Source organism: Rhinolophus ferrumequinum, chromosome X, assembly GCF_004115265.2.
Source record: "Rhinolophus ferrumequinum isolate MPI-CBG mRhiFer1 chromosome X, mRhiFer1_v1.p, whole genome shotgun sequence".
Lineage (NCBI taxonomy): Eukaryota > Metazoa > Chordata > Mammalia > Chiroptera > Rhinolophidae > Rhinolophus > Rhinolophus ferrumequinum.
In genome coordinates this window covers 112459616-112686500 of record NC_046284.1, presented here as the reverse complement: position 1 = coordinate 112686500, position 226885 = coordinate 112459616, and the positions used below count along the sequence as shown (strand labels likewise).

Below are 226885 nucleotides of genomic sequence, written 5' to 3'. Positions count from 1 at the left end.
TTGTGGTTGAGAGCCCGCACTCTAACCAACTGAGCCACCTGTCCGCCCCAACACCACTTCTTAATGATGTTAACATAGGTCGGGACATCACTGTTTCTTTTACATTATATGGAAGCACCTTGCACACAGTAGGAATTTGGTAAATATTTGTTGAATGAGTGAATGGGTGACTGAATATCTCCTATTATGACATTTAATTAATTTTGCCTAGAAAACCTGAAAATAAGATTATTTGAACTGAAAGAATAAGAACCAATGAAGGTAAAATCTAAGGTTTCATGATTATTTTTCCAGCCTCAGATTTGATTCTGTTGATCTGCTCCTACACTTCTCCTGACTCAGCCCAAAACCTGTGATAATCTTAAAGAAGATCCATCATCCACACCGAGCCCAAATCCAATGCAAAATACTCCCGTATCTCAAGTGTGTTTGATTACTTCTTTTTGTGCCTTCTTTAGAGTTTCATATTAGTCCATCAGAATGAAAAAATGATTTTCTTTCCTAGATAAGCAAATTTAATCTAGATTCCCATCAGCACACATGTTTATATTGAAACGATATTATTTGCACAGGTAAAGTTACCATCTTAGAATGATTATCCCTTTAGTTGTCCCACTTCATGCTCTCCTTTCTCCCGAAAACACAGATGCCTAACCAAGCCTCACAAGAGACTAGAGATCCAAGGTGTTCCTGGTAAACTTTTCATCTTAATGAAAATATCCATATAGTAGGTATTACATAACTGATAAATTAATTAAAGTAGTACCTGAATTTACAAACATCTTCAGATCTTGGTTCCGACAGATTGCCCCATAAATCAAGAGCACATATCAGTAAGATAGTCGTAATTTTTTTTTTTAGTATTGTTAGTGTTGGCTACAATAAACCTCTTTTCCTAACTGCAAAATGGTAACTTCCTTGAAAAAATATCAAGAGGTGAAGTCCGTGATATGAAAAAAGAGACGTTAGTCTAACAGAAAACTATGCCTTGTCAAAAAGATCACGGCTGCATGAGGAGGTCTGAGCTCTTGTCTTGAATCCCGAGTCTATCATCCACTAACTAGGTTTCTTTATGATCTTTCCATGCCTCAGCTTTTTTTCATTTTAAAAATAGGGATAAAATCTGCCACACTTACTTCACAGATGCAAAAATGCTACTCAAATCTATCCGAAGACCGCATGGCCTTTGCTTAATGGATCCTCACACTTCTTTAAAAAATATAAATGAGTCTTCTACCAACAAAATGTGTGAGATCTAAGCTGACTTTGGCCAAGGGAAGTATTTTACATGCTGTGAAAACTGGCATAACCTAATGAACATTATATACTACACACTTGGCCATTATTACATTCACTCAGTTCTTCAAACACCAAATATTTATTGAATGCTTGTTGTATACAGCTTTGCTAGAGGTGGGGATATTGAGATGAATAAGATAAATTGAACACTCCAGGAATTTACACCCATTCCCAAGTGAGGTGAGGGGGGAAGATTTTCAAAAGAACTAGGATCACTTATCACCCCCTTCATCATAGCAAACATTTAATACTGTATAACTAGATGAATGGAAATGCAGCAGACCAGTCCACATAATCTCCTTCGGATATTTATATAAAAATATTTATTAGTTTTGACTTCACACTTTTTGTGCTGGTTATTCTCCATTTGCACCATCCCCCAACCCCACGCATTTTCCCACTTCTTCCCCTTCCTCTGCCCTGGGGGACTTACCTTCAGTAGTACATCACTCTGGCTCTTTTGTCAGCTGGTTTGGCCAATGGTAGGTACCATCAGGAGTGACTGAAGCCAAGTTGGGGAGGAGGTTGGGGATGGGGAGAGGGAGAGAGACAGAGACAGAGACAGATAGATATAGAGAGATTTCTTCCGCACTCCCTTCCTTCCTGCCTAGGACCTCAGCCTGGCAGTGGCAGTGGCTCCACAATGACAGCTCCTGGCAGAGGCTCTCCTCTCAGGGGTTGGTTCTCACTGGGTCTTCAGGAAGGGGGAGGAGCAGGTACAGCTTCCAGTTTCCAGCTTCCCGTTTTTCCTAATCCCTGGGCAACGTCAGCATCTGTTGTTAGTTCCCATAAACCTACCCCACACCTCTGTCAATAATTCACTCAATTCTCTTCAAAATCACATATGACTGTACCTTCTGTTCCTGCTGGGACCATTATTGAAATGGTTTCCTTTTCATGTTTCGAGCCACCAATTGAGAGGATGGGATTGGAGTGCAAATATTTCTGTAAGCCCTTTGGGAACTTACAGACCTGAGGCACTGTGTTTATAGCACCTAAGGGTTTCACAGCCTATGTGCAAACAAGTCACTATAAACTGTGAGCTAAGAGAGAATAAAATCAACTTGGAGACATTGTCTTAGAGTGAAGGTTAAAGAAGATAATGTGTGAAAAGCACCTAAATTCTGTTCATTGATAATAAACACTCCACAATCATTAGTTCCCGATGTGTCTATTTCTTAAGAGGGTAAAAGAGGTGACATTTGAACTGAGAGGGGAAGAATGCAGAGTTTGCCAGACGTGGAATCTCACAGGGAACAGCATATGCCCCAAGTAATGAAAAGTCGTGGCATGGTCTTTGAACAGTGAAAGGTTCATTGTGCTGAACAATATAAGAAGGGGTCGATTCAGAGAGGACTTTGAGTGCTATGCTAAGGTGTTTGAACCTTATTCAGTGGATGATGAGGAATTACTGAAGTTATTAAGCAAAGAAGTTGTAGAAAGAGTCGCAGATCCCAATAACCCCTTCAGCTGCTGCTACAGCTCAGAGGGCTCTGCTCATCTCTCCTAATGGAAACCTGACCCGTGTGAGAGCAGCCTGAGATGGGGCGAATACTTGCAGGCCACTAGTGGTCCAGCAGTAGCTCCGGAGAGTGTGGGCTGGAGTGGGCGAGGCTGGGAACAATCAGAGCAGTTAAGGTTTGGTGATCACAGGGAGGGAGTGAGGACCAGAGCAGACTGGTGGGCCAGCTAGATTGGCAACCTCACAAGGCCACTTTACCAAATGTGGTCTCATCTTTGTGGGGATTTTTCTTTCCAATTGAGCTTTAACTTACATGCAATAAAGTGAAAAGATGATAACTGTACAGCTCAATTACTTTTCACAAAGGTATGTACCTGTTACTCACACCGACATCAAGGAATAGACATTTCCAGCACCCCAGAAAATCTTATGACTCCTCCCCGTGAAGGACACCATCCCTCCTCCCCCAAGCAACCATTATTCTGATTTCTCTCACTGTGGATTAGTTTTGCCTGTTCTTGGGTGTCTTTTCAATGGACTTCTACAGTATGTCCTCTTTTGTGTCTGGCTTCTTTCATTTAACATTATGTCCCCAACATTCATCCCTGTTATTGAAGCATCACCTTCATTCTTAGCAAATGCTGCAAAAGACTTTGCTGCCCCCCTCTTTCACACAAACTGTTCTTTTTGATTAAAACTATTGTGATTTGCCTTCCCATTATTTTCTCCTTCTTATGATGAATTCTCTTTAATTAAGGCAGTAGCTTGGCCTCCAATTATATTAAACTTTAGTTATCTTGATAATGAAAGCTTTGGTTTATTCAAAGTCAAGGGAAGGTTTTACTTCATACCTCTGCAGGGTGTTGTGTAGGTAAACTATTGATCCTTCTTCCCTTTTGGGTCCTCTGTCTAAATACAGATATGTAAACCAACATGGTGATTGGGAAGATGAACAATTAGAAGCCCTTTGCATTCCGTGTATCCCATAGATTTGAGCAGTTGGGTTTTGTTTATTACTTGCCTCTGCCTTGCCAAAAACAAACAAGCAAAAAAATAAATAAATAAAGCAAACAACCAAGAGAAATTGATTAGAAAGATAGAAAGGCAAACTAACATGGGCAATAATGGAAACAGCAGACAACAGTATCTGACAAAAGGAAGAGTATAATTAGGGGAGTATGGGGTCAAGAGAACTGGGAAATGGTGGATAAAAGTGGTCACATGCCTACACTTGAAGGCCACGGTGACTGGGAGCCTAAGAGATAGCACAAAGCATTTTTGCCCTGTGAAGCATGGAATGTTCTTTGCTCCTCGACTAGTTCAGTTCACTGTCTTTCAGTTCCCTTGTGTATATCCATGTCTTTGCTGGTTTACCTCTTCCATTTCCCTGGGGCCTCATATCATTCTTTCCCTTCCAGCCTCTGCTTTCCAGGGCTGGCCTCCTCAAGCCTTCTCAGGTTCCAGCACCAGTTTGATGAATGGCCCCTCTGACTTCCAGTCCTGATCATACTTTCACTCTGGCTGTGTTACCACCTCTAGGTGAGTCCAGCTTGAATTTTACTAACCTAGGTCTTTGGAAGTCTCTTAGGTCGTAACACTTAGATTTAACTATTTTTTTCTTGTGTGTGTGTGTGTGTGTGTGTGTGTGTGTGTGTGTGTGTGTTTAAACCAAAAAAATCTGAAAACATTTATCCATAAAGATATATATGCTCCGATATTCATTGCAGCTTTATTTACGATGGCCAAGAAAATGAAAACAACCAAAGTGTCCTTCGATAGATGATTGGATAAAGAAGATGTGGTATATATCACAGTGGAATGCTACAATGGAAAAGATGAAACTGGGGGCGGCCGATTGGCTCAGTTGGTTAGAGCACAGTGCTCATTACACCAAGGTCGCTAGTTCAATTCCCACATGGGCCAGTGAGCTGCGCCCTCTACAACTAGATTGAAAACAATGACTTGATTTGGAGCTGATGGGTCCTGGAAAAAAACACTGTTCCCCAATATTCCCCAATTTTTAAAAAAAAGATGAAATAGTGACATTTGCAATAAAATGGATGGATCTTGAGATTATTATGCTAAGTAAAATAAGTCACACAGAAAAAGTTGAGAACCACATGATTTCACTGATATGTGGGATATAGAACTGAAAGCCACAAAGGAACAAGACAAACAAATAAAGAAACAAAAACTCATAGACACAGACAATAGTTTAGTGGTTACCAGAGGGTAACGGAGGGAGGGGGGTGGGAGATGAGGGTAAAAGGATCAAATATATGGCGATGGAAGAACTGCCTCTGGGTGGTGAACACACAATGTGACATATAGATGATGTATTACAGAATTGTACACTTGAAACCTATGCAATTCTACTAACCATTGTTACCACAATAAATTTTAATTAAAAAAATTTTAAGTACACAAAAATAGAATAGTATAATGGACACTATGCACCCATCACTCAGCCCCAACAACTACGGCCAATCCTGCCTCATCCATACCTCTCTCCAATTTCCATGTCCTCTATTATTGCAAAACAAATTCTAGAGATCATATCATTTATTTTGTAAATATTTCATTATACATTTCTAAAAGATGACTCTTTTATAACATAACTGTACTAGCGTTCTATTGCTGCTATGACAAATTATCACAAACTTAGCAGCTTAAAACAACAGAAGTTTATTATTTTATAGTTCCAGAGGTGAGAAGTCCAAAATGAGTAGACAGGGTTGCGTTCTTTTCAGAGGCTCGAGAGGAGAATCCGTTTCCTTGCTTTTTCCAGCTTCTAGACACCACCTGCATTCTTTGGTTTGTGACCGCTTCCTCCATTTTCAAAGTCAGAAGTATAGCATCTTCAAAATTCTCTCTCTCTCTCTCTCTCTCTCTCTCTCTCTCTCTCAATCTCCACCTCCCCCATCCCTCTCCCTCTCCCTCTCTCCTTGCAATTTGTTAGTTCAAAAATTCTGGTTTCCCATGGTCTGGATTTTACTAATTGCATCCCTATGGTTTAATATGTTACTCTGTCCCTTATATTTCCCATAAATTGGTAATTTGAAGCTTGGTAAGATTTAAGTTCCAAATTTTTTTTCTGCAAGACTGCTTCCTGGGTAGTAGGTAGTGCGTTCTTCCATCAGGAGGCGCATCATGCCTGGTTGTCTCGCGTTATATGATGTAGGCAGCTGTTGATGGGCAATGCCTAGATCCGTTAGGTCAGCAGTTCTCAAATTGTGGTCCCGAGACCAGCAGCATCTGCCTTACCTGGGAACTTGTCAGAAATGCAAAGTCTCGGGCCTCATCCCAGATGCACTGAATCAGAAACGCTGATGTGGGGCCCAACAGTCTGAGATTTAACAAGTACTCTAAGGGATTGTGATGCAGGTTAAAGTTTGAGAAGCCCTGCTCTTGGTTCACAAGTGTTACCCAATGCTGATATTTTAAGATTGACATTAACTTAAAAGGATTCACTCAAAATAAGGTAAGAAAAACCTCCAAAATAAAGCAGACCATGCTCAAAAGAGACAGCTAGAGGAGCAAACATATTTTTAAGTGAGGAGTTGAAAAGATGTAAATATATGGAATCAACACTACTTCATTGAAAAACACACACTAGAAAAAATAAATTCATAGATACAGAAAATAGATTGATGGTTGCCAGAGGTGGCGGGTGGGGGGTGAGAGAAATGGGAGAAGTTGGTGAAAGGTACAAACTTCCAGTTATAAAATAAATAAGTCCTGTACATGTAATGTACAGCATGGTGACTATAGTTAATAATACTGCACTGTGTATTTGAAAGTTACTAAGAGAGATCTTAAAAGTTCTCCTCACAAGAAAATAATTTATAGCTATATGTGGTAATGGATGTTAATTAGACTTGCGGTGATCATTTTGCAATATATACAAATATTGAATCATTACATTGTACACCTGAAACTAATATATTGTTATATGTCAATTATACCTCAATAAAAAAAGACTGAGAAACACTGGTCTAAACCCACTAAAAAACACACACGCACACATTACAGAAACTCGAAAACAAAGGCTTACCCTTTTAAAACATTTTAAATTCTTTGAAATAACAGGGTAAGTTAAGAATGTTTTAGAATCCACACAATCTCACATCAAAATTTAGGAAGGATTAAAAAAACGAACAACAATAACAACAGCAATGTGGAGTTAAGGAGCAAATGGATGCAAAAAGTAAAAGGCCATGCTTTGGGCACTCAGCCGTCAAAGGCTTGAATTGAGAAAGATACAACCACAATTCTAACATTCTATATAGGTTTTATCGCAGTACCTCTGTTTTCAACGTATATGGTTTCTGAATAGTGTCTATCATTAAAGTAATAGAGAAAGCATGGGGAGTCAGGGGAAATTTGGCTGTTCTCCTTTCTGGGACTAGAACTGAGTGCACTGGACTCTAAAGTGAGTGGAAAACAACCACACCAGCCAGCCACAAGCTCCTCTAGAGCTGGTCCAGAAAACCTGTCTAATGGCAGCCGCTGGCACTGTAATGTGCCTGCATGATGTCCTGTGCACAGGCAGAAGTATTTACTGAGCCTACCACATGCCAGGTCCTGTGCTACATGCATACAGTCTGCAGACAAATACACAAGCAATCTTAATGTAAGGACTATCAACAAAATTAACCCATTGTTTATAGGCACCAATAGGTATTCACTTGCTGAGCAAGTGAACTCTTACATGTTTATGTACTTGAATAAAAATAACCCTTCACGCAAAATCCTGTAAACTTTGAATATAGGACACGATAAAATTAGACAAGCTAACATGAAATTCACTCAAATAACACTTTCCTCCTTTTCTTAAAGAAGTTCTTTAGCTCCTGGCTTTTGGAAATTTCCACCAAACTCTCCTTCACACATTCCCAGAAAGTTGTCATTCCAAACCTGGTCTCTAGGCATCTAGAAGGAGGGAGTCTGCCAGCCATGCAGTCTAAAGCTGGGATCCAGCAGGCCTTCAGAAGCACAGTACGCTCCATAGCCTCTCCTTTCCCCTCTAGTGCTGGGGATCTCAACCCACGTGCCTGAGAAAAGAAGATGCAAAGTTCTGGTTTTGTGGGATGCTTTGTGTAAACCCATAGTGTGCAAACCTTTTTTATTATACAGGATCGGCTAGGAAAAGGGAAAAAAATATACCAAACCAGGTGTGGCCAGATGGCTCAGTTGGTTAGAGTGTGAGCTCTGAACAACAGGGTTGCCGGTTCAATTCCCACATGGGTCAGTGAGCTGCGCCCTCCATAACTAGATTGAGGACAATGAGTTGCCAATGAGCTTCCTGAGAAGCGGCCTAATGGCTCAGTTGGTTAGAGCACGAGCTCTTAACAAGGTTGGTGGTTCAATTCCCGCATGGGGTGGTGAGCTGTACCCCCTGCAACTAAGATTAAAAATGGTGACTGGACTTGGAGCTGAGCTGCGCCCTCCACAACTAGATTGAAGGACAACGACTTGGAGCTGATGGGCCCTGGAGAAACACACTGTCCCTCAATATTCCCCAATAAAAATTAAATATGTGTGTGTGTGTGTGTGTATACATACACACACACACACACACATATATATATATATATATATATATATATATATATATATATATATACACCAAGCCTAAGTCTGCAAACTTCCAAAGAACAACACAACATGTTAAAGGTTTAGTGTCATGAACAATCAGATCCTTGTCATCCACACATTTGCTAGCACAGTTTCCACAAATAACAGACAAGCTCTAAATTTTCATAAAACATTTTGGCAGTGAAGGGATTGGCCAGCTTTCTGGCTGTCTCTCTAAGGAAATGACTGCAAAGTGTTTTGGTGCGAACAATCTCAAGTATTTTAAATCCTTGGTAAATAGAATTGCCAAGAGTCCCAAATATGTTTACTATTTCTGAATTGGACACTCAGGCTTATTTTAGGGGGAGTTTTCAACAACAAATATTTCAATAAACAATTTATCCTAATTCCCTTTCTTAACTGTTGATGACTTTGGGAAACTTCATAAATGAGAAATAAACTTTAGGGGCTGGCCCGGTGGCTCAGGCGGTTAGAGCTCCATGCTCCTAACTCCGAAGGCTGCCGGTTCGATTCCCACATGGGCCAGTGGGCTTTCAACCACAAGGTTGCCAGTTCGACTCCGACAAGGGATGGTGGGCTGTGCCCCCTGCAACTAACAACGGCAACTGGACCTGGAGCTGAGCTGCACCCTCCACAACTAAGATTGAAAGGACAACAACTTTACTTGGAAAAAATTCTGGAAATACACTGTTCCCCAATAAAGTCCTGTTCCCCTTCCCCAATAAAATCTTAAAGAAAGAAAGAAAAAAAGAAACTTTACTGGACAAATTGCACAGGTTGAAACAAAAATTTCCTAGAAAGCATACTAAAAAGACAACATGACTTTATTGAGGCTTCCAGGAAAAATATAGCCCCACAGGTTTTACTCTATGAAAAGGCTGATTTCTAAATCAAAGGTTTGAGAAACCAGCATAACCTACTAATCTGAAATGATTCTAGAGTTCTTTCAGCAAGTTATCCTGAAAGATGTGTGTTCTAAATCTGGCTTCCAATATAATAGCCACTAGCCACACGTAGCTATTGGAATTTAAATTTAAATTAATTATACATGTAGATCTTCTCTGTTATTTGTTCACATCTCAACCACACTATCTATTTTTTTCCTATTTTTCCTATCTATTGTTTTGCTCCAAATAGCTAGCATTTTATAGGTCCCAGTTAAGTTAGAGAATAACATGAGGATACTGGAAGACCCTCTAAGTGTAGAGATATCTCAGGTTGTTGAAAGAAACTGCAGAAATGACCATGAAAAAATATTTCCGAAAGTATTAATAATTATAGAGATGTCAGAAGAATTAAGAGAAGACTTTAGAAACTAAGCAAAAGCTTGTTTCTGGGATTCATAATTCAATAAAGTTTGAAATCAATCTCTAAAAAAATAAAAATTAAAAAAAATAAATTTAAATTAATTAAAATGAAATAAAATGAGAAATTCAGACTCTCAATCACACTAGCCTCATTTCAAGTGCCGTGTAACTACACGTGGCTAGTGACATATTAGACAGTGCAGCATATTTCCACCTCAAAGGAAGTTCTATTGAACAGAATTGTTCTAAATCCTTACTACTCAAAGGGTAGACCAGCAGCTTCAGCAGCATCTGAGAGTTTGTTAAAAAGAACAGAATCTCATGCCCCACACCAAACCCACTGAATCAGAATTTTCATTTTAACAAGATGCCCAGATGATTTGTGCGCATATTAAAGTTTGAGAAGCACTGGTCTAAATCAGCGCTTCCCAGACTGGCTTGATCAGAGGAATCACCTAGAGCACTCATTAATCAGTCAGAGCCATGGCCTTGCTCTAGACCTACTAAGTCTGACTCTTCAGAGCAGGTGCTTGGGAATCTGCATGTTTATAACCACTCTAAGTGATTCTTATTACTCTGGAGTTGGGCATTGATATTTTTAAAAACACTCCCCAGGATTCTAATGGGCAGCCAAGGTTAAGAACCACTGCTATAAGGATTTGATCTCAAAACTGCTTCTGGTCATAAAATTGGGTATAAGATTTTAAACAGAGATAAAATAAAATGGCATTAAAAGTAAATCTGGGCCGGCCCGGTGGCTCAGGCGGTTAGAGCTCCATGCTCCTAACTCTGAAGGCTGCTGGTTCGATTCTCATATGGGCCAGTGGGCTCTCAACCACAAGGGTGCTGGTTCAACTCCTCGAGTCCCGCAAGGGATGGTGGGCTGTGCCTCCTGCAACTAGCAATGGCAACTGGACCTGGAGCTGAGCTGCGCCCTCCACAACTGAGAATGAAAGGACAACAACTTGACTTGGAAAAAGGTCCTGGAAGTACACACAGTTCCCCAATAAAGTCCTGTTCCCCTTCCCCAATTAAAAAAAAAAAATCTTAAAAAAAAAAAAGTAAATCTAACAGTCTATGCAGCTTAGAAACACAACTAAAGATCTTATTCTGTATTCCATGAGCTAAAACAAGTATCAATGTAAGGTTTTGGCTATTTTGCCAATTTCTATGTTACATAATCAGACAGCATTCTATATGGTACTTTTTGATTTTGCTATATTTACTTTTTTTACGTCTCAGCTTTCTGAATAAAATGATAAGCTCCTTGAGGATGAAAATGAGGCTTTCTAATTTTTTGGACCCTATAACTCCTCATAAAATATACCCTTGTTGACTGAAACTAACTGATAATGAGACCCAGATAAAACAAAGTCACAGTATTTTACCAGCAACAGCTGCAGATAAGAAGTCCCCAGATAAAAGACCACACACCTGTGAAGAAATAACAGTCCTATAGAGATAAGGAATGGGTAACAAAAAGAGAAGTGGCAAAATATGCTATTAAGTAAAAGATGAAAAGGAAGTGTTCTGAATCAGAAAACAAAAGATAAGTGATTGGTTCCAGATACCAATTTTATTATTATGCTTTATAACTTAATTTTTATAGCCCTAGATGCCTAGAGTAGAAAATAGGAAAGGCTTAAAATTAATTAGTTAATTGTCCAACTTAAGAAGTTAAAAAAAAATAGAATAAACTCCAGGAAAGTAGAAGGAAAGAAAAAATAAAAAACAGTGAGAATATCAATGAAATGAAAACCGAAGATAGAATAGAGACTAGCAAAGCTGAAAGTTGGTTCTTGGAAAAAAAAAAAACACTTAGAAATGATTCATATATTCAATCATTTCCCCCCAGATAAAACTGCAGATTCAATGAAATTCCAATCAAAATTCCAGTGGGTTTTTTATTCAAGAATCTTGATAAGTTGATTCGAAACTTTATACCAGGGTTTCTCACCCTTGACAGTGTTGACATTTGGGGCTGAATAAATTTTTGTCCTGGGAAGTTGTCCTGTGCATTGCAGGGTGCCTTGTAGCATCCCTGGCCTCTACCTACTATATATCAGTAGTGATCTACCCCTCCCCCTCAAGTTGTGACAATCAAAAATAACTACAGACATGGCCAGTGTCTGGGAGGTGGGGTAATGATAAAGTTGCTCCCAGATGAGAAGGACAGCTTTATAGCTTTAAATGGAAGGGACCAAAAATAGCCAGAATACTTCTGAAGTAGAATAGATATGGTCTCCCAGATCTCAGGACTAATTGTGAAGCTATAGCAATTAGGACAATTATATGGTACTAGAATAGACGAGCGAGCCCAGATATAGACTTCTTCCCAAATTACAAACTGGGAGAACATATTTGCAATCCACCTAACTAGAATATATAAAGAACTCCTACAAATAAATAAAAAAAGCATAAGCAACCAAGTAGAAAAATGAGCAAAAGAAATTATGGACTGGATGTTCACGTCTCCCTAAAATTCATATGTTGAAATCCTAATCCCCTGTGTGATGCTATTAGGAGACAGAACTTTTGGGAGGTGATTAGGTCATGAGGGTAGAGCCTTCATGAATGAGATCAGTGCCTTTAGCAGAGAGACCCCAAAGAGCTTTCCACCCTGTGAGGACACCGTGAGAAGATGGTCATATGAGAACCACGAAGCAAGTTCTCACCAGGTACCAAATCTGCCAGTGTCTTGATCTTGGACTTCTCAGCCTCCAGAACTATGAGAAATAAATTTCTGTTGTTTATAAACCACCCCGTCTGTGGCATTCTGTTACAGCAGCCTGAATGAACTGAGGCAGACATGAACAGACATTTCACAAAAAACACATATAACAAATGAACACATGAAAAGATGCTAAACACCATTAATGACCAGGGAAATTCAACTCAAGACCAAATGAGATGCTATTGTACACCTATTGATTGCCAAAAAATATTCAAAGTCTGACAATACCAAGTGCTGAAAAGGGTATAGATCGAGAGAATCTTTTACATATTGCTGTTAGGAGTATATATTGATATTATCATTTTTTAAAATAGTTTGACTGTATATCATGAAATTGAACAATCACCAGCTCTATGATCCAGTAATTCTAGTCCTAAATTTATCATAAGGAAACTCTTACACATGTATCCTAGGAGACATGTACGTATATGGTCATAGTAGCACTATTCACAACAGCAAAAATCTGAAGGAAAAAAACAAATACCCGTCTATAGAGAGTGGATTGATCAACAGTAGTATATTCACACAATAGAATATTATACCCAGTCAAAATGAATAAACTACAGCAATGCATACCACTAAGAATGATCTTAGCAATATAATATTAAGTGAAAAGAGTCAGTCTGCAAATATTCCATACAATTTGATATCCTTTTTTAAAGTTAAAAACAACTAAAATTAAAAATGGACTTTTAAGTCTTAATATAGATGAGATCAAAGAAAGCAAGAGAATGACTAACACAGGATTCAGATGGTCATCTCAGCTCAGGAGAAGCAGAATAATGAAAATGGCTGAAGACCACATTATACATATATACATAAATATAATTTTATATAAATGTTATATCATTTACATATATAAATTATATTTATATAATTTATACTATGTATATAAAACTTCTACATATAATCTCCTTTATACAAATAGTTACAGCCACCCCGGGGACCCCCCACAACTCCCCTTGTCTCCCAACTTTGCTCGGGTAGGGTTTCCATCCCTTCAACTCAGCTTACCCTGCTCCAGCCTGGCATCTCTCTCACACTTTCCTGGTCCTGGCTTCTCATCTCATTTCACCGTCTGTGCAGGTCTCTGAGGCCAGAACTATACTCTTTGAATCCACAGCTCCTTCGTCCCCAACAATCACACTCCCATCCTCTATTTCTTTACTCCAGAGACCCAGGCCTATTCCTTTCCTTACTCAAACATTTACCAGCCACTTTCATTATACATGATGCACTGGACTAGGTACAATAGGAGATGCAGTAAGGTGAACCAGAGAGAGACGGAGCCTCAGCAACATGCAGACCAATGGAGGTGACATATATACAGCAGAAACAATTAGAAGAGAGAAAGGAATGTGTGGGGCCTTGCCCACATCTATAAAATTAACACTGATCCAGATCCCAGGATGAACCTGATCTAAGGCAGGAAGCATTTAACAGACTCCAGCCCCTGGAAGGCTGGACATAAGCACCCAGCTGCCCTTATCATTTGGTTCTGGGCTTTAAATCTTATATTCAGGATTCTGACTTTGTCACTGCACCCGAGTTACTGTTCTGGAAACTTGCTCAACACCTTAGTCCCCTACTGAGGGGCTCCAGATTTTATCATTGGATTATATCTTGGCCTCTGCCCCTTGTTTTTGTCCTAGTAACTTTCATAGATGATGATGATGATGATTTTGGCCTGGGGTCATTGTATGAACTGGGGAACTGCCCCGAACTGCACCTACTGAGTGGTGACTTATTCATTCTTCTCAATGACACTCTCTGATGCCACATATCTGCACTTTCAAACTTCACCTTCCTGGAATTACTGTGACTTACTAAGGATGCCAGCTACTTCATCCTGGGTCCCCTATCCCATTTCTGTCTGTGACTCCATGGTAATTTGCTCCTAGACCCCAAGCCCCTTCATATGTCCACGCTTATTGTCTTTCTAGCTCCCCTAAGCTGTTGTTCCACAGCTAAGAAGAGTCCCGCCTCCCAGGTCCCGCCTCCCAGCCAGCCAGGTATAACTGTCCCTGCCCTGCCAAATACTGGGATACGACTGGAGATGCTGGAACAGGGATAGGTCAAATGTTTACAAAGTTAAGCAAAGCAAGGGAGGAATTTCTTTCTAGACAAAAGGATGTATTGGGGAAGACCTCATGGGGAAGCTCCAAAAGGCTTTTTTAGGCAAAAACACAAAGGTGAAGAAATTTAAGAGATGCAACATAGGAAACAGCAAGTCATTCAATTTGACTGGAGCAAAGAGCATAGAGCAAAGTGATTTGGTAAAAGCAGGCTGATTCCATTGCATGGCCTTGAAAGTCAGACAAAGGAGTTCGGACGTTATTCACCAGAAAATGGGGAGCCTCTATAGGTTTCTAAGGAAAATGATATGATTAGAGCCGCACTTCTCCAGGTAGAAAGTCATGGATCTGGAGTATATGTAGAGTTTATATACTGGAGACCTATAACGAGTACTTGATTTAAGGCTGTCCCCATGGTAAGGGAAAGGAAGGGACAATTACAAGACTGTTGTAGAGGAGATAGAATTCAGAGCTAGGATGCCATAACTGATACTACTCCTTTGCCTTCAGTATTCAGAGATGACACGTTTGTGATAAGATGGTACTGTGTATTTGATAGAAATAAGGCATGCAGGTAATTGGGGTTCTGGTCACCAATTTCAACGTGTGCGGGGAGGTTCCCCCCACCCAAGAAGCAATGCTCTGACGGACACCAGCTGGGTGTCCTACAATTTAACTCAATTCTGACACTGTCTACCCAAAGACAGCATCAATTCCGCAGGTTAAGAGTTCGTTCACAACGCCAATTCCAACTCCAGGTTGTTACCTGTACGTACTTCTGACAGAGCAGCTATAGATTGGCGGTTCCCAGGATTCCCCACCTCAGGTTCAAATAATTTGCTAGAGCAGCTCACAGAACTTAGAGAAACATTTTACTTACTAAATTACCAGTTTATTATAAAAGGATATACCTCAGGAACAGTCAGATGGAAGAGACGCACAGGGCAAGGTCTGGGGAAAGGACACGGAGCCTCCATGCCGTCTCCAGGCACCTGGCTCTCCCCAAATCTCCAAGAGTTTACCACCCTGAAGCTCTCTGAACCCTGTCCTTTCAGGTTTTTATGGAGGCTTCATTCCATAGGCATGATTGATTAAATCATTGGCCAGTGGTGAATGATTCAACCTCAAGCCTCTCTCACCTCCCTGGAGGTTTGGGGGTGCTACTGAAAGTTCCAACTCTCTAAGCACAGGGTTGGTTCCCCTGGCAACCAGCCCCCATCCTTTAGTGCTTTCCAAAAGTCACCATTAACATAACAAAAGACACCTTTATGACTGTTATCATAGGATATTTCAAGGGTTTTAGGAGCTCTGTGCCCGGAATGGGTGGAAGCCAAATATACGGATCACAGTATCACAGCAGGAGAAGGAGGCGGTGGAAGAAAACAGAGCCAGCTTGCCCTTGATCATGTTAAACGGTAATCTTAGAGAAAGATACAGATGGAGATATAAATTTGAAAGTCCTGGATTTGGGGGAGATTTATAAGCCAGGGATATAAAGAAAGAGGGAGGAGGAGCAAAATCAGAGTCAGGGTCTAGTCAGGAAACAGGAACCCCCACCAGTGATGTGAACATGGAAAACTGAATATAAAGAATTGTTAACTAAGCAAAGGTGGTTAACTACTGAAATGTAGAGAACTCAAAGGTGTAGCAGAAATAACTACTGGGGAAAGGGGCTGCCACTTCAGGAGTGTGGGAAAAGTGAACAAAGCAAGAACTTAGAAAATTCGAGGAGGCCCCACACCCCCACCCCGGGAGAGCTGAGATGCAAACCTCTGAAGAGATGGTGTGACTGCTGCAGAAACATATCAGCCATCGCCAGAGTGAGGGGGAACTGGAGGCGGCAGGGCACAACCGCAGGAGCAGCCCGTCGCACGGAAAAAGGCACAGGGACCCCGTTGCCCACCAGGCCAATCAAGCCAATCCCAGCAACGGGAAGAAACTAACAAGCAAACAGAAAACAGAAAAGTCCTCTGTCGCCCTCTATGGGCAAAGCCTAACATCCACCCAGCCACCAAAGGAGAAAATGTGGTTTGCAGAAACCCCTCTCCAGCATTACAAAGTAGGGAAAAGAAGAGTGGGTTTAAAGCCAAGAGTCAATAAAATAATAACTGAGGCATTGGTATTCACCTAATCTTAGAAAATGGCTGTGGGGACAGAGCCAGGAGTGCAGTTTCGAGGCTCTCGGCCTCACATGAAAAGGTGCTGGCTCGGGTAGCACACGGTCATCAGCTGTGACTAGTTGGCCGTCAGCTGTAACCAGTGAGCCATTGGCCACTAATATAACTGCCAGTGGCTATGCTAGCAGCAAATGGGGGGCTAGCAAGAAGATGGTGGCTGGGCTAGCAAGTGCGGATTGTAGATAGCACGGCGGGTTGCCGTTAGCAGGGTGGATTACAGCTAGCAAGTGGGGTTGGTTGGTTGACAGAGAAGCGGACAGCAGGTTCCAGCTTGTGTGTATCCTGTTTCCTGTGTCTCCAACCCAGCCGCCAGCGAGACTATAGTGGTATGACGCTCCTATCTATGGCTCCGTGGGTGTTCCTTTTTGGCCTTACCATGTCCTGCGTTCTTATGTGGGGAGCGGGACTAGAGACCCTGCATGACACCCTGCATAACAAATGGTGCAGCAAGCAGGGCACGGTGCCAGCCAAAGCCCTCCGAAGGGCGGTGGAGCAGTTTGTGCATATGAGCACTCAGTCTCAGGAAGACCAGGAGGAACAGCTGCCGGAGAGCTGGACCCCGTGGAGGGGTGGGAAGACGTGGACGGTTCCCCAACCAGCAAAGGCCGGAGAAAGCGAAGGTCGTTGAGGCCCTGTGGGCTGGGAAGTGCTTGCTGAGGCCCTCACCCCCAGGTTGGAGAGGACTTGGAGCCCTCGTCCTGCAGAGAGGGCACATGTTGTGGGGCCAACGCACAGCCCTGGCGAATGACTGTGGACTATAAGGGAATGGGCTTCATCCCTAATTTAGTGGACTGCTTGACTGTTTGCTTGGGAACATACCACCATGTAGTGGAACCGGTGGATGTTTGCTTCCTGTGTCTTGACCGGCTGCCATCAAGAATATGTAAGCAACTTGACTGTGAGTCGCTGTTGTTTCAGCACTGAGAACCGTGGTTGTGTCCAGGAAGTCTGGCTCTGCCCAGAGAGAATGACAGTGCCCTGAGAGGCCCTGGCTGTGCCCGGGAAGACTGGTGGCACCCTAAGAAGCCCAGGAAGTCTGGCTGTGCCCAGAGAGAGTGGCAGTGCTCTGAGAACCCTGGCTGAGCCCAGGAAGTCTGGCTGAGCCCAGAAGGACTGGTGGTGTCCTGAGAAACCCTAGCTGTGCACAGAGAGCCTGGCTGTGTCCAGGATATTGCATTCACCTCCAGGCTCCTCGCACAGGACCCCTCACGGAAGACGCTTGTCGCGTAGATTATGAGGTGAGACCCTGTAGGGGTGGAGTGTGGGGACAGAGCCAGGAGTGTGGTTGCCAGGCTCTCGGCCTCACATGGAAAGGTGCTGGCTCGAGTAGCAGATGGTGATCAGCTGTGGCTAGTTGGCTGTCAGCTGTGGCTAGTTGGCTGTCAGCTGTAACCAGTGAGCCATTGGCCACTAATATAACTGCCGTGGCTATGCTAGCAGCAAATGGGAGGCTAGCAAGAAGATGGTGGCTGAGCTAGCAAGTGCGGATTGCAGTTAGCAGGATGGATTGCCGCTAGCAAGTGGCGTTGGTTGGTTGACAGAGAAGCGGACAGCAGGTTGCAGGTCATGTGGATCCCGTTTCCTGTGTCTCCAACCCAGCCGCCAGTGAGACTATAGTGGTATGACTCTCCTATCTATGGCTTCCTGAGTGTTCCTTTATGGTCTCACCATGTCCTGCGTTCTTATGTGAGGAGCGGGACTAGAGACCCCACATGCCACCCCGCATGACAATGGGAAAAGGGGAAGCTAGATGAGAAACAGGATATGCTTGGAATTACAAGTAGGAGGTATTGGCTTCCAATCAAAGCCTGAGAAAACTCTACTATATTCAGGTCACTAGGAGGTTATCGGAGACATCTGGGGTTTTTATTTTTAGTTTTTGTAGGCAAAACTAAATCTATTCTTCCAGAAACATGAGAGGGACTTCCGAGTTGCTGAAAACAGCCTATATATTGATCTGGGTCATGATAACACAGGTGTAAACATAGGTAAAAATGAATCAAGCTCTACACTTAAGATTTATGCACTTTAGAGTATGTGTGAGATATGTTATATCTCAAATTTTAAAGTTTTTTCCTTAAAAAAACACTTGTTTCTAAATTTAGAAGCTAATTTTTGACACACACACACACACACACACACACACACACACACACCGAGTAAACTTGGAAAATAAATAAATTTAGATTCTGCTGTTGTAGGCTATATTATTTGGAACAATTCTTATGAAATTCTTGTGAAACTAACTACAAATTCTAGATAAAATATTGCTTTTAAAACTTCATAAAAGCATCAAAAGCTGATAAGATTGTAAGAATCAGGTGAAAATATAAGATAAATCAAAAAGTCAGAGAGGTAAGCTGGGTGCATTTTGCTGCTTTTACCCTAAAAGCAGTCTGCAAATCACTAACGTAAGTTGCAAAATCAAGCTTTTGTTTTGAAAGCCAAAGGTGAGGAGTCCAATAGGAGAACTTAGTCACACTAAACTGGGACAAGAGTGAACCGGAAGCAAACTTGCCACTGCCTTTACCTCCAGGAGCCTGCAGGAATGCTTGCCTTGACTCAGAAAGAACACGGGGGAAAGAATAGAAAACTTAATAAAGAAGTTTCATTCACATGAAGGGAATTGCAACCCAAACTCACATCACTGGGCTGTCCACAAAGACCTCAAGTCATGAATACAGCAGTATCATCAGATACTACACTCCTAGACCCCTTAAGCCCCAGGTAAAGTAGAAGTAAATCCTCACTAGAGGAAGTCACCTTCATCTTCACCAAGGAATCTTCACAAATAAAAGTTCAGGGCCACCAACGAAGTGCCCAGTCAAAAATAACCAAGCACACAAGGAAATAAGGAACCATGAACAAAAACAGCAGAAACAGACTTCAGATGTTGTGGTCATCTGGTGTAATATACGAGTGTGTATATATATTATACATATAATATATATGGCATATACACATATATATGCATATATATAATAACTATGTTTCTTTAACTAGATAACAGATGAATATGAAATTATCTCCAGAAAAAAAAGGAAATTATATTTTAAAGCGGCATATCAGATAATAAAAACAGCCTCTAGAAATAGAAAATATAATAACTGAAATTAAAAGTTCAAATTGGACAATCATTGGACACAGTAAGAGAAGACTTATTGGATAGAACAAGGGTTGGCAAACTATGGCCTATGGGCAAAATCTGGCCCCCTGCTTCTTTTTGTAGATAACGTTTTATTGTAACACAGCCATGCTCATTCCTTTACTTATAGTGTATGGCTGCTTTTTTGCTGAAATGGTAGAGTTGAAAAATTGTGACAGATATTGCATTGCCTATAAAGCCTAAAATATTTACTATCTGACCCTTTCCAGAAAGTTTGCCAACTCCTGGGCTAGTAAAAAATATCAGAAGAATTTATCCAGAATTTAGCACAGAGAAACAAAAAGATGGAAAATATGGAAGAAAGCTTAAGAAATGTGGAGGACAGAGATCCAACATACATTTAATTATAGCTCTAGAAGGAGAAGAGAGAGAATGGGGTAAAGGTATTATTTAAGGAGATATTGGCTGAAAATCTTCCAAAGCTGGTGAAAGATAACAACCCACAGATTCTAAAAGCTCAGTGACTAATAAGCAGTATCAATAAAAAGAAATTCAAAGCAGTCACATCATAGCAAAACTCAAAAAAAAAAAAAAAAAGACAAAGAGGAACTCTGAAAGCAGCCAAAGAAAAGAAGACAGCTCATTTCAAAGGAATAATGGCTAGACTGACTTTTCAACAAAGAAACAAACAAAAACCTGAGAGGCAGAGATTTTCAATGTGCTAAAATAAAATAACTGCCAATCTAAAATTCTACATCCAATAAAAATCTTTTTCAAGGGCAAAGACAAACAAAAGCATAGAATGAGTGTCTTGAAGACCTGCACTAAAATAAATACTAGAGTGAGTTCTTCAGACAGAAGGAAAATGATCCCAGAGGGAAGACCAGAGATGCAAAAAGGATAGAAGGCTAACGAGTGGTAAATAGATGGGTAAATCTAAATGAATATTGACTGCATGAAACAATATAATAATGTCTTGTGGGAGATCTACACCCGTCTCAGTCACCTTGGGCCGCCATAATAAAATACCATAGACTGGGTGGCTTAAACTGCAGAAATTTATTTCTCACAGTTCTGGAGGCTGCAAGTCCAAGATAAGGGTGCCAGCATAGTTGGGTTCTGGAGAGGGCTCTCCTCCTAACTAGCAGATGGCTGCCTTCTTGCTGTGTGCTCACATGGTGGAGAAAGGAATCTCTAGTGTCTCTTTCTCTTCTTAAAAGGGTACTAATTGCATATCATGGGGGCCCCAACCTTATGACCTCATCTAAACTTAATTACCTCCCAAAGGTCCCATCTCCTAATACCATCGCATTGGGGGTTAAGGCTTAGATGAGTTTTGGAAGGACACAAATCATTCAGTACACATATATACATACATATAGATATAGATATAGATATAGATATAGATATAGATATAGATATAGATATAGATATATATAGAGAGACAAAGAGACAGAGACACAGAGAATAAAAATATATAAAACAATGATATATAAGCAGGATGACCATATTATTTTACGTATAATCCTGGACAGTTTGAGAGTGAAAGGGGGAGATATTAATAGTTACACAGGGACAACAGGCATAAACCAGGACTTTGCTGGGCAAACTGAAGTACATAATCATTCTGAATATAAATTGGGAAGTGGGTAAATAGAGTTAAAGTGTCCTAAGGTCCATGCACTTCCAAGAAAAAGGAAAAAGTGTGACATATTTTTGTTGGTGTTGTAAACGGTGCATTTACTTAAATTTCGCTTTCTGGTTTTGTTTTTAAATATAAACATATTAAACAGTCATTAACCTCATTAGCAATGAGGAAAATGCAAATTAAAGCTACAATGGGATACCACTACAAACCCAACAGATTGGCAAAAATTTATTTTGCAGTCTTTTAAAAGAATGCCAAGTGTACATCAATTAAAAGGTGTTAAAAATACTGACAATATCAGGTTTAACAATGTGAAGCATAGGAACTCTCATACACTGCTGGTGAGAGTATAAATTGGTACAAATGCTTTAGAAGACAGCTTGGCATTATCTAATAAAGTTGAAGATAAACATAGCCAATGGTCCAGCAGTTCTACTCCTTTGTATATGCCTTGAAAAAAATTGTGCATGCACATTGTAAACAAGATAAACATTTAAGAATGTTCATGGCAACATGATTTGTAATAGCTCTCAAAATAAACCCCAAATCCATCTTTAGTGACATAGAAGTATATATTGTGGCAACCAAGTGAATGGGAGAGATTTTTGCAAACCGTGCCTCCGATAAGGGGCTAATATCCAAAATATACAAGGAACTCATGAAACTCAACAACAAAAAAACAAACAACCCAATTGAAAAATGGGCAGAGGACCTGAAGAGACATTTCTCCAAAGAGGACATACAAATGGCAAATAGACATATGAAAAAATACTCAACATCACTAATCATCAGAGAAATGTAAATACAAACCACAATGAGATATCACCTCACCTCAGTCAGAATGGCTATCATCAACAAGACAAATAGTAACAAGTGTTGGAGAGGCTGTGGAAAAGAAGGAACCCTCATACACTGTTGGTGGGAATGCAGACTGGTGCAGCCGTTATGGAAGGCAGTGTGGAGGTTCCTCAAAAAATTACGAATAGAATTACTGTATGACCCAGCAATCCCTTTCCTGGGTATCTACCCAAAAAATCTGAAAACATTTATCCATAAAGACACGTGTGCTCCAATGTTCATTGCAGCTTTATTTACAGTGGCCAAGACATGGAAACAATCAAAATGTCCTTCAATAGATGAATGGATAAAGAAGTTGTGGTAAATATACACAATGGAATACTATTCGGCAGTAAGAAATGATGATATAAGAACATTCGTGACAACATGGATGGATCTTGAGAGTATAATGCTAAGCGAAATAAGTCAGACAGAAAAAGCAGAGAACCATATGATTTCACTGATATGTGGTATATAAACCAAAAACAACAAAAGAACAAGACAAACAAATGAGAAACAAAAACTCATAGACACAGACAATAGTTTAGTGGTTACCAGAGGGGAAGGGGAAAGGGGATAGGAGATGAGGGTAAGGGGGATCAAATATATGGTGATGGAAGGAGAACTGACCTGGGTAGTGAACACACAATGGGATTTATAGATGATGTAATACAGAATTGTACACCTGAAATCTATGTAACTTCACTAACAATTGTTACCCCAATAAACTTTAATTGAAAAAAATGAATACTCTATTGCAATGGTAATACACAGCTACACACTGTGACATGGATGAAATCTCAAAACACAATGTTAAGCAAAAGAAAAGAGAGCAAGAATGAGAGTGACAGAGAGAGACAGAGAGAGACAGAGCCCAAACTGTATGTATCCATTCATACAGTACTGAAATCTAGGATTCATACCTGGGGTAAAACAAAAACAACAAAATATGAAAAACAAGGACTTGATTATCAGGAGTTAGGAGGTACCTCTGGGAAGGAGGTTGAGAGTCATGGTCAAGGAAGTTGGATGTGGAGAACTTCTGTAAGGTTTTATTTTATTGACAGGGTTGACACAACATATTTGTTTTTGTTTTTAGCTTTCAAATAAAAAGTACATATGCTTGATATACCTTTTTGTGTGAAGCTTATATTTCATAATTTTTTAAAAGTAAATATGGGAAAATACAAAAAAGAGAAATATTACATATCCCACCATTTGGGACTATACATAGCTTACATTTTAATGGATTTCCTTCTTGTTCTTTTTCTCTTTTCTTGGGCATAAATACGCTTTTTGTTTTATGTGTTTGTAAACAAAATTGAGATTATACTGCAAAACTTATAAAATTGAGATAAAAACTGTTTTTCTTCCTTATTAATATTTTGCCCTGATCTTACTGGAATTCTTTAAAAGACCAATGTCCTATAGTGGTAGAGGTAGGTTTCTGGGCAATTGGCAAGTTACTGGGGAAGGCAGTTTACTTTGCTCTTTCAAAAAGCTTAGAATTTTAGAATGAGTATGACTAGCACATCATGTATGTTTGCGTTAAACAGGACTTTGTGGACAGACCAACTCATTGACCCAACAAAATAGGCTGAAAGCTGGTACATTTGTAGAACAGTGAAAAGTTCATTGAGGGTGGGGCATTGGATATGTAGGAAGTGGCAGAAAATTAGTCTGAAGTGGTGATGGGGCCAGATTGGGAAGAGTTTTCCCTTCATGTCAATAATATTCCTGTAGGTAACAGGTAGCAGGAGAGAGGGACTTTGTTTTCCTTTTTGCAAAAGTTAAATAATTTTTTAAAAAATTTTAGAATAGTTTCAGGTCTACATAAAAGTTACAAAAATAGTACAGAGAGATCCCATATACCCCACACCCAGTTTTTCCTGTTGTTAACATCTTACACTGGTGTGACACATTTGTCACAACTAATAAACCAATATTGATACACATTACTATTGACTGAAGTCCATAGTTTACTCAGATTTCCTTAGTTGTTACCCAGTGTCTTTTTTCTGTTCCAAGATATCATCCAGGATACCATATCACATTTAGTCATCATGTCTCTTTAGGCTCCTCTTGGCTGTAGTGCTTTCTCACACTTGACACGTTTTTGATAACCTTGACAGTTTTGAGGACTGGTCAGGGATTTTGTAGAATGTCTCTGTATTGGAATTTGTCTTGTGTTTTTCTCATGATTAGACAGGTGTTATGCATTTTTGTGAAGAAGACCATAGAGGTGAAGTGCCATTATTACCACATTGTATTAAGGGAAGACGCTATCGACATGTCACTAATGCAACCCACACTCAAGATGTGTGTGTGTGTGTGTGTGTGTGTGTGTGTGTGTGTGTGTGTGTGAAGCTCCACCTCTTTGAGGGTGGAGTAGCTACATAAATCATTTGGAAATCTGCATGGAAGATTTGTCTCTTTTCCTGGGGAGATATTTAAGCAAGGAAATTGGACTGCCAGATTTGGTTTTGGGAGGGAAACTCCAACAGCAGTGTGAAGAAGGGCTACAGAAGGAGAAGACAGGTGACCAAAAGATCAGATAAGATACTCTTGGGACAAACTAGGCCAGAGATAAAGACCTAGACACAATAGTGGCCCTGGGGATAGAGAAGGGGAGCCTACAGGATTTGTGGAGGAAGTGGGAGGGAAGAGACAGAATGCCAGAAGTGGAGGAAATGATGAGTCTGTGTTCAGCTTGATTGAGACATCAAGGGAGAGGTATCAAGCAGCCTGAGAGAATTTTTAGTGAAGAATTTTGATCCCAGCTGGAGTTAAAATGTTGGCAGTTGTAAGCTGGCACCTAGAAGGTGAAACTGTAAGAGGAGCTGGGATCATCCAAGGGCAACACATAGATGAAGAAGAAAAGAAGAACAAGGGGAGAAATTCTGGGAACACCAATTATGTGGAACAATATATGCCAAGTTCTAAATCAATAGATGAATAATTTTGGAACATTCATGCATTTGCCTGTAGTAGTTCAAGAAATGGTTAATAATCAAGAACAGTTTGGTATTGCTTTCTCTCTTTATGTAATTTAGAAAACTTTGCATATGGCTATTACAAGGGGACATAGTTCATCCAAAAATGTATGAAGCATGCCAGTGTAATTTTTGTATGTATTTTAGAGACAAGGAAAAAACAAATTAAGATTTTTTTTTCAGATTAAAACAAATACTATTATTTAGAGCAGGAATTAAAGAAAATAGAAAGTTGAAGTTTTAAGAGTAGACTTTACTTTTTAAACTATTCTTTTAATAAATTTTAAATTGTGCAATATTTAAGAAATTAAAGAATGATGAACAAGATGGCCACAGGGTTTTTAAAATTAATCTGGGGAACATAATTCAGTGGTTACCAGAGGGTAAGGGGGGTGGGGGGTGGGAGATGAGGGTAAGGGGGATCAAATATATGGTAATGGAAGGAGAACTGACTGGGTGGTGAACACACAATGTAATTTATAGGTGATGTGATACAGAATTTACACCTGAAATCTATGTAATTTTACTAACAATTGTCACCCCAATAAATTAATATATATATATTATATATTATATAAATAAATAAATAAATAAAAAGCCTGGAAAAAAAAAGAATGATGAATTAGATATAGTAAAATGGTCATTTTTGGTCTTTTTCCTCTATTCAAAGGAACACTTTTGAAGTTTCACCATTAGGATGCTATTTGCTTTGAATTTGTTTTTGTAGTTGAACTCAACTAAAATCTCTGGAGAATAGAAGATATTGCAGACAAAGTGTCATATCATGGGGAATAATAATTAGACTAGTTGTCAGAAAGCCCAGTATCCATTCCTGATTCTCTTACTACTTGGTCAATCTTATGGCACTTGGCATTTTAGGTGTCTGTTTCCTCATTGATAAAAATGGCGAGGGTTATGTATCTACCTGCCCATCAAAAGACAGTTGAAAGTCTGAAAAGAAACAGATGAATGAAATTACTTAAGAAAATGCAAGATATGAAAAACAAGAGATTAATATTACTGAAAATTTCTGAGGGCATCTTAAGGAATAGAATAAGGACTAGAATGTCAAGAAGAGAAAGATAAGAAAATCTCAACTTTTAATATTCCTTCCTTCATTCAATATATTGAGCATAACTATTGTGGAATATTGTTTGGTACTGAGGAACTCAAAGTTTTGAAAAGAAGGTAAGTAAGTAAACTGATATATACAGAGGTAAGAACGGTCTACTGTGCAAAAAGTGACTAATTCTACCTGGGAAAATAAAAGAATTTTTCTCAGAGGAGGTGACATTTAAACTGGATCTTTTTTTTTTTTACTGGATCTTGATAGATGAATTGGAGTTTGCAGGCAAGAAAATTTCAGGTAAGAGACTGTCAAAAAACAAAGTTCAACCAAGTAAATTTGAAGATCTAATTGACTTTATTAAGCCATTCAGAAATTGAGCGGCATTTCATCTAGCAACTAGAAGGGTGCTCCAAAGGGTTGTACAAAATGGAAGGTTTTTATAGCAAGAAAGGTGGGGCAAGGGAGCTATTAGCAAAAGAAAAGATTATTTTGGGGCCAGGACATCTCTTTTGCAGGGAGGGGAGAAGCAGCAAGTGTTTTATCACGTGGATTGCCTTTTTCCTTTGGGGGATGGAGAGGGCCCACATGACAGATTACAGGTTCTTGGCCAGAAATTCCAGACTGGTTGATTAAAATTACATTTCTAGTGAAGATCGAAATTACAATTAGGTCAGGAATTAAGTCTGGGCTTGGTATCATGGAATTTAGCACAAGTGATGCCATTTTGAGCATGTGGTTTTCTCTTTAACAAGTCGAACAAATCACCATAACCCCTTAAAAGGACTAAGGGAAAAAAATATGTGACTACTATATCATGGAGTTTTGTAAGGGAGGGCAAGGTGAGTTTGGAGATTTTTGAGACATGCAGTGAACATGCAAATGACTTGTCTCATTAGTATGTAAATCAGTGCTTTTTTAAAAAAATCTCCCTTTGTAAAAGGACTGAAGTCTAATGGTTTCAAAATTCTGTACATGTGGCAAACTCCAGGCTTTCTAACAAAGACCATTTTTATTATTAATTTCTGTTGCATATTTTCATATTAAAAAATCCTTATAAAATGTTTAAAAAGTTAAAAAAGATAAAAAAGAAAAAAGAATCAAATTTAAAACCTAAAAAAAAATAAAAAGCAAAAAAAAAATCCTTATAATGGTTTAAATGACAAGGATTTTGATGGTGAAAACTTTTAATAGTCACATCTTGAGTAGATTAACGTCATACTATTTTTTTGAGTTAAAAGATATTATATTTCATTTTTCCAGTTTCAAAATACATTAGGCAGGTTGTGATTAGTAATAAGAAATACATATTTGGTCTTTGTCCCCATTTCTGGCACAGAGCTCCCAAACCCCTTGGAAGTTTCTAAGTGATGAGAACAAAAATGGTGTCTCTTGTTAGGTTAATGAGGTGACTTTTGGACTCCACCCAAGGGTAGGGGTTATTGATTGCCAGTAAGAGCCAACTGTGTGGTTAGAGGATTGGAAATTTCAGCCCCAGTCCCTGATTTCTGGAGAGGGGCTTGAGATTGAATCAATCACAAATGGCCAACAACTTTGTCAGTCATGACTATGCAATGAAGCCTCCATAAAAACCCAAAAGAATAGCTTGTTGGTCCTCTTTTGGAGAGCTTCCAGGCTGGGGAACCAGAATGCTTCCATGAGCCACCGTGCTGGGCTCCAAGCTCCACGAGGACAAAAGCTCCTTCGTTCAGGACCTCACCCTTTGTATCTCTTCATGCCTTTAATACCCTTTGTAATAAATCAGTAACCTAGCGAGAAAATGGGTTTTCCTGAGTTCTGTGAGCCATTCTAGCAAATTAATAGAACCTAAGGAGAAGGTCGTGGGAACCTCTGATTTATAGCCAAGTGGTCAGAAGCACAGGTTCTGGATTTACAACTGGCTTTACAACTGGCATCTAAAGTGGAGGGGGCGGTCTTGTGGGGCTGAGCCCTTTACCTGTAGAATCTGATTCTATCTCCGAGTAGATAGTTTCAGATTTGAGTTGAATTCTTGGACATCCTGCTGGTGTCTGAAAATTGCATGCTGGTGTGGGGAAGCCTACACACACACACACACACACACACACACACACACACACACACACATACACACACGCACACACACACTCACGCGCATGTGTGCGTTGGAATTGGGTCCAGAGAACCTTTTCACAAGTCATAGCAATCAGACCACCCCTCCTTTCCTTAGCTACGAAGTTAGCTTCACATAAAGCTTTCACTTTTACAGATACTTTCTTAGTGGTCTGGGGGCACTGGAAAACATTTTTCTAAAGTAACTTAAAAGTTGCTTAAAAGTCAGACATTCTCCTCAGTGCTCTTTTGCTGCTGAAATTCTAACAGTAGGGAAGAGTTTGCCCACCTGTCAGAATAAAAGCAAAGCTAACACTGCATGACATTCAATTAAATACAAAAAGTCTGAGATACCTCAGTTCCCTAGTTTAATGGAGGTACTTAATGGGTAGTTAGAGATTAGTCAAAAATAACATGGAAAGATCCCCCAAATCCAGACCCAAGATCAAAAAGAAATAAATACTATTAAAAATTCACCAGAATTTAGACTCCATGGAGAGGGCTGGCTGACAGAAAATGTCCCAAGATCCACTAGCATCATATGATTTAAGACAGACTGATGTTAAGATTACAATTTTTTCTCAACCCAAAATGTAAAGGAAAATTTCAAGTAAACTTGGGAACTATAACGTGTACATAGAGACTTTGTAATAACAAATGAAAGCAAACAGAGTGGACCTTATGGATTCTTTCACAAACAGGAGGGCTGAATCTCAGAACCAGAATTTAATAATACCCAATTAGAGATAAGACTTCACCAGATATCAAAATGTTCTCTAAAACCAAATAAATAAAACAGTATGGTACTGATGAAGAGAACAAATCTGTGAAACTGAATAGGGAGTTTGGAATAGACTCATACAGCATATGAGAAATTAGTGTATGATAAATGTGGTATTTCAAACCAGTGGGCAAAGGACAGCCTGGCCAGTTAGAAGTGTTGAAACAACACTTCCAATTCCAATGGGGGGGGAGAGGAGGGGGCGGGAAAAACATACTTCACATGATAAATAAAACGAAATTCCACGGGCGGCCAGATGGCTCAGTAGGTTAGAGCACGAGCTCTCAACAACAAGGTTGCGGGTTCAATTCCCCCATGAGATGGTGGGCTGAGCCCCCTGCAACTAAAGATTGAAAATGGCAACTGGACTTGGAGCTGAGCTGCGCCCTCCACAACTAGATTGAAGGACAACGACTTGGAGCTGATGGGCCCTGGAGAAACACAATATTCCCCAATATTCCCCAATTTAAAAAAAAAAAAAAATCTTGTCATAAAAAAAATAGAGTGTGTAAGCTTTAAAAAAAAAAATTCCAGATGGATTAAGGGTGCAAATGTAAAAAAGAAAACCCTAAAAATATTAAAAGAATGTATATGGGAAAGTGTTCACAGCCCTTACGCAGAGTTGGTCATCCTGAGCAAGAAAAAAGTTCACAAACTATCAAGGGAAATACTGATAATTTTGACTAAGTAAATATTAAAACCTTCTGTCCCATTTTAAACGACACAAGTTTACAGACAGGCAGTAGACTAGTAGAAAAATATTTGTAACATATTACAGCCAAAGAATTAATACCCATAAAATATAAAGAGCCAGAGTTAATTAAGAAAAAAGAGAAACAGGAGCTTCAGCGTACATGACTTACACACAAACCTTTGTTCATGTTTCAGGCCTCTCCTGTGAGGGCCAAATGTCTGTATTCACCCTCTAATGGACATCTCTCTCTCTCTTTTTTTGGTGAATCAAAGGCCCCAAACTGAATTTGTGATCGTCCCACACATATCCGGTCCTTTCCAACATTCTTTTTTCTCTGTGGAAAAACAATCAATCTACCATTTGTATTTTTTAAATTGGAATTGGCAAAATGAATTGATTCTACCAATACTCTGGGAATCAATTCTATTAATTGATTCCCAGTGTGGGGACAGAGTCCCAGAAAGCAGTTTCCAGGCTCTGGGCCTAACGTGGAAAGGTGCTGGTTTGGTTATTAGATGGCCATCAGCTGTAATCAGATGGCCATCTGCTGTGGCTGGGTGGCCATCAGCTGTAACCCTTTAGCCATTAGCCACTAATAGAACTGCCATGGCTACGCTAGGGGGTTGGGTTGGTTGGCAGAGAAGTGGACTGTGGATTGCAGATCATGTGGCTCCTGCTTCCTATGTCTCCAACCCAGCCGCCACCGAGAATATAGTGGTATGACTCCCCTATCTATGGCTCTGTGGGTGTTCCTTTTTGGCCTCATCATGTCCTGCGTTCTTATGTGGGGAGCGGGACCAGAGACCCCGCATGACACATGGCACATCGAGCAGGGGACGGTGCCAGCTGAAGCTCTCCGAAGGGCAGTGGAGCAGTTTGTGCGTATGAACACTCAGTCTCAGGAAGACCAGGAGGAGCGGCACCGGGAGCAGGAGAGGAAATGGATGCACGGTTCTCGGATTCTCTGACGGAGAGTTGGACCCCCCTTGGAGGGGTGGGAACATGTGGACGGTTCTCCAACTGGCACAGGCCAGAGAAAGCGAAGGTCATTGTGGCCATGTGCACTGGGAAGTGCTTGCTAGGGTGGCCCAGATGCGGGACTTGTAGTCCCAGGAAGAAACGCTTGCTGAGTCCTTGGTGGAGGATGCGGGTGAGGATCAAGGTCGTCCCTCACCCCCAGGTTAGGGAGGACTTGAAGTCCTCGCCCTGCAGAGAGGGCACACGGTGTGAGGCCAACGCACAGCCCTGGCAAATGACTGTGGACTATGGGGAATTGCCTTCCTTCCCTGATTTGATGGACCGTTTGATTGTTTGCTTGGGAACGTACCACCATGCAGTAGAACCGGTGGATGATTGCTTCCTGTGTCTTGCTCAGCCACCAGTGAGGCTGAGGTGCAGGAAGACCCCTCGTTGGGGTACAGGTGGATGTTTGCTTCCTATGTCTCGACTGGCTGCCTGTCGAAAATATGTAAGCACCTTGGTTGTGAGCCACTATTGTTCCAGCACGGTACCCTGAGAAACCCTGGCTGTGCCCAGAAAGTAGGTGGACATCGAGGGACACCCCCTGGGACATTACTTGAACTGGACTGAAACTTTTTCTTGTGAGCTGGGTTCCTGACACAGGGCCCCTTGCAGAAGACGCTTGTCGCTTAGATTGTGAGGTGAGATCCTGGAGGGGTGGAGTGTGGGGACAGAGTCCCAAAGAGCAGTTTCCAGGCTCTCGACCTCATGTGGAAAGGTGCTGGCTCGGTTATTAGATGGCCATCCGCTGTGGCTGGTGGCCATCAGGGGCTACCGGTTAGCCATTAGCCACTAATATAACTGCCATGGCTACGCTAGAGAGTTAGTTGGTTGGCAGAGAAGCGGACAGCAGATTGCGGCTCCTGCTTCCTGTGTCTCCAACCCAGCTGCCAGAGAATATAGTGGTATGACTCCCCTATCTATGGCTGTGTTGTTGTTCTTTTTTGGCCTCACCGTATCCTGCGTTCTTGTGCAGGGAGCGGGAGCTGAGACCCTCCATTACACCCAGAAATCAATCTATCAGAAAGTTATGAGTCAACCTTGGCACCTCCTTCTCTGTCATCCACCATTTCCAATCCTGCACCAAGCCCTGCCAGTTGTACCTCCCTAATAGCTCTTAATTCCATCCACTTCACCCCACCTCCATAACCATCTCCCTTATTCAAGCCACCTGGCTGGGGCGACTGCCATAGCTTCCTAACTGGTCCACTTATATCAACTCTGTCCTCCTATATTCTCCTCTCACTGTAGTCTAAGTGATCTATTCAAAAGCAAATCTACTCCTAGCACTCACACTGTGGTCTTTAAGTGCCAATCTCCATTAAAAGGAACCAGGGCTCCTTGGAGCATGAAATGCATGAGACAACCCTTTTTCTGCCAAGTAGCAAGGAAAGCTATCAAAGACTAATGAGTTGTGGAAAAGGAAATAGGAATCACCTTGAGTTGCACCCATTGGCCTGAAATAGGACAATCTGGGCATAAAAAATAATGACCGAATGGATTAGTACACATTGAGTATATAAAAATTCATGGCTTCAAATTCATAATATAAAAAGAGAATGCCAAAACAAACAGACTCACTGGTTGCCATTGGAAGTAGCTACGACATCGATACCTTACTTTGAAAATTGGTAATGAAGGAGGAAAGAATTAGCCTTTATTAAACCCAATCCTGTTTTAGGATTTCCAAATAGTCCTAGTTAATGGAAATAAGTTCTTTACAGAAGAATTCCAGCTAATAAGCACAAGACGAATAATGGGATTATCAAATCACCACTTTGAACACTCCTAAGGTCCTCCACGAGGTGACCCCCTTCTTTTCTTTCCAGGGTCATCTTACACCACAAGCCTTGCTTTTTAGAAACTAAGAATTCAGTTGGAGAAACAAGGGAGAGACATTTGGCACCACAGAATTGAGTTGATTGCAAGACAACCTATAGGAATTTCTCTGTGGTCATATTCTCTGTGGCTCTAAGCCATTCATTTCAGCAAGTGCCATTAATAATAAGTGTGCCTGTTAAGAAGTACCCAGTGGTTAGGCCACTCCAGTGTGGACACGTGAGGAATGTGTCAAAGCCCACAATTTTACTTACACAATTTGAAAAACCAAAATTATTTTTTGAGAAAAATTCTACAAAGAGATATCTTGAAGATCTCTCTTTGAAAGGTGTTTTGGGTCCCTTCTGTTGCCATCTGCCACTGCCCTAATCTGGCCACCATTGTCTCGCCCCTGGCCTATGGCAGCAGTCTCTCAGCTGGTCTTTCAACCCCCAGTTTCCTCCCCCTGTGATCCATTTCCATATGGCAGCCAGGATGAATTTTTACAATGCAAATGTAATTATGTCACAGCTTAAGCAGCTGCCTGTTGCTCCTTAGAGAAATCCTGAACTCCTTAACAGGCTGAGATGGCTCTTCAAGGCTTCCTTCTCTCTCTCCAACCTCCTCTCTCTCCATATCCCTCTCCTCTTCCCCACCCTCCAATTCAGAGACTCTAGACATACTGAACTTTCAGTTCCTCAAAGAAGCTCTCTCCTTCACCTGTGAGCCTTTGAACATGCTCTTCACTCTGCCTGGATGGCTCTTCCCACCACCTCACCTCATCCTTCAGTTGAGTCACTCATTCTTCAGTTGTCAGCTTAAATGTTGCTTTCTGTAGTTGTCCTTATTGTGTTTTTAGAGTGTCTTCTATTTAGCATTTACCGTACCAGATTGTCATTTCTCACTTAATTGCTGTAAGCTTCTCGAGGGCAGGATCAGCCTTGCTTCAGCATCTGGTGCTTGATAAGTAACTGTTGAATAAATAAATCCTAGATAGCTTACCTGATTCCACCTTCTTCTCCTTTAATTCTTGCTAGACTTATCTTTCTAAAACACCATTGTCATCGTGGTAAGAATATTTAATTGCTCCCCATTTCTTACAGAGCAAGTACAACAGTGTTCAAGGGCCTCTATATTTTTCCTATGTTATCTATCCAACTTTGTATTGTGAATAAGATATATTTTTTTCTCCAGAAATGATGTGTAGATTTTTGTCAGTTTGCAAGAAAAGAATTAAATCTCCCAGGGGTTCCCCATCAGCTTTCAGTTGCAGGGAGTTCAGGAGCCAAGGTAAGCATAGAGCCCTGTGTTCTCCAGCTGTTCTAGAGCAGCCCAGAGTAGCTGAAGTGGGCAGAGAGGAAGGCCAGACAACATAGTGAAGGAGAAACGAAAAAGCAGGGGCTACTACGGTAATGATTGGATGCACAGCTAAAATCTATTTCCATGACTACAATGGCTTCTTGACACCCACCGGGCTGACTAGATCCCAGATCTTGGGCACATAAACCCCCATGTCCTCAGTATTGTGTTTGCCAACAGTGACACTGAAGCAGCAGGAAGATGGATTCCACCTCACCTGCACCTGAAGAATGTAGTTTTTAGCTTTTTAACCCCTGTGGTACAGCATGTACACGAGAAGGAGGTTGAAATGCATGCCAAGTGCCAATCGACCATACCAACCAAACTGGTGTGGGAGAAATAAACGGCCGAAGTAGAAGCTTACAGTGGCAGCAGCATCAGGAAAGTGCCAATGACTTTGAACCTTCTTTACACTCATAAAAACAAAAAAGTACTGTTCAAATCTATCACAGCAACCTAATTGTCACAAGATAATGTATATTTCCATCATTGAAGCTTTTGCGACCTAGTTTACTAACTCATAAACATGAGATGGTTAGGCTAGACTTCTATTAATTTAGAAATAGTCAAACAATTATTACTCAGACATTGAAGTTAGAACAGCATATTAGTCTAGAAAACAGGAGGAGTATTTTGATCTAAAGCAAATCAAGTTTTTATGCTTTCAAGAATATATAGCATTTGTAATTGGACAAATAATGCATTGCCCAGGAAACCAATTTCAGTGAACATAAAAATTTTGCCATCAGCATACTGATTTACTGCTTATATTTAGCATACCAAGTGTTTACATGTTACATATAAATGGTTGCCTGTAAAAGGATTGAATACAGCCTCTCCACTCAATAGTCTTGTCTACACAATTGACCTGTTTAACAGGCTTTTCATTATAGAAAATATAACGATATGCTTCAGCTCAACCACAGTCAATGTTACTGGTATAGTCATTAAGGAAGTTTAATTGTAATTATTAGATGTGGTAGCAGCTACAGTGATCATTTGAGAAAATATTATATCACTGTAACCTACAACCTGCCTCCTTGTATCACCTCTGAATTTTCTAATGAGTAATGGGTTACATGGATATATCTGTGTCCCACCTCTTGAGCAAGCAGGGTGGCATAGCAGAAGGATCTGGTTGGCTTCAAGGACCTCTGTTTCCCCTACTCTCCACCAAGTCTCTGACTTGAACAGTTATCTTTAAATGTAATTTTATTTTCAGTTTAAAACAAACCGAACACAAACCCAAAGCAGAGCCAGCCACAGAAGATAAATATGCATGCATATGGCCACAGATGAAAAGTCATGGTAAAGCTTCAGCATCCATGAGATAAGGGCGCCCCAAACACTGGAAATCGTGGTGTATAATTTGATGTTTAAAAGATCTCACATTCAAATCCTCTCGCGCACGTCAGCTTTGGCCTAGCCACCCAGCACATACGGTGTCTACGTATTGGGCATATAGGCTGCGGTTCTCTCTCTCTTTTGCCTGCTATTGTTCTGCTAGGTTTGTGCCTCTCACAGCCGCCTCCTTTGTCATTGTGCCACATGTTGTGACAATTTTAAAGGAACGCAATTACTGTGAAATCAGGATTTTGAAGCTCTGGAAGTTTTGACATTTGCTCCATCGTTATGTCATTAGTGGAAGCCATGAAAGGAGAGGTGGAATCTGCTTCTATTTTTGGTATCCACACACAACAGTTAAATCAGTGAGCAGTAGGAGCTCTTCTCTCTATGGCTGTGCCATCTGGGTTTGTATCTGTATATCACTCAGGCATCTGAGCCCTGCAGTTCTAACATATTTTGCCCTAGCACTCAGGATAGAATAGTTTGGAAGGTGGCTTTGTGAGAACCAATATATTAGAGCTACAGATCTCTCATCAATGGGGACAACACTGGCTGGAAATAGTTGCCCAGACAATCTGAATTTTAAGGCACAAACTCTAATTTTCCACACCGTGGAACTGCCTGCAAGTACTCAGGGACACATAAGCACGAGGCATACGAAGCGATCACTGCCAGGCCCATCTTAGGAATATCAAGGCATAAAGGGCAGGGGAAGGATCACAAAGTAGTTGTAATTAGATGGAACTTGTAATTAATATAAACTTGAAGTGGAATCCACAAAAGAGATTGGCCAACAGAGATTATATCCAGTGAGAAATCAAGCTGCTGTAGTCGATTTTAATTACATTCCTGAAATAGAAGCCTGCAAACAGGATTTGCATAGATGGCTTAGATAAATCTTTGTTCCATTGACAAATTTTGCTAGCAATATTCTTGTCTACCAAAATTGGAAGATGATCACAAGCTGGTAAAGAAACAGTTTAAAGAAGATTGTCAGAAAAGAGGTCTCAAACTAGTGTGTTAATACACTTCAAAGGTTTTTCAGGAGAGTAGGCATCACAGAAGTTTACACCATTGGTAATAAAGAGGCATAAGTACCATTTTTTTAAATCTCTTTTCCCCTCTTTACAACTTTCAAGTCAAATTTTCTGCCAAGTTCCTCTTATCTCTTTAGCTTGCAAAGTAAAAGTGAATAGCCGCATTTCTGTAATATAGGACATTTCTATATATTTCGTAGGAAAGGTCAGGAACAGTGAAGAACTCTAATTTCTAAACCACTCCCATTTCCACATCTTCTTTTATATTGCTTGCCACGGACTAGACAGCAGCAGGGGACTTTTTAGATAATAATACTGTATGTGTTTTCTATGGCTGTTGTAACAAATTACCACAAATTTAGAGGGTTAAAACAACAGAAATGTATTCTGTTATAGGTCTGGAGGTCAGAAGTTTGAAATCAGTTTCACTGAGCCGATATCAAGGCATTGACAGGGCCATGCTCTCTGGGGAGAATCTGGTCCTTTTCTCTTCCTTTTTCTGGTGGCTGCCAGCATTCCTTGGCTCATAGCAGCATCGTTCCAAGGTGTCTCATGAGATGGCAGTCCAGATGCCAGCAAGGACTACAGTCTTCTGAAGGCTTGACTGAGGCTAGAGGATCAGTTTCCAAGTTCACTCACATGGCCGTTAGCAGGCCTCAGTCCCTTGATGGTTGTTGACCAGAAGCCTTAGTTCCTTACCACATGGGCCTCTCCTCAGGACATGCAGCTGGCTTCCCCCTGAGGGAATGAACTAAGAGAAAGATGAAGAAAAAGCTGCAGAGCCTTTATGACCAGACATCACATCTGCCTATTTTTATTGGTCACACAGACCAGTGTAAGGGAGGAAAGATTTTCTTTCTACCCTTCTAGTTTCTTTGGCTGTTTTAATAATCAAATTAACATGTGACAGAGTAACAGGAGAAAAAACAGATCTAATTATGTATATACAGGGACCCCAAATATATACAGAGGGTGCCAAGAAAATGTACACACATACATTTTAAGAAAGGAAAAACTATTAAAATTACGTTGATGGTAACCACTTTGAGCACCTATTGTAATTGCAGAAGTCAAACGTGACTTGCATTCATCTTTTGTTATCAATATATATTGAGTACTACAATTTTAAAACAGTTTTTTCCTTTCTTAAAATGTGTATACAGGGGCGGCCGGTTAGCTCAGTTGGTTGGAGCTCAGTGCTCCTAACAACAAGGTTGCTGGTTCGATCCCCACATGGGCCACTGTGAGCTGCGCCCTCCACAACTAGATTGAAACAACTACTTGACTTGGAGGTGATGGGTCCTGGAAAAACATAAATAAATAAAAGTTTTTTTTAAAAAAATGTGTACATATTTTTTTGGCACCCTCTGTATATATGGGCAAGGACAAGGACAAGTTGGGAAACTGAGGCTCATATACCATTCTGAGTTAAGGAATGAAACAGGGACCTAATGCTTCAAAGAAGAGGAGGGCAATTTACAGGACAATAGGAGCAGATGTTTGGTAATTAGATGTTTGTCCTGCCATGTAGGTAAGTCATTCAAATAAAAGTTATTTCTGGGAATAGCTCTCTTTCTGGGCTAGGCCCCCTATCTAAATTCTTTTAGCTAGTTAAGAGAGAGGGGAAAGTTTTTCTTGAATTTGCTGGTCTTGATTTGTCATCAGCTCAAAATGATCCACGTGTCATGTATTTTACTCCACATCACCAACCTGATACAATGCAGGGAGACATTACACAAGGGCATTAGTACCAAGAGGTGGAGATCATTGGCAGCCATCTTGGAGGCAGGCTACCACAGCACTTGACTCTACTATGCCATCCCTTTGGCCACTGGTTTGTTTAGGGGATGGGCATTTGACTCAAACAAGGCCCATCAGAATGTGTTTCTGAGAATCACATATATAGCTCCTGGGAATGAAAGCCATTCTCATTTTCCTTGGATCTTAAGTTGTTATGCTATAAGCCTGAAGGTTTCACTGGTCATGTTCCCAACCACGTGGAGGAAGCCCTTATTATAAAGTGGGAGAGAATAAAGACAAACAAAGAAAGAATCAGAGCTAAGAGTTGGAAATAGAGAAGGCCTTGCTAACATCTTGCAGGCCCCTAAATCCCTCCATGTCTGAAGTTCACCCCTGGATTTCCCAGTAACACAAGCCAATGCATTTCTCCTTTTTTGCTTAAGCCAGTTAACTTAGGTTTCTGACTCTTGCACCTGACAGGGCCTGGACTCAAGCACAGCTTGAAGAGCTTCCTAGGATTCTCATCCTACAGGAATAGAGAATCAGACTTGGTGCAGTGACAGAGCCTTAGCTACATGAGGAGTAACCCCAGGAAGGGACTTATTACTCAAATTTTTCTCATGGCTTTGCTCTGTTGGAATAGGTAAAGGAGGAGGGTTTTTAAAAAGTGGGAACATGGTTCATCATAAACTCTAGGAGTTTGGGGCAAATTTGTGCCCTTGTGACAACTGGTCACACCAAGTGGAGAGAGAGGTGTTTTTAAAAAACACAGTGGGGGCTTTGTAGATTGGAGAAGGCTGGCTCCAGGCCACAGCTGATGCTGTGATGAGGGGAGCTTTCTGGTTGGTGCCCTGATGCTGGGTGTGGCCTGTAAATGTTCCTGCTAGAGCTGATTACTTTCCAGACCCCAGAGGGAGAGAGATGGTTCCTCTCTGACGTCTTTCCCCATGTGGCACCAAGAAGCCCCTCTGAGCTTTCTCACTCCTAGCGCCGCCCTCCAGCAGCTCCCTCATGCCCCATCTGGATTTTGTACTGCTTCTGTCCCATCCCTGGGGAGCTCTCATTACATATGAGTTCAGGCAAAGGTCCAGGCACAGAGCTTTGTCCCCAATAGATGCTCCAAAAATATTGAGGAGTGAAAGCCTTGAAAGGAAGCAGAATATACCACCCCAAAATATGCCTGCTTGGCATAAGGATTATTTTAAGCTGATTATTTTAAAGGCACAGCAGACTTAGGAAAAGCTCTGAAGCTTTTCCTTGTAAGATACATTTACATTTATAAGGGAAAGCTCCATTTTTGAGGGTGTCTCCCTTTTTGTACCAGGAAGAGAATGACCAAATCGTTAGAAACTTATCAATGCAGAAGGCAACAACTTAAATCTGCTTAATAGCCTTACCCTTGTTTACTGTGCTTTGCCTGATAACCTCCCCTAACTGGATGCCCCCCTCCCCATCTTCCTTTGTCTTTAGTGGTGGCTTGGGCCATTTCAGGGTGTTACTCAGTTTTTCTGGTTCTCTCCCATGTATACAGGAGGGAAACATATTATTAAACTTCTGTTTGCTTTTCTCCCCTTAATCTGTCTATTCTTATAGGGAGTCTCAGCCAAGAACCTTTAGAGGGGTAGAAGGAAAATAATTTTTCTTCCCCCAACAGTCTAACTGAATGAAAGCATCATTTCTGGCACCATCAAATGAAGACACAATAAAAATCAAAACTTTAGATCTTTCAAGTGCTCAAAGAAATTCTAAAATCCTTATTTAAATGCTCCTAAAGAACTTTAAGCCTTTTACAAAGGTTTAGTTATATACAACTTCAGGAGTTTATTAGTGTTATAAAAGAAAACACATCAAGGAAACAAATAATCTTAGTTCTCTTCCAGAGAAGGAACTTCTCTGATAACATACAGAGTGAAGTAACTTTCAGGCGCTTGCCACGTTCATACAGCAGATGGCACTGTGAGACAACTATAAGCGACTGTTTTCCGCATAGCTAGGCGGAAGCCAGCGAAATACAAAATCCAACACAGCAACCTTGTGCTGTATCCGGACCTATTTAAAATCTACAATCCTAGGGAGGGTTGTCTATAAAAGTTCCCTACCTAGGTGTCTATCTCTTACCTACTCAAATGTGGTGCTTGGAGCATCGGCGCTGGCACCACCTAAGAGCGTGTTAGAAACGCAGAATCTCAGACCCAGACGCCCTGAGACAGAATCCACTCCCTGGGCAATGTCTTAGCTGAACTAAAGCGTTTGAAAAGTCTTCCGTTATGTGGAAGCGCAGATGTTCGTCAGCGTTGCAAAAGAAAACAAAGCAAAGCAAAGCAACCCCAAATACGCTTCGTTCCCTTTAAGAAAAAAACTGCTTTTGTAAAATACTCGCTAAAAGAACTTGCGGTGCCTGCTATTTTCAGGCAGCAGATGGCACTGTGGGACAACTCTAAAGCGACAGCTTTTCCTGAAGCTGGGAGGAAGCCGGAGAATTAGACAGGATCCAACACACCCGTTTTTCGCTTGATCGGACCTATTTAAAATCTACATCTCCAAGGTCAGAAGATTAGGAACTCTTCTGGATAAGGAAAAATAAAATAAACATTGGTGACAGTGGTGACAGTGGTGTCAGAGAAGACCAGGACTTTTCCTCTGCAAGGGGAGAGAGGAGTTGCAGTTATACTAGGTATTCAGTGTCAGAAAGGTCCTCTGAAATTCTCTTAAGATCCATTGTTAGAACTCCAGCCCTTCGAATTACTGCTTAAAATACAAATGCTCCTAGGAGACAATACATTTCACCATCATTAATGCTTTTCTGGGCATTCATTTTTCACCTTGCTTTGTAATAAAGGTCATCCCTGGCAGCAAAGAAACTCCCCCACAAAGGCAAGACTTGCCAGGGAGTCAGGGAGAAGATTAAGGATGATGGCTCAGGGAAATGTGCCTGGGTGGGACCCCAGAATCAGGCCTCCGGGCACTGGGAGGAGCATACACCTCAGCCTCCGCTGGGAACAGGCCTCATGTGTCAGTCTTGCACCTGAGATCCCAGGTCTACTTTGTCATCACGTGGCCATGGCCTCACACATTGTCAAGCCTTGTTAAAGGAAGACCCAACATGGGGTTACAGATGACTGAAAACTAGATTGAGGGGCATCTGAAGAACATGAAACTAATTCATCATACGTAATTTATAGAACCCAAAACCATATTGGAGACATTCTTGCAGGGGAGAGAAGGGCTCTGTCATCTCACCACTCTTCTCCTGCTGTGTCTCCATTGGCAAAGCCCATCTGGAAGCAAGAGGGCAAGGAAGCACAGCGTGCAGTCTTTAGAGGTCAGCCTCCAGGGGTGTGCTAGGGCCAACTGTGAGTATTTCCTCCCAACTCCATGTTCAGTGATGTCACATCGATAAGTTAAAATTGGCAATGGGGGGTGGGAGTATTTACTCCATGGAAATCAGCAGACAGTACAAATCAGGGTAATTTTTTCCCCCATAGTGACTTGTGTCAACCACTTACCAGCATCCCATTACCAGTTTCCCAGGCACAGAGCAGGGTGGAGAAGGGTTGAGAACGTGTTTGGAAGGGGAAATGGAGACTAACTGTTACATTTTATTTCACGGTATGAATAAATTTTCATTTATGTATCCATTCTCCTAAGAAGGCAGCCAGCTCCCATAACTCCATTTCTCACTTGTTTCCATAGCTGTCCCTCCCCTCCCTGGGCCCTTCAGGCTTAGGAGTGATGACTGTGTATGGGCTTGGAACCAATCAGGAGAGAGGAGTCACACAGTTGTTTGAACAGAGAAAGTTTAATATAAAGAATGATTAACTATAACAGGAGGCTGGAGTAATGAGAGGTTGACTAGTAAGAAGTAAAGAGAACTCTGGAGAATATAGGATAGCTGTTCTGAGAGCAGCCACTGCCCCTATGGCTGCCATCGAGCATCCAAAGCAGAATCATTCTTTCCCAAACCTCCTAAGAGGGCACTGCCATGGTTCACTAAGCAGCAAAGAAGTCACCATGATACTGCACTGGTGGAACTCACTAGAAATCTGTACTCTGATGCTTGTTGGGAATCGTCCCTCTAGGACACCAGGCAAAGCTGCTCACAGGGAGGCATCTCACTAGAGGCTGCAAACCCACTGGAAGTGGGTGCCAGGGGAACCTGCTGGCTGCCTACACTGCTGAAGTTGAGTGCAGCAGGAACTGTGCACTGGAGAATCTGTGTGCGCTGCAGAAGCCTGCCAAGCAGGGAGCAAAACCCTCCTTCCTGCAGTGTCACCCCCCCTCCACTGACATCATGCCAGCTGGCCAAGGCAAGATATTTAAAGGGTTCACATCCATTGTCACAGAGCTGGCAGTGAAGGATGCATTTGGAGCAAAGGTAATCCACACAAAAGCTTCCTGACGCTGCTAGTCCCTGGGGCTTTGCTATCCTGCGTTGGTTCCCTTAACCCCAAGTCCCTTCAGTGGACTCTCTCCAGTTAAATCTTTTGGGTCCACCATCTTTCTTATAGGGACTAACTGATTCAAGTGTTACAATGAATGACCGGCACAACAAGTAAAGGTATCAACATGAATAAATCTCAAAAACATAACCTTATGGGGGGGGGGAGAAAAGCCACACTGGAACAGATAGATACAATATAATGTTTGTATAAAATTTTAAAGTACACAAACAATTAAAGATATTATTATTTATGGAAATAGACATATATTGTTTAAAGTACAAACTGAAGGAGAATGATGATGGGGCGTGGCCTCTGGAGAGAAAGGGGAGGAGCATGTATATGGGTTGGGGGAGGAAGGTGGGCTTTAATTGTTCTCTGTAATGTTTTAATTTTCTTTTTTAAGATTTCTGAAGCAAATTTTGTTAATCATTAGCATCTGTTAAATCTGGGTATTGGTAGCCTGGTTGTCTGGTATACTGGTGTCTTTACTCTTCTGTATGTTTGAAATATTTAAAAATGTAACAATGTTAACTATTGTGCAGATAGTCGTTAAATATAACTTTTTATTTTATATGTAGTGCTTACTTGGCACTGACTGCAAAAATGTAGAGTAAACTGACAATATGACATACCAGTACAAGAAATCTAGCAACGGCAGTGAAAGATTGACGCTCAAATGAATGATATTAGAAATACACTGCTTTAGAGACATCCGGAAGAGGGAAGGAACACTGGGAAAATCCTGGGAAAGCTTCACAGAAGAGAGGAATTGAAATGGGGCCTTGATGCTGGCTGGGATCTCTGTAGCGAGGTTTTCAGATGGTGAAAAGTGAATGTTGCGAAGCACAGTGGTCACAGAGTGGGGCATCCAGTAGAGTGGATTTGCCAGCAGAGTGTTGGGTGGATTAGAGGTTCTGGCCCAGGAGCGCGAGTTGATTGGAGCAGGACTCTGTTAAGCCCAAAACTTCTCTTCAGCTGGATCATTCTGCTCGTGCCTCTACCTGCCAGGCAAAGAGCAGCCTGCAAAAGGCCTCCAAAGTCCTTTGAGGAGACTGGGCAGTCATAGCTTTTCTTTGTAGAGCGTGGGCAGTCATAGCTTTTCTTAGCTAAGCAGTGACAGGATCCAAGCTGTGATTTAGGCTGATCAGCTTGGCAACTCCACACATCGTGGACTGAAAGGGAGAGAGAGCCAGAGACAGGAGAAACTGTTCGAGGTCAAAGTCATTGTAGAATGACATGTAGAGGCAATGACGTGAACTAGAACCATGACCCTAGTGAAATAGGGAAGTGAAAATAGGGAAGAAATGAAAAGAAACTGGGAAATCATTGACAGAACTTGACAACTGTTGCATCCAGAAGACTAAGGAGAAATTGAAGAGGGCTCCCAGGGTTGGGAGAATAGTGACGGAGGGAAGGGCAGGCAGCTATGGGAAGATTAGAAGAAGTTCACTTGTATAAATTTTGAGCTTGAAGTGACACCTAAGTGGCCAGTTGGTTAAGCAGGAGATTTGAAACTGGGGTTTGGGAGACAAGTCACAGCTGCTGATTCAGATCTGGGTGCTGTCTTAGAAGCCATGGGATTGTACATGCTTTTTGAGATGAATGATTAAGAGGAAAAAATGGTGCACCAACGGCCTTTTCTTGAAGAACAAGGAGTAGGAAGATACATGGAACCGGGGAAAACAAAGAGGTAGACCTGCATCAGAGGGAGAAGCAGACGGTGGAGAAGTGTGCATTCTGAGGCCATGCTGAGCAGCACAAGAGGAGAGTAGGTTTCCATGGACTTTGGCAATTGCTTGGCCACCTCGCATCCTTTAGGCTGGACAGAACCAAGTCTAAAAGAGTTTCTAATGGTCTTTAGCTTTCTCTCAGCTCTGGCCAGTTGCAGATGGACAGGACCTGGAATCTTGGTCATCCTTTAATTCTCTCAGGAACCTGTCACATTACTAGTTCTCTCACTTCTTGTCTGTCTTGAAATGATACTAATAATTATGTTTGTCTTCCTCTGCAACCCCGCACACATTTCTTGCTCCTCCACTGGCCATCAAATAAAACCTTCTGGAGTCACACGCCTGGGTTTAAATCTGGGCTCAAGTGCATAGCGGCTCAGGGATCAGACCTTTGTCCCACCATGACCCTCCCACAGGTCTAACACAGGGAAGATTTAGAGATCTAGGAACTTGGTACCAGGCAAACATAGTTTTCAGCTGAGGCTGGGAGATGAAGGTAGGGAGAGAGCAAATAATTAGGTTTATAATGCAGAGGAATAGGGCCATCAAGAAGTGGAGGCTCATCAGGCACCACAGAATCGCCTCAGGAAGGAGGGCGGGGGGGGGGGGGGGGGGGGGACTGGCTGAGTAAAGTCAAGTCCGGGGTGAAAGCAGAAGTGCTGATGACCAGCGGGAAAAGTCGAGCAGGAGAATCCCATTCCCAAGAAAAGTTACAGGTGATCTGGGGAGGACTCAGCCCAGGGCAGCGCTGCTTGGGTGCGAGAAGGAGCTGGTGGTTGCTGCGTGGTTGGCTCTGCTGGACACGAGGCTTTCAGTCTCCCAAACAGGTTATAACTCTTGGGAGGCCTGACCACTTCGAAAATCTGATGAAAAATATGGACCATCTCTCAAGAAAGGCATAGGGGTACACATACCAATCCACATTTTGTATGTAATTTGGGGGAGCCATAGACTCCCCCCACCCCACCAAGAAATAATCCATGGATCTCAGGGTAAAAATTTCTACTCTGGAAAAAAAATTTTTTTTTTTTTAATGATAGGGAGTCATTGATAGGTTTTAAACATGTAAGTGGAAAGGTCTGGTGTATATATATATGTATATATATGTTTTTTTAATTTAAACTTAATTTCTTAAAAACTGAAGTATACGGGCTGCCGCATGGCTCAGTTGCTTAGAGTGCGAGCTTGGAACAACAAGGCCAGTGAGATGCGCCCTCCACAACTAGATTGAAGACAACGAGCTGCCGCGGCTGGATGTCTCAGTTGATTAGAGCGCGAGCTCTCAACAACAAGGTCGCCGGTTCAATTCCCACATGGGATGGTGGGCTGCAACCCCTGCAACTAAGATTGAAAACGGCGACTGGACTTGGAGATGAGCTGCGCCCTCCACAACTAGATTGAAGGACAACGACTTGGAGCCGATGGGCCCTGGAGAAACACACTGTTCCCCAATAGTCCCCAATAAAATTTAAAAAAAAAATTTTGTTTTCTCATAGTTCTGGAAACTCCAAGATCAAGGTGTCAGCAAGGTCTCAGACCTCCGGAGGTCTTTCTCCTTGGCTTGCAGACAGCCTCCTTCTCCCTGTGTCCTCACGTGGCTTTCCTCTGGGTGTAAACTTCCCTGGTGCCTCTTCCTATTATAAAGTCATCAGAATAGAACCTACCCTAAGGGCCTCACTAAACCTGAAATACCTCTTTAAACACCCTACCTGCAAATACTGTTACATGGAAGGATCAGGGCTCCAACATATGAATTTTGGGGTAATGCAATTCCTTCCATGATACCCCTTCTGTGAAACACTCTTAAGATTGTCTTTGTAATGAAGAGAAAGAGCTAGAGGATTGCAGGGCACATGACTGGTTTAATATTACTTTGGAAAGGAGAGCAAGAGCTGCTAGCAGGGGGAAGAAGAGATTGAATTAGGGGGACCAGTCAAAAAGGGAGACATCATGTAAGTCAGCTGTGGTAGAGAGATTTTTGAAAAATTGTAAGTGGAGAATGAGGGATTGAGAAATTCATGGCCCTTACATAATGGGAGAGAGATTGCAACTGAGAGGAAGGGGAAAACTGAGTTATAAGTATTGTGGGAGTTGTCAATGGGGCCTGCCTTGGCACTCTGTCAAGGACCCCAGTGAAGTTCCGTTACTTGTGGAGGCTGTGCTGTGCTGCTTTGAATGTCAATCAGTATGTAGACTGGATTATGTGGGGTGCTGACTTTTATGTGGGTTACAAAAGAAGCCAAGTGCACAAATCAGGAAATAGGGTGTGATCAGGGTTTTGGCTGTAATTTGCAAATTTTTGACTCAGGTACCTGAGTAACAGACACCACTATCAGTGGATGCCTGAAACAGGACAAAATGCAAAGCGAAAAAAAAAATGAGTAGATGAAACATTAAATATAGACAGAGGATTTCCCAGATGGTGTCAATTTGGCACCATTGCTCCCTCAAATTGTTTAACTATGACTAAGTCTTTTCCCTAATTTGACATTTTGAAAGAAACCTTTTGGAACCGTTTTAAGTCTGAAATCGAGGCAAAGAAACCTTTGGGTTGCTGAGTAAATATAGACCTGGCTGCAGTCATTTCAGTTGGAATCACATAATGGTAATAAAGCCCGATGCGTTTTGAGCTCTAACTAACCTAAGGAAGGTACAATTATGAGGAAACCAAGACTTAATGAGGGGAAGTTGCTTGTCCGGGCTCACGCTGCCTGTGAGCAACAGAGCTCACAGCAAGCTGAGGGGGTGCGTGCGCAATGGAGTGCGGTACTGAGGGGCTGGGCCTGCATCCTCATTTCCTTCCCTATACGTTCTCTCTGTCTATAGAAATTTGCCGCCACTTCATGAATGAAAGAACTTAATGCATATTATCTGAAACTCAATGTGGGGACAGAGCCAGGAGTGCAGTTTCCAGACTCTCGGCCTCACGTGGAAAGGTGCTGGCTTGGGTAGTAAACGGCCATCAACTGTGATTGGATGGCCGGCCATCAGCTGTGGCTAGCTGGCCGTCAGCTGTACCAGTAACCAGTGAGCCATTGGCCACTAATATAACTGCTGTGGCTACGCTAGCAGAAAATGGGGGCTAGCAAGAAGATGGTGGCTGAGCTAGCAAGAGCGGATTGCAGTTAGCAGGGCGGATTGCCACTAGCAAGTGGGGTTGGTTGGCAGAGAGAAGCCGCACGGCAGGTTGTGGATCGTGTGGCTCCTGCTTCCTGTGTCTCCAACCCAGCCGCCAGTGAGAGTATAGTGGTGTGACTCCCCTACCGATGGCTCCGTGGGTGTTCCTTTTTGGCCTCACCATGTCCTGCGTTCTTATGTGGGGAGTGGGAGCTGAGACCCCGCATGACACCCTGCATGACACTCATATATTTAGAAAATTGTCACTTTTGATTAATGCTTGATGTGTGTGTGTGTGTGTGTGTGTGTGTGTGTGTGTGTGTGTGGGAAGAAAGGGAGAAGGAGAGGAGGGAGAAGGGGAGTTGAGAGGCTTTATTATAAAGAAGTTTTGCTCCAAAAGTTTATTTTTAAATTGATGGCATTTTCTCTCAGAAACAGTGTTATAGAGATTGATTAAGGGCCCAGGTCAGGCTGCAAAAGCACATTTAACCAAAGTCCCAAAAGCATAGTATTATAGAGCCTGAACGCCATTTTATGACAGAGCATTTCTGTGGAAAATGTGTTGAAGATTCTGACTTAAAATGCCAGGGATGTTATCTCCCTATGGACTTCGCTCTTCTCCCTTCCCCACCTGCAGGTCGCTTCCCTAACACGAGGTGCAAATAGAAGCTTCTGTGTCTAGGCAGGCAATATGGTAAGTGGTCAGAGATGGGCTGATAGATGGGGCTGGGAGCAGGCCTAGGCCCCTGGGGTGCAGTGGGGAGTTGTGACAGGGTACTTTTGTGGGGTCTGGCATGCGTCACCAACCCCTTGTTTCTTTAGCTAGGCCCAGCGATGGCCACCTGTTTCCCTTCCTTCTACTACCAACCCATGCTTCCAATAACTTGTTTTGTTCCCTGGTCCATTCTTGGAAAGCACATGTCCTCCATGTTTCTTTGTTATATTCTTGTGCATGAAGCAGGCACTTCCTGTTGTAGAAATTTAGTCTGCTTTAGAAGAATGGTCAGGCTTTGGCTGTCCTTGCATGTTATCTTAAGAGCTATAAGGATTCCTGCTGGTGACAAGTTGGGTAAAGCCTGGGACCACTGGCTAGGCAAACGGTTGAGAAACGGGGACATTACTGTGACCAGTACATGTCCCCATGAGGAAAAAGATTTGAGTGGCATAGAAGGGCCACTAGCCCCAAAATATCCTCACTAGATTACCTCTTCTAGGGAAGGTGCAGGTTAGAAAGTCTTTTCCATTTGCAGATTGCTCTGAGAGTCATGATACTTTAGACATTATCTTCGCCAGAGCTGCCTAATGATAATGGAGCTTTTTAGGTTAATGGAAAAGCTAGCCATCTGTACTGATAGCTTGCTAAATTATAAAATGTCCTTGCATTCCTCATTTTCTCCTATAATGTTCCAATTTCTCTACTGAATATGAGATGAATTTTTCGTGAAAACGTAAGAATTGAGGGGCCGGCCCGGTGGCTCAGGCGGTTAGAGCTCCATGCTCCTAACTCCGAAGGCTGCCGGTTCGATTCCCACATGGGCCAGTGGGCTCTCAACCACAAGGTTGCCAGTTCAATTCCTCAAGCCCCGCAAGGGATGGTGGGCTCCGCCCCCTGCAACTAAGATTGAACACGGCACCTTGAGCTGAGCTGAGCTGCCGCTGAGCTCCCAGATGGCTCAGTTGGTTGGAGTGCATCCTCTCAACCACAAGGTTGCCAGTTCAATTCCTCAAGCCCCGCAAGGGATGGTGGGCTGTGCCCCCTGCAACTAGCAACGGCAACTGGACCTGGAGCTGAGCTGCGGCCGACACAACTAAGATTGAAAGGACAACAACTTGAAGCTGAACGGCACCCTCCACAACTAAGATTGAAAGGACAATAACTTGACTTGGAAAACAGGCCTGGAAGTACACACTGTTCTCCAATAAAGTCCTGTTCCCCTTCCCCAATAAAATCTTAAAAAAAAAAAAAAAAGAATTGAGACTTGTCACAGGTTGGGTTCCTCAGGAAGCAGACTCTCAGATGGACATAGGATGTTTATTAGGAAGTACCCTTGGGGTCAACCCCTGTGGAAGGGAGGGGCGGGAAGCAGGACTGGGCAGAGGAAGAAGTCCATCTGTCATATTCGCCCAAGCTCAGCCTCAGGGACATTCTGGAGTCTTGTTCTGGGTTGGTCCAAGGCGATCAGGCCTTCATGTGGGCCAGGTGGGCCAGGTGGCTCTCTGCAGCTGAGGTACCTCCTTAGTGGCGGATGGCTCGAGGCTGCCTACCGACAGCATTCCCAGCTGCTGGGGCTACAAGCCCTTCACTGAAGGGGCCTGGGTGGTGCACCAAGGTGTCTATTGCAATACTCTAAATAGAAATGGATGATAACTAGGAATTTATAGTATAAAAGCAAAAAGCACACCTGCTGAAATTGCAAATTGTTTCCATTTGCACCGATTCATTCAGCAGGTGGAGCAACAGACTGCAATTCCTGTGCCAGCAGGTTCACACACCTGTGGCTGAGCAGAGACGCTGGGCTGAGACCAAGACCTTTCATTTTCTACCATGGCAACCTCCTACAGACATGTCATGGCAATCAGGAAAGAGAAAAGCCTGCTTCTCTTCAACACTTATTTTTAAGATAAAAGGTGAATTAAATTATTTATTGACCCTGATGATAAAAGCAAATGATTTTTACTGTAAAAAAAATATGCATAGTACAATAAAAGTATAAGAGCAGGGATACAAATCACCGATAAGCCCATGCACTAGAAGTAATCAGAGAATCACTGTTAACATTTTTGCATATATTTCCTAATCTTCTTTGATATATGTTTCCCCCTGATACTTATGGGAGGCAGAAGTGTATCGTGATTAAGAACATGAACTCTGAAGGCAGAAAAACCTGGTTTGAATTCTGTCTCTGCCACTTATTTGTGGTGAAACTTTCATTCATTCCATTCATTCATTCATTCAAAAAATAACTTACGTAGCACTGGGAATGTGAAGGTGAAAAAGAGACATAAAGCCTTTCCTTCATGAACTCATATGATAATGGAAACTTAACCTTTCTTAAAGTCTTCACCTGTAAAGTGGAGATAATGATACCTACCCCTTAGGGTTTCCATGAAAATTCTCTCTTTAAAAGAGATAACGTATGGAAAATGCCTGCACGTAGTAATCACTCAAAAAATGGCAGTTACTATCATCACATAAGTTTTGTTTTCTTTCACTGAACATATCACAGTTTCTCCATGTCATTAAAAAACCCCTTTGTTGGGGTCACTGTGGGGTTCCTGCAGCATCAGTGGGAATACTGATCCTGATACAGGTGTTTTGCTTCTCACAAGGAGCACAGCCTTTAGAACTCCAGCAACCCAGCAGCACAGCCCTTGTGGGTTCAGAGGAACCCACAGGGCAATCATTTGCCTTTTTGCTTTCCAGCGCAAGGAGTGGTAAGGCTTCCTGAATCTCTGGATAACCTCATCCTCCCCCTTTCACTTCTTCAGCCCTTCCAACTCTTTTGTAAGCAGTTGTATCCAGTGAGCTCTTTCTGCTTGGTATATCTAGAGTGGGTTCTGTTTTCCTGCGTGGACCTGATGGAGACAAACATCAGGTTTCATTTTTGGCTTATTTTAAAAGCAACTCTAAGAAATAGATTAAGGTCAAATGGATAGTTGTAAAAAGAATTCAAGACTTGAAAAATAGTGCAGATAAGGAAAAGTTGCAAAAGAGAACAGGCAAAAGGCTGAAGGTCATCAGTAAATAAAGGATTTAGGCATCTGAGATGTTGTTCTAAGAATTTGACCATTTATTTGTCATCTCTACTGAGAAAAGAACCAGAGGAAATTTTCTCAAGGCCAGGGAATTAGACTCTTTTTAAGGAAAAGCTTCCTTATTATAAAAGGGGGCAGAGAGACAATATCCTAGTCTGTGGAACTCACGCAGGAACTATTTTGTGCCCCAGAGAACAATCAATGGTAATGGCTGCCCTGTCTGGAGACATTTTGGGTTGTCACAACTAGGGGAGGGTGCTGCTGGCATCCAGTGGGTAGAGCCCAGGGATGCTGCTAAACATCCTACCTTGCACAGGATAGTGCTCACAACAAAGAATGATTCAGCCCAAAACATCAATAGTGCTGAGGTTGAGAACCCCTGGTATAAATGAATTAAGTGGAATTTCTAGGCACTGCAAAGTACTGTTACCAGCTCGACAAAATGCCTCTCCTGTTTGTCTCACTGACTTTTAAAACTAGCTTTATTGAAATATATAGTAATTCATATACCATAACATTCACCCTTTTATACCACACAATTCAGTGGTTTTTAGTATATTCCCAAAGTGCATTGATCACCACTGTCTAATTCCAGAACATTTTCACCTCCCCCAACAGAAACACCGTACTCATTAGTAGTCACCCTCTACTGTCCTTCCCCATAATGCCATCTGCTTTTCGAAAGCAGCAGGCACCAATAAATTTCTTTGCCATGTATTTTGTAACAGCAATTCCTTTTCTTGAAGGAAACAATGATTGTTTCCTTGCTTTGCTTTGTATGATAACCGAAGACTTTTCAAATGCTTTAGGTCAGCTAAGAAGACATTGACCAAGGATTGGATTCTGGCTCAGGGCATCTGGGTCTGAGATTCTGCATTTCTAACAAGCTCTCACAACATGCCAGCACTGCTGCTCTGAGGACCACATTTGAGTAGGGAGGGGATCGACAAGAGCAGCAAATGTTCCTGGACAGGGGACTTTTATAGTGTAACCTGCTGTGTATTCTCCTGGATCCATTTTTAAAATAACAAATTTATTGAGCTATAATTCACAACCCACACAATTCACCCATTTTAAGTGTATAATTCAATCATTTTAGTATATTGACAGAGTTGTGCAAATATAACCACAATCAATTTTTAAACATTTCATCACCTCCAAAAGAAATTCCGTACCCATTAGCAGTCACTCCTCTTTTCCCTCCAGTTCCTCAGCCCTCACCTCCGTCCTAGGCAAGCACCAATCTACTTTCTGTCTCTATGGATTTGCCTATTTTGGACATTTCATATAAATGGAATCACACAACATGTCACCTTCTGTGTCTGACTTCTTTCACTTATCATCACATGTTCAAGGTTCATCCATGTTGTAGTATGGTCAGTACTTCATTCCTTTTTATTGACAAATGACATTCCATTCCATGGATATACTGCATTTTGTTTATACATTCATCAGTTGATGGACATTTAGATTGTTTCTACTTTTTGACTATGGTGAGCAATGCTGGTAGTCTCACTGAATTTTAGAATTTTATAATGAGAGGTTTTGCTTCTGTGTTACTGATTGCTTGGTTACTTCACGGCTAAAATGCAAACTGCCGGGAAAGATTAAACATAACACATTGACAGCCACTTGTAGGCTGGTTTCAATGAATTTATCAGGTGTTTTTCTCAGAGCTACTTTTGAAAGGGAAAGGGTAGGAGAGCCCTGGGGGTACCAAATCTGGAATGATGCGGAGGCTGGGAAAGGGGGCAGAAAGGAAGGCTGGGGCCCCTAAAACAAACACTATGCCTGGGAGACTGAGATATTGCAACTATTTAATTGGCATGTTTAGTTAGAAACTCTTCTGCTTGGAAGCTGGTGAGTAGACAAGACATGTTTGAACTCTCCTGTCCACGAATCACCTTTTGTACTAGTGAAGGTGGTTAGTGAGAAAACAAACTTAAGTTTTGTTTTTATTTGGTTAGTCTTATTTATGAATCAGTAAAGTAACAGCCTTTTCCTTCCTCCTTTTTTCATGATTACGCTTTGATTATGTCCATGTTTATTAGCAGTTTGGAGGAGAAATAATAAGGAAAATACAGCTTATGGTGAATGGCCGCTCCACTTGTGTATCCCCACTGTGATCGTAAGTACAGTGTTTTCTATATTGTAGGCTCTCATTAATCTTTGTTGGATGGATGAACTCAAGCCAACCTGGCCATTTGCTAGCAATTCTCATGAAAAAAAGTTTTCATATTTGAGAGACTAAGAAAATTGGTTTAAGAGAAATGGTTGGATTATTGACTGATGTCAATTGGTTGCAAAATCTCTGTCGGCTACTAGTATAGTAAGACAGTTTTCTCTTAATTTTGGAAGACAGTGTGTGTAGGTTCACATAGTTTTTGTCTTAAGCACTGTATCAGTTGTCTATGGCTGCGTAATAAACTGTCCCCAAATGCAGTGGCTTCCAATTATTTACTTTGATCAGGAATCTCAATTTGAGCAGGGCTTGGTGTGAACTGGTTGTCTTTATTCTGTTAGGCATCAGCCAGTGTGGCTCTTTTAGGGCTGTAGGATACACTTCCCAAAGTGACGCACTCACATACATGGCTGTTGGTTCCTCTCCATGATGACATCTCTATAGGGTAGATTGGGCTTCCTTACAACAGAGTAACTGGGTAAGAACAATGAGCACCCCAAAAGAACCAAGCAGAAGCTATATTGCCTTTTTACAATCTAGCTTTGAAAATCACACAATGTGCCTTTCATTATAGTCACAACCCAGCCCAGATTCAAGGAGAGGGAACAGATTACCGCCCCACACACACATCTCTGGATGGGAGGAGTATCAAAGTCACATTATAAGAAGGACATGTGGGATGAGAGGTATTGTAGTGGTCATCTTTGGAAAATACGATCCTTTTTCACACCCCCAATTTCCCAAGTATAAAGATTTTTTTAAATTATGATCAATTTTTTCCAACTGTCCCTTCTAAAATTGGTAGCTATTGTATCTCAGAAGCTAACATTCTTCAAAATAATTTGTATGTGGAAGATTGTCCTTCTAGCACACTGAAGGTATCCACTGAGGATCTAAGATAGATGTGTGTCCAGCTACATTTATTCTTCTATATAATTCTTACCTCTATCTGATTTTGGAGAAGAGAATAACACACAAGTAGGCATAGCCCTAAATATAAGAAATAAATCAAACGAGAAAAAAAATGGTCTGGAGCACCTTTAAGTCAATTTTTGGAAGGTTCTATGGTACAGGTGATGGGTAGATTCAGCGGAAAATCTTACAGACATGTACAGAATAATAAGTGGTCTCTATTTTGGGATTATAATAGCAATATAAGTTAATGACTTGTGTGTGTGTACTTGGTCCTACTTAAGTTGGAATACTGAGGCTGGCTAGCAGTGATTTGGTTATGACTTTGTGAAATCCTGAATTTGAATTTGAAGCTATAAAGCAATATATATATATATATATATATATATATATATATATATATATATATTTCCATCAAGTAGCATTTTCCGTGACGCTTTAATCAAATTTTTCAAAATACTAAAAGTTTAAAACATTGCACAGTAACTAATATAAAATAATATTGAATGTCAACTATAATTTAAAAAAATAGTCACGGAGCTATAAAGTACAGCATTGGAGATATAGTCAATAATATTCTAATAACTATGTACAGTGTCAGATGGATAAGAGACTTATTGGGGTTATCACTTTATGAGGTATATAAATGTCTAATCACCATGCTGTTTTGTACACCTGAAACTAATAAAAAAAGAAACAGAAAAAAAAGAATTGCACAGTAAACATCTATATATACCTGCCACCCAGATTCTACAATTAACATTTTACTCTATTTTCTTCATCACATATCTATCCATTCATCCACCCCTCTATTCATCCATCAATCTGTCTTGTGTTTTTTTTTTATGCACTTCAAACTAATTTGCAGTCATCAGTACACAAAGTGGCATATTTCGAGTACTGTTTAGAAATGTGGACACTTCTTATTTCAATCTGTCTTGTAAATATTATATTTGACAAATATAGGAAATCAGGTGGACTTGATCTTTTGTCATTATATTAAAAATGAAATCTATGAGAATTTAGTGGAGAAGTTACTAGAAAAACAGACTGTAGGGATTGTGCTCTGTGATGCATATTATTTAATGTGCTTCAGATTCATATCTTTGTCCTCACTTGAGAATGTAATAAAAACTTATACATTTTGAACCGAATAGTTGTGTCCCTGATAGTAAAAAAGGCTGACTAATGGCTAAAATAAGTATTGTACCTTTTCATTTACTTAAGCATGTTGGAAGCCATACTGGATTTTTATCTGAAAAGCTGATCAAGAATTTCTTTTAGAGAATGAAATCAAGACTCAAGGCAATTGTACAGGTCGATCAGGTTCACTCCACAGCTTTCATACCTTTTTTTTCCAACCCACTTCCTCCTAATGGTATAGCCTCAATTTACCTAGCCACTTTGTGTTCATCTTTCTTTTTAAATGTGTATTCTCCAGGTAATTGTTTGAATCCTTAATTTTCCTCTATTGTGTATCAACACAGCACAAAATAATACAGGGACTCACTGATCAATTCATTGCTTCATTCATTCTTCCAGCAAATGCTTATTGGGTGTCAGGTCCTGTGCTAGGCATTGGGAAAACAAAAATGAATAGGACATAATCTTTATTTTCAATGCAAAGTGATTAATATGGTACATTGAGCGATATAGATGACAAAACTGGATAATTGAGGCCTGTTAGATTTTCCCACTTTTCCAATGACAGTAACTATTGCTCTTTACCCAATTTCTGCTTTGTTTTATGTTATGTACACACCAAATACCAGTATACAAGGAAGAACAATGTTATGCTAATGACTCATTATACATTAGAACATTTCAAAACAGCAAGAATTGTTTTTTTTTAATCAAAGTGTATTGGGGTGACAATTGTTAGTAAAGTTACATAGATTTCAGGTGCACAATTCTGTATCACATCATCTATAAATCCCATTGTGTGTTCACCACCCGGAGTCAGTTCTCCTTCCATCACCATATATTTGATCCCCCTTACCCTCATCTCCCACCCCCCACCCCCCTTACCCTCTGGTAACCACTAAACTATTGTCTATGAGTTTTTGTTTCTCATTTGTTTGTCTTGTTCTTTTGTTGTTTGTGATTTATATACCACATATCAGTGAAATCATATGGTTCTCTGCTTTTTTTGTCTGACTTATTTCGCTTAGCATTATAATCTCAAGATCCATTCATGTTGTCACAAATGATCCTATTTCATCTTTTCTTACCACCAAATAGTATTCCATTGTGTATACATACCACAACTTCTTTATCCATTCATCTATCGAAGGACATTTTGGTTGTTTCCATGCCGTGGCCACCGTAAATAAAGCTGCGATGAACATTGGAACACACGTGTCTTTATGTATAAATGTTTTCAGATTTTTTGGGTAGATACCCAGGAAACAATTGTTTTATGGATTTGAGAAGAAGCAAGATCAATATGTTTTCCATTATGTGTGCTTTTATATAACTAGCCCAGAATTCCAAGGTGCCTTATAAATAGTCTGTAGAATTGTATTGAATCAGGTCTAATATTAACCTAGAAAATGAAAGGCACAGCTATTTTATTACTTTTTAGTACTTAGACTCTATGAACTCATTTGTTTCCTTTACAAATTAAATGCTGTGTGTGTTTTTAAGTTTTCTGTGTCTAATTAAAATCTTGAGATAAGATAATATATAGTATATATTACATATCAGTCTATCTGCATATATTCAAGGGAAGGACATCATTTGGGGTCATTTAAAACTCAGAACGCTTTGAGGGAAGGATATTAGTGAAGGGCTCATCAGGTTGCCTCACACTTGAGCTAAGCAAGTAAGCAAAGGATGAAAATGAAATGGACAACAGTGCTGCTTCACTCCTTTACTTTAATACACATCATTACCATCGATTACCATAAGAAGATAGTAACTTTACTTTGACAGCTTTGAAAAGCAGGAAAAAGTCTTCCTTGCAGAGCTGTTGTGGGAGTAAATGAGACAGTGTAAGGAAAGTCACTGGCAAAAAGCACCATTACATAAATGGTTTCTGCTGCTGAGAGAGTATAACTTAGTGGTTCAGGATTAGCCTTCTGGAGTCAGTTTCCTGGGTCTGTGTTCTGCTCCCACCGCCTACTGCCTGGGTAAGCTTGGGGAAGTAACTGCAACGTCTGTAAAATGGAGATAGGATCCACTTGCATTAAATATCCATTGCTGTATAACAAATTACACCAAAACTTAGTGGAGCAAAACAACTTTTGTTATCTCATAGTTTCTGTGGGTCAGGAATTCAGGAGTGGCTTAGCCGGGTGGTTCTGGCTCAGAGTCTCTCATGGGGTTGCAGTCAGGATGTCAGCCAGGGCTGCAGTCAACTGAAGGCTTGACTGGGGCTAGAGAATCTGCTTCCAAGATGGCGCACTCACATGGCTGTGGGCAGTTCCTTGCTGTTGTCAGGATGCTTGACTTCCTCACCCCCTGGTCTCTCCACAGAGAGTCTTGAGAGTGTCCTCACAACATGTAGCTGGCTTTCCCCATTGTCCGTGATTTGAGAGAGCAAGGAGAAAGCTACAATACTTTTTATGACCTAATCTCAGGCCATGACCACCTATGACCATCCTTTCTACCATATTTCTTTTGTTAGAAGTCAGTTACTAAGGGTAACCCACAATCAAGGGGAGGGGGACTTAGCTCTACCTTTTGAAAGGAGGAGGAGGGGAAAAATTCGTGGGGATATCTTAAAACCACTACATGACTTCATAGGGATATTGTGAGGATTAAATGAGATAATCCATGCAAAATGTTCAGCTCAATGCCTGGCATACAGTAGCACTCAATAAATGTTGATTGATATTATTTCTAAAGAAAGATCAATAGACTTCTATTTACCTGGGGAAATCTGGTTTCTTCTCGATTAAGACATTAACACATGAAAAATTAATTTATTGGTATTTTAAAATGATGTAGAATTATGAATGGTAGAAACAAATATCTGAAGCAACAAGTATTTCTGACACACTCTCTGGCTTTAAGTCTCTTCCATAATTATTGTGCAGGGTATTGGGGAGGAAGGAGAACTGGATGTTGGGGACTGCTGTTATACCTAAAATCATCAGGTCAAGGGTGTACAGAACTATTAAATTATTTAGGCCAGATGGAAAGGTGCTAGAATCACTCTCTATTGTGTGCCCCAATTCTTACTGTTATTTTCCTGCTGTTATCTATAAAATTAGCTGGCTCACTTCTTACAAAGCCAAAGACAGCACATCTCCATTATATTATTAGATACTCCTCTTGAAATATAAAGCCCTTCTATATCAGTAACAGCGTCTATTAGCTGTTACACTGCCACACTCCAGCGGCCTGGATACCGCCGATCTCAAATGATCTGACCATACTAGACTAAGATAGACCAGGAAGTCTATATCCACCCTAGTGTATTGAAAATGGGGCAGGAAGGGAGGTTTGGGGGAAGCTACTAGATGTAACTGTTATCACAGAGGATCCTCAAAATAGTCAAATTTCAGGCTTCTTCCTCCAAGATTTAAATTCCTCTTCACATGTGGAGTCCATATTATTCTCTGCTATTTTTACTGCCAGCCTGTGGTTGGAGCCATTCCTAAGATGGCTACAATTCTGTAAAATGGGCATAATAATATCCTTAGCTGGGGGACATATTGTTGTTGCTCCACTCGTGTAAACATGGGAACATTCTTTTAGGGTGCTGGAGTGGTTCTTTGAGTTCCTGAAGCTCTAACTTAATTGAGTCGATCTTGGGAGATTCTGACTTGTTTTCTGTGTGTTGTTACATGGGTATTTGGGGGGAGATTTTTCCTGTCCCACCTAAGAAGGCTTCTGTCAGGGAAGTGATACCAGCAGCTGGAGGCTGTGGGTGGTGACTCTGGGGAAGGGAACTGTCATTCTCATGCCCTCTACACAGAAGTCAACTACAGCCAGCAAGAGGGGTAAGGAGAAGTGGGTGGGAGTCGGGGGACAAGGTTCATGCGTTGTTAAGAGAAGAGCTGGTGGTTCCTTCTCTACCTCCCATGAAACCCTGTGGCAAGGGGAATTAGGTTTGGTGAGGCAACTGACCACTCCCTCCGAGGAACTGAAGTGGAAATGAAAGGGCCAGCCACACTCCTTGGTCACTTCAGGTACCTTGAGTCACAAGCTTGGCAGGTGATGATGGTGGGAAGGGTGGTGGTGGGAGGGAACAGGATTTAAATCAAACACAACATTCGAGTTTTAAACTGGATGGATTATTAATAGTTGAAAAAGACCTAAAACTGTCCAAGATGTAAAGGGACATGAAAGACAAATTCATGGTTCAAAGTAGTGATTGAAGAAAAATAAACTGCTTCAAGTTTATAGCCCACGGCATTGAGCCTGCTCGATCACAGCTAACCCTTATAAAGTCCTCACCATGGGCCAGGTACTCTGCTAAGCATTTCACAAATAGTTGTCTAGACCTATGAGGTGAGCGTGGTTATTATCATCATGCCCATTTTTATAGAGGAGAAGTTGAGCAATTTCCCCAAGGACATAACTAAAGCTGGCATTTGAATGCAGGTGATCTAGCTCCTAAGTTTATGGTTTTAGCCACTAAGCTACGTTGCCTTGCCAGCCAGCCACTTTCATATGGCATTCTATTCTGGTGTGTTTTTCCCTTTTGGATCTTTTGAGGCTGACATTTCTGTTCTTTCTACATGGTTTGTGGTTAAACTTAGTGCCTGGAGGACAGGGATAGAGGTTTTAATAATATAAAATGAGGTACTGGACTCACATTTCTCAAATGACATTTTCCCAAATGATGTGAACTTTAAATGAAAACATGTAAGATCTGACAGTCTGATTTAAGCTCTGAGCAGAGCCAAGGAATAACTAAGGTTCACCTCTTCCTACAAACCCTACAGATTTACACAACAATTTGCCTCTTAAGCTTTTCTCCTAGATCTTGATTGCATTTTGAGGTCTAGGCCCAGATGGGCATTTCACAAATGCTTTTTGACAATGATTAAAAGGCTTATTTAGTCCTCTAGACTTGTCCCACATATATCCAGGATAAAAATGTCTTACCTCTTGATGGCCACTTGTTTATTTATTATTGAGACCATAATGAGTAGCAGACATGGGCTCTGATATCTGTAACAGGTGTTTCTGAGGCATCTAATAGAAACTGTGACTCAAACTGTTTTAAATGCAAGGAAAGGTCAGAATTTGTTTAAACAACTCAGTGGTGTCATCAAGAACCCACGTTGTTTTTTTTTCTTTCTTTCTATTTTTCAACTCTACCTTACTTATTGGATAGGCTTTGACATAAGGCTGGTTTTCCTCCTAGTCACAAAGTGGCTGCCAGTGGCAACTGGGGTACTTGCTTCCTTGTTCATCTAACAGGACAGACAGGGAAAACATCTCCCTCAAACCATCAGATGTTAAGTCCTTTCCTTTAGTCTAATTGGACCACACATTGATTAAGTAAGACTAATCAGCACCCACCACCATGGAAGTATGGATAGCTGAACACAGTTAGGATTCTATTAGAAGGAGGAAGGAGCAAATACATGCTGGGGAGGCTCTGAAGCTATTTCTTCATCTGGAAAATGGTGACCTAACAGAGAATCTTGCAGAAAACCCTGAGGCTCAGTGATAATGTAGGTAGAGTTGCCAGATTGAGCATATAAAAAAAGAGGATGCCCAGTGAAATCTGAATTTCAGATAAACAGCGAATAATTTTTTAGTATAAGTGTGTGCACCTCTTTCTACAAACACTAGAAATTTATACATTGATTTGGTTCTTAAGCTTTTCTCCAGGATCCTGATTGCATTATGAGGTCTGGACACAGAGGGGCATTTCGGAAAATTTTTTTTTTTTTGACAATAATTAGAAAGCTTATTTAGTCTTCTACCTTCCTCCTACATGTATCCAGGATGAAAATACAAACTTGTACTAAAAAAATGATTCATTGTTTATCTGAATTTCAAATTTAATGGGCCTTCTGTATTTTATCTGGTAGCTCTAAATGTATGTAACGTTCTTGGCACATAAGAAGCATTCATTCATTCATTCATTCATTCATTCAGTGTTAAGTATTAGTGTTTCTTCTACATAAGAAAGGAGCTCAGTTAAATGGTAGTATGGTACTTCTTAACTCTTACTAACCGTCTAGGAAAGATATACTTCTGATCAACATTGCAATCAACTGACCTGGATGTGGCTCCAAGAAAACTTTTACCAGTACTCAAAACCAAATCAAAGCAAATGTCCCTAAGTGGAAGGTCATATTGGTGTATCTGGGATGGCACATTATAAAGCATCCAATATTACCACTTAAAACTAAATTGGACCTATATCAACCGTTATTCGGTTATTGGATTTTCCTTATCTTGTTCTGATTCTATACTGATAAACCATTCTTTATTTAACATACAGGGACGAAAATGGAGTTCTGGCTCCACGTGGGTGAAGCTTGAGGCCACAGCACTGTTACTTTGCATCTGGAGGAGGCAGGAGACTTTGCAAAGCTCTGCTGTTGCCTCTGACTCCATTTTCTCTGACTGCTAATTCACTGTTCTTACCTGTAAATATTTCTAATATGCTTCCTGAAACGCTGAAGAGAAAGCAGGCACCTTCATTTCCTCATCAAATATTCACCATGTTATGAAAAAGAAAATCCTATTGGCTTGGGTTAGAGTGGCCAAACCCAGCATATCGTTACATATTGTTACCAGATTCACAACAGGAATAGATTAAGTTAATTTTATCCAAGATATCTATTTCCCATTGCAGTACAGTACTGCATATTTCTAATTTGGTGGTTGCTATGACCTCATACACTGCTTATTTTCTGTGCTTCCACCCCCTCCCCCCGTGCTTTTCTGAAAAACCAGGAAAAAAAACTATTTTTCCTCTTCTTTAAGTAGAAATTATTATGCAGCTTTACATAGATTTGCCCACAATGTCGTTTAAAAAATTATTATTCGTAATTTTCAAAAAGTGGCATTGGAAATGTATCTCCTTCCATTTCATCACCTCTTTATCCTCATTGGAAACCTGATCCATGGTGGGTATTAAGATCTTTACATTTCTACTGGTTGGGCGATGACTTCATTGCTTTCATGCCAGCTGGGGAATCTTGTGTGGCAGAGCGTTGGACCGAAGCGGAGCTATGGGTTGCTGCTGCCGCCGCTACTGCAACAGCCGTTTGCATACATCCTTCTGCTATGTCAAGAATCCTCAGGCTTCTCGTTCGTTGCGCCTAATTCACACAAGGGATCGGAGGCTGATGGATGAGTGTACGTGTGAATATATGTGTATGTGTGTATATGTGCGTGTGTGTGTGCACACGTAGCTGCAACAGTTGGACAGCAGCAGCAATGGACTTCAATATTATTTTTACCGATAGGGATAAACCTTTTTTCATCCTTTATTTCCAAGCAGTGCCTCGGTTCCCTCTCCAAATGTGCTCTTCCCGCTCTTCCCGGACCCCCACCCCCACCCCCGCACGTGTCCCTCCGGAGGGGGGCCAGGATATCTGCGCAGCAGGCAGGATTCCCCCTCTTTTCCGCAGTGACAGGCGGATTCCCGGGCCTCCACGGCCCCCCATCCCCTCAGCCGCCCCTTTTTCAGTCACGATCTTCCCCCCACTGCGGCCCTCTCCCCTCCGACAGCTCGCGGCTCGGGCCCCGCCCCTCGCAGCAACCCTGCCCAGGTTGCTAGGGCCTGGCAGGGCAACCAAACCTGGCGCGCGAGGAGGCGCGACGCGCGCGTGCGCGCGCAGGCGAGCTTATACAAGGAACCAGCCGTCTTTGGCTTCGGGGACCCGAGCACGAGCGGTGAGGACGGGGCGCGCGAGCCCGAGCACGAGCACGAGCGCTCTCTCCGCATTGGCTCCTACCAGAAGTAGGCGGGGCTGAGGCGGGACCTGGCGGGGTCGGGAGAGCTTCCCCATTGGCCTGAACGGGACGGCCGGGGCGGGGCAGTTAGCAAATTAGGCTGCGCGTTCGCTGATGCGAGAGGGCGGGCCCGGAGGTTTCGATTAGTTGTTGCTGCCGCTGGGGAAGGTAAAGCGGCGACGGCGGGCTCTGGAGCTGTGGGGTCCCCGGCTGGAGGTGGGGGACTCGTGGGGTGAGTAGTCGCGCCGCCACCCGCCCGCCAGGCCTTCTTACCCTCACTTCGGCTCGGCGCCCACCCAGCTTCTCCCTAGATAGGAGACCCACCTCGTCCCCCGGGCAGACTCGAGAAGGGGCGGCGGCGGCGCGGGTACCCCCAGAACGGGGCGACGCGGCGAGGGCCCCCCAGCTTGGAGTGGCCCCTTCTCAGCGTCCCATTGCGCCGCTGGAAGGGCTTCCCCGCCGAGGGGCTGGGGCTGGGGCTGTATTTTGGGGTGTGGGGAAACGAGAGGGTACCGAGGGGCGGCGGGTCGAGGCCGTCCCGCGGGGCTCTCCTTAGCGGCGGGTCTGCAGCGTCCCTGCCGCCCCCGCGGAGCTAGCTCCCTGGGGCTTGCGGCGAGGGAAGCCCCTTCTTGCTGGCGCTGATGAGCCTGCGCACCGGAGCCCTCTGCCCGAGTTCCGAGCAAGCTGGGGACCTGCCGGGGGCTGCGAGCCGCGGCCCCGGCCCTGCTGACCTTGACTGCGTGCGAGGGTGGGCGAGAGACCCACTGCCTGCCCCGCAGCTCCTCCAGCCTCCCCCGAACAAGTTTCGGGCGTTGCTATGAAGTTCACGACCGGCATAGTGGGGAGAAGCAAAACTGGCCTTTTCCCAGACCTTCGTACCCTTTGCACCCTCATAGAAATTAAATCATAGGGTTTGGAATCATCTCCCAGAACGAACAGGTTCTGCTCACATTGATTCGTTTTGTGCCCACGTTGGGGAAAAAAATAACCCGAACATATTTCAATGTAAAGGCAGAGCTTCCTTGAGGGTTTTGTTTTTTCGCTTCACTTGAGTGTTAAAGCACAGATGCCTGAATAAGAAAAACCTGACCTTAGTTGCTTAGATGAGAGGGATGCTGTGATATTTAAATAGTTGCAGATCGTGTTCTGTTTAACACAATCTATTTTAATTGGCCGAAATTTAAGCTGATTTTAGAAAGTATCACAGACACAGAAATTATTCTTTCCGTGCATCTGAATTAGGTTTGTTTGGACGTAACTGTTATGTAGTTAATGTGAAAGATTACACAAATTAATTTGAGAGCATTTGACTGAAACAGGAGACATAAATATGTATAGAATAGGATTACCGTTTTAGGTACCATCTGCTGGCACATTTCCAGCTTTTTTGCTGTGGGGTTACAAAAAAGACATCTTTACTGAGGCTATTTGGAATTATATGTGAATGACATTTAGATGTAAATTTGTTTTTAATTCCTTTAAGGGTTTTTAAATATTCATGAATGCGAAGAAGCTATATTGTCTGTTTAGTGTTGAAGGGGGTAGTATAATCTTATATTTTATAACAACCTAAGAATAGGTTGGTAAATAGGGTTTGTTAATAATAAAATTTTTAAAAGGTGTACGTCTATTTGAGAACATGATGGTTGAGTACCTTAGCAATCCTTTTGATTTCTTTATTACAAGGACTATTTTAGGTTTGAGCATTTTTGGCGTTGACACTGGAACGGGAGTAAGGAAGCCTGCAGCAGTATTACCAGTTTGACACCACCAGTGGGTGTTTCTGTTGACAAATGCAGAGAAGAGAACATTTGGGAAGGAAATCTTTTTCGGGGGGTGGGGGGGGGGTGGGGGGGTAAAAGGGGAAGGATCCAGAAGAGAAAAGCTGTAGAACTGAAGCTGCCAGCACAGTGTATGCTGAGCATTTCACAAGTACACCGAAACCTAATTAGGTTAAAAAATTCAGTTTGGTTGTACTAAATAATAGAACTCCAAAAGAGGCAAGCTAAATAAAGTTAATCGTTTCAAGAGTGTTAACTAATCTACCAGTTTAGAGGAGTTGAAGGGTCTTCAAATGGAGAGTGTGTCAAATTCCCTTGAATTGTCTTGCCTTTATAACAATGCAACGATTAATTTGATATATGTGTATATATAACAGTTTAGTCTTCTAATTTTGCTTATTTAATGTTTCCTAACCTTATTTTAAACACAAAACTTGATATATTCTTAAAAATAATTAGAAATAAGCATTTTTTTTCTCCAGAGAGAATTCCTGTTTTTTCCTGCTCAGATTTAGAATTTATTTCATGACCTGGGGGCTTGCGGTAGGAACTTTTTACCCCTTTATTTCAGGTTTTTTATTTTTATGCAAGTTTCCTGGACTAAATCTGCCATTATTTTCATTGTAATTTTCTAGGAGTTATTTAAACCAGAGTGTGGTTTTAAAAGAAAAGGCTCCCATTGAGGGAAATTGCAGGGCCATCTCGCATAGATGAGTAATAGAAGGTTGACTGCTTGGGAATCATGTATTCTGTTCCCAATATGCTGCATGGGGTTAAGGCAGTCTCATGTAATGAGAACCAGATTTTAGATGGTATTTCTACTTTGAAGGTACAGTATTGTTCCATTACAAACTGAAATACAGAGGTGGAGAAAGTACTTCAGCTATGCCCCCCCCCTCAGCTTTGCTTCACCACTGTCCAAGAATCTATGAGAGACTCTTTCAACAATAGTTGCATTGTTGGAAATGACAGTGGCTTCTGTTGCAGGAATTTAACCTTTCATTATGATTTATGTTTCAACTTTGTGATAGAAAATTCAGCTATATCTGAGAATATGGCTGTAGGAAATTTTAAGGAAGTAAGCAGAGAAAAGAAAATAAGCCTTCTTTAGTGTGTCTGTTAAAAGTTTACCTTTTTCCCCCTTCCATTTTGATAACTTTGGTGGTTATCTCCTTTATGTCTTCTAGATATTAGAAGGTATGCTAATATGGTACTTCATTTTTGGCTATTAGTGTGGGGTATGACTTTTTCATACAATAAATTGATGTCAAATAATAAGGCATTTAAGAACAAATGAAGTCACATGCGTAGATCTATAATGAGGGAAATCCTTTAGATAACCCTTAACTTTGGTACAAGAACAGCAAAATTTGAAGTATTAAGTTGCTTTCTAAGTAGAAAAGGCTGTTTACTCAGGATTTGATAATTTTAAATTCTACAGTTTTATTTTTTGGCAATATCGAATTTCTTTGCTGGAAGAGGAGAAAGAATCTCAAAAAATCTCAAAGGTTCTTTATCATCTGATGATGGTGTCAGTTGGATCATGTATTTCAACTTAGAAAAATAATGCAATTAAAAGACGACATTTAAGCTTTCTGTTTGGGAGGCTTTCCCAATTTCAATCTTAAACTCAGCCTTAGAAATCTTTTGTTGGTGATGCATCACTTTAGTGTTTGGATTCAAATTCTTGAGTTTCTAGAATATTTCCTTTATGTAGAGCAGTGCCTGGATGACTGGATTACACAAAGGTCTGGCCTCATTTCTTATTCAAGTTTGTACACTTCTCAATACTGAGGTAAGAACTTGGGTGCAATTATGTCTGTGGGTCTGAAAGCCAAGAGTGAGGACCTTTTACCCGAAGAGCCTTACAACATTTAGACAATTCAGATTTGGGAATTAACGGAAAATTATTTATTACATTAAAAGGACCTAGCCCATTCAGGTCTTTGAAATTGATTGTTAGTACTGAATTATGCTCTTTATGTACTTAGAAACATTTGTGTTTGAGATAGTCCTAAATTAGTGTCAAGTTTTGGGTCTGGTCTCTCTTTTGAGCGGTCTTCTCTGTAATAATTAGAATCTATTTATGGAGCCTTACCGAATACCAGACACTGTGGTAAATAATTTATTTGCAGGGAGAGAGATGTGTAAGTGTGTTCTCACAACATCTCTATGAGGTAGGTGTTTTCCTTATTTCCTGTATACACTTGACCAAATGGGTTCAGAAAGAAAATAATTTGCCCGGATTACCCACTAATCAGCAGCGGCAAAACTTCTATCCAAACCGGTCTGACTTGAACCTGTACTCTTCAAAACCATGCTTTCTGCTTCTCTTTAGGAATCTGATTCCACTCTTGGGGTGGTACTAGAGATAAACATATGTCTCCTGGAGTTCCCGGGCTACTTTGGCAAGGCCACCTAACCTTTAGTCACATGGTAAGCTGGACTCAGATCCATTGGCACTGCTGGATAGGACAACTGGAAGTACAGAATTTTCTAATAGGGTCATTAGTTCTGTTTCTTCATAACTGAAGGTGGTACCTAATTATTTACACCCCAAATGAGTAGCTGTTTCTAATTAACCATTTGGTATTTCATGTTTCGGCATGTTCCATTATACTTTTTACTGACTTTGATTAAATTTGCTACACTAATAAAGGCTATCGAGATATTCCTTGAATTCAATTTTGTGGTTTGATGCACTCTTGAAGTAAAATGGCAGCCATCACAACTTGCAGATGGTATCTCTTCCGTCAGTGTAATGACCTAAATGAAATAAAATCCGGAGGTCAAGTCTCCAGAGATGTTAGTTTCTTCTTAATACATAGAAGTTGGACTCTGACAAAAATTCTTCTATTTGAAAGTAGAATTTTCTGCTACTTAAAGCCTCTCTTGATTGTGTGTGTGTATGTATTTGTATTTAAACAAGACCCATCACTAAGAGCTAAACAGTTGCTTAGCCCAAAGGAATACTCAGAGGTCCATGTTAGGGAAGAAAAGGACTTAATACCTTATTCTGTAATTGATGAGAATCACTTTTGTCACTAATTATTAGAGTTAGAAAGGCGTGATGAATATCGAAGGACCTAAGGGCTGGGCCAGAAATCATCTTGGCCAAAGCAGAACAGTTATTCTACAAAGACAGGGCCTATACATAGTTCTTGTGGATTTCTTTGCCAAGTACGGGTTTTAAATACCCTGTTTCCCTGAAAATAAGACCTAGTCGGACAATCAGCTGTAATGTGTCTTTTGGAGCAAAAATTAATATAAGACCCGGTCTTATATTGTAGTAAAATAAGACCGGGTCTTAACATTAATTTTTGCTCCAAAAGACGCATTAGAGCTGATTGTCCGGCTAGGTCTTATTTTCGGGGAAACATGGTATGCATTTTTAACAGCTTTATTGAGGTGTACTTTACATACATAAAACTCACCTGTTTTAAGTGTGCCATTCAATGATTTTTGGGGGTAAATTTGTGCATTGTATAATCACCACTACAATGCAATTTTAGAACATTTCCATTACCCCAAAAAGATCCTTCCTGCCAACATGCATCTTTTTTCCTTATCTACTTGCTTCCACCTAGATCCCTTTCACATCAGACACTGATAAATGAAATCATGTTGATCTTAAAAGATACCTCTTAAAAATATCCTCTTACACATGTTACAATTTCTTAGTACTTTTTGTATTTTCAAAAGCTTTTGCCTAAACATAATACATAGCAGAATATAAAGGACAGTACTGCAAATGACATAAATTACCTTCTCTTTGTGGTTTTGATTTGATTTTGTTGTGGTATTTTTTAAACCAGCAAATAAAATACAATGTTCTTAATGATGTGTTGGAAATGCAGGAAAAAAGAAATCAAGGTAAAAGTAATTACTGGGCAAGAAAAAAATTCCTTTCAGATTTAAGACCATGGGCAAAAAAATTGGTTTTCTTGATTTTTAAGCCAATTACATTGTGCATTTTATTGTTTTGAGCTCTAATCCCCTTGAGACATTCATGCCTACTGTGCATGCCACAGAGCGGGCTTCATTAAATTCAGGTATTCATACACATTGTCTGCTTTCTTCATGGCTTCAGACTGGATTGTTGGTGGGCTTTAGACACCGCTGAACCTGCAAGGTATGGTGGCTTTTTCCTGCCTGCATCATTTTCTTTCTCGTTACCCTCAAGGGGGTGGGGGGAGCAAAGCTAACTTGGGAACAAGTTGTACAGGATAGGCTGATGCTGGTCCCTTCGCAGGTGCTGTCCTTTGCCCAGTGTACTCTGTGTGTAGATGGACACTGCTGATAAGATAGCTTAGAGCTGTTAATTTGGGGGTGTGCATAATACAGGAATGCAGTGGTTTGGTTGGAAGTAACGTGTTTTGGAAACTGTCTAACCTTTCATTGCTTTGAGATGAACATTTCTGGATGGAAAGTGATCCTTACAAGTGCCAAGCACGTAAATCAGTAACTCCCCGCGTGGTAGTTTTTGTCTGGATTTTTAATGACAAACAGATTAGACACAGCACTGCTAATAGTTTACTGTAAATTCATCATAACTGGTCTGAAGAAGGTTAACCTGTTTAAAAAAATATATGTTTAACAGCTATGGCTGTATGATTTTGTTGTTACTTTGTATCCTTTGTGAGAGAAAGTCCTATTAATATCAAATAGTAAGATAGGAAGTGCTTTTTTCTGCCAGTGTACCTTTTTTGACTTAAAGGGAAATAGTGAATTTGAAAGTACAACTTGTTTTCTGGAAGTTATCAAAACATATGGATAAATACATTATAATTTTTTTTTTAAAGACTGCCTTAAATTATTTTAGATAAGTTGCAATTTCAGATCTCCGTTTGTATTACCCTTAAAGATTAGGTTCTTGGCAGTGCAAGATTGTATCATAATAATCAGATTAAGCACGCACTCACTCATGTGAGGAAGAGATGGCAGATAAAAAATGGTGGTAATAATTGACGAACGACTTACTGACTTGGATTTGCCCAGTTACCCTGATATTGGCAAGAGTAGAAACTAGCTTCCTGATGAATAGAATCCTTCAGAGACTACAAAAACTGGTTCCAGTGTGACCATCCTGTAGTTTAACCCTACACCCCACCCACTCTGGTTTGTCAGCCTCTTGTGGGACGTATTAACCTTAATTGCTAGTAATTAGTAACATTACCACTAAAATTTAGCGTTGCAAAGGAAAAGTTTTATTTTAATTGTTAATAATTGAAAATAATTGAGGGAGACAAAAGGTAATTTTGTGCAAATCGGTGTTTCATACTTTATCAGTTATTTCTTGCTCAAATAACCTGCCCTGCCTTCTGAGGATCTGTCCTTCATCTAGGAAATACTAGTTGTCTACTAAGTACCAGACTGCGACCCAGGCTGGATAGAGTGATACATAAAAGAGAAGTAGGCCCTGCCCTCACATCATTTACAGTCTTGAGATGGAGGCAGAGGGAAAGTGCAGGGCGCTCGGGAGTACATAACAGAGTGGGGATGGTGTATCTTTCCTGGGGGCACAGGTAAGAAGGCCACACTGAGGAGGTGACATTTAAGTGAGACCTAAAGGATGAGAAGGAGGGGTCTAGTTAGGGAAATACATTTTCCTGACAGAAGGTGCAAATGCCTCAGGCAAGGGGAGAGGTAGAGGCTTTTGAAAAACAACCTTTTAAAAACTGAAAGAAATCCAAATGGCTGGAAAGTAGAGAAGCAGGTGATGAAGCGGAAGTAGGCAGGGGCCAGGTCTTGAAAGGCGGAATAAAGGCCAGCTGCTGGGTTTTTGAACTGTCCTAAGTCTCCTGGGAAGCTATGGAAGGTTCTAAACAGGAATGTCACGTGAAATGAAATGCCACAAAAAAACGAGTTTTAGCTCAATGGAACCTTGATAATTTACCAAAAAGGTCAAATCTCTGCAAGGTAAAATATTCTTCTCTAATCTCATTAAAGTTTTGTAACTGCTTCCTTGATTGATTGTGATCTGTGGTACTCTTTTCATTGTTTTTATAGAAATTACTTTTTCTAAGGCTCCTCCTTTTTATCCTTCACCATTTTGTTAACCTTATATAGGAATGTCATTTCTGTTTATAACTGAGTTAAATTTTTTTTCTAACAGGTTTAGCTCTCTTCCATATTTAAACTTAGAACTGCTGGGTTTTGTCCCCTGGACACCTTTAATCCCCTCGAGGTATTTAATGTTTTAACAAAATGTTTTATTATGTCAACATTAAATTTGCTTTCTTCTCCCCCTCAAATACAGTGTCTTAGGTCTAGTTTAATATTTTTTCAGCATTTGTGCTGTTTCCTAGTTTACGAAATCTCATTTGAGTACTACAAAGTTTTTAGAGAATTTTATTAATATTGTTTAGGATTACTGATCTTTAGCAAGAGTACCGTTTTCAAATCTGGTTCATGTTCTGTGACTTCTCATCTATGTTAAACCGGTCTCTGTCGAGCTGCTTACGTTCAAGTGAGCTTATGTATATAAAACTACTGTAAAGGTGTTATTTTATCTATCCTAATTTGTTTTTCTCTGCTTTCACAGTAAATGTCTCTACATACTCAGTTCTATTTTGGAAATCTTTCGCCATGCTGAATTTTTGCTGGCCTTGATCAGGTCTTCCTTGGTGTAAAGTTGTTAGTTTGTGCCTGTATGGAATGCTGTGGCTCACTTTTCCGCTCCACAGTTATTAATACAAAGAATATCCACAGGATTCCCTTCAAATATTTCCTTTGAAATCTACATTTTGATGCAGCCTCTAACTTAGCTCGCTTTGGCCTTGAGTTCTGAGGCCTTTCTGAACCATTCTATACCTGCTCTGTATTCTTGTTGCTTTAATCTTTTTTCTTTTCCTTCTTCTGGTGCTGGTAACTTGAAGAGTTTGCAGTGGTTTGCGTCATTACTTTTTTCACATGCTATCCAGTCCAGGACATTTGTTTTAAAAGAGTTGCCTCATTTCAGATTTTAGAATTTGAAACTGATGAACTGATGTTTTTGTGCTAGAGGTTTCTCGAGCATCCAGAGCGACTACCCTTGATTTAGAGTTTTAAGTCTGTCCCGCTGCACAGGATTGGTAAAGGAACGCCATACTTGTCTTTCTTTGGCTGACTTTATGATCGGCTAATGGTTTGGGTGTCTTGGTGTCACGTGTTCTTTAGGCAACTGAAAGGGTGTCAGCATCGTGGTAAGTGAGGGAGATCCAAAGCCAAGCTGCAGTGTGCCATTGTGGAGTTTGGAATCCAGCAGAAGTGGCGGAAAGCAGTGACTAAAGTACAGGGTGAAATGCACATTTCAATGGAACTACCGGGTGTTGGTTCTCTAGGTCAGAACAGATGCACTTAACACAGACTTAAGGAGACTGGGAAAGGCAGTGATTCCTGAGTGTTTGTGAAGAGTCTTAAAGGAGGCCCAGAATGTCAGGTGGAGGGATGGTGTTTTCTGGGAGATGGTGTATTCAAAGACAGATCTAAGAATGAGCATATAAAGCTAGAAAAATAGTAAGAAATAACATGGATTTATGTATTGCATGCCTTGCTTTGATGCTTGTACCCCAGCTAGTACATCCCAGGATCTTGATTTTCTATCTTTATGGCCACCTTTTGGCTTTTTTCTGTCCGTGTTCATTTTTCCCTAAGAGGGTAGGAAGGAAATAGTAAGACCAGGAGTGTAAGGGTGGACCTTTGGAAGTATGGCTGAGCAGGTAGTACCGGTTTTCTACTGCAAGTTCCGTGGAGGCATGGAGTGTGCACTGTTGTTGCCTCAGCGTCTCGTGCATTGCCTGGCACGTAGGACATGCGTAATATTTTTCTTATGAAAGGCCCCCTTTTTCTGCCCCCTCCCCATCTCCTCATGTCAGTGCCTTCTTCAGTGGCTTCTCTTTTCTGTCAGGTACCTGTCTAGTGGATCTTCCTCTCTGTTCGCCCTATAGACATGCTTGTCCCATATCTGGTCACCAGGCATAACTGTGTTACAATCGGATTCACATTAGTGTACAAGTGTGCTCATGTGATAAAGTTTTGGCGCCCTGTGAGGCTCCTGAAACTTTTCTACCAATGTTTACAGTATGGCCGATGAGGGAGAGGCCAAAATGAACACCTGCGAGAGTGACGTTTCTTTGAGTTTTTTCATAGTTCATTGCATGAATTCATTGACGTGCTGAGCTCTATTCCGTAATAAACTCGTGTGTGTGTGCATATGCGCGTTTGTATATATCTGCATTGTACCTTACTTGCCATTAAGCCAAACATTCTGTGAAGATGTTTGCTTATTTATCATGTGACTTCAGACCCCCCCCATCCCTCAGATTGGGAAGTTGCTTTTAAGTGTGTTACCACATTGAGGTAAAATAAAAGGTCCTCTGAGGATGCAATGTCTTCACCAAAGAATCCACTGTACAATAATAGCTGGTTGGTTAGATGGAGGGTTTTTTGTTTTTTAAGCACGTGTAGTAGACTTTTAAATACCCTCTCTACATTTTTGGTTTCCCAGAAAACTTGCCCAGAAAACTCACCATCCTCAGTCTCTTTTACAGCTAGGATCCCAGGCTTGTGACTTAGCTTTGACCAGTTATTTATGCAGAGTGAAACTTGTGAGCGTTGTGAGGTGGCCATCATGTGTAGTTGAATTGATGGTCTGGTGATCATGTTGACAGAGGTGTTTGCTTTTTAAGGAGCGGCAATGACAGAGCTTATGGAATTCAGCCTCGAGTAGCATTGGTGTTGAGGGGTGGCTAGATATAGGTATACAGGGTGTACACACACACACGTATGTACATACATATGTACACACACACAATAGTGTTTATTTCCCTTCCTATTCTTTGATCATGTGATTTGTGGTTAGATGTCTTATTTTTGGACTATTTTCAGCCATTATATCTTCAAATATTTTCGTCCCATTCTCTTTCCTGTTTCTGTGATTCCAATTACCAGTAAATTAGAACCTTTGATCTTGTTCCACAGCTCTTCAATGTTCTATTTTGTTTTCTTTCTTCTCTCAGTGTTTTGGTTGGGGTAATTTCTATTGACCTATATTCAAGTTCACTGATTCTTGCCTTGGCTGAGTTGGGTCTAGTGAAGAGCCCATTCATTGAAGGCACTCTCATTTCTCTTAACTTTTTTATTTTCAGTACTTTCATTTTATTTTTTCTTGTAGTTTCCATCTCTGCTGAATTACCCATCTGATTTTGCATGTTGTTCCCCTTTTGGGTTATAGCCCTAAACATGTTACTCGTGGTACAAGTATTTAAAATTTCATTCTAGATATTTCCAACATCTGATTCTGTATCTAGTTCTGATATGATCTTTATCTTTTGAGTGTTGTTTTTTGTCTCATACCTTGTGGTAATTTTTGTTCCTAGCCTGACCTATTTTGTAGAATAGTAGAGTCTAATGTACATAATTTTTACTTCTGTAAATGGGCTTGTCTTTCCTTCTGTTAGGCCTTTAGTGCAGGGATTTGAATTAATCTAGTTAAGAGTTGGGCTGGGTTTGAGTTTGGTTGTTGCTGTGGTTACCCTCAGTGTATCTCAGGCTTCAAATTCTCATGGAGATACTTTGTGATTAGGGTGGGAGTTGATTTATTTTATTCTGAGTTTCAAGTCTTTTGAAATGTGCCTTAGAGAGCGTCTTCTTACATGCTCTTGTTCTTCTGACCCTCTTCTGGTAGTATTCTAATGTTGACTTGTTACTGGAAGTTAGTTAGCGTGGAGGTGGGGAGTAATGGTGGGGTGTGGTCTTTTGTTCTGATTAAACCTCAGATTTAGACCTGTATCAGTATACCAACCAACGTCTTGCCCCTCCCCTGGCTATGCCTCTGCAGAATCTTGTCCCTCTCCCAGGAGGAGGGCACCCACCTCTTTCCCAGCTGCAGTGAGTTTTCACCAATGCTCAAAACAAGTGCTTATTGGCCTTTCTTTCCCAGATGAAGGCTTTTCTTCTCTAGTGGAGATAGGGGAAGAGAAGGATCCGGGTGGATTTCTCGCTCCTGAGGCCCAGCTGCAGTTCCCTTCCCCCAGGTTTGCATCACAATGGGCATTTCTTTCCTCTCTGAGTGCCTGGTGGGATTGATGGAGGAAGATCCTGTAGAAGGTTGGTGTCTCCCCAGTTGTTGTGACCCCGCCAGTGGTTTCACACTGTCCAGCGAGCCACAGGGGGCTTTTTATCTGCTTGCCAATTTTTCTAGCTGAACTCCTTTTATCAGTGTCCAGTTGCTGTCTATTCCAGGTGAGCACATGGTTGTATCCTCTCTCCTTATAAGCACTGTCTCTCCTAAGATTTTGAGCCAATTGGTTGTTCTGTGAATTTGAAATTAATCCAGCTCTTTTTCATTGGAAGAGGACAGCTATGTTCCTTCTAGCCTTCTTATTACAGGGTGAAAGACAGCAATTTGGTTACTCTTAAAATTTTAACATGCGCATTTAACTTAGTCTAAACTTAATTATTATTCCTATCCTCCTGAATAAGACAGATTTTAGAATGGTTTATCTTTTAACCTTCATTCCCTGCCCATGTTAGTTATTTATGCTTTAGTTTTGCCTCGTTTAAGCCACCGTAAGCCTATAAAAATAGTGACTATTTACTCATCAACATATTTTTCAAATTTCTTTGCTCACCATTCTTCATTTACCCCATTTCTTCCTTTTTCAGTTTCTTCCTTTATAAGGAATGTTCCTAAGTAGCTCTTTTACTAAAGGCCTGTTAGTAGTAAACTTGGTCTTGGCGTTTCTGAAAGTGTCTTTACTTCACTTTTGAATGATTGTTGAGCTGGGTACAGAATTTTACAGTGACAATTATTTTCGCTATTGTGTTTTGACAAGTTTTGTTAATGAGAAGTCTTTAGTCAGTTCAGGTGTAATTTCTTTATACGTAGGTAATTATCTTTTCTCTTTGGCTACCTTTAAGATTCTTTCCCTTGGGGTTTTTTGTTTATTTGTTTGTTTTTCGTTTTTCCTACAGTTTCTTTGTGGTATCTTTTGGGTGGGATTTGTTTTAATTTATCTTCATTTTATTTGTTTTACTCCCCTCAGTCTGAAGACTCATGATACCTTCAGTTGTGGAAACATATCTTAGTCATTATCTTTTGAAATATTGCTTCTCCTCCGTTTTCCATTTCTGGAACTATTATTTAGAAATGTGCTGAAGTTTTTCATTGTATTCTCAATATTGCTTAAATTTTCTTCAGTATTTTCAATTTTTACTTCTGGGTGATTTCCTGATACCTATCTTACGATTCATTAATTTCTCTTTAGCTGTGTCTAGTCTATTATTGTCTAATCCATTTATTGAGAATTCTTACTAAAAACATTTAGCTATAGTTTTACATTTTTTTTTCAAAATTGCTTTTTAATTTTCATAAGAGCATTTTCGGTGAACACTTTAAAATTTAGTTATGTTTGTCTCATTTAAATTGTTTTCTTAGATGTAGTTCTCGAGGAATGAAATCTCCCATTTGTCTTCCCTTCCTTCCCTCCCTCCAGCTTTCACTTGTTTCTTTGTGAGGTTTGCAACATTTGACAATTTGGGAATTGTTTGCCTGTGCCTGGCTTGTGGGATGCTCCTTTGGATGGCTTTGCATTTGCCTCTGATGGGACGCCTGGGTTCACTGCTTCTGGAGAGTTTTTGATCTATTCTCAGATGGATTTCCAACTTCCGGAGGGTGGTATGAACTTGTGCTCCATATCTGTAGTAGAGCAAAGACTTGGATTTTCCCTTTTACCTTGGTCACTCCTATGCACAGCCCTGGGCTGCTGTGTGTAGCTTTTCTTTTTTCTTAACTTACCCAAGGGCAGCCCTTTGTATCTCTTGCCTTCATGCTGGTGGTTCACTTCCAGCTTCTTTCCAATGCACAGATCTGAGGCAATGTCTTTGGTTTCCTGGCCCCATAATCATTTGAATTTGTAGCCCTTGGTTTCGAGGACAGGAGTGAGCAAGTCTTTGTCCTGTGAAGAATCTCATTTAATAAGCTTCTTGTCTTTGTAGCCACTCCTTTCTATTCTGGTTTTCCTGACTGTTGGTCAGGAAGTAGTTCATCCAGTTAAGAACCAGGAAGTAGTTGCAACCACAGACATCTTCTAACTTGAACAGATTACTTACTAAAAGTTCATTTAGACGTTAATAGTGTAGAACGCAGTTCATATTATCTGATAGGAATGATGTTATTGAACAAATAGGTTCGTTTCCTCAGGGGTCTGTTCTTTTCATTATGCAGTTGAAATCGGTATAGGCTCTTTGGGACTGTAATCAGTATGAGGAAGGTGATTTCTTTGGGGAGGTGCATTTTAACATTCGCAGTGAGAGGAGGGTCTGGTGGTTTCCAATCTCAGTTCTTTGCTGGGGTCACCTGCCTGCTACCAGGCCCTGGTATTGTTACAGACCCTCGCCGCTGTTCACAGACCTGCCTCTGAGCCTTCAGTGCTCATCACTTAGCACACAGCCTTGCGTCCACTCCACTGAGAACATTGAGGGCCTTCTGGCCCAGCTGGCTGGCCCCATGTACAAATTTATCAGTTCTTCTATCCCCAGAGCTGTCCTTTCCTCCTGGCTCAGAGGACGAGGTGCTTCTGCTGCTGTTTGAGGCCAGTCCTTTACCCAGTGCCCTCTGCTTTGGCGATCTTTTTCCATTAGTTACTCCCCCTCTGGTTCCCCATCGTGTAGCCCACTGTTTCTCAACCGGGGCTGATTTTGCTCCCAAGGACATTTGGCAATGTCTGCAGACATTTGGTGCTCACAGTTGGGGGGGGTGGGGGGGATGTGTGTGCATGCTCCTGGCATCTGGTGGGTAGAGGCCGGGAATGCTGCTGATCACCTTGCAATGCCTGGCATAGCCCCCACAGCAAAGAACTACCGGCCCCAAATGTGGGTGGGGCCGAGGGTCAGTAACCTTGTTGCAGCCTTAGTCTTGCGTGGGACTCCTTTGGTTTTCTCTGCCCATTATCTCATTCCTAAGGTTCTCATCCTAGAAAACCTTCCCTGAACCACTGTCTACTCCTCTTCTAGCTACCCAGCCTTCTCCTCCCCTTCTCATCTAACCTTCTGTGAGAGTGGTGTATACATCGTCTATCCATTTCTCAAACTTCAGCTCTTGCTCTCTGGCTTCCCACCGGCACTACTGAAGCTCTCGTTGCTGAGATTGCCTGTGACCGCCTGTGTGCTGCATCTGGTGGATTCCGTCGCTCCTAATTTTACTTTTCTGTTGCATCTGACACAGTTAATCACTGTCTCCTCGAAGCAGTACGTTCCCTTGATGTCCTGGTTGTCTGTGTCCTCTTACTGTTTCTTTTTCTGCATCTTCCGTGGGCTCTTATCTATCCCTTACACCTTACACACGGCTGTTAGCCTGGGTTTGGCTTCTCGGCCAAGTGTTACCATCAGTCATTGTCTCAGTTATGCCCAGTTTCAGTTCTGTTTATATGCAGATGTTTTTCTAAATTTCTAAATTCTTCCCCACCTTTCCCCTACAAGCTTCAGACTCATTTTTCATAACACCTGCTGGAAAGCTACACTTGAATGTTTTACAGGTGCCTGACACTCAGCATGTCTAATGTGCAGAACAACAGCCTTTCCTCAAACTTGCTCCCCCTCTACTCTCCAATTTTAAAAAAAAGTCTCTGTTAATGTTTTGACCAACCACCCGGGCTCCTAAGGTAAATAGTTGGGTCTTGTCTAACTCAGATATACAGAGGGGGCCAAAAAAATATCTACACATTTTAAGAAAGGAAACAACTAATAATATATACCGATAACAAATGATGAATATAAGTCACGTTTGACTTCTGCAGTTACAAGAGGTGCTCAAAGGGGTTACCACCGTGTTTCCCCGAAAATAAGACCTGGCCGGACCATCAGCTCTAATGCGTCTTTTGGAGCAAAAATTAATATAAGACCCGGTCTTACATAATATAGTATAATATATAATATAATACAATACTGGGTCTTATGTAATATAGTATAATATATAAGACCGGGTGTTATATAATATAGTATAATATATAATATAATACCGGGTCTTATGTAATATAATTATATTAATTTTTGCTCCAAAAGACGCATTAGAGCTGGTGGTCCGGCTAGGTCTTATTTTCGGGGAAACAACGGCATCAGTGTCCAGACACTTCTGATGATGGCGAACTACTACTGCTTGAGCAACGTTGACCAAAGTGTCCACTTGTATACATTTTTTTGCCACCACCCCCAGTATTGTGTACAATTGCTGGTATGATATAAAATCTGATTTTGATGTTATCACTGACCTGCTTGAAAGCCTACACTGGTGCTCTCAAGCTGACAGAAGGAGGAAAACGGTAGGTGAACGTCTGAATTCCCTTATGTGGCCCATCAGGCTCTCTGGGATGTTCTCTGCCTACCTAACCTCTCCAGCCTCACAGCGTTTCCCTGTCTGCCTCGGACACTATGCTCCGGCATGTAGAGTCCCCCTTAAAATTCTGTTGTACATTTGATGTCTTCGCTTATGTTATCCCCTTGGTCTGGAATGCAGTGTTTTTCTGCAGTTTGTGGGGCACTGGTTCTCTGGGTGGTGGGACTCCCTCTTTCTCAAGGAAGCTACGGTTAACTGGCACCTTTCTCCACTTCTCTGGCCTCAGCGTTATTGAGTCGTATTCCTCGGCTGAACTGGCATTTCAGAGAGCTGGGACTGGGTAAATGCTGGCATTAGACCTGCTGAAAAGAGGGTGTTTTCAGCTCTTCAGTTATGTGGTTTATTATTAGCCATTTCTTTTCTTAGTTTCCACTACCTGTAGTTTTATTATCTTTCAAGGATTCTTCTGGAAAAATACAGCTTTTTTGCCTACATGAAGTTGTGGGTTCTTCAGCTTTATTGGGTTTTACCATCCATTCAGTCTTAATCTGCTGGAGCATCTCCTGCATTTCCGTGGCTGCTCTGGACTTATTTTTATTTCTTTTGCTTATTTCGGTGGGTTTTAATGTGGGAGGAAAGGTAAACACATGTGTTTGGTCAGCCATTTTAAAGCAGAACTTCAGTGCCCTGTACCTCATGCGGTTTCTCTTTTTTCTTTATTGTAGCTATCATGGCAAATAATGTCTTTTAACGGGAATCCTTGTGTACATTTTTGATCATTTTCTCCGGAACTAGTCTTATATTTCTCTTGGGAATCACTAGGGGTGATGATACGTAATTCTGAGGGGGAGCAGGCCACACCTGTGGAAGGTATAGAGGCAACACGCGGATCCACCTACTGGAAAGGTTACCAGTTAAAAGTGTTTATTATTTTGGCCAATCTGGTCAGCATTATTTTTTTTGTTGTTGTTGGGTTTAAAGTAATTGTAAGATTTGAACATTTACAACATTTATTTATTGGCCGTTTGTATTTTCCTTTGTACATTTTCTTTTCATGTCAATAAAATTTTTTTAAAACTATTTTGTAGGGTTCACGTGTGTCTTTTTAACATGAAATAAACAAATGCTACCAAATATAACATCCATTGCCTATTTTTTAAGTTTGGGTTTTTTATTATGATTCTTGGAAAATGAAAATCCACTCATGATTTTGTGATAATTGATACATACCTCACACGGTGGCTGTGAAAATGAAATGAAATAACATAGATGAGGAGTCCCACATGGTACTTGGTACATAATAGGCAGCAGTAAATATTAGTTCCTTTTGTAGATTCTTTCTCCTTTGCCAGAGTATTAAAATAACTAGTACTGCATACTCTATCACATGTATTTACCGAAACCTTGTTAAAGGAAGGGCAGTATGCCAAAAACCCTGAGGGATACAGAGATGTTTAAGGCCGCTTCCTGTCCAGGGATAAACTTTAGCTTACTGTATGTATTTTTTCCTTTCTAGGCTTTTTCTTTTTTTTAACATCCTGTCCTGGAAACCTTTCAATCTTTAAACTGTGTTATTTTATTTGAGCACAGAACACTTTAAGTGTTCCCACATTTAATCCATTACATTTCTATAGGAATATCTATTCCACTTTATAGATGGAGACCCTGAAGGGTGATCTGCCACCTTCTGGCTGGGATATATTGGGATGTAGAAGAACACTAACCATTGTCCCTCCAGCCTCAGGGGGTGCTGAATAAATAGTTATTGAAAGAATGAATCATCTTTTATTAAACGGTATGTTAAGCCCATTCCTAAATTGCATCTCGACTCCTTAGTGTTTCTCTCTCTCCCTTTATATTTTATGCTGCTAAAGTGGTTAAAATAGCTTTCAAATTCAATGGTTGGTAGAAAAGACATTGGAAGTTGGAAGACAGATGCTACACTGTTTTAGTCATCATGAAAAAAGATTTTTGTGCTGATACTGATTGTATTTGCCAGTTAAATTTTTTGCCCTGGTGCTGATTCTCTGCGAGGCTACGTTTCTGGTTCCTGAAAAGCTGCAAGGGGCTTCCCCATTTTGGGGCCAGGGTAAATGGCCCAATTTGTTGCAGTCTAAGGATGACTCTGCTGTTAATAGCCAGGTTTTTCATTTAATCTCTAGTAAAGTAGGAAAAAATTAGCAATTATAATTAGGCTCTGGAGATTCAAGGGGAAAACTTTAATGAATGAACTAGCAAATATACAAACTTTAATGGAATAAGTGATTAACAGACATCTCAGAGTTTGCTCTGCATTTAGCTTTTTGTAGTTGGTTGCCTTTTTTTCCAAGTATGGATCAGTTGGCTGAAATTCAGTGTCATCTTTCCTGTATGAACCATACTCAATCCATACTACTCATCCATCCTATCTGTCCAGTAGATCTAGTTTTGATTTCTTAAAAGTGGAGCAATAATAGAGATGACTTATGAAACCATCAGGTGCAGAATTATAGATTTTTACAGTGTGCTGCCTTTTAACATTATCTAACCCATATCTAATTTGATAGCCATATTTTTAAAGTGACTCATCATCACCTTCATTGAATCTTGCCAAAGCATCCAACATAATTTTCACAGAAACTGCGATTTTCTTTTAAATGGTTTACATACTGTTTACTTGAAAACAGCCATGGCTATTACAGGGGGAATTGACAAATAGTTTTTTTGGAAGAAATGCTACTAACTTGGATGCTAAACATGTAGGTTAATTTAAGGGAGCAGAAATATGGAGTTGAACTAAATAGTTACCTATTAGGCAAAAACATTTGCACTGTTGGCAGGAGCTGGTCTGTTTACAGAGGTAATGGGGACTTGATAACTGTTAGGTCTGTTAAGAGACATGCTGGAGGGCCAATATGGCTCAAGTGCACAGAGCAAAGACTCTTGTGATGCATTTTCTACTTTGCAAAAAGTACATTTTCCATGAACAACATGCCTTTTTACAGTATAATAGAGATAACTGAATTATTAGGAGTACCTGGAGAAAATCACTCTGTTCAGATAGGATCGCCTTTTCCCCAAGTAGAGTTTCTCCCTTCTCCCAGATATAGGTCATTTCTACCTTTTGTGGGCATGTAAAATACCTGGCGTAGACCTTTTTGCACTTTTCACATGTGGTTAACTCACCTGTTCGCCTGTCCTATGAGCTCTTCCTCTGAGGAGCTTTTGTACACAATTCTGATCCGTAGTTGGTTCTGGCCACTTAAACTGATGACACAGCCCAATCTTGCTGAGATTCAGTTCTTTCTCATTGAGGTGCCATAAGAAAATAAGCCATTATGACCTATAAATTCAGTCCAGAAAATATTTTAGTATATTTATACTCAATTGAGTGTATTATATTCCGTATGTCCAAGATAGTGTTATGTCTACAAAGTACTGAGTTTAATAATACATTAAACAGACAAACTCTTGTCTGTGGACCTGTATTTTAATAGTATATGGGGGGGGAGAGATTAATGAGCCTGGAGGAATCTGTGCGGTTTTGAAAGTATGTAGGACCTGAACTGGGTTGTGAGTGGTAACAACAGGGCTTTTCAGCACACTGCTTTACGACATTCAGTAATCTGGATCTCCTTTGAACTCTCTTTCCTCCTTTTGTGTCACACACTCCCAGCCTTGCTACTCCTTGTCTAGCCTTCCCCCCCCCCCCCCAGTATCTTTGTTTTCTTTAACAATCTGCCTTTGGCCATCTTTCTCTTCTTTCTACCCTAGGTGTAATGCTTTATTGTTTTAACCCTAACCCTGAGCTTTCAGACCCTCTAGTGGACTGTCAGACCCTCTGACTTCTTTGAGAATAAGTTGCATCGTTGTAGTTCTTAAGTATCTAGTATATAAATTTGTGTAAGCACCATGTACCATTCTCTTAAGTTTAGCTTCTTTCCCCAAACTCAGTTCTTCTTTTCCTTTTTCTATTCCTGGTCCTAGAGTTATCCCTTTAATTCCATATCCTGGTCAGCAAGTTCTGCTGCTTCTGTCTTCAAAGTGTTACTTGTAACCACGCTATTCTTTCCACTTTCATTATTGCATGCCGGTTAAAACACCAAATATTGAGTGCACATTATATTCTAAGAACTATTTAGGTGCTGGGAATACAAATATTATAGATCCAGCCCCTTGCTCTTAGAATACGGGAGGGGGAGAGACTTATTTTGGCACTTTATTGAGCAAATGTTTATTGAACACCTTCTCTGTGCTGGGTGCTGTTGTAGGCACAGATGTATTACAGAGTCCTTTTCCACAGGCTGCTCACCTCCAAAGGGAAGAGGCCTAGAAGATACAGCTACTGGATCTCCTTGGTTCTAAAGTGCATTTTCCTCCCAAGGCTTGAGCATTTCTGAAATCCATATGTGTGTTAACCCTGCCATGGATATTTAATGTACTCTTTTATTCCCCCTTCAAGACCTATTAAGTTCCTCATGCTTACAACTAGTAGAACCTTATTATTGGTCAACTGTAGTATATATCACTGGTAAGTATTATGATAGAAGTGTATGTATAGAGTTGCGCTGTCGAATATGGTACCTTCTAGCCACATGTGGCTACTTAATCAGACATTTCACTGATTTAGGTTAAATTAATTAAAATTAAATAAAATTAAAAGATTCATTTTCTTAGTTGCACTAGCCACAATTCAAGGACCCAATCATTTGACTAGTGGCTACTGTATTGGACCATGCAGACAGAATATCTCCGTTATTGCAGAATGTTCTGTTGGACAGCACTGGCGTATGTCAGGCACTGGAGGAATGAGTTGGCGGGAGACCGAAATTGGTCTATTAGAATTTTTTATTTTTTCTATATTTATTTTAACATTTTTAAAAATTTCGGGTGCACAAAACAATGTAATAGACATTTATCATTTATATCCCTCACACAGTGACAACCCCCCTCCCCCCATCCACTACCGCTCTGACATCGCACACAGCCATTACATTTCCACTGTCTCTATCCCTAATGCTGTACTCTGCTTCTTGTAACTATATATATATATATATATATATATATATATAAAGTTGTAGGTGACATTCATTATTGTTCAGCTTCAGCTTCAGGTGTACAGTGCAGTGATCAGGCATCTACATCATCCCTGAGGTGGTCTCCCTAATGAGACAAGTGTCCATCAGATACCCCTACAAAAGCTTTACAACATTATTGATTACATTCCCCAAATTGACTTTCGTATCCCCGTGGCAATCTTGTGGTTACCGACTGTGCTTTCTAATCCCCTCACCTTCCCCCTTATCCCCACCATTTGGTGTCTTTGAGCTGCCAAGGTCAGGCTAGAAAAGACCATTACCTCCCCAAGCAAAAAAGGATATGGAGTTTTATAGGAGGGGTTTATAGAAGGGGGCTGTTCCCCCTTCAATGCTTCAGGGGCTTTTTCATTGCATTGTTTCTCACAACAAAGGGTGTCAGGGCCTGACCAAGCCATCCAGTTCCACATCCTGGCCCCCAGGCCGCGGTCTGGACGCCCCAGGCCCTCTGATCGGAAGCCTCTAGGAGACAAACACCAGCCGGCAGGTACAAAGTACAAAGCAAGACAAGATAGCTTTTAAGATAAAGTTTCTGCTCCTGGCCTAACAGTGTAGAATGTGCTTCCACAGTTACACCTGGAGAGTTGGTAAAGAATTAGTTGCTTTCTGGCATTAGTATTACCTGTACTTCTTCCTTCAAGGTCAGGGAACTTTCTGTCTCTTTCTGGTTTTGCCCTCAGAGCCTGGGACAGTATGTAGTAGGTACCCAGAAAAAACTGGAGAGTTAAAGAGTTTGGGTAAAAGGGGGGACGGCTCTGCATTTTCAAAACAGGGATGTAGCTTAGCTGGTTTTATTCAGTATATATCCTCGTGCCCTTTTTTTAAAGAGGGTTTCTTAAGCAGAGTCATTCCTTTTTCCTTCCAGCTTAATTGACAAGTAAAACTGTATATATTTAAAGTGCACAATATGATTCTTTGATACACATGGACATTGTAAAATAATTATCACGATCAAGTTAATTACCACATCTATCACGTCACATAGTTACCCCATCACCTCACATGGTTACCTTTTTTTTTTTTTTGGTGAGAGCACTTAAGATTTACTCTCTGCAAATTTCAAGTATACAATATAGTAGTATTAACTATAGCCATCATGCTGCACGTTGGATCCTCAGAACTTATTCATCTTATAACTGAAAGTTTGTACCCTTTGACCAACATTTCCCCACCCCTCATCTCCCATCCCCTGCCGACCAGCATCCTACTCTGTTTCTCTGAGTTTCACTTTTTATAAATTTTAGATTCCACATATAAGTGACACCATATAATATTTGTCTTTCTCTGGTTTATTTCTCTTAGCATAATGCCCTCTGGGTCCATCCATGTTGTCACAAATGACAGAATTTCCTTTTTTAAAAAAATAGCTGAATAGTGTCCATTTTATATTACCCCTTCCCCCCATTTTCTTTATTCATTTATCCATCAACAGACACTTTGGTTGTTTCTCTATCTTGGCAATTGTGAATAATGCTGCAGTGAGCCACGGGAGTGCAGACATCTCTTTCCTGAATCTTGCTTCCTTCGGATATAAACCCAGGAGTGGGATTGTTGGATCATATAGTAGTTCTATTTTTAAGTTTTTGAGGAACCAAAGAGGGTTTTAAAAACAAACTTCATCACACTGAAAATTTAAGAACTTTTACCTAGGTTCTTTTATCAAGTGGGATTCAGCAGGTAGCCCATTATATTAGAAGGCTGTGGTTTAGTGGAAGGCACCACAATGAAATTTTTGAAGTTTCCAAATTTGGTATTTGCAGTGCTACATGTAATTTCTCAGGGAAGATGTAACTGGACATGATGGGCATATTTTTGTGAACTGTCCACTCCCATTGATTTCTCATTCAGTGAGTGTGGTTTGTAGTGATGGAAGCAAAAGTTTCCTGAATCTTGTTTCCATTTTATTGTATAGTAAAACACAATTTATCCATTCTTTTATTAATGCATATTTAGATTTTTTCTTGTTGTCGGCTAATGCAAATAAAAGTACTATGTACATGTCTTTTGGTGGGCAGATGCTTTCTCTTGGGTTACATAATTTTTACAGTGGCATGGGGAAGGGTGGTGCAGCTTCCATGCCTTCTCCAGGCAAGCCATTCTCCCTGAAATTCCTCGTATTTACCACCTGGAAGCTCTCTGAATCCCGTCCTTTTGGGTTTTTTGTGGAGATTTCATTACACAGCCATGATTGATTAAATCATTGGCTACTGGTGATTTAACTGAATCACAAACCCTTCTTCCCTCCTCAGAGATGGGGTGTAGGAGACTGAAAGTTCCAACCCCTTTAATCACATAGTTGGTTCCATTGGCAACTAGCCCCCATTCTTAGGATACCTGGGGATTTTCCAAAAGTCAGACCTTATTAACATAACAAGAGACACCTTTGTGGCTCTTGTCAGGAAATTCCAAGGCTTTTAGGAGCTCTGTCAGAAACTGGAACAAAGACCAAATATATATTTCTTATATATCACACTAACATTAAAGATACTCAACCTTTATTTCATTTTTTTTATTTTGTAAATCAAAAGGTGTACATACTCACTTGTTGACTGCTTAAACGGTTTTATAGTGAAGAAGCATGATAAACAATAAGATATGCAAGACGTCAGTGAACAGCTCATTGAATTGACACAAAATTAACACTCAATTTAACTTGACCCAGGTGAGGACAAAAACCATTGCAAACCCTCCAAACATAGTGAGTGGTATATCAAGGGCTGGGAGTGATATACCTGGCTGGCTGTGGTCTGCCCCAAGTTCAGACAATAACTATTTTCAATAGAGAATTTAAAATCAATAAAATTACTAACAGTTGGTCTGCTTTTCATTATCACCATCATTGACCATTTAATAAAATGTGTGTGTGTGTGTGTGTGTGTGTGTGTGTGTGTGTACGTGTACGTACTATCTGTGGCTTACCTGGTCACTGTCCTTTTGATTGAGACATTTTTAATTTCAGTATAGTCCAGTTTATCTGCCCTTTATGGTTAGTGCTTGTTTCCACAAAGAGATATTCTTCCACATTTTCTTTTAGGAGCTTTATTTTTACTCTTGCATTGAGCTATATAATCCCACTGAAATTAATGTTTGTGTGGTATGAGTTAGAGGTAAAGTTAAATTTTGTTTCCTTATGCATATTCAAATGATTTAGCACCATTTACTGCAAAGAGAACTTTCCAGTTAGAACTGCTTGTATGCAGTGCTACCATAACTTTGTTGTACAAGCATCCATTTCATGTATGATCCATTTCTGTGCTTCTGTTTGTCCAACGTACTGTCTTATTGACTGCTTTATAATAATAAGTCCTGATATCTAGAGAGAAAGACTTTTTCTTTTTCAAGGGTGCCTTGTTTTCCTTGGTTGTTTGCATTTCTGTATACATGTTCGAATGAGCCTGTACATTTCCATAAAACACTTGTTAGGATTGATTGGGATTGTATTGGGTCTCTAAATCAATTTGAATAGAATTGACATCTGTCATGCAGGGTCTCTGGTCCCGCTCCTCGGTAAGAACGCAGGATATGGTGAGGCCAAAAAGGAACAACAGAGCCTCAGATAGGGAAGTGTCATGCAGGGTGTCATGTGGGATCTCTGGTTCCGCTCCCCCCATAAGAACACACAGGACATGGTGAGGCCAAAAAGGAACACCCAAGGAGCCATAGATAGGGGAGTCATACCACTATATTCTCGCTGGCTGCTAGGTTGGAGACAGGAAGCAGGAGCCATATGATCCTCAACCTGCCGTCCACTTCTCTGCCAACCAACCAACCCCTTGCTAACTGTAATCCGCGCTTGCTAGCTCAGCCACGGCAGTTACATCAGTGACCAGTGGCTAACTGGTTACAGCTGATGGCCATCTACTACCCGAGCCAGCACCTTTCCACGTGAAGTCGAGAGCCTGGAAACTGCTCTCTGGGACTCTATCCCCACACATCTTTACAATGTTAGATCTCAAGAACATGAGATACCCCTTGTCTTATTAGGTCTCCTTTAATTTTTTAAAATACTGTTTTCCATAGCTTCTTACGTAGAGGTTTTCCAACTTTTCTGTTTATTTTTGGGAATTTGATAGTTTTGATGTTACTGTAAATACTATTGAAATTTTATTTTCTAACTATTAGCTGGTACATAGAAGTACAATTTATTTTTGGATATTAGCTTTTATTTTCCTCAGCTTTGATAAACTCTTCTGATCGTTTATTTTGGATTTTCTATGTGTGCAGTCTATAAATATCATTTTTTTCCTTCACTCCCAGTTGTCATATTTTTGTCCAGCTTTCTACTTGTTTGCAGTAGAACATTACCCAGTCAGCATTATTGGAAGCATAAATTCTTCCTAAATGGAAAATTAAAACTGCATCCCATTCTCATTTCTGAATTATCCTTGAATTTACACCCAAAGCTCTGGGTGCCTCAACAGCCATGAGGCCCAGTGAAAGATAATAGTATGTTTTGAGACATCATAAATGTTCCTTAAGGGGGCGGCTGGTTGCTCAGTTGGTTGGAGCGCGGTGCTCTTAACAACAAGGTTGCCGGTTCGATCCCCACATGGGCCACTGAGCTGCGCCTTCCACAGCTAGATTGAAACAACTACTTGACTTGGAGCTGATGGGTCCTGGAAAAACACACTTAAATAAATAAAAGTTAAAAAACAAAGAAATAAAAAATGTTCCTTAAGGCCACATAAACAAATCTCATTAAATCTTTATTTTAAATGTTTAAAATTTAATTTTGATGGTGAGAACTCTTAATTTGTATCCCAAGGACTTAAATATGGAAGTTTTTCAGTAGTTTAACGTATTCTTCAAAGTAGTGGAGTCACTTGTGAAGCCACAAGGCATCTCTGATGTACTAATTTTTCTTTTTCTTTTTTTCTGTTTTTTAAAGATTTTATTGAGGAAGGCTGTGGGGACAGAACTAGGAGTGCAGTTTCCAGGCTCTCGGCCTCACGTGGAAAGGTGCTGGCTCGGGTAGTAAACGGCCATCAACTGTGATTGGATGGCCATCAGCTGTGGCTAGTTGGCCGTCAGCTGTAACCAGTGAGCCATTGGCCACTAATATAACTGTCGTGGCTACACTAGCAACAAATGGGGGCTAGTGAGAAGATGGTGGCTGAGCCAGCAAGCGGCACAGTGAGGGTTGAGAATTGTGTTGCTCCTGGTTCCTGTGTCTCCAACCCAGCCGCCAGTGAGAGTATAGTGGTATGACTCCCCTACCTATGGCTCCATGGGTGTTCCTTTTTGGCCTCACCATATCCTGCGTTCTTGTGTGGGGAGCGGGAGCAGAGACCCCTCAAACGCCGCCCTGCACGACAAAGGGGAACAGGACTTTATTGGGGAACAGTGTGTACTTCCAGGACTTTTTCCAAGTCAAGTTGTTGTCCTTTCAGTCTTAGCTGTGGAGGGCGCAGCTCAGCTCCAGGTCCAGTTGCCATTGTTAGTTGCAGGGGGCGCAGCCCACCATCCCTTGCGGGAGTTGAGGAGTCAAACCGGAAACCCTGTGGTTGAGAGCCCACTGGGCCATGTAGGAATTGAACTGGCAGCCTTAGGCGTAGGAGCACGGAGCTCCAACCTCCTGAGCCACCGGCCGGCCCTTAATTTTTCTTAAGCATCGTTCTTAGAAGCCTCCTGCCAGAGGTAGCCCAGGGAGCTGTCTACTTTTAGCGGGCATTGGCTTCCCAGGTAATGCCCTGTGGCACCGGTAGAGATAAACTGCTGGTAGAACTCTCGAAACTGCATAGGGAGAGAAGTGGCATATGAGTATCAGTGGGGGCAAATGTCATGTGGTGTTTCACAGAAGAAAATTCCAACTCGACTAGCTACTTGGTGGGTTGCAGTTGAGGGATCAGAGTCTTGTTGCATCTTGTCCTCTGGTAATGGCATCCATGCGCCTCTGAGCTAGAGGAGTCTATGGGTTGCTGTCATCAAGGGAGTCAACATATACTGAACAGTCTTAGGAAAGTGATTGCCGCTTAAAACAGACAACCTCTGCCAGGTCATTCATCTCCATGGGGGAGTCTGTGCCATCTTGGTTGTGGAATTTCAACAGTAACATAATGGAGCAGTAGAGATGGACCAGCAAAAGGCACTTATAATAGATGATCTGACAGGGTTGGGGAATAAGGCATGATAAAAGATAGCAAGTGCTGAAAATAGTTTTCACTTATCTCCTTCCTGCAGTCCATGTGGGGGGTTCATTTGTCTCTTTCTCATTTAATTTTTTTTCTTTGGGTAGGAGAATCTGCTAATTTCTTTCAAGATTCACTAATAATGACTGAAATACTCTGGAGAGTTAGATGTATCTCTTAGATGTAGTTTTAGAATATTTAACATATTCTAAGGCGGCTTTCAGTATCTGTTCACTTTAGTAATTGATTTTTAATTTTTTAAAATTTTTCAGTAGGCACTTGCCACCCAGGTAAAGACTATATTTCCCAGTCTCCTTTGCAGCCAGGTATGGGTACAGGATTAAATCTTGGCCAGATGGATATGAATGAAAATGATGGGTACATCTTCTGTGTTGCGCCCTAAAAGCAAAGGAGTTTTGCCCTGCATGTACCCCACTTTCCCCTCTTCTCTGTGTCTGGGAATGCAGGCAGAGTGATGAGAGATACTTACCCAGACTTTTACGAGAGAGAAACAAACTTCTCTTTTATTTAATCCACTATTATTTTATGTCTCTCTGTTAGAGGAACCAAATTGATTACCTAATACATATATTAATGTATTAATGTGATATACTTCATATTATAGTTAGGCAGTGTCTTAAGGAATAGAAACTTGATTTAACAAACCATAAGTAAATGTTTTTATTTTAAGAACCTGGGATATCTCCTGGACTAAATTGCAGGAAATAATCAGGCTTTTCTTGCCTCTTGTCTCAGAATGCTTCTATCCAAGTGACTTTCAAATTTCTCACTCATTCACTTGCAGGTAGTGTGTTATGTCTGCTTCAAAATAGCCCCTGAGTTTATAAGACCTTCTGATCAGCTCTCTGTAGCTTTACTGTCTTGGTCTCTTAGTTTGAATTCCCATCTCCCAGAAAGGAGAACATGGTAAGTCCAGCTTTGGCCAGGGTTTTTTCTCCAGTAAGCTACGGCCAAAGGGCAGTGTTGCATGGTATGTATGATTGGCTTCTGGCACCATGAGTGGAATCTATTTTATTTTAATTTTAAAAGAAAGGAGTATAACTGGGGGAGGGGGATGGAGATGCTTGGCATCTTGTATAGACAAAAACTTAGTCAAGGTTTTTTTGAAATGTGTTAAAACTTTCCCCTACTGTTCAAGTGGCTTGTTCGTTAATTTTTATAACAGTTGAAAATGTAAAAGATCTGAAATATTGCAGGAGTCTTAGTTAAGGCTGGGTCATAACCCCAAAATATAATGCTAACATTGCTCACCAGAATGTACAAGAATATCCTGTAAAGCCATGAATCATAACATACACCATGTAGTTTGCAAAATGTAATTTGTTATTTGACAAGATGGGAAAGGTGATGACACAAATTGAAAGGTAAGGAGTTTGTTTCCTTTTGTATTAATTATCTCATTATATAATCTGATACAGCTTCTGTTTGGTACCTTAGTCTAGAACAATTTGGATCAAGTTGGTAGTGAAGTATCCTTCCATTCTCAGTTTGTTTTCTGAATTGTGGAATGTTCCTTGGGCTTTGTACCTGTCACATATTGGCTGGGATTAGGAATGTTTATATTAGGAGGTATAGATAATATTCATTTTATAGATTATTAGAAAATGTTCTTTAAATGAAGATCAAAACTGAATTAATATGGCAGAGTCTTCTCTGCTTTAATGAAAAAAGGAAAAGGAAAACTAACAGAGAACTTCCTTTGTGTGCCACATTGCGCACACAATTGAAGACTCTTTACTAGAATATGTGAGGCAAGTAATTATTGTGAATTATGTACTTTTGAAACAATAGCTCTCGAGGCAGCCAGGACCCCTTGCTTAGTCACTGTGAAGCTGCCTGATAATTATCTGATGTTGTGGCCTCAAAAAAGAAAGTAGAATAAGATACTATACAAAAGAGAATGCCTTCAGGCAAAAGTTCTGTGAGTTTTGTTCTTTTGTTTTTTTTCTTCCTCTCCCTCCTCCCTCCCATTTCATTTTGGTATCTTAGTGCTTCAGAAAAATCCAAGTTAAAAGTGAGATGTGTGAAAGTAATGCTTTTATTTCTGATTGACCATAAAGATGCTTTGTTTAAAACAAAATTTAGACTTCTTGCCTCCTTTAGTCTCTGACATCTAATTTTATTTAAGTTTAAGGATTATGGTATTTTTAAAGACGGGGGTGGGGGAAACGGATGATATATGAAAAGTAGGCCCTCAAGGGAACTTTGATTCTCATGAAATAAAATCTCTACAGATTAAAATGATATATTTTTTTGTTCCCTTGATGGTATCAGTCTAGATTTTGTCCATTTTTATAAGCATTTCTGGCTGTGATTATTCACTTCATGGTCAAATTTGGTAACAGAAAAATTGTAAGGGTGTATATGATCTGTGTTCATTATTTTCCTGACTATCATATTTTCATCTCTGCTTGCCACTACCTTAATTAAGGTCCATTTTATCTCTCACCACGTCTTTTGCAATAACATCCTAATTGTTTTGCTAGTCTCCAAGTTTCTATCTTTTCAAACCCCCTTCCCAATCCCCTGCAGCAGTGCTTTCTGATTTACGAGTTTAGTAGTGTCACTGAATTTAGAAACCTTCAATAATTTCTAATGCGTAAGAATTAAAGTGTACACACTACAATATTACAATCAAGGCCCTTTTCCAGCATATTAATTGTTGAAGTGACTTGCCCAAGGTCACAGATTTAGTAGCAGAAGAAGGTAAAGGTGGAAGTGTGTTTTGCTGCACAGAAAAAAATACAGAACTGTGAAAATGAAATCTCTGCTCCTAGGGAAAGGCAATTCTGCCAGATAGGCAACTCAAGGCTTAGATATTGACTAGTCCAGATTTTAGTATTGGAATGAACCTAACTAAGATAGTGCATGAATTTTGGAGAACGGTTAACCAAACTTGTCTAAAGAATAAAGAAGTTGAATAGCAAAGATCTTATATATTGAAACAATTTTTCCATGATGTGTTGAGTTTTTATATATTTTAAACCTTGTAATTTTAAATAACATTTTAAGAAAATGATAGTTGGAAAAATAGCATTCCTACTTTTTTCCTGTCAAATATGTGTATCATTTGTAATACTTTTGAGCCTTTTAATATTTAGTGTTAATACAAATTAGAACTGATGGTGGTACTTTAATGTTCCAAACTTGATCTGTTGCTTTTCTTGGAAAGGAGAATGAAAATAACCACTTTAATGTTTATGGTTATTCATATTTTCTAATACCTAAATTTTAAAAAAAATATAGAGTTATGCTTATTCATGTAACAGATTTTTTTATTTTGTTCCTGCTATATTCATAAAAGTATTATTCCTTAGTAGCTTGTATAACTAAACTAGAAAACTTACATTCATCAGACAGAGGTTGAAATCAGAGTTAAAATTTGATACATGAGCAAAGGATGGGTCTCTTGAGTCTCTGCAGTTGATCTCTTATTATTTTCTCTTGCATGTACTCATCTAGATTTTCTTATTTCTTTGGTTCAATTTTCATGTGTTTTGGGTTGTTAGGTGCATATATGTTTATAATTTCTATATCTTCCTGATATATTGAGCCTTTTACCACATAAAAATGTCCCTCTTTATCATTAGCAATTGTTTATTGATGACTGATTTTTGGTTATTGGTATTGATTATTATTGAAGTCCGTACTTTTCAGATTTCCTTAGTTTTTACCTAATAGTTTTTGTCTTAATATCTATTTAGTCTGATTTTAATATAGCCATTCAGCTCTCATATTTTATCTTTTATGTATTCTTTGTACTTTCAACCTATTTGTATCTTTGAATCTAAAGTGTGTCTCCTGTAGACAGCATATAGTTGAATCTTGTTTATTTATCCAGTCTGACAATCTCTGCTGTTTGACTGGATTGTTTTAATTCATTCACATTTAATATTGTTATTGATGTGGTCGGATTTCATTATTTTTGCTTTTGTTTTGTATGTTTCACGTCTTTTGTTTCTCTGTTTTTCCTTTGCTGCTTTGTTTCATATTAAGGGAATATTTTCCATGTAGCATTTTAATTCTTTTCATGATTTTTTTCACTACTTTTTGAGTTTTTTTTTAATGATTGCTTTAGTGCTTACTATATACATATTTATCAGAATCTGCTTCAGACTTATGCTAACTTAATTCTGATGAGCTGTGGAAACATTTCCCCTATATAACTCTATTTCTCCTTACCCCTTTTATGGTTTTATGCATATTATGTCTGTATATGTTAAAATCCAACAATATGTTATTTTTTTTATATAATTTTAACTTTTAAAGAAGCTGAGAGAATAAAGGGGAACAAGTGTGTATTTGTAGTTTGTTATATTAACCTTGTTATTTATCATTTATGGTTCTTTTCATTACCTCCTGTGGATGTAAGTTGCCATCTAGTGTCATTTCCCTACTCCAGTACAGCTTTGCTCTCACCCACCTGCTTTGTGCCCTTTATTTTTTTTTACATATGGATTCACATTACTGTCCAGTGTCACTTGTTTTCAGCATGAAAAACTTCCTTTAATATTTCTTGTTAGGTGGGTCTTTTAGCAATGGATTCTCTCAAGTTTTTATTTATCTGGATATGTCTATTTTGCCTTTATTTTTTAAACATACTCTTGCTGGATATGTGACTCCTGATTGACAGTTTTTTCTTTCAACACTTTGAATGTGTCATCCTGCTGCATTCAAACCTTCATTATTTCTAATCAGAAGTCAGCTATTAATCTTACTGAGGATCTTTGGTATATAACAAGTTGTTTTTCTCTTGCTACTTTCAAGATTTTCTCTTTGTCTTTCAAAATTTTGACTATGATGTGTCTGGGTGTAGCTCTCTTTGAATTCATTCTACTTGGAGTTAACAAATTTGAGCTGTTTAGATATATAGGTTAATGTTTTTCATCAAATTTGGGGAGTTTTCAGACATTAGTTCTTCAATATTTTTTGTTTCTTTCTCTTCTACTTTTGGTATTCCCATTATGTGTATGCTGATGTGTGTATTAGTCTGGGTTCTCCAGAGAAATAAAACCAATAGGGGACACACACACAGATTGAGATTTTATTATAAGGAATAGAAACATGGGATTATGAAGGCTGAGAGGTCCCAAAATTTGCAGTCTGAAGGCCTGAGAACAAGGAGAGCAAATTGTGTAAGTTCCAGTCCAAAGCAGAAGACATATCTCAGCTTGAAGATCAGACCATCAGGCGGAGGGTGCAAATTCTTTCTTGCTCAGCCTTTTGTTCTACTTAGGTCCTCAATAGATGGGATGAGGACTAACCACTTTGCAGAGGGCAATCTGCTTTACTCAGTCTACAGATTTAAATATTAATCTCATCCAGAAACACTTTCAGAGACACACCCAGGATAATGTTTAACCAAATATCTTGTGAGCCAGTCAAGTTGACATACAAATTTAACCATCACAATGTGCTTAATCAGGTCCCACGTTTCTATGAGGCTTGTTTGTTTTCTTCATTCTTTTTTCTCTCTGTTCTTCAGATTGCATAATCTCTATCAGTCTATCTTCACATTCACTGATTCTTCTGCCAACTGAAATTCACTGGAAAGCCCTCTAATGAGTTTTTAAAAGTAAACTTCGTAATTTAGAGTACTTTTCAGTTCACAGAAAAGTTACAAATACTGGAGTAAGTTCCCATATACCCCAGCACTCAGTTTCCTCTGTTATTAGCAGCATACATGGTACATTCATTACTAATTAGTAAACCAATATCAATACTGATTGTTGATTACTGATATTATTATTGAAGTCCATGCTTTATTTAGATTGCCACAGTTTTTACCTGATGTCTTTTTTCTGTTCCAGGATTCAATCTAGGGTACCACATTACATTTAGTTGCCACGTCTCCTTAGGCTCCTGTGGGCTGTTATAGGTTCTCAGACTTTGTGTTTTTGATAACCTTAAAAGTTTTGAGTAGTACTGGTTAGGTATTCTATAGCATGTCCGTCAGTTGGGATTTGTCTGATGTTTTTCTTGTGATTAGACTGATGTTATGTGTTATGGGGAGGAAGACTACAGAGGCGAAGTACCATGTTCATGACATCATAGGTACATACTAGCAGTATAATTTATCACTGTTGATGTTAATCTTGATCATCTGGCTGAGGTGGTTTTTGTTAGGTTTCTTCACTATAAAGCTGTTCCTTTACCCCTTTTCCACACTGTCCTCTTTGGAAGAAAGTCACTACGCACAGCCCACACTTAAAGAATTATATTCCACCTCCTTAAGGGTAGAGTATCCACAAATTATTTTAAATTCTTCTGCATGGGAGATTTTCCAGTCTTCTCCATTTATTTATTCAATCATATATATATATATATATTATTATGGACTTATGGAATATTTATTTTGTGCTCTGGGTTATAATCCAAATCCAATGTTACTTTATTTTGTTACTCAAATTGTTCCTGCTTTGGCCATTGAGAGTCCTTTCAGTTGCCTCCTGTGCCACTTGAACGTACCATATCCTTTTGTTTTTGTGTTTTTGAACACTTCCTTTTCAGCATTATGCGATGCTCGTCTTATACATTTCTTAGAATTCGCCATTTCTCCAAAGAGCCCTGGTTCCTTTTTTTGGAGAATGATATTAGAAACCAGAATCTGTGTGCTAGGTGTATACTAATGAATTTTTCATTTCGGTTGTTGTACTTTTCTAGTCCAGAATTTCCGTACGGTTCCACTTCTAGTATTTTCAGCCTACTTTGCCCTATGAGTGAAGGTTGGGTGGAGGCGGGGAGCCCCGGTTATCTCAGTGGTGTTTCCTTGCATTAGAGTGTCTACCACATGGAGTTGTGGGCTAGGGATGAGAAATCCCCAGCTGGCAACCTGCTGCTCCCAGGGAGAAACTTTCACCCTAGATTGGGAGCCTGGAGGAGATGGTGCCCTGTCATCTTGGCTCCACCCTCCTGGAGTAGAACTGAGGGTAGGGTGGAGTAAGCGAGTGGGGTCATGGCTCAAATGCCACAGATCTGTTGGTCTTATCAAGATTCAGTAGATTTTCTTGAATAAATGTTTCTGTATTTATCATATACCCTTAAGATAATTTTGAGAGACTGTAAATAGTTGTTTTTTTAAAAATAATTGTTACCAGTTAAGATTGTTTTGCTGGGGAAGAAGGTCCATGTGGAGCTCTTCACAACCACTTTACCTGAAGTGCTTTTCCTTTTTTGGTTTAATTTTGTTGGAACAAAGTGTTACTTATGGAAACAGTGTTAGGAAAATGTATTTCACCAATTCTAAATAATATTCCTTATTGCTCCCATCATGTTTTATCTTTTGATAATAATTAATTGGTAGCCCATTTCTTTAGAATTTAGATTTGTAAGTCACCTCTTCTTTCTATATTTTATCTTTTAAAAGTGAAGCTTCGTTTTGTTTTCTTTAACTCAGCCAGAATACTTCCATTTGTAGTCCTCTATACCTTTTGGGTGTGTCTTGTTTCTCTGGTTTCTTTCATGTAAACTTTTAGTGCTAAAGGTAATTGAAGTGCATTTGCTTTATGAATATACCTTAGCAATTCTGCTTACAGATGCTCTTTGATTTATTAATTTTTTTTTGTCTTGGTACAACAGAAGATGTTTTGCTTTATACAATTAGTTGGAGGTATTTTTACTTATATGACTCTAAATTATCAGTACAGTAGTTCCCCCTTACCCACAGTTTCGCTTTCCACAGTTTCAGTTAGCCACGAACCAAAAATATTCAACGGAAAATTCCAGAAATAAACAATTCATAAGTTTTAAACTGTACACCGTTCTTAGTACTGGGATGAAATCTCACGCTGTCCGACCTGGGGACCCGTCATCCCCTTGGTCCAGCGTATATACGCCATACATGCTACTTGCCCTCTAGTCACTTAGTCGCTGTCTCAGTTATGAGATCGGCTGTTGCTGTATCATAGCGCTTGTGTTTAAGTCACCTTTATTTTATTTAATAATGGCTCCAAAGCACAAGAGGAGTGATGTTGGCGATTCATATGTATATGCCAAAGAAAGGCCACAAAGTGCTTCCTTTCATTGAAAAGGTGAGTACAGTATAACATTTTGAGAGAGATACCACATTCACATAACTTTTATTAAAGTATATTGTTATAAATGTTCTATTTTATTTTTGGTTATTGTTACTCTTTTACTGTGCCTAATTTATAAATTAAACTTTATCATAGGTGTGTATGTATAGGAAAAACGTATATATAGATTTTGGTACTATCCGTGGTTTCAGGCATCCACTGGGGGTCTTAGAACGTATCCCCCGCAGATAAGTGGGGACTACTGTAATGTTGATAGCACAATGAAATTTCAGAAGTGCTTCTGAATTTATCATAGTTCTAAATTATTGAGGCTGAGTAGATAGATTTCCAATGATATTGTTTAAATAAAATAACACTGTTTTCCAAACACTTTGTCATTAGATTGGCAAGACTAAAATATTACATGCTTTAAAAATGTTTTATTTACTTTAATAAAAATATTAGTACTCTTAAAAATGCTAATGACATTTCATAAATCCTTTTGGGTCTTGACATAAATTACTTGTCTCATTTGGGGATTCTCTTTAAGTGCAGGCTCATAATTGAGGTAAGTCCCACTTTATGGAGGTTTGAGCCTTCATTTCCATCATCTATTGTATTAGTGTTATTTAATTACTAATAGTAGTTTTATATTATGTGGCTACTATGCATGAAAGGCTTTATTCATATAACCTTGAATCCTCACCAATAGCTTATAAATAGGTAGTATCAGTTTCTCTTAGTGAATGAGAAAATAGACTGAAAGAGGTTAAATAACTTGATCACGGTCACATAATTAGTGAGGGTTGACACCCAGATGTATCAGTATTCTCAGAAGAATAGAAAGAGGGGTCCAGGTAAAGTAAGGGTTTGTGCCAACAAGCAGTGCACTGGGCCTGATGGTTCATCATCTTAATTGGCCATAGATTGTTGAAGTAATGATTTTTTTTTATCTTCTAAGGAGAACATATTAAAGTGTTGAAGCTAGAAGAAAATTTACGTTTGATTTTAAAAATGTTAGGATATATGAGTCTATGTTAGCATAGACAGGCCTATGTTTGATTCATTGAAAATAGCAGGTAATAGGCAGTATTTAAATTTGGAATGTGTGTGGGTTTCTTTCAAGTATTGAATCCTGTGTCTATGATGAAATAAACTGGGAGTGATTTCAAGGAAAGTAATGATGCCATGCTGAGAAGCAGGCATCCGAGGTCACCAGGAAGCTGCCTAGTGTCCCCTCCACCTCGGTTGTGAAGGGGAGAGAGTGTCGTTGGGAGAGGCTAAGGGGCCCTTCAGTCAGGCCCGGGCAGAGCTCCTCCCCTGTACCCCCAGTTTCAGCGAGCAGTGTCCTGATACACCCAATAGTCAAGGCAGACATTTTGTAATTATCTAGACTTCTCCATTTCTCATATGTCAACTATTTTTAATTTACTGTGTCTTGAGTACTTCTCCTAAATATCTCAGATCTACCCGCCTTTCTGTGTTCTCACTGTTCCTGTTTTGAGGTTTTCATCATTTTGTGCCCGGCCTCTGTCAATCAGTAGCTTTCTGATTAACATCTCAGCCCTAACCCGCTTTCTGCCTCCATGGTGATTTTTCTGAAACATAATACTGATAAGTACTCGCCTAAAAAGCTTCTCTTGATTTACTGTGGGCTATGGCAGTCGCCTTCAAACTTCTTGTGAAGCGGTTGAACCCCTTCTTCAGATAGATACAGGGGGAAACATAGCTGTGGCGCCGCATCCAAGGCCTTTTATGATTTAGTCCCTGCCTCATTTCTTGCTGTTCCCGAACCTGTGCCCTGGATTTCAGAGAAGCTGAGTGCCTAGAGTTCTACAAACACTCCTTGTTGTTGGTGGGTTTTTTTTTGGGTGGAGGGTTGTTTTTGTTTTTTTGTTTTGCCTGTTTTAGCACAAGCTTTTCCTAGAATGACTAGAATGTCTTTACCCTTTTGTCTATCTGATATTCAGTTCTTGTCTCCAGAAAGTCGCCTGAATCTCCTGAGTGATAAGAATGTCTTTTGTATACTAATGAGATGACTCCTGCCAGAGGTCTCTACTTAACTTCAAGCCTTGGTTAGGTTAGAACTGTCTGTCCCCTCCTCCCATCCCTACCTCTGGGGAGGGGAGCTGGCGCTGGAGTTGAAGGTCTTTTACCACTGACTAATGATTTAACCAATTATGCCTACGTAATGAAATCGCCATAAAAACCCCTACTCAACAGGGTTTGGGGAGCTTCTGGGTTGGTGAACACATGGAGGTGCTGGGAGGGTGGTGCACCCTAAGAGAGCATGGAAGCTCTACACCTCTCTACCCCCCATACCTGACCCTGTGTATCTCTTCCATTTGGCTGTTCCCGTGTTGTATCCTTTATAATAAACTGATAATGGTAAGTAAAGCATTTCCCTGAGTACTGTGAGTCATTCTAGGGAATTAATCAAACCTGAGGATGGGAACTCCTAATTTTTTATCAAAGTCAGACAGAAGTGCAGGTGGCCTGGGGACCCAGGACTTGTGACTGGCCTCTAAAGTGAGGGAAGTCTTGTGGGACTGAGCCCTTAAACCTGTGAAATCTGATGTTAACTCTGGGTAGTCAGTGTCAGAATAGACTGTAGGAAACCTGGTTGGTGTCCGTTGGTGTTGGAAAAGAGGCCATATATTTGGTGTCAGGGACACTTAACCCCAATTTACAAACGGAAAACCAAAGCTTCAAGAGACTGCTCAGCTCAACATTGAGTTAGTATGTGAGAGAGCTGTAACTTGAAAGTCCTCTTAACCATATCTTGTTGTGTTATTTTTTTCTTTCTTTTTTTTTTTTGTAAAGGAGGGCACAGCTCACAGTGGCCCATGCTGGGATTGAACTGGCAACCTTGGTGTTATTAGCACCACCCTCTAACCAACTGAGCTAACCGGCCACCCCTTCTTTTTTTAAACTGTAATTTCCTTGAGGGAAAGAACCTATCTATCTTTTATTTTAACATATTACACTTTTATTATTAGTCATGTGTTCAGATCTCTTTTGAACATAATTAAATGCTTTCATCAGTTAATGGCCTTGATGAAATTGCTTGTACTTTTGACTGCTATTAGTTTGATCAAAGTAATGTTACTTACCCTTGTAAACTTATCAGGACAAACGGCTGGGGAAGTGCAAGATCTTTAGCTTGATTTTCTTCAGTTCTTTCTATATTTTAAATAGGACACAAATATCTCTGTAAATAAAAATAACTTCTTCGCAACCCATTTGGAAAATATCCCAGACTCCTCTTCATGCCTTGCAAAGTTGCTGCTGTCTAGTCATTATTACTATTTGTTTTTTCCTTTAGCATAAGTGATCTACCCAGGAATAGCTTAATCACCAGATGTTTGGCCAGCAGTATTCCTCTTATTCTGATTTTACAGTTTTTCTGAAATAGGCTAAAAGGTAATCATTCCTTACCTTGTTCTAAGATGATTTTACTCAATTACCTTGGTAAACGATTTGGAACCTAATGAAAAGAGGGAGGATAGGGTATGTATTAATATATTTTATACTGGTCCCCTATGAATTGACATTTATTGAAGATTTTGACACTTGTTTCAGTTTGAGATGTTTCAAGTGTTCAGAAATGAAATTGTGGGACTTGGAAGCTAGAAGGTACCTTAAAGATCATCCAACAGAAGAGCCTTATTTTTAACTGAAAATGAAAGTTGTCAAGGTCAACCATAAATCTGATACTTTGGCTTGGTGAGAGAAACCCAAGTTTCAGAATCTCTCTGGTGTAAATCTGGATACATGATAAGAAGGTCAGTTTGTGACAGCATTAACATTGTTTTAGCCTGGAAGCAGCCTTTGCCAATTTTCCAGATTATTGCCAATGTTTGAAATTTCTTAATGTCTTCAGGACCAATAAACTCTACCATGTTCTTTTATAGTTTTTAATTAGTGGATTTTCAAACTTCAAAAAAATAGCAACAAACCTCTTTTTTCCAATATAATTTTATGTAGAACCACAGTGTACAAAACAGATATGAGTAGTATTTAATTAGAATGCAATTTTAAGTATAATTTTGATTTATTGGAAAATAAATCAATGAGAAAACTTAAATTTGAGAAGTGCTGTATCATTTAATCAGGCCCTTATTGATGTGTATTTAGGTTGTTTCTATTCTTTTGTTTTTCCAAACAGTGCTGCAGTGAATAATGGATGCTTACCGTGTGTGTGTGTGTGTGTGTGTGTGTGTGTGTATAAATTTCTAGAATTGTAATTGGTGTGTCATTTCAATATGTTTGTTTTTAGTTTTGAAAGATGTTCACAAACTGGCTTCCAAAAATCAATATACATTGCCATCAGCAGTGTATGGGCAAGCTTAATTCCATCCCGCTTCCATCAGCATGGTATGTTAATTTTAGTCTTTGCTAATCCGAAAAATTGTATCTCAGCGTAGTTTTAATCTTCGGTTTTTATTATATGTAATAAAGTTGAGTAACTATATGTTTGAGCTATTTGTGTTTCCTTTTCTGTGAAGTATTTGTTTATATCCCTTTGCCCATTTTAAAAATTGGGTTTCTGCCCTTCTTATTGAGCAGTAGGAACCTTTTATGTGTTAGGATTTTAACTCTTTGTGATATAAGTTGCAGATTAGATTCTTTTCCTCAGTTTATTTCTCTTTTCCCTTTGCTTTTTGCTTTTTGCATTTTTGTGGATATCTAAACTCCAACAACATGACTCACACGGAAGCCTGGGTTTCCTCCCTTCCCTTAATCTGTTCGTCTCACAGCCTTCCTCACGTCAAGAAGCCGCAACCTTCATCTACTCATAGCCCAGGCCCCAAAGCAAGAAGTTTCCCTTGATTTCTCTTTTCCTTACTTCCCATCTCGAATCCATCCCCAGTTGTATGGGCTTTCCTTCCAAATGTATCTTGAATGTATCAATTCTCCTCATATCTACCAATTTAGTCCATCCTACCCTTATCCTTCCGTTGGGTGGCTGCAGTGGCCTCCTAGCTGTTGTACCTTCAAACTGACATCTCTCCTTCCAGGCACCAAGCCATTCTCTACTCTGTAGCTTACATGGTCTTTTCTTTCTTTTTTTTTTCAATTACAGTTGATATTCAATATTATATTAGTTTCAGGTGTACAGCATAGTGGTTAGACATTTATATAATTTAGGAAGTGATGATTCCCCCTGAGTCTAGTACCCACCTGGCATCAAACATAGTTATTACAATATTATTGACTATATTGTAATAGCTTATGTGATCTCTTCAAAATACAAATCATCTGATTGTCCTATGGCTCCTCCATTGGCTCCTTATGTCATATGATAAAGATAAAACTACTTAAAATATCTCAACCTACTATTTCTCCAGCTTCACCTTCTACTTGGTTATTAACCACCCCACCCCCACCACCTTTGCTTGTTTTGCATCTGCCATGTTCTCTCCTGACTTGGGACTTTCGCATAAATCATCTTCTCTTGCAGTATCCCTCCTCCTCCATAAGTTTATGTCTAATTGTCCTACAGATCTCAGCTTTCTTTGGAAGAGCAAACCCTCCCTAATTAGGTGGAAAACCTCTTGTTACAAGCCCTCCTAGCACCTCATATCTTTTTTTCATAGTACTTATTTTCACAATTTTATACTTAGTGTGTGATTCTTTGATAAACTCCATGAGATAAGGGGTCTTGTCGGTTTCCTTTACTGGTATGTCCCCGGTGTCTATCACAGCACCGACACGGCACATAGTTAGCTCTCAAGACAGTTATTGAATAATTGCTTAATTATAAGTTAGAAGGTTTATGGAATGTACTGTTCTTACCCTTTCCAAAGAAAAGACTACATTTGCTCTTGGCCAGTCTTTGTTCTCATCTTCTTTTCCCTATGATTTTCCCAACACCACTAAGGTTCAGCAACCTCCTCTCCAAAGTCTTAATGCATTATACGGATAAAATTTATCTAAGCCAATAATCTTAAATTCGTTTAATGCCTGTAGGTATTCTTTAATAGTCTTGGACTTCAGTTCCTTCTGTTCTTTTTCATCTGAAGATTATTTGGAGTAGAGGATCACATTTTAGACCACATTTTCTGACCCATACCAACCCCGCAAAATCTTAGGTGATCTCCAACTTATGTTAAATTTCAAATTCAGTTATTTAGAATTTGGAGATCAGAACAAATTGTCCTGTAGAAACCATGGAAAAGTTGATACTTACATTTTCATGCAGGTGCCTTTTAAACCAATAGTATATCTTAAATAGTACAGTATTAGTATGAATCCTGAATTTCTCTGATCCCAGTTTAGCACTGAAGGGAAGCAGAGTTTGTCACCCAAAAATATGCATTTTGGGATATTGATTTTAAACTGGTTATTAAGGAACAAAAGGCTAAGGAAAAACCTTTGACCTTCCCCTTAACTGCCTAAAAGAATTTATTTAGAGGACCTGCTCCAGGAAGGGAGATGTCATCAGAGATAACTAACTACAGTTTAATATAAACTAGTGCGTGACAGACAGACAGGAGCCTAGCAAGGACCATTTGTTAAGTCCTCCCTGTGGCCCATCGCTCAAGGTGCTCAGCAAACATCTATTTACCAAACATTTGCTTTTTCCATCTCCATGGGAATTGCCTTCCTGCCCTGGAAGTCCTCCAAACAACACCCCCTACCCTTCTCCTTAGCTCAAGATGACATATAAACCTTAACTGCCCAATCTGTCCTGGGATCTCATTATGGCACCCCGAATGTGCGTTCATATTATAAACTTTGGTAATTTTTTCCTGTTAATCTGTTTTCGTTAATTTGATTATTAGCCCAGCTAGAAGAACTTAGAAGGTGGGAAGAAAATTATTATTTTTTTTAGCCCCCATAATTCTTCTTTCCAATCTAAACCCGGAGGCCCTCAGTTTCTCAGGGAGGAGTGGGGTTTGAATAGTGTTGGCAGTGCTGGGGGAAATATCAAATAGCTGGGTAGGAGATACATTGAGTTGGTATTGGATTTCCTTCCTTGTGGAAGGATTCTAAAGGTAAGGGATGGGAAGGCAAGCTACATGTTTGGTACTGCGTTTCCCCGAAAATAAGACCTAACCGGAAGAAAATAAGCCCTAGCATGATTTTTCAGGATCCCCTGAACATAAGCCCTAATGCGTCTTTTGGAGCAAACCTTAATATAAGACCTGGTCTTATTTTCGAGGAAACACGGTAGTTTGAAATTTTTATGTGTTGCGCAGGTGTGTTACTTATGATGGTCAAATACCAGTTTGATTTAATAATGGAAACTGGATTATAGAGAATGGACTTATAAATCAAATTATTCTCCACTATTGGAGGAATAAAGCATAGTGAAGATCCTCTTAACAATGGGTCAGGTGGCCCCATCTAGGAAGAAAACTAGGTAGCAGTGCATTGGCTCCTCACTTAGATTTAACAAGAATTCTCTACAAGACAGTAATTATTTTTTCACAAGGCTGTGCTTTCCATAGAAATGGTTTCCTTCCATACATGGATCACAAGTTTTAGGATGCTTTCAAACCACTTGATCCCTCTTATTACAACAGAAGTTTTGTCGTGTACCAATTCCATTCCTGTGCAATTTTCAGTGACAAAATGGTTCTCGCATTTGTATGTATAAAAACAATGCCAAAAATGAAAACAAAATTCACGATTCGACTGATTTTTGTACTCTCTTGGGAAGAAGAAAAGATCTGTTGAGATGAAGAGTATAATTTCAGCAACAAAGGCAACATTCAAGGCCCAGGCAGCTCTTAAATTCAATACTAATAATATAGGAAATAAATTATAAGCCTTGCATTTCTATCAGTTCTTGTAGGTACCTGCTTACTTGCAAATGCATACACGATTGCTTAATTCTAGGTGTGTTTCTTAGTGCAAGACAAATCTGCTTTAAAATGCATTCTATTTGTTTATGAAGTTAATGGTTAGTAATCACAAACTCAAACGATTTTGAGAGATTCTTAGATCTTCACGTTGGAAGGGAACTTAGAGCACATCTAGCTTAGTTTACGACTCTTTACTACCTTGGCCAAAGTGCTTCCAGCAGGCTCTTCCTACCCCTATTGGTCCCCTTATTGTCCGCAATGCTTCAGATTACAAGTCTTTTCTGTGCTTGAATTGATCAAGGTCTGTAAGACTCTTTGTACTGCCTCAAATACTCTTCTCAAATCCCTGTTGCCAAGGCTTGCTTCTTTACATTAAACAGATTTCACTCAAATCTTACCTCCCCAGACGGGCCTTTTTCAGACCACCCTATCTACAGGACCTCTCCTTCTCAACGGCCATAACTTTCTATCATAAGACTTTTTTCCTTTGTAATCCTTGTCACTGTTATAGGGGTGGAAAATTTTTCCCTTCTTCCCTTCTAGGTTCTCTGGCTAGTCTAATAATTAAATTGACATAAAACAGATTTACAGGAGAAAAACAAATTTAATTTTGTAGGTATGGGGCCCCATAAAAATATACTAAGATTCAAAGAGCAGCCAGGTAACTGAAGCTTACATTACATCCGGAGCTAAGGAAAGGGGTCAGGGGTCTAGAGAGACAAAGGGGAGGAAGGCCTTTCACAGGAAGGCCAGCGGAGGTGTTTGGAAAACAAAAGTTGCTTTGTTATGCAGATAAAAAGGTTTCTCTGGTAATAGCTCTCTTCCTGGTCCAGGCCCCACTTCCAACATAAATTTCGGCAGTTGAGGGGGAAGGTAAAGAGCCTTTTCTGGATCTGCTGGAATTTGATTGCCTTTAGCTCAAAATAACCCTTAAGCCAAAGAGACATATTTTGGGGTAGCAAATCTGCTCCCCTTCATTGGAATGATCATGTTGGTTTGTTTATTGCCTGTCTCCCCTTAGGAGCCTCCATGAGAGCAGGGAGCATGTCTGTGGTGTTCACTGCTGTATCCCAAAGCATCTATAAGTGGGCTGGTCCACTGTACAAATCTGACAGGTATTTATAGAATGAATGAGTAACCATTAATGGTTCATTGTTGTCCAATCACTACTGAGCTGAAATCTGTCTCCTTTCACTTGTACCACTGATCTTAGTTCTTCCCTCTGAAATAACTGAAATCACCTGCTCTACTCCCTCTTTTTCAAAGTCTTCAGACATTTGGATGTCAGGCATCGATCTCTCATTGAGGCCAAACTCAGCCAGTTTTCTCACCAGCTCCTTATCTGGCATGGTTGTGGTCAGCATCTAGGTTATCCATCACTGGAAGTTTTGGGTTTTGTTGTTGATACCCAGCATGAGACACACTACATTTTGTGGAGTCTGAGCCTCAAAGAGAGAGAGTTCAATTAAACTTTTACCTCCATGTAAATGACCAAGGAACTATTTATATATGGTATTATCCGAATTACTCTTTGAGTTCTTAAAAACTTGTTTTATTGTGGAATATAACAACATAGAAATACATAAAACATACTCCAATTAATGTCTGTTTATCACTCAAGTCAAGAAAGAGCATTATCAATGTCCCAGAAAGCCTTCCTATATAATAATATCTCTTCTCAATCTCAACTCCTCCCTGGAAGTAATTAATATCCTGATTTTTATAAGAAACACTTCCCTGGTCTACTTATATATGCATACCTACTTATATATGCATACCTAAACAATGTAGTTCAGCTTTACCTGTTTTAAAACTGTATATAAATGAAAAGATGCTGTGTATTAGTTTTCCTTTTTGTGATGAATTACCACAAGCTTAGTGGCTTAAGACAGCACCGTATATTATTAGCTCACCGTTCTTTCAGTAGGTCATGGCGTGCATGGCTAGGTTCTCCGCTCAGGATAGCACATAAGCTTGAAATCAATCCGTTGGCTGGGCTGAGTTCTCTTTTTCCCTTGATTAGTTCCCAATTTGATTTCTAAAATCCAGCTCTTTTGATCTCTTTATTGTTGGGGGCGTGGGGGGGTGGCCCTCTCCCTCTCTTTTTGCCTCTCCCTTTCCCTCTCCCTTTCCCTCTCCCTCTCTAGGCTCTTTCGACTGGTCTAATAAATTGACATGAGACAGATTAACAAGAGAACATAACCAAATTTAATTACATACATATGTGTGGGAACCACACATCCATGAGAGGTTCAGAGACAGAAAGGTAAAATGAGGTATATCCTGAGCCAAGGAATGAGGTAAGAATCCTTGGGGCTTCAGAGGGGAGGAAGGTCATTTGCAGGATCATAAGAATAACAGATGTTCAGTAATTAAAAGGTTGCCTTGCCCTGTAGATAGGTCATAAAAAGTTATTTCTGGTGGTAACTCTTATTATGGGCAAGGCCCCAAATTTAAATTCTTTAAGGGAGAGGTAAAAGTTTCTTATGAGCCTGCAGGGTCTCAATTGCCTTTAGCTCAAAATAATCCGCATGCCAAAGTAGCACATTTTGGGGAGGTCTCTTCTGAACCCCTTCATGTATTTTCTAATTTATGAATTTCTGCTCTTAATTATTTCTTTATATTTTTTTGTGCATTTATTTTGCTGTTTTCTTTTAAGCTCTTGAGATTGCTGCTTAGTTGATTAATTTTTGTTTTTTAAGTGTTTTTTGATATGCATGCATAAGGCTCTCAGCTCCCCCCAAGAATTGCTTTAGCTTCTTCCCATAAGTTTGTGTTTTTAAATGCCATTTGTGATTTCTTCTTTGACATGGATTATTATAAGAATGTATTAATTTCCAAACATGAATATTTCCTAGTTATTTCTTTTGTGATTGATTTTGTGCATACTTGCATTGTGGAGAGAGGACATCCTTGGACTTCAGACCTTGTAATTTGTTTTGAATTGCATTATGGCCTAGCATATTATCAGTTTTTGCAAATGTTCTGTCTGTGCTTGGGGAAAAAGAAACATATTCTGCAGTTCTTTGCTACAGTTTATATGTTCATTTGGTCAAGTTTTAAAAATATGTTTAGAATCTTCTATATCCTGATATTTTTCTCTTTAAACTGTCCACCAAGTTCCTTTGCTGTTATTCTTTCAGTTCTAGGATTCTAATTTATTTTTACAAATTTGGTCTTTCACCTCGTGGACCTTCAAGTTCTGTCAAAATGTTCAACTCTTGGGTGTTTATTAATTCAACCTTATAGTTCTGTAGGCTATTCCTGATATTATGAGTCTTTCTGGGTCATTTTCAGTTGAGTTGCATTTGTTGGTTCTTGTTCGTGGCACCTGATTACCTGGTGTATCTGACTATAACGCACTGCACAGCGTAAAGGAGAAATTATCTGTAGCAGTATTGTGAGGCCTAGGTGGGTGTTCTCTTCCTGCAGAGACTTGCTTTGTTTCTTTTGCAATCTGTAAAAATTTTGACTCTGGAAGCTGTCGTAGATTAGTGTGTTATTTTAGTAATGTGCTTATCAGCTGTAATGCTGTGCTTCGTAAGTTGAATACTATGATTGTCTAGATATTTTCTTTCAGAGAAAAGTCCTCAAAATATTGAAGCTCCTTTGTGACTCTTCCAAGGGCTTAAACATGCTGAACCTGGTCTTCTGCGGTGGATAACTGCTGAGATTTAAGAGGGGTCTAAGCACAGAACCCAGTCACTGGCCTAACTTAAATATAAACTGATTGGTATAGTCAAATGTAAACACACTTAAAATTTTCCTCACTGTATTTATTTATACCATAAAAAAGAAAGATGGGTATAGGAAATGAGTAGGTCAGGTGTGGGGGAGGGCAGTGGCTGGGTAAGAGCAGATGGCCACGTTACAGTTGTCCCCCCGTATCCGTAGGGGATGCAGTCCAAGACCCCCAGTGAATGCCTGAAAGCGTGGATACTACTGAACCCTACATATCCTCTGTTTTTTCCTGTACATACATATACTTGATGGCTTCTCTGAATTACCAGCATCACTAGTCTTGCACTTTGGGGCCATTATTAAGTAAAATAAGGGTTATTTGAGCACAAGCACTGCGATACCACGATGCTTCCATACTTCGACAGGTGATCTGCTAAGTGAGATGGCTACTACGTGATTAACGGGCGGGTCGTATATAGTGTGGAGATGCTGGAAAGAGGGATGAGTCATGCCCCGGGTGGGATGGAGCCTGACAGCAGGAGATTTCATCATGCTATTCAGAACGGCGGATAATTGAAAACTTAGGAGTTTATTTCTAGCATTTTCCATTTAATATTTTTGAACTGTAGTTGATCACGGGTAAATGAAGCCATGGAAAGCAACACCACAGATCAGGGGGGACTACTGTATTCTTGTAACTTCTGTGCTTTGGGACTTGAGCACATCCCATTATTATAGTACAGTGTCATATACCGTGACCTTCTTTTTATTAGGTACCTCTTTTACCAGTTCCCTACTGCCATAATTTTAGGAAGCAGGTATTATTGATTGATTTTTGTAAAATTTAGTATGATATGGCTGTATGTGCATGTAAGGTAAATGAGGCATAGTTTCTGCCCTCAAGAAATTCACCTTTTTTAAAAATAATTTTTATTAGGTAATATTGGGGAACAGTGTGTTTTTCCAGGACCCATCAGCTCCATGTCAAGTCATTGTTTTCAATCTAGTTGTGGAGGGCGCAGCTCAGCTCCTGGTCGTCACTTTTCAGTCTCGTTGGGGAGGGCGCTGCTCACTGGCCCATGTGGGAATCGAACCAGCGACCTTGGTGTTATGAGCACTGCGCTCTAACCACTGAGTGAACCTGCCACTCGAAATTTACCTTCTAATGGGAGAGGTATGAATGGAAGGATGGGCTTAAATATGATGTGGAATTAGCAGTGCAAAAATAGAGATGTGTGCAAAAATAGAAAAGGTGGCCCAAAGACATCCAGTCTGTTTAGGTTGGAGGGAAAGGTGGTTGGGCTTCACCAAAAGACATGTGATGTGTTAAGCAAGCAGAAGGAATTTGCCAGGCAGAATGGAGGTAGGGTGGACACATCACAAAGGTTCAAATTGCAGTTTATCCTGAAAACTCATGAGTTCAGTGTGGGACACAGTGATTTTGGGATGTGTAGCCAAGAATGCAGTTCTCCAGTGTTGACTCTCCCTTTTTCCCTTAGTAATGCAGTTTGGCTGCCTGTCATAAAGACTGGATTTCTAGTCTCTAGCAGTTAGATATGGCATGAGACTAAGTCCCGGTCAATGGAATGAAAGTACATGCAGTGTGTTCTACTTCCAGGAAGTACATTACAGAGAGATGAATGTACTCTTCTCTTTTCCTTTCTCCTACTTCTATCCTGAGTCTAGGAATGTGGTGGTTTTGGGTGGAGCTCCATTTGGACCATGCAATGGGGCCATATTCTAGGCATAGTGGAGTGGAGAGCAGAAAGGAGCCAGAGTCCCTGAGACCTTTGTGGAGTGGAATTTTCATACTAGCCTGTCACAGACTGTTGAGAGAAATAAACTTTTATATAAACCACGATTCTTTTAGGTTTTTCTGTTACTGTCGGCTGAACTTAATCCTCCTAACTGATTCAGGGTAACTTTAGGACATCCAGGTGGCCATGTCCATTGGATAGCTGCACGTGCAGGTATGGAGCCTAAAAGAGAGAGGTCTCGGTTGACAAAGCAAGTTTGAGAGGCGTCATGTTCATTTAAACAAATACTCTTTGTGTCGGGGGTATTATAGGTGCTGGTAGCGGGTGGGTAGGCAGCTTGTATATCCTATTGATAGCAGTAAGTGGTGGAAGTTTGGGGTGTGGTTTTCATTGTGCATGTGTAACAGGTGGAGGTAGAAGAGGACCAATGACAGCCTTGTAGGTCAACATTTAAAATAATAATTTTCACGCTTCACCTGGGGGAGCTTGTTACAAGGCTGACCCCCTGGAACTCACATCCATGGGTTCTGAATCGGTAGGTCCAGAGTGGGGCCCAGGTGTTTCCATGACCTGGTTTGAGGCCCAAACTTTGAGAAACACAAAAATCAGGGGTGGGTAGAAGATAGAAGTCAATTTAGGAGACTGAGAAAAAGTATACATAAATGTAGGAGAGTCACAAGTTTGGTTCCCCCAACAACAGGAGAGGAACGATTTTAAGGAATAAGCACTATCAAATGCAGCATAAAAGTCAACATGAGAGCTCACTAGTGGTCTTAAAGAAATGCGTGGTTACTAGACTTCTTTGAAAAGCCAGATTTTAGAGAGTTGAGTAAATGGGAGATGCAATGTGTTTAAAAAAATGTGGCTTCACCAATACTTTTTGAGATCCACTTCCTTTGTCCTTTACTTCAAGAGACATTTCACCAGTTAAAGTGAAATTTAGAAACTTTGCGTTGATTTACATCCCTTTACCCTGCACCATTTCTAAATAATTATCTTCAATATTTCCTCTACATTCATTGAGAACAATGGCATTTAGACAGTGTTATATTTGATTCAGCCATTAAACATAATTTAGAAAACTCGAGAAGGAAAGACTACTGTATATACCTCCATTTTTGCCCTTTCGGTTCTTTCCTAATTTTCAAGGAGTCCTTCTTTTATCATTTTCTTTCTATTCAGAGAACTTTTTGTAGTCGTTCTTTGAGGGTAGGTCGGCTGGCAACAAATTCTTAGTGTCCCTTCATCCAAGGAAAACGTGTTTATTTCTCCATAATTCCCCATAATTCTTGAGAGATTGTTGCTAGAGATAGAATTCTAGGTTGACAGTTATTTGGTTGGTGCAAAAGTAATTGCAGTTTTTGCAATTTTTAGCCTTTTAAATCGCAGTTACTTTTGCACCAACCTAATATTTTCTTTCAGCCCTTGAAAAACATTGTATAACTTCTTTCTGGCTCCCATGGTTTCTGATGAGAAGTTTGCTGTTATTTGAATTGTTTTTCCCCTATAGTTTGCATTACGATTATGGTTTTGTTTTTCCTTGTACTTCCGGTGTTTACTTTATACTTTATTTTGTTGCTACATTATCAGGTGTGTACAAGTTTTGAACTATTATAACTTCCTGGTGAGTTGAACCTTTTGTAGTAACTCTATTTATGGTAACTTTGAAAATATATCTTAAAGTCTATTGTATCTTACACGAATGTAGCTATACCAGCTTTTGTTTAGTTGGTGTTCTTGTTCTCTCTCTCTCTGTTTGTCTAATGTTCAACCTTTATCTATCCTTATATAAATAGATGTATGTCTTGCACATAGCTGGATTTTGATTTTTTTGTCCAATCAGTCTATCTGTCTTAACTGGAGCTTTAATCTATTTATATTATAGTTACAGCTATATTTGGTTTTCAGTATGCCATCTTATTTTGTGCTTTTTATTTGTCCTCCATTTACTGTTTTACTTTCCTTTTCTGTCCTTTTTTGGATTTTTTAAAAATTATTTTTTTAATTGGGGAACAGTGTGTTTCTCCAGAGCCCATCAGCTCCAAGCCGTTGTCCTTCAATCTAGTTTTGGAGGACGCAGCTCAGCTCCAAGTCCAGTCACTGTTTTCAAGCTTCAGTTGCGGGGCGGCACAGTCCACCATCCCATGCGGGAATTGAACCAGCAATCCTGTTGCTGAGAGCTCGCGCTCTAACCAACTGAGCCATCCGGTCATCCCTCCGGCAGCTCAGAGGCAGCTCGTTGTCCTCACTCTAGTTGCGGAGGGCGCAGCTCACTGGCCCATGTGGGAATGGAACTGTGCAGCCCTGTTGTTCAGAACGTGTACTCTAACCAACTGAGCCATCCGGCCGCCCTGCAAACTTCCTCCTTTTAAAACACTCTTGCCTTTGACTTTTTTGCCCATGGATTTGTAAGGGTTTCAAGAGCAAGCCTGTTTTTCTCTAGTTTTTTCCCCCTGCATTTTCAAGTGCCAAAATGGGTTAAAACCATTTTGGGTGGTTTGGACTACTTCTCTGGGTTCTCTTATTTTGCTTCGATTTCAACCAGGTAATTCTTCACAATCTTGTTAAGTCTTTGGGGTTTTTAGGCTGTTTTAAAAAAGTATTCCCTCCAGCATTTTTATTTGTCCTCAAAAGGACAGTTCATCCAAGTTATTTAGTTACTTCAAGCTAAAATGTCTGAGTTTTTATGCCTTAAAAAATTAATCAGTGTTATTCACATAAAATTGTAGTTGTCAATGTAAGAACATCCTAACCTGTAGAAAAATTTATATGAGCCAAAAATTTGAGGACCTGCTCGGAAGCAAGAGCTCAACAGATTGAGGAAATGCTCCAGAAAAAAAGGAAGTTTAGCTGCTCATTTTGTACATTTAGAATCAAAGGAGAAAATAAATGTAAGGAAGGTTACATGAAATCCATTGTTGGTAGATTAAGGAGGTGGGAGAAAGCAAAGTGGGAAAAGCTCTAAGATTGGATAAAAAGCAAAGTGGAGAAACACACACTCCTTTTACATTGGTGAGTACAGGATAGTTAACATTTAACATTTACAGCAAATAGAGATGGTATGTGGGCAACAAGACAGCAGTGAGGGGTTCTGTGGTCTTGTGCTCTGGTGCCTGCAGTTGTGTAGTTGAGGAGTGTGGAAAAGAAAATTACTCTGAATTTCAAAGGTGTGTTGTCCTAGGTGCATACGAACAATGGACAGGGATCATTGAAGGTAAAGATTGACCTTTGCTAAGGAAGCTGTAGGCCTGGGACGTGGGGACGTGACTTTGGTCACTGAGCTTGTCAAGCCTGCCAAGTAGCTCCCTGAGCTTGTCAGGTCTACTAAGTTGCGTCCTTTGCATTCATAGTTAAATCCAATTTGGCATAATTTTTTTTTCTCAGTATGAATACCGGTAGTTAAAAGACTGTTCTTGACACCTACATTATGTATTTACTCACACATTTAAATTCTGATTCCCAGTTTGCATTACTCAATTTTGATTTCCATAGAGAATAGGTGGGACCAAATGTTCTTTATACTGGGGATGCCAAAAAAATGTATACACATGACTTGTATTCATCTTTTGTTATCAGTATATATTGAGTATTACAATGTTAATAGTTTTTTCCTTTCTTAAAATGTGTATACTTTTTTGGGGCACATTCTGTATATACTCACATACAGAACTTTTGGGGTGCTGAGCCTTCATAGTGGGAATGAGTAAATTTTTAGCTCTAGTTTCCTTTGAAATGAGCCATACCATTGTTGGTAGAGAGAGGAATATTTAAATATTTCCTGGGAATTCTTCAAATCAGCCATAGAAGACGAAGGAATGATTCGTCCTCAGAAAACTCAGAGCGTCTTTGACCTGGAATGAGACTGACGTCGATCTTCATGTGGGGGCTCCTTCTTGTTATTGATAGTTCACCTCAGATGTCGTGGTTTTAGAGAGACCTCTCTGTCTCAGTAATCATTCTTTCCCCACCCTTCATAGCATGTATCACTCTTGTATTTTAAGTATAATAATCTTGTATTTTTTTCCTCCCTCAGCAAAATGTAAAGCTCCATGAAAGCAAGGATCTTGCTTATCTTGTTCACCGCTATCCTGTGTGTGTCTTTTTTCACCTATTTCCTGAAACATGTGAGGCAGTCAGCAATTACTTGGTTAATAAATGAATAGAATAAATATTAATCTCTTCTGAAATTGTAACATTTTCTCTAAATGTCGCGGTCATCCTTTGAAAATTTGTGATTCCTTTAAAGTTTTCTAAAATAAGTATAGTGTCTGCTTTCTCTTGACTTCCTTTTTTTTGAAAACATATTTTGTGAATGTTGAATGAAAAAAAGCAAATAATAAGAATCAGACCTAAAGTAAATGTTAGAGTGACGAAGAAATGTTTAGCATTAGGGACAGACGACTGACTTTCCTGTTACATACTGAACTGAAAGGAGGTCAGTGTGGCTGGAGTGAAACAAGCCAAGAGCGAAATCTGTTCCCAGACAATAGCAGAGGAGGGGAGGTGGAGGCCCTGGGGCTCATGTGGACTTTGCCTTCATTCTTAAAGATAAGGGAGGCCGCTGAGAGTTTTGTGCCGAGCAGTGGCATGATCTGACTTATCCTAAAGACTCCTGTGTGGAGGGAACAGACTGAAGGAGGAGGTAGGTGAGTGGGCAACTGGAGGGCTATTGAAGTGGGGTGCACTGCTGGGCTCTCACATCAGTTCCACTGGCTGATTTGTCTGTCTCGGGGCCAAGAGCACCTTCTCTTGATTCCTGTAACTCAATTCTAACACAGGATATTTGGTAGGGCCTCTGCCAGATGCTACCCTCACCTTCTTACTTTTCTTGTTCAGAAGGGTGTGGGCTGTACTTGGGACTCTGCTCTTCCACATGTATTTTAGAATCAGCTTACCTTAATTCCTCAGAAAACCCTGCTAGGATTTTGCTTGGAACACCATTGACTGTGTACGGTATAATAATGGAGAGAATTGACTTCCTTATAGTATTGAATGAATCTTCCCAGCCTTAAAATTGGGATGATGTCTCCATTTATTTAGGTCATCATGAATGCCTTTGAATAAAGGTGTATAATTTGAATAGAGGTCTTGAGTATCTTTTGTTATGTTAAATCCTAAGTGACTTGTTATAAATGTGATTTTTTTTTAAAAAAAATTATATTTTGTTTCTTGTTAATGTTTACAAATGCAGTTGATATTTGTATATTAAACTTATATTCAGCTACTTTGCTAGCACTTACAATCCTAATAATTTGTAAATTCCTCTGAATTTTCTTTGTAGACAATATCTATAAATTCTATTTTGTTTCCCTCTTTCCAATCCTATACTATTAATTTATTTTTTCTTGTTTTACTGAGCTGGCTAGAACCCACCAGGATGTCTAATGGTTATGTCAATAAACATTAAGAGTAGGATTTCTTGTCATATTCTTAATATTTAACGGGACTGTGTTTAATAATTCACGTTTAATAAGGATGTGGGTTTTTGTCAGATACTTTTATCAGAATATGAACATTTTACAAGCATTTAATTATGGACATATTGCTCTTTAGAAATCTTGTATCAGTTTACGTTCCTACCATCAGCATACAAAAAAACACACTTCTTCACGTTAATATTTATCCATACCACATGGGGTACTCATTTTTTTAAGTTTCAAATTTCATAGGCAGCAAAGAAAATTTTTTGTTTTGTTTTTATTTTGTTAAACCAATATGTTGTGTTGATACAGATATTCTTAAAGATAGGATAGGATTTTGGTTGTTTTTTCAAACAAAAGAACTTATTTTGAAATAATTTCAGATTTGGAGGAAAGTTTGAAAGATGGTAGAAAGAATTTCCTGTTTCATAGAGTCTTGACCCAGGTTCCCCAAATGTTAACATTTTACCATATTGACTTTATCTTTTTCTCCTTACAAACAACATATTTTTTTCTGAACAGTTTAAGTTGCAAACGATCTCTAAAAACTTTGGTGTCATTTCTTTTTTTGTTGTTGTTAAACTTTTTGTTAGACTGTCTCATTCTAGAGATTCTGGGCTGTGCCTTATATATTTGATCAAAATAGAATTGACATATAACATTAGCTTAGTTTCAGGAGTACTACATAATGGTTCGATATTTCTAGATATTATAAAAGGATGACCACAATAAGTCTAGTTAACATCCATCACCACACATAGTTACAATTGTTTGCTTGTGATGAAAACTTTTAAGATTTACTCTCAGCAACTTTCAAATATACCATATGTTATCACTAGCTATAGTCACCATGCTGTATTATATTATACATCCCATGACTTACTTATTTTATAACTAGAACTTTGTACCTTTTGAGCACTTTCACCCATTTCGCCATTTCTTAAAACAGGAGCGTTGTTTTATATAACCACTATACTGTTATCAAGATAAAATTGTCATTAATACAATATTATCTAATTTGTAGACATTTAAATTTTATCAGTTATCCTTTGTAGAAAAAAAATGTTTTTCTTGTCCAGAATCTAATCCAGGATCGTGCATTATATTTAGTTATGACTCTCTTAATCTCCTTTCTGGAACAGTTACTCAGTGGTCATTCCTTGTCTTTCATGACCTCGACATTTTTAAAGAATATAGACTAGTTATATAGTAGAATGTCCCTCATTGTGGGCTTGTCTGCTGCTGCCTATGGTTAGATTTAAGTTTTACTTTTTTGGAAGGAATGTCACAGAAGTATGTTGTGATGCATCCTATCAGGAGGCATATGATGTTGACTTGTCCTGTTATTGATGGTGTTACCTTTGATCACTTAATTAACGGAGTGTCTGGCAGGAAGGATTCTTCTCTATGAAATTACTATTTTTCCTTTTGTAATTGATAGGTATGTTATAGGGAGCTACCTTGAGACTAGGTAATATCCTGTTTTCCATCAAACTCTCAACCACTAGTTTTATCACGTATTGATGATACTTGCCTGAAATAATTATTACCAGGGTGGTTGCCAAATGGTACTTTTCTAATTTCTTCACTACATTTATTATTTGGAATTACAGTATGAAGAAAGTTTTTCCTCCATTTATTTATGTCAGTAGGACTGGTGTGTTTTTGTTTTATTCTATGGATCGTAATGTGCTACTATTCCTATTTGTTTTGTTGCTCCGATGTTACTCATTTGACCAGTGGGAGTCTCTTCAAGCTGACTCCTGTGTCCTTTAGACATGTCCCCATCATTCTTTGAGCATTTACTTACTTTCTGGCACCACAAAAATATCTCCTAGTCTCATATTGTGCTTTGCCCTGCCCTAGCTGGGAACTCGGCCATTTCTCCAAGGAACCCTGGTTCCTTTTATTGGTGCAGTAGCTGTGCTTGTGGCTATTGGAGTGGCATTGCTTCTAGGCCTCCTCAGCACACAGCTAAGGAATATATGTGTGGATGTATATTTACACACACATTTATGTTGATTTCGACATCGCTCTGTATGAAGAACTGAGCTTATATGGTTAACTCTAATTCCAAGCCTTCCCCTTTACATATTTGTAACTTTTATGAGAATAAGTGAGCAAACTGTCATTATCTACAATTTATTTACTTATTTGCTCGGTCCTAGAATACACATCAAGAAGTTTCATATCTCTGTATAAAAACAAATATCTAAGTAGAGTATATATTTATTTCGTCTTTAGCTCAAGGAGAGTATGTAGTTAAAATAATTGTTTTCAAAAGTTACCTAGGGTTAATTCATTCCCCCCTGATCCCCTTCAGTGTGTTTGTTATTTATTTCAAATACAGTTTAGGTATGTTTGTTTGTCCATTTTGCGTTCTTCCCACCTATTATTATTTTTCTTTTTTTTTTGGTATATGCAACGTTAACGTTAACAACATTTTGAAAGCACTGTACAAAAAGATAGGCTAGGTTATTAGACTACTGAGACACAAAACTTATGGCTTTTAATTGTGTTTGTTCTTTCAGGTAGTCATTTAATATTTCACATGAGAACAAATATGTGAAAATTCCTGCCAACCTGTGAACACCTTTCTCAGAAGTTCTTTTTTGATGCCATGTTCTGTGGCTTGCATCAAAAGAGGAGTTTGTCTTCATGAAGATTCCTAACATTGGTAATGTGATGAATAAATTTGAGATCCTTGGGGTTGTAGGTGAAGGTAAGTTTAGCATCTTTGAGTTTTTGAGAAATGTATAGTTATACCTACCACCAAAAGAGTTAGTAATTCAAGTCCTATTAATTTAATCATATCAATTCAGATATATGCCTATAAGTAAAATATTAAAAATAAAATTACTCATAAATTACTGGCTGTTTTTCTCCAATTGAAAGTTAATAACATTTTTAAACCTCCTAAAATTTAATAAATCGTAATTTTGGAAGCCACTATAAACATTTGCATACAGTTTTTTTTTATACAAACTTAAATTTCCACTTCTTTAGAATAATTACCTAGATAGAAGTGGGATTGCTGGGTCATATGGAAACTGTATGTTTGACTTTCTAAGAAACTGTCCAAATTCACAGAACTACACACTAATAAAAGAGTGCATATCACTACCTGAACACTGTTCCTCAAAGATAAACATCTCAAACTTAAAAAAAAAAAAAGTTTAATAAATCAGAGGTTTCTTAAGACTGCCTTCATTTCATTCTTTTCATTGGGAATTATGGTGTTTAAATCTACAATTTTTGGCAACATTTTATTTTAATATCAGCTTGGCTTATTTTGAATAATGAGACTTATTTGTATAAGTTTTACTTGGTAAATAAATGAATAAATAACTTCTATTTGTCTTTGAGAATGACAAACTATATTTTATAAATTCTGAGGCACACAGTGTGGTCATATTTTAACATCTCTGAAATCAAGATGTGTGTGATAATGAGTAGCGTGTCATGGTTTGATTGACAGCGCTTTTTCTTTCCTACTAGTACATAAAACCATGTCTATAATCAATGACATCGCTGATTTGATGAAATATGCTAATTCATTTTTCATCAGTCTTCCTGATTTTTTCTCTTCGTAATTTTTGCTCTTAAAGATAACTTTATGGAGATTTTTATAAATGGTTCTGTTAATGGGATAAGTGATTATAATTATGGTTTCTTAGCATTTCTATCTTTAAAGCAACTGTTGCAAAAATTTTGTATTTCAGAATTTTCAGATAAATTTTGAATTTCAAAAGAAAGTTTTAAAAATTTACCAATGTGAACAGCAAAGCTGTTTTAGATTTTGATATTACGTTATTAAATCTTTTTCAAATAAATACAAACAATTAAAATACAGTCTAATCATTGGATGTTTGCTTCAAGGTCTGAAGTCAAAACCATATAAAAAGAACAAATCCTTCTTCACCAGTCAACTCCTTTTCCTTTTCTTCATTGATATTAGTTATGTAAATAAAATTTACTCTCTGTCTCATCTACTGTTTAATAATAGCTGCCTTTTTAGTTTTTTTCCAAAAGTGTTATGATTGAAGAATTACGCAATAAAGCTGCTGACTGGAGGAGGTCAGCTCATAGGGTATAACAAGGTTGGAATGTTCCAGATTCTGTGCCTAAGTTTTTCTGGATCAAAACCTTATTTTTCTTAGTATAGCCATAAGTGATCATCTTCTCAGGGGTTGGCTCAGATGGACTAAAACGACCAGACTGTTATATAAATCAGAATACGTCAGTTTAAGTTGTAGTCAGAGCCATCATTGTTAGGTTTTTTTTTTTTTTCCTTGTAAACTACCTCAGATACTTTTTGGTGAAGAAATACATATATATTAAGGAAATTAAAAACTGTCAAGCAAACCCTACGTTCTTGTGGCCTAGATAGTGCATTTTTACCCCATAGAAAAACTGGCATGAGCAGTTACACGAGGATTAGATGTGATTGTCTGGTGATTATGGAGCTAAGTTGGATGGCTGTAATGGCTGGTCCCACCCTAACGATGATGATAATAAGATTCATCCATCTCCACCAAAGTGCGGGAGACTTGTTCTGGTTCTCTAGACTCTGTTGGAGACACATTTCCCAATTTCGTGTGCCTGAGGTCCCCTTCTCATTGATGCGTGCAGGCTTTGCCTGTCTGTTAACGTAAGTGTTCTTGACATGTCTACAAACCTCACACATTACCTTTTGATTCTCCTAATTAGATTTTTCACAGTATAACGTGAACCTCAGTTTTCTGGGTACCTTGCTGTTAACTCTGTGTTCTGCCTCTCAGGAGGTAGTTTATTGGCTAGATATTAATAATAGGATACGTACCAAAAGGTAGTGATGCATCTCATCAAAATATACCATGGAAAGTGGCAGTGCTTATCTATAAATGGCCAGAGATCCTTGGACTGCTTGTGGCCTGTGCCCATAGAAGCGAAATCTTTACTTGTGGCAAAAATGTAGCAACCCCTACTAGTTATTAATTGGAATACTGAGGCCTGTACTATTTTGTCAATCAGGAAAGACATTCCAGTATCTCAAAGAGGATTTAAATGTCTCCTAGGACAGAGGACATATTTGGAAGGCTCCGTGCTTGAGCTTGCTATTGGGAAATCATTAGCTCTTAAATTTTAAGTTCCCTAGAATCTTTTGAGTAAATTTTCATTTACTCTTAAAGTTCTTATGTCCAGAAAATTTTAAGCCTAAATTTAAAAATGTCTCAAGTGAAGTTTTCTTTAAACAGCGAAACATTGAAAAATACATGTTGAGGAAATGGGTTACTTGTGCTCTTGGTTTATAAAAATATATATAATAAATAGCCATGCTCTCTTTTTATGTAGCTCACTGCATTATCACTGCAGGATATTGTCATTTTAGGAATTATTATAACATACTGATAACCAACGTAAATATAATACAACTTTGATTTCTACAAAAGCTGTAGATTATATACCTGCTCCTGACTGTTTACTTCTTTTTATTATAGGAGCCTATGGAGTTGTACTTAAGTGCAGACACAAGGCAAGTACATGGTTTTTAAAAAGAAGAAAATCACTCTGTATGTTTAACTGTTTTGAAACTAATGTAGTGTGTGGGCATGTAATTGAAACTGTCTGGCTATGGTGATGATGCTTAATGACTGGATTTAATATGTGAACCCAGAGAAAGGAGACTACTTGTGGACAAGCTTTGTCCTAAGGTAGTCATTAGTTATTTGCAATCAGGTGCTATTTTTTCAGCAGACTTACATATATAGGTGAAAAGCTGCCAAATGGGAGGAGAAAAGGTGGTACCGTGTTTCCCCGAAAAATAAGACCTAGCCGGACAATCAGCTGTCAATGTGTCTTTTGGAGCAAAAAATTATATAAGACCCAGTCTTATATTATTGTAAAATAAGACCGGGTCTTATATTAATTTTTGCTCCAAAAGACGCATTAGAGCTGATTGTCTGGCTAGGTCTTATTAGATTATTTGACTATGACAATAATCATCATTTATTCAGGTAAGTTATTTCACGTTTCCATAGCTATTGCTCAGTGGTGAGCATGTTTTACTCAGAGACTAACTTTTAGATGGCAAGTCTTGTAATATCGAATCATTATGTTGTACATCTGAAACAAATATAATGTTGCATGTCAGTTACACCTCAATTTAAAAAAAAGGATGGCAACTGTTAAGCAATAACAATTTCAAATATTAAGATAAATATTTTTCTATTATAGCATATCTAGTCTGAGTATTAATAATTTGGCCTCATGCTATTTTGTGTATAATTTGTTAAGACCAAGATTTGAAGCTTTTTTTGTGGTATTTTATAACAATATAAGTAATTTATGTCTGAAATAAGCTTAGCACTTTAGCCCAAGCCATTTAATTTAAGCTCGAATCTATTGTAACATATATAAACACAATATAATTTTTGTTTGCTTTTTCTTTCCTATTGTACAAGATATCACTTACATTTTGGATTTAAGGCTTCATGGAAGTTGATATATTATTGGATTTTAGATCACAAAGCTCTTCTTTAATTCAGTGAATTTTCTATTATTTTTAAAATTGGGTATTTATATTATTTTGTGTTGGTAAGAGTTATCTGAAAATCTCTGCCAGTAAATCCTCAAAAAAATGGTTTGAATACTATTGGTTTTTGATTCACAGTGATTAAGAATTTAAAATAATGAATATAATAAAAATAAATTTAGCATCTTGAATACCTTATTAAGAAATATTACCACAGTTCGAAATTAAGCAAATGGAAAGTTCCCTGATGAAATGCGATGCTTTTAATGAGTTGCCTTGAGTTACAATAAATTTCTGAAGCTTAAAAAAATAAAATTCCTGGGTGGATACTACTCAGAGGAAATAGATTGTTAGTTTCCAAGTGAAATTTGAATACCTCATTTTGTACTACGGCTCTGTTTATACAACATAGCAAATGCAAGTTTTAGTTCTTAATTTTAATCCTTGAGTTTTCAAACCCAAGGCTTTCTAGTATATAATGCAAATCTTCCAAAAGTGTTTTCTGTCAGTGTTTGTCACGCTTCGTCCTGCGACCTTTTCCCCTATACTTTTTTACCTTATCTAAGCTCTCCTCCTGCCTTTTACGTAAAAAAAAAAAAAAAAAAAAAAAAAGAGTTATTAGTTGAATATATTGTTTTTATCTTTCCATATATCTGGTTTACTCTTTTGTTAAATTATGCTTGTTACCTGTAGTACCTTGTTCGCACTGCACACTGATAATGAACAATTAGTGCCAGCAAGATGGGCCCAGAGTGAAAGTGAATGAGAACAGGCATCTCTGCTCTTAAGAAACCAACTCTAAGTGTGAACTTTGATTCCTAGTGGCTATATATAGGGCATTTTGAGTTACAAGGATGAGTGAAGCACAGTTTTTTTGTACTAGTATGGCTTATGGTTTGTCTGAAGAGATAGAAGAATAGATACTTGAAAAAAATCACCCGTGAGGTTGCTGGAAATGAGATTGCGTCTAAAAACCATCTTTTTTTTTTTTTTTACTGCCTTTTACTAAATGAGGGACTCAAAGACCAGCTGTCTTAAGTATTGTTGCTTTTTCCTTTCGTGCATCTAAGAAGATATTGCTGGATGGAAAATTTAAAGTATACATTAGTGCCTAACTCAGAGTAATAAAAACTCTTTTTTAGAATCTGCAGCTCTTTAGTCACTAGACTTCTTATAGTATATCCTTTTTTCAGCCGGAATCAGACCTTTAAATCTTTACTCCGTTATCCCCAAATAGAGAATTTGATGCTTTTGGTAAGATTTACCCTTCAAGATCAAACAAAACAAATGGATTATTATGAAATCTTATGTTAAAATTGGATATAATATTTTCTATTGTACCCATTATATGTAAAATAATGATGCCCGTGTATTTTGCATAGCTTTTAAAATTTTTGTAAGATGCTTATAAAAATGTATGATTACTTATGCATAGGTCTATGTGATCACTTATGCATAAATTTGATCTCTTTTTGAGAGGGTTGGCTGTGGGTGATAAGTAATTAAATAATTCCTAGCATATTGTATATTTGAGCAAGTAAGAAAGAAAGTTACTCTTTTAATCTGTGTACTGCTGGCAAGAAATTTAGAGGTCACGTTTATAAAAAGATCCATCTTGTCTTTTGTGAACACAATACAGTGTTGGTCTATTCCAGGCCAAAGACCATAGCTCTTAGTTTACTAAAATAAATGCTGTCCAATTAAAAAAGAAGAATGTAACGGTACTCTCTTTTTGACAGCTTCTGTTTATTATATATACACATTGGCACGTATGTGAAAACTCTTAGCAGTGACTGTTCAGCTATTTATGGTGCTTTATGACTGCTCGCATTGGAAGAAGTTCTGGCCTGGACCTTTACTCTGCAGATATACATTGCTGACTTTTTTTTTCTCGGCACGACTGCTTTGAAGTGCCTATGAGAGGGGAGACATGTTTTACAGCACACTTTTTCTTTGCAGAAGCCCAGAGATGTCATCTTCACTACAAAGTAGGGAGAATGGAATGGAGTTGAAATAGGCAGATGAGATTAGAATTTGAGACAAGAGAGGTTGTGCAGCCAAACAGAACGAGGTCAGAGGGTGATCCCAGCTGAGCCTAGGGCAAGGAAATGCTGGTTCACGTAGCTCCTGTGGCTGGGGTTGACTGAGGAGAAGTTTCTGTTTTGAAGTCGTAGGTGACATATGCTCTTGAGATAGCTAGTTATAAAAAGCTGTGAGCAACCCAGTGTTGGGATACAGCCTCTAAATATTCAATACATAGTAAAGTTGACTTAGATCACACAGCCAAAATTGAAGGGCACTGTAGAGAGCTGTTGCAGATTAGCAGGTCCCTGTGGAGGAATTAAAGATAATCCCAAGGATTTGTGGCAAATGGGAAAAGTGTTAGGATCATTTATCTGACTGAAAAACTTCTAAAAGGTGTGTAGGTTTGGAGGGAGAAATGATAAGTTTGGCTTTCATAATAAAGAATAAAATGTCAGCAGAATACCAAACCCAATATTAATAAATGCCACATATTGAGCATCTGCCATATGCAAGGCATTTTACTAGATGCTTTACATTTTATCCCCACGACAACCCTACTCTTACTTCCATTTTTTCAGATGAGGAAACTGAGTCAGAGAGAGCCTATGTAACAGGGCCAAGATTGTGCAGCCGATAAAGAGGTGGAACCAGGCTTTGGTCTGACTCTGGAAATAGCTAACTGGCGCGTGAGATGGAACTGTGAGATGATAGGAACCTTCCAAGAGGGAGTTGAGAGCAGAGTGAAGGGCATGTTTAAAATGGTCAGACTAAAAGGAGAGGGAGGCCGACATCTTGACAGCAAGGAAGATAGGTTTTTAAAAATGCTATTTACCAACAGTGTAAAAATCCATAAAAAGATCTATGATGATAAGGATTGAGGAGTGAGCAAATCCATTTCGTTTAATGGTGCCATTTATTAATGACCTCTTTATGTGAAATGGTACATTGAATGCCAAATTGCGAGAGGTTTAAGGAGAGAGTAGATGGAGAAAATCTGGATTGGCCATTTTTCTCTTTTGTGATTTGAGACATTGAGGTTGAGAGTAGTAGGAAGAGTAGATCTGATGAAATATTCCCTAGTCAGGAATACCCATAGTTCCTTTGGCTGTTCGCTATTACTTAATATTCACAATTTGTCTCTTGCTATAAGGCTGCGTTTTTAGCAAGCATTACACATTTTGAATTAGTGATTCCTTTTTCCTTCAGATTAATTTTGTTTTTCTACCAAAAAACTGAATGATTTGGTTACTTTTTAAAGATCAAACTATCTTAAGAAGATAAAATTGAGGAGAAGTCAATGAACCATCACCAATTTAGCAGATTATTTGTAGTCTGCCGTCTCAAACCACACAGTTATTTTCTACTAACACATAATAAACCTTTTCTTTTTCAGGTTTTTTTCCCCTACATCAAATAAACAAATGTTTTTCTTTAATTTTTAGTTTTAGGCTTTACATGTGAATTGAGTTTTTAAAACAAAGCTTAGACATGAGTTGACAATGAGAAACCAAATATATGGGAGTAATTGTTTACTTTGTCATTACTTTCATCCTTATTTAAATAAATATACAATATGGCTTCTTGTTTGTGTGCAAATTTCTAGCATTTGAAGAAAATTAAAGAGAGGCTTGGGATTTTTCGTAAAGATTGTCAGAAGCCAGAAATATTTTAGTGTTGATTATTTCATCATTATTTTTTAAAGTAATTACTCCCTCCTAAATGGCATTAATTTACTGTAGGTTTTAGAGGTTAAAGAAATGCCAATGTTAAACTGGACTTCAGATCAGGAGCAAAGATAGTAGGGAATCATCTGTCTCGTCTTACAGAGGCACTCATATAGAACCATTACTTCTGTGTGGTTTCCTCTCTTGACCCAGTTTTTGTTGCTGATCCAATTAATTATAGAACAGTCTCTGGAACACTACAGAAGTCTCACCAAAGTCGTACTTTGTATTATAATATTTTGTATTTCCAATTCTGCTAGTCTGTTGATATAGGAAAAATGACCTATGTTTCTCTTGTTATCAATAAGAGAAATAATGGCTCGTGTGTCAATTTCCAGGTGAGTCTGACTTCTTAGGGAACTAGAAGAATTTGGGTTTTTGCGGGCTTCCTGGTTGCCTTATCCTCATCATCCTAAATCTGTACTTTTCTTTGTTGTTGTTGTTTCTTAGTAATGGGATAAGGGAACGATCATATTAGAATTAGCCAGTACTAGCTCTGCATGTGTTGTCTACACAGAAGACTTGACCTCATTCATCCTTACAGTGACTCAGTTCTCAGTTCCTAAATGATCACATTCCCCCCCACCCCCATCCCTGCTGCCCATTTCCCAATCTGGAGAATGAGTTGGCTGGGATACTACTGTTTCCCCAAAAATAAGACCTAGCCGGACAATCTGCTCTGATGCGTCTTTTGGAGCAAAAATTAATATAAGACCCGGTCTTATTTCACTATAAGACCGGATATAATGCAATAAATATAATATGATATGATATGATATATGATATAATATAATTAATATAATATAATTAATATAATATAAATCGGGTCTTACATTAATTTTTGCACCAAAAGACACATTAGAGCTGATTGTCCGACTAGGTCTTATTTTCGGCAAAACACGGTAGATGGACTTTAAAGTCCCTTTTTCTGCTAATCATAAAAACCTAATTAGTTCAAAGAAGAGAATATTCTTCACCTTCTTAAGATGGGTAATTTCATTAGTCTCTGATAATGTCTGTGCCTAAGAGATTTATACTAGCTCTTTAATGTGACTTTTTTCCAAAACTTCAGGAGCAAAACTGAGTGTGAATCATTTTTCTATACACGCCTGAAATATATATTCAGTGGTAATATAAGAAAAGGAACTGATCATCAACAAATGCCCATATAGTGGACACTTAAAAATTTTTAAAAAAATTTTCAGTTACACTTGACATTCAATATTATATTAGTTTCAGGTATACAGCATATTGATTAGACATTTATTTAACTTATGAAGTGATCCCCCCAATAAGTCTAGTACCTACCTGACACCATATATAGTTATTACAATATTATTGACTATATTCCCTAAGCTGTTCTTTACATCCCTGTGACTGTTTTGTAACTGCCAATTTGTACTTCTTTAATCCCTTCACCTTTTTCACTTAGCCCCGCCCCAACCCCCTCCCATCTGGCAACGTCAGGTTGTTCTCTGTACGTATCAGTTTGCTTCGGTCTTGCTTGTTTGTTTATTTTGTATTTTAGATTCCACATATAAGTGAAATCATATGGTATTTGTCTTTCTCTGTCTGACCTATTTCACTTAGCACAATACCCTCTAAGTCCATCCATGTTGTCGTCACAAATGGTGAGATTTCATTCTTTTTTTATGGCCGAGTAATATTTCATTGTATATAAGTACCACCTCTTCTTTATCCATTCGCCTTTTGATTGGAGCATTTAATCCATTTACATTTAAAGTAATTTGATACGTATGTAGTTACTGCCATTGTTTTCTGAATGTTTTTGTAGTTCTTCTCTGGTCCTTTCTTATTCTCTTGCTCTCTTGTATGTTGATGACTTTCTATAGTGTTGTGTTTGAATTCCTTTATTTCTTGTATATCTCTTGTACATTTTTGGTTTGTGGTTCCATGTACTTCATATATACCAAGTTATATTTATAGCAGTCTATTTTAAGTTGATGGTCACTTAAGTTCAAATACAGTCTAAAATCACTACCGTTTTTACTCACCCCTTCCACATTTATGCTTTTGTCATTATTTTTGACTTGTGTGTGCATTTGTGTGTATCCCTTAATTTACTCTTGTAATTACATATGATCTTCCTATTTTTGCCTTTTAACTTTGTACTAGCTTTAGTGTTGGTTGATCCACTGCTTTTATTATGTGTTTGCCTTTGTCAGTGAGAATTTTTTTCTTTGTGATATTTTCTCATTCATATTTTTAATTTTTTTTCCTTCTTTTTCTTAAAGAAATCCCTTTAACATTTCTTGTAATACTGGTTTGGTGGTATAGTGGACACTTTTAAGCAGTTAAGTATAACCCTATGAATTGTTGAAATCAGTGACTAGAAAGTAGTGCGTGGTGGTCTATTTCTATAAAAAAGTAATCCAACCCTGAAGTACAATTAGCTGCTATACAATGCTTTTGAGCTTTACAGTTTCTTAAAGGTTTGTTTCATAAGTTAAAGCATTTTAATTTAAAAAATCAAATTACGTAAAAAAATTTTTTCTACCTCTTCTATTTAAAGCACTGTGTTCTAGGCATGGCATTATAAAGTATAATTAAACCAAATATCTGTTTAAGAAAAATCTATTGCCTACAAAATGTCAGGCACTCTGCTAAGCACTGGCAAAAATCACTAAGATGTAATTCCTATTTTTTTTTTTTTCAATTGGGGAAGGGGGACAGGACTTTATTGGGGAACAGTGTGTACTTCCAGGACTTTTTTTTTTCCAAGTCAAGTTGTTGTCCTTTCAATATTAGTTGTGGAGGGTGCTGTTCAGCTTCACGTTGTCCTTTCATTCTTAGTTGTGGAGGGCTCAGCTCAGCTCCAGGTCCAGTTGCCATTGCTAGTTGCAGGGGGTGCAGCCCACCATCCCTTGCGGGAGTCAAGGAATTGAACTGGCAACCTTTGTGGTTGAGAGGACGCGCTCCAACCAACTGAGCCATCCGGGTTGCAGCTCAGCTCAAGGTGCCATGTTCAATTTTAGTTGCAGGGGGCGGAGCCCACCGTCCCTTACGGGACTTGAGGAATTGAACCGGCAACCTTGTGGTTGAGAGCCCACTGGCCCATGTGGGAATCGAACCGGCAGCCTTAGGAGTTAGGAGCATGGAGCTCCAACTGCCTGAGCCACCAGGCCGGCCCTAATTCCTTTTTTTTTTTTTTTTTTGAATGTAGTCTAGCGTGTATAAATTAATAAATACAAGATCATGTTTTTGTCAGGAAGCTTAAAATATAGTTTGGGAGAGGTAAACTTGAGAAAAGATTGTAGTTGAAATGATAGTGTGAAACCTTCTTTTTCATTTTTTTCAATAGGTTCTCCATTAAAACCTGTTTAGGAACAAACTCATATCTGTAATAAAGAAAAGTGCCTTTCCATATTATCTTTAAAATCAGTTTGTTGATATCCATAAAATAGCTTGCTGGAATTGGGAACACATTGAATCTGGAGATCAAGTTGGAAAGAACTGACGTCTTAACAATATTGTCTTCCAATCCATGAAAACAGAGTATCTCTCTATTTAGATCTTTGATTTCTTTCAAGAGTTATGTAGTTTTTGCATACAGATCTTGCAAATACAGTGTTAGATTTATACTTAAGTCCTTCCTTTTTTTTTTCTTTTGGTGATAATGTGAATGGAATTCTGTTTTTAATTTTAAATTCTAATTGTTCATTGCTGGCATATAGGAAAGTGATTGGTTTTTGCATATTAACCTTGTATCCTGTGACCTTGCTAGAATTGCTTTTAGTTCCAGGAGTCTTTATTTTATAGATTTTTTTTGTGTGTGAGGATTTTCCTCATAGACAGTCATGTCACCTGCAAACAAAATAGTTTTATTTCTTCTTTCCCAATCTGTATACTTTTATTTCCTTTTCTTGTCTTATTTTCCAGTACAATATTGAATGCAAGTGGTGAGAGGGGACATCCTTCTCTTGTTCTTGAGCTTAGTGGGAAAGCATGCAGTTTCTCACCATTAAGTATGCTATTACTGTAGGTTTTTTGTATATGCTATTTATCAAGTTGAGTAAATTCTCTGTATTCCTAAAGTTGCTGAGTTTTTATCACAGATGGGTGGATTTTGTCATGCCTTTCTGCATCAATTGATAGATCATGTGATATTTCTTCTTTAGTCTGTTCATAGTGGTAGATTACATGAATTGATTTTAGAATGTTGAACCTGTCTTTTACAGCTGGGATAAATCACACTTAGTCATAGTATATAATTCTATTTATACACTGCTGGATTTGATTTGCTAATAATTGTTGAGGATTTCTACATCTATGTTTATGAAAGATATTTATAGTTTGCCTTTCTTTTAATGTCTTTATCTGGTTTTAGTATTAGGGTAATACTGGCCTCAGAGAGTGAGTTAGGAAGTGTTCCTCTGCTTCTGTTGTCTGGAAGAGATTATAGAGAATTGGTGTAATTTCTTCCTTAACTAGTGAAACCATCTGGGTATGGGACTTAATTTGTTTAAAGGTTATTAATTATTGATTGAGTTTCTTCTATAGATATAGGCCTATTCAGATTATCTATTATTCCTTGTGTAAATTTTGGTAGTTTGTATCTTTCAAGGAATTGGTCCATTTTTCTAAGTTATCAAGTTTGTTGGCATAGATTTGTTCATAATATTCCTCTATTATCCTTTTAATGTTCATGTGATTGATAGTGATGACTCTTTCATTTCTGATGATAATAATTTGGGTCTTTTTGTCTTAGTTAGCTTGGCTAGAGGTTTATCAGTTTTATCGATCTTTCAAAGAAGCACCTTTTGTTTTCATTGATTTTTCACTATTGAGTTTCTGTTTTCAATCTCATTGATTAATGCTATAATTTTTATTTTTTCCTTCTCTTTGCTTTAGGCTTAAGTTGTCCTTCTTTGTGTATTTTCTAAGGTAGAAGCTTAGGTTATTGATTTTGGGCCTGTTTTCTAATATATGCATACAATGCTGTATGCATATTTATTTCTCCAAGTATTGCTTTTGCTACATCACACAAATTTTTATTTTCATTTAGTTGAAAATATTTTTAAATTCCTCTTGATTTTGTCTTTGACCTATGTGTTATTTAGAAGTGTGTTGTTTAATCTTTACACATTTTGAGATTTTCTAGCTATCTTTTTGTTATTAATGTCTAGTTTAATTCCATTGTGGTGTGAGAGTATACTTTGTATGATTTTTATTCTTTAAAATTTGTTGTGTTTTTATGGACCAGAATGTGGTCTGTCTTGATGAATGTTGCATGTGAGCTTGAGGAGAATATGTATTCATTCTGCTGTTGTTGGATGAACTATTGTTGGATGAACTATTATGCAAATGTCAAGCAGATCCAGTAGATTGATGGTGCTGTTCAGTTCACCTGTATCCTTACTCAATTTTTGCTTGCTGGATCTGTCAGTAACTGAAAGCGGTTATTGAAGTCTCTAACTATGACAGGGGGTTTGTCTATTTCTCTTTGTAGTCCTATCGTTATTTGCTCTCGTTTGGTGGATACATATTAAGGTGTTTTGTTTGTTTGTTTGTTTGTTTTTGGATAATGTATCATTTTGTAATGCCCCTCTTTATCCCTGATGATTTTCCTTGTTCTGAAATCTGCTTTGTCTTAAATTGATATAGGTACTCCAGCTTTCTTTTTAATTAGTGTTTCACCTGGTATATCTTTCTTCATCCCTTTGCTTTTAACTTATCTGTATTTTCTACTTAAAGTGTTTTTTTTAATCCACTCTGATATTCCCTTTTAGTTGGTATATTTAAACCATCTACATTTAAAGTGATTATTAATATATTTGTATTAATATGAGCCCTGTTTGTAACTTTTCTATTTGGTATACTTCTTGTTTTTAAAAATAGTTCCCTCTTTTTCTGCCTTCTCTGATTTTAATTGACCATTTTTATGTGATTCTGTTTTCTCTTTTGTCTTAGCATATCTATTATACTTCTTTTAAAAAAGGTTTTGAGTTGTTGCTCTAGAGTTTACAGTATACATTTACAACTTATCTAAATCTACTATCAGATAACTATTCTGCTTCACGGTTGTACAGGTACCTTAGACCAGAATTTTCCCAGTTCTTCTATCTCTTATGACATTGATGTCATTCGTTTCACTTATCCATGTGCTATAATCAGCGAATACATTGTTACTGTTACTATTTTGAACCGTTATCTATTAAGAATAATAAAAATAGATTTTATTTTACCTTTATTTATTCCTTCTCCAGTGCTTTTTTTTCTTTGAGTAGATCTGACTTTCTGATGTATATCATTTTCCTTCTCTTGGAAGAAGTTTTTAAAACAGTTTTTACTAGGCAGGTCTACTGGTGACAGATTCCCTCAGTTTTTGTTTATCTGAGAAAGTCTTTATTTCTTATTCACTTTTGAAGGATAATTTCACTGAATACCTTCTACTTTATTTCTTTTCTTTCAACACTAAATATTTCATTTCATGGCTTCTGACAAGAAGTCAGATATACTTATCCTTGTTTTCTGTAGGTAAGGTGTTTTTCTTTCTGGCTTCTTTCATGATTTTCTTTTTGTGTTTGGTTTTCTGTAGTTTGAATATGATATGTTTAGGTGTATTTTTTGGTATTTATCTTGCTTGGTGTGCTTGAGGCTATCTGGATGTGTGGTTTGGTGTCTGTCATTAATTTTGTAAGATTCTCGGTCGTGTTCCTTCAAATATTTCTTCTCCTTTGTCTCATTCTTCTCCTTCTGGTATTCCAGTTACACCTTTTGTAATTGTCCCATAGTTCTTGGATATTCTGTTCTGCGTTTTAAAACTGTTTTCACTTTGTGTTTCAGTTTGGGAAGTTTCTGTTGACATATCTTTAAGTTCACTGATTCTTTCCTTGGCCATGTCGAGTTTAGTGATGGGTCCATTAAAGCATTATTCATTGTTTTCTTACAGTGTTTTTAATTTTTAGCATTTTCTTCTCATTCTTCCTTAGAGTTGTATATGCTTACATTACCCATCTGTTCTTGCATGTTGTCTGCTTTTTCCATTAGAGCTTTTAACATAATAGTCCTAGTTATTTTAAATTTCCTATCTGAAATTATCCCCAGTAATCCCCAAATCTGTGCCATATGTGAGTCTGGTTCTGATGCTTGCTTTGTCTTTTCAGACTGTTTTTCTTGCCTTTTAGCACGTTTTTAAATGTTTTTTGTGAAAAGCCAGATAGGAACTGAAGTACATAGTCCTTTAGTGTAAGATTTTATGTTAATTTGGCAAGGCTGGGCTGTGTTTAATGTTTATTGGAGGTGTAGCTCCCAGAAGCTTCAGTTTCCTCTAGTGTCTTTATTTTTTTCTTTATTTTTCTCCTCTGTTATCTTTGGTTTTCCCTAAGAACTCCTTTTTAAATAGAGTCTGTTCCTTGCAACTCTTCCGCTTGTAATCCACTGTTGCTGCACTGGCATCCTGGTGACATGGTGGTAGAATGTGGGAGAGGGAAAGTATTCTTTATTTCTTAGCCTTTCCCCCCACATCCTCTTCCTTTTAGATGAAATAGGAAGGCTAGAAGGGGCTAGAGTTGGCTAATTTCCCCTCTCCCAGGACAACATATAAGGGTCTGGTAAATTTTACCTCGGATTGTTTTCCTTTGTTATGGAGAACATTCTGGGCTTATTTCAAAACTGTTACTTTTCCCCTGGGCATATTTCAAAATGGTTACTTCCCCCTTACCCAAAGGGAGGAGATTTTTATTAGATCATCACCCTGGGCATATTTCAAAATTGTTACTTTTTTCTTTCTTTTACCCAAAAGGAAAGGAGATCACTTTTGGATCTTCATAGTCGGAACCTGGTGAGGTTCCTGGAAGTAAAGCCGCAAGATTGTGGAGGCCCTCCTAAGACTGGGCCACCAGGAGTTCTTACTTACAAACCTTTGTCACGTTTACCATTTAAGTTTTCTTACTAGTGTATTTATTACTCCAGCACCTTCTGTTCCAGATCTTGGATGTGAATCTCTGTATCTGCCTATCCAGATTTCAGGAGTTCAGTTTGCCCTATGTCCTCAGTTCTCTGATAAAAGCCTAGGGAAAGTTGTTGATTTTCAGCTTGTTCAGGTTTTTTCTTGTTATAAGGACAAAAGTGATGATATCCAGACATTTCATGTGTCGGAGTGGAAACCTGAAATCTTACATTTATCCTTTTAAATTGGAAATGTCTTGTCCAGTTTAAAAATAATGTTCAGCAAGAGGCTTTTAAGTTTCCTATGAACCATTTGCCTAGCTGAGATGACTCAGTTATTTTCATCCCTTTGAAACTCAGATCTGTATATTTTCAAAGTGCTTAGTAAGAACTTTGTCAGAACAAAACATATGAAAAACTTAAGAATTCGTGTAGTTCTATAAAATTGCTAATAACTTTATCCTAAATTAACTAGAATTATTGATTTTTCTCCTCCTCCCCCAGTAGTATTTTTTGTTTTATCTGTTACTGTCTATAAACCATGCTAAAGAAGTTTTGGGGATTATTTAACCTTCACTTATGATTTTACCCCACTTATTCCTGAAGAAGTAACTCAGTTTTCTAAGGTGCTTTGAAATCTCTGCAGACTAAGCACTGTTCAAATGTGAAAAATGAATAAGAATAAATGCCTAAGTCTTATGCTGTCAGTGGTTTATTTACAATTAACCTTGAAGAATGTAGTAATTATAAAATATAGATCTTGGTGACTTTAGCTTAATAGTATTACTTTCAGAATCTGTGTGATAGAGGACAGTTTGGTTCAACTGTATTACTCAAGCAATGAGAAACACTGTGCAATTTGAGCCTTGTAATTTGATTACTTGCTAAAAAATTGCATTTGGGAAGACTTCAGGTCTTATCCTTTGAGGACAGTTGTAGCCAACCTCGGGAGATCAAGACATTGTAAATTGCATTAACCTTACACGTTTTTGTTTCATTTTAAGTTTTATTTTTCTCACTGAATCAACTGTGAGGAACAGCCACTAAACCGAGAAACAAATTAGCTGCATGACATTGAAGATTACTTATGAGTTGGCAAATTCATATTATGTTTATTTTAAGAAATAGTTTTCTCTTTTAGTTTTCCTAATTGTTTAAAATGAATATCTCTCTTTTGGAATTAAAGATTTTTTTGAAGAGGGAGAATTAAAATATTAAATATTATGAATGTTATTGTAATATACTAAATAAAATTTTTTGTTTGTTTGCTCACTTATTCTGTTCTTTAGATTCTGCACACATAAATGACATCATATGGCATTTGTCTTTCTCAGTCTGACTTATTTCACTTAGCATAATATTCTCAAGGTCCATCCGTGTTGTTGCAAAATTAAGAATTGTTTTAAAAATGGTGAGTTGGTGTATCGGAAAGAGTTGGTTGCAAAAAAATTTTTTTTGACATGTAATGATCAACTAGCTCTGGTTCGTTTACGGTAAGATATGTTTGTCTAGCATAGTCTGACTTTGAGGCAGAAGAAGCCTTTCCCTAGGCGTTTGCTTAGAGACATTTCTTATAAAGAAACAAGGCTGTCAGGAGGAAATAGAGAAAGAAGAGCAGGTCTTCAGTAGTGGCACAGTTATATGTTGTGCCAGGTTCTATCCGCCCTCAACAGATTGGTGCGTGGTATCAGTGTTGCTCCTCCTGAAATTAAAAAACAACAATGGCAACAAAAAGTCCTCTAGATATATTATAACAATATCCTAGAAGAAACGCACCAATGAATAAAGTGTATCAGTATTTTAGTCTTAACAGAAAAGCTTCCATGCGCTAGCCATTTAACTGAAGATAGTGGTCCACATTTAGTAAATACATATTTAATTTGAGGCCCCTATTAGCAGGGATGTAACTTCCAATTCCCAGATAAAGACGGAGCAGCAGTTCCTCTTTCTTTGTCCTGATCTTGCTACTTCCTGCTAAGTAGGATGGCAGCTCCCCGTGCAGAATGCCCCGTCATTCACCACAGCATTCACTAGTACTGATCACCTGTTCCCTCTCCAGAGACTCTCAGGACCAGTCCCATGATTCTGGACATTCTCGTTTACTTTTTGTCACCACCAAAACTCACTGACTACATGAGCACAGAACCCTCATTCCTGTAGTTTGAACCCTTTCAAGGAGTTGGCCCTCAGGTGCATCCCGTCTCCTGTCCCAACCCTCCCACTGTCCCCTAGAGCTCCCAAACTGCCATTAGTAATTTCACCCGTGGCCTCCATCTCGCCCCAACCTCACAGTGTGCTCTGACCTGCTGCCAGGCAGGCACCTGAGGTAATCCTTACCCGGTACCCATTCCCTACCTCTGCCTAACTATGCCTGGTAACCGTGCCGCCTGCCTTCGAGCTCCTTGAGTACAGTGATTTCTTCCCTCTTCAAATTTGTGCCCATACTGCTTGCTTCACACACAGCAGTTTTCCACTCTTTGCCTGGCTGATTCTATACAGTCTGATCTGGGTTTCTTTGTGTAAATCTCTGTCTGTGCCTATTTGTTTCCTTCTTGGGACTTATTTAAATTTGCAATTGTATTTTCACTTAGCCTTTTTCATTGATTCTAAGCTGTACATTCCCCGCACACACACACACATTTCTGAAATTGGGGCACTATCTTACACTGGATGCTTTGATTGCTTTTTGAATGGTTAGTAAAATAATGGTTTATCATACTATTACCAGCTGTGTCTTAGATTTAATAAAATACTGCACTTTGAAGTATCTGTTTCCCCCAATTGATGGTGAGTTCTACAGGAATTCTATTTTACTCACCAGTAGGAATGAGTGCCCAGTACAGTACCTGGTACTTAGTAGGGACTGAACGAATAATTAATTAATATCATTATTTGGGAGATGATGACTTTAATACATGTGAAGATGAATCAATCAATATATGTATGTGAATTTTTAATTCAGTGTTTGAGTCTTTATCTTTGGAGATTTATTTATTCTGGGGCAATACTCTGAAGGGACTTTTAGATGTGTCTATTTTGTTCTCCCATTTGTGTAACTTGTTCCATTATCAATATAGGTACATCTTATTTAAGAGTATTTACTCACCATGTATAACAATGAATCCACATAAGCTCTTATCAGGTATCAGCTGCTGTCTTTCTTTAGTGGGAAGAGTGAAAAAGGATACTAAAGAATAGCAGACTTACTAACTGTAGACAGTTTTGAGTGCTTGAACTTTTTCATTTTACGTCATCCTCCAAGGAATACAGTCACTGGGATACCACTACACCTCTTTTAAGTGAAAGAACAGCAAACGGGCACCAGGAGTGACTGGAGTGTCATAGGCCAACTCCTTGAAAGGGTTCAAACTACTCCATCACTGGAGGGAAGGTGTGGCTTTCAGGCCTTTGCATTTTCCAAATCCTGCTATTGGGGACAGTGGTTGAGTCCGCCTGGGGTGATGAGTGTTTTGCCTTTCGTTGTAACACTCGACAGCCTGGTTGTGAAAACATCTGCTATGATAGGTCCTTCCTGATCTCTCACAGGTGCTTCTGGGTCCCGCAGATCATACTTGTGTCTGTCTGCACACTTTTGTACCTAGCAAACACATTCTGTGTGATGCAAAAGGAAGAGAAATTGAACAAGAAAGAGGGGGAACTCCAATTTGCCTAAACTGAGGGTGTCAGCGTGGAGATGCACTTGCAGAAAATGGAAATCAAGAAGTTCAGGGATGGCATTGAAGAACGTGGCCAGGTGAAAATGAGAGGGAGCCTGCTATGAATCTATACCATTAGTATCTTCAAGTCTGTGAGGTAGCCTTCCTGCTGATCCAGAGGTACATTTTGGGGTTCAGCCTGAATGTGGTTTACACTTGCAAACGAGACCCCTGCCTGCTTCAGGGGGACTGCTTCCTCTCTCGCCCCACAGAGAAAAACATCCTTATCTTTTTCATACTGGTGGTGTCCTTGCTATCTCTTGCCTTGAACATCATCAAGTGATTCTGTCTTATTCAAGGGCATTAAGGATCACGTGAAGGACCCGGAGAGTGAGCCTTACCATGTACATCTGGTCGGCCAAGCCCCTCCAGTGGCTCCTCACCAACTCTTCCTCTCTCTGCCACGTCCCCTCCCAGGGACAAAGTGGTTCCTGGGGACAGAAACAGTTCTTCCTGGTAGAATTACAACAAACAAGGAAGTGAGCAAAACAGTGCTAGTTACAACACAGAGCAAGATCGAGTGCAGCAGGCAGGACTCAGATGCACAGCCTTCTGACTTCCCTCCCGATAAGCAGAATTCTAAAAAATCCTAGTTACTAGGCATTAGCCATTGTAGACCAGCAGCCATTCCATAGAGCCAGCAGTCATGCCAGCAGCAGTGTAATGACCTAGAGATCTAGACACATGCTTGAAAACAGGACTGTTGTGCTCGACTGTTAAAGAAAAGGAAGGTGCAGTAGAAAGTGTGCTTTTCCAATGGAGGTGGTACCCAACAAGCGTAGTTGCGAGGCTTAGCCAGCACAAAGACATTAAACTACCAGGGTTCTTTTGGGGTGTCTGGGATAGGAGGATGGAGAGAGATTAACAGAGGTACATGTTAGTCTTTAAAGTGCTTGACTCAAAGAACTTACAGTCTAAATAAAAGTTGCACTAGGTGATAGATACATAAGACCTTTTTCTCTCCCATACTCCCTTAGAATAGTTCAGTGTATGTGAAAGTGATAAATGTTTGCCATGTATTGGTACAAACAGATGTAGTATAAACTCATGAACATAGATTTTAGAATAATAAACACACAGTGTTTAAATCTGGCCTTTCTCATGGATTGTGTGGTGTGGGCCCAAATGATGTTTATATTACATAATTCCTACTGTGAAAATAAAGCACTTTTTTTTCTTTTTCTTTTTTATCTAAACTCCCTGCCCTATGTTTCCTATTATAGATACTGGTTCTGTTCATTGTGATTTTTTTTCTGTTTTGTAAAAAACATGTCACAAATGATTTCCTTTTCTGAAATGTAGTCGTTGCTGCAGGAATGATAGAATTTAGTATAGTAAACAGCATTCATTAATGTAAGAAACTTAAATGCTTAGAGCTGGACTAGTAAATGTTCTTAACATGAATTCTACAGTAACTGATAGTTCTTGGCTTTATCCTATTTAATAAACCCTACTTCATAAACAGTATTGCAGAATTTGTATTCTTTTATGAGTTTGGCAATCTGTCTTTTGGGATGACCCAACATTTTTTGATGTTTGTAATAATATTTTATTTGGAATGCAAGATAGGTTAAAAGAGGTTTGAGTATTACCCGTGTAATTTGTTTGAAATATATACTAGAGAAATCTAACCATTTCTTCAAATGCCTTTTTTAAAGCTCTTCATAGATGATTGGTGAAAATCCTGAGCTTAATACTTTGTTATTGCACGAGAGCTACATAAGCAGTTTTGTACAATGAGAAATACTAATTTAACATTTTACATAAAGCTACTGCCTTACTCAGCTTTATTGCATGCAATGTAGACCCTAGTCCATCATATGTTCTAGAGAGTGTTCTTTATTCAGTGAAGTTTTAAGAGAGCAACCTGCATGTCTGTCTCCTCTGAGAGCTTCTGGCTGCACTGATCTTTCCTAGTCTTTTGAACTCTTCATTGGTATGTCTTAATCTAAGCAAAACGCACTAGAATCAGATTCGTAGAAATGGAATTGTGGTGATTACGTTACAGAAGGTTTTAGTATTAGCATCTTTAATTGTATGTAGCAGGATCACATATATACCCACTACTAGATGTGCAAAACAATGTAGCTTCTTTTTCTAACAGATCTGCTCTTCATCAGAAGCTTCCCCCCACTCCACAGGGTACTGGGGGATGGAAAAGATGGGGACAGCTTAAACCTTAAACCTGCCAATGCACAGCCTCCTGCTCTGACACTTGAAACAGTCTCATTTGGAAAATCCAATCTCATTAATGAGATTTCAGATTTTCTTCTCACGAGCCCTTTTGTGAGTAATAATCACAGTTATACCAATGGGAGGTGTGTTTCTTTCAGGCACTGCAAAATTTCTGAAACTTTGAATCGGATTAGACACTGCTACCCTCACTTCCTGTTTCACATTCATTTTCACATATTGTTTGTTTTATTTTCTTTAAATTTTTATCTTGAGATAATTATAGGTCCACATGCAAATTGAGGAAATTGCCTTCTATTCCTAGTTTGCTAGAGTTTTTTTTAATCACAAATGGGTGATGAATTTTGTCAAATTCCTTTACTGCATCAATTGATATGATCACATGGTTTTCCTTCTTTACCGTGTTGATATAATTTTCAGGTGTTGAATCAGCCTTGCATATCTGGAATAAATCCAACTTAGTCGTGGGATATAGTTTTTTTATACATTGCTAGATTTGATTCCCTAATATTTTGTTGAAAATTTTTGTGCCTGAGTTCATGAAATATATCAGTCTATAGTTTCCATTTTTTTGTGCTTGTTTTGTCAGGTTTTGAGATCAGTGTATTTGTAGCCTCGTAAAATGAGTTGAGACGTATTTCCTTTTCTTCTAATTTCTGGGAGAGATTGTATAAAGTTGATGTTAATTCTTTGATGTTAAGTGTTTGGTAGAATTCTCCAGTGAACCTATCTGAACATGAAGATTTCTTTTATTGGAAACTTTTAAATTGCAAATTCAATTTACTTAATAATTACACAACTATTTGTTTATTTCATCTTGGTTAAGTTTGGGTAGTTTGTGGTTCTCAAGGAATTGGCCCATTTATGTTAAGTTGTCAAATTTAGGAATGTAGAGTTTGTACCATTCCCTTATTCTTTTAATGGCTGTAGGATTGTGGGATTCTCCCATTTCTTTCCTGATATTGATGATTTTTATCTTCTCTCTTTATCAGTCTTGCTAGAGGTTTACCAATTTTATTCATCTTTTTGCAAGAACCAGCTTTTGCTTCATTGATTTTTCTCAATTGTTTTCCTGTTTGAAATTTCATTGATTTCTGCTTTTATGTTTATCGTTCCCTTTCTTTTTGATTTGAGTTTATTTTCTTTTTCTAGTATTGAGGTAAGAATTTAGCTAATTGATTTGAGACCTTTCCTCTTTTCTAAAGTGTGCATTTGGTGCTACAAATGTCTCTCAGTGCTGCTTTAGCTGCATCCCATATATTTGATACATAATGTATTCTCATTAAGTTCTATGAAATTAAAATTTCCTTTGAGACTTCCTCTTTGTATGATGGCTGCTTTGAAATCCTTGTCAGATAATTCTGACATCTCTGGGTTAGCCTCTCTTGATAGTCTTTTCTCATTATGTTGAGGTTTTCCTGGTTCTTAGTATGATAAATGATTTTCTGTTGAAACCTTGACATTTTGGATATTCTGTCATTAGACTTCGGATCTTATTTAATCTTTTGTTTTATCTGGCCTCTTTTGACAATGCTGGGCAGAGACAGATAGAGATGGTAGTTCAGTTTCCTCATCCCACCTCTGTGGACACCCGGGGCAGAGAGGCCCCTCAGGGACAAAACACTACACTCTCTGAATTCCTCTGGAAACTTGCTTGGTGATTCAGGAATGCCCCAAAGTAGAGCATGTTGAACTTTCTCCCTGGTGGTAGTAATAAGGGCAATAACATTTAGCTCAAGTGCTGTTCTGAGCATTTTACTTGTATCCTCTCATTTAATCCTAATAGTAACCTCAGAAATAAGTGATTACAAGACTCAGTTTTCACAAAAGGAAATTGTAGCCCCGAGAAAGTTAAGTAACACGCCTAAGTAAGGTCATTTAGCTAGTAGGTGGTGGAGCCAGTATTCAGATTTAGGCAGTTTGGCTCTAGATGTGAATTTCTTACCCTTCTTCTGAATGTGTGACAACCTTTGAGTTTCACTTTGCTTTATTATTTGTTTGAAATCAAGATTGTGTCTGAAAGAAGTGCTTCTGGGCTTCAAAAAGGTATCACATATTTAAATGTAATTATAGCATGTTTCTGATTAGAAATACTTTTTGTTTTCTCTTGAAATTACATAGATCTGGCAACAGGAGTATGAAAAATAACTAGTGCTTATATTTTATACTGCCTGGACTATAGTCCTTTAATCAGATTTTTTTATTTGTTTCTGAAAGTAGGAAATAATGATTTTTTAAAGAAATTTCTGACTTTTTGTTCAGTTGTTTAGGTTTAAAGAGAAAAATTTAACGAGATCTTTTTTTATTGTATATATTTATCACATTTCTTTACACATTTGTGATATTTTCTATTGCTTTAGGTGCCTTTTTGTTCAAATACAGGTAGTAGAATAACTAGAAGCACGTGATTCGCAAGTCATCTATTTATTATCCATTCCATTGGATTTAAATCCTAGTTCAGGGACTTATTGTGAAGCCGTTATGATATAGCCAAGTTCCTCTGTTCAGAAAAGATTCACTACACCTTACCTTGCTTTTTCAGTGAAAATGTTTTTTAAGTTTTTCTATTCATTTAAAATGTGGAATCAAGTTTCATTTACATACATATTCTGTGTTTGGTAGTATAATCTAGCAGTTTGTTTTATTCCTTATAAACACAGTGTTGAATATAAAATTTTTGCCATGTTTTCTTAGAGAATAATGTATAATTTCTCCTAAAGTCATCCATTAATTTGCATTTTTATACCATTGGTTCTTAAGTTTCCACTGGCACTTACCCACTGTGATTTCTCTGAAGCAAGTATCTTTTTTCAAATTCATATTGGTTTATCATCCATGCCATTTAAATGTATTCTTTGTTGATATAGACTTTGTTAGTTCTAGCTCAAGGGGAAACCACAGGAGTGAGCTTTAAAACTTAAAATTCATTAAGCAGACATTTGTTAAAGCACTTGCTGTAGTTGAGTCCTGGATATTTAGGGTAAAAAGCAAGAAGGGCACGATTGATGATTGTAGAGCCCATATTCTGCAAGGGAAAGGCTCTAGACAGCTAGTGATGGTATGTGGTCTCTGCCCTTGAGGAGTTCACAGGCTGTCTGAAAATGAAACTGTCAAAAACCAGGTCATTCATTTCAAAACTCAGGCAGTTGGTCCTTTTAACAAGATAATATTTGTCTTCATTGTCTGTGACGTTTTTAGTTACAATAAAATTTACATATCTCATTTCTATGCCCTCTGTGTCTGTTGCCTCATTTCTTGGTCCTTGTAAGATCCTTAAGAGGTACTTAGAGCAGCTGAAGTGCCTAAGTCATCCAACCCACTCTTTGGAGAGCCTTTGTGCTAAGTCTTAGGAGCACAGAGTTACATGAAGCGCCTACACTCACAGATCTTAATATGGTCTGAGGTGGGAAGTGAGGCCGAAGGGCAAATCACAGATTCCAGCGCGCATATGTGTAAGAGCTCTGCTGGAGGTGTGGATAGGATTCAAGGGACCACAAAGGAGGAGCACACAAAACAAGCTGGGGAATCCTACAGTGCTTCCCAAAGGGAGGTTTTGAAGGAGACAAAAGAATGAAGTAGAAGTAGCAGGGTTGGCTCCTTGTCATTTACTAACAGTTAAAATACCACCTCCATGGGTACTCCCTCACCCAAATAAGTACTCTGTTGAATTGCTTTCTTTATAGCGGTTACCATTATCTTCTTGTCTTCTTGTCTGTTATTCGTTGACTTATTGGATGTCTCTTCCTCCAGAATATAACTGCCCCAAGAACAGAGACTCCCTTTGTCTTATTTCCTGTGTACCCCTGGTCTTCAGCACAGTGCCTGTCACTTGGAAAATGTTTTGTTGGGTAAATGAATGAATGAATGTTGAGTAAGTGAATGAATGAAGGATGAATGCTGGAGGCAGAGTGTGAACAGATTCAGTTAAGACACTGCAAACAGTTAGGTGTGACAGGAAGAGGATTATTTTTTCTTAAAAGTTAGGAGATAAAGCATGTTATCAAAACTTTATCCTGGAAGCCTTGGAAAGCCTCCAGGCTACAGGATATGTAATACACCTTTCTTTTACTCAATGTGGTGATTGGCAGAGTATGTTTTAAATACCTATTGTGTGCAAAATTGATGACCTCAGTGAGGCCCTTGGAGAATATTATTAGAAGAGGATTTTCTTGACATCAAGTAACCAGACATACAAGAATTTTGTTAGGTTTATAGTGTTCCTTGGCTAATAATTCTCTTGAAACATTGAACCACTTGAGACTTATATTCCATCGTCGTTTCAAAGGCCTGGCCACTTTTGGGGCTTTTTGTCTTCCTTCTTCCCCCCTTTTTTGCCTTAGCTGTCACGGTGGCATATATTAGGTCGTCCAAATTCCTTATGTGATGGTGGTAGAGAGTTCCTCTTCCATGCTTGTGTAACCATGACTTCAGCGGACATTTTATACATACCTATCATGTAAGATAAGGTGCTGGGTACGTGGATATCAAGATAAACCAGACTTAGCTCTTTCAAAAATATTACAGGCAGCTGATTTATGTGTGGTATTCATCTCTTTGTATGATAAGAGAAAGTAAATCTGGTGTTTGCTAGCTTTCCCCACAATGCATAATGAGATGTAATGAGTTTTCGCTAAATAAACTCAATACTTTGGAAATAAGTTTTTTAAGAAAAGAAAAATTATTGCTACCTATGTGGACTGTATTCAGTTTTCTACATGGATATGGTTATGGCAAAACGCAGTGACTTGGAATTATTTTCAGATTTTGGTTGTACCATTCTGTTTCTTTGTCTGCTTATGTGTGAATATACCTGTCAGAAAGCGTGATCACAGGGTCCCTCGGTGATTCAGTTCGGTTATTTGAATAGAGAGCTTCTAAGTTTCTCTTGCTATGACCTATCCGTCTTTCACATCTTGGTAGTATTGTAGTAATCCTGCACTGAGGACCTTATGCCTTAGTAACCTAAAGATATTATATAGAACATGATTTCGGTTGCTTTTGAACTTTGGGGTTTCCTTACCAATGTTTCTGTACTAAAACCCTTGCATATTTCTCATGAATTGGGAAAAAAAACTAAACCTTGGTGTGTTGGCTTTCTTTACCAGATTTCCATGCTCTCATTTTTGTATTTTGTAGGAAAATATAAAATTAGGGCAAAGTATTTGCCAAAAATCCAGAATTATAGATTTTATGTTTTATATAAACGCATGAATAATTCATCAGCTTATTGATGGATACAAGCAAAATAGAATCAGACATTCTTAAGCAGTGATTGTATAATCATTTTAGCTTATTGTCTCTAATTTTAGCAGAATGTATGAGTACTCATGCGTCTGGTTTTCGTTAGGACTCACAAGAAGCAGTGAGCAACTTGCTTATACCGTAGTAGGCCTGCTCTTGTTAGCTCTTTGTGCATCGCTTTACCTACCAATGTCTGCAAACCAGAAGTATGCTGACTTCGAGAGGCGAGATCTGCATAATTTACTGGAGAAATTGGCCACAAGAAAGTTAGGCACAGTCAGTCCTTCCCTTAATAAAGCGATCTGTAGCAAGCTGCCTCTCTATCACGAGTTCAGTAGAACAGTAGATTTTTGTCTTCATTTTGGACCATGTATTTTTATGTTGATCATCAGTTCATTTTAATTTTAAACCTTTCTTTGTTCTTCTATCATTACACCTGAATCTCTATATATTTAATAGGGGTAATATTTCTGGAATACCTGGTGATACATCTTTGGTCAGTAAGTTGGTTTTTCTCACTTGACCTTTTCTTCTGTCATGGTTCCAGGTAAGAATTTCTCCTCTTTGAAGGGGAAATTCCTTTGAGACTTAAAGGAGAAATGAAAGGAATGTGGGCAGAAGAGTTAGGGCAGGCCAAGTCTTAACACTCCCTTCCCTCACCCCTTCCACCTCCTCAGGGAACTGAAGTTCTGGGTTTGGGGGAAGAGTAGGGGGAGGTAGAGCCAAAAGCAAAGGCAGCTTATGCCCCATTGCCCTTCTGGAACTCAGGAAAGAAACTGCCTTACAAGGGTGCTTCGTTACAATGGAAGCAGTGACAGCAGAGCAAAACGTGGCATGAGTGGTTGGGGGAAAGAAGATTCCTGAGCCTGCTTCAGCTTCTGAGTGGCTTCTAAGGCATCCCAAAGTTACCAGGCACCCTGCGGAACCTGTCGGTGGCTGCTGTGTTGAGGGGCAGGCTGATACTAACACTAGAGTTCGTGACCAGGTGGTGGGTGTACATGCGATTGCGGAGTCTTGTCTTCAGCTCCAATTAAAGCCGAGAAGGGCCCAAGCAACCAGGCCAGACCCCTGGGCTTTAAGCCAAGATTGCATACCTGAGTCCACAGCCCCCATGGGATCCATCAGCAGCATCACGCCCGTGTCCGGGGCCCAGGCCTATAAGGACCCTTGTCTTGGAGACCAGAGACAAGGGCCTGTGTGTGTCTGTCTGAGAGCTCTTTCCTTACTGCAGTGAAGTTATATTATAGTAAACCTCCCCGCCCCGCACCCACACACACGCCTGCCATCTTGGTAGAAGCAGGGAGAAAATCTGAGCGGAAAAACTGAGACTTACCTGAAAGAGACTATAAACCAGAAAGGACTGAGCTACTCATAGAATGCAAGTGAAAGTCAAGCCCAGAGTTTGAAAAGCAAGGTTAAGTCGGATATAGAAAATTTAAAAGCTACATTTTCTTTACACATCTTAGATTTAGTTTTTGAGGATATATTTCCACTGTTTAAATTTACATTTTGTTCTCTTTGTTCACATGGAACACATTTTAAGTGCAGTGATTGCTTGATTGAGGTTGTGGATGCCTGCATTTGGCGTGCCTAATTAATGCTATTTTGCCTCAATTACTTGATCACTAGAAATGGAATTTTCATTTTCTCATTATCTACTCATTGTTATAAAATAAGGGCAAAATGGAATAAAGTTATAACACAATTGCACAATAACTACAGCACAGAAATAATGGTTAATATTACTAAACTGAAATGCTCTCTGGCAGGCATCATTACCGTGCACTCTTTGAAATAACTGTTCGTTTGCTGACATACCACTGTCTGAGTTGGGTGGTTTGACAGCGTCTGTGTATAATGTCTGAAAGTGTGGGTTATGTAAAAATCAAGTGTATCTTGAATTTTGTATGATCTATAAATACTTTCTGAAAGTTCACCTGTCTCTCTGTTGAAAAGAGTTGCTATTTGTTCTGCCAGAGGGGTTAGTGAAAATTGTTCTTTGGACGCCTCATTTTTCATCTTGATAACTACATTTCATTTTTTGAACATTTTATTAATTACCCAATCTATAATATTAACATAGGGTAGTACACTTATATTAGTCTGCAACTATGAGGTGAATTATTTTTAAACGATGTCTTTTAAATCGTCTTTATTGAGGTATAATTTACATATGAGAATATGCCTTATATACAATAAGATGTACCGTTTTAAGTGTACAGTTCTGTGTGAACTGGTTTCTTCAGTTCCTCATGGGTACATGCTTTGACATTATCAGCCCGTGTCCCTTCAGGTTGCTATCAATCCACTAACAGTTATACTGGGCCATATTAGAAGCACTTACAAAGGCCCTCTGGGTGTATGGGTGTGTTTGCATTATCAACTAAATGGTCCTAGACTTTTATGGGTTTGTTTTGTTTTTTGGGGGGGTTTGTTTTTGTTTTTGTTTTTTTAAGGAGGGCGCAGCTCATCGTGCCCCATGTGGGGATCCAACTGGCAACCTTAGTGTCATTAGCACCACGCTCTAACTGAGCTACCTGGCCACCCGACTTTTATGTTTTTTATTCTTAAATTTGTGGCACTCAAAGTCAGCCATCCAGCTGTCTCCATGTCTCACAACCTTACTGGATAAGTTTAGTCTTAATGTTCAAATAAAAATAGTTCAAGTAAAGTCTGTGGGAATTCCAGTGGCTTCCTTAAGAATGTGGCCAACGTTTTCAAGAGGGTGTCTCCCTTTGATTTTGTCTTCCCATCAAACTCATGTTCTCACATCTCCCCTCCAGAGGCTCTTCCCTTCTTTCTGTTCCACATCAGCCCAGGCTTTACCCCTTTTCCTTCATTTCCCCAAAGCGCCACCGCTAATACAAAATAACTGCATGTTTGTAGCGTGTTTGCTCTCAGGATTTGGCGACTGTGTCACTTATGCAGCACGGTAAGTAAGCATCAAGTATTAGCCAGTTTTCAGGTCTGTAAGTATTTCCGTCACTGAGAATGTCACACTGCACAAATGTTAGATATTAGTAGTTATGTGACATCTCTGTTTTCATATTACATTTTGCCAGGCTAGAGGAAATCTTACTAGTTTTGTCATAGAATGGAATAGAGGTGGCGGTGAAGGAGAACAGTCAAGGTGAAGGAGAATGCCTTGTTGTAGGCCAGCCAGAGGAGCCAAGTAACAAAAGAGGTGTCTAATCGAAACAGAAGAATTCCTTCTGAACTTCAAAGCTGATTCAAATTCCCGCCTACTACTAAAGGACTTCTGGAGAGGACTAGATGAAGTTTTGAAGGATTTTATGTTTCTTTCATTATCTTCATTTATTGAAACTTTAGTCTATAGAAAGGAGGAAACATATCTATCTTAATGTGTTTCCTAGTGATACACTGTTCTTAAAAAAATTAAATGTGTATATTCGTTTTCTGTGTTTGTTTGTTTGTTTTTAATTCCTTGTGTACCAAGGAGTGTCTTTTTTCCTCTTTAAAATCTTGATAGGAAAACATGTTTCTCTGTTAGGCTGTCATGGAATTAGTAAATGATGTCCAAAAAGAAGGATGCCCCGGGCCAGCAGAATGTGTTTTGAATTGGTGGTGCAGTACCGTAATCTTCCTCTCTCTCAGCAAACTTTTGGGCCAGTCATACATTTATTTCTTCCCTACATGCTTGCAGTCCAGTGGTAGAATCAGACCTTTATCAAGTGGGCATATAAATATGTGAAGCTGTCTTTTTGTTGTTGTTGAAGGTGTCATTTTAGTAAAAGCTATGAAGAAGAGGTATTTGCTAAGAGAGCCTATGGGGCTTCAGACCTAGTTATGGGGCGATGGGAAGGCTCCCTGAGAAGTTAAGATTGAGCCAAATCCTCGGGGGTAATGTAGGGTTGAGTGGGACAAGGGAGGGCAAAGCTTTCAAGAGCAAAGAGAACAGGCCGTGTGGCAGGAAAAGTCATGGTGAGGATGGCTGGGGCTCAGCAAGCAAGGGAGCCGCAGGGAGTGGACGCTGGACAGCATCCCAGTGGTCCCTGGACAGTCCTTGCTGGACACGTAAAGGGACTTTGATGGACTCTTCAGGGCAGTGGAGTTTGGGGAGAGTTTTAAGGGAAAGGGGAGGCAGTGAAATCTGATTTCTTTTTCCAAACAAACAACCTGGTTTCTGAGTGGTGGCCATATTAGAGGGGCTAGGAGGTCAGGCAGCAGTACTCCAGGTGAGAAGGTCAGGGGCTTGAACTGGGATGGCAGTGTTTGGGTAGAAAAGAACAGTGGACCAATTTGAAAATGATGTAGGAGGCAAAAATCAACAACACTTGGTGATAGATTGGCTAGGCTTGGGGGTGCAGACGTTCATGAGATATGGGGACAGGTTCAGAGGGGGAAGATGAGGCAATGGTTAGGCATTCTATCTAAATATTTTATACTCTTTCACTAATATTTTACATCTCAGTAAAGATTTCTGGTGGGCAGATTTAGCCCAGAGCAGTGGATAGAAGGGATTTGATGCTCTAATGGAAATAAATGAGAAAATAGAGTTTGTTGCGGAGGAATTTTATTACTGATTTTGCTTGGAGGCAGTTGTTTTACACATGAGTCTGTCTTTGTAAGATCCCACTTCCCACGTCTTCCCTTTTTGGCTTCATGCTCTCTCATGTTCTTGATAATGTATTAATATTTTCATAAGACTTTCCTCTTTTTAGAGGCTGAGCATGAAGTAAATTCATTATGAGTTTTCCTTGTAATGCTTTTTAAAATGTCAGTTTTCTTCAAGTGCTCTTAGCATGTAAATTATGAACAACAGTTTAGAGTCGAAACCAATATTTCCTGTGACAATATCCTGATAATGTGAACCTTTGCAGCAGTTTTGCCAGCTATTGGTGTAGTCTGTTTGACTCTGCTAAAGTATTTTTTGCCAGATTTACTTTTTTTGACAAAGAAGTGATATGTTTTTAATGTATCTTTTGGTATATTTCACTATATATTTCACTATATAATATTTTAAACAAAAGTTATTATAAAAGTAATTGTTTTTATGATAATGAGATGAGTGTAGACATTTTAGTGCTGTGATTAATAGCTTTAATAATTTTTGAAGAATTAATCTTGTAATCGTGTCATTTTCAACTAAAATTTCTTTTCGCAATATATTAGTCTTTTCAAAAACTTTACCTGATCACCTCAACAAGTGGTCAGTCTCTCTTTCAAGGGGGAGAGTGTTTACAGTAGAATACCACAAAACAGTTAAAATGAATAAACTAGAGCCAGGTTTCTCAACGTCAGCACTGTGACATTTGGGGCCGGGTCATTCTTTGCCACGGGGACCGTCCTGTGCACTGTAGGATGTTCAGCAGTATCCCTGGCCTTTCCTCGCTGGATGCCAGTAGCCTCCCCTCCCCACACCACCCCATGCGACACCTGCAAGTGTCTGCAGACATTGCCAGATGTCCCCAGGGGTGGGGGGATGGGTGAGCACAGTGATCCCCAGCTGAGTACCACTGAACTAGATTTATGTTTAATATCAGATACACAATGTCCTGCTTTGTTTTCAATGTACAGCAGTACAATTGCTTATGAGTTGTCATTTGTAGTAATAAAGAGGTGCATGGGGATGGTACGTACCATCTTCAGAGAAGCTACCTCTAGGGAGAGAAGGAATGGGGATATATTTATGACAGGAAGGTAGATATATTTATGACATTTTTTACATTTCAAAATAAGAGAGCAGACGCAAATAAACCAACATATTGTCAACTTAAATCTGAAAAAGGTGTACCTTTTTTCCTGTATATTTACATGATCAATCTGTTTTGAACTCCGGTGGCGTATCGTATAACATTTGTTGTGCTTTTTAACTTTGGTCATATATTTCAACTTATTGTCATGCATTATTACACACCAAGGTGTAGGCATCTGTGTACATGAGATACTTCATTTTCTCATGGCAAACCTAGGATGTCTCATAAAACCTCACACGAAGCGGGGCCCAGTGCACAGTTTTTAGCTGACTGACTGAAATGTTCTCCTTTGCCAGAGGTGGTTTCCTTCCTGATTTTGTCTGAACTACTTAAATTTAATAGTGAATCTAACTTTTAGTATTGGCAAACTATGGTAGTTTACAATGATAAACAATGCAAGTCAAGTAAAGATCTCTAAGGGGTTTCTTGGAAAACAATCTAGTTTTTATCATTGCACATCCTGGACAATATTTTGTATTTCTCAGGTACATGGCAAACACATTAGCTCCATTGTATCCACCTGCCATGGAATGTATCCTGTGCTTGAATTTACTCCCATCTTGTAATTTTCCTCATTATGTGAAAACAACTTAAATAATTTGTCTAAGTTATTCTAGGTTTCTGTGAAAAAAGTCAGAATAAAGGTATAGATGGAAATATTGAAATATTTGCACATACATTTGGGTGTATAAATATTATAACAGACATTATTAGAAAACTATTTGAAAATTGTTGTTGGTGCTAACATGTACTTTTGAGAAAAACAAAGAGAATAATGATGCTTCTCCAGTGGGGTGTGTTTCAGAATACATCCTTTCCAACAATAAAACTTACATATATATAGCCATATTACTTAACTTCTTAGCTGTATGATTTTGGGGCACATTGTGGGCATTGTGTGAAAGCACTGAGACATTTGGGATATTTGCATACAAAATGTGGATTGAAATATTTTAAAATACTGTAGTTGTTAAGTTGTATTCCCTGCTGTTTGGATGAAGAAAGAAAGAATTTCTCCCAAGGAAGGGTCTCCTCAGAGAGTAATTAGGGAATGAATTGTAGAGTATAACCTTTGGAATGGTTTAATCCATGAATAGTAGAATGAAATAAAATCAACAGTTGTCTTTTTTCTGTTCTGTTTTATAATGCCTGTTGGATATTTAAAATTACAGAGCAAAACATTTGAAACAGTGACTCCTGCTACTTCCTTATACAGTGTATGATCAGTTTAGAGAATTCAATGTTCCAGAGCATAATTAAATCAAGTTATGTAACTGCATTTTAAAATAACTTAGTAAATTTTATTATTGTTAATACCAACTAGTTGCTTTGCCAACATCTTAAGAAGGGACTATTGATTCTGGGAAGAAACCAAAGACTCGGGAGCTTTCGACAGTCAGTGGCAGGAGTGAGTTTTGGTTACAAGTCTCTGTGTCCAGTATGGTTGTTCAGTGGTTGAGGCATGATTTTCCTGGGGTGGAGATCTTGAGAGTGCTGGAAGAACTATTACAGGCCCTCCAGATATTGTTCTGTTTGTTACTACTCATAAAATGTATTATTTATTCTCTTTCTCATTTTTTTTCAGCTGGGGAAATGTATTCTGAGAAATGCTAACTGCTTTGACATAGTTTGTTCACTCATGGAGATCACAGTACAATTCAGGAAGCTCTCTTTGCATTCCTAAGTAGTATAATTCCAATTGTGAGGCAAAATTAAGGGTGAGGTATAGAATTACCATTAATGGTTTACTTATATATTTTATCACATCTTTAGCTTGTTGTTTAAAATGTCACCTTTTAACTAGCTCATTGTTTAAGCAAAATAAGACACTGAAACTGCTAGCAAATTAAGCTTATCATGATAACTACAGCTGGTGACATTCTGTTGTAGATGTTGTGGGGCAATGGCATGCTTTTGTAAATAAATTGATTTTAAAACAGTTCTTCAGAGTTATTTTCCATATATTTTCCTTCTTTTTCTATGCCTATATTGTTTGTAGCATCTCAAGGTAGTGGTAGTACAAGTAATAAAACTTGGTGTATCACCTCCTACCGCACCATTAAATACCCATGAAGATCATTTAAAAACAAAAACTTATAAAAGTTCTGTAAATTAAGAAACTAATCATCCAAGATCTTTGGCAAAGTCCAGGGAGAGATGGGTTGAAAAATACAGCCTTGAACATCATGCTCGTGGTTCTACTTTCTAAACTAACATAGGACCAAGTATCCAAAGGTAGGAAAAGACTTGGGCCCATGCCCACAGGGGCTGGAAGTAGGCAGGTACCTCCCTTTGGGAACTCATCTGGACCCTGCTGGCTCTGGAGTTCTCGATCCCCCTCTGGCCCACATCAGCACCTGTATTGCCAGATCTTTTCAGAGACTAAATGCCCAAATACAGTATGGCAAGAAGTAAAGAAGGATTGAAAAGTGGTATGCTGCATCCCAGGACTCACAGACCGCCATGGCAAGGTGTGGTGAGCGTAGAGTAGTGGGAGCAGGGTGCGCCAGAAGATTGGGCTCAGCAAACGGCTTATTCAGAGAATCCTGCCAAGGTCGTCCAGCCTCAGACCAGCCAACCCAATGAGGAGAACGTTTACTAGGAATCCAGGTTTTGAAATGGGGCTCGGGGCCATCGATCTGCCTTTGACATTCAGGTGGCTGAAAAACCCAACCATCCTTTCTGCTGCCAGACGCCAGGGCTGGTGGATCTTTTCCTGTGCTAGTAAGGATGAGTTAAAAGGATGGGGGCAGGGCAGGGACAACCTTATGTAAAAAGCATGGGAAGATAAAGAAAACACTGCTGTGAAGATTTAGAAGCAACACATAGCTTTAAAAATTATTTTTGTGTAACAGATGAAATTAAAGAAAGCCAGGAGGATACGACCTCTATAGATAGAACAAGCGGAAACAAGGCAAAAATTGCAGAAGTCTGCTAAGATAAGGAAAGAAGATAAACCTAAAATGGCGGAAGTAAAAGAACGAAATTAATACAGCAGCTTTGATGAACTCACTCATGAAATATTCATTCATTAAATATTGATTGAACACCTACTATGTGCCTGCTTTTCTAGGCATTCACAATGCAGTAGTGAACAAAACATGTAAAGCAGTTATGAAAGATCACCTAAAAGTTATAAGGTTTCTAGTAGAAAATGTTAGAAAAATAGTTGTAGAAACATTAAAGGTTTCTAGAAGAAAACTTTCCTAAGTTCATTGATTTCCAGTTAATACTAGTTCAAAACACACACACACACACACTTCTAGATATATTCTGATAATTACAAATTTTTATTCCAAGGAAAAGGAAAAGTCCTAACATCGTCTAGGCAGGAAAAAAAAGTCATCTACATTGGAATAAAAACCGAATTGGTCTCGGATTTCTTTTCTACAGCATGAAATCTCAGAAGACCATCAGAACTTTGCTAGCCCATCTGGAGCCTTATGTGGATTAGAAAATGGCAGTCCTTCTTTGGAGTTCCTTCCTTTTCTTCTTGAAAAAGTATCCCAGTATGTGGATTTTGTTATATAACAAGACACTCTTGTGTGCTGGAAAGTTGCTTACTAAACATAACATACCTGCAATGTCATGATGGGAATGGCACTTTCCAGTGCACTCAACCTTACAGTAACCCTGAAGATGGTGGAGAACGTAAGGTGGCCTTCCCGAGAATTCTGTGCCTGCCAAGCTGCCATTCATGTGTGAGGACTTTGGAAAATAGGGTCCTTCCTCGGAAAGCCATTCAAAGATGCACACTAGCTGAGCAAAACTTTAACGCAAATCAAGAATTCAAATATGTGTAAACCACAGTAGGAAAGGACTGGTGGTAAATAGTGAAGCCAATTAAATATGTAAAGAAATATGGACCAAATATGCTCATAAGTATATAATTGCAAATTAATTATAACAGCCAAAACATATTCTCAATAATAAATTTATGTAACAAAATGGTATAATAAGAATCAAGGTCTATAACCCCAGATTAATTTAAAACAATTTAAGGTCACAATGATTTAAACTGGTTCTGGCATAAGAATCAATAATATAGACTAGACTAGAAACCTGAAAGAAAATCTAGAGTATATATGTAAGGATGCTAAGATACAGTAAAGAACTAAAAAACAGGGTATTGGGAAAATTGGTTCAATATTTAGAAACTATTTTAAATTGAAATTCCCTTGCCCTATCACATATTCAGATAAAATTAAAAATGAATCAAGACTTAAGTTAAATCAGGGGTGGCCGGATGGCTCAATTGATTAGAGCGTGAGCTCTGAACAACAGGGTTGCCAGTTCGGTTCCCACGTGGGCCGGTGAGCTGCGCCCTCCATGACTAGATTGAAGACAAAGAGCCACCGCTGTGCTGCCGGAGGGGTGGCCGAATGGCTCAGTTGGTTGGAGTGTGAGCTTTCAACAAGAAGGTTGCCGGTTCAATTCCCGCATGGGATGGTGGGCTGCGTCCCCTGCAACTAGATAGAAAAACGGCGACTAGACTTGGAGCCGAGCTGTGCCCTCCACAACTAGATTGAAGGACATTGACTTGACTTGGAGCTGATGGGTCCTGGAAAAACACACCGTTCTCCAATATTCTCCAGTAAAAAAAAGTTAAATCATTAAAATATCAAGGTGGCTAAGTAAAGACTTTGAGCACAAAAGTAGTGGACATGATAACAAAGGCATGCATCAATAAATTTGACTACATAATTATAAGTCATATTCGACAACAATAGTAACAAAGCCACCCTAAATAATTGAATGACCACAACAATCTGGGGAAAATAATTATAACAAAATTTGGCAACAAGTTCACATTTATGAATCAGTAAGAAACTTATTAACCTTAGTAGAGCTTATTTCACTTACCAATTGATAGAAAACTTCTGATCTCATTGACATCTAAAGGTGTTTTTTTAAATAATTGTATTTACTGTTGACTATACTTGTAGAGTGGGTTCTCATATACTGCTGAAGGGAACTGTGAAATAATGTATTTTGGGATATCGGTTTGATAGTATTAGGAGCCTTTATACCCTTTGACCAGTTATATCACTTACAGAATTTACTTTACAGAAATAAAGATGCAGATATTGAATTACGTTCATTGATAGACTGGTTAAATAACCATCCATTATAAATGGTGGTTTTAAAAATTATTTAGTAACAGGTCAAAATGTTCCTTACACAATATCAAGTGAAATAAAAGCAATGTGCAGCTCAGTATATCATATTACAATTCCAATTTGAAAACAATTTCCTGGAAGAAAATATACCAAAATGTTAACAAGGGTTATATAAATAGTTTTTTATTTCTTCTTTCTATTCCTTTTATACTCATATTCTTTTTATACCTTTTATATTTTATTCTCTATGAAGAGTCTGAGTATTTTCATAAGCAGTTTGAATAAAAGTGAAATGTTAAATTCTTTCCAGTATCTTCTGCCCTTAATTACATGTGTTTTCCACCAAACATGGAATTGATTTTATGTAGAAAACTTCCATCTATTTAGCTTCAGTTTTTAGGTAAATATGTAAACCATACTGAGTGAGTGAGTATGTGTGCATGCGTGTGTGTTTGGAGGAGAAAGGATTTCCATGGTATTGGTGAAAGGATAAATAAAATAATAAACATTTCATTTTATTTCACCCCCTTTTAGGCAACTGTTTTATACAGTAACTTCTGTTTATGAGATGCCAGGAGGGAAAATAAACTAATGAATTTCTTTCTTCAAGATGCTGTAAATGTACTAATTAGTAAATTAAAATTTGTAGTCGGATCAGTGGACAGTTTTGAACCAAGCAGGACCTTTTATAAAATCAGACAAAGTTTTAACACTTAGGATGCAATTAAAAATATATATGTGAGACTCTGAGTTTAGAGTGCAATATAGAATGAAATACTGCCTGTAACAACTCTCAGCCGAGATGTGAGCAGTCGTATTCTCAACATATCATGCTGCCCCTTTCTTTGTGCTGTGAGCAGAGTTTCCTGATAGGGTTTGTTTGCCTTATGCCATAGGTAGGTTGCTAGATAGAGCCATTTGAAAAGGAGCAGGGTCAGAAAACAGTATCAGTGTATGGAGAGAGAGGAGCATGCCTAGAAGAGTTACCTGGTACTACCGTGTTTCTCTGAAAATAAGACCTAGCTGGACAATCAGCTCTAATGCATCTTTTGGAGCAAAAATTAATGTAAGATCCAGTCTTATAGTAAAATAAGACCGGATCTTAAATGTAATATAATGTAATGTAATGTAATATAATAATGTAGTATAACCAAAAGATGCATTAATTTTTGCTCCAAAAGATGCAGTAGAGCTGATTGGCGAGGTCTTATTTTTGGGGAAACACGGTATGTGTACTAATATCCTAGCTGATCATCCCCCGCATCACTGTGACTTTGCAGTTATTCCTTCTCAATAATGAAACAGTTAAAATATCAGAAAGAACCTGGAAGGCTGAGTTTCTTTAAGTCAGAAGGTCCCTTAATATACAAATACGTTGTATCCCAAAAGCTGTCTGTACTCTACAATTCTGTTCCTCCATTAAAAATTAAAAAATGTAATATACCCTTAAGAATCTCCTCAGTAGCCTGTAGCACTTTCAGATCATTTTCCCCCTATAACACAAATGTGAAAGACGGTGTAATATTTTCTTTTTTCAACGGGCAAATGAGAAACAGAAAGGGTTTGATTTACAGACATCATTATGACTCAGGATTTATCATTCAGCATAATGATTAAAATGGTCCCTTTTTTCTTCTTTTTTCCCCTACTTTCATGATTCCCCTTGCTTTTGTAAGGAACTTGGGAGGAAAGCACGTATTTTTAATGTTAATGATTTGTACCCTGTTGGTTATTGCCTGGTGTTGTGTCCATTTTTAAAGTCTGTTTTGATTCAGGGACAATGTTTTATTAAAAGACTTGATCCTACAGATTTGAAAGTGTACTCAGAGTAAAACAGAGCAGGCCTGAGTCATTCAGAAGACCTTTCTATATGACATTTTGGCTTTGAAGAATATATTACCCAAAGCTTTTTTATTCCTTTTATAGACCCGAATTAGACATGAGTTATTTCGCCTAGTGGTGCTTAGTTCTTAGCATTTCCATTTCCTTTCCAGCCTTTATTTTCTTCTCTTCCAACCAAAAAAAAATCTGCGGTATTTCAGTTTAAAGTAGGGTTCTGCTCACAAACTAGTCCAGGAGAGCTAAATAAGAGCGGGAGGCGGTGGGGATGGGTATTTGGTGGCAAATGTTTATCCTGCTCTGGGTTTGAAGTGACTATCCGTGGGGAAGAGCTGGTGAACAACTAGATATGTTTGTTAGGAAAAGGTAAGTGCAAGGAGAAGTCTTGGAAGAGGCATTGTGTTACATTGATGCTCTGTTGTCATTCATCCTTGTGCTTTTGTGTAGCCTCAAGCCGTTGACAATGTTTTGGTTCATCTGAGTTCTATCACCATCTCTGCTCTTTGCCCTTCACCTGCTCTCCCTTCTCCTTTTCCTTCCCTGACAGTGTCTCAGGGTGGTAAGAAAGAGAATTTTGGAACCAAGAAATGAGGGACTGGGGAGGAGGTGGATCTGTTTTTTACTCTTTGGGTTCTTGCTATTCTGTCCCAGAATATACCCCCAAACAATTGAGATTCCCAGTTTGAAAAACATGGGAGAATGACTTTCCCTCTGCCTTTTTTCCTTTGCAGGAAACACATGAAATTGTGGCAATCAAGAAATTCAAGGACAGTGAAGGTATATGTATATTTTTTCTGTATATACATATATGTAGTTTTTGTGAATAGAATGTGGAAGAGATAGTATCTAGCTGATTAGACTATTCCTGAAATTATAAAGTCTCAATTTCAGAAGGTGAATATAGCTTATTTATTATCATGCTTTGTTTTGAAGCTATTAGTTCCTTTGTGAATCGTTTAAAATCTCATTAGAAAATTCATCTTGTATTTTAAGGTACAGTCAGCATTGGAAATCTTGCTTCATATGCTGAATAGAAGGCTTGCTATTTATACTGTTTCTAAATATTATTAAAACGAGAAAACTAATTTGAAGTACTTGTGTGGGTTCACACAAGTAGCGAGGGCTGTGTGAAAGGCTTCGCTATTGAGTACTGTGATCTCTGGTTCCTGGTCAGTTAGAAATACAGGGATAAGTGGTATGCAGACCATATCCTGCGAGTGATTTTATATTTAGAATAAGTCTTTGAGGGGATAAAAGCTTTTCAAGGAGAAATACTGTACTTGGGGGCCTTGGTCACATGTCCAGACCATTTCAAATGGAGTATGAAAATTACCCTATGCTGGACAAGAAAGTTTAAAATAAAGCATTTTTTTTAAAGTACTATACAAAACAAGGTTAATGTACCCCCCCAAAATAAAGCCTTTCTGTAGTTCATAAGGTTTTAAATCTGGATTATCGGCCGTCTGAAGATGGCCAAGTAGAAAAACGGACCATGAAGACACACGTGGCCTTTAAGAAGGTCGAGGTATGGGGTGGCCAGGTGGCTCAGTTGGTTAGAATGTGAGCTCTGAACAACAGGGTTGCTGGTTCGATTCCCACATGGGCCGGTGAGCTGCACCCTCCACAACTAGACTGAAGACAATGAGCTGCCACTGAGCTGCCAGAGGGGCGGCCGGATAGCTCAGTTGGTTAGAGCACGAGCTCTCAACAACAGGGTTGCCGGTTCAATTCCGAATGTGGGATGGTGGGCTGTGCGCCCTGCAACTATGATTGAAAATGGCAACTGGACTTGGAGCTGAGCTGCGCCCTCCACAACTAGATTGAAGGACAGCGACTTGGAGCTGATGGACCCTGGAGAAACACACTGTTCCCCAATAGTCCCCAATAAAATTTAAAGAAGGAAAAAAGGTTGAGGCATTTTTCCCTTTTTTTCCCCTTTTCCCAGAGACCCACAGTAGAAATATGTTTTACATCCTAACCCAGTATCTGTATACATAATGTCCTATGTATAACTGAAGCAAAAGTGTCACAAAATTATTTTACTAATGTGAGGTTCTCCATTTTCTGTTCTTTCCTGCTCATATAAATTCATATAAATGCCTATTGTGGCATCAAATACATTGATTTCTCAACTAATGAATTACAACCTGCCATTTGGAAAATAGTGCTCCCAGGGAAAGAGGCACCAGTGTAACATCCACCTTCATATCTAATTAAGAGTAGTATGACAGTAGCAGCCGTAGTACCTTCATCAGCACGCCCTGACTAAGACACCAGCCTCTGTCTTTGTGATCAGTTTCATTACCTTTACCTTAGAGACTTAGCAAACGTTAAATACCCACAAGGACTCACTAACATCCAGTCCTGGGACATGGAGTCAGTAGTATTTGATGTAACCTGACTGATGTGCTGGCTATTTGGAGCACACGCACATCAGCCAGGAACTTTAGCAGCCATTGTCTCGGCAGCCTTAAAGAGAAGGAAATAAAAAATGACTTTGACTTGTTCTAAAAAAAAAAGAAAGGAAGATAGAAAGAAAGAAAGAAGAAACTGCTTCAAATGATGAACCTATAGTCTAACAGGAAGCAATGCGCCCAGGCCCACCCACTGTGAAACCACTGGAAACGAGTTCTTTGAGCAGTGGCTTTGGGCTAACCACAGGTAGCCAAGAGACCAATGGTGATCTACTAAAAAGAGTGATTGCGACAGTAGATCAAAGCATAACCTTCACATGCGTGTAAAGATTTCTGACTATGCATTCATCTTGTAAAGCACATTGTCAAGCATCAGTTACCACCAAAAATAATTGTCATCAAATTTTTGCAAAGCAGTACAATGTAGGACATGGAATGCCATTGCTTTTTTACAAATCTAAGTACCATATTCTTTACAGTCTATCCTGCATACCAATTCTTATCTTCAATTAAATGACATATTTGTACCTGTGTTACACTTTCAGAGTGGCAATCAATAGTGTATCTGTTGAAATTCATTGAATACTGAATGAGGTGCTGTAAGAGACATGAAGGTAAATCAGGTGTGGATACTTTCAAGAAGCTTATAACCTGCTAGTAGAATTAAAACCTGTAAATAAATAGCAGTAAAACAGAGTAGAAAGCAATCAGTGCCTGAATGAATTTGTGTAATTTTGAGGCGTGAGAGATTGTTTCTAGCTGTGGCATCCCAGGAATGGAGGAATAGTGTAGACATTATAGGAAACATTTGATCAGCCCTTATTTCACTGAGCTGACAAAACATGAATCCAACTCTGCCCTTCTCTCTCCTGGACCATTATCAGTTACCATACCTCAGGCTTGCAACCTTGTCACCCACCCACTTTGCAAATGGACACCTTTGTAGTTACACCTATACATACTTCTAGAGGGACACTTCCTAAACATTTCTGTGGTAGAATCTGAAGTTATATCCAATTATTCATAACTTTTCAGTTCGTTCCTATTTTAAACAATTTCCCACTGTTTCTAGTTCTCCCTGGAACATCTCATACTCTCTTTTCTGTCTTTACCCTTTTCCTCCTGCCAGAATAGTATCTTGCTTAACGGAAAGTAAGGGACCATGTGTGAGGAGCATCCCTTTTGGAGTATGAAGTATACATAGATAGTCTAGTACAGGTGAGGATGCTCATTCAACCCCTGTATAAACCACTTTATTCTGAAACTTTATCATATATTTCAGGCAGACCAATTATAACAACATAGTTTTATAATGTCCTTATTGTCATATGGCTCTTACTAATCTTTTATTAGTTACTCTGAAAATATTCTTTTGCTTTTATGATAGTTACTTTTCTAAATCCAATGTTTAAAAATACTTGTGAAGATAATGAAATAATCTTGTAAGAACATTTTTAAATTATAGTAGGATCTGAACTTGGTCTGACCCATATTCAAGCTAATCAAGTATTCTCACGCTGATGATATCAAGGAGTATTTTATGAACGTATATATTACCTTCTGTTGGCTTTGAAAGATTATGATTGTGTCCTAGTTTCTTATTAAATATATATGTATCCACAAATTTGTATAAAACATTTTTGAAACTATATTTTAAGGTAGACCACTAGTTAGTTTAAGAGGTCCTTCTTATTCCAGGACAATAGAGCATTACTTAAAATGGGAACCAAAATTTCATGGTAAAATAAAAGGTTAGATTGAGACTTTAAGTTGAGAAAATGGAACTAAAATTACAAAAGAAAAAGGTTATCTTATAGGTAACACAATTTAGGTTATAATAGCAACTATGTGCTATTTCTTGAAAGAAAGAATCAAGTGTTGTCTTTTTGGGGGGGAGGAGCAATTTTTTCCAGTAAAATTGTAGGCTAGGTCAGTGAACGGCTTTTACAATAAAAAGCGGATCATTAAAAAATACACAAAAGGCTTTGTCAGTTTTCTCTTCATTTTTGTATATTCTCGTCTTTCTGTCTTCATGCTTGTCGGTGTTTTATTCTAATATAATTCTATCAGATCATTTAACAGTGTCTTTGCCTGTGATTTTTCCTGAAAGATTTTGACACACTGGTAGGATAAAAACTTCTGCTAAAAGGGAGGAATGTTTGAGTGATGGCATTTTTGTCTGAGATCGCTTCATTAGTTAATATTTTCTTGTTTTGATGACTTTTGCTTCTTTATACATCATCGTAAATGTGGAGACTCACATAATGAATTCATAATGATACCTGAATGATAGTATTATAAATTTGTCTATTAGTGTAAGTTCCCACAGAGAAACATTAGCTAATAAACACCTAACTAACCAGAAGTCTCCATAGAATTAGTTCTGCTCAGTATTTGAATTTTCTGAGAAGAGAAAAATTGACCACAGACCAAGAAGACACTAGAGATTATTTAGTTAAAAGGTACTTTTCAGACTCCGTATAATGATAAATTTAGCCTAATTCTTCTACCCTTCCTAAAACCCTAGTCTTGTACAATGAGATTTGATGTTCAGATGATAATCTTTGCACTCTCGGATCGTCATTCTCTCATACACACATACAAGTGTCTGCCGCCCTCAATTTATTAAATAATCCAAGAGCACTGAGTTAAGCTAGATAGCTTTGGACCAGCAAAAATTAAAAACATTGTCTGGTCGGCCTTTACTTGAGGAGATCCTGAGGTTTAGAATTTATTTTCCACATACGTTTGGATCTTCTGATGTGATACCTTTTGCTTCTTTGGACTTTTCAGTCTTTCTCTGAATGTACAGGGGATGGGGCCTCAGCGTATAACAAGGAGACTGTCAGAGAGCTGTGTAGCAGTCTTCCGTTAAGATGGAGTTGAGGTTGTGTCTCTGCTTTTACTTCAAATAAAATTACTTGCATTCATTTCCTGCTGCTTCTGTTTTCTGGAGACAAATATTTTTCTCTTGGAATGGACATATTTATTCTTCTAAATCATGAGAAAATGTTTAAGATCATCCATTCTTTCCTCCAGTTTATTTCATCCTTATTTTTACCCCGACACTAGAAAGCTCTATGCTGATCTCTGGATCAAGGGAACTCTGGTCTCTTATTTTGTATAACAGTACAAAACAAGAGTTCATAATCGTTGGTCCTTAAATTTCAGAACTTGATTTCTCTGTAAGAGAGGACTTGAAACAAATGTTCCAACCCTTGGTTAGACAGAGAATTCAATTAAGTAAACGTGAGTGTTCTGACTAGTCATGATTTCACCCCACTGGCTTCTAATGTCCAAAATAGATCTCTTTCAAACTTCAGGGATTCTTCTAGGATTTGATGAACATATTGCACCTTTCATGATTAATAAATTTCCATTGTGCTTTACCCGGTTTTCATCTCTGAAGATTTAAGGGTTCTCAGTCTCTTACGGCATACATGGCAGCAGCACTGTTCAAACCCTCCAGGCCGTGTTAATTGCCCTCCTGTTGATGGTTCTTCTTCAGTCAGGGCAACCAGACTCAAACGTAGTACCCTTTTGGTTTTATGCAAGGATGGGTTGACTTTTATTCCCCTCTAGTGTACCAGTTTAAAGTTCCATTTTGGGGGGCCTCTTTGGCTATACAAGAATGTTAGGGTTGTGATTTCATAAAATAGGTTACAGCTATTTCTGGATTTCTTTTTCAAGCCCACGGTTCTTTAAAAATAGAGTTACAATAGAGTTTCAGCTCATCTTTAGATTTTCCTCTTTTCATCACTTATCTTTACATGTCTTTGGCTCCTGTGATCTCCCTTTTTAAAAATTATTTTCTTTTACTTTAGTGACTCTCCCTTCTTGATTTTTACGTATGTTAACTTGCCTTGCTGGCAAGCTTAGAAATAAGTTTATTTTCATATGATTTCACTCATGTGGAATAAAAAACTGGAAGCAACAAACGAACAGGACAAACAAAAACTCCTAGACACAATAGTTTAATGGTTACCAGAGGGTAAGGGGGGTGGGGGGTGGGAGATGAGGATAAGGGGGATCAAATATATGGTGATGGAAGGAGAACTGACTCTGGGTGGTGAACACACGATGTGATATATAGATGATGTATTACAGAAGTGTACACCTGAAATCTATGTAATTTTATTAACCAATGTCACCTCAATAGACTTAATTTTTAAAATGGGGGGGAGACATAGGTTTATTTTGTTTGTTTGTTTTTTACTTAATGTTCTTTTTCCCCCTGTTATTTAGTCACCAGTCAGTAGAATTTATATAACTTTGCCAGAGTTGCTGCCTTTTCTAAGCTCAGCACCGTTGGTGGTAACTGGTGACAGGTCCATCTGCATGCACATCAGCAGGAATTGCATGGAAGTACCAGCTCCTAGAGCTGCAAGGACCTTCAGCATCATCTACCGCATTTCCCCGAAAATAAGCCCTAACCGGAAAATAAGCCCTAGCATGATTTTTCAGGATGACATCCCCTGAACATAAGCCCTAATGCGTCTTTTGGAACACAGCTTAATAGAAGACCCGGTCTTATTTTTGGGGAAACACAGTAGTAGGACCCCAATCCCAATTTATAGCTGAGGAACCCAAGACCAAAGCTGCACAGCTAGTCTGTGGTTCCCTGAGACTAGGATGCAGACCCAGGGTCTTCCGTGAGTTTTGCTTCCGTCCATAGCATGCTGCTTTGTCACTCTGTGAGGCACCCTGTCACCTGCATCCCTGTGTGCTACTCAGTGTGGCATTCCCTTCACTCACCCTGAGAAAGCTATTCTTTCTAGACTTGGTTTTTTGGTTTGTAACCTGGAGGAGCCTGGCCTCCATAAGGAGTCCACGGGATTCTGTCAGCTAGGAGGCAGGGATTTCTGTGCTTGCTTCCAGGGGCTTTGCCGCCACCTTTAAAAAACCGCGTCACTGAAGTGTGCTGCTGCTTTCTGAACCTCTGAGGAGAGAAGCATGTGTAAATGGAATGTGCATTTCTTTTCGCCATCATCTGATCATTTAGTGCGCCAATTTTCATAAAGTGCAGGGTAGGTCAGGAATCTTAAAAGTACTCAGATGAACAAAAATGATAGGCTATCCCCAGGAGTGAAGCGTGTGCATTTTGCTTACACTTAGGGAGTTAATAACTCCATTACCTACTTGTTCCCACTTATTGCAATCTTAGTGTCAAAGTGCTTACCTCAACTTTTAATGCCTATTGATTGATGTAAGTTAGAGAAGCCTTCATTCCCTAAAAAAGATAAGAGTGCTCAAAGGAGGTGGTTTGGAGACCACATGCTAAGTGATTTTCTGAGCTTCTTTTTTTGAAGATTCCTTTCTCTTCTCTCTCTAACCATTCTTAAGTAGAGTCAGTATAGATTTGAATGATGTATAGGTAACAAAGTAGCAAAATTCAGTGAGGTTTAGGCTCACAATCAATGAGATTTTAATGAAGAGGAATCACAGATTATTAGATTTGGAAAAGGCCATAGGATTTTTTAGAGTATGTGTCTGAGGGGGTGCCCATTATTTATTTCATGAATGAAAAGTTAAGTGGCTTGCCCAAAGTCACATCTCAGTTAGTCAGTTAAAAGCATACAAAATCTAGGCTTCACATTACTGCTGCCTACGTCTTATGGGAAAGAGAGCAAGCTACCTATGAGCAAAGATTGCCTCATGGCACCAGTGAAAGCATTTCTGTGGGAAGTGTTTACTGAGCCCTCCTTTGTGCCGGGTCCTAAGTGGTTGGGTGTATGTGGTTGAACAGAAGAACTTAGGCCTGTCTTCCTAGAACTGTTGGTTTAGCAGTGTTGGCCACACAGATGGTAAACCAGTAAGCAAACAAATACAGAAGATGGTGAGAAGGTCTGTGAAAGAAATGTTGGGAGGACTGTGATAAGGAACAATGGGGACGGAGGCCTGCTTTGGTTTAAGCTCGTGGAGAGTGACATTTAAACTGAAACCCGAAGGAGCCAGCCCTGTAGTAGAATGAGAGTTCTGGGCAGAGGGAACAAGTTCAGAGGCCCTAAGGATGAAAAATAAAATTGGGGGCTATTTTGGGAACTAAAAGACTGACATGAGGGAAGAAGCAAGGGGCATGAGATAGGGACGGAAAAGCAGGCAGGGACCAGGTCATCAGAAAGCAATATATTTATCACTTGCTGAATTGCTTCCTGGTTAGAAGATCACTTGCTTCTTATTGAAATGCGTGTGACATTCTATGTCTGAGAGATAGGTGGAGTTTAGTTTGAATACCCCGACCTTGAGGGTAACTCAGATGGGATAGCAGAGAAGAAGGTCAGTCTTCCTAAGACTCAAGTTTGGAGTGTTCCCTCGGCTTCAGCAGTTCTAACAGTCACAAAACATCCCTTCTCTGGCGCAGCCCCAACTTGCAGAACAGCTGGCCCTCTGTCTCCCCTTCCCCAATCCTCTAAGCCACTTTGGGAAGTTCCCTGATGACATCACACATGTTCCCCCTGCTTTCGGGTGGCCCCTACTTGTGTCATGCTCTTTTCCCCTGATGCAGGCTGGGCTGGTTCACGGCCTAAGCCACTGTTGGCCTTAGCTGTCATCGCTGGGTCTTGCCTTCCTTCTGATAGGCAGTGTTTCTCTCTGCTTTTTCCTAAGCTGAGCTCCAGCCTTCTCCAAAGGATGCTCACTGCTACAAAGCCCCTCCTCTTGTTAGTCTTCTTTCTTTAAACTCAATTTGGCAGTTGGGATAGAAAATCATTTGAGAAGCACGCCTGGCACTGCACTGAGAATCTCCCCTCCTCCTTTGGTCCCATTCAGGCCTTTTCCTCCTGCGTATCTTGCTTAGGAAGTATGTCTTCCTAGGAGGCACCTTAATATTTCTTACCCCTAGCCCCAAACTCCATTTTCCTCCTCCCCAGACAGGCCTGAACCTGAGAGTCACACAGCTTAGACTCTCAAGCTAGGATTCTGACCCTTGCCCGAAAACATGAGGCCAGATGTGTTTCAGAATCCATAACTTTTGGACTTTAGAATGGAAATAGGGTGCTTTACTTGAGCACCCTGTAATCAGGTACTGTACAAAGCACAGCATGTGAGTATTCATACTAAGTGGGATGCAGGAAGCCTGTAAGTGGGCTCAGGTTCAGGTTTTGCCTTTGAAGAGATTTACCATAAACTTAGAAAAAGTGTTCAGGTTTTAGACTTATTTTTGGATTCTTGGAATTGCAGATGAGGGATTATGAACCTGTATCCTTATTTATACATATGTAAACATGGTAGTTAGAATTTCCCGCCTGAATCATAAAGCCTCATTTAAAATGAAGTGTTCCCTTCCGTGCTCCCCCTATTGGTCCATTAGCGTTAATGTGATTTCTGTCCTTCCTCCATCTCTGTGGGGCTTCTCATGAGTGACGTTGATGATATGGAAGAGTATGTTGGTTCAGCATAAGTTCTCCATCCCAGTACACCTACACCGTCTGGGATGGACAGATGGACATGCCACAGGACGACGGCAGGAACCTGCAGCAGCTGCTGTTCAGAGCGAAGATCAGACACTCCTAGAATGCCCTGCAACTTGACTGTGAGCTGCATTGTGGGTACCTGGCACATGACCTCTGTTCTCAGAGGTGACTGAGGTGCAGCCAGAGGAATCAAATGCTCTTTTAAGCCAAAGTTTCAGGCCAAACTTAAAAAATCAACTGCTGTAGGCGCTGCATAGAACCTCCTCTGCACACTGATGGTGGTTCACTCATTTTTACCTTTTTAAACTCCTTCCTCAGAATGTAGTGTTAGAGTTAACATGACAGTGGATTCACATGTCGTATCTGGAAGTCTGTTTTACACATATACTTTGCAATAAGGAGTATAAGAAAATTCAAGCAGAAAATTAGGTTTGTGCTGGTCAACTAAGCGTTTCTTTAAGTTTCTTATTTTTGATCCTTTCAACAAGAAAAAGTGATATTTAATATGCCATCCTTGGACTGCTTATGCAGAAGTACTCAAAGTGCAAAGTGAAATTAGTATTTTCAGTATTCTTAGAATTTTTTGAACGTAGTTTGAAAGCTTTAATTTTATTCGATTTGCCATTGTTTATATTCTAGAAAATGAAGAAGTCAAAGAAACGACTTTACGAGAGCTTAAAATGCTTCGGACTCTGAAACAGGAAAACATTGTGGAGCTAAAAGAAGCCTTTCGTCGGAGGGGGAAGTTGTACTTGGTGTTTGAGTATGTTGAAAAAGTAAGTCACTAATTGATGTTGTGAAGATTTGCCTGATTCTCTTATTTAGGGCTGTTTTGACGCTAATCCAGGAAGTATTATTTATTCTCTAGTGTGGCTTGTCAATGTACTCATTCTCTGAGGCCTTTAAAAATGCAAGTATTACCCATAATCATTGGAGAAGTCCTGATATATATTGAAAGATTTTGTGCAGTTTAACTGTACAGACATAATCTTAAGTTTAAACAGTGTATTGATTGGGCTTCTGAAATCTTACAATGTGTGTTCAACAAGTAATGTTTAGATTTGGTCTATTTTAATTAAACCTAAGCAAGACCTCTGAGGGAGGGACAAATAAGTTGGAAGTGGTGGTGCAGGGTGGTAGAGGTATGTGTAAGGTACTCACAAGCATAGGATGGCGTCCGGATCAGACCTAGGGTGGAGAGTGAGTGGGCTCACGAAGGAGCCTTTTGTGAATCGCCAGTGCTTTGGCTTTATCTGAGGGAAGGTGTGACAGGAGGCGCAAGGTGAGGCTTGAGGTAGTGAGACCACAAGTAAGAAACTGGAAGCATGGCTGAAAAGAAGAAAGGCACACAGTGTTCTAATTCTCTGCGTACTTGCTTTAGTGTATTTTTTAAAAAATTGTTAACTATTAATGACAGTTTTAATGATGTGACCTGAGGATAAATGTACGCTACAGTAATCAGTATTGTGCACCTATGATTTCTTGGCTCGCAGCTGACCTTCATCAGTGGGTTATTGTCAAGAACTTAAACCAGTGCCTTAACAAGAGTAAAATAAACTGGAGCCAGACGGACCTCTTAGAGGTTTCCTTCACCACTAAAGAGGGGGCCCCTCCTGCTGATTTCCTTTGTTACTATCTAAAGAAGATTTAGACTGGAGAGGTTTTTGTTTGCTTTAGGTCAAGTCCCAAGTGCTTTCTATGTCATAAATGACAGTATCACCACCACCATCATGATCATGAGATGGAAAGCAGTGTTGCCAAGACTACTGACCAGTAATGTGGCTTTTGAATTAATTCAGCCTTTACAGATTCTTTTTCTATTTAAAAAATATATACAGTAATTTCATTACAAGCAAAAGTTGAAAAATATTACAAGGCTCTTTGTTGTTTTAAACACTGTTCGTGTTTTTCCAAAATCTGTTTGAAGGTTTCTTTTTCTGTGTCAATTTATGTATTTCCCTAGGATACCTTCCCCACCAAAATGAAACTGAAATTTGCTATTTTTTAAAAAAGTTATAAAAGGATTGCTGTAAAATCAGATGCTCTCTATATTATTTTCAGTTGTCAAAAATGATCATGACATTTGTAGCTTTTACTGCCAAATAATAAAATTGTGACATCTATTTCAGTTTATCCTTTTTCTTTCTGATCTGCTCATGGTGATTGTTCACAATTGGTAACAATTTAGTAGAAGCAAATGGAGAAATCACCTGTGTGGATCAGACAATCTGTCATGTCTGAGATCTCTCTGCTGGTATGTGGCAGAGCTGCTACCGGGTTTCCCCGAAAATAAGACCTACCTTGAAAATGAGCCCCAGTTAAGATCGTCAGCCAGATGGACGCATTTAGTACATTATGGCGATGTTCCAGAAGAAGATCACATGACTGTATTTGAATAAATGTAGATTGCTGTACATGAAAAAGTAAGACATCCCCTGAAAATACGCCGTAACGCATCTTTTGGAGCAAAAATTAATATAAGACTGGTCTTATTTTCGGGGAAACACGGTACCAGCACTCCAGTCTTCTGACCTCCGGGCCTGGGATTCTTGCCCTGGCTCTGTGGGTTTTCAGTGGAAGGTGACCATCACCCCTCCCATCAGTGGCAGTGCCTAATGATTGACGATTAGTCTCAAAAAGGGAAGTAGAAAGAAGTTCCTAAAGGATAGGGGGTTGGGTTGTAACAGATGCAGGATCACAGGAGCTTAAACAAAATAGAAGTTTCTTTCTCACGAACTAATATTCAGGAAGGCAGTACAGGGCTGGTAGTAACTGCTCCACAGCCATAGGAGACCAAGGTTGCTTCCGCCTTTTGCTCCATCACCCCTGAAATGTGGCCCTTGTCCTCAAGGTCAAGATAGAGCTCCGGCTACCATATCCCATTGGCCAAGGCTTAGTTGCATGGCCACACTTGCTGCAAGGCAGAGGGGAAATGTACTCTTCATTCTGGCCATCTATGCATTCATTTACAAATTGTGTTACTGTGGAGAAGAGAAGAATGGATATCGGGATTGTCCTCTCTGCCACTGGGGGATTTAGAGTTGAATAGGAAATGACACACAATTTACTTCCTCTGTTACAAAGCCCTCTTATTTCCCCTGGGCATTTGGGACCTCCTATGCACTTGTTAATTGAAAAAGGCAATTCAAATAGATAATCATTAAAAAATGGTGCATACACACTTTCAACATTTTATATTAACTTAAACGTAAACTTAAACTTAACGTAAACTTAACGTAAACTTAAACTTAAAACTTATCGCTATATGTTTACCATTCTTCAGAGGTAGAGTCAAGGCCTTTTGAGTAGTGTTCTGATGGGTCTTTCTTGCATACATCATACTCATAATGCATCAACTATGATATCCTGTGTCAGCTTTTTAAAAGTGAAGCAAAAGCTTAAAAGCATTGCAAAGCAATCTCTGCAGAATCCTGATGCCGCCACCACCTGTCCTTGCCAGTGTTCTTATGGTTGCTGCACTCATATTTGATTAGACAGCAGTATGTTTGGTGCCTTTTGTTTATTAAGTCTTTCCAAAGTATTCAACTTAACTTTCTTATTAACAGCAACTCTCTTTCTTTAAAACATTATTTCATTGGTTTATATAATATTATAAATATGTATGGGAGTGCTGTGCACAAACAACTGACTCCTTATATGTATACAACTTGACTTGTGGGAACAAAATTGTGAAGTTGTATGAGAGTAGCGGTTTTCTGACTTTTTGGTCTCAGGACTTCTTTACACTTCTTAACATTATTGGGAACCCTAAGAGCTTTTTATTAATATGGGTTTTATCTGTTAATATTTTTCCTATTGGAAGTCAGAACTGAGCAATGTGAAAATATTTATTAAGTCATTTAGCAATGACAATAAACCCGTATGTATTAGCATAAATACATTTGTGTGTCAGTCATTCTTTTAAGTAAAAACTGGTGTTCCACAAGAAAAGTGGCTAGGTTAGTTTGCAACTCAAATGCCCAAGTGCTTTTCCTCAAGACAACCGCCATGCTTTGGTGTGCGGCAGAAACAAGTGCTTTATGTGTATTCCTCATTTTAACATGTAGGTTCCTAAAATGACATGTACTCAACAATTGATATTTAATAAAAGTAATTTTACTGCTTCATCATAGACATCCTTACCTAAAACTGGTTTGTTTTTGTTTTAACCGCAAAGTTGTGGCATTGGAAAATCCAGTGCCTTAGCCTATACTGAGGTGCCACCAATTTACCCATTGTTGCTTTGTGCCATCAGTGTAAATGCCAACACAGTGAAAAAGGCTGAGTGTTATTATGACTTCATTGGCCCTCTGCAGTGTCGGACAACCGCCTCCAGAGAGCCACAGATCACACTTTGAGAACTGCTGTCCTTCGTGGTCGTCTACAAACAATAAACTCTAATTGTGTTTATAAACTTAGTCTTGTGCTTTACAGAGGGAATGGAGAATGTTTGGTTAACCTGGAAATTCAGTGAGACTGGTTAAGTGGCGTTTCTACATAATAAAAAAGTTGCATAAATTGTAGAAGGCTCTCTGACTCCAGACAAAAATCCAGACTAAGATTTTTGAATATTGATTTGTTTGGAGTCTTGTGAATTTTTATTTCAACAGTATTTTCTAGCCTGTTTTAATTTTTGTACTGATTGTATTGATTACTGCTAATCTTTGGGAGCTTTTTTTTTTTAAGAATATTTTCTAGGTCTCCCAGGAATATTTTCAAGGCTTGATTTTATTGCAGTTATATCAAAGGTGCACAATGCACTGTGTTACTATGACTGTTTCCCCCTCCTTTACACATTACAGTGTCTTATCTTTACTTTGGATTGCTTTCCCTTTGAAAAATGCTAAAATGGTGCCTGAAAGGTTTTAGAGAGAATGAGAAGTACACAGGGTTATTATTTGGGACAGCACTGGGGAGTAGTAAAAATGGAATTTCTTTTAAAGGGGAACCTTGATTTAATACAATATCCTGCTTCAGCATGAAAAAGGTTATAGATGGAAAACAAAACAATTAAAAAAATGCAAGCTGTGTATTGGATGAATTATCATCCAAGACGCTTTTATAAATTGTTAATACATGATGTGTGAGCCTACCTTATTTTGGAGATTAATTGCTCCCTGTTTAACTTTTAGAATATGCTTGAATTGCTGGAAGAAATGCCAAATGGAGTTCCACCTGAAAAAGTAAAAAGTTATATCTATCAGCTAATCAAAGCTATTCATTGGTGCCATAAGAATGATATTGTTCATAGAGGTAAGTATGGAATTTTTGAAATGGAAAATATTAAAGCATCAAATAAAGTTAATAAAATATTTCATGTTACTGTCATAAGAATAGTTCCACAGGTACTGACATTCCATTTAAATTAAATATGTTTTGAAAATACAGGATATGAAACACTGTTGGCCTTCCAAGTCTCCTTTTGTATCACCAAAAGGATGGACAGAAAATTTATTTGGATATTATTGTACAACCTCTGTGTTTATATAATCATATCTACCCTTAACTGCAGAAACACCTAGTGATATAAAGAACTTAACAGATGCAAACTTTGACGCTTACTTGGATGGGGGTTGGGGGCCCTCTCCATTGCCTTCTGGTCCTGCAGGTAGACCGGGTAATGTGAAACAAACCCAGAATCTGGCTTTGGATATTGTCCCTAAATGACTGAGTCCACATTGACAGTCATTGTTCATTCCCTTGGAGACCAAGATCTCCAGCCCATACCTTTACCTTCTGATTTAACCTACCTAGTACTGAAAAGTGTCCATTGTTGCAGGTTGCAGACATGATTAACGTGGCATAAAGGCCATGATTATACTTCCATAAACTCTTTTATTTTGACCTTTCTTGCCATGAGTTGGATAGTTTATGGCAATAAAAGGGAAATGACTTTCTCAGCACCATCTTTAGCTCTACACCACTTATCTTCTTCTGATAATCTCTCTTGCATTCCAGAGTTTTACAGTAATGAGACACAAATTGATACAATAATGAAGCTAAAAGATGTTTATTAGAAAATGTTGCTATATCCACTTCTTGTCTTTGAATTGTCAAATAAATGAATATTACATTTTAATTTACCTATACAAACACACAAGGAGATCACCTTAAAAAGAGTCTTGCTTTAAGAATAGCTTAAATGTATTGTGAAGAATGCCAACTCCTAATATTTCTAGAAAGAGACTAGAAATATTTTAGGAACTCTAAAAAGAGTTTATGTTTTTCTGGCATTTGACTTTCATAGCAGTTACATTATCAAGGATGACATGGGTACATCACCAAGTCCACTGGACATCTGGTGTGTATGGTAGAATGACAATGTATACTACAGGTTGAAAATATTAATAAGGAAGTGATTTAGCTGCATTTCCATAGTGATACTGTGATTTGGTTAAGTGGAGAGTGAATCAATGTTTGTGAATTAGCCATAGAAACCATGATTCTGAAACCTACAGATTTCACTCCTACCTCTTGCCTTTCTCCATTTTCACTTCTACCATGTGATACAGATGATGGGTACTCTAAAAACAGGATTGTGAGATGCCTCCCAAGGGAGAATTAAACTGTATTTTGTGTACTTCTACTCCTCAACTCCCGCCACATCTTCAAAAGATCCCCAGAAAAAATGAGAAATCTTATCTTGACTCATTCAGTATAGCTTCAGCATTAGACAATTATAATTGTGAACCACACAGAAAAGTTAAAGAGATATGAATGTAGATACAGAAATAACAAAATAACACAGAAAATGGTAACGGTAAATGTATCTTACATGTATTTTTCCTCCAGTAGATATAATGTTAGCTACTCACTCTCGTGTGTTTTTAAGGTATCTTGTGGGTGTAAGCATTTTATATTCTATCTCCAAAAATTTATATTATTAGTATTTTATAAACTAAAAATGGTTCCTTGAAATGTGGTGGCCTAGATTCAATCATTCTTAAATTCCTCTCAGAGATGCAATTAATGCCTTTAAGATTTAAAGGAAAAAATATATATTTTTGAAATTGTGGTCTGCATGTTGCTCAAAAATAAATTAATTGAAACTTTATGTACCAGCATAAAATATATTACTCTGTTTTTCGCTGCCACAGGTTTCTATTCAAATCACTCTGGATATTTCTAGTTAGGTGCTATTATGGTAATCTAATGGTGTCAATCAGCAGCATACGGCACATTTTTTAATAATTGTTTTTTCATCTTGATATTCCAGATATAAAGCCAGAAAATCTCTTAATCAGCCACAGTGATGTTTTGAAACTGTGTGACTTTGGTAAGTTAAAAAGAAATTGAGCCCTTTCTAAGTACAATAATCCTCCCTCATCCACAGTTTCTCTTTGCAAGGTTTCAGTTACCTATGGTCAGCTGAAGTCTGAAAATATTAAATAGAAAATTCCAGAAATAATAAGTTTTACACTGTGTGTCTTTCTGAATAGTGTGATGAAATCTCCTGCCTTCTGCTCTGTTGCACCGGGGTGAGAATCACTTAGTATCTGTCTCAGTTATCAGATCACCTCTCGTGGTACCCCAGCACTAGTGTTCAAGGAACCCTTATTTTTACTTAATGCCCCAACGCGCAAGAGAAGCTGTCAAATTCTTCTTTTAAGTGAAAAGATGTGTATGTATAGGAAAAACCATCGCACATAAAGGGTTTGGTGCTATCTGTGATTTCAGGCATCCACTTGGGGGAGGGGTGGGGGTAGTGTGGTTCTTGGAACATATCCCTAAGCGGGGTTTACTACACAGAGTTAAGATCATATATAGATAGGTGGCTTTTACAGGCATATTAAAAGTATTCTTTATGTTTTGACTTAAAGTAGCACAGGAACATTGTATTGGGTCATGTGTTGGAAAATTGGTTGCTGGAAGAGTACTACTCTCTTTGCTCTACATAGTCTACTACTTTTTCTGTTTTCTACATTGTCTACTCTTTAAAAATTCATCATGCAGTATTTATTTAATGAGAATTTAAAGCAAATATATGCACGGGCATATATTCATAAGCCCAACAATGAGCCCAGAAAAAGAATTTTATAGGAAATACCACTGTGGCCTTCTGTTTTGAATAGGATAAAAAATATTTTAAATATTTTGAAAGGTTTCCAGAAATTGTTTTAGACATAATCATAAATACTAAAAATTTGCCTATGTAACTACACATGTATATGGTGTATATGCAAAAGTTATGTATCTGTAAGTTCAGAAGACGTTTTTAGAACAATTCCATTTATTCTCTTTGAATAAATGTTCAATAAATGAGATTAGTAATTGATGTATAATATTTCCGCTCCTGATTGAATGTATAAAGAAGTTTTTGAGTTGTATTTTATTTTCAGTAGAAAATTGTGTATTATTTCCCACATATAAAACTATATTAAGCACTATTAAGTATTTGAATTAAAATAATTCAGAAAAGTTTTAAAACTATAGGGTGTTTAAGTCATGAGTCATTTTTTTTAATTATACTTTTGTCTAACCCATATGCTGAAAAATGACTTTTTTAAAATGTTATTTTTTTCAGATATTCAAATATAATCATAAATATGATATAAACCTCCACATGTAAATGAGAATACATTTCCTTTCATAAACAGAAGTTTGATTAGTGTTTAGTAGATGGAGGGCACAAGTAAGAAATGGAAGCATTCCAAGAATTCACTTTAGAATGACCGATTTTGTCCAGTGTAGCAACTGAAAGCATATGGAGTTATTTTCTCTCAGTGTTTCTAAAGAATTTGAATATAATGACCCTGCTTGCTTGAGGAAAAATGTTTTACAGGACTTAATTTTCTTCATACTTTATGATAAGGAGTATTGCAAAGAAGTGTCCTATGTCCTAAACATCTTAAGTGCTTAGGAGAATTTTCAAAAATAACACTGTATTTCAAAGATTTTGATCTTGGCATTTTTAGAGTTTCCTTAGCACTATGATTTTGGGAAGTAATATCTATTTTCAACTTCCTATCCATAATTGTGATTACCATCAAGTACTGAGACTTTGTGCACCTCGCAGACCCTTTGTTTAGCATATATCTGTAAACTATGAGTCAGTGATCTGCTTAGGCTCCAAAGTTACTGAAATTTGTAAAGTTATATATAAAAGATGCCTGTAGAATAGCTACTAATTAGGAAAAGAGTATCCCTGGTCTAGCATCATTTAAAGAAAAGAGCATTGTAAATGGTCAGGAAGTTTTGCATGGTACCACAAGTTGCATTCTGTGCCCTGGGCATCCCCAATGAGGACTTCCTAATTGCTTTCACTCCCAGAGCATGTATTACCCTTGTTTAGCTTGAAGAACCCCATTCAAAAATATGAATATTTCTTCAAAATACGTCTTACAAAGAAGTATTGGTTTACTGAAGTTAGGGTTTTGGTTTTTGCTGTGGTTGTTTTTGTTTTTTACTGTTCCATTTTAAGGAGCACTATTTTCCACTTTTCAAAACTGACATGCACCTTAATTTTTACACCTAAGTTTCACGTTCCGGTTCTTTATTCACAATGAAGCCTTATTGCTTTCGGTGAGTTAGATGGGTAATTAATTTACCTGCTGGTTTATTTTGTGACCTTAAAACCTTTCGAAGGGGTTTTGGGGGAAAATACTAAGAGTGTATAAGGTCATTAAGATTCCTCTAATATGCTTCTCAGTTACATTAGGGGATGAAAATAATTTTGGCCTGCTTTGTTTCTATCATTGCCAATCTTTAGTTGTTTATATAAGAGTGGAACTGATCAACTGCAATCCTATATAGCAGAATATATTGACTGTCTGCAATACGTTAGTTTAGCTTTGACTTCTGGCCCTTGTGAGATTTCATTTTGTTCCTAAGATATGCATTTATTGAGAGAACTGATTTAAAAATATGCTCTGAATGCTTATAAAAGCATGTGATGATTTTGAAAACATGGATTTCTTTAGCATAGGGGGAGACTGGTTTTTAGTGAATACATATTTTATTGACATGTGAACAATAGACTGACCTTTTAAAATAACAAGGAAACTATTAATAAACGGCCCATCAGTACCAGTCATTATGTTCTTTTGATGTTCCTTTAAAATATTGCTAGCACCCACATATTTTGACAACATGAAATTATTATTTCTTTTTCAAAGTTATACCTTTGGGCTTTGCTATCTTTCAGGTTTTGCTCGGAATCTATCAGAAGGCAATAATGCTAATTATACAGAGTATGTGGCCACCAGGTGGTATCGGTCCCCAGAACTCTTACTTGGGTGAGTTACCTTCCTCAAATAGAATGACACGTACATATCTGCTCATCCTGTATCATTAGCTCTGGGATCATCTATGGAAGATAAGAACTTCAGTTAAATGCCAGTTACCTATTCCAGTGTAGCAAACCACCCAAAAACTTAATGGCATAAAAGAAACACCATTTTATTTGCTCATGATTCTGGGTGCCAGTGATTTGGGGGAGTCAGTGATTTGAGTTCAGCTGGATGGTTCTTCTGCTGGTCTCAACTGTAGTCGCTCATGTAGCTACAGTCAGTCTGCGGGTCATCTGGAAGCTGGTTGGTTTATGGGGCCTCAGCTGGGACAGACCATCTCTGTTCCATGGGGACTCATCCTCCAGTAGGCTAGTCCAAGTTTCTTTGTGTGATAACAGAAGAGCTTCCTGCGGCATTAGGGCAAGTCCCAAAACACGTGGTTTTCAAACCTCTGTTTGCATGCCTTTTACCTCATTGGCCAAAGCACATTGCATGGCCAAGCCCTGATTTAAAGGATAGAGAAATAAACTCCATCTCTTGATGGGAGGAGTGGCAGAGTCACATTACAAAGTGGCAGATTATTGCTGCCGTCTTTGTTAATAATCTCCCACATTAAGAATGTGGATGTTCACAGAGTTTGTTTTCATCTAGTTTCTTCTTCTGTGTACCTCTGTCAGGACTCACTGGGATGCATGGTACATTTTCTTATGGGAGGCATTGTAATTTGAATTTACTGGACAGTTTTTGCCAAAGAAGAAATGAGTATAAGTTAGATCATTCATAGAACCTCATCTGAGGATTCATGTATGGTAGCAGGACTCGTTATAATATGGTTTTATCTATAAGATGGCCCCAACGAGATAAGTCTAAAATCAGCCTTACTGCAAAAGTTCAGAGAGTATTTGCCACCTGCTAATACCTATCAGAAAACTGTTCTTATGTGTGGGAACTACCAAAGTATATCGGGACTCCAACTAATTTGATGATCCAAACTGAATACTGCTAATTAAAAATTGCAAGTGCTAGTTGAAGAACCATATTATTTGTGTAAAACTCCCATTGATATCAGTTGTTATTTGGTTAACATTAAGAATTTACATTCTTGTGCATTCTCAAGACTTTGACATTCAAAATAATTCCAGCTGTATAAATTATTCAAATCAGTTGACAGAAGAAAAATAGCATGTAGAGGGTATGCGGAGATTTTTCATAGGTTTCTCCATCTAGCACAAGTTTTTTCTCTTGCATAGGTATTAAAGAAAGATCAGTATCTTTCCCTCCCCAACAAAAAATCTACACGAAGTTTCCTAATATGGTTCTTAGGTTTTTGTGGGAAGGAAATGAGATAAATAAAATACTGACTTAGTGTTCAGTGATTTATTGTCCTAGAAACATATTCTGTATAGTATTAACAGTGCTTTAATTTAGAGTATTTGTTAAAAGTTTTGTTTTACTAGTATATCACTATAGTATTCTAGAATTTTATCCCATTTTTTTGTTCAGATATTTTATGTTGGCTTTCCCTTCTTAAAGCTTGGGTTATTTATATTTGAAACTAAAGAAAACATGGTTTCTTAGTTAATTGCCATATATAATTTGACTTAAGGTTAGATTTTGGGGTATACATATAATGCTGCTTTGGCGATACCTAGATTTTTGTGTATAGCCTCCATTTATTAATAACAGTAACATCCTAAAGCCCTCTGGTAAACTCAGATCCTAGAAGAGAACTAAACCCCTAAGTAAACAGAAAAAAAGTTTTGAGGGGAATAGCTATCATAAAGCCCCCATATATAGGGTACAAATAGAGTCAAGTAAATACAGTAGTGCTTAACACAGTTTTAGCTACAAGGTGTGATGAAACAATACGGTGAATGTTTAAATAAAAAAAATTTATTACAATAAAAGATAACATTGCCTTTAATCCCCCTCAAAATACTCGCCCTCACTTCAAATACACGTATCCCATCATTCTTGCCACTTTCTGAAGCAGTTCTGGAAGTCCTCTTTTGTGTCTTTAGCTGCACTGTCGTGGCTGCCTTGATGTCCTGAATCATTTTGACTTTGGGGAAGAGCCAGAAGTCACACAGTGCCATAACTGGTGAATAAGGTGGAGGAGGACACACTGAAATGTTTTTATTTGACAGAAATTGCTGTATACCCGAAACGATGTGTGACACGGAGTATTGTCATGATGGAGGATGATTTACGGCACACTTCACAACACACCTTCTCAACCGTAGCTTACATCCAACTGACTGCACTGAACAAGTTGAAGCATGTCATACACTGTTGCTAAGATTCGATGTGCTGCTCCCGTATTGAAGATCCCTCCCTGCTTTTCCATTGGATGGCACACGGCAGCAGTATTCACCGTTTTTTCTGATCACAACAGAAAGGCTCCGTGTCACATCGCTTCTGGTGTATGGTAATTTCTGTCAAATAAAAACACGGTATGTCCTCATCCACCTTATTCACTGGATCTGGCACGGCGACTTCTGGCTCGTCCCCAAAGTCAAAATGACCATGAAAGGTAAATGTTTTGCATCGATTCAGGACATCAGGGCAGCCATGACAGTGCAACTAAAGACATAAAAGAGGACTTCCAGAACTGCTTCAGAAAGTGGCAAGAACAATGGGATAAGTGTGTTCAAAGCAAGGGGAAGTATTTTGAGGGGATTAATGGTACTGTGTCTTTTACTGTAATAAATTTTTTTTTATTTAAACATTCACTGTATTGTTTGATCATACCTCATATTAGAAATTGTGACTATGCCATCAGAGATTAAATAATGTTCAGTGTTTGTTTTTTAAGAACAAACATAAGTCAGTAGTACATTTTAATAGACTGAACTTAAAAAATGGATAAGATAATAACTTTCTGACATTTAGAGAGCAAAAAGATAATTACCTAGAAAATAAATTTCTTGGGAACATTTCATTCCCTAAGTGAGGTGTTATCAGACATGTGCACTGTATTAAGGTTTATTAGCCATTCATGTTCAAAATATACCCAGATGTGAATAGATTTCAACTTAGTGTATTCTTACCTAAATTGTTATTAAATGGATGGGGTTTTTTTAGCATAGATTTATTCTCTTGTGTTCTGAATTTTTACTTGGATATCCATAATTCCTTTTTTTAGCCTCGCTTTTTACCACATGGTACTTTTTAATTCCTTGATACACAAATGTGCTTTAAATCATGAATCTGTTCAAAATATTTTGGAAATTATTAAAGTGTATTTCTTCGGTTGCCAAGATAATCTCTCCCTTTGCTTTTCAGAGCTCCCTATGGGAAGTCTGTAGATATGTGGTCAGTGGGCTGTATTCTTGGGGAGCTCAGTGACGGACAGCCTTTATTTCCTGGAGAAAGTGAAATTGACCAACTCTTTACTATTCAGAAGGTGCTAGGACCACTTCCATCTGAACAGATGAAGCTCTTCTACAGTAATCCTCGCTTCCATGGGCTCCGGGTAAGAGGCTTTGCTAAAACGCAAAATGGAATCAATACAGCAGCATTTAAATCATTATTCATTACACAATGGATTGCTAAGCTATTCCCTTTCCCATTACAATGTTTATAATCCCCATTATAATATTTTATTTTTGAATCTTATATAGTATTTGTGAATTTTAAAAAGTGGTCTGAATTTGAAAGTAGAAGCTGCGAATGTTTTTCCTAATTTGTAAGTTCCAATTGTCCAGTCTTTTCTAGTGTATGCATTAGTATATTCTAAACTTTGGTTATCTCAGAATGTTTCTTTATCCAAAATATTCAACATTCCCAAAAGATATAAAAATGTATAATAAATGGCTGTTGCTTATTTGAGGAAACATGTTTGTAGTAATTTGAGGAAGACTTATGAATACTAGCATTCTGCTGATTTCAAGGTGCTGTTCTAGCAGCTATTTCTTGTTCCTCTGTTGACAGTGAAACATCAAATCTTCTTTTCAAACTAGTCTATTGTCTTGGGCAGCCTTTTCTGGACTTGCTAACTTTGTATAAAACTTGTCTTCAGAGAATATACTAAAAAGGGTCTTAAAAATACAAACTTACCCCAAATGAGCGACAACCGGCTTGCGTAGGCATCTTACTGGAGTGGCCAGTTATAGGCTGCTTCACTCTTCCATCCACTCCAAAAGCTTTTTTTCTTTTTTAAGTTTTCAACTACCCTGCTTGAGCCAACATGCCAATTGGTGACCATTGTGGCAACTATAAAATAAACTCACCACCACTTTCTTTCTTTCTCTTAAATGTATAGTTCTCAAACCGTGTTTTCTTAACGTTTGCAAAGCTCTTTGTTTCTTTCTTTGACATTCTGGACCGCAGTTCGTTTTACTTTGAAGAGCACCCCTCCTCACACAGTACCTGCTCCTGAATGTGGATGAAATGAATGAACAGAAGTACATACAATTTCTTTCTCATCTCCTTCCTGCTTTCTCTCTCTCTTCCAAATCTGAGTTACCCCCAGCAAGTTTCTCTTGTGTTCTTTTATTTTTGCTTTTGTAAGCCCAAAATTAGCCAAAGTATGACCATCAATTAGCATGCAAATAGTTCAATGGTTATTGAGCATTTGTCATACTAGATGCTGAAAATAGGACAATAGATGGGACTCATCCTCAGTCTAGCAGAAAGGAAACTCTGTTCAGAAATAAAGTTGGTCATACTTCATGAATTCCTGTTTCACCGAGAATGCGTCCAAACTCCTTCCCATAGCCTATGAGACTGCATGATCCATGGCCTTCGAGCTCCATGACCTCAGCTCATTCCTCTCTCCATTCCCCTCCCTCTCCAAACTCGCACCACGTTTGCCTTTCTTTTTCTTTGGTTTTCATAAATATTCCAAGGTTTTTCCAACTTCGTGGATATGGGACTTGCGACTCCTCCCAGTGAGGCATTTCCCTTGTGTAACCCCTTCTCGTTTTGTAAATCTCAGCTCCAAGAATGCACCCTCTCTCCGAACCCCCCCAACATACTAGCCCCACCTCCTTCCAACTGTCTTTCATAGCACCGTTTTGTTCCATCATAGCGCTTATAGTATGTGCTTATTTTGTTTATTTGTTTACTTGTTCATTATTAACTGTCTAGTTTTCAACCACTAGAATGTAAGGCAGAAATCATCTGTTTTGTCCCTGTATTTCTAGCATCTAGCACCGAGCCAAGCAAGCATATCTACTAGGGACTCAATGAATATTGAGCACTTGAATTGGTGTTGTCCTCACTTGAGCTCAACTATATATTTCCCTCTCCATCTCTAATGCTTCTTTCTCTCTTAGCACCTGTTACCTGAACTATCGACAACTCCCGAACTGATCTCCCCCATTTTCTCTCGTCACTTTAGTCTTTTCACATTGCCTTCAGAATGCTCTTCCCTCGAACTGCCCATTTCATTCTAAAGCCTTTGTGTTTAAAAGCCCCAGGATTGCTGGTTAAGTTTAAACTCCTTAGGGTGGCAGTAAGAACCCCGTGCTCCTAGTCCCCCAGCCTCATCTCTTACCCTTTCCTCCCCCCCTCCCCCCCTACTCTGCAGCTACATTGACCTTCTCACCATTTCCTTGGCACGTTGCTTCTACAATGCTGTATTTTCATTTCTGTAATGCTCCCACACCTCATCCCACTTCCTGGAAAGCTCTGCATCCTCCGTCCTTGAAGCCCTTCTAGACTCCTCCAAGGGGATTGATGACTCCCCTTTCTGTTCTCCTGTAGCCCTGTGGTCCTCTCTCTTGCAGCACTCACTGCAGTCTCTTTCAAGTAGCTGTTTGCAAAATATATTTCCTCTCTGTACTGATGAATTCCTGGAGGATATGAGCTGTCACGTTCACCATGATATTGGCAGCACACCTACAATAGTGCCTACTAGGTGGAATGGTATTAAGCGATTGAATATTTGACCTCAGGATTTTACACTAACTGCTAGTATGTCAAGCTTGGCCTGCTGGCTACCTTGTTGTTTGGTTAGAGGCTCTATGCTGGATTCTCTGAACTGAATGTAAACAGATCTGTCACGGTACCTGGCCTTAATACCTTACAAACTAGCTGAAGAGTAAAAATGTTTGTGCATGAAATGATTAGAAAACTACCATTTATAATAAAGCGTGGTATATAATAAAGTACCACAGTCTTTACTACATTGTGCTGTTTTCTAATACATCTCAATATGATTGGGACCATGAGAGTGTGAAACATTCTGGAAAGTTAGAAATCATATTTGGCTAGATTCACTCGAGAACCATTCCATTTATGGAGGATTTGAAATGGATATTGAAGAATGAGTAGCATTTGGATCAGATAAGCCACACGAAGGCTGTCTTTTCCTCATTTGTCTGTGGTCCTGTTTGTTTACAGACCTCCTCATTGAACAATATTATCTGTAAATGCTAGAGAGCACATGACGACACTGCTTATAAATAGCCCTGCAGAGAAATTGCTGCTTCTGTGACACTTTGATTTTTATAGATCTTAATATTTTTACATTTTCGTCTGAAGGTGTTTGTGGTGTTTTAACTAAGTTAATCTTTTGGGAGGTTTAACAACATCTGTTGAGGGCAAGTCCTCCTTGATCGTTTTGCTTGAGAATTCCTGTGGCAGACAGCTAAGCACACAGGCCGTGGACCCTACAGTGAAACATGGGCTCACCAGTAAGCAGTCCAATGTTATTTGCATTTTGATTGTTATGTAGAGATTGGAAAATGCTCTAATGGTGTGCATTATTTTGAAAAAGTAACAATTGCTGGCCCATAGTTTAGGGCTTAGACTCTGGAGTTAGACTGCTGGCGTTCACAACCTGGCTCCATGTTTACTACTTGAACAGCCTTAGGCAAGTTTCTTGTGTCTCTGTGTCTTCATGTGTAAAATGATGATAACAGAAGTTCCACCTGATGGGTTTGTTGTGAAGATTTAATGTTATATCTAAGATGCCCAGACCAGTGCTTCACATACAGTAAGTGCTCGGTATAGAGGCAGTCTCATTGTGTGTCATTGGCCGAGGGAGGGAGGGACGTACTGATTGGGATACGCTTTGAACTTCTATGCTAGAGTTTTCGTTATTTGTTGAATTATCTCATATTAGAATGGTAGCTTTCGTTCCAAAGCACAAATTAATTTTTTTAAGTTAGGAGTTTGATCATTTTTTTTATCACAATATTTCTAATACCTTTTGACTTTCAGCATTCATTTTCTTATCAAGGAAGTGTTACTTCTGAAGGAAAAAAGGAAGGAGTACCTGGTAACATGTGGGAGACCTCATAAGCAAAATTGTCATTAAAATGTACCAGTGTAGAGTCTTTTATCACAACATGACAAGATCTCTCCCTCTGGGCTGATATTTAATGCTCTAACAACACCCAAAGGAACCTCTCTTCCTCCCTTAGGAGAGGTGCCCAGGTTTGGAAAGAGTAGGTTTGGACCACAGACTTGGGGGCAAATACAAGTTCTGCTTTTTAGTTATGTGACTTGCCTCGAACTAGTTATTTGAACTTTCTGATTGTCATCTTCCTCATCTCAAAAATAAGAATAATTGCTAAAATGCCTCGTGTAGCATCACTTCCCTCCGAAAGCACTTTGAGGTTTGCCTGTGTATCTGTGTTAAGCTCATGGTATTCCTTCTGCGTCCTCTGTCTAGAAGGTGCTGTCCTACTTTTCTCTGTCCTCGCATTTTTCTCATCTTTTAAACCTATGTCTATGGATTCTTTCTTCTACAGCCGCAAACCACCTTGGTCTCCTTTCTTGAAGCTTCGAGTAGAATTTACGCCTGTGCTGATTGCTTTCCCAACCCAGCTGCGGTGCTTGGGTGCAAAGTTTAGGTCTCACCTGTATTCTGTCCCTCCTGCTGTCCCTGGCAGTGTGGGGATGATGTCATAATCGCTCCCTAAATGCCTTGTTAGAATTTTCCCACAGAACCAGCCCTCCCATCCACTTTTTTGGCATGTTTAAGGATTTCAGTATTTTGCAATGCTCTTCTGTTGGTATAAAGGAAATAGATATTAAAAGCTAAGTCACTCCTCCATTGGGAGGGAGTTTGTTCATGGCATTGCGCTGTACTACTTCACCATCCACTTAGATATTGTGAAATGTGAGTTGGCAGAGGGAAGGGCAGAGCATCTAAATAAATTGGACCTTTTCCCTTCATTTTATTTAAAAATGCGTTTGTTAACTTAGGAGCCTGTTTGCATTCTGTTCCAATGTACATAAAGGAAGGAATTGAAAACAGGTCATTAAAAGAGTGTGTTCAAAGCAATAACAGAACATATGTCTGAATTCACTCTTTCTATTTCTGTGGCCTTTCAGGTACTGGCCTCTGTGCCTTTTTCTCTTTTTTTACTTATCTTATTTTCAGGAGTAAATGGGATGTTGTGAAAAGGACTTAAGACTTGTCTGTAATGAAGGGTGGCTGGTTAGCTCAGTTGGTTTAGAGCGCGGTGCTAATAACACCAAGGTTGCCGGTTTGATCCCGGGTGGGCCACTGTGAGCTGCGCCCTCCTTACAAGAAAAAAAAAGAAAGAATTGTCTGTATAAACTGTATAAATACAGTTTCAAATTTTTATATTTTGGATTGTTTTACATGCTTCAGTATTGTCTGACTAGATTTAAGTATCATCTTTCATCCGTAAATTTTCCTGTTATTAAATACCCACTCAATTCTATTAATCCATACCTCAAATCCATAGACAGCCAAAGTAACATACATAGAAATAAATTTGATCTGACTGCACCAGGGAAATAATTTCTGTTCACCGGCTCCTTCTCCAGCACTCACAGCTTGTGCACGCCCATCCCCTTCTCCATGCTCACACTCCTGTCGTGTTCTTACAGTTTCCAGCTGTTAACCACCCTCAGTCACTGGAGAGAAGATACCTTGGAATTTTAAACAGCATTTTACTTGACTTAATGAAGGTAGGACAAGTTGATGTTGTCTGTATAATATGTCTTTTGTTAATAGATGTATAATAGATACTAATAGATGTATAATAGATGAAAATGGGGGACTATGTCATGTTGAAAGGTATGTAATGTATTTAAAATTGCAGCAGGATCTGGTATTGTAACATTCCATCTAGACAGGACCGTGAGACACCTAAATTACATTCCTAAAATGGACAGAATAATAATCCAGATATAAATAATAAGCAATAATTCAATGTATTCAGCACTCAAGAGCTGCTCAGGCATAAGGTTTTAACACAAATCTTAAAATGAATGTTGAAACAAAAAAGATTCTAACATTTTTTCCATGAGATTTCGGGCCTCCCCTAAGATTTTTTTACCAGTGAACCTAAGTCTGCTCTTTTTCTTACTTGGCCTCTTCTTTCCCAGCCGCATCGCATCGGCTCTTTCTGGCTCTTCTTTTGACACAGGTACTTGACGTATTGCTTCTACTGTTCCTGAGTGGTCCTCCTGTCCTAGTGCCCCTGGCCAGGGGTCTTCCTGCTCTGGACTGAAAACGTTCTCACAGTTTTTTATTCATGCTCTTCTTTCCCAGTAGACAGTGAGTCAGTCCCTTGAGTGAGAACTTGTTTTTCCCCCATATGTCTCCAGCTTTCATTGCAGCCAGCCAGTGCATAAGCAAGTGCTGATTTTTTGATAATAGACGTTCAAAAACCACTTGTTAATGGGTCGGTTTCATTTTATGCCCAACCATCAGAATCCAAGGAAGTTACACTGTGCAGAGCCTTTGAGGCATACTTAGCACAGTTGGAATTGCTAAGCAGTGCTCTCAGAACTTTGCTGCGCTTTAAACCATGTTAATCTGTATTCCAAGGAACACTGTAAATCGGTGTGGGGGCAGAGGTGGAGGAGAGGGGCGTGGCTCTTGGGAAAGGCTGCGCAGCAGAAAACCTTTCATGGATTTTATTCATTATATTTTATTCACAGTATTCATTAATGTATAAAGGGTTTCAGGAATCCCACAGCAAAGAAGCATTTCTGTCTCACCCAACATTTTCCAAATTTAATTAAATACTGAATACTTAAAAAAAAAAAATAGAACTCTACAGCACTAGTGTTCTAAACACAGATTTCAAGCTGCTATTAAAAAAAGAACCCTCAAGGCTCTTTCAGGTTAATTGGGCATAAATTATCTCTTAAAATCAGTTGGGTTTTGTCAATATGTTCTTTCATGCAATCAATATTTATTTATCAGGGTCTTAATTATGTAATAAGTTTTAAAATGTAAATAGAGTAAAGTAGCAAAATTGAATTAAATGCAATTTCATATTTTCTGCCTTTTGTCTTTTTGAGTTAAAAATATTTGAACATTTTTGTTAAATCATTGCCAGATGTAATTACCAAGCATCAGTGTGGCACCTGGTAAAATCTAGCACAGATAAAAATATAAAGATAAACTGAATCTTTCTGCATTTATACCAGTTTAAAAGTTAAACAGGCTAATTCCTATTAATTGAATATATTTGCCCTCAAATTTTTTAACATTAAAGAACCATTTTTATTGAAATATATATTCTTAAAAATATACATATTATGTGTACATCTCAGTTAATTTTTATTATGTAAGCATATCTGTGTAACCCCAGCCAAACTGGGATATAGAAAATTATTAGCACCCCAAAAGCCTCCTCATGACCCCCTCCCAGACTCTACCCCCCACACCTTCCCACTCCTGGAAACCACAATTCTGACTTCTATCACCAAAGCTTATTATTGTCTTGTTAATATTGAATGTTAATATAAATAGAATTATTCCTTTTGTCTTTTAGTTATTTTTGAAAATGAATTTGAAAAATGATACCATTTATCCTTTCGTGAAAAAATGTATTCTCTATGCCATTTCCCTAAAGCAGATTTGATAATTTTGTGGCTATCTAAGTACCTAAACGGCCATCTCGTTCTGCATATGTTTATATGTGTCATCCATTTTAGTGGGGATACGTCTCCAGAGTTAATCCAAGCCCCTAATAACTTCAAGAATAGCTACAGTAATTGTATAGGTTCTATTTTAGTTAAAACAAAAATTAATATGTTTTTTTCCCCTCTAAAATACTGATTTTTGAAACTACTCAGTAAGTTTTATACTTTCCTCATAATGACCTCATCCTTCCAAATAATTTGAAAATTAACATCTGTATTCATAAATATAAAAATAGTTCCTTGTATGTGCAGTAATTTCTGTTGATAATCTTAACACTTTAATGCTGGTAGATGTTTGGCTTCTGAAAGGTCACGTGCACTTCTAATTTAAAATACTCAGGCTGACTTTCCTTTGTTTTAAATAGCATCATGCAGTTGAAACCATTTTGATGTCAACTGTTTTAACTGCCAGTGAGACCAAAATCATTTTATATACTTCCATAGTTTTTGTTTTTTAATAAGGAAGAAGAAAGAATTGCGATAATTTTAGATTTGTGCCTGAGTCGATATGAATGTACATCCATTTGCATGTAAGCAGTTTCGGAGTCTTCTGACCCAAAGTGAATGTTTAAGTACATGATAGGATCAGAGTGCAAATGTTCTCTGATGCTAGGTTGAAGGTAATTATCTAAAATTGAACTCTGGCTCATTGGGAGCAAATCTAGGTTTACTTTCAATGTTCGACAGTGGATCACAATGAGACTAAATGTTGGCAAACCCAATGAAAATGAGATGGATTTAGGAATGTGGGAATTTTACCCTTTTTCCTTTATCTGAAGGAAAATGTCAGTCACTCAAATAGCAAAGTTCAGTGTACTCCATTGAGTTGTGTTAGGTTATGTAGGTTTTGTTTCTTTATATATTTGTTTACTTTATCAATAAAAACCAATCAATTTTAATAATGAGTCACCTTTTAAAATTTTGCCCAATTATTAATAAGATAAATATTATTAGAAGAAAACATTTTAGTTGTTAAAAATCTAATATGTGTATAAAAGGGTTAGTACCTTAATGAATAAACAACACTTACAAATAAATTAGATACACAAATAGAAAAATAAGAAAAGGAGGAATATCAGTAACCAATAAACATAAAAGTGTTCAACATCACCGAGTAATCAAAGATGTGAATTAAGACAGCTGTGAGGTACCATTTTTTAAATGTCTAATTTACAAGTACTAAAAAGAATGATAACAACTATTGTTGATGAGGGTGCCAGGAACTTGGTAAACTCTCAGTTGCTGAGAGGACTATCATTTGAGGCAAACTTCCTAGGGGGTAATTTGGCAACACGTAGAAAATAATCCTTTAAAAGTTAAAAGTTTGAATACCTACTAGTTCCATTATCCTACGAAAGGAATCATGGATGTATGCAAAGATATCATTTGTTCATCACAGCATTAATTATAATAGCGAAAGGTGGCAGCCACCTAAATGGCCAACAGTAGGAGATTGGTTGAATAAATCATGGTATATCCATACCACAGACTTCTATATAGTCATTTGAAAACATATTGTAAGATTATTTGTTGCAACATTGTTCATAATAATAAAAGAAGGGAAATAACCAAAATGTTTATCATTAGAGAATTGCTAAAAACCACCTAAGGTATATCCATAGAGTTGAAGCTCTTTACTGATATGGAATGATCTCTTAAGATCTAATGTGCAGTGGAAATAAAACTAAGTGCAGACCATTGTGTATGCTACTATTAATATTTGGGTAAAATAAAAGCAGATAGAGATATGTACAGAATATTTTTATGGAAGGAGACACAAGAAACTGATAACATGGGCTGCCTCTGGAGAGGGGGACAGGAGAAAGGTAAATAATGTGTATTCTTTCATGCGAATATATACTTATTCAAAAAAAAATATTTAAAATGTTGAAATTATGTTGTAAAAGTGTTTTTGATTAGTAAGTGAAAAGTGCAGGATACAAAACTTAAAAAGAAAATATGGTATTCTAAAGAGGCTGGGAGGGCATATCCCCAGAGGACAACAGTAGCAAGATTATGGGTGATTTAGATAGTCCTTAGAAAAAGTTTTTTTTTAGGCTAAAGTGCGTTTGCTAGATATTCTGCAATGACTGTGCATTTCTTTTATAATAAAAACTAAGATTTTTAAATTACGGTTTAAATTTGATTTTGTAATGTTCTTTCCAATCCTAACATTATTTCCTAAGAATTTACTGAAGTTGGACCCAGCTGACAGATACTTGACAGAACAGTGTTTGAATCACCCAACATTTCAAACCCAGAGACTTTTGGATCGCTCCCCTTCAAGGTCAGCGAAAAGGAAACCTTACCACGTGGAAAGCAGTACTTTGTCTAATAGGTAAATATTCCCTTTTAAGGAAATACAGATGCAGTGCTGGTCTTACAAGTAGGTGGAGGAGGTGGCTGCTTAAATGATGCAATTAGAGAAAAGAAGGAAAGCCCTCTTTATTCAAAAATATCTTCCTTATGCTTATTATATGATTCAGAACCACATTTTAAGAGTTGTGTGGGTCTTTAAAACTTTCTTATCTTTAACAAGTATATCATGGAAACCTATGCATTCACTGGGAAAGGTAGCATGGGTTAGCAACTGAGGAGGGTTCTAGCCTCATGAGCTAGAAGATTCTGTGTAAATGGGACCCAGGGCTGATGCCTGGGGGAAGAAGGGTGTGTGAGGGCAAGAGGATTTCTGGAGGGAGAAAAGGACACCAAACACAGGTGGGTGGGGAGGCACTAAAGATAATCTTTGCAACTGAACCAAGTAGGTCTGGCTCTATAGAAGGGATCTTGTGTTTTCGTTGCTCTTGTCTTTTAATTATTGAGTTGAGAAGTTATTTTTTCATAAGAATAAGAATATGGAAATAGTAAAGTCAGTATGGAAGACAGTGATTCAAATTGGTGCTTTTTTAAATATAATTTTCCAGCATAATCTTTAAAAAACAAACAAACAACAACAAAACAAACCTCTGTTTCCTGGGGAGGGGGAGGGACCCACAAGGGATTGGACCATGCAATCAAGTTCTGTCCCCAGAACTGCCATTCCCTGATTCTGTTGGCTGCATTTACTGGAGGGCAGTGTGCTTGTCAGGGGCTCCCTGTCTTCCTTCCTCTCCCAAGAAAGTGGTCTTGTCACCTGGTGTCGCTTCGACTGGGAGATAGGAAATAGTTTGTCTCATCTACTGTTACAAGAGAAGTAGAAAACAGTAATTCTTAACATGAAGCTTTTTGGATATAAATTTTCTCCGATTATCCCCCAATTGTCTCTCGATGTAGAACAGTTATTCTTAATCTAGTGGAATTTTGAAAGTTCAAGACCTGGTACTTTTTAGATCTGTGAGTGCATTCATTAATTGGCAATAACCATTTATCCGATGTTTTCTCTGCTTAACTGTGCGATTGTTTTTTTACAGCTGTTTACTCTCTTTAAAATGATTAGTTCTGGTATTATTGCCCTCACACCTTATAAACTACCTGCAGTTTTCAAAGGAGGCCTAGGAGCAATTTCAAATTCTTTTTAACTGAGTTTGTGTCCACTTTGTTGTCTGTTTGCGCTGAGAACTTAGTCCACTAAGTCGCAGCACAGTGTTCATCTTTTGGTTGCTCCTTTGCATCATGCCCGTCTTATCTGGGATCACCCCCAGTTCCAGTGCTTTGGTCTCCCTTGTACTATAACTATAACTGTCACTAGTTTACATTTGCAAAGAAAAAGGATCCCAATGATACAAAGTTCAGTAGACTGATTATTGATTTGTGTTGTAGTGATGGTTAGTAGAATACACAGTAGAATACATGAAATGGGGTCTGTGTCTTCGTCCTCTAGTGAGTCGCTTGAAAGGTCCCCAGTGGGGATCCAGGACTCTCCTTGGGAACCCTCTTTAATATATCAAGGAGGATGTGTGTGGTGATGCAAATGTGTTTACATGGGTCTTTGAGGAGTCCTCCCCAATCCCTTTTTGAAGCAGATGAGAACAGAAATTATAAGTAAATAAAAATCTCTGGAAAAATTCATTTTTAGGTCTTGACACTATGTTGAATACATGAAAGAAAAAGTCCTAAATGGTTTATCTAGGAATGATCTTAGTTTATGTGTATCTGGAAATGTCCTTTTCTCCACACTTGTCTATGGTCCCTATTCCTCCATGGAAGCCCTTCTTGCTGGGAACACTAATTCTACACAGACCATAGCTTCCTTGGACTTCCCAGCACCATTGTAGAGTTGGCTGCCAATCACACTCTCCCCTGCCTTGTCCCTGAGACATACACACTCTGTCTTCTGTCGTCGTCCCAGCTCATGTTTTGTAGGAGAGGCAGTGGACTCTTGCATCACCTAGCCTCTGCTTAAGTTTCCTTCAGACTCATCGGAAGTTCATCCTAAACATGGCGGCGTGGTGCTTCAGCCCACCCTTCCCTGCCCTCTCGCCATCCGGCTTCGCCAGGCTTCTCCATAAAAGTGTGGCTTTGTATCTTTAATGTTTGCTTTGAAAAGTTATTTTAACTAAAGAGAGTAGCTATCTGTCTACCTGTCTTTCCTTTTCTTTCCTTCCAGCCAACCATTTAAGAAGAGTTTATATATTAAATCCTCTTAAGAGGTTGTCAGTTGAACACAGATTCCTTACAGTTGTGTATCAAAGAGATCTATGGAATTTTCGAAGCAGTTTTTTATTGTTGTGCTTTGGCAGGGCTCCAATTTGAAAACAATTTGATGCTCTTTCTACATGGGAATTATGTGCAAAGCTTAATGCCTTCAGGTTAATATCAAGACAGTAACTTTTGTGATACCGGTTTAGACTCTTAGTACATTTATGGGAAACCTAACTCTTTGACAAATATTTCTACCTTCACTTGCTCGTCTTGCTTTTCCGGTTAGAAATTGTATCTTACATCATTATGACTCTGTTCTTCCTAATGTATAAGTCCATGCTCTGCATTGAGAGCAGTGTTTTCCAAGAGTTTTCAAAAACTAGCAGCCGTCTTCACTTTTCTCTCTCCTTTTCTGGCCCTCTTTGGAGCTTCGGACGTTTCACAATATCTGCATGTGTTATCTATGCTATTACTCTTTTTAGGCCTGGCAGAGAAAGGGGAGGAAATAAGGTTATGAGAGCCCAGGGGAGCCAGGCAGGAGGAGCCCCCCAGAGGGATCTGTAATCTGGAGGGACACAGCTATGATCTGAGTCAGGGTGCCCATGCTGGAAAGGAGGAGGGAGGGCAGCCCCCAGCCTCTTGCACTGCTAAGCCCACCTGGGAGTTAGGCAGCAAGGGAGCCTGGGTTATGTAGTCTGCAGAGTTGGGCTGCTGAGGCCCAGGGTGGGGCAGAGAGGAGTGGAGAATGGACTGGGGTTGGGCAAGTGGAGACTAACCAACGCAGTCATATGTATTTATGGGTGAGACTATTGGTCTAGCATTGTGTAGGGTTTTGAAAGTTGCTAAGATATTTTAGTGGCCAAGATATAAGTTGACAGACTAATGGTGTAAAATCTGCCTTTAGGATTCAGGAACTATCCCATATTAACCCAGGGACAGACTCTGTTAACATCATTTAACAGAAAGTGAAACTTTTCCTTTCTTTGTAATTTCTTTCTGGGTCTGGGATCTGCCATTTAGTTAGCTTGTATTTAAGTGACTTATTTAATGCTGCAATTCTTGTGACCCAAAGGCAAGAGATTAGCGAGTACATTTAGGAGGTGGGGCCTTCCACGCTGGTACAGGCTTGCTTGGTATCAGATCCTTTTTAACACTGAAAGGTAGGAGCAGAGGGAAAGGTCCCTTACCTTTGATGCCTGAGCAAGTGGATTCTCAGGAGAAATCGGAAGGCATAGGTTCACAGATTACCATTCTACAGGGAAAAAAGTGACTTTTCTCTCCATTAGCATGTGATGGGAACAAAACTCCCAAGTCAAACCATCTTTAGCAATAACAATATTTGCAAGAAAATTTTCTAAATGCATAGTAAAAAGGGAATTATTTTTCATTTAAAAACATTCTCACCTATCTCAAACTATAATTTGATCCTTTAAATAATTACAATAGAACAAAATAACCTTGCTCTGATGACAGTTTCAGCTTTCAAATAAAGGACAAGGTTTTCCTCTGGGTTTATATTTTGTATTTTAAACCAAGTAGGAAATGAAGCTTTAAATCCTAAAGACCTCGGTCAGTTTGGAATAATGACGTGTGAAGTGAAGAAGAGAATAAAATTGTGTCCTTTAGAGAGAAATGAACTCTTTAGATCCCTGTGATGCAGTTAGAGACGCATTCCTACTGAATGTACAAGGAGGTATCTGAAGTACCCCAAGTATTGCCACTTCTCTAAAACATAAACATTGATCCTCATGTTTTCCAACAAACCCCACCAGGCAGTTTACATTTCTTTTTAGAGTGTCATTTTCTTTTATTGAGTGCATTGCTAGAATTCTCATTCTTTGATGATACAGGCTAAAGATGAAAGAGATACTGCTGGTGTTGGTGTGTATATGCTGTGAGTATGTATTGCTGAGGCAGGCTGTGAGTTCGACAAATAAAAATGAAGTTCACGGAACACTGTGGCCTTCAAGTCTAAATGTTGCCTTCTGACATTTAAACAGACATAAGAATCATAAAGAGTTTGTCTATAACTCAACTGTCTTCTGATCAGGCGTTCTATAACAAACACACATGTGAGCAAAAGCATGTTTTCCCAGATTATCAGTTAGAAACTGTATTGGCAGCCAGTTAGCTGTGCTTTCGAGGATGCCAAAATATTTCATCAGGACCAGTGCTTTGTTGCAGAGAGACTTGATCCGAGGCACTTACTTCTTATGGTTACTTGTAATTTGTTGACATGAGTTTGAGAGACTTCCATGTTTTCATCTTTGAAATGTTTTAAGTATTTGTTCTCTTTTTTTATGATACTTTTATGTGTGTCTACTATTGAGGAAAACTAATATACTTTTTTTTTGTTTTAACATAGAAACCAAGCCAGCAAAAGTACCGCTTTGCAGTCTCACCACAGATCTAACAGCAAGGACATCCAGAACCTGAGTGTGGGTCTGCCCCGGGCTGATGAAGGTCTTCCTGCCAACGAAAGCTTTCTGAATGGAAACCTTGCTGGAGCTACTCTTAGTCCCATGCACACCAAAACCTACCAAGCAAGCAGCCAACCTGGGTCTACCAGCAAAGATCTTACCAACAACAACTTACCACACATTCTCAGCCCAAAAGAAGCCAAGTCAAAGACAGAGTTTGATTTCAGTATTGACCCAAAGCCTTTAGAAGGCCCGGGCACAAAGTACCTCAAGTCGAGCAGCAGATCACAGCAGAACCGCCACTCATTTATGGAAAGCTCTCAGAGCAAAGCCGGGACACTGCAGCCCAGTGAAAAGCAGAGTCGGCACAGCTACATTGACACCATTCCCCAGTCCTCTAGGAGTCCCTCCTACCGGACCAAGGCCAAAAGCCACGGGGCGTTGAGTGACTCCAAGTCTGTAAGCAACCTTTCCGAAGCCAGGGCCCAAATTGCAGAGTCCAATACCAGTAGGTACTTCCCATCCAGCTGCTTGGACTTGAACTCTCCCACCAGCCCAACCCCCACCAGGCACAGCGACACGAGAACTTTGCTCAGCCCCTTGGGGAGAAATAACCGAAGTGAGGGCACTCTCGACTCACGCCGAACCACAGCCAGGCACTCAAAAACTATGGAGGAGTTGAAGCTGCCTGAGCATATGGACAGCCATTCCCATTCACTGTCTACACCTCATGAATCCTTTTCTTACGGGCTGGGCTACACCAGCCCCTTCTCCTCCCAGCAGCGTCCACATAGGCATTCCATGTATGTGACCCGGGACAAAGTGCGAGCCAAAGGATTGGACGGAAGCTTGAGCATAGGGCAAGGGATGGCGGCCAGAGCCAACAGCCTGCAGCTCTTATCACCTCAGGTACAGCCGAGGGCCTTGCCTGGACCTATTGGCTCGCCATGGGAAGGCGGTGCAGGGGTCAGTCTGCAGTTTTCCCTACTGCAGGACGTTAGACATTCTTGATAGGGTGCACTTAGGGAAGCAGTACTTGTTGAAGGACTAATCTGTTAAAAACAAAAATGATTTAAGCCGGTTGTTGAGAACTCAGAAAGCTCCTTTTCAGAAATCTGTTTCGTTTCTTAAATGTTCCTTTCTGGCATATTTGATTGAGAGACTCCTATTTTGATTTATTATAGAATTCATTGGCTAATATGGGTTAGTTTTTAATTTTCTCAAAAATCAGTGTGCATTTTATGGGGATTTCCCTCTAATCTCTCCAAACCACATTTGCTTAAACCAAACCCTTTGCTAAGATGTTACTCAATACCTTAAATGAACTGAAAAGTTGTAAATGTATCTAGAGCTATCGCTAAATTTAACGTCAGGCCAGGATACATGTTCATTTTTAGTCTTTTGGATTGTTTTTAAATCTCAAGGCAATGTTTTTAGCATCATACTTCCTCCATCTTATTGATCTTCAGGCTCTAGAGCTGACACTAACTTGTTTAAAAGCAGCAGCATTCTTATGACAGAACATGTTTTTTAAAATTGTATTTAGTGATATGAAACATTTACCTGCAACAAAGAAGTGAAGGCAGAGAAAATCAACATCAGAAGAAGCAAATAGATTCGTGTAGGGAATGTAGTCCCCTTTCAGAGGCTATGGAAACGGGTTCAGGGGCGTGCGTCAGAACCCCAGGAGATATGGATGGATTGTGTAATGGGAGGCTTAGCAAGACGAGTGCTGGGGAGAGGGCATTGGCAGTGATAAGCTCAGCTGGGAAGCCAGGTGCTTCAAACTGGTGAATTTGGGAAAGGGAGCCCATCTCTCTGTGCCTCAGATTCCTCGTCTGAGGTTCGCTGTAAGAATTAAAGACGGTGTATAAAGCACTGTGCCCAGTGCCCGTCATGGTAAGTGTCAAAGTTTAGTTGCTGCTGCTGCTGCTGCGATGGTGGGGGCTGTTCTTTAGACATTGAACACCTTCTCCATGCTGGGTATTCTCGGGCACTCAGAAGAGTCTGAGGTAGGGTTCTTGCCCTTGAGAAACTTCTCTCAGGGAAGATTAAATTATACATGATAACAATGAAATAATTAAGAAGCACATTATTATGGCACTGGCTATAAATAGGAGTTGAGAACAGGGAGAGAGCCTTGTGAGCAGGAGCAGTCAGAAATGGCTTTAGGGGCAGTGCTCCGAGCTAGGATGTGGAGAGGATTTGGATGGCTAGAGAATGAAGATGTGTTCAGGCACTGACTGAGCTAGGCTCTGGGAAGAGCTAGGCTCCATGATAGGCTCTAACGAGAATGCTGAAAATGATGTGGTCCCTGTCCTCTTGGAGTGCGTGGGCCGGGGTGAGGTCGCACCCTTGCCAACGGATAGGTTGTTAAAATACTGTGAGCCTGCATGCCCACGCTGTGCTAGAGGTATGTATGCCGTGGGCACAGAGAGAAGCGGCACAGTCCGGGCAGGGTGGCAGGAGGCCCCCAAGGGAGCTGGCATCTATCTGAGCGAGCCTTCTGGGACTTAACTAGCAAGAAAATGGAATCGACATTGGGAAAAAGGCTCAAAGGGAGAGCAGGCAAGAGCGTTGCAAGGAGGAGGAGGGTAATACATAGCATGGTGTGCTGTGAGGATTGCAACGTATTCCACATTGCTGGAGTGAACATGCAATATTTGGGGTGGATTTTGCAATAATTCAAGCATGAGAAGAGGAAAGTGTGTTCTGGACTCAGTACTGGTGGGAAAACAGAGAAAGAGTGGGTCTTAAAGACTTCCTCAGAAGTGGAAACAATGGGACTTGTGAATTGAAGGACTGAATATAGGAAAAAGTAAGCCTTCAAGGTTGCTTTTGTAGGAGCTTCTTTTCAGAGTAGAAGAGAGGACTTTTGAAGTCACTGAATTCAACCTCTTCATTTCACAGATGAGCAAGTTGGCTGGGTTGCCCAAGTTTCCCCAAGTAGTTCAGGGCGGAGCAGGGATCATGAGACAATGTCCTGGTCCTTGGCCAGCGCTCTTTGCACTGTATCATGCTGACATGTTGAGGATGAAGTGACCCTGGGCCCCTAGGCAGAGGTGTTTTGCACAAGCTTGGAAAGATCATCTGGTGCCCAGGTGAGAGACGGGCAGGAGATGCCATGGTTGGAGTCAGAGTGGTGGTCGGAAGAGTCCCTCTGGAGAGGAGAGAACCTCTAGGGCCTAGAAAGTTCTCCATAGCCTGGCAGCTGCCCGGAGACGTTAGATGGAGGTCAAACCCAGGTAAAGAATGCTAGCACTAAGCACAGTGTAAACAGAGAAGAAGAAAAACAAAAGGCTTTAACTTGGAAAAATGACAAGTGGACTGCTCTTTGAGAGTTCCAGAAAAAAGACTTTGTGAACATGGTGGAAATAAGCTAATTATAAACAGTTACTGTGGGCTAAGCACAGATCCAACTGTTATACTGAATTTTAAGTCCAGTTCAGGAGGTACAGAGCCAAGCTGCCAGAGAGTCCAAGTTTCAAGGCACAAAGACGGCAGACAGCTTGACAAGTAACTAAAGCTGTGAATAAATGATGCAAATCACTCTCTTGCAAACTATTGTGGCCACATTCAAGAGCAAGGGGACTGGACTGACACTAAGCACTTAAGAGTTTAGATTAGATGTAAATCATTTGTTCTCTAAAATACTGTTTAGAGGCCTTTGTAAACAATACAGGTGATAAAATTCATGAGATTTTTGTCACAAAGTAGAAAGAAGTAAGGCTTCATTGGCTAATTTCCTGCCTAGAATCCTTTCATAGTACATTTAGGGAGTGAGTGGGCGAAAGAGAGACTCATATTTTAAATTCTAAATAAAATATTTTTGGTACATCACGTGAGGCTCAACATAATACTCGTTCTGTGCCTAATGTACAGATAGTGCAATGCAGCTGACTCCTCTTAATGGCTTGGTAATTTTGTTCCTTAATCTTTTTCTCCAAGTGTAGAAAATGCTACTTTTTTCCTCATTGAGCACCATTATGGACCAAGGCTACCCTTAGCTTGTAAATCACTTCCTTGAAAGAAATAGGTAGTGTCTCCGGAGATGAGTGCTATCGTGATAACGAAAAGGCATGAAATATAAGTACTGTTATCCTGGAGAAGATTCATTGGAGACCTTAAGTACACAGACTACAGTAATTAGGGAATTTCAAGACAGAAATTACTAAGAGTATTGATTCGATTCCTTGATACATTTAAAGGACTTTAGTTTTCATCTGAATCTGCTATATAAGTCCTTCATGAAAACGAATTTTGATTCTGTACAGTTCTTTTTGGAAAACTCAGCCTAAAATCTGCTAGAGAAATTTTGGGTTAACTAATAGAATCTCTAATTAGAGTGCTGCTCAGAACCATGACTGTCTAGATATTAGGAAGATAATTTTCTTTGTTTTTAATAATTAATTGAACTATTTTCAGAGTAATTCATTCCCTACTTGCCTTAACTTTAATGAGAATGTCACTTTCCCTCTGTGTGACATTTGTTTGACTTATTTTACATTCATCAGATGATTCACTCTTATGGGACAGTCTGTGTTTTAGCCAGCTAACTTTTTTTTTTTTTAAGTCAGTTGAGGTACTGGTTATACCAAATAAAGCCCATGGCAATTTAAATGACTTTCATCATTTATAAGGGCAATCTTATAAATCCTTCTACATTTGACTTCCAGCCCGGGGAACAGCTTCCTCCAGAGATGACTGTGGCACGATCTTCTGTTAAAGAACCCTCCAGAGAAGGCACTTCTTCATTCCACGCGCGGCAGAAGTCTGAGGTCTGAATTCTCCAGAGTTGCTACCGTTTTATCATAAAATCTGTCTGTAAAGATTGATCATTCGATATCATGATAGTCAATTTTTTAAAATGTAGTCATACCCAATCTCCCACAAATAATTTGGACTGGCTTATAAAGTAAATAGTTTTCCTCATGCCATAGTTCTGAGTGTTCTCTTTTAAAAGATCCTTGATTAAATTAGAGATCAGTGAGGCACTGTCCTAGGTTCACAGGCTGTTTATACAAACCTGTTTCCTGTCTCAGGGTGGAGTGTATCATGACCCTCACCCCGATGATGGCACCGCCCCCAAAGAAAACAGACATCTGTACAATGATCCTGTTCCAAGGAGAGTTGGCAGCTTCTACCGAGGTAAGCCTGGCCCCTCGCGCCCACGCCTCTCTCCTCTCCCCCTCACTGCACCTCCAGCCCACCCCACACACACTACGTTTCATTGCCCTGGCTTCAGGTCAGCGTCATTCTCACCTGCACTGTCACCTTCTAACACTTCTCCCAGCTTCGGGGCCCTCTGTCTTACTTCAGGTCCTCGAGGCTTCTGACTTGGATTCTTTGATTAGCCTCCCATCTGATCTTCCTGCCTCCAAGGTCACCATCAAAATGGTCCCTGGAATGATCCTTCTAAAGCTGTGTTCTGACCACCCCATTCATTCATTCGAAGAAGTAATAGAATACTTACCGATATCACCTATGTGCCTGGCCCTGTTCTAGGTAGAACATGGCACCTAAAGGTCTTCACCCTCACGGAGCTCACATTCTCATGGGGAGAGAGCAACACTAAATGCAATAATTATTAGAGCAGTAAAAGGTAATTAATGCTACAGGAAAATAAATCGAGCAAGGCAACCCATTGCCCTCCACCACCCCTCCCCCAGTCCTCTATCTGTCACCTGCTGACATCCTCTGGTGGCTTCCCATTGGTGTCAGGACAAAATCTGAATTCCCTAGGATGGCATTCCAGACTTTCCATGTGCTGGCCCTGCATCTTTCCAGCTGCTCCCCCTCCTCTGTGGTGCCCAGCCTGTGGGACTCACACCGGCCATGCTGTCTGCTGGCCTGAAACACTCCTGCTGCCTGGATAGTTTGTTTCTGTCCCTTTAAAGATTCTACTTGGAGGTCCTCTGCAGTGTGATGTCTTCCCTGCCCACCCAGACGAAGTGAAGTTTCCTCTGTTCCACCCATGGTTCTTGTCTAGGCCTCTAACACCACACAGGCCACACATGGTACCGATTCTTTGTCTGCATTTCTCTCACAAGATTGTGAGGCCCTTTATCTTTTCTCTTTCACCCTCATTCACTAGCACACTGGCTGCTAGTTTCATAAATATTTGTTGATTGAGTGAAAGAAAATCTTCAAGTATACTTACAAGCCTTTAAAATGTACTTTGATGTTTAACAGACAAGTAAAACAGATGCTTTGGGGGCTGTATGGATTTAGGAGATATTGACAGAGAAAGGCATCCCCTTCGAGGAGCTATGTAGTAATAGAGCTATGTAGTAATCGTGGGGAGACAGACAGCAAGCCCACTAGGGCGGGGCAAGGTCTTAGGTCTGGGAGGCTCCGCTTCTCAAAGGTTTCAAGGGTCACCTCAACCTTCTACAGCCACCCACACCCACATTGCCTGGCTTCTCACTGCTGTTGATTTGGGAGGACAGCAGAAAAGAGGCAGGAATTGGGGAAGGGGATATGGACAGCTGCTTGATCATTTTAACCAGGAACCTGAGCTAAATAAATACATACAAGTGTTATTCAAGGCTAAATGTATATTGAGTAACTAGGCTGCTTTGTTCCCTCCCAGCCCCACCTTTGAAAACAGCCTAAGACATTGAATATGCCTTTTAATGCATTTATCATTTTTGTCTCATGCCATGGTTACTTTAGAATCTTAGGAGACTCAAATTTTAATTAAGATTAAAGTTAATTAAAACAAAATATTGTAGTATACATGAGCTAAAGCCTTTTCTTCTGTCACTATAAGTTTTACTTCCAAGACGGACCATACATGTGTTATTTCTATCGATGTCTGGAGAATATACTTTAATATAAAATGTTAACAGAATTTTAAATTAATTAGTCTTTTACCTCTGGAAACACAGTTTTATTTTGGTTGCAAATGAATTAAATTACTTAATATCAACCTCATTCATCTTCTTCATAATCCATTTCAGGGTCTGGCAGGCAGAACATTTTTATTTTAGAAAGTCTAAAAATAGAAGGAAAATATTTAACTAGGCAAAACATCTGGCGACAGCTGCCATTTCAATGATGCTAGTAAATCTAACTGGGTGAAGATATAGTGGTATCACCAAAATGACAGATGTTTTCAGAATACTTCCCATTTTCAGTCCCACTGGTCAAGAGGCAAGTGAAATGTTGTCATTCTTCTTGATATACAGCTTGCATATTCCTTTTGTGATGAAATTTGCAATATATTTTGACTTATGACCAAGCTTAGAAATTGACATAAAAATGTAGTAACTCCCTCCTCAAAAAAAAAAGGGCAGAAAAGTGTTTGCTCACATACATTGTGGTTTGTCTTTCTGTTCATTCCTGGACTGAGAACTCAGAGAAAAAATAGTATTTTCGTGCAAGTAACCAAATTTCTTTGGAACTAGTTTTAAAAATATGAAATCGATGCTACCTCCCAAATGTCAAGGCTTAAATGGTACTTTGTATATTCCAGCACACATATTGTTAAGCATCACTTCAGACTAAGAATAGATTTTGCATAGTTGGGTCTATGATGTAAGAAAGCCTCAACCTCAAAGAATGTCAAAACAGTAAAGGGGAGGGCTCTCATGTTCATGTTTTTAAATATCCTACAATGTTTTTCAGTTTATCAGCTGACAGGTCAATTTATATTACCTGCTGATGTGATATATATTGCCTGGTGTGAACTGACCTTCGCACGTTACTCTTACAAGCAGTGTGGGTCGGGGGAGTGTCCCCTGGGATACCTCCACCGTCAGAAAACACAAAAGTTATCTGAGGAGCGGATGAGGATTTTGACTTAATCTGTTTGTGTGAGAGAAAACGCAGTGGAATAACTTGAGAACTGCTTTGATCAAAAGAGTACATCAGTGACTTAGTCTTTCTTTATTCAGTGCCATCTCCACGTCCAGATAATTCTTTCCATGAGAATAACGTGTCAACCAGAGTTTCTTCCCTACCATCAGAAAGCAGTTCTGGAACTAACCACTCAAAAAGACAACCAGCGTTCGATCCATGGTGAGTGCCTTGGTTTCCACTCTTTTTCCTGCTTGGAGATTTGAGATTTCAAGGAAATTCTGGATAAACTTTTTAGCATTCTTTCTCCTGCTAGGCCTTCCTTTCTCAAGAGAGATTGTTGAGGAAAATGTGATTTTTCATTATTTGCAATGGTTTCTCTCAAGTTCAACATTAATATTAAATATTGTGTAAAAGGGGAAAAAATCTCCTGGGTCAGTAAACCCCAGCTCGTAAGTCTTCCATTGCATTCTTCTGACATGACTGATGTCTTCCACTGTCTCCTCTTTTGTTGCTATTGAATGACGTAGAAGACACTTTGCTTAGCACTTTCTGTGCCCTGTCTCACTCAGTTCTCACAGTGGGGTGGCTCCCAATTCTACAGATGAGGAAACTGCAGCTTGGAAAAGGTAAGGAGCTTGCTTGGTGCTGGGCAGCCAGTAACAGGGAGGAGGGAGCCAGGATCTAGACCTACATGGGTTCTGACTCCACAGCGCGTGCCTTTCACCTCGGTGCCACCTGACTTTTTTCAGGGTGAAAAGATAGAAATAGGGAAACAACCCTTTATGTTCCCACAAAAGCATAATGGTAGCCAGAGGGTAAAATGATACGCCAGCTTTGCTTGTCCTTGTATCTTTTTGTGTCATATGTAATAAAAATTTAGGGGGAGAATTATAACGTATATCAAGTCTCATTAGCAGATCTGTCCGGGGAGTAAGGACTTTTTAAAAATAGTAATGCAGATTTTATATTCTCAGCTGCCCAGAAAGACTGCCCAGAATCTAGTGAGGGGCATTTGTGTACTTCATAGAACTACCAAGTTCTCCACGAAGAGAATAAAATGGTGCATCACTGAAACACACCAGATTCAGAATAGGACCAGTTTGTCAGAGAGCCTGTGTCTGGTGTTTGTTGCCAGAAGTCACAGGAGTATCTTAGGTCAGTTCTCCTGACTCTATGTGGTTTCACAATTTGGACCCTGTTGGCAGGGTTATATTGAGATTTCAGTGTTCCCATGCCCGATGGTGACAATAACTTAATTATTTTAAAAACAATAATAAAACCTATTTTTTAAAGCTATAAATACTTTTGCTTGTATAAGCACACTTTACTTCCATTGCCTTATTTATAAAATGAGAGTTTTAACATTAGTGGCTAAGAGGTTAGACTCTGGAAATAGAGTAATGTCACCTTCTGGCCATGTGACTTGAACCTCTCTGTGCCTTGGTTTCCTCATCTGCGAAATGGCTAGGAAGAACACCTCCCTCATAGGGTTAATATCATTAAATGGAGTAAAACATCAAAAGCTCCTAGAGAGTGTCTGGCACCTTGTGTCTTGATCATGTGAGCAGTTTTTACCGTTAATATCCTTTACTTCAGCATGACTTGTCAGGTCATACCTCACTTTCCTGATAAACTTTGGTGTGTTCTTTCTCCAAGTGACTAGACAAGCTCTTCTACTCGTACACATTAACCTAGGAGCACAGATATAACTTATTTGAGTTACCAGCGTTGACAGTTTTCAAGTGTGGTTCTAACAAGCCATGAGAATAGTGTCTAAAGTATGAGAATATGGAAGTACAGAAAGAATTATTTTTCCTCTTGGTCATTGCATAATGAAGTAGTGATGGTTTCAAAGAGTATCAATTACAGACTAAAAGAGTCCTGTGAAAATTAGGTAGGTCAGATCAAGACAATCGAAATACAGGATAGGTGGTATTAATAACATACCATTTCTGTCTTTTTTATAATCAGTTTGCGTAGAGCTTGTTTAGACCTAGATATGTATAAAAACCTGAAAGCAGTTGTTCTATAAAGAATTAGAGGCACAGTTGGGATTTTGAACTTTAGACAAGTCTCCATCGAGCTATCCATACTCTAATACTGCTGTTATGAGGCTTGAGAGCGTATCAGAATTACCGGTGACGAATTGCTATATTCTTTTGTTCCCACTGCCCCCGCTAATAATGCTGCTGTGATACTTCTCCTTCATGCATCACATCTAACTTAGCCTAAGTCATTCATTAAGCTTGACTTGTCCTGATTGTTTTTCCTGAACAGGATCTCTCACTGGTTCACCATATTGTGTACATTCGAGAGAAACACAGTTTGATAAGTGTTACAAAAACGTGAAGGAGCCTTGCTGCGGTAACATAGTGAATTGCTGTTTCTAAATGGTCACTTACCTAAGGGGAGTCTGTTTCTCCTTGATAGTGGGACTTTACGTTTCTTTTGGGAAGAGAATATTTGTACACTATATACGTTTCTTATAATGAAAAACTTTAAGCTACTATGTCATATTCTAAAGCAATAAATAGATATCGTAGTATAATATCCAGAGTGGTTATTCTGGTCATCTCAGCTATCTAGAATCCATTTAAGAACTGGGAGATAAGCCAGGATATCTCAGAACAAGAAAAATGCAGTCAGGTTCACCATCTTTACTAATGGGAAAACACCTCCACCCTCCCTGTGAGCCTATTTATTCTTCTTTTACGCACAGTTTTAGCTGTTGGCACTGGGGTTGTCAGGCAAGAAATCGTCCCAGGTACCAATACAGTGTGCAGAGGGAGAAAGATCTGGAACAATAGTCGTGGAGAGAAGAAGGGTATTTTTGCCTTTTCTCAGTCCCCAGTGAGAAAAATCATTTCTAGCCCTTATGGTTTCATAGATAGACTAGATATCCATGTAGAGTATATATTTATAAAATAGGCTGCTCTTACTTTGCTTAAGAAGACAAAGTGTATAAATACATTTAGAAAGACTGCTGTCAAAATTGGGTTAAAAATTGATGCTTAAACATTAAACCAAATTAATTAGAAATCCCAGTAGTTAAGTGAAGAAGTTAAGTGAAGAATTGCTGTCACTCACTTGCACAATCCCAGGCTTTTTCTTCTTGCAAAGTTATGAATATATTGGTATCCATTATTGCTTGCCACCATACGTCACAAAATTATTCACTGACTTTCTCTTCTCAGACATTAACTGACCACCCTAGTCATACTGCCAGGGGAGGGGAGGTGGCAGGGAAAGTGTCGCAGAGTAATTAATGCCCCTCTCCTCTTCAGCTCAGCTTCACACTGCTGCCAGAGCGATTACACTGAGGCCCCGGAAGCCTGACCCTCTGTCAAACCTGGGGGTCTCCTGACGAGTCTGTGAGCGGCTTGAAGTCACTCTTCTCTTTTTACTTTTCTCTGTGGTTCCAACACCTAACCCAGGGCCTGGCACAAAGTACTCTCAGTGGTGGTTGACTTTGATTTAGTCAGTTTTAACTCCTTCCCTTTTTAGGTGAGTCTTGTAAATCCTCTCTTTGCTCTTGACCACTTAGAGAAGTAGGTGTTGTATGAGACAATGTTTGTGTCCCATCACTGTGCAGGAAGGACACTGTTAGCCTTGCACTGCCATCATTCCCCACCCCCTGCCGTTTTATCAGCCCCGATAAGGTGCTAGGTGGGCCTTTGTAAAGCTCCTGTCCTGGAGAGTTTTGTGGTCACACACTTGGCCCTTCTCTCGTGCCGCTCTTCTGGGACCCATCTGTTGTTGCCTGTGCAGTTAGCTCAGCTCAGCACATAAGTGTTGACCGTACCGGGTAGAATTCATACCAGGGTCCAGAATTCACATTTGAGGTAAACTGTGGGACACACTCTTACCCATTTGGTGTGTTACCGGTTGTGTGTTACTGGTTGTAAGTGTTGAAGTCTCTCTGTTCATTCTTTCGTACAACACACTGCTTTTCAGGTGCCTGCGTTCCAGCCAGCTTCTGTCCATCTCTGTCTCTGATTCTCTCCCCCAGGCTTTTCTCCCTTCACATTTCCTGTTAATTCTCTGTATGTGTATGTTTCAGTGTAGTTTCTCCCTCTCTTTGTTTTCTCTCGCGCTCACTCCCGCTTGCACTTTCTCTTTATCTCTGGCTTCCTTCTATGTCCTGTGATGCATGCACACTCACGCTTCACTCCTAGCTTTCATCCTCTAGTTCAAGGGTAATTTATTTTCTTTTTCAGTTTGGCCTCTGGGATCTTTCCCTGCCTGGATCTTGGCCCCAGCACTTGCTCTCAGCTTCAGTTTGAAGATGTTTTCCTCATCATTCCCCCTTTCCCAGGGTTCTGGGTTTATCCAGTGCCTCTGAAAAGACCCTGCAGAGGGTCTTTGATTCATCTTCCCTCTGTTTGGGGTCATAAGAAACCGCAGTCACTGGGCTTTTGTCCTGTTCCTTCTCTTTCATTACCCCCCCACCCCCATCCTCTCACTTTTATCTTACTGGATAGGCCCTTCTTCCCGTCCCACATCCTGCTCCTCCGAGGACCAGTGTCTCAAGCCTTCACTTCCTCTGTCACCAGCATTAGCATTCTTGCAGTAACACCCATTCCTGGCCTAAGGTTGCAGTCATGATAAATGTGTCGCCCTTAGAGATTTCCTAGGTTGGCAGAAAGCACTTTTACTACTGGCCCTTAACGGGCCTGTGAGATTTTGGTAGACTTTCATTCTGATTGGTAAAATCTACCTGTTAACCTGACTACTCTGCTGTGCAGACCTCATTATGTAAGCCATATCATAAGCAAATAATTCTTTAACTTCTGGAAGTTCCAGAACATTAAAAATAGTAGTGCTGGTTGGACTAGATGCCCTCTGAGTTTCCTTTCAAGCCTAAGGGTCCTGCTTTTGTGATTCCAGTGAACTCTACTGTTCTGCTGTGTTTCCTAGAACCCTCACAGGAATGAATGTTGCATCCTGGAATTGAGTTTCGGGCCATTTGTCTTTAGGCCTCATGTAAGAGGGTTTCGTCTCCTTAATCTCAGAAGTATTTGTTGTAAGAAACTTGGACCGAATTTCCAGGGTCTAGGCCCAGTCTGTCTGTCACGGGGATATGTCTTCCCCGGCACTGCACACTGCGCTGAAAGTATCTGTACCTTTTCACTATTCCGTCTCACCCATTCCACCATGTCTGAAGTTTTCTAGCTTGCAAATTGTAAATGCATCATTCAGAGTTCCAACACTAGTTATTTTATTGGTTATGTTGTATTATAAAACTTACGCTTCAGAATTTGGGACTCTCAATAATATTTAAAATCTCAGGTCCTAATTAGTTTAAGGAACACTGGGGCCTATAGTACATGTGTTTAATTCCTTGGGATTCCCATTAACTTTTAGGCTAAATACTTTAGAAGAAAAGGTCATTGCTCCTTCAAACAGTCATGGTTTTTACTTCCTATTCTCTCCCTCACTGGCTCTTGCTCTCTCTCAGTCTCTTCCTTTGTTGTCTTTGATCTTGAATACTTGGTTTTTCAAATAAATTTTCTGTGGATTATAAAACCTTTTTATGATATCTTCCGTACATGTTTGTTGTTGAAATTAAAAAGAAGAAACAATAAATCACCAATAATCCTACTACCCAGAGATGATAGCTATTAAGATTTTATTGTATTTCTTCCTGCCTTTTTAAAATGTCTGTATGTGTACACATATATTCACTTCACTTTTTAAAATACAGTTAAGCTCATATTATGTAGAAAGTTTTGAATGCTGGCGTTTTTCACTTAATTATAGTTTGTGAATATTCATATTAGTGAAAATTCCTTGAAGATGTGATTTATTTTTAATAGCTTCCTGGTATTTTCTATCATGCATATCTGTAATAGTTTGTGGAGATGTTTTCTGCCTTCACAAAAATTTAATCAAGTAAAGGATGCTGCTTTGCTCATATTTTCTTAGATGTTCTAGAAACTTCATCACTATGAGATGTTCTAAAACCATAAATATGAAGAAACTCTATCACCTTTAATGTTTCTGCTCTTGATTTTAAGGAGTAGCTAGGAGAAGGAATCCAATCATTTGAGAAAATGGTTTTCCACGGTCGTATAAATATTCAGGTTTACAATAGAGCCCATGGAATGTGCCTTTTTGATGAATAATACCAGTTGAGTTGCTTTTTAAAGATTGTGAATTAAATGAAATAATATCGGGCTGCTGTTAACAAACAAGTAGCCAACTTGTTCGGGCTAGGGTGTCTTGTTTGCTGTCCTTTAATATCTCCTATTTGTATTAAAATGCCTGGTGGTGCCAGTGGTATGAAGCTTAACATCAGTATTTTCAGTTAGAGACTTTTTTCTAAAAGAGCGTTTTGTATTAAGCATTCATCCTGTCCACATTTTTTTCTTACCTTATCTATTTTTTATTTAGTTTTAATAAATAGATGTAAGATTTTTTAATAAAGGAATTTTCCAGTTTCAGGCAATTTTTAGTTATATTTATAATGTTTCTGTAGCAGCATTGATTTTTTTTTTTTATGTTCAATACCTTGGCAAGCCACTAATACTGAATTTGTTGAGCTGATTTTAAGAAGGTGAATAGAAAAATGAAAACAACGAAAGTGTTTCTGCTCATTCCCTTGGAGGGTTCCTGAAAAGGCGTCCTTTAGACCATATGCTTTTCAAATTCTCTAATTCTGAGATTTTTCAACAGCATGAAAATGGTCCTGCAACAGTTACAGATCATTTGTAATAATGTTCAAATTCCTAGTTCCAGTGAGTCTGTACCAAAAGCTAATCATTAACCATGGTTGATTAGATTCAGTTCCTCCCGTGCTTTTTAGAGGCTCTTTACCTGAGCGTTTGATTCTTCATGGTTATTCGAACCTGGTGTCATGCATTTTTAGTCTTCATTATATTTGTCACATAATGGCAGGAGAATGATTGAAAGAGCAATATGATAAAAATGTCTTTCTGTTTAGGAAAAGTCCTGAAAACATTAGTCATTCTGAACAACTCAAGGAAAAGGAAAAACAAGGTTTTTTCAAGTCAATGAAAAAGAAAAAGAAGAAATCTCAAACAGTAAGTAGATGGCCAACTTCTCTATACAATGGCATACAAGTCGGCATTAGTCTGTGGGTAGTTTACATTTTGTACGTGGCAATCAAAGTGAATTATTTTCTTATTGAAATTTGACATACACTGTATGTTTCTTTTTCAAATTCTATACAGCTATCCTCCTCTCACAAAGCCTTTTCTAGATTCAACAAAATCTCCAGGAATAGAAGGAATTGAATTTGGATGAGAGAGAACACGATAAGCCTCTCCAATTAACGTCTTATCCATGTGGATTTGTATTCATGTAAAAACTATGAAGCTGCAGCATTTCTCTCTGGGAGTTAAAGATATGCGAAAACCTAGGAAATGGTTTTGGTTTATGTTTAAATCTTGAAAGCCATAACTAATTGTCATTCATTATTCTCCCCTGGCTGGTTATCCAATTCCCACGTTGACAAGTACACTTCTGGGTTAGAGTCACAAAGAGGAGATAGTATTTGACATTTCAGGGCTTGTTTTAGTAGGAAGACATGTTTACCCTGTGATTGAAATGTGAAATGCAACGAGTCTCAGCTCCTGGGAGCCCTCCACTTGAATCCAGGGCTGGCTGCATGGAACCGTGCACATCACGTCACTGAACCACCCAAGCAAGGATTCTGCTGGTTAGTGACATGAGAAAACATGGGGAAGCCAGGCCTCCAGGCCAGCAGGCACTTCTTCAACCGTGTGAGGCCTGCTTCCCCCTTTGCTTTATGACACCTTCCAGACTAGACAATGTTGAGTCAGCCATTTTAGATGATTTTGTTTCTAGTTTTACTTCATACATGATTGATTCTCATTTATTTAAAAAGGAAAAAGGATTCTAGGATTATGACCCAATGGTAAGTAAAGATGAGATAGATGATAGTAGCAAAGATTATAATGCCCAAAGTAAGGCTTTTTATCTCCAGATGTTCTAGATGTAGTAATAAAGACTGTTCTAGATTACCTTTCAAGATTATTCTTTCACTTGCTTGTTTATTAAGTCTATATACTTCATCATAAAATAAATATGAGCTTATTACAGAAAAATTGATTTAAAAAAGTTATGATTTCTAATCTTACTATATCACAGCTAGTGTTAGGATTTTGGTATATACCCTCCTAGCTTTTTAGCCTGTGCATATGTTTGTGGGGAGAAAGTGGTTTTTAATTTTGTTTTAAACAAGAGTAATCATTCTAGTACAGTTTTGTATTCTGGTTTTTAATAGTTTATCAGTCACAGACACATACACATAACATGTATGTTACTACACAGATTTTATTATCTTCGTTTTATGGCTGCGTGATATTCCTGAAATGTTTATTTTTTAAAGCCTGCCTAACTGAAACTCACTTAAAGCAGAATTTCAAATCAAAATGCCACTCAATCAACTATTACTACATTTGTTATTTAGACTGAATGAACAAAACAGACCTAATTTAAAGTAGAAAAGTTTAAATTATTTAACGTGCTGATAAAACTTTTATCATTGTTTATAGGACATTTATTCATCATGAACATTGAACTTAGACTACCTCCTCTTAATCACTATTTTTATTTTGAGGTTTTTGTTCTTAACCTCAGGTCTGTAACCATTGTGGGGTGCTTAAGTGGAAGAAAGTAGCAGGAACCAAGGGATTGAAGGTGTTTTGTGTATAGATTTGGCTTTTCATGTCTGTCTGTCTTAGACCAACATTAAATTTAAAGCTACCGGCTCACCGTGGCCTGAGTCGAATATATACATGTTGACCGACTCTGTTATTCAGGATTGGTTCAAATTTTAGATGTTTAAATAGTATAGATCAGGGTAAACAGGAAAATTATTATTCTCTAACGTCCTCTCCACTTGAACTTACTTTTTTAAGGTTTTCATACATTTTATTTTTGATAGGTAAAGTAGCTGCAAAATATCTCTGTATAGGCCACATGCCTTAAGCCTTCCAAACCAAAAGTTTTTTGTACCTCTGGATTTTCTAGTTAAAAGAAAAACAAATTTTTTTAAAGGACTTGGGTATCTAGAGTAAGATTTCCAAAGAGCACTCAGTATATATATCCTGCCGGGCCTCTGGCTCCTAAGCCTGGCATTTCGTTAACTCTGCCCTTTCTGGTGAGTACTGAAACAGAATTAAAGTTAGCCTTCTTCACTTTGTAGAACTCAGCAAAAGGAAACAAGGTAACCGAGCTTTGAAAGATTTAAAGCTTTTGTGGCCTTTGCATTAAGATTCAAAAACAGGGAAATCTGATGCCCAGTGCACACAGAGAAGCAGGACATTTAAAAGCCTCCATGGGTTCTGAATCTAGTTTAACCCTTTTATTTCGCTGATATGGGAACTGCCCAGGCAAGTTGTGACCTGCCCGAAGTCGTACATTCTAGTTAGGAGATCTAGAGGTGGGTTCTCCTGAATAGCAGGCCCAGGCTCAGTTGCCCACCTCTGTGGAGAGCCCCCACTTGTTCCTGGGGACTCTCTTGTGGCCTCCTTAGTGGTGTTAGTTAAACTTTTCTCCCGGGACCCCATCATGGGAACAGGAAACTGGGCTGTTGTGCTCACATGTCTTCGTATACACACCCATATAAGATGATCTGAATACCTTCATGTGCATTCCAACAACTGAGATATCCACAACAGGGAAAAGTAGTGCCAGAAAATAATTCTGTGTCGTAAAGGTGTCTGCTTTGACTCAAGCAAATCTGGAAGCCGCCTTGGGAAATCTGGCTGCAGTTCCGTATCTAGAGTTACATAAGCCCTCAGAGCATATGATGACTGCCAACTTGGTAATTGTACCTGAGTTCGTTAGTATCTACCTCAACTGGTAACCATGCTTCAATTTAAAGACTGGACTTTTCTGTTTCTTCACTTTGAAACCCGTATTCTGAATTGCACCAAATATTTTCCACGGGGTGAAGATTTCTGATAGAGTAGAACCAGGCTTCCTGGACAGTAGAATCCTGCACCAGTCGTATTCCTCTTCCAGGTGATTGTGTTCTGGTTCAAGGGTTGACCATGTTCAAAAGGATTTGCAGTTATCTTTTTTTTCCTAATAGGCAGATTGCGTAGTAGATTCTTTCGTTGCTGATGTCCTGTCTTGCAATTAGGAAGAGACTGAACCTCATCAAGAGCTCTTTAAACACAATTCTGCATAATAATTCTGTTTCTCACAGTAAATCCATAAATGTTTTGTGAGTTTGATGTGAATGATGTGTGTCGCTCTCTAGGCATTACTATTCTAGGTGTTTATCATGAGCACATGTGCTTTATAGACGTAGAAGTTTTTGTATGTCTTGAATTACATTGTTGGCTTCTTCATGTCCAGGTGAGAAATGACACAGAACCCCCTCTAGATGCACACACAGCACAGAGATCTTTCAGTGACTGTTAATATTTAATAATTTGAGGGCTTCCTAGGGCTAGAAAGTTCCGTAAAAACACCTTTTTTTTCTTTTTCCTTTTTCTTTTTTGCAATTAGTTTATTTGTATCTTATATTGCAGACAGATTCCACCAACGGGGAGAATCCAAGCATCAAGAAATCCCTCTTTCCTCTTTTTAATTCAAAGAATCATTTAAAGCATAGTTCTTCTTTGAAAAAGCTTCCTGTAGTCACTCCACCCATGGTACCCATTTTTACGTATGGTAGCCCTGAAAACTGCTCCAGTAAACTTGTTTTACTGATGACAACAGCATGTCTTTTATTTTCTTGGGGTCATATTCTCTTTGTGCTAGTTAAGTACCTGAGCCAGTTCCATAAATTCACTGAGATATAAATTCTTTGCCATCCTGGATTTTCTGAATCTGTCGAGGAGGTTGAAGCATTAAAGGCTGTTAAGCAAACAAACTAGTGAAAGGCTAGTTTGGGTTGTCTGATTAGCCAATTATTGGCAGACAACATTCATAAAATCCCTCGTTTCCTGTAAAGAATTCGATTAGCATTTACAATTCACAAACGTCTTTTTGGCTCACAAAGTTTGTTACCACTTGGTTGGCAGTTTGTTTCTTTGAAACCAAGTTGAATTGACCAACTTGAGTGAGCTAGCAGGCTCCATGAAAAACAGCTTCTGTTAGTTGGTGATTTGCTTTTTTTCTTGCCTAGCTCTAGCTTTTGCTGGTCACTTGGTTTAAAGCCAGGGCTTTTGCTTGGCATTTGGCGTTAGTCTCCTGTGTTCACCCAAATTGGTGAATGGACTGATTGTATTTGTCTGGAGTTTGTGACACAAATTTCCAGCATTTTCATCGTGCATAGTGCTAGACCCAGATTATTTATTGGGCAATGTCTTGGGAATATGATTCAAACCATAGTTTTCTACTTTGCTATCCTTGAAAACCTGCTGGACTTCTTTGGGTACCCCCAAACACAGTGTTTGGATCATTTTCCCAGCAGGAACACATTTTTGTTTTATTGAACTGGTTCATAACCTAACTGCAATGTGGAATGAGGATACGACAGCAATTCCTGGTACAGCCCAATTTAACTGCTCTCTCTTACAGCGACTAAAACTAACAGCATGGGAATGCTTTAAGGATTGAGGTTTTATTTAACAGAGCTGCATGACAGCTGCCAATTTTTCCTAATACAGGGAAAATTATTAAGAGGGCAGCAGAATCGAACTAGATCACTTGCATTGTGAACATTGGGAGAGTTTGGATTTCTTTTTTATTGGGTTTTTTCCCTTGGTTTTTTATTTGTTTGTTTTGGGTTTTGTTTTCTAGTTGAGTTTTGGTTTGGTTTGATTTGCTTTGGTTCTCCTCTTGGGCGGGCTTGCATATCTTAGTTAGACTTGTTGGTGTGCTGATTGAATCCCTGTCTGTATTCTGCTCTAGGTGCCCAATTCTGAAGGCCCCGATCTTCTGACACTGCAGAAAGCCATCCACTCTGCTAGCACCCCAAGCAGCAGACCAAAGGAGTGGCGTCCTGAGAAGATCTCTGATCTGCAGACCCAAGTGAGTGGCACCTGCATCACTCCTAGACTCTTAGACTGCAGTGCTGGTCTCCTGAGGGAAGGACAAGGCTAAGAGTCTCCCCAGAATATCCCCTCACTAATAGTCAGATGCATTCTGGGAGTGCAGATCTTGCTTCAATGACCCTTGTCTTACTGGGGACAAAAGTGTGATTCCATTAGCCTTCACCTAGCTGGGGTGGGGGGTGGGGTGGAAATAAGGGATGAAGAAGACATGGCCCAGCCCACAAATATTCTGCAGCCTAGGAGAGACAGAAAATCCATAAATAATTGTAATTCGTGGTAAAAAGTGAAGCCTGCCATAAAACATAGGAGAAGGTGAAAGGAAGTAGTGGGAAGATTAAGGTTTCATTAAAGTTGGTAGCATATGAATTGGACCTTGAAAGACAGATATGATACTTTCATGAAATAATACGTAAACTTCTGAAATCCATACTATTTTTGATGGAAAACTGGCAAACAGTTGCATTAGGACTGCATGTTAGTATGTATAATCGCATTTCTCTGTCATTCTCTGAGGGAATAAGCAGAAACCAAATCCATAAATTTTTCAGGTAATTGAGGTTTATCTCCTTTAAACAACTATTTTGATTGGAACATTTTTAATATTGTATTCTTTCAGTATCCTGTAATGAGCATAGTAACTTAATCTAACTTTTTTTATCATATTCAATATTTTATAATTCAAAAAAGTATAACTCCATTATTCCTCTGTGTGATAATTTCTGACAGTCCTCATGAGCTTTTGAGGCTGTAGGGTTGGTTGTGCCTATAAGTGAGCACAGATTAATGTGATGTGGACGAAGGGGGTCTATTTTTATAGGTTTGCTGTTTACTCTATTTAATTGTAAGCTGTTACTTAGAGCTGCCGATAGGAGTTCCCAAAATTTCTATTGTATTTGCCCAACCATTTATGTTTTATGCTTCTAACACAATATAGGCTGTGGGGGTGGGGGGGTATATAGAGAACCAGATATCCAAGTTATTGGATATGTATCTGAACTAAGAGCACAAGGCTCTGAATGACGGCCTGATGTTCTATCCCCAGTTTAAAAAAAAAGAGTACAGGGCTTTAGAACTTTCTTTGTACAACCACTTTCTTGCCAAAAATCTCTTTTCAGGTAACTTTATATCTCCAGCTGAACCCATATTATTATACAGTTGACCCTTGAACAACGGGGGTGGGGGACGGGTAGAGGCACAACACACACACAGAGTCAGAAGTCTACTTTTAACTTTTGATTCCCCCAGAACTTAAGTTGTCCCTCAGTATCTACAAGCAATTGGTCCTAGGACCCCAGCAGATACCAAAATCCGCAGATGCTCAAGTCCACTGTATAAAAATGGCGCAGATCAATGCATACGGTTAGCCCTCTGCATCCACGAGCCTCCCAACCACAAATCAAAAATTGTACAGATATTTATTGAAAAAGATTCACGTTCAAAGGTGGACCCATACAGTTCAAACCTGTGTTGTTCAAGGATTAATTGTAATTGCTTAATAGTTACATGTGGTCAGGGTTATAAACATCACCAGAAATCTCATTGCATTGTCATACCAATTTTATGTTTCAAAAAAACCACAGCAGAAGACACCCTTTTTGAGCACTTACTGTGTGCAGTGTACTCTGCCACCTCCTATGGGGACCACAAAGCTTTCTTGGACAGACTTTGGAATGACCAAAAAGGATGCTTCCCAGGGGCGATTTCTACCTGATTCAGTTCTCAAGCAGTTTCCCTTGGATTTCAATGCTCTATTTCTTCAAATCTTGTAGTGTTCCTTGAGATCGTCAACATTTTATTAAAACTTTGCTGAGCCCTTAAAAGCATGGTCCTTGAAGATTGACAGCCAGAGGTGCCCCAGGGCTGGGACTGCAGCCCGGGGAGGGCCTTGAATTTCAGAGTGCTTTCGCATGCCTCTTCTGATGGTGGCTCTCATCACACATACGTAGAGGAGAGGGGAGTGAGCCACTCGTGGAGCGAGGAGCCCTCGGGCAGCTGGCTTCCAGGACCCTCACTTCTGCATTGAAGTGTAGTCCCCCTCCACAGTGCAGCACCCACTCTGTGGGGCTCAGGCTCCAGCCACGCAGCAGACAGGCAGGGCCGCTGTGAACCCATGCTAGGAATCAAAGGCCTCCTGTGAGTGAATTGGGTTTTAGAGTCTGCAGGGGTTTGGCTTATTTCTCCATGCTTTCCATTTTCAATGCCCAAACCTTACCCTCCTCTCCAAAAAATAAAAAACAAAACCCCCAAACGTAAAAGGGCAGAAAGGGAATATTTGGGGTTTGCAATGTCAAGGGAAAGGGAAAACCGGGGAGATAAGAACAGAAAGGGATATACGAGTTGCGATCAAACAATATGGTGAAAGTTTAAATTTTAAAAAAATTATCGCAGTAAAAGACACATTGCCATTAATCCTCCTCAAAATACTCCCTCTTGCTTCGAACACACTTTTTCTTTTTGCCATTTTCTGAAGCAGTTCTGGAAGTCCTCTTTCTTGAGTGTCTTTAGTTGCTCTGTCGTGGCTGCCTCAATGTCCTGAATCATTTTCACTTTGGGGAAGAGCCAGAAGTCACACCACACCAGATCCAGTGAATAAGGTGGATGAGGACACACTGTAATGTTTTTATTTCAGAAATTGCTGTATCAGAAGCGATGTGTGACACAGAGCGTTGTCATGATGGAGGATGAAACTGTTTACCCACTTTATATTAACGCATTGTTCTTGATCCATGATTGACGGCACACTTTAAAACACACCTTCTCTCAACCGTAGCTCACACCCGACTGACTACACCAAACAAGTTGAAACTTGTCACACACTGTTACTAAGCTTCAACGCGCCGCTTCCCGTGTTGCAGATCCCTGCCTTTCCGTTGGATGGCACTCGGGGGAAGCATTCACCATATTTTGTGATCACAGCTTGTGTAAATTTTAGCTGAGTGTGTTGCTACCTAATTGAAACATCACATTTTTTCAGTTTCTCTTGCCTCTAGATAATGGTCATGTGGTTGAGTACTGGCCACTGAAATACAAGTGGCATCTTTCTGTGGCACTGTTGGGAAGTCCTCTCAAAAGCAAGAGTCATAGCCCTTCTTTTGCTTCTTCCTGCTGGCTGAAGCATGAGATTTGTGCGCCCCAACCCCCCCCCCCACACACACACACACTCACTCACACACCCTGTAAAGATGGGATGCAGCCAGATAGAAGGTGCCTAAGCATTCAGTCAGCCACCACACCAGCTCTAGATTTCTTACCTAGATATTTCTAGGCTTTTCCATTAAAGAAAAATGACCTCAGTCTTGTCTGAAAAAGAAAAAGAACAGGTAAGACTGGACTAGGCCCTCCTCCCCCGTGGGCCCCACCCTCGCTGGCTACATGCAGTCATCTCAGACCTGCGCTCTAGGTCCTCCCAGTTCTCAGGTCTTCACTAACTGAGATCCTACATACACTCTCATCTTGTCTTTCAGAGCCAACCGTTAAAATCACTGCGCAAGCTGTTGCATCTCTCTTCAGCTGCCAATCACCCAGCTTCCTCAGACCCCCGCTTCCAGCCCTTAACAACTCAACAAGCCAAAAATTCCTTCTCAGAAATTCGGATTCACCCCCTGAGCCAGGCCTCTGGTGGGAGCAGTAACATCCGGCAGGAGCCCACACCAAAGGGCAGGCCAGCTCTCCAGCTGCCAGGTCAGATGGACTCTGGTTGGCACGTGTCCTCTGTGACCCGGAGTGCCACAGAGGGGCCTTCCTACTCTGAACAGCTGGGTGCCAAGAGTGGGCCAAATGGGCACCTGTATAACAGAACAAATCGGTCTCGAATGCCAAATCTGAATGATTTAAAAGAGACAGCCTTGTAATGTGTGCTTGGGGTGGGGGTGGGGGGGCAAACCAGTTGGGAGGGGAGGGTATTGGGGGGTGGGGTGCGAAATAGGCTGGGCTGGGGTGGTAAGCCAGTATTTTCAGCTTTATGAAGGTGTGTGCAATATTGTATGTGTGGAGCCCTCTGGCTCCTCACGGTCACAATGCTAGTCAGGGATCTTAGAGCTACAGGAGTTTCTTAGGGATCGCCAGTCTCCACGGCTCTTGTGTGAAAATGGACAGAGTGTGCCACTGAGGAGGAAGACATTCTTGCCAGTTTCTCCCCCTTACACTCCAGCTTTAGGGCAATCCCTGTTGAACTTGGGAAAGCCAGGACATGTTCTGGCATTGCAAGAGATAGAAAAGTCCATGTTGACCGATGCCCTTACCACAGATTTTTTTTCTGCCTAGACTAAATGTGGGGTTTATTGTAATCCAAGAGTATCTCTTTGAGGGGTTAGCAGATGAAGATGAACTAACTATATGTCTTAAATTGTTTTCTAAATTTCCATATTTGATAGGATTTGTACCATTTATTTATAATTGATTAATATTGTACTGTTATAATCATACCTTTTATGTTAAATGTAAAGTTATTTTGAGCTGTTTGGAACATTGTGAAGCAGTGGGACAGCTACAGTAGTTTCTATAAAAACTAAACAGTAACATTTATATATTGCATCAGGAGTATTTTATTCTGTATATAAATATATATATATGGTAAATATCTGTCAGTTTTATAAATATAATCATTTAAAGAAAGTATCATTATGACACTCTCTGCCATATTTTTATACATTTGTAATATGAAGTGAGTCTTATACTTCTAATCAAGGGAGTTGAATTGTGGCTATATGTGACTGTAACAGTAGGAACCTTGCTCAACTTTTAGGCTCCAGCAGTAGCCTGTAGACACGCTCCTTGGTAGCAGACGAGATGCAGCATCTCCTTCTGAACCCGCAGGGGAAGAAAGTGGGCTGGGCCAGTGAGAACTCCAGCAGGCCTCGTCTCCATCCTCACACAGTTGGCTCCTCTTCACGTCCAGGGACATTTCTTTGCACCTGAGGGAGAACAGATCCAGGGTTACTCGTGGGTCTTTGCAGAGAGAATGTGCTCTTCTACTTAGCAGTAGTGCAGAGCGTCAACCAAAGATTTGCCAGTGGACATTCCTAGTCGTGAGGTTGTAAGAGGTACCTGTCTGCAGATCTTGCAGACCAGCTCTATGCTCCTGAATCCTGTGCACTGTACCGGAGACTCTTGGGGTGGGGGGTGAGATACATGTGTGGCATTTCTATTTCTAAATGCTTTTTTTTTATGTTATTGCTCTTTTCAGTATATTTAAAAGGCTCCTGAAGCAATTTTAGATGTAGAGAAAATTTCTCTACTCAGTTTTTTCTTCCTGGTACTGTCTGTGTATAACAAGGTTATCGTGCACGTGCGCGCGCGCGCGCACACACACACACACACACACACACACACACACAGTCAGAACAGGATTTATCTTTCCCTCTTTTGATCTCCTTCAACTCCCAAGTTCCTCCCAAGTGTCATCAAGGCCTTTGGCCAACAGAGGTTATAGCCCCGTGTCTCTGGCCATCCTTGACAGAAGATCACTCAACACCATTATCCATCAAGAGTATTAGATTTTTGGAAGTAGTCTCTTAGCAATAATGTTTTTAGAGGTCCCCCCCCCACCCCTCAAAGAGGTAATGCCTCAGTATTTATTACTTGTCCCAGGATTCCGAGAGTGTCAGCCCCTGAATCAAGTCAGCTGCAACTGAAATGTGCTGAGTTACTGTCCCCCTCCCCCACGATTTTGAGAATCATAGCTCTGATGATTATGAAGATTATAAAGTCTTAGTTTCTTTGAAGCTTATTGTGTGCATATTGCATTTTTATATAACTACTATAATGATGTGTATGGATTATATATAGAGGTCATTTTAAGGTGCTTTTTATTTAATTTTAATAAGTGTAATAGGCACTAAAATGAAATTCAACTGGGTACTATCCTTGAAACAATTTGATTCAAACCAGTAGTTTGCATGCTCTTCGGTTCTTTTTATATCTTGTTTCTTTCACCAGTTCAGTACTGTTCGAGTAGCTCTGATTTCTGGCTTTTCCCAGGCAGCTGCTCAGTTATATAAGCGACGTGGACCCTTAGCAGTTTTTGCCTGGATACTAATGACTCTAAAAGAGTGTGTCACTCTTCTTTTTCATACTCGATCTGTACCTTGTATTCCCCCTTGCAAACCAGAAACTGCATTTTTTCCTCTGGAAAGACTTCTCACTGTGCTGTGCGCTTAGGAACTGCGCAGTCACATTGCCATGCTGTGGCATTTGAGGCTCGTCGTCACCTAGGGGCTGGTTTCCCATGTTTTCATCCTTGCTAACACTGGGATCTCAGATGTTTGCAGAACATTTCTATTCCTGATGGTTCTTCAAAGAAGGGCTAGAGTAATTGCCTTCTACCTAGAGCAAAGTAAACCTAACTAATGAAGAGTCAATACATACTTTTCGTACATTCCCAGATTTGAGCCAGAAAATATCTACAGTGTTTTCCACTAGTGTTTTTGAGGTAGCTCTTTTATCCTCTTCTCAGCTTTTGTCCATTCTGACTGCTCATTGACCTTAGTGAGCTGTAAGTGAACTACAATCCGCATTTCTAGCATGTATAATTCTCTTCCGCTTGCACATGGGAATGGTGAAATTTCCTCTCAAATTTAATGGGCCCTCTCTTAGCTTTTAACTGGTGTTTTCCTCTGGTTGATGAATTATCGACCTCACAAAGATTGTCATCCATGATAAGGGCTTGATTTAAAGTCACAAACGCTTGCATTTTCTTTAGGAAGGGAAATTTTTATGACATCCGTGTTCTATTATCTGCCCTAACTTCCTAAAGGATAAAAAGGTTGAATGAAGGCTTAACGAATTACTTTGTTTTATGGACGTATCACTGATCTTTCGAAAAGAAACTCTGCTTCACTGTTTTTATGCTTTTGGTTTATCACCATCCTTGTTGTTCTTCTCAGAAGTTCTAAATGAACTTTCACTGAACCTTGTTTGGTCTTGATCTGAGGTTTAGCCTCTCTCCAGAGCCCCAGACCAAAAGTGCTCAATGCTAAGGGGCTCCAGTGAACTGTCGCTACAGCAGTGGTTCTCAACCGGGGCCGATTTTGCCTCCTGGTGACATTTGGCTCTGTCAGGAGACATGTTTGCTTGTCACAACGGGGTGTGGTGTTGTGCTACTAGCATGTAGTAGGTAGAGGCCAGGGACATTGCTACACATCCTACATGCACAGGACACCCCACAGACAAAGAATGATCTAGCCCCACGTGGCAGCACTACTGACGTTGGGAACTCCACTCTACCGGATTCAAAGCCCACCAGTCTGCAGAGCTCGGCTCTGTCCTTGTCTCTCCAGGCTACGAAACTGCAGGTATGAATTCTTCAGCATCCCATTCTCTTAAGGAATCTTCTACCACTGTTCTCGAATCCCTGGAATCCTATTGTTCGTTTCCATTGTCTTGGGCCTGCTAAAAGGTGCATCCTTTGGGAGACCAGAGTTACTTTATAGGTATTTGCGAACTTAAATTCTAGGTCAGCATCCTTAGAAAACTCTTTCTTAGAGTCATGAGACTTATATTTAGAAGCAAGCAGCAGCCTGGCAGATTGGCATGATTTTTACCAACTGCTCAAAGGTATCCATGGCTTTTAGCTGTGTCTCCCAAAAGAAAATGTCTGTTTTTTAAGTCATTTACTAGCTCTACAAATATTGGCATATGACAGACCGATTAGATGCAAAAACCTCTGTCTTGGTGGTTGTGATGTGACTGTTATCAGAGTATTTGTGCTGTACCCTTTGGTTAAATCTGGTTTAAAACATGCTTTAAGACTCACCATATGCAGTTGTACTTTCATTCTAAGCTCAGAGCTATGCTGGTTAGTTTCTAGTCATGTCATGTATTATAAAGTATGTTGTGGTTATAGAGTTAGCCAGGTGAGCATGTTCCTAATCTGAAAATTAGTGGACTTCGCTAGGAAATGCTGTCCCATGTTCCCCTCCCAGCACTCCTTAGTTAACCTCATAGTATCCTCACTTCTTAAACTAGTTTTTAGAGTAAATAAGGAAAAAAGCCATTTCTTTTCTTCTTGTTATGTATTGAGAATAACTCATACGTGTACCACGTTTTCTCAAGGCCAGAGGCTTACTTTCCAAGTGCGTAGAAGGCACTGTTTATTTCTGTTCACCTAGGTCCCGGCGGTGACCCAACTTTCAGCAAGGGCAATCACTCATTACGACTTATTCTTAGAGCTTAGCTGGGACTCAGAAATCTGCACATTCTCTCCTGGGCAGAACATTTTTCCTGGAGAGCACTGCTTTTATATCTAGAAGTTCGTCACTTCCTGCATTATAGTGGGATATCGAGCTCCTTGGGAGCGCTAAGATCCACAGACTCAGACTTCTGTGAACTGGGAATGTGCTATGATACCCTGAACCAAGTCGGAAATACTGAAGTAGTTCCTTACCTCCTTCAGTTCATCACTAATAAAGTGTGTAGGCTGAAAGAAACTTACTTACGGTTAAAAACAAATGGTTTCTTCAAAGGGGGCGACAGAAAAGACAGTACAAATGTCCTAAGTGTCCTGTTGCTAATCCCCAGAATCTCACAAGAAGTTTCTCTCAGAGACTTGAAGGGCCAACTTACAAAACAGAAACTTGTAAGTGGTTCTGCTCTCTTCCTTTTGCGTCTTGACCAGCTGAGATACAGAATATCTTGACGTCTGATTCAGCTGGGTAAAAAATTCTGTCTTAGAAACCATGAGTAAATGCAAGAAAATGAAGCCCTGACAGGACGAGTCCCTCGTCTGTCTGTATACACACAATGTGGTGAAAGTAAGGTGGCTAGGAAACTCTGGGCCTGCTGCCCTATTCTATTTCTTCTTTTTTAATTGAGTGTACTATAAAATATAAAAGATCATCGACTTTTGTGCCAAGTCAGTAACTACGTGAATATTCATTTCCCATAGTGCTTTGTTAATTCATCAGCCTTAGGCCTGGCCCTGACTCCACCTTTTTCCACTCCAGGCTCCGACCCACCTTTCTGTGTATTTCCTATAGGCTATTAAATATGATCACAACCTGCCTTGTACTTTCATTCATTAACTGTTTACTCCCAGATTTGAGGGAGGTTTGTCTTTTTGTTTTGCCAGAAAAAATTTGTAATAGTTGCACGTTGGATTTCTAGGGCCAGAGAGCTGCGTCAGTGAAACTGGTTTCACTTCTAAGGCCCTTCATTTACCTACAAGGTTGAGCTCTCTGAACCCCATTTGATCCTTGGGTCGTATTTTGATCCTCCTTTGGAATCTTAAAAAAATCAGTCTCCATGTTGTATGCAGATTAGAAGTTGCCTTGTTCGCTACTCTTCCAGCGCAGAGTATCAGGGAGAAAGAGGCCTTATCTGTTCCTCCGTCCCCTCCGTTTTGACAGACTGCTAAGAATTCCTCAGGACGTCCTTTGGTTTGGGATCGTACTTTCCCCAAAGCCTGATCTGATTCATTTCAGGCGCAGACAAGCTTGTCCTAGTGTTCTGCTTCAGGGTTAATCAGATGAAACCCAGGAATAGAAAAGGTAGATGCCTTGACTTTTGTCCCTGTTGGGGGATTAAAGTGTTTATCGCCAGCGTTGTCAAAAGCTCCAGTTACAAAGCATTCAGAGTTTCAAGGAGGGGGGAAAGAACCACTTTTCCTCCTGGAGACTTTCGAAGTTCTCGACAATGGCTTAGATTTTCCGAAGTGGAAAGCAAAGCTTGTACACAATCTGTTTTCACTCGAGATATCCGATTGGTTATATATAGTCCTGTCAGTCTATTCCCCTCTCCTTGTTTCCTCCTTGGTCACTGATGGAGTCAGGCTGGAGGGGTAATGCTGTGATTGTAGGAAGTCAATTCTCACTGTAAACTTGGATTGATTAACAGAAACAAACCAAACAAAATAGTGGCCCCTAATCCTATCTCCAAGAATTGCTTTGTGCCATTTTGAATTCAGGTAGTTATTCTGTATATACTTAGAAGACTATTCCGAGCTTCTTCAATCT

The 226885-nt window shown here is 39.4% G+C and overlaps 1 protein-coding gene and 1 pseudogene across 2 annotated transcripts; both read left to right on the top strand.

Moving 5' to 3' along the window:
• The first annotated feature begins 63358 nt into the window (after positions 1-63358).
• On the top strand, positions 63359-220786 carry CDKL5 (cyclin dependent kinase like 5). 2 transcript variants are annotated; one of them, XM_033119841.1, is made up of 19 exons: positions 63359-63437; positions 119743-119933; positions 122692-122726; positions 159943-159988; positions 169677-169813; positions 174170-174290; positions 176254-176313; positions 179182-179272; positions 182552-182741; positions 188081-188161; positions 192319-192470; positions 197079-198042; positions 201810-201911; positions 202176-202281; positions 205032-205155; positions 211880-211979; positions 215466-215588; positions 216793-216912; positions 220400-220786. In XM_033119841.1, exons 2-19 carry the CDS (start codon positions 119870-119872, stop codon positions 220784-220786), a joined length of 3003 nt encoding a protein of 1000 aa, XP_032975732.1. In that variant the 5' UTR covers positions 63359-63437; positions 119743-119869. The 2 variants fall into 2 exon arrangements, with proteins under 2 accessions (XP_032975732.1, XP_032975742.1); XM_033119851.1 differs by lacking the exon at positions 215466-215588.
• Positions 138503-139773, top strand: LOC117024822 (gap junction alpha-1 protein-like; annotated as a pseudogene).
• Positions 220787-226885: the final 6099 nt, after the last annotated feature.

Coding starts and splice junctions, on each gene's coding strand:
- CDKL5 (XM_033119841.1), top strand. CDS start 119,870: ATGAAGATTCCTAACATTGGTAATGTGATGAATAAATTTGAGATCCTT. Junction 159,989..169,676: donor GAAATTCAAGGACAGTGAAG/GTATATGTATAT, acceptor TTTATATTCTAG/AAAATGAAGAAGTCAAAGAA. Junction 205,156..211,879: donor CAACCAGCGTTCGATCCATG/GTGAGTGCCTTG, acceptor CTTTCTGTTTAG/GAAAAGTCCTGAAAACATTA.